Source organism: Drosophila montana, unplaced genomic scaffold (genome assembly GCF_035044405.1).
Source record: "Drosophila montana isolate Dmon_TW-CO22-7 unplaced genomic scaffold, ASM3504440v1 contig_3207_1, whole genome shotgun sequence".
In the NCBI taxonomy this organism is placed as follows: domain Eukaryota; kingdom Metazoa; phylum Arthropoda; class Insecta; order Diptera; family Drosophilidae; genus Drosophila; species Drosophila montana.
Window position 1 is genome coordinate 391,381 of NW_026998086.1, and position 216,294 is coordinate 607,674.

Here is a 216,294-nt window from a genome sequence, read left to right on the forward strand (position 1 = left end):
TACATATATATGTAATATATTTGTTGTCCCTGGTTGCAACCCTCGAGGCACGGCAGGCACAATTGTGCACCCTCCTCCTTCTGGCTGGCCATGCAAATTGTGTGCTGCCTGCGCGTTTTCTATATATTTTCTATTGAATTTTTATGGCAATTTATAATGGACTGGGCATTTGGCATTGTGCTCGTAATCCTGGGCCAACAATTTTTACGGCAAACAATTGCCAAAAAGTTGTCCCGGCGACCCGCTGCTCTCCCCGCCGACCCGTCCGGGGTGCTGCCACAATTTGCATGTTTAAAAAAAATATGTGAGTGTGTGTGTTTGTGTGCTGCAGGAAATGCAATATAAATGCAAGAATATGTGAAAAATGAAAAATGCAATTTACTTGACAACGCGACGGCTCTCGTGACGTTTTCCACGGGGTGTTTCATGCAGCAACCAACCCCCCTCCCCCTGCCCCCTCTACACCCAACGATTATGCAATGTGATTTTAGCGCAAAATATTCTGCACCATTTGCCAAATTCTTTATGCAAATTGAAGCGTTTCGGCCATTAAATAAAATGACATTATTACAATCCGCCCGATTTCCAATTTTCTATATATATGTATACAGAGCACACATTTCGCCTGGGCCTGGGCGCATTTATCTATTTATTGATTTCATTTCGTAGAATTACTTTAATCAACGACAATTTCTGTTATAGAGCGCACAAATCAAAATTGACAAAGAAATTATAAAAAAAGAGTATATATAGTACTATATATATATAAGTATATATACATGCTTATATGTGTAAATGGTTAAGTAAACAATTTTACAAAGAACTTGCAACGTACCTTTTAAATGAGCATAAATCAAAATTTTTGGCCGCAGTTACAAAAGGTTCTGCAGAGCTGGAGAAAAAATCAAAAAAACCCAACATTTTATTAGACTTAAGAAAAAACACCCAAAACAAAAAAAAAATAACACACAACACAAAAACGAGATCAAAATCAAAATTCTTAATAAAATTTAGTTTTAAGCAAAATTCAAAATTGCATTGAAAATTTATTATTAAAAAAAAGATGTTGAGTTAAGTTAGAGACGAGCATGAAATCAAAAAAAGAAACGAGAGAAGGAAAAACACGAGCGAAAATCAAAATTATATTAAATATGAGAAATCAAAGAACACTTTATTTTGCAATTGGCAAATATACATACAAATATATTATATTTAAATATATATTATATTTAACATTTTACTCTTCGAAAAAAACAAAATCTTTGTTATTATGTAAAACTATGTGTGAAAAAAACAAAACCCAAAAACTTAAAAGTAATTATTTATATATATATATATGTAATGTGCAACAAACATTTATGATCAAGAGCCAGAATCAAAAGCAACAAAATTGCAAAAACAACAACAACAAAAGAAAATCCATTATCTCCAACCTAGCCCTTTCCCCCTTTCCCGTTCCCTCACTCCTTTTGTCATTCGATTGTAAGCGAGCATTTATCAAAAATTGTATGTGTTTTAATGATTATATTAAATATATATACAACCATATACATATATATATTGTATGAATTTAAACCATTAAATATAACAAAAAAAAAAAAAAACAACTCATGAAATGTATTCCTCTAAAGCGAACAACAAAAAACCCTCGAACGTGTCATCATCTCTGCTTATTACAGTCTGCTTGGTTTTCCTTTGATTTTCCGCGTCAGTTTGGCTTGTGAAAACTTTTAAGCCGATTTGGCCAAGAGACAGCCCCGCGTTCAGTCTGAGTCTTGACATTTGCTTTCAGATCGGAGCAGTCGCATCAGCTTTAACTTGTAATTGGGAAACTGGGAACTGGGAAATGGGAAATTTTCCACCACCCGCACATGCTGGCTGCCACCCCAGTGCGATGCTTTGGCCAAAATCAGAGTATGTCAATATTTGTATTACATGCGAGGATGTTCTTATCAATAATTTTTATAAAAGAATGCGCCGGCAGATTGGGAAACATTTTGCCGGAAAAGGAATTCGCCAGCCTCAAGGGGGAGGCGGGGGGTGTGGCCCGGCCGGCGCGTGTGTGCCTGACAGTTCCATAGATGTTGATGTGTGCTTCCTGTTGACCAAACCACCCCCCCGGCAAAAAGAAAGGAAAAACTTTTCTCACATGAAAGGCTGTTCGTATAATTCTGCCAAATACTTGGCAAAAATATGTAATGTGTAATATGTAGAAACAGAAAGATTCGAGGGGCGTCACTCAAGTTGTTTCTCTGTTTGTATATTTGTTTGTTCTGCTTATTGCTTGGCTCCATCAACACATGGGCTATCTTTACTCCAGGGATGTGGTCATAATGAGCTGGCCAGGCTAAGTGCCGCCTTGACCAAAGGCCGTCAATTGATAAAAACCTCTTGTGACAGAGCTGGTCATTAAGCCAGAAAAAAAAAACAACGGAAAGGAACACGATAAACTACAACTTGAAAATTAGTTTTTAATCGATTTTACAATCACACACGCAGTCAGAGCCAACAAATTATACAGAAAACAGCCGAAAATACATAAGTGCTGCGGCGTCGAGACCCAATCAAATATGCTCTATATACTCTAGGTTTGTGTATATAATTTGGACTCTCAATTAAATTGTGCAGGCGGAGGCAGGCGACAAGCGGCGCCGAACACAAACAACGACAACAATTTTGTCACCATATGCTTTGGCACCATTTTCGAATGTCGTCGCTCCTGTGCCCTGTACGCAAGTGGCCATTGGGTATGCATGACTTGAAGGTGCGTTTATTAAATGGTAAGAACTGGATCTTAAAACAAATGGATAAAAAACTGCTTCTTTGCAATTTCAAGAAGATAAATTATTTGAGGAAACCATGTGGAAAAAAGGTGCTGGTTCAAATCGCAGGCTTCGTGTGGTAATGTAGTAAAGCCCTTGGCATAGCACCAAACCAGAAAGTGCTGCTTAGAGGCTAAAGAGAGAATTTTTTCAAATATCGCACAGTTCCCGGAAGATAAATTGTTGAAGTAAACCAACTGGAAAAGAAGATGCTAGTTCAAATCCCACGCTCGGTGTGTGAATGTAGTAAAGACTTAGCAGAGCACTTTTTAGACGCCAAGTTGAGCATATTTTCATGTAGACTTCCTACAATTGTAGGTTCTGAAAAAAAAAGATGCTGGTTCGATGCCCAGACTGGTGTGTGAATATAGTAATACATTAGCAGTAGATTAAAAGTTGAGAGTTTGTTAATGTATCCTACAGATAGATGAGTTATCTAAGAAGTCGATTTATTTAGGGAACAGAACAATGAGTATGCGAGTTCGAAGCCCTTCAGAGTTTGATAATAATAAAAGTCTCAATAATAATATTGAAACAATATAAATAATATTACTCTTAAGTAACTGCCAGACAGCGCAGCCCACCGCGTCTAAGCAATAGTACAGGGTATTCCACGGTCTAGAAATGCAATTAGATTGGTTCGTCGCGCCGCAAATGCGCGCTAGTCCTTGCGTCGTCGTGTCAAAAACCCACAGAGCACGCCAGGCAGCCAACAACAACAACAACAATAACAACAACAACAACAAACTTTAATAATTTAACTTATTATGGATTTTTGTTCGAGAAAAAATATATTTTAGTTACTTTGTTTATACTCTTTTAGAGGGTATTATAGTTTTGTCATGCAATGGACATCAAGACATCTCCGAGCCCATTAAGCATATTTATTCTGAATCAGCATCAACTGCCGAGTTGATATGTCTGTCTGTCTGTCCGTCTGTCTTTCTGTCTGTCTGTCTGTCTGTATGTTCGTCTGCCTGTTTCTATTCAAAATAGTCAGTCTTTCAGTTTTAAAGCTATCGTCTGGAGACGAAACTTAGCAGATCGAACCACTATATCATATAACTGCATATATGCATATATGATCCAATATATCATATAGCTGCCATAGGATCGATCGGTCGAAAGGTATTTTGTTTTCTAAGATATTTTCAACAAAATCAGCACTTACAAGCTTCAGTTTTTTTACAAACCGGAAAAACCGTAAGGCAAATATCGACAAGGGTATTAAATCTTCGGCCTCCATTTGCTTCTTACCTTCTCGTTTTTTATTCATTTTCCACAGAGGGTGGAAATTTTAGGTTTTATTTCGGCGGCATAAGCACATTAAGTCCGAAATGTGGCAATTTAAATAAATGACGCGAATGACACGCACTAAGCGGGGCAAAGCGAGAAGCAGCCGTAGCCGAGGGGAGGGGGCGCGGAGGGAGCTGCAAAAGTTGCACTAATGAGTTTTAAGAACGCAAACGGCAACGAGTTTTAAACAAAATTTATATACGTGATAACTAAAAATATATATAAGTATATGTATATATAGATTAGAAGAAAAATGAAAGCGCGACAAACAAGAAATTTAGTATAAACTATGCCACGCTCTTACCCTGCGGATAGAGCAGACGCCGCAGCACCTGGCTGTTGACGCGCAGCGCAATCTGGCCATAGCCGCCGTGCAGCAGCGCCAGCTCCTCCTCCCGCAGCACAACGGTGGTGTCCTCGGGGTACAGTCGATGGCGCTGGAACAGCAGACCGGCCGCGTCACGCCTGAAGATGTCCACCGCCCGATGGGCGGCATCGTTGGCCAGCTGATAGCGTCGCCTTGTCGTCGGATCGTCCAGCAGCTGGTGCGCCTCCGATTGCCCCGGCATGCGCAGCATGGCCAGCTCCAGCTGCAGGAGCAGCCGTCGCACAATGAAGTCGGCAAACTTGCGGCGACGATACTGGCGCATCAGCTTGGCCACCGTGTACTCCATGCCCTGGATCAGTCGCTGTTGGATCAGCAACATTATCAGCAGCGGGCAGAGCACCGTTGCGGCCAGAAAGCACACCAGGCACGGCTGATGGCTGATGCGCAGCACCATTTCCCGCCAGTACAGCAGATCCCGCTGCTGGCCCACGTAACTCTGCTCCAGGAAGAACGTGAGCAGCGCGACAAATACAATTATTGAGGCTACCGTTCGATAGCGGCGCTGCAGGCAACGCTTCAGCTGACCCAAGCTGTTCATCCTCCAGTTGTGTCTGTCACTAATTATTAAATCAAAATTTCATAAAAAAAAAAAAAAAATAAATACAAATTTTTTGAGGTTTTTTTTAACTTTTGAACGATTTTCAAAAGCCAGATAAACCTGCCTAGAGATATATAAATAATCTATAGTCTCTATAGTCTTAAATCTAAGCCTAACCCCCAATCGTCAATTATTTCAAGGTAGCTTTTTCTTAAACCACTTGAGAATTATAATCGTTAAGCATGCAAATACTGATTGAAGGCAATTGAATACATTGAAGAGGGCATCTCCTAGCTCACAGAGGATATACTTATATTCCCGATCAGGTCAACGAGTAAAGTGCGAGTGCCTATTTCTGTGCAATCTAGTTCAAATTTTTCGTCTTGGAGTTTTTATTATTATTTTTATTAATGGTTAACAGAATGAGTGTCAAGCTAAGTATAGCTTATAAGAGACTACAGCTAAGAAGAGAGGGGTTAGTCGAGAAAAGTATAGAGTAAATATTAAGAAAATAATCTCAATTAGCTTAATTTATTTCGAATTTTTAATAAACTAGAAAGAAGGGACAAAAAGGAAGCAAAAAAGTTATTAATAAGAGTATTTAAATATATTTGCTAAAAAAAACTTAGATTGTTACACAAAATCCCCTTTCTTTTGCTGTTGCTAAAGGTAAACTAAAAGTTACCTTAACTTTAGCTGTATGCCCAAAATATATGTATGTGGTTTTTCGAGATTTATTATATAGCCGCCCCGACCCGCCCCGCCCCGCCCCTTATATGCCGCCTGTATCTTAATTCTTCAGCTTGACATCGCCACACTCCTCCTTCAGTCTGCTCAATATACATTTCTTATAATACTTTCAATCTCAGCTATATTGCATTCGGAATATGATTACAGGTTACAGGTTACGCCGTGTAGATAGAAGAAGAAGAAGCAGAAGCGTCAGCATTTTATTAAGTACGGCTGGGCACAACTTTCACTTTCCAATCTGCTTTGGCAGCTAACCAAACGCACGAGAAACCGAACCAAAGCCATCAAACTAAACTGGGATTTTGTTCAGTTTGTTGCGTTTTGAGATTTTTTTTTTTCTTCGCTTTCCCCTTCAATTTGATACACACATACACACACACACGCACACACACATATAGTGGGCTGGGCGTTGATGAGTGTAGGCCAAAGCCAAGCAGAAAACTGCCCCGAGCAACACACACACACACACACACACACACACTATTGCAGACACACGCAACAACCTATCTACATGTATGGTTACGCAGCAGCAGCTGAGGTAATGGAAGGGGAGGGGAAAATGGGAAAAGCTATGGCAAGAAGAAGAAGAAGTAGGCAGGAAGCAAGCAACAAGATGGCAGCACATTTTGTATGAAAGTTGAGAGAAAAATAAGAGGAAAATTGTAATTTTCATCAAAATAACAAAAAAAGTAGGAGAAGAAGCAAACTTTCATTTTATTTTATTCTTAAAGTAAAAGGAGCTAGTATGCGGGGAATTTTAACCCGACTATTAGTTACCCTAAAATGCAAAAGAGGAGATAGAGAAATCGCACATAAAACCCACAAAATGTTTTCCTTTGGTATGATTTACGTTTCTAACCAACTACTTTGAGGTTCGGTTTCTTGTCATATTCAACTTTAATATAACAATTTAGTTTTTAAACAACAATTGCCCGTTGAGCTGAAAATATTGTAAATCGTAAATATTTTCATATACAAAATGCGGGCTAAATTTGATCCCTGCCCAAATTTGGCATCTACCAAAATATGGTTAGATAAATGCTATATTTGAGGAGCAAAGTTATTGATTCTTTAAAAATATAAATATATATATATATATAATAAATATAAATAAATTAAGTACATGCTGATTGTACTCAAGGATTTAAAGTACCCTTTTCTACAAGTAAGTAAACTAATATATATATATATATATTTTTTAAATATATATATTTATATGCATTATATTTTTTTTTATAAATTATGCGTTATTTAGGTATTTTAACTATTAGGGGTTATATTTTAATAACCTACTTTCTTTAGAACGTCATACGTATCCTAACCTCTTTTATTACATAATTATAAGTATATATTATATAAATTACATTATCAATCAGTTTATATAAAACCCGATTCGTTTCCATGATCGTGTCACAAGCTCTACCACAGCGCTAATGTGCCCAACTTACTTTATGATGCTGAGCATAATGAGTAGCTTATGCTCGCCTCCACTTATGCATAAGTGTGTTTGTGTGTGCGTGTGTGCGTGAGTGAGTGCTTGTGCATGAGCTAGCCACAGCCGTGTGTACACACTCATGTGTGTGCGTGTGTGTGCGTGTGTTTGTGCGTGTGTGAGCGATACGGTGCGGCTATCGAAAAATTCCAAAATAAAAAGAAAAATTTAACGCAAAGGCAAAAGGCAAAAACTTTTCGGTGCGACGGAGAGTAGGGGGCGGGGTTCCAATGCGAGGATGTGTTCAAGGATGCTGTGTTACTTCTCCAGCTGCTGCTGCTGCTGCTGCTGCTCTAAGGCAGCTTCTCCAATTTCAGGCGCATGACGACGTCGCCCTCTGAGATGAGGGTGTCCATAGAAGTAGTTGCCGTCCTCGTTGTTGTTGTTGTTGTTGTTGTTGCCTTTTGGGTGCGTGTGTCTCGTATTAGGCAGCGGGCGACGCGGCGGATGCTAAAGTGAAAAGTAGTAAATTGAACTTTTTTTTCCTCCTTCTTGTTGGCTTTCGCTAGAGCTGGGGTTTAAGGATTCGGAGCGGCGGTTGGAGCGGGGGTCTTAGGTTTCCTTCGGGCCTTCGCTTTTATATTTTGTGGGCAATTTGTACTTTTCTGCGTTCAGCACTTTTCGCAGTTGTTGTTGTTGTAGATGCTTTCCTTACTTTCTTTTCACTTTCATTTGTGTTTTATTTTACGGCATGCGTGTGTGCATGTGTGTGTGTGCGTACTTATTGTAGTTTTTGCTATAGCAGCTCGCATGCGGCTGCGTTGCTTATTTATCGCTTTTCAAATTAAAGTTGAGCGCCTGGGCCACTGGCAAATTATTTATAACCATAAATATAAGCTGCAATTAATTAAAATGTGCGCAAATCAATCGAAACTACACAGATATGCCTTAAAAGATATGCCGAAAAGAAAGATTTGCCGCACAGAAAGAGAAATGCCCAAAAAGCTGCCGCAAATATTGACTGTCTGTGTGTAAAAACTCCAGCTAAGGTGACAAAAATATAAATAGCCTATATCTATACATATATACTGATAGCTATATACACAAAGTACACGTTGGCAGCAGCGTTCAGCACACACGTGTGCGTCTGTGTGCGTGACAAGCAGCCGCCTGAGCAGCAGCTGAAAAGTATGCTACACTTTTTGCTACACTTGATTTTGCATTGTGAAACCTGGTCTAGGCTCAATTTATGAGCACACAAAATCAATAAAAACTAAACACAAGTTTTGACTGTAACAAACAGACGCCGCCTTCGTCCTTCTCCCCGCTGTCCTCTCCCCACTTCCCTCTCCTGTTAGAGCGCTCGCTCGTAAGTAGTTCCAGTTTCAATGCCAGCAATAAAATTTCGATAGAAAAATCGTGAGCGTAACAAAAAAAAAAAAAAAACAAAATGCTAAAGCCAATGGCAAAAACAAAATTAATTAATTTATGTGCCACTCGGAATTTTCCATGGCAATACACACACACACACACGCAGAGGCGGCAATACAGGCCCACACACACACACACACGAGCTACAATCTATGTATACAATTTTTCCAATTTCAACGTCATCATCCAACAGTTTTGTCCTAATTTCGTTGACGTTGTTGTTGCTGTTGCTGTTGCTGTACGCTGCTGTTGACAACAACAAGGACTCATTACAAAAACATAATAACAAAATAAATATTGAAAGAAATGGCATAAAATTATAAAAGCCTCGCATTGGGCCGCAAAACAAAATAAGCGACGCAACTTGACAGCAACAGCCTAAGACACGACCCCGCCACCGCCACCGCTGCCCGCACCCTTACCCCGCTTACCCACACTAGTGCGCCACAAAAACTCGAAAGTGTGGCGCCCCCAATGCGCCAATAAATTTCATGCACTATCACACGGACACACACACACGCGCGCACGCACACAGAGACAGGCCATGAAGTGCGTAAGCCGCTTATGAGTGTGCGTGTGTGCGTATATATATATATATATATATACGTGTGTGTGTGACGTCTTTGTGTTGAGTTTATATTAAATAAGTAAAAAAAAAAGGGGGCGATACAAACAATCAGACGATGACCAACTGGCCCAAACCCGCTCACCGCTCCCCCGCCGCCCCCGCACCCCTTGCCCTTTTGGCCACTGCAGACTTTTATTTTTATCTCTTGGCTGTGGATGACAAACAGCAGCAGCGCATCAATAACGGAAAGCAACAGCAAAACTGAAATGTATTTGCGCAGATACTTCAAGACACACTCACACACACACACACACACACACACACACACGAACACGCACACACATATCAATTAGCTTTGAAGACCTGCTTGCACGCGTTCAATGACAGCCTTGAGCATTTCTTCGATTTTATCTGCTTCCAGAACCAAAATATTTGTTAAACTTGAGAATGTCCACGCAAGCAGAGTGTTCTCTGAGGAAATTTATTTCGATAGGGATCTGTTAAACAAAAATTTAATTAAAGAATATTAAAAATCGAAATACTTTTGGCAAGCTAGATCAGCTAACTTTAGAGCATCCTTGCATTAGCTTTCAATAAATCAGAAATGCGCTCGATATACAAATGTCTACAAGGGTATTTAAATCTTCGGCGTGTCGACGATATCCTTACAATCTCATTATAATTGGGTTTTCTTTTACCTAGCCAAGTCTGCATTGTCTCGATTTCCAATCAGTGATATAATGCTTTTATCCGGCTGACCTAGACATATATAGGTAGTTAGGAGTTTCATCAAGCTACTTTAAGAATGAGAGATTAATTTGCACAGAAATAGACAGGCAGAGCGACGGACATGGCTTTATAGACTATATACTATATGGGCTTTTTCCATACATTTTATCATTTGTGCCAACATCATATGATATATTAAGCCCAATAAAACTTTCCCGCTACTTTGATTCACATTTCAAGCCAGCTGTCTGCCTTTGGGTTCGACTTCCTAACCTTGTTTTCCAAATGAAATCAACTTTTGATTACAATTTTGTCATATTCAAAATTTATATGTATTAATTCAGTTTTAATATAACACTTGCCCGTTGTACTGAAAATATTGCAAGTCGTAAATATTTTCATATTCAAAATGCGGGCTAAATTTGATGCCTACCCAAATTTGGCATCTACCAAAATTTGGCTGGATAAAGGCTATATTTGGGCCCAAAGTCAACTATACTTTGGGGCAGGCTCTATCTAAAACATTTCCATTTTGAGTCAAACCATTTTTATACCCTGAACTAGTTTAAATTGGGTAAAAGGGTTGAATGATTTTGTGTAAATATATGTAACAAGCAGAAGGAATTATTTCCGACCCCATTAAGTATATATATTCTTGGTCAGCATGAATAGCCATAAGAAAACTAGCATAATCGTACAAATAAATCTTAAATCATTATTAAAGATTGAGCTGCCTAAAGAATGCCTAATAAAGCAAATCAGCCTTAGTATGGAGAGGCAATATATTGGGCTGAAATACTTTATAGTCTACAAAATTTCCGAAAAACGCAATCAATAACTTTTGAGTAATCGCCCAAAGACCGGCATATATATTTTGCCTGCCCGTCAAAGTGTGAGTATTTTCTTTGACACGTACCTTTATTGAAAAGTCATAAATTACACAACCAACCCCAACAAAAACTGGCCATAAAGAAGCGTCAACTGTAACACCAAAAAAAGAATACAAAAAAATATAGAAAAATATAAAAAAAAACAAGAGTTTTTCTTATCTTTTTATGGGAAATGTCGCAACCCGATCCCGCAGTGGACGCCATAAGCGCCGTGGACAAACACACGCGCCAATAATATCAAGAAATCGAATATGTAAACATAAACACATAAAAAAGATACAGATACAAATGCACGAGTGTGTGTGTGTAGATACATGAGAGTGTGTGCGATGTAAGGGCTTGCTTTGTATTTTAAAAATTCCCCTAAACTCTCTGTCGCTCCTCGCTCTCTCTTTCTCTCACTCTCTGCCCCTCGCTCTCTCTCTCTCTCTCTCGCTCTCGCTCACTGTCTCTGTCTTTCATGGTCCGATCTGGCAGCTGCTTTTCAAAGCTGAAATTGAAATTGAAAATAGAAATCGAAATCGAAACGCGTGCGACGCTCGCGACTGTCACATGCTCCAAAATATCGGAAATGGATGAGGGTTAGGGTTAGGGGCATGTTTTATGGTCTCAGCTCGCAATTGAACGTGAACGCATCTGACGGGGCCAGCTGTAAAGGTCGTGCCGAAAGGGTTGCAGCTCGGGCATAAATCAATTGTGCACCATTTTTCCAGCATTTTTCAATGAAAATGTGTAAAATTTTCATCTATTTTCTCTCTCCCATTTTTTTGGCCCAAAATCACAGGGTCACCAAATTACTTTTGAGCGTTGCATATGCATTGATCTGTGTGTGGCAAGGGTTGTAACCCTTTTAGCCCCTCGCGGCCCCGGCAAAAGTTGCAATTTGCTGCGCATAATGCGAATTTTCCAGGCACGACAAAAAAAAATTGTCAAAAGTTTTTCTGCACATTTTACGCAAAAAAAAAAAAAAAAAGAAACAGGCAGCAGCAAAAGGTTGAGGGTTACGGGGGTAAAAAGGGTCAGACAAATGCCGCCGCGCATTGTGTAAATAAAGGATCAGCGGCAACTGTCACAGGACAATGCGAAATTCATAAATTACATTTTTGCCAATTTTTGAGCACAACAAAAATAAGGAAAATTAAATAAATTTTTACGTTATTTTTTGGGCTATTTTTTTCGTGAAACTAATCTAGTGGAAGGGGTACAGGGTGGGGTGGGGTGGGGTGGGGTGAAGGGTTGTGACACATTAACTGAACCCATTAAGCAGCGCAGCCAACCCCGCCGCCGACCCCGACACGCGCGGGTCAGTGTCAATCCGACCGGCAGCCGTAGCCGTAGTCCAAACCGGATTAGACAACGCGAACCCCAGCAGAAAAATTGGGTGAAAAAATTCGAGAAAAATATACAAAAAAAAAAGGGTCCAACAAATAAAGGGAAAATACCCAAAAAAAAAACTATGCGAATTTGGAAAATTGGAAATTTTCAATAAATTGGCACAGACGGTGACAGAATTATAAAAACGAGAACAACAACAACAACTCGTCTCGAGCCTGACAATAATCCTCTTAACTGCGAAAACTGTCGCAAAACCGGGAACAAAGACTGCTGAAAAGTGGACCGTAGGGAGGTTTCTTGTTTGTAAAGCTGCAAATGCTGGTTCCTTTTTTGAGCAATGAGATTCTTTTGAAATGAAGGCAAACTAGGCGCAAAATCAGCCAATTAAGTGCCAGGCTAAGCCGAACTTATGAGATGCTTCGTTAGATTCGATTAATGTAAATTAATCTAGTTGTGCTGAGATATTAGAGTCTACTGGAGAATCGCGCCGTTCCAACATATAGCAGAAAACTCGGTCACTATTATATTATTATTATCTTATTATTACTATATTTATCGCTGTTTGTACTGACTGACTGACTGATGGACAGTCTGACAGACTGACAGACTTACTAACTGACTGATTGACTGACTGATTGACTGACTGATTCCTAATCAAAACTAGGCTAAACGCTGAAAGGAAAATTACTCAACAGGCAGAAGATGAAGTTAAAGCTAAAATACCAATGACATTGGCTTAATATTCAAATTAGGTTAGCAAAAAATCATCAATTGTGTCGAAAATCCAATAGGCATTATATTTGTATGAATGAGTATATATTTGTATGTGTATGCATGTATGTATGTACAACATGTATGTGTATTCGCATGTATGTAAGTAACATATATATGTATGTATGTTTGAATTATTGTCTGTAAATATATAAGTACTTTGTACGAAGGCATATAAGTAATATATATATGTGTGTGTGTGTTTGTGCATGTGTGTGTTAGTATATGCATGCATGTATGTATATACATATGTATGTATGCATATTTGTTTTCTAATATCAAACGCAGTCCAAGCTTATTTGTCGCTGTGCTGCATATTTAAATAAAACGAATTTTTAACAAGTGCTCTCCTCCTCGATTCTCAAGAATTCAAGTAGGCCTTGCTGAAATTCAACCAGGCAGGAATCGTTGGCTCCAACGGCCTGTGGAGGAGCAACTTGTGGCGGTGGAGGCGAGGATGTATGTATGTAGATGTATGAATGTATATATGTATGTATGTATGTATGTATGTATGTATATAGATGTATGTATGTAGATGTATGTATGTATGTATGTATGTATGTATGTATGTTTGTATGTATGTATGTATGTATGTATGTATGTTTGTATGTATGTATGTATGTATGTATGTATGTATGTAGATGTATGTATGTATGTATGTATGTATGTATGTATGTAGATGAATGTACGTAGATGTATGTATGTATGTATGTATGTATGTATGTATGTATGTATGTATGTATGTATGTATGTATGTATGTATGTATGTATGTATGTATGTATGTATGTATGTATGTATGTATGTATGTATATATGTATGTATGTGTGCACGTATGTGTGTAGGTATCCGGTCATGCATTCATTCATGTACGCATGCATGCATGCTTTGCATATACATGTACAAAACATATGTACATGCATACATGTATGTACAAACAGCCATATATATATATAGGCAAACTTAAAACTTCGCCCATAAAATCGTCGAATCGCATTTCTACCGAGGAAGCTAGGATTCTGCGTAACCTGTGAAACACGTCTCAAATGATTTTTCGTACAGATCCTTGGAAATGAATTTAAGCGCGAAACGTCACCCACCAAATCTATGACCTCCGTTTCCACCAAAGAGGGATGGATTTTTCTAAAAGTACGAAACACCCATCAAATGAATTTTGACAAAGATATTTGAAAATGTTCCTAAGCCGATCGGATGGTAAGCAAAAAACTTTCATACAACCGTTTTTCACTAATTAACTGAATAATAATCGGATGAGATGTGGCCGAGTTATGGGTGTGGGAAATTTCGACTTATGTCTATATAGGATATTTAAGGGTACTATTTTTACATGAATTTCGACCAAAAATAATGTTGCCAGATTTTTATGCCAAATTGATCTAGAGGCCAAACCATGAACAAAAATACAAGCCTCGTGAAAATCGGATGATAATTCCCCGAGGTATGGGGGTGGGAAATTTCGACCTATGTCTATGTAGGATATTTAAGGGTACTATTTTAACATAAATTTCGACCAAAAATAATGTTGCCAGATTTTGATGCCAAATTGATCTAGAGGCCAAACTATGTACAAAAAGACAAGCCTCGGGAAAATCGGATGAGATTCGGCCGAGTTATGGGTGTGGGAAATTTCGACCTATGTCTATATAGGATATTTAAGGGTACTATTTTCACATGAATTTCGACCAAAAATAATGTCGCCAGATTTTGATGCCAAATTGATCTACGAGGCCTTACCATGAACAAAAAGCCAAACCTCGTGAAAATTGGATGATATTTGGTCGAGTTATAGGGGTGGGAAATTTCGACCTATGTCTATGTAGGATATTTTCACATCGACCAAAAATAATGTTGCCAGATTTTGATGCCAAATTGATCTAGAGGCCAAACTATGTACAAAAAGACAACCCTCGGGAAAATCGGATGAGTTTTGGCCGAGTTCTGGGTGTGGGAAATTTCGACCTATGTCTATGTAGGATATTTGAGGGTACCATTTTTACATGAAATTCGACCAAAAATAATGTTGCCAGATTTTGATGCCAAATTGATCTAGAAACCAAACTATGTACAAAAAGACAACCCTCGGGAAAATCGGATGAGTTTTGGCCGAGTTATGGGTGTGGGAAATTTCGACGTATGTCTATGTAGGATATTTGAGGGTATTATTTTCACATGAATTTCGACCAAAAATAATGTTGCTAGATTTTGATGCCAAATTGATCTAGATGCCAAACCATGAACAAAAATACAAGCCTCGTGAAAATCGGATGAGAATTGGGCGAGTTATGGGTGTGGGAAATTTCGACCTATGTCTATATAGGATATTTAAGAGTACCATTTTTACATGAATTTCGACCAAAAATAATGTTGCCAGATTTTAATGCCAAATTGATCTAGAGGCCTTACCATAAACAAAAAGCCAAGCCTCGTGAAAATTGGATGATATTTGGTCGAGTTATAGGGGTGGGAAATTTCGACCTATGTCTATATAAGATATTTAAGCGTACTATTTTCACATGAATTTCGACCAAAAATAATGTTGCCAGATTTTGATGCCAAATTGATCTAGAGGCCAAACCATGAACAAAAAGCCAAATCACGTGCAAATCTGATGAGATCTGACTGATCAGAATTGCCAAAGTTATGAAATTAGTTTTGGTTTTAAAATTTGAATGCACAATAAATCTAGAGGTAAAAACATATTCAATTTGATGTCCGTTATGAAAATCGGTTAAGTTTGGAAAAAGTTGCGGGAGCTTCAAATTTCGAAACGGTATTTGATTCCATTTTGATTATTTAATAATGAAATTGAATATTTAAGTGCTGTTTTAGGCGCAATTATCGAAATTCAAATTTACTTTAAAACATATCGAAAGCATTGAACAAATCAAACTTCGATTGGCAGCGGATAGAATTTGTTAAAATGACAATTGAAACATAGGTGGTGCAGCCTCTCGTTTTGTTAAGTTCTTTTGTATTAGTTTGGCAACGCTAGATATCATATTGTGTTTGCGCCACCTAGCGCATTGGCCGCTTTATCCTGTTTCACAACCAGTATATAACACAGTTTTGTTTCTACTGTGCCATATAACTGTGCCGCAATTGGTTGCAGCTGGACGAAAGAGGGCGCTTTTATCAAGCAGCACCATCTATTTTTTATTTGGTACTTAAAGCAATTTATTTGGCTGGCAACAATCTATTTTCGATATGTCAATGCTGTCGATAAGTGTTAGATCAGTTTCCAATATCGATAATTGCGCCTTGAACAACACTTAAATCCAGTGTGTGTTGGCGCTTAGGATGCATGTTTGACCATTTATATGCAATTATCAAACAGTTTTTAGGGTTTTTCTTAATTATTATCATTTTTCATCAGCTGCCTAGCGACTGTGCTCGGTGTCCTTTGCTGCGTGTCCTTTTTTTGACACACTGTAGTACTTATATTAAGCAGAGCAGCAACTACAACAACTGCGAAATCAGCGCACATATGTACATAGGTATTCATAGTGCCTTGCCTGAGTGTGCGTGTGTGTGTTTATTGTTGTTGTTGTTTTTTATGTTGTTGTGTCGTTTGCTGTTGACCCAAATTCCTTTTAAGTAATCTTTAGTGATAAGCGGAAGTGCATGTACTAAATACAAAAAATTAGAAATGTGTCTCTGCCTCTACGTATGTACGTATGTGTGCGTGTGTGTCGAAATAAGGAAAAACTATGCCCGCTACGACGTAATTAGAGCTTTTTATGTTTCATTTACAACTTAATTAAGAATGTATTTGCGCAGCATTCTCAATGAATGCGCCGCCTGCTGCTGCTGCTGCTGCCAGCCCGCCTGCCCCCCGCCTGCCCCTCTGCCTGGCTGAATGAGCGCGAGCGCACATTATATGGTATATTTTGTATGTTATATGGCATAGTGTAGTAGCCGGAGCCAGTGCCTCAGCGAGTGCCTCGGCGAGTGCCCAGTGCCCGTCTCAGGCCGCCATATGAAATATGAATGGTGTTTGAATGAATGAATGAATGCGAGAATTGGGCCAGGTGGCGGGTGGGCAAGGGCAGTGGCAGAGGCAGCGGCAGCGGCAGCGGCAGCGTGTGTGTGTGCGCCGGATCAGGCCGGGCCATGCTGGGCCAGCACAGGCCAGGCCAGGCCAGGCCAGGCCAAATATGTATACACGCCACATACAAATACACACACATAACCGGAAATGAGTTAGTTGAACTTCCGTCTTGGAGCGACTGTGAATCTAACTCTGACTGCAATATTTTTTTATGCGCGACAATAATTTGCACAGTCACACAGACAGACGGAGACGACAGGCCCGACGGCCAGACAGACAGACGGACGGACGGACGGACGGACGGAACGACGTCGGACGTCCGATGAGACCTCAAAGGCAAAATTGTGCACTATGGAAATAATTGGATACCTTCTCTGGCATAAACACTTTTCGACACATATCCAACTGTAACTTGTACATAAAGATAAAATTAATTAATCTCCAATAACTTTTGTATTTATCAAGATATACCTTTGAAATACATATACTGCTTAGCGTTAGTAAATATTGTACTCTATGTGCTCCAAGTATTTCCCATTTCCCATCCTAATTGTAAAACATATCCGACTCCATTCACAAATCTTTCCAAGGCCTATTCACTTTTGCCCACAGTGCCTCTCCCTGCTTACAGTTATGAGCATAAGTATGTACACACATTTATGTCTGCATTCGGACGGCCGACCTTAAGACTTCTACCTGCATTATGTGTCTAGAATAAACTCGCACTTCCGAACTATTCAATTGAAGCGAATAAAGGCCGCACAGTGGCATGGGCAAGGCAATTGCTAGCCAATTGTTTATGAGCAGAAGATTTTATTATGAATCAAGCAGAAGCCTCTAGATTAAACAGAACACAATTCTCTTTTCTTTGCAGAACTACCCACGTAACTCGAGGATTATGGAAGTGAGAGCAACCAAATTTGGTATGTAGCTAGACGTATGTATAATAGGCGCAGATGAGGTAAGTGCCAATTTTGAGATACCTTCTGCTTATATAAAGATATATATAGTTATTTATACATGTACATATGGGAAGGAGCCGAAAATGAACATTTCATAAAGATTAGAGAGCAAATACCAAAGTTCTTTAGGGATAAATTCTCTTTGCCCAGCTGCGCACAGAGTATCTACTAGTCGATCAGAGATACCTTGCTTATTTTCCAGTACAATTGAGTACGCTTCTAGTCAAAGGAGTCATTTCCCGTTCTTATAAAGCATATACACTTAAGTGACCACCCGCACGCCCCCCCCCCTGCCTCTCCTTCTGGGGTATAGGGGGTGGCACTTGAATTTGATTTCGATGTGAGTTGAACTGGAAAAGCGACGCTAGCTGGCCTGGCTGGGTGAAAGTGCTGCACTTTTCACATGGGCCGTCATAATCTTTATCAAATGTGCAACCCACTTTACAGAGGCGTGGCAAGCGGCTGAGGGGATGGGGGGGAAGGGAGGGACCGACCGACCGACCGACCGACGGACCGACCGACCGAGCACACAAATCAAGCAATTTACATTTCGTGCACTTTTTGCCCAGCGCCTAATGTGAAAATATGAAAAACGCTGGCTACCCGCATATGTCGCTGACTGACACGGGAATTGGAGTCGGAGTAGGAGACGGCATCAGTGTCAATGTGGTTGTGGCTCCGGCTCCGGCTCCGGCTCTGGACTCTGGGGGCTGTCAGTCTTCAATTTGGGTTGAACAAAAGTTTTCAATTTCTAAATTAAAGATATGGTTAAATGAAATTCATAACGCAGCAAGCGCAAACGTGCATACATACATATAATTAGCCAATTACGAGTATCTAAACAGCGCCGAAATACACACACATACACACAGCATAAATTATATATGGTCAGAGGGCGAGGGGTGGGGGGGTTAACGGGGAGGTTCACTTACCAGTATGAGTGCGCGTCAGAGTCTGAGTACAGTTATAGAGATACGCTCAAATGCTGAGATACCGAGTGCGCATGTGCGCCAGTCCCCAGCCGGCACTTCCAGTTTAAGTTTCACGCCAAACACACACACACACGCACACACACACGCACACACACACACGGACACGCACACAGCTACGCACTCAGCTCTCGAAAAAAGGAGCCGCCGCTTCTTACGCAATGGCGCATCAAGTTTAAGATCGTTTTGCTGCCCAGCCCAGGGGGTTGAGGGGTTTGGCTTTACAGTGCGCAATGATCTCATTTCACATATACATATATCTAGAACAAAAGCTCGCACAAACTTGGCCTGGCAACAGACCACAGCCAGACGCAGATCTACCCATGCCCAGACCCATTTCCATTCCCGTTCCCATTCCCATTCCCATATACCCAATTGCCACTCCGATGGCGCACACGTGCGCCGCTTCTTACAGGCAGCGGCAGTAGATAGTGCCCAGGGCCAGGGCGAGGGCCAGGGGTAGGGACAGGGCGAGGGGCAGCGGCAGAGGCAGCCACCCTGAACGCAATCGCGATCGCGATCGCAGAGCTCCGGGCGGCTCTTTGCGCACCCCATTTTCACACACATTTTACGAGCTATTGATGGCTGTGAAAATGTGCTTATGAATATGAATAGATCCTCTGCGCCGCCTCGTCCGACTACCTGAGAGACCCTTGCCATGTCGACGAGTACACTCGAAGAAAAACAAACCCAACAAAATAGCATTCAAAACATTGTTGTTCACAAGTCAAGCACACAAGCTCATTATATCCTAGCCTGAGAACTTTTTTCAATGTCCAAAACTCCCTTAAACCTGACTTTCAAATTCAATAATTAAGTTAAGAAACTGCGTGCTTTAATTAAGCACTCTTTTTCTTGTTTTAAGTATTGTCAAACTCATGCCTAAAGCTTTTATCCTCCTTTTCTGTATTGGGTTGATATTTTGAAATCAAGAATGTTTCATATTTAATCTAAGAATATTCGGAAATAAATATCAAGATCCCAAAGCTACTTTAAATAAGTTCTTCTGCGTGCTGCAATTAAGATAACGTTTTTCTGGTTTTAAGTATTTTCAAACTCGATACAAAAGTTTTTCCTTTCTTTGTATTGGAAAATATAATATAATGAATATGAATATATAGTTAATATTTCAAGATACCAAATCTTTAATGATTCCAAAACTCCTTAAAAAATATCTTAAAATACAACACTAAGCATGGGAACACTTTTGTTTCAAATAATTTCATGCTCAACTCTAGAGTTTTTCTTCTTTCATCATATTTAATTTGAGAAATGGCAATAATTCTAGAACTCCTTAACAATATCTTAAAATAAAATACTTCATATGCAATCGGAAATACTTTAAGCCTATTTCGAGCATAGAAATGTTTTCTTCAATTATATTTGTACCAAAACCAAGAGATTTTATGTTGAAAGCAAGAATTTTTCATGTTTAATTCAAGAATCTTCGAAAACAAAATCCACTTGAAATTTATCGTTTCGATTTGAACAATCTTTGAATGAATGCCTTGCCAGCGTGTGGACAGTTTTTTGGAGAACGCTGTATGGTTATTCGCTGAGTGTACTACAAGTTCCGTGTAGTTGCCCGCCTTTAATGGCAACTTAATAAGTCCAGCGAGGCCGTTGGCTCCAGCTGCGGGCAACTTCTGCTCGACAAAAACGCATTCATGCCATAGAAAATTTAATTAGTTGTCTGCGAGCTGTGTGCTTCTTTGCCAAGGGGTTGCCGGCAGACAGGATATAAATACGAGTGCTCGACAATCTGCTAGATACATCTGCAAACAAAACGTGGCCAATTGAAGGCCAACTGCCACAACAACAACAACAGCAATGAGAGCCAAATACAATAGCCATGGCTAAAAAGTTGTATCTTTTCTCTTAGGCCAACTGCAAGTGTAGCTGTATCTGTATCTGTATCTGTAGCTGTAGCTGTAAATGTATCTGTATCTTTAGCTGTTGCTGTGCGTGCATTCGCAAAAGCTTTATGGGCCGCCACTGCCGGCCGACGCATTCCGATGCGGATCCGGGATTGTGAAATGTTTTCATTTCGAGACACATTTACCAACGCGTCTGTCTGTATCTGTATCTGCGCTTGTATCTGTATCTGTAGCTGTATCTGTATCTGTATCTGTATCTTTAGCTGTGTTTGCTGTCTGTCTGTCTGTCTGTGTGTGTGTGTGTGTGTGTGTGTGTATGTTAGCCATGGCCTGTTGCTGCTTCTCTTTCTCTGGGCCACTCACCTCCCGATACGTGTCGCATTTTAAATAATATCGCGACCATCATAAAAGACGGGAATTCGTCGCACCATCGGGAAGTTTCTAATTCGTTTGCCATATTTACAACTTTTGCATGTTTGTTGAAACTATTTTTAGATATTTTATTGCAGTCATAAGATTCAAAAAAAGATTCGAAACGTAGCCAAAGATTTTTTTTTTATTATTTTCAGTTAATTAATTTGTTACTTATTAATTATTTGTTACATTTGTAACTAACTAAATACAATTATTAATTATTATTTAAAATCTATCAAATATTGGTCGAAATCTTTGCAAATTTTGTTCAGCAAAAATTATAGATAAATTACATATTTTATCAGACTGACATAAGAATTTATATATCTTTATTAATTGTCTTTCTCATCAATTACAAACCAACCTTTTCTAACTAACTTATACCAAGAACTCATTTTAAAAAAGATCCTTACCAGATAAATCTATGAAACATAATTGATAAATCTCTTATAATACACTCAGAGAACATTTTGAAAAATTTTTTTAATACAAAAAAAGGCATTGCTAAAAAAAAAACATGCTTATTATAAACTACAAAATTATGAGTTTTTTATAGAAATATTTTTCTAATATTCAAATGTTTGTTTTAGAAATATAATTCATAAATCATTTTTTTAAACAAATTATTTTTATTAAATTTTCAGCTTAATGCCTAGTGTTCCCTTTAGATATAGATAGATAGAATAAAAAGTCTTGCTTGCTTAGATCTAATACGTTATTTCTGTAGATCTTAAAAACTAAGCTCCTTTAGGGAAGCCCCGTCCAGATGCCTTTGACCTTCTGGGCTGTCGTTTCGCTATCAATTTTTGGTAGCTTGAGACTCTTGACAGTCTTGATGGTGCGATGATCCAATGATCCGATGATCATCAGGGGCATTTAGAAAGTCGCCCGGAAATTCACAGCCACACACGGCATATTTATGCTGATTAGCACCTATTGGATTAGCTCTGCCCAAAGCATGTGTCGTCTCTGTGTGTGTGTGTTAGAAAATAATCAATTGGTAAATATGTTTATCACGACTTTGGGCCAACGTGCATAGCTTTCCTTTCCATGCTCCACTTTGCTTCAACTCGTAGTCAACGTCAGGGGGACGCGAGGGGCGGGCAGTCATTGGCGTTTCATGAATGAAAAACGTTGCTGCCGTAGGCCAGACACACACACACTCACACACATACACACACGCACACACACACGCGCATGTGTGCATGTGTTTGTAGGCATGTTAATATGTAGGTAGGCAGACAACATATTTGTTTGTCGTTTACTTATCTGGCTGCCCCCGCCTGTGGCTCCGCTTATCATCGCTGCCTTTTGTAATGCGCAAACAAAGCATAAATACCAACACATCAAGTTGTTTAGATTTTTGGAATTTGGTTTGCCGCTGCCCTGGCATGCTTGGAATGTTGTGGCGCCCCAGCTTCGGCTCCGGCTCCGGCTCCAGCTCACCTTGAGCTGAGACTGACAGTCGCAGTTGAAAATAAAAAAGAAAAAAAAAAAACAACAACAATAACGAAATATAATAAACGACATTTGGCGCAGCTTCAACGTTGGCGTTGGCGTCGGCGTCTGCGTCGGTGTTGGCCGTTTGCTGCTTTGACCCACTGTTCAAAAGCTCGGCGCTCGCGTTCTCCCCTCTTGCGCTGCTTCTCTCACTTCTTCTCTCTCTCTCTCTCTCTCTCTCTATCTAACTGCAGATCCAGTCACATTGTGTACTTACCTATACACAGTTAAACGAAATGTTTTTGTACTCACCTTCAGAGTGGCAGCGACGGCAACAACAGTTTCACTTGGAGGCTGCGCCGGCGGCATTAGTTCAAAGCTTTGTAACACCACACGAATCTCTAGCAGTGTGTGCGTGTGCCTGTGTGTGTGAACGTGTGCTTGTGTGCAGGGCACACAAAAACCATTGGAATGTGGAATGTGGTATTCATTGACAAAATCAGCTTTCAAAATGATCTCACTTGTATGAAATACAGTCAAACCAAATCGAAAACCGGTTTCGTAGTCAAATCAGAGATAGACGACACACAAAGAGCGCGGGGCACGGGGGAGTGGGGAAGTGGGGGGAGCGAGCGAGAAGTAGCACTTTTATAAATTTCAATTTAGTTCGTTTTCCTTGAATTTTACACAATATATGTACATACATACCTTAGAGTATTTCACAGTTTTCACCGCACGTGCCTGGCCCGGCCCGGCTCAAAGCCCTGAGCCAAATTTAATACTTCATTTTGATTACGATGTGTGTCAAGTCAAAATTAACTGCTGCCATTTAACACATTGCACCAAAAAAAAACACACACACACACACAAACCTTTCATAGCCTTAATATTTTCACACGCGCAAAGCAAAAGCAAACAAAAGAAGAAAAAAACTAACCTGAAAGAAACACGAGCATCAAGAAGAAGAAAGAAAAAAAGACAGCGACTAAATTCGGGCAAGATCTTACGGTTTTTGGTTTTTAATATAAATAGCACACACAATTAGTGGCGCTGAGAGTGAGGCGCTGAAAAACACAAACACACACACACACACACATGCACACAAAACTAAAAGAAAGAGGAGAAAAATAAACTGTAAATATTTCAAACTTATCACAGCTGCAACTATGTATGTCGATTGCTATCGAGGGGAGTTTATCAAAATTCGAAACGAGGGGGGTCGCTAAATATAGTCGTGTGTACCCCGCCCGAAGGGGAGGGGGTGCAACGGGGCGCAATATCAAAGGTGCACATAACTTACAAGCTTTAAATATAGACAGACAAAGCTGCGCAGGCGTGCCCTGTGCGCGAGAGCGAGAGAGACGCGACAACGCTTTGGAATGCTGGGAGCAACAATCTTCATTTAACAGTCATTAATTTAGACGTCGTTCCGGCTGTTTGGCTAAGGGAGCGCCCGCTGCTGCTGTTGCGGCGGCGACGCCAGCGGCTGCTGCTGCTCCCGCGAGATGATCACACGCTGCTGCTCGGCTGGGAAGCTGTGGGAAAGTATGTGCCGCCGCAGCAACAGCGACGGCAGCGGCAGCAGCAGCAGCATCAAATTGGGTCAACATTTTTTCATTCACTCTTTTTTGTTGCTATATTTCAACATATTTTGTGTATGTTTAGTTTTTAGTGTTTTTTTTTTACTCTTCTTCTGCTTCTTTTTTGTGTGCCTGCCATTTTTTATTAACACAAAACTTTCTATTGAGCGGACAGCAAAAACACACACACACACACACACAGAAAAATGATTTTTGTTGTTGTAACTGAGAGCCACACACGAACTTCAGCAGACCGTAGCATTCACCGTTACTTTTTTTATAGCACATTTTTATGGCTGAGGCCTGGCGGTCAGGAACTGCCGCCCCGTTAATACAAATATAATTTTTAATTGACATTTATTGTCGTGCATAAAATAAAACGGGCCTCAACTTTGTCTACGCAACTCCCAAAGCAGATTCCAACCGAACAGCTTGCAAGTCCGCGCAGCTTTGACTATCGATAGTGTTAGCGACGCCGATAGCTTAACGATAGGCCGGACGATAACTTACGACGGCATTCCTTAAACTCGTTGCTGTTATTACAGTTGTTGCTGCTGCTGCTGTTGTTGTTGTTGTTTTTGCAGCCGACCACCGCCAACGTTTCGCCGTTGGCGTTCTTTGGCATTTTTTTTTTGCTGACATTATTGCTTTTTACGTCCAAGAACAGCAACAAGAACTACAAACGGGATCAGTTTGCCGTTGTCCGTTAGCCCGCTGCATGTGTGCGACTATGTAAGAGAGAGGGGAGCGAGAGACAGCAAGAGAGCGCGTGCACACTTGCGTTCCCTTTTTACCCTTTTCGGCTGCGGCTGCGACGGCGACTGCGGCTGCACACTTGGACTTTGGCGTCTATCCCTGTCTGCCAGCAGACGCCGTTGCTTTTTCCTTGGCTGCCTTCTTTCGCTCGCCCTCTTTCGTCTTGCTGTTCTTGTAAAACGGTTTGGCGTCGGTTTTCTGGTTCTGCTTGCCTGCCGCCTGCCCTGTTTGTTCTGTTGTTGTTTTTGCTGTTGCTGTTCCTGTTGCTCTCTCTCTGCCGTTGTTGCTGTTGTTGTTGTTACCAGCCCGCATTCTATGCTGGTGGTTGACTTTTCTTCGTTTTGCCTTTTGCTGAGTGATGCAACTTTAGTTTGGCGTTGGAAGACCACGATACCCAACAGCCGCAGCGCCGAGTCCAGCGATTGCAATTATGATAGGTAGTGCCCACTCCACTCCACTCTTGGCTCTGCCGCTGCGACTGCGAATGCTCCCTTTATTATCGGCTGCAACTGCATCGTGTGCGCAATTACCATCAAAATACTTTAACCGCACAGCGCCGCAATAAAAGCTTCAAACGCGCAAGCGACTTAACTGCTATACAGTAGAAACTGGCTAAAAGCAACGAGCATACAAATAACTAACTCTATTGAGCATAATTACCAAAATTAACGCTTAATAGTATTTACAATTTAAAAAAAATATTAAATTTTTTTGTGCTCGCCTAACTGTAACTTTCGTGATTTTTACCAGTTGCTTTTAGGCAATTAATTCTGTACTGAAGCTGAAGTTGCAGTCACATAATGCCAAAGTCTGGCTCAGACCTACGCTCGCGTCGTGTATGACTCATGCTTGACAAATTTCAATTTCAATTTCTAAATAGACGCTACACACACTCACACACACACACACACACACATACAGAGACGACGACGCGCAGCATCCAATTTCAGCCAATAAATATTTTACTTCGTCTCCAAAGACGAAGCCGAGCTTGTGACTTGTAACTGACAGCGAAGCAGCCGCTGTACATACATACATACAAATGAATGTGTGAGTGCTGTGTGTGTGCGTGTGTGTGTGAGCGCATTGACTGCTGGCAAATTCCACAAGGCTTACTCGCTTACCCATGTGGCTTGTCTTGGAGTTTAGAATCAAAGAGCTCCTTAGATGTCAATGGATGTCCCATGCAGCAGCAGCAGCAGCAGCGGCAGCAGCAGCACTCGCAAGACGACGACACAAAGTCTTGGCCAACAGAAACCAGTTTCTGGACACATTTTTCTTTCTCATATATAGTTTTTTATTATTACTCACTTTTGAAGCGCAAGTTCTATTTGGCTTAGTTCTTCTCATAGTTGAACGAGACCGCATTCCATGCTACAACCAATACAGGCACGCCAAGCTCAAGCCACACACATACATACAGGCACACGCACACTCACACTCGCACTCACATACATGTACATGGACGGGCAGAATTCTTTAACTTTAATTTTTCCACGCTGTTTATGCTGTGGGCCAATTCAGCTCTCCCCACCGCTGTCTTGTGTCCACCAAATCGTTATTTGAACTTTCTGGAATGCGGTCGCCCAAGTTTCATATGTACATACGTGTGTATGTACATATGTATGCATTAGTGTCTGTCTGTATGTTTGTTTTGCGTGTGTGTGTGTGTGAGTGTGTGTGGCGCAGCCCATGTTTGTCGTCTGCTCCGTTTTGGGTAGCTCCTTGCTGACAAGCCTTTTAATTTAACATAACTTCTTATTTTTTTTTTATATACAAATCAACGTTCCAGTGTCATTTTTGCAATATTTACTTTTCACACTGTTTTTGTTGTTCTTGTTGTTACATCCGCTCTCACAAAATCAACGAAGTCTGCAAGCGAAACGTCCGCGCGCAGCTCGGCAACGACCATGCGGCTGTAGCTACAAAAATTCACTGAATGAAAACATGTCTTTTCTTTCCTGCGATCTTCGGGCGGATCGCTGCGCTGGCAGCGCGCGGGCAGAGGCAGCGCGCAGCGACGTTGGCAGTGACGCCAGCAGAGGCAGCACTTCGGAAATGTTGCTGTTGCTGTTGTTGTTGTTGTTTCGAAAGTAGTCGCTTGTGTGATGTATCTGTCGCTGTATATGTACGTGTGTATCTTTGTGTGTGTACGTGTGTGTGTGTGTGTGTGTGTGTGTGCTAGAAAGTTTCGATACAAACTGAACTACTCCACGATGATGTTTGGGTCACATGCATATGAAACTTACAGAACGGCATTCCACAACTGAGCTGACACCGCACCGCACCGCACCGTAGCCCCCTGCGCTGCGCTGCTCCTCTGCCTGACGCTCTGCCCGCAGCCAAGTTACAAAAGTATCTTTGTATCTGTATCTGTTACTGTTGCCGCGTCCAAGCAATGCGCTACTTTAGCCTCTTGTCCCAAGCACAAGTCAATGTCTCTTTGAGTCGGAATTTTGCTGCTCATTGGATTCTTCAGCTTCGTCTTTTTTTTTTCTTTAGTTTTTAGTTTTTGCCTCGTTGGTTTTTTGTAATGTTGTAATCTACGAAAGGTTTGTTATTGTTGTTGCTTTTATGCGTGTGTGTGCGAGTGTGTGTGTGTGTGTGTGTGGTTTTCGTAAGTGCTTTTGGAATGTTTATATGTTTGTGTATGTATTTATGCATGTAACGTATGTGCGGAGCTACGTTTTTTATGTTGCTGTAGCTGGTGGCGTTCTTTTGCGTAAACAACACACACACACACACACGCACACTAACCGAAATTCGCCATTGAACGGTAAAAACAAATTCCAACGTGTTTGACTTTGTCAGTGCTCGCGTGTGTGTGTGTGTGTGTGAGTGTGTGTGTGTATGGTCTTTTTCAATTACATGTTTGTAAATGGAATTTCTGAACTTTTTGTGAACGAGGTCATTTACAAGGAAAAAAACCAAAGCACAACATATACTGCTGCGGGGTGGGGGGCAAAAGCTGTATATATTTTGTTGTTGTTGTTTTTTTTTTGTATTCGTCATGAAGGTATTTATAGGAAATTCCATAGGCATTACTCTTTAAATTTAAAATAGGCGTTATTTATAGTTGCCGGGGCAGCGGCATGACATGAATACCAAATGCACAGCCCCCGAGGGGGAAAGGGTATTGGAGAAAAAGAAGAGAAAAAAATGCCAAACGATTGACGAAATTTGTGTGACAATGTCTAATTCGATAGAAGATTAGTGTGAAAACTAATGGCAGCATTTTAAGATCTAAGAATTAACATAAATTTCCCATGATAAAAGTTGGGAAAGGCATCAAAATGATGGGCTTATAAGCTTGTCAAGGTGGTTGAGATAAATTCTAGAATAGTTCTGAACAAGCAAATTCTTTAAAGAAAAAACAAAACAGTTAGTAAATCGTACATTTGCTTAGTTTTATAGAGTTCTTGTAAATTATTCCATTTGTTCCCATTTTGTTCCTGTTTGTTTCAAGTTCTGTTCTAGAAATGTTTTCTCCAAATTCTCCCAGTTACCCATACATTATTATTATCCACTCTAGCCTAGCCTGTCATAGGAATATTTATAAATAATTTAGTCTTACGAATATCAGCTGCTCGTTATTGTTTTTTATAACTGCAAATGACATATGATTTGAAGAATTCTGGAAATAAATCGTTTGGGGAATTACAGCAAAAAAAAAACACACGTCATGTGGCAATTGGTGCAGGTGATGCGTACCAAAATGTGACTGTTTCTGGACATGAAAGTACTTCGAATGTTGTACAGTTGGTTTGCTTTGTGCCGTAGTCTGTTGATAAGCCAACTGCATCATCAAAGTTCCCCGTAACTGGGGCGCCAGGTGTAAATTTGTAATGCCACGAATGAATGCGGCCCATTGACAATTATTTTGAGCACTCGTCGCTGGGCTGGTCGACGATTGATAAGTAACGGCGGCTACTTGACGCAAGAATTTCTGGAATTTCGAAAGTGTACACACACCTGTCACGCACACACACACACGAACACGAACACGAACACGCACACGCACGGCACGAAGCACGCGCTCAATCTAAGGCTTATCAGGAATCCAAACTATATAAAAGAATTGTGATGGCATTGCAGCAACTCTTTGAGTCACATGCTTAAACACTTACCTGGGCGCTGCTTGAACAGCGACGAGGGGAGGGGGGCGGGGGGTTCGAGCGGCAGGTGGCGGGTGCAGCAAGTCTGTAAAGCAAGTGAGAAAAGGGTTACGGAAATTGTTATAAATATTTGTATTTTTCTTGCAAGGGATTTCTCAATAAAAATATAAAATAATAAAAGGCAAACAAAACTTGGACTTTCGTCTGTTTGTACTACTTATTTACAACATCAACAGCAACGTCAAGAACATCAAAATAATTAATAAATCTTATCAGGCGACTTGCTGTTGCCATTGCCGTTAAGAGGGCCGCCAAATACAACAACAACAAAAGTGAAGTACATTTATACACAAGCCTATAGCACATGTTATTAAAAGGCCTTTGGCTGTGACGTGGAAAGATTGGAATGCCAATGCAGTGTCATGGGTTAATTGTGCACCACGCACGGTCAACGATAGCTCGTTCGAATAAAAAAAGTAAATAATAGAGTGAAATAAAAATCGTTTATGGCTTCCCCTATCAATATCAAAGTACGCAGACCCATTGGTAATCGCATCGAAACTTTGGCCTAGCTTTAAGGCTTAATAATGTCGTCTAATAGGCAGCACGTGATGCGCATACGACGGCAGGTACCATTAAAAAATCTAAACCCGGTGGTCTATCAAGGGGGGGGGGGGGTGGCAGCAGGTGGGAGGGGGGGCGGGTGCAGGTATGCTGTGCCGCTAGACCCCCAGCTAGACAAATTGCACATAATTTCTAGTCGAGCAAGCGGCAAAAAGTGCAGCGAACCTGCCCGAAAACGAGACACACGAGCGAAAGAGTTGGCCATAGGCAAAGTGAAAGGGTGAGAGAGATAGAGAGAGAGAGAGGGCGAGAGAGAGGGGGGGGGGGGGGCAGCGTGTGTAAGCCCTGGGGCAGCCAGCTAGTTAGTTAGTTAGTTTCAGTTGACGTCGCCAGACTCTCTGCTCCAGTCTCCGTCTTTATGTGCAATTTTATGCATGAGAGAATCAGTTGCAGGCAAAAAAAACAACAACAACAACAACAACAACAAAAACTATTAACTGAGGCGGAGGCAGAGCGCGTTGCAACTGCCGCCGGCAACTGGCTCAGGTTAGATGATAAGCCGCTGCGAAATGGAGAACCCACCAATGCACACACGAACGCTAACCAACACCAAGAGTTGGTAACTGCACACTGGCACAAAGTCACACGAAAATGTGTTAAAAAACATATCAGAAATGTAACAGATAACTATAAATCACTTCTTACTTAGATCTACACCGATTTTTATAGTACTCGAAACAAATAGAAAACCTCAAGAATATCTTAATGAAAAGTAGAAACCAATATATACCATATATCCTTCTCTATATATAACCTACCTATCATATTATAGCCAAAATTCCTGGACGATTCTTGGCAGTAAAAATCAAATAAAGAAAATACTGAGTTTGAGCAAAATATATTGGAAAACAGAATATTTTGCCATACTTGCACCTGCTTTTCGTCCGATTGTTCCTATGGCAGCTATATGATAAAATGGTCCGATGTTCCTAAGATATATAGATATATGTGTGGGAAGCATAGTGAAACTTATAAATGTCGAGTTTGGTCAAGATATCTTACAAACAAAAAGGTTTGAATACACTTAATTCCCGACCGATTGTTTCCATGGCAGCTATATGATACAGTTGTCCGATCCGACCTATTCCGACATATGTACTTTTAAACTGGGAGACTAGTTCTACAGGGTATTTAAAGTTCGGAGTGCCAAGGATAGATATTCTTTCACTTATTAGGTAATTTCGATATCGATTATTTTGATAGTAATTCTCTACAGAAGTTTGAACTGAGTGTGGAAGTAGGAAGGTCCCAAAGAGAGGATTTGAACCAGCATCCTTTTTTACGATATTAATCTCATGATCATACTACCTAATGCCTATTTTTAGAATATATGAACCCAATTTATGAACAAGAATTTATGAATATCGTTGTAAAACCCAGCCTGTGGTTTGAACTGGCGTCCTTTATTTCAATCGCTCGACTATGATTAATGCGAATTTCTTGACCATAGCTGGGAATAGTTGTAATATTTTACTGAAATGCAATTAATTTGTGCGGTGCTGGGTTGGGTTAATGCTTCGATAAACAAAAGAATAACTGGCTTCGGTTCATGGTCTGATTCGGTCAGCAGAAAAAGCCAAGCCACAAAAGCTAAATGAAGTTAACAAACGTGCAGTTCATATTTACCAGCAGATAATTGCTTTATAATGATTTATAGCTTTCTTTTGATCGGTTGAATGAAGAAATGTTAACGGTTGCGATCAACTCAGACAGCTGACCAGGCAGGTTTCTGGTTCAAATCCACGCTATAGTGTTTGAGTGTAGGGAGTTATTATTCGAAAGTTAGCTTCAAAGTTTCCATATTCAAGAAATGTTCTTATGAAGAATACAATTATTTTCAAGATTTTCCTTATTAAATGCAGGCAGGTTTCTGGTTCAAATTCATCCAATTTAAAACATATAGGGAGTTCTTAGCCGAAAGTTAGCTTCAACCTTTCTTTATTCAAGAAATATTTATATAAGAAAACCAATTATTTTTAGGACTTTACTTTTTGAGTGCAGACAGCTTTCGGGTTCAAATCCAACCAGTTCAAAGCATATAGGGAGTTCTTATTCGAAAGTTAGCTTCATAGTTTCCACATCCGAGATATTTCTATATAAGTATTATATTTATATTTAGGCTTTTCTTTTAAAGTGCTTTTCGAACCACTGTCTTGTTTGGGGTGGACTTTTGGCAGTTGCATGTTGCATGCATTAGCATACAAGTGTTGGCCGCAGATTCAACATACAACAACAACAACAACAACAACATCAACGAGTAGCTCTTGCTAACGAACAGAGCGACGCCTCTAGAGAAGAGAAATGCATTGAAGCGACGCTGATGCTGATGTTGCTGCCGTTGCAGTTGCCGTTGCCGTTGCCGTTGCAGTGGGCGCTGGCTATGGGTAGTGGCCCGATGCTGCCCCCCGGTTGGTTGCCTCCCCTCCCCCACCCACCCTCCTCCCCCGTGGCAGCAGTAGCTTCTATGCAGCTAGGCTGTGTCTATGCCCTCTCAGCTGCAGCTTGTGCTGGGTGTGGGTAAGTCTATGACCGCCGACTGCTTTCAAAGTGTGTCTGCGCCGTGGGGGAAAGTCGTCGCGGGGGCAGACAGCACAGCGGGCAACTGGCAATTGCTGTGCCGCTTCCTGAGCCCACACAGACGCCGTCGCAGCCGCCGTTGCCGTTGCCGTCGCCCTCGCCGTCGCAGACAGCGGCCATGTGAGGCTGGCATAATTATAGCACATTCCATGACACAAAGTAGCTGCAATCGGATGTGGATTTGGCTACCAAGTAGGAGTTGTTTGCCTTTTCAATGTGGGCGTCGCCCGCCTCTCCCCGCCCGACTGCCCGCCCGACCGCCCGTCCGTTCGCTCGTCAGCGCATGATTTGTCTCAGTCTCAGCGCCTCCGCCTTCGATCTGAGATGTATTAATGACATTTGGCCCAGTTTCTTAACAGTTTTCCTCGGCGTTGTCGTGGGGGCGACGTCGTCGTCGTCGTCGACACGTAACTGGGAACAGCTGTGCACACGACGTTGGCGTCGCTGTCGCCTCCTCTGCCTCGTCTGTCTCATTCATATTCATAAATTTAACGTATTTTTTGCGTAAAGCCGCGACGCAGCGGAAGTTGTATGTTCCCCCCCTAGACCCCCCGACCCCCGATCCGTCTCCCTTCGTTTGCCCCTGTTCGCTTGCCAGACAATGCGCCGCTCTATTTTGGCTGCCCGTTCGTATTCCCCTTCCACTGACCGCTCCCGTGCCCGTTCCCCTGCCCGTTCCCGTTCCCAGGCGGAAAGCTAAAGTTCAAAGCACTATTGAACTCGAACTGGCAACACTTTCGCCATAAATAGCAAAAGTGACGGCTGCTCTGCTCCGGCGTCGACGTCGACGTCGCTGCGTTTTGTTTTTATCAACGGAAACAGCAACTGGGAGCCGAGGAGAGTAGGGTATTAGCAGGGGCTTAGGGGTGAGGCGGAGGGCAGGCATCGATAGGAAGTGGCAAAAGCAAAAAAAAAAAAAAAAGTAGAAGAAAAAGAAGAGAGAATGAAAGAAAAACGAAAACAAAAGTGACTAATGCGCCAAGTGTGAGCCGCTCTGGCTCCCGCTTCCTCCCGCTCACTTCCTGTGCGTGTGGCCTAATGAGGAAGTGGGAAATGGAAGTAGTCTGCAGAAGGCGGGCGGGGAGGGGGGGCGGGGGAGAGAGAAGAGGAAATGGAAATGGAAATAGCAGAGCTGGGGTAGGTGGGAAGTGCAACTGCATTTCAAAGTGCAAGCCAAAAATAAAGCATGTGAGAAAACAAAAAATACGACGGCAGGTCGAAGACTGAATACCCTACGCAAGATTCATGTGGGCTCGCTTATACTTGATGACATTTTTCGTATATATAGTTAAGAGTTATTGGGAAGAAAATCTTGAAAACTGTTGTAGGGCTTAAAACATAAATTGATTTTTAAGAATTATTTCTTCAATTTGTTATTATTCCATTGCTCAGGGAATATTTATTTTTATCTGTCTTTAATCATTGGAAAAGTATTAAAAGAAGAACTTCTAGCCAATACTCCGACCCGTGAAATGAATTAAAACCAAAACAAGATCTTTTTGATCGAAAAGTAGAGACTTCCCTGACGTGCTAAACATTCCTTTATCAATATTATACATTCACATTCTCATATTTACTTATGAAACGCACCAAAATGCAGACGCCATTTGGAGCCGAGCTGTGTCCGGGACCGGGGCCGAGGCCGGGGCCGGGACGGGGCGGGTCTGGCGGGCTCTATAAATAAGCGTTTGCTCGAGTGGCCGGAAATATTGTGACTATATAGATGGTTGCGATACAAACCGATACGAATACCAGTGCGACTCACTGTATGCGTGTCTGTGTGCCTGTGTGCGTTTCATTCATATTTTTGCGCAACATTCATTCATGATTGTATGTGAATGGAATGGGGATACGATTATTTGGAATGGGGCATATTAAATACAGCAAAGCCGCATATGGAAGAAGTTTTATTTAGTTTGTTGTTGTTGTTGTTGTTGTTGTTGTTTTGTGATTGCGACAACATGCAGTCCGAAATAAAAAGCAACAACAACAAAAACAAATACTGAATGTATTGGGTGCTGACCCCAAAAAAAAAAGCGACAACAACGGAGATACGGATCCGTTCCTCACTTATCAGTTTCGAGTGTGTGTGCGCGTGTGTCTATGTGTGTGTGACTACGTGTGTGTGTGTGTGTGCGCGCATGTGCTCAATGAAAATTCATTGAAATTTAGACCAAATCTATAAAATGCAACGAAGCAAGCAACAGCAACTACAAGCGTACTAAATCCATACACAACAAACACACATTGAGCTACACATGCAGATACAGATACAAATACACACACACACACACATGATTTGGGGGTCTCAATGGCTCGTTGGCTGGCGTTGGCGATGGCGGCGATAAACTAACTGCAACAACAACAACAACAACAACAACAACGGCCACTGAAACGCATTGGGGCAAACTGTTCCGAGCGATGACACGAGAGACTGCGGCGACCGCAGCGGAGGCAGAGGCGAAGGCGGCGTCGGCGGTGGCAGCGGCAGCGACGGCTGCTGCTTTCGGGCAAAGCATGCATTTATGAATGAATGAAAGTGTATGTGATTATGTGTGAGCGAATGTATGTGTGTGTGTGCGTGTAGTTGTTGTGGCGTGTCGCCGCAATCGCCGTGTGTGTGTGTGTGTGCATGTGTGTGCGTGTGTGGGTGCGCGCTCGCATTTAATGAATGAAAATCCCAAGCTGAAGCAACGACAACATAAACTAACAAACACACAGACACACGCACACACACACACACACACACACCACAGCAAACGCAGCACAAACGGAAGTAAATGGGAACAACAGCAGCAGCAACAACAACAATAACAAGCAGAAGAAGAAGCAGCATGCCCCATTGGATGGCATGAATGCCCGTCTGATTTTCAACTACGGATAAGATACTTGTAGAATATTTTATGGCTTCAAGTATCCACTCATATGGTGTGCACATAATACATATGTGTGCACGCATGCATCATACATGTATGTATGTACATATGTACATGTGCCTGCATATATGTATGTACACGCATGTGCTACTCATGCACATACATGGCCGCAAATACCCAAAGGCAGACTTGCGAGTTAAAGTAACTAAAACTCAGCCTGCATTGGGCACTTAAAACGGATTTATTATACCCTTGAAAATAGATTGGAATAGGGTATATTGGTGCCATGCGGAGTATGTATAAATTCCCGACTTATCCGTGTGGTTGGCGGACTAGAGAATTCTTCCACAGCATGTCATCGCTTGTCGTAAGAGGCGACTAATCGAGACACGTGGCTCTTGCAGTTCCAGACTGCTAGCCAAAACTTTTATAAATCCCATATATATATTCTCCATATCTTCTTTTTCTACTATGTCGATAAATATCGGCTTTAAGCTTGAAATGGAGGCTAGCTATGTATGTTCTCCTTTAGTCTATACAGATTTATCTAGACACCAAATTTACTTCTCTTTTATAATAATTTTCCCGCTGAGTCCTACTATGCGATTCTCATGAAGCATTTTAAGTTTTTTAAATAAATGTGTGTATGTACGTTTGTGTGTATGCATGTCTGCATGTCTGCATGCATGTTTGTATCTATGGATGTAAATATGTTCGTATGTATATATGAATGTATGTATGTACATATGTATATATGTATGTATGCATGCATGCATGTTTGTATGTATGGATGTCAATGTGGTCGTATGTATGTATATATGTTAGCTTGTTTATGTATGTATATATGTATGTATGCCTATATGTTTGCATGTATCTTTGTATGTATGTATGTATTTCAAATTATAAGTAAATATTACTACTCAATTTAAATACTTTTTTCCTATTTTGGCAAATGTCTTTTTACCAGGATTAAAAAACCTTTTCAGTTTTTAATAGCTCTACCATATTACAGGAAATTGCTAAGAAATTCTATTTGAACCTTTAATCTAATAACATATGCATACATAGTTAAAATCTTTTTAATCCGAAATGAATTTTCTATGCGTTTAATCAATAAAAGAAATTCGTTAATTAATTTTTATGTCTTCAAAAGTATGCTATAAAAGTTTTCAATGAACAGGAGAAGGTAGAGGCAACATTCCAGAATTTAAAATAATAATATCGGGTACAACTGTGATTAATTGGATGATAAATGGGATTTTCACAAAAAAAAAAACAAACCGTTGACCCATTTGAACAATCAACTTTCAAGAATCTCCGTTGATAAAGGGTCCATAAATTTATGGCATACCGATATGGTAAAGTATTTCATAAAAAATTAATGAATTAGCTGGAGCCGACGATAAATGGCGCTCGACATATTTTCAGCTGATTTCATTTGTTATGATTTTTGAGAAATTTGATTAGCTGGGATTTTCTTGGAAAAAGATCACATTAAGAAATTTGCATTTGCCGTTTAAATTCGCACTGACTCAGTGAACCGGACAAGCAGCCTATTCGGAATGTAGACTTTAGGCGAAATGAGTGTATTCGAGTATATTCATGCATGTTTGAACGAGTGATTGGCTGACTCGGCTGAGGTTCTACGGAAATTCGATTGACTGTATTACAAGTGCCGCGCGTTATTGAAGCACTAGACTAGAATTGGACTTGGACTCGTGCACAAAAGTCATAAAAATACAAAAACTGAAGTAAAAATTACAAAGAAAAATAAATAAATAAATATGTAAATAAAAATAGAATTTCAAGATTTGTTGTTTTGTCCAACTATGACGCACAGAACTGCGCCAATGTGCAGGTAAAACACACTGATCTAAGCAAATATAAATACACAGGATATACATACATACATACACACATACAGAATACATGTACATATTTATATTGTATGGGCATAGGGCTTGACTTTAACGAGTTGATATTTATCGAGAGCTGCGGCCAAGAGATAAAATTACAACAGACCCCAGCGAAAGTGCCGCGAATATTGTACAAATTGTGTAGAAACTATAATAACAACAAACCAAATGACGCACAAAAACTTTACAAGGTTGTCTGCCCGTCTGCGCCAATGTAATCGGATTGTGGGTGCTGGGGGGGCCAGCTGCAGGGTGGCAGGGAGAAGCTTCTGTACGTCATTGAGAAACTGAATGAAAATGAAAATGAAATTGGCGCACAGCAAACGCAACACATACACCCGACTATCCGCTTTTACGTCAGCAGCTACTATTTCCATGAGATTTGCTGTTGTAGTTTTATTTATATTTTTTTTTATATTTTCTTTCTGGTTTTTCCTTGTATTTAGATTACGATTATTTACATTAGAGCTGCGGGCGATGACGTTCTGTGACCATTGAGGGAGCCCAGAGCCCAGCGCTTTGATTTGTTCAAATGTGCGCCTAATTATGGCAGACACACTGGGCCAGTGCTGCCAATTCATTGCTAAATGCCACACGCAATAACAATTAATCGATAATTATCGAACGCAGTGTGATAAAACGATCGAGCACAGGGTGTTCAAGAGCATGTGTTGAAAAGCTTTTCAAATTTGATTGTTTCTTTATATGTTTTCGGTTTGTTTTGCTATTTTTTTTTTCTTGATATTTTTGATAAATGCGTAACATATCAAACTGGTTCAATTCTGTTGATAGTTTTTGTTGCTGTTGTGCGCTTCGGCTGTGCCAATCTTAATTGCGCATTTAAATGTGTTCGTATGTACATACTATAATAGAGAAACAACAACTATAAACACACACTCACACACACACACACACATGCACATACACATGTACACAGGCAAGGCAGCATACAAAAACAGCAAATTTACAGCCCATTGTGAACTTTGAGGCTTGAGGCACAGGCGCCTTCCCCAAAACGTGCGGCTGCCCCTTAAGCGTCCCGTGCCCGCCCACCCCGCTGACGGCGTTCGCGCTGCCAACCATGTGTCTGTCCCTCCGTATATTTTGAAGCTGCGCATATTGCGCCTTGGGCTATTTATTATGTATTATAGTTTATGGGCTCGCAAACAAAACAGAAGCGCAGTGCAAAAACGTTTTTGCGCACTATTCTCAGTGCCGCGTGTCAGGTGGCAACGCTCACAATTAAAGCACGTGTGAATAATTATACGAAATATAATAATGATAATAACAATAATAGTATGTATGCGTCTGTTTTTGATCACAATTAATTATTTTGCTTTAATGAGGCATTGCCAATCATTAATTAGTTGAATTTAGCAACGCCAACAGTCTGGCAACGCCAAGAGCAAGGGCAGCCATGAAGAGAGCGGCGCGAGCTTAAGAGCGCAAAAACAAAATGTACGACAAAGACAACGACAACTTGTTGCGCCTGCGACTGTGTGGGTGAGCAAGCAAATGTCGCTCTCTGTGTGCGTGAGTTTCGCGTGCGTGTGTGTGTGTGTGTGTGAGTGAGCGTGAGAGCGAGCTTTTCGGCAGGCTGGCCTTGCTGTTGTCTGGGGCAGGCTGTCTGTCTGTCCGTTCGTTCGACTGTGTGTGTGCGTCTGTGTGTGTGCTTGTGTGTTTTTAAATTATTTTGGTGCGCAAAAAGCCCAGCGCACATGCAAGGACACATGGCCAGCGCAATGTGCGCACGTGTGCGTATGCGTGTGCGTGTGTGTGAGTGCGGAGGACTCGCTGTCTGGCGGCTTAAGCTGCGCTGCGCTGAGTTGAGTTGCGCAGCGACGCGGCGCTCTGCTGCTGCTGCACAAAACAAAACAGCTGTTTTCTGTTGTCAGTTTTGCAATGCACGGCCGGACAAGCGCAGCCAAAAACAGCTGTTGCGCTGCCGCGCAGCTGCATTTAGCCTGACCCCGTCAGCAAATTTATATATGCAAATGCAAATACACATACGTATATATATATATGTATGTGGATAGATATGGTGTATACATACGTTAAAACTAGTAAAAGTTTAAACAAATTGCTTGATACTTACAAACAAAGCCATTAGGCGGCCTGGCGATGGCGATGTCGTTGTTGATTATATAAGCAGCGTCGTCGAGCACACACACACACACACACACACACACATACGCAAGCAGTCGCGTGTGTGCGAGTGTGCCTGTGTGTTGGAGTGCTGTGCTGTGTGTGCGTGCGTGTGTTTGTGTTGGTGTGTGCCAGTTTAGTAAATGCTCAGCACACGCACTGAACTCAACCGAACGAAACGTCGACGGCAGCAGCAGCGGCAACAGCAGCAGCAGCAACAGCAGCGGCGGCGACGGCGGCAGCGGCAGTAACAGATAGGCAAGTTTGCCTTTGTTGTTGATGTTGCTGTTTGCCGTTATTGTTGTTGTTGTTGTTGTTTGTGTAGTTTACTTTGTTGTTGTTGTTGTTGCTGTTGGTCTGGCGGCGACATTTGTGTCGTATCTAAAACATTTGCGCTTTAAATAAATATACAGTGGTATTATAAAAAAAGAGGCAACTACAACAACTACAAAATTGGTTCAATGCACGCCGCCAAAGTGGACGAGCCAGCAAAAAAAAAATGCTTATCACAGATGATAGCAGCAAGGGGGGGAGGGAGGGGGAGGGGTTGGCTTGGTGGAAATTAGTTTTCCCGAGTCTTTACTTAAGCGCTGATATTGCTAGATCATTGTAACTTTGATTATTATTGTAATTGATATTTAGCAGCTACTCGATTATCATCATGATCATCATCATCATGATCATCATGATTATTATGATCATCATCATCAGAGTTGTCACTTGGCCAAAGTTCACTTGTTGTTCTTCTTGTTTTATATGCAATACAAATAATTTTATTTTATTTTATATTATTTTTTTTTTTTGTTTTTTGATTGTATAAGTTTACAGTTGCCTTGTGCGCCATTTTTATTTTTTTTTTAAATACATATCTATACCTGTATGCATATGTACGTAAGTCTGTATGCGTGTATACATTTCGATTCTTTATTTGAGTTTTTTTTTTCGCTTCTATTTTTTTTATTTCTTTTATTTACTTTTCCGCTTCTAATTTTAATTATTCAGTTGCGAAGCTCAAAAGTCGCGCGCTAGTTTGTTTTTAATTCTTCTTCTTGTTATTGTTGCTGTTGTTTTGTTTTCCCTCTTTTCATCTTTTTTTTATTTTTTTTAAAGTTTTTTTATTTTTATTTTAAACGTCGTTTAAGCAGTTACGTTACGTTACGTTATGGCAATGGGCTACGTCTTTTGGGGGAGTGGGAAGTGAGGCGGGAGGCCTTCAAACTGCGTCGCAAATTTGCAAATTATAATTTTTGCTTGTTTTTGTTGTTGTTCTTGTTGTTGTTGTATTGTTCGGTTAGCTCGATCGAGTTGAAATGGGATTCAGTTTTTAATTTTCTTTATGTTTGTTTAGCAATATAATTAAACGCAAGTTAAATGGCGACACACACACACACACGCACGCACACACACACACACACACACACACACACACACACACGCACACACAAAAAGACACATGCACAGACGCCAACACCAACACCAACACCTTTGCACAGTTTTAATTGAAATTCACTTTGATGCCGCCGCCGCCGCCGTTGCCGCCGTTGCCGTTGCCGTTGCCATTGCCGCTATCCAGAGACCAGGAGAAGAAGAGCCCAAGCAGTTTAGCCAAAGTAAGCCGCGCCCAGCACAGAGCAATTCACCGCCTCCTCCTTCTTGACGTTGGCGCTGTCGGTGACGTACTGAATCACCCAAAGTTTAGTTTGTGGCGCATGGTTACGCTGGCGGCGCACACACGCACACACACATAAAGCACAGCACACAAACGCAAACACAAACACAGAGCCACAGCAAGAAGCAAGAGCAAGAGCAAGAGCAGCAGCAGCAGAGGCAGCGACTGAGCGAGAGCAGGCAGCCGCAGCCGCAGCCGCAGCAGCAGCAAGGTCTCTTGGTATCAATGAATTGCTTTGCTTTAGCATTGCCCCAGCCTCAGCCTCAGCCTCAGCCTCTGCCTCTGCCTCTCTGCCCCTGACTCTCTGCCTTAGTCACAGAATCGGTCGAAGCAACAAGTACAAAGTAGAAGCAGAGAGCTAAAACGTCGCGTGCGTCGGGCACGACCGTCTTGAAATGTCTGAATGTTGAATGAATGTGCCGCGCAGCTGCTGCTGCTGCTGCTGCTGCCGCCGCCGACACTGTGAGTGTGACTTTGCATGTAATGGTTAACGCCATATGCCGCATTGGCGCTGAAAAAAAATACAACAAAAAAAAACAACAAAAAACAATAGCAAAACAAACACACCGACACCTCACAATGGCACACACACACACACACACACACACACACACGCACGCGGGAGAGCGCGCGCGCTCACTCTCAAAAGCTTGCGGCCGCTTGAGTGTGTGTGTGAGCGAGTGCGCTTGCTTTGGCACGGTAAAAAATTTTATTAACAAAGCAAAAAAGAAAATGGCGGCGCCAGCAATTGCATTTTTCGCATATCAATCGCGATTTTACGGCACAAAATAGCAATTTAAATGATTTATTGGTTTTGCACCAGCAGCAGCAGGCAAAAATGCAAATATTTTCAATACATTAATTATAATTCTTGCAGCGAGCACTGAAAATAATGCAAAACAAGTTGCATCTAGCTTCAGAAAATCAAACAATAAATTTATTGAAAATGCACTAAAATAATAAAACAATTGTTTTTATGAGCTTTAATTTGTTTTGTAAAGCTGCGGCAGGTTTCTTTAATTGTTAAGATTTAAAATAAATTATAGAATTATTTGAATTAAGGCAGTTTTTAACCCTTACCCTCGATTAACATGTATTTTAAGTGTGCGAAAAACTAGATGAAAGCTCATTGAATTATAAATAAGGGTATAAAAAGAGTATAAATGGATTTTACGAGCACAGCAGGTTAATTTTGAAGATCCGTTTTTGTAGATCATAAGCTTCAATAAATAATGTTATAAAACATTAAATAGTTTGTTTTGGCACAAATCAATATTCTTTAGACGAATATCACTAAGCCTGATACGTTGTTACTCATAAATTTGAATGCGAAGTGATAAATTCTGTGAGAAATAAAGCCTGACTTCATAATAAAGCCAACTATACACGTTTTGTGCACAGTGTAAAGCACCCCAAAGCACTCATTCAGACACACACGCACATATACGATCGAAATCAACGAAAAAGAGCAACCAAAACCCCATCGAAATCTGTTGAATACAAGTAAGAGTGCTCTAGTCGAGTTTGCTCGACTAACAGCTACCCTGTACGTGTCAATTAGAACATATGCAGGCACCAATAAACGTGCACATGTGGAAATCATCTACTCAAGTAGCTGTTTGTGGTATGTGAGAGACATATTTGTTGAGCTTAGCTCTTATATGGGGCATGTGTATGCCTTTGAGGGGCTATCTTCAGCTGCACTGGAGCACAACTTAGTTATACCTTTTTCTTATAACCATTTTGAAAATGGGTACAGGGTATATAACACAATTCCTGTGCGTGTGTGTAGAGCAAGCCAAGAGGAGCTAGTTATTTCGCTTTACACCAACACGCACGCTGAACGAGTGTGATGTGTGTGCCATATGAAATGTGTAACATCGGAGCACATAGCGCAAGCGACTCACCGACACAGAGATACAGATATACTAGAAAACCATTTCGATTTTGGGCTGGTGTGATATGTGTGCGTGCGTGTGCGTGTGCGTGTGTGTGTGTGTGTGTGTGTGCGAGAGCTGTCTGATATGCCTACGGGTGTGCGTGTGTGTGTGTGTGTGTGTGTGATTGCCATGGGGGCATTTTCAAATGGCAGGCATGAAATTGAAATGAATTTGATATCAAATAAATGTACTTACATTCAAATATGCAATTAAATAGGCACAATTATTTGAGCCGAAAATGGGCAACACTTTAACCGGCGACAAACACTGATACCCGCAACGGAAATAATACAGTACATTAATTAGACTCATTATGAAAGACTGGGCCCAACCTTTAACCGCGTCAAACTGATATCAGTTTACGAGTTGTCATCGTCCAGTCCAATGGAACGGCTCTCAGCACAAATCAACGAAAACAGAACCGAATTCATCAAACCACAAAACGAACCGAAAGCCCCCGAAGAGACAGACGGGTGCCCAAAAACAGAAGCCCTTTAGAGCGTGTCGCTTCCCTTTATTTTTATTTGTATTTTTATTTTGTTATTTTCATTTTCATTTTTGTTTTGTCCCCCTCTCAATTATGTATTAATTTGATCCTAAATGCTTCAAGTTAATTAAACGCTTTAATAATAGTCCACGTGCTAATGCTGACGTAAGGGTCGACAGTCGACAACTCATAGGGGCGTGCACAATATCAACGCATCTCTCTCTCACACACACACACACACGGACACACGGATACACGGATACACGCACACACAGCTACACTAATAAAAGTGAACATTTTGTCAGCTATTCGAAAAACGCAGCATTTCTCACGCACACGCAGGCAGCTCACACACACGCGCACAAATAAGTTTAGCAAATTTCTTTCTATAAAGATCGCAATATATATATACATACATACATATATATATGAAATCAAGAGAGCTTCAAATGACGTGCCCAATATCGAACATGAATAATGGACAAAATGTCGTCGCTTTACAGCAAAATTCGAGCCTCACAAAGGTCGCCAACAATATCCTTTATAGCCGCACTTGAGATCCTTGATATTTGGCCAAAATTGCCTTTGCCACTATTCGTAACGCCTGCACAGAATTTTTGCAAGAATTTTTCAAAAGAGAGCATGTGCCAAAAAAAAAATCACATGTTCCCAATGTACTCCCGAAACGGCCAACGTATTTTACACTATGCTCGGCAACAGAGGAGAGCACCCGAAATTAGCAACAAATAAAAAAAACAACAACAACAACAGCAACAACAAAAATTGGAATAAAATATGCTCGACACTCGCGGAGAGAAACCCACGCGTCGCATTTAAAAACAAAATGGCCGCCAGGTAATTTTGTTGACGTGGTTTTCTGCTTTTTCTTCAGGGCACAAAACTAAATTGCTTTTAATTATTATAAACTATAATTAATAATTTACAAATCTATAGCAAATTCAAGTTTCTTTAATACTTACACATATTTCAAATAATTAAAGCATACATTGCCTGCAGAAATAGACAAAATGGCGTTCGTATTGCGCTAGAAATAAATATTTAAATATGATTTAGTTAATATTTAAACAACGTTTAAAAACGAGCAAAGCGATATATCTATATAAAATATGCCCCCATTTTGTAAACTCTGATTTGCACAGGTGGAATACAAAGGTTGCCACCCTTTATAAGTTATTTCTAATATTTGTGATATATTTAGAAGAGGCCGCCATTTTGTAAACTCTGATCTACCAAGGTACAATAGGAACACAAAGGCTGCCACCCTTTTGAAGTGTTTGTTAATATTTCTTACATATTTATATGAAAGATTTGATCATTTTGTAAACTCTCATTAAGCAAAGTACAGTAGGAAATCAAAGGTTGCCACCCTTTGAAATTTTTTGGTCATGCTGAAACTACAAATTTAGCAATGGGAAAACTAATTATTTAACTATATGATAATAATATAATCTTTTAACGAATTTAACTCTAGAATTTAAACTACTTTAGAACATTATTTGTTAAGTCCATAAATCAATTTACTTTCTTTTGATTCAAGTTATTCTCCAATTTCACATTGAGTAAAATATTCTTATTAAAATTTTGTATGTCAAATAACAAATAACAAATATCCGTTAGCTAACCTAACTGTCTAATTTGACATCAAGCTACACATTTGAGCTCGCAAATAAATAGCTTTTTATTAATTTAGCGCTCTTTTAATTAAATAAAGCTCATAAACAAATAACTAACTTTAAAAGAATTCAACTCTCTATTAATTAAATATAGGTCTAAATCAAATGAGGATCTTTAAATTAACTGAACTCTTAATAAATTAAATAATGTAACTAGCTTTAAATGAATTCAAATATCTTATTTAACTTCCAGCTTAAAACTCTTTTGTCTGTTTGGTGAAGTTAAATATCAAATAATTGTCTTTTATTTAACTGAAATATGACGACCAGCAGGTGCTTAGTCTGGGCGCTTTTAAATGGAATTTTTATACAAATTAAATAATATAATACAGAAAAGTCATTTCGAAAGAAAGATTTTTATTGCGAAGGGTATTCAAATTCGTAGAAAGAAAACTCAGCAGACAGAGCAGCTGCACTTAAGAATAGGCAACTTTAAAGCTTGGCTAACTAAGTTCTAACTCCAACTAGTTCACCTTAAAGCCTAAAGGTCCTTAAGGTCTTAAAGCCACCCGGTTAGTCTTAAAGGCTGTGTGAAGCCAACTAAGTAGTTAGCCTTAAAGCCTAAAGGTCCCAAAGCCACCTGATTGGTCTTAATGCTGTCTGTTCTTAACTCGACCCACAACAAATTCGTATTACGGAATATTTACGTGAAATCTAAAAGTAGCTAAAGTAATAGCTTTATTAGCTGACTTTTGGAGTCGCGATCAAATATGTGTACAATTAGATTTGGCCTCAATTGTTGGCTGGCCTGCAGCATGCAGCTAACTGCACTGAAAAATAGTTAAACGTTCGACTTGGATTGGTCTGATTCCAGCTTGGACGCGTACTTTGCATCATGGGGCAGGGTGGGCCAGGGCTAGACTGGGCTGGGCTGGGCTGGGCTGGGCATGGCGTGGCGCGGCGTCTAAGAGTGCGACAGCCTCCATTAAAATGCCCCACTAGCTGCATTCCAAGAATTCATAAGTCAAAGATCGAATGTGCTGCGCTCCAACGATAGTGACGGGCACCCAGCACCGATCTGCCCGGCTGCCCAGCTACCCGGCTGCCCGGCTGCCCAGCTGCCAGTGTCGCTTAGTTGGTGCATTGTATCTGGCCAGGGCCACCGTCAGCGATCAGCAGCAGACAACAAAGACTCAAATTGAATAAATAAAGCGCAAGATTTATGCATACGAAATTAATAAATTGAAATATGCTTTCGTGTGTGTGCCTCTGTGTGTTTATGCGTGTGTGTGTGTGTGTGTGTGTGTGCACGGAATATTAGACACTAACGCTTAACAAGTGCATTGGGCATTTAATTTAAATGCGTGTGTGCCCGCTTTATCAGTGGGCAACCCAACCCCCAGTGGCAGTCCCAGTCGCAGCCCAACTTCTTCCCCCCGCGTCTAACGAAACGACAAAGGAGATTAACAAGAGTAACCATCAACGGCAAGAAACCAGATATGAAATATGCGCGATAAGACCCAAAGTGCATTGGTGTCAAAAAAATACTTACAAGAAGTATGCAGGCCAACAGGCCCAACAGTCCAACAGCTACGAGTACCAGAACACGTATCTCTTGGTTCTTATTTTTCCTCTTCTTATGCTAGTTTCCATTTTTTTTTTTCGTTTCGTTTGTGTTGAGTGGTAAAGTGATGAAATGCACTCTCACATATAAACATGAGAATGAACCAAGCCCCGTCACAGTCACAGCCGCAGTCACAGCGGCAGTCGCAGCGGCAGTCGCAGCGGCAGTCGCAGTCGCATTCGCAGCCAGTTTCAGTTTGCCTCGTTTCATGAATGGGGCCTGGGAGCTGCTGCTGCTGCTGCTGCTGCTGTGTTGGGGCTCTGGGTTAGCCGTTTGGTTGCATGAATGAATTGCTATGGCGCCGGCGCGCATAGATCGAACTATTGTAATTACTATGAGATTATGCAAAATGCATATGCAATTAGTTGTGGCTGCTGCTGGTCTCGCAGTCTGGGTCTCGAGTCAGTCCCAGACCCGGGCTCACGAGTCGCCACATTCAGAGTCAGACACTGAGTCATGGGGCAACTGGTTTGACTTGACTGAGAACAAGTACAAACGTACTAACTTGCAGTTACATTGCAAATAACTAGTTGCCATACATGGCTGTAGCCCTGCATTCTATCAGCGGGGTATCATTTTAATATCTTCCATCAATGTCTGCCATTCTATACCTTCATTATATCTTTTATGTAACTCCAGCTTGTTTTGCAGCTGTAGATTAGACTGATCTACTTCTAAGCAGAGGATTTCCAAATCTCCTTTCGATTAAATCCTTTTTTTTAAACAACTCCAACCTGCAAAATTTACATTCTTGTATTTACAAGCTGGTTTTAGACAGAGCCCCAATTTTAAGCAAACCCTTTTTAATGGATTCCTTTTGGGAAACCTTACATAACTCTGCAGCTGCAGTACAACACTGCAAAACATATTCTTATTTTAAAGACACCTCATTGAGAGTTTCTATAATTTTAAGATAACAAGCTGGTTTTAAATTCAACCTCCTTTTAACAACAAATCTTTTTTGTGGATGGATTACTTACACGACAGCTCTCTGGGCGCTTGTGCCAAATTACTTTAAGACAATCCCTAATTTATAAACCCAAATATAGAATTTAAACTCTTGTTTTTGCAAGCTGGTTTTAGGTAAAAACCCCTTTCTTGTAGGAAACCTTTTTTTCCATCTGAACAGTTTTTCGGCGCTCCTGTAACACAATTCATGTGAAGACTTGTAACTAGAAAACTCGATAATCTTCGGTTTACAAGCTGGTTGTAGATAAGACCCAATTTTAATATAACCACTTTTTTGCTAATGCGAGTCCCTGGCTTTCGATTTGCTTTGTATAAAACCTTTTTGTTTCATAATTTCCTTCTATGACAGCTTTTAGTTATCGGAACCCCTTAACAAATTTGATCAAAACAGTTTCTTAGTTTAAAGACTCCTAGTTAGGAAACTTTAGAATCTTGTGTGTATAAGCAGGCTTTAGAATAAACCCCATTTTTGTACAAGACCCTAATTTCTGGATTCCTTCAATGATAGCTATTTATTGATAAAGCTTTTTGAAGCCCTTGTATCGAATTATTTGAAAATAATTCCAAGTTTAAAGACCAAAAGTATTATCAGATTCAATTTTGGAGCTTCTAAGATAGTTTTAAATTATATATCTATATTAGACAATATAATGCCCCTACGTTAAGCCAGCCTTGGGCAAATGTTTCGCCCAAATGCAACCCTGCGGCTGTCACCCCCTTTTGCGCTACGCCTATGCTAGCAGCGACTGTGTGATATGCAGTCACGATATTGGAATGTGTGTCTTGATGATGATGACGAACAAATGTTTGTTGTGCAAGCCAGAGAACTGCAACCTGTTGGCATTTAGCAATTAAAATTTCTTAGCTCGCTGCCAGAGTCGAGGTGCAGCGCAGCGCTCGGCAGCGTCTAATCAACAGAAAGTCTGCCCAATTTAGAAGAGGTAACAATATTAATTTGATGGTCCATTCTATTGTTTGTCGACATAAGCATTAAGATAGGTATGTCTAGCTATATGCCGCATGCAGCAGGCAGACAGCTTCCCAACTTCTTTATGGTAAACGTGGAGATCAATGCCATTCAATAATAATAAATATAAAACGGTGTGCCGATGGGAACCTGACTGGAAATGTCATCAGCATTAACATGAATAGCATCAACAGCAACAACAACAACAACGAGAACAACAAGAACAACTGCAATGCGCCCGGCCTATCGGTAAGTATAATAATGTCTGTCCCTGTCCCGGGGTCTGTCCATATGTCCCCTAAAAAACTGATAATAATGTCGCCTGCGGGAAATTCCTTTAGCGGCATTTAAGGCCACTTAATTATGCCCCGTTGCCCGAAACTGAACCGTACTGAACCGAACTGAACTGAGCTGAGCTGACCAGGTCTCTGGTCTCTGGGCCGCTCTCAAACCAAAAACCAATCCTAAATTCCTGGAATTTTGACTCTTGTTAAATATCAACTGCTGTATTTGTACACGCCGGCTCTTCGACTCACCTTCCGTCTGTCCGCCCGTCCGTCTGTCTGTCGGTCTCTGTCTCCCTCTCTGTCCCTGCTGTGTCTGCCTGTGTCTGTCTATCTGTCTGTTTGTCTGTTCTCCTCTCCCCCGCTTGCTGCACTTTCCATCCATCCATCCGTCTGTCTGTCTGTCTGTCTGTCTATCTGTTTATCGGTCTGTTTTCTCAGTGTGTGTGTGACGCGCCCAGCTGAACTTTCATATGTGAAAAACGCACAGAATATTTACATCCTTTTTCCACTTGGCTGTGCCATTTGATTTCAACAAGCACAAAATGTATTCAAAAATGTGAATTCGCAGCAAACTCACACGTTTCACATTACAATTTCACGTAATCAGTGCATTTTAGGCTTACTTATAGCTGAAAAAGTCACGTGGTTGGCTTGCAAGTCAGTCTTGACTTAAATTAAGTGCATCTAAAATTGCAAACGTGAAATTTTCACTGAAAAATCATTTAACTTCAAAAGTTCTACTGGGGTCGTTGGCCCCAAAAAGTTTATTATCATTACGAAAATGTTCTGCTGATGGATGCAAACGCATCTTAAAGCAAATCAGCTGCACAATAGTCAAAGGCAGGCAATTTGGGTTTAGTTTCTTCTTTATTTTTTTTTGCGGACACCTTAGTGCAGCAAAGATCGCCCCAAGAAGCCGATGAGCGAACCAATTAGATCAAACGTTTACTCCTGCTGAGTGGCAACAACTTGTGCACCAGCAGCAGCTCGCCCTCGCTCAAGCCACAAAGCCGCCAATGTAAATATATGTATGTACACACACACACACACACACACACACACACTCGCACTCGCACACTCAGATATCAGACATTCTTTACGTAGCTCGCTCGGTCTACAGTCTACGGTCTACGGTCATCAAGTCAGCTTGTTCAACGTGCAAGAGGCAAGGGGAGCAGGGTGGAGGGGGCAGGGTGGAGGGAGGGAGGCATCGATGATAATATTCATTCATTTGATCAAACCGCCGAAGACGTCAACAACAACCACGAACGAAGCAACGACGACTTTCATTATGCCCCAATGGCCATTTCACCTCCTCAACCTCCGCCTCCTCCCTCTCTCCACACACAGCGACTGCAACTGCAACAGCCGCAGCCGCAGCCGCAGCCGCAGCGAAGACCAGTCGATCGTCGGACCGCCCGAATGCAGTCCAAAATCAAATTGAAGCAGAGAAAAGAAATAACAAAATCATATTGCCAAAGTAGCAGCAGCAACAGCAGCGGCAGCCACAACAAAATCAACAGCAACAACACTGAAAGAAATGCAGGGGTAATAAGCAAAAATCATGCCATTGATCTAGACTGTGAGTAAATACAGATTAGTTGACGTTCAGGTAAATACTTGAGCTACAGAATTAAAATTTTGTTAGTATCAAGCAATAGCTTAAGATATAATCTGAACCATCAAAAACTAGTCGGGGACTCAAACCCGATGATTCATTGTCCCACTTTTGAGTGTTTCTTTGACTAGGATTATTATCGAGGGATATTGTTTAGGCATATTGATATAAATTAGCAAACGATAGCACTACTAGTCGGGGGTTCAAACCTGGGGCTTCATTGCCTCACTTTTAAGTGCATTATCTTCTGGAATATTATTAGTATGGCATATATTTTTGGCATATATGTATACTTTCTCGTAATCACCTGGTGCTTCATTGCTTCACAGTCGAATGCCTTTTTGTCAAGACCTATTATTAATATAGGCTAGAATTTTGGCATATAGATACCATATAACTATTAAAGGATGGGACAACGCTTCATCCATACTCTAGTCGGGAGCTCGATCCCGGGCCTCCATAATCTCACTATTGAACATCTCTTTGACTGATTTATTATTATTTTGAGATATAGTTTTCTTATTTAGATATAAACTGTTCAGTAACCATAGCAAGAGGGAGTTCGAATCCAGAGTTTCTTTGTTCAGTTCCCTAAATGATTGGTTCACTAAGGTCTGCTACTTTTTAATTTTTAAATCTCAACCATCTTTTTGTCATGGAAAATATGCTCTTTGTACTGAAGATCTTGCCCAGCAGCTATCTAGAAAATTGAAAGAACAAGGGAAAAATCTACCCCAAATAGTACACTTTCGATGCTTCCAGAGAGTCTCTTATCTGCTTTTATGTACCATATGCAAATATTCTAAAGTCCTCAGCTAATAAGCCTTTCTACTATGGCTTCTCTTTTGATCAGCCTGGACAAGAAGAGATCTAGAGATCTAGAGATTTGCAGTAGGTATGCATAGGGCTTCCATTTCGTCCTGTTAATATGTTAAATATGTTAAAATGTTAACAGTAATCGCTTTATATGAGTTTTAAGGAACACCTATCTAAAAGTTAGGAAATTTCTTTTAAATACTTTTTTCAAGTCGCAAATATCTTGAGGTACTTCCAAGGATTTTCCAAACCCTGTCGAAATAACGTGCTTAACAGTTTCTTCTCTTTCTGATTTTCAAATTCGCGCTTATCCCAATTTCCGGCCGCATTTGTGAAAACTATTTAAGTAGATCTGCATTGATTACCCTCAAACTTTCTCTCAGTGCACACAATCGACACATTCACTTATAGATATAAAAATCGATGAGAAAAGGAATATGTTGAACGGGCGTATGGTCTGTAGCACGGCTCAAAACTGCCGTCCGTTCTCCGCCCATGCACATACACTCACACACACGCACACTCACACACAGATACACACACATACAGGCGCACACACACGGAGGCACAAGACGAAGCAAAGACCTCTTTTTAATGTATTGCAATTCCAAGAATTTAGGAAGAGGAACGTGAGAAATTTTGTTTTTGTTATTTTCTTTTCTTTGCATTTCATTTCAAGATACGAAGCCTGTGTGCCCCAACCTTATAGCATATAACTATCTACCTCTTTCATGCGCTGCAGTCCCTAGCCGAAAGTCGCCGTCGTCGTCGTCGCCGTTGCCGTCGTCGGCGGTGGCTCTTGCAGCTCCTACATTGGGCTCGGGCCATGGCCAATGTTTGATTGCAGTCGCTGCCTCAGTCGCAGCGCTGCCATAGTCGCTGTCGCTGCCGTTGCCGTTGCAGTTGCCGCATGCCCCAGACATTCATATTGTATACACTTAAGTTCTTCTGGAATTTTGTATTGCAGCAGCCAAAAACGGCGCATTTTAAGGTGCAAACGTCTGTGTGTGTGTGTGTGTGTGGCAAGCAAGCCGAATCGCACGAGTCGGGAGTCGGGAGTCGGTAGTCGGGGGAGTCGCCCCAATGTTGTGCTGCAGTGTGCCAGACTTGGCTAATAAAGCCGGCTGATCGGGGAGAAAGCCGAAAATTCCGCGACAACATTGTGGCACTTTTGGGTAGAAAGCCAAGTGGGGGCGGCAGCCAGGCGGGGCAGCAGTCTGTCAGAGGGGGGGGAGTAGATTGAGCAGAGGGGGAGGGGGCAGTTGCCGCATTTAGTTATTCTGTTTGCTTGCCACAATTTTGTTTGCTTGCTTTTGGCTTGTTTTTGTTTTGGTTTGTTTTTGCATTTGCAGCGATTTCTGCGTCTGCGTGCGTGTGTGTGTGTGCGTGTGTGTGTGTGTGTGCGTGAGTGTGTGCTTGAGTGTGTCTGAGTGTGTGTTGCAAGCAGTCCATTTCTTTTTGGCCTGCTGCTGCTGACGTTGCCTCTGGAATGTGCGCGCCGCCATCGACGTTGCTGCATAATTTTTAGCTGCTGCCTCTGCCTCTGCTGCGGCTGCTGCGGCTGCTGCTGGCGCAGGGCAGCGACAAAATAGCAGAATCCTGTTGCCATGATCGTTAACAAGATGCCAAGACAACGGCAGCCGGGCCGGGCCGGGCAGGGCCGGGCCGGGCGGAGCACAAGCTGGAATCTGGAATCTGTGGGAGCTTCGAACTGGCAGCCAAATTAAATAGGCGCAAGCGCTTCAGTTAGCCACGAGTTGGAGCCGAGCTGCCGCTTGTTGTTCTTCTTCTTCTGCTGCTTCTTCTTCTTGCTGCTGCTGCTGCGGAGTTGATTGTCCTCTCACCTCAAGTTTTGGCCCGAGTCTGCGGCAGTCGGGACTCTGTCGTGGCCTCTACTCTGCTTGTAGTTGTTGCCTTTTGCATGGAATGCTGCCTTACGAGTAGAGAAAATCTTCTCACCTCACACCAGGTATCATTTCATTGGACCAATGTAGATCCGGATTCCGCCAGCAACAGCTAAGCAGATTTATTACTTAAGCCAAATCGTAATCCAATAGGCCGCTGCTTTATATAATTTTAATAATTCCTATAGACTCTTGGCTATTCCTGACTCTCTATTACAGGACAAATTCAAAATAGATATAGGGTCAATATATTTAAAAATTTCAAGTGCCCAAATGTGCCCTACTAATATATTTTATAATATTTAAAAAGGTTTTAGTCCTCATACTCTTTTTCTTAAATTCGTGTCATCCAAAACTTTTTGTAGCTTTTATTTCTAAAAAATTGAAATTATTTCAAGAAGTTCCAATTTCTAGGAAGACTTGAATGACTAACTATCAGCGCCTCTTTACGAAACTATCTACTTTTTTTTGGCATTTAATTTTAGTCAGAATTTGAATGTTTTTGTCAACAGATTTTGATGAGTAAACAAATTTATATCCACTCGCTGCTCTGATTTGGCAATCACGTTCCAAAGAACATGCTCTGTAAATTCTCAGTAAATTCACATGTTACCCATTAAATATACTCATTATCAATAAATTTTAGGCCTGCTTTGAGCTGAAAATGTCATGTGGTTTAGTCTTGGCTTATAGTCAAGAGACTTAAAATTTTGCACATGCTTTTTTCGCTGAAAAATCATCACTCATCAACACTTCACATAAAGTTCTGCTGGGCTATTTAGTCTAGTTAACGTTTATCATCATTTAGTTAACCCTCTGAGAGATCTACCTAGATCTAGCTCTTATCGTATTTTAATGCAAGCGAATGCTTTTCTGCTTTAGTAAACTTCTTCTTTGAATTAGGACTATAGCAATAGACTATTAAAGTTTCTCGAAGCATACGTTGCTTTTTACTAGGTTAAAATTGGGGAACTGCTTTAAATGGAGTCCTTCAATTTCAGATCATGTATAATATGTACAATATGTTTGTTCTATTAGCTGAAATATAGGAAGTTTCTACTAGTTGAAGGTTTCAGCTTTGGTAGGAACCACTTTTGGAATATTTTGCTCAGATTGGGACTACAATCAGATTTATCCCATTTATAAAGTCTTTCGGATGTATCCCCTTAATATAAAGGCTATCAGATGAAACATTTAGCTTGGGTACCAATAACTCGGGCTAATATAAATTGGCTTATTTCAAGGATTATCCTTATAGCATGGATTATTCAGATTAGGATTACAATCAGATTTAACACTTATATAAAGGTTATTGTGTATATATTGAGAGATTAGGCTTTGCTACCAATAATTCGGGTATCCCTTTAGTATGGACTGTTTAGAGTGGAAATATAATCATATAAGTATAACACTTATATAACGGTTATCAGATATATCCCTTATATAAGAACCGATATTTGAATGTTTTAGCTGCGTTACCAACAAATCACTCTAACATAAATTGGCTTGTTTGAAGGGCTAATGTGAGTTATTCAGATTGGGATTCAAATTGGGCAATCAGACTTTATCCCTATATAAAAGCAATGGGGGGTGTCCCTTATATAAAGGCTATCAGGTGAAAGATTAAGTTTTGTCACCAATAACTCGGGCTAATATAAATTGCCTTGTTTGAAGGGCTATCCTTATAGTGTGAGCTGTTCAGATTGGGATAACAATCAGACTTTAGCCCTATATAAAAGTTATCGGAGGTATACCTTATATATAGAGGCTATCAAATGAGATATTTAGCTGCGTTACCAACAATTCCGGTTAACATAAATAGGCTTGTTTGAAGGGTTATCCTTGCAATATGCAATTATTGTCTTGATAGACAAACTGGAAGCTTGGGCCCTATGTTCTGCTCATTATGGCTATCATCAGGTTTATGGGCTGTTCATTAGGCAGTTAAAGCCGTGCAGCTACTCAGCCAGAAAAACTGGACGCGCTCAGTTGCAAGGAGCAGCCGCAGCAGCAGCAGCAGCAGCAGAAGCCGCAGCAGTGGCAGTGGCAGTAGCAGTAGCAGTCGAGCCGGAGCAGCAGGCAGCAAGGAGGCGTTGCTGTTTTTCTTTTGAATTCGGCTTTTGGCGGATGGTCAACGGGGCAAGTAGTCTGTTATTCCTGGAGGCATGTGGCCTGTGCGCCGCATATTGTTCATTATGATTATTTCTGGCAGGCATTTTGGGATCGTAGCTGCGGCTGCGGCTGCCGCTGCGGCTGTGCAAAAATCCGCACATAATCTGGCAAAACCAGTAGAACAACAACAAGTCGATGTGGACGTGGTTGCGGACATGGAACTGGACATGGACGTGGATGCGGACACGGACGCAGCGCTCAGCTCTCAGCTCATTTATAATGGGAAATGTGTGAGTGGCGCAGGCGCAAATCCCTTTTCGTACCTTGCCGCACGTTACCTTTTCTGTCAGTTGTTGTTGTTTGTTGTTGTTGTTTGTTGTTGTTGTCGCGGTCGTCGGGGTCGCCGCTGTTGTTATTGTTATTGTTGTGCGTCTTGGTCTTGTCTGGATGTGTCTGAGTCTCAGTCTCCGTCTCCGACTCCGTCTCAGTCGCAGCATCAGCTTCGGCATCGGCATCGGCAGCGGCAGCGGCTTTGGCTTTGGGTCTTTTGCCTTTTGTCCTGCGCATCGCATTCGAATTTTCCCAGAAATGTTAATTATAATACATACATAACACATATTCATACATAATTACTCGCATTTTTTCCATGTCCATATCCTGTTTATGCCTGTTTGCTTACCATTCACCTCCCCTCCCCTGCTCGCCTCGCCTCGCCACGCCACGCATCGCATCGCGTTGCGTTTGTTAATGCGCTAAATAAATTTGCATGCTATGCGTTTTTTTTTTGTTTTTAATGCTTTTTGTTTATTTTCTGTGCTTCTCTTTTTTTTTCGCAAATAAAAAATAAATGAAAGGGGCGAGCGCAGCTTGTTCTGGACTGGAATTCGGTTTTGTTCTGTGTGGCAGCCACTCGCAGCGCCTCACAGTATCTGTGCAAAAGGTGTTCAGAGCCTGCTTCTAATATGAGCTGGCCAAAGGTGCGTAGCTATGGGAAAAGGATGTGAAATGCCGTTACTTCTAGTTTAATGAAACATTATGGGATTTCAATTTCTTGTTGGCTGCGTGTCAATCAATTTAATGAAGCATTGTTTGACAATCAAAGTAAAAATCGGATTTTCAGGGTGGTACGAATGACAGACACATGATGAACTATTCCATTTTTAATACATATATATATAATATGAGACTTTTCGCTTGAGATTTTTCTCATTTTCCACTAAAGAAACTTTTCCCAAGAGTAAAAAAATAGTTTTTATTAACATAATAAATTGAATTTTAGCTATGTTTATTTAGGTGCATTTATTTTCATTAATACCAAAGGCTTTAAGTGAAAATCTTGATATATTTGTATGCTCCTAGTCCATTGATAATAGTTAAAAATGATCTTATATATTTTTCAAAGCAAGGCAAACGTTTCTTAATTATTAAAACAAAGTTGTTATTAATAAATTTTAAGTCTTTTTATTTATATCCATTTATTTTCAATACTAATAATAATAATAAATTTCTCGCTGACTTTTAACACGTCCGCATTATTTGAAAGATTATAAAATGTATATAAAAACAATATGGCTAGAAAAACAGGGTAATAAAAAATATATACAAATAAAGTATGACATCAAAATGTTGTAAACAACTTTGAAAATAGCCCAATTACGTTGTAATTACTATTAAAAAAATGTCAAAATAGAAGTGTTTGTATTAGCTGGTGTCAATTATTTTAGAACTTTTAATAATCAATAAAGTATAAATTTAATTATTTAGTTGCCCCGCCCTTTCGAATAAATGAAAAATAGAATGCAGGCAAGAAAATGTTGAAAAGTTTAAACAATTTGCTACAACGCAATTTTTGAGTTTTCTATCAAATCGCCGCCATTATGTTTTTTTGTCGCTCTCAAAAAGAACAACAACAATAACAGCAACAACAACAACAACAACAACAACAGCAAAGAGCAAATTCGAAGCCCTCCCACTTCTCGTGCACCCCAAGTCCAAAAAGCTGGGGCGGCTCTCCAAATAAACAACAACAACAAATATGTCAAAACCCAACAAAAAGCTAGTATCTCTCACTCACACACACACATACACGCAAGCTCCCGCACACGCGAGCACAAATACACACACACACACACACACACACATATACGCGCGCATACACACTCACGCAAGCGCCAATTGATCGCTCACACGCGCACATGTGCGCCAATTTCTCACCTACACAAGCGCGCGCTCTTTCACACGCACGCACCCATACCAATGCAGCCGCTCTCATGCCACTAATCGTAGTGCAAACGTAGCTGAGACGTTAACGCAGGGCAGGGCAGGGCAGGGCATAGCATGGGGGCCAGCTAACGCCACACTTTCGTGCCAGCAAAGCGATAATGAACGAAAAGAGAGCTGGCTGCGAACGTTGTCGGCAATGACTGCGACTGCAACTGCGACAGAGCAGCAGAGAGAGACAGAGAGAGAGAGAGTGTGTGTGAGTGGGAGAGGGGACAGTGGGGAGCCGAGGCGCTGCAAACCAGTTGCAGTGGCAACTCGCAATACCAATACCGCATTCCAAGCGAAAGAGGTTAGACCTCCGTCGTCATTTCATTCACAATTTTCAACATTGCAAGCAGCAGCAGCAGGGATGAGGGATCGAGTAGGTGGGGAGTCGGGGAGCGCAGCAGCAGACTGCACATTTTTGAAGTTGTTGCTGCCGCTGCTGCTGCTGCAACTGCTGACAGTGACTGAGACTTGGCGCTTGGCATGCGACACGGACACGGACTTTGCTTGTGGCAGCAGCAGGGTGAGGGAGTGTGGGGTGGGGAGGGGGGTTAACGATTGCCTGTCCAAAGCTATTTCAGCTATGCCTTTTATCACTCTCTCTCACACAGATCTATCGATATATTTGTTGAATTTATATGTATATATATTTCTTGTATATGTTCTTTTAATACATTGCTGTCAACTTTTGCTGCCACGGCGGCAAGTCCAGCCGCTCTATATGATTCATTTGCCGTCTTGGCTTTGGCCAATTGTTTGTGCAACAACCTGTTGTCTTAATTTCTTACTCAAATGGCAAGCGAATTACAATAAATTCCTTAACCAGCCGTGTAATCGTGTTATCATCATTATTTACAATTACAACGACACACAAACACACATACAGCTGCAGAGCACGACTGTAGACATTGGTCAGACACTGAGAGAAACGCACGTGTTAAAGGCAGAGTCTAGATCTTACTCATTTTATAGTTTTGATATAGAGATTTACCAAATATAAAGTTGTCTAAATATTTATGTGATATTAATATCTTATTTAAAAAAACAAAATTTAATTTTGCATTAGATTAAATATATCTTTAGATGCGAATGAGATTCGTGCTATTAGCCGGTTCCAACCCAGAATTTATATATGTTTTTTGCCCTGAGCCCTTTTTTAATGGGTAAAAGTGGTATAATGTTTTTTTTCAAAGTAACTTTTTGCTAAAAATCATAAATTTCTGGGAGATAAACAATTATTAATTTTGTTTTAAATTAACTATTTTATGAAAGAGTAAAATATTTTAATTAATTTTTTTAGATGAGATGTTTTTAAATTAATATTTTATTTTTTATTAGTTGTCATGTGAAAGGGTAAAACATATTTTCTTATAGTTTACAGAAAGAAGGCATTTTTAAATTCAAAAGAAACCTAAAACAATTATATTGGAGTTCAAGCTATATTAAAATGGAATTGTTTTTAGTTTTTTATTTTAATAAATTAACCACCGGACCTCGAACCAGCTAATTTAATATGAATAAACATGAATAGGTCAGGTTATTTAATTAAAAAATAAATTGTTTAATTGTTGAAAAGGCTGAAAAAGCGGGTTTAAGTGCCGCAACTGAAGGCGCGACATAGCTTCCAACCCTAAACCGTATCAAAGACAATTTTTGAATGCAGACTTGGAGAACATTTATTTATCAAGCTATTTGAAGTTCATGTTCTGTAGCTTTTCGCTCAGTGTAGTCGTGCGTATCTCTCTTAGATATTTGGTCTTGGTTTTCATGCGTTCGCTGCGTGCCGAGAAGCAGTCGCTGTCGCTGTCGCCGTCGCCTTTGCAGTTGCTCTGCCTAATAACAGCAACAGCTACGCAGCGACGGCAACAGCAGCAGCAACAGCAGCGACGGCAGCGACGGCAGCAGCGGTGGCAGCGGCAGCAGCAACTTGCATACGAAACAATTTGTGGCGACTTTTGAAAGCTACACAGCAGCAGCAACATCAACAACAACAACAACAACAACAATAACAATCAAGCGACGTGCCAGACGTGTGTACATACCTACACATACTTCAATGTTACCTAATTAGAGTTTACAAGAAGAAGTAGACGCTGTCGCAGTTAAAGCAGCAGCAGCAGCAGCAGCAGCATGATTCATTGGAATGCAAAGAATTTTTATATGTTTCTATCTACATATGTACACACGCAGCCCACATACATACATATATACATATATGTTGTTGTTGCTTTTTACAATTTTAATATGTACGATGAATGATTTTGTAACACAGAAGAAAAAAAACAGCAACAACATCAACACCCTAAAAACATCAAGGCAAACACTGCGCATGTGGAATGCAGTAATGTGGCCCAACCATAACAAAGCAGACACAGATCGAGCAGCGGGCGGGATCAGGCCCGGTACCGGGCTGACAGACAGCCGGAAAGACAGCCGGGCAGACGGGCAGACGGACAGACGTAGCGACAGTTACGTCAAATAGATAGTCGTGGTTAAGAGGGGGAGGGAGGAAAGTCAAACGAGACAAACAGCCCCCAATAGATAGACAAATATACCCAAGGCTCGTTACTTTTAGATACCACACATGGAGAGGCAAATACAAAAGTAAAATAGAAGAATTTGATTGGGAAATCAACTGGCACGAAGATCAGATTGTCTTCTATACACATAATTTGGGAGATATGCGGAAAAAAATAACCGAGGCGTGAGCTTGGTTCACTTAAAGATCCATGCAGATCCGGCTATGAAAAGCCTCCTAATTCCACTTCATTCAAAAGAAATGTCAATGTAAATTGTTGACTATCCCGATGTGCTTCTCTCCCATCGCTGCTTTTATTTAAGGTCTATTTGGTCGTGTTAGGAAACACAAGCTACGCAAGATCAATCGATTTTGAGAAATTTGCGAAAATTTGCTGATGGCAAGTTTTTGTCACGGGCGAGAAACGGGTGGATCTCTTATGCAACGTTTTTTTCAATGCGCTGCATATTGTATGTAAGTTTCTTTATGCATATAGATACGTTTTTTTAAATCAAAATCCAACTCCAACTTCACTTTCCGCTGCTCTGCAATTAAAAACAAACTCATTTCTAAATAGCGCCCTACTATGCGATTCTCATGAATTCAACTAAGTCGCACAAGCTTTCATGCTTTCATTATACATTCTTTCACTCTTACTGGTCACGTTTGCAGTCTAATTAAATTAATTTGTACATGTATGTATGTGTGTATGGAAGTATGTATGTGTATGTATAACTGTGTGCATGTATGGAAGGTCTTTTTAGGGATAAGCACTAAAAGCAGCTAAGTGCTGGACTTAGATGGACATATGTGTGCAAGTAAATCTGAATGTACCTACGTAGTGTTTAATAGGCATTAAAAGCTAGTAAGTGCAGGACTTTTTTGGAAATATGTGTGTATTTAAATCTGAATTCATGTATGTAAGGCTTTTAAGGAATGGGCATTAAAAACAGCTAAGTGTGGGACTGTCCACTCCCCCTTTCTATTCGATGACAGGTAAAGCTATTTCATATACGAGTTGGGATTCTGATTGTTGTATTGCAATTATCTATAATGACTAACGAACCCCCAATCATTTTGAGAGCTAAGCAGGACTATGAATACGTAAACTTTAAGGGCTTACCAATACGTTAAGTTGACTGTGCCTTCTGCTCACTCAAGTTCAAATGTCCAAGAAGAAGAGAAAACCTGCTTGGATGATTTGTATTGTTTATTTATTCGATTTCATGAATCATTTTGAGCTTTCAAGAATTAATATTGCTATAAAGATGCATTTCAATAAGGGAACTCCCAGCTTCATCTTTCCACACACACACACACACAGACAAGGCGACACATAGATAGATAATCCAGACGATCGTCGACCTAGAACAGCCGAACGAATACCATAGAAAGCAAGACCAGACTATAGGAAACTCAAGTGTCTGGGTTAATAATGCGATTGCATTGTAGGCGGTGTTTTTGAAAAATATCAATGTCGGCAAAATGCATAACAAACAAATTGGGCATATTACTGCTGGACTGTCCCCTGCCCCTGCCCCTGCCCCTTGGTCTGGCTGTATCTCCCAGAGGCCTGTGCCTGTCCGCTTGAGTTAGCTGCTGCGATTTCGCTGCGTGTGACAGGCCAAGTGGCTGGTCAGCACTCGGTTTGGCATTAGAGGGTATCGGGGTATTGGGGTATCGGGGTATCGGAGCTGGTATCGCCATCGGCATCGGCATCGATGCATTGCAAAATTCGTAGAACTCATTCAGCAGGCATTTGAAATAGGAGGAGGTACGGGGTTTTCTCAAGAACCTAACGACAGCATCGGTCAGTTGCATTTATTGCATTGAATGGTTTTGTGGGTTATTCCTGGAAACGGCACCACCAACGGCACCAACGGCACCGCCAGGGCACAGCTCCGGGGACCACCACGGACCATTCAATTTAGCCAGCATGTAATCATTTCTGCTGACAACAACTTCCTGTGCCACAGATTACCAACAAAAAAAATGTGAAGTGATTAGAGCCTGCTCCTGGGCTCAGCATGTGTGTGTGTCTGTGTGTGTGTGCGTGTGTGTGCGTGTGTGTGGGTGTGCCAATATCAAAGTGACATTGCCGCAATATTGTGTCCTGCCCTGTCCTATTCTCTTGAGACGGCCTCAAGTGTGGGAAGTGATGTGTTGATTACAAACAATCCGAGGGCAACACATGGATACCTCCAACTGGCTGCGAACTGACCGATTTAAGGACATCAAAGGGCGGGCCGTTTAGGTTCCAGGAACTAAGATTGGGGATTACAGTAAATACTGTAAATATGCAATCAATTCTTATCGAGCAGCGTGAGACACTTTTCTCACCAAAGCAAACAATTGCAACTCGGGGCAAAGAAAAACCATTCATGAGCCCAAACATAAATTGCTTGTAACTCTTGGAACTAATTTGTGCTGTGTTATCGCTCAACTTGCACAATGGATCTATCACCCCTAATAAAATATAGGGGAACACAAAGATGGAAAGACAATGAAATGTATACATATGAAATGAAAAATCAACGTTTGTAATACAATATTTGGCAGCATACAAACACACACGCACACACACATATGGAATGTGGGAAACTAAGCTAAGTGGTTCCTGGGAATTCTCATAAAAATGATGCACATGATGCGTAGCTTGGTCCAGCAGCACCAATTCTCTGAGGTTATTTATTAGTTGCAAACATCTAAAAAAATAAAAAGATAGGTTAAATAAATAGTTATGTAGATTACACACGATGTGCTCTGCTGTGTTATCATTACTACGCTTGTAATTCTCAACAAGTTAAAGCTTTGGAAGGGTTTGAAGGCGTTTACAATCCCAAGGTTCTTGATATAACTATGCGGGCAACCTGGCCTTTCTTATTTGGGCTTATCCCTCGTTTTTTGTTGGTTATTAAATTTATATACAAATAAAACAACATTGATGCGGAGTCTGTCTGTATATCACTAAAATTAAGCTTCATTTATTATTATTGTTATTTCTTTTATACCCTAAACACATTGATGATGGGCAGAAAGAGTATAATAGTTTGCTGTAAATGTAATAGGCAGAAAAATGCATATCCGACCCCATAATATATATTCTTTATATACTCCTGATCAGCACCAATAGTCAATAGTCAATAGCCGATCTAGCCAAGTCCGTTTGTCGGTCCGTCTGATCGTCCATCCGTGCGTCCGTCTGTCCATATGTATGATCGCGTCCATCTCAGAACCTCTCGAAAACCTTTTCTTATGTCTCAAAAGCTAGAATCTCAAAATTTGAAAATTCGATTCAAGATGTCTTCAAAGTCTTATAAACATCAGTTATTTAAAATTACAAGTACTTTGTACGAAGGCATATAAGTATTATACATATATGTGTGTGTATATGTCTCTGTGTGTGTGTGTGTGTGCATGCATATATATATGCATTTATGTATGTATGCAGGTTTGTTTTCTAATACCAAACGCAGGCCAAGCTTATTTTTCGCTGTGCTGCAAATTTAAATAAAACCAATTTTTACCAAGTGCTCTCCTCCTCGATTCTCAAGAATTCAAGTAGGCCTTGCTGAAATTCAACCAGGCAGGAATCGTTGGCTCCAACGGCCTGTGGAGGAGCAACTTGTGGCGGTGGAGCAGGAGGAGGTGGAGCGGGTAAGTAGATATGTATTTAGATGTATGTATGTAGATGTGTGTATGTAGATGTATGTATGTAGGTGTGTGTATGTAGATGTAAGTATTTAGATATATGTATGCAGATGTATGTATGTAGATGTATGTTTGTAGATGTATGTATGTATGTATGTATGTATGTATGTATGTATGTATGTATGTATGTATGTATGTATGTATGTATGTATGTATGTATGTATGTATGTATGTATGTATGTATGTATGTATGTATGTATGTATGTATGTATGTATGTATGTATATATATATATATGTATGTATGTGCGTATGTATGTACATATGTATGTATGTGCGTATGTATGTACATATGTATGTATGTACATATGTATGTACGTATGTATGTATGTATGTATGTATGTATGTATGTATGTATGTATGTATGTATGTATGTATGTATGTATGTATGTATGTGTGTATGTATGTACATATGTATGTATGTATGTATGTATGTATGTATGTATGTATGTATGTATGTATGTATGTATGTATGTATGTATGTATGTATGTATGTATGTATGTATGTATGAATGTATGAATGTATGTATGTATGTACATAGAATCGTTTTTCGCTAATAAACTTAAAACTAGTGAAAATCGGATAAGATTTGACCGAGTTACGGGGGTGGGAAATGTTGATCTATGTCTATATGGGATATTTGAGGGTACCATTTTCACATGGATTTCGACCAAAAATAATGTTGACAGATTTTGATGCCAAATTGATTTAGAGTCCAAACCATGAACAAATAGCCAAACCTCGTGAAAATCGGATAAGATTTGACCGAGTTACGGGGGTGGGAAATTTCGACCTATGTCTATATACGATATTTGAGGGTATCATTTTCACATGAATTTCGACCAAAAATAATGTTGTCAGATTTTGATGCCAAATTGATCTAGAGGCCAAACCATGAACAAAAAGCCCAACCTCGTGAGAATCTGATAAGATTTGACCGAGTTACGGGGGTGGGAAATTTCGACCTATGTCTATATACGATATTTGAGGGTACCATTTTCACATGAATTTCGACCAAAAATAATGTTGCCAGATTTTGATGCCAAATTGATCTAGAGGCCAAACCATGAACAAAAAGCCTAACCTAGTTAAATCGGATGAGATTTGGCCGAGTTACAGGGGTGGGAAATTTTTGCCTATGTCCTTAATAGCGTATATATCCAGGCCTTGCCCGTGGCACGTTTAAAATAAATTGTCTCAAGTATCTTTGAAAATGAGTTTTAAGCCGATCGGACGGTAAACATAAAATTTGTATACAACTGTTTTCCGCCAATTTGCCACTGTTACGGGTGAAAACAAATATCTTTGAAAATGAGTTTGAGGCCGATCGGATGGTAAACAAAAAAGTTTCATACAATCGTTTTTCGCGGCTTTTCCATACTTGCGCATGGAATTTCCCCAACGAATTTCCCCTCCTAGCTGGACGCTAAGCAGGGTGAATAGAGTAAAACTTGTGGCTTTTCGGCTCTTAAGGTTTGAACTGTACCTAGATCGCCAGACAGATCAGTCAGTCAGTCAGTCAATCAGGACAAACTGTTTTATATACAACAATTCTAATAGATAATTATCTGATTATAATCATTATATGATAGATGCGAGGCATAGATAGCACATGCATCGACAGAGTAGCTGAACAAACTCTTGCCAGCCTCCCTTTGGCCAAGGTTTGGCTTGGGTCTCGGCTGCAGCACAATGCACTTGCCCGCATCGAAGTCGCGCCTAGAGACGCCACAGAGCAACAGCTCTCTCCCCCTCTCTCTCTCTCTCTCTCTCTCTCTCTCTCTCTCTCTCTCCTCCTTCTACATATATCTCTCTCGCTCTCTCTCTCTGTGGCTCACACTTGAGTCTTCTATTTGCGTAGCTTTTGAAGTTGCAGCGACAACATCATCACCATTGCCAACGCCAGCGGCAGCTTCGCCCGCGTCTGCGTCTCCATTTGTCCACTGGAGTGCATTGTTGTTGTTGTAGTTGTCGTTGTTGTTGTTATTGTTTTGTTAAGTGCGTGGCGCGTTGGGTCTGGGCCACGTCGCATTTGAATATGAAAAGCGTCGCCGTTGTATGCTGCCATGTGGTATGCGGTCTTTGGTATGCCTGGAATGCAGTTGCCTGTCCGTCCGCTCCGCTCCGCTTTGCTCAGCTCAGTTAGCTCAGCTCAGCTCGGCTTGGCTCGATGCGTCTCTTTGTTATCAGGCCCTGCATTTGGGTGTGCCATATAGGTTACCCCTCCAGCCCCCCTTAGCTAAGCTGCAACTGCAACTGCATCTGCATACAATGCAGCGCACAAAGGCATTGCTAATTTTTGCCAAATAAGGCCGGCATCATCAGTAGCCACTGTTGTTGCAGCAGTAGCTCTCCAAGTCCAACTCCAAGTCCAACTCCAAGTGCAAGTCCAACGGTCATTTTCAGCCAAGAATGCGGAAGCATGACTCAAGAACTGTGCGCAATAATTCGAAAATAAATGCGCAGGAAAGAAAAAGCGCTTAGCGTTTCCATCTGCATCTGCACATGCAATTGCCAACGGATGTGTGTGTGTGTGTGTGTGTTTGTGTGTTGCATGTGTGTGTGTGCCTAGAGCTGCAGCTGGATCTGCACTAGAGATGGCCATGGAACTATTGCTTAGTCTAAAAACACGAGATCTCAAGCTTTATCAAACCAAAGAATGATTTTTCAAGTGCCAATTTTTCCATTAAATCAACGATTTTTCATTCAGTTATATTAATAATATTCATTTTATCATGATTCAATATTCAATTATAAATTTGATTATTATATTTATTAATAATATTATTAATTTCATTATTGGTACAAAGAATTTTAATTCAATATAATTATTCATTTTATTTGTATTAATAATATTAACGATTTTTTAATCAAATTTAAATTTTATTATTATTATATATGATATTATTATTATCATTAGTATGACTTGGCCTGCGATTCGAGCCCGCATTCTCATTTATAAACAATAATCGAGGCAGCAAAATCTTTAAATCAACTGATGAAACAAGGATACGGGTTCAAACTCAAGGCCTAGGTATGATTCATGAGGGTCTCGGCTGATATTTCAGACTTGGGTATTAATTGATATTCTATGAAGACAATATTTTATCATAAAAAGCAACAAATTTTTAAAGAAACTTAAAATTTTCCAAATATTTTCCATCAATTATTTACTGAATATTATATTAAGGTGGAATTTTCAAAGATTAGCTAAACGCTAACAGAAAAAAATAAAATTTAAACTTTAGGAACTCTTTTCTAAAATTAGGAAAAAAAAATGTTATTTTATGACGATTTTCAAAAATGCGGAATAGAAATTTTTAATCATATGTTTCTCTTTCTTTCGTACAATTCATCCAGATTATTTTTAAAAAGTTTTCCAATTCCGGAAAAAAAAACACATTAAAAATGTATAGAATTTTAATTTCGGAAATGAGAAATAATTTTGCTTTTATGATGATTTTCAAATACGCAGGAAACAATTTTTTTAGTCATATAGTTCTCTTAGGCTCCGTACATATCAATTAAATTATTTTTAAAAAGTTGTATAGAAATTTTATTCGCAAATGAGAAATAATTTTGCTTTTATGATGATTTTCAAATACGCATTCAACTATATTTTTAGTCATATAGTTTTTCAAACGGGAATATCAAATTGTCTTTACGCTACTTCGAATTAGCGAGCTTTGATCATGCTTTAATCGTGCTTTCATTTTGTCACGCACGAGTCGGAGAAAAGCTCGACTTGAGCTCATCTCTAAAATTGAGTTTTCGTGCTAAGCCAATTGGAGCCCGGAGTTGCCACCTTGGGCAGCTGCGGTGTCGGGGCAACAATCAATCAAAACATCAACAGCAGCAGCAGCAGCAGCAGCGGCGGCAGCGGCAGCGGCAGCAGCAGCCCCCGCCCTGCCCCGTCGCCTGTCGCTGTTGGCTATGTTTAGCCATGTTTGCCATATACACAGACACACACACACAGGCACACACACATAGGCACACACATCTGTGATCTAACAGTCTGTGACAAATTTTATTTCTGTAGCGGATCGGCGACGTCTGTCTCGTTCCGTTCAACCCCTGCCCCCGCCGTCTGCCCCGCCCGACCCCACCCAGTCGGCAGCCAGCTGAAAAGCGCTCAAAAGCTAATGTCACTTCGCAGCATATTTAAAAGCACATAAAGATGTTTATACCAAAAATAACATGCAAAGCACAGCGCAAAGGCAAGAAGAACGACCAGCCCAGCACGCACACACACACACACACTGACACGCACACCCTCCCCCAATGCCGCCCAGCGATCCAACGGCTCGCCACCCAACCCTCCGTCCCGCTCAGTCGGGACAGACGCGGCTGCGGCCCGTGGACGAAACAGTCAAAAAATAGCCTAGCGACAGGCCAAAAATAAACGAAGCAGCAGACGACGCCAACGTCGCTGCCGCAGTCGACGTCAGCGTCAGCCGCCGGCCGAATGGCGATAGTGTCGCAACGGTGGCGCTTCGTTCACATGAACTGCGTTTCTGCCTTGGCTGCCTTGGTCTGCCAGGGCTGCTCGCCTGTTCAGGGATGACTCATCCAGCCGGAGTTCGACTTGCCGAGCTGATCCTTGCCAGCGCTTGCTCTGACCCACATTCGTTGCCTACTTATAGGCGTGCTTAAATTATTAAGCCCCCTTTCTGACGGCTGCATACCCGCCCCCGGCCCTGGCCGGCCGAACTGCAGCCATGTCCGCTGCTCTGCTCAAACAAATTAAATGTTTTGTTTTTTTACGTCTGGTCTGGTCTGGTCTGGTCGCGCCAGCGTTTCTTCGTATCTGCTTTGAGTAATGGACTCTGCGACTGCGACGAGCGTCGGGATACGGAACAGATCTGTGGGACAGACGCATACGCTATTTGCATGCACTGCACAGTAAAGCTTCTCTATAAGGAACTAGGTGTGATATAGCTAGAGCCAGAGCAAATATCCATTGACTTTGCTTTATACAATTGAAGTCTTTTACAGTGTTTTGAAAGTTTCCAAACTTATAGATAGATATAAATATATAGATACATCATAAATATTATAAAGTTGGGTTACAAACAGATGTTGTCGTAGCGCATGGCCCCAAAACTAAAGACTTTATTTCAGAACATCTTAAATATTAGAAAATTGGCAAATGAATTGCCAAAGTTGGTAGTTGGCTTGTGAGGGGACGTTGTCTGGGCAGGGACTGGAAGAAGTGCCATCAAATTTATATATGAACAAATTCTTTAGAAACATATTTACAAATCATGCATAAAAATATCTATAGTTTTAAAGAATTTAATGTGAACAGGTAAGGATAATATATTTTTTCAGAAACTCAGAACACCCTGTTAAAAAGCTTATATCTTAAGTATTTAGCATAGCATTATTTTATACGTCATTTCTATATCTCTTATCCATCTATAAAATGGAATTACCAAGGATATATCAGGTTTAAGTATTATGCTATGCATATTCTGAGTTTCTTCTACTTAATGAACCATCTGTGATGGACGGCATTTTTCAACAATCCTTTTTGTTATTTATTGAAGCCCTATTATGTATTGTATATATACATATACTATATGTACTAAATATTAGAATCGATTTGTATGGAAAGAGGGACATACTGTAAGATTCAAAATTCAATCAATTCTAAAAAACATTGTTAAAAATCGTCGTTTCGAAATCTTTTTAAATGCCAATCTATAAGTAAGCTCTGTAAATTCCGATTTACTTAATTCATTGTAGCCAAGCTGTACTGTACATACATATGTATGGTACATGCTAGATCATTCCTACAGCGTAAATTCAAATTCAGATTCACTTGCCCACAAAATTAGAAATTTAAACCAGCAACAGCAACAGCAACGACAACAACAACAACAACAACAAAATAGCAACATTTTTGAGCGTCTAAATAAAGTAGCGAAAAGAACCAAAAAAAAAAAAAAAAAGAAACAAAATAAAAAAAAAAAGGAAAACAGAATAGAAGATCCGAAAAACTAGAAAATTGAAAAGAAAGCAAAGAAATCATCAACAGCGAAGCAACAGGGAAAATCCATCCTAAGCAAATAAAAAATGCTGTCCGAGTGTGTGTGCGAGTGCCTGTGTGTGTGAGTGTGTGTGTGTGTGTGTGTGTGTGTGTGTGTTGCACGGCGAGCAAAAGTTTTATTTAAAGTTATATGTATGTAGTTGTATGTGTGCATATATAGAAGCTATATAGATCGCACAACCTTTGTCTCTAGCTCTCTTCCCCTCTCCCTCTCTCTCTCTCTCTCTCTCAGCCACCCCACCCTCTCTCCCTGCCCCATGTGTCTCTATTGGGGCATTGAGCATTGTCTGGGAATGCCCAGTGCCCGCCGTTTGGCAACGGAATGCGGCGTCTGTCGCTGTCGGCCGGGCCCTTTGTTGCTCTGCGCGCCAGCTATTCCGGGGGCCCCCATATAGACAGACAAAATGGTACATATGCATTCCATGCTTCCGTATGGCCATATAGCCCATAGCCTATAGCCCATATAGCTGTAGCTATAGCCATAGCTATATATTCCCTAAATCATTGCAACTCAATCATCGGTCGAAAATAGCAACAACAAAAAATGTCTAACGCACGCATTTCCGCTTATTTTTGGAAGCCATTGACTGGGGGAAAAGGCCGCATTTTCCACCCCATGAATGTGCTGTGATCGCGTGTGTGTGCGTGTGTGTGTGTGCCGTGTTATGTTTGGAAATCTTCTTCAGTCGGTGACTCAGCTAAAAGCACTCAAGTGATTGGCAAGTAAAATCCCTAAGTAGCTATAGGTAAAAGCAGGGTAGCAAGCCAGCAAAAAAGAAGTCGATGGTTCAAACCAACTCCCCGCTTTGAATTTAGGCACGTCAATCATTCTTTAGACCTTAGTTTCTTATATATATAAAACACATATAAATTATTAAACAATTCCATATTTAGATTATAATTGCCCTTTCTACTGAAAATATTGCCTGTCCTCCATATTTTCATATAGAAATTGTGGGCTAAATATGAACTCTACCCCAAAATTGGCCTCTAGCTAAATATGGCTAGATAAATCCAATATTTGTGGGACCAAGTATTTTATTATTTAAAAGTCTTTTATTGATAGCTCAAACATTTTCGAACAAAATTCTTGTTTTTGTTCGAGTTTAGGTTAAATTGTTTTTTTGAGCAACTCGTTTGGTTTAAGGTTCGGTTTATGGTTCAATATTAAAACTGGAACCGGTTCGTTTTACAGCATGGGTAAAAACCTGGCTCATTTGTATTGATTGTGTCCATTTGGTTGATCTTGCCGCTGATCGTGCTGTGCATTAGGGTGTCCTCCTAAAAAGTCATAATCACCTGTCCACCCTACATCAGCTCAAACCCATGCAGACACCTTGAGAACGAATTTTTATGCACCGCTGGCAACGACATCAGCCACAGCCACAGCCACAGTCTCTGCCTCTGCCTCTGCCTCGGCCACCAACTCCAACTCCAACTCCATCTACAGCGCCGTCTGGTTCACAGTCTCTGATCTGCCGTTGGGCATCGTTTTGGTCTCGTCGTGGTCGAGAGTGCAGCAACAGCAGCCGCAGCCGCAGCCGCAGCGAGAGCAAAAAGCAAAAACACAACGACCAAAGACAAATTCTTGCGTTTTTCCAGGAATTCACTCAATAAACTCAAACAAAACCCAAACATTTAACAAACGAACCAGAGGCAACAGCAGCAACAGCCGCGGCAGCGGCACACAACTCAGACAAAGGCCAAGAAGACGAACACGACGTTGGCGCAGACGAAGACGAAGATGAAGACCAAGACCAAGACCAAGACGCAGACGAAGACGCTCGCTCAGAGACTCGCCAACAAAACACAAGCCAAAAGGCGGACCAGGAATTTCGAACAAGAACAAACCAAAGCGACTGGGAAACGGAGTTCGAGTTGCAGATGAAGCTGTGAAGTGGCCAGTCGCAGCTGGAAGATAGATAGTAATGCGCTTCTTAAATATCATATTTTTCGAAAATGATAATTTAATCAAATGAGGCAAGAAATCGGCATCAAAATGCGATAACCCATTCAAATTAATCGAGTTAAGACGACATTATGGAAGCTTCAAAAATTAGGATATGGTTTAGAAAGTTCAAACTTCTTATCCTGCTGTCTATATATGTATATATAAAACTGATTGTCCTGACTGACTGACTGATTGGAGATCAACTCACATCCCAAGCCGTAAGAGTTAGGAAATTTGTACTGTAGTTACCTAACGTAATGGAGATTCACGGGTTTTGGGAAATTCCACCCGCAAGTGTGGAATAATCGTGAAAAATGCTTGTATACAACTTTTTCGTTCAGCTTCCGATCGGGCTCAAACTCTTTTTCAAAGATCCTTGCTGAAATCTATTTAAGGTATGCTCTACACTTTTCGAAAAATCCAATTCTTGGTATAAATGAGGATCACAGAATTGGTGGGAGAATATTCGCGTTCATAAATGAATGCAAATTTCGGAAGAGCCTTACCCATAGAATGGGGATTTGTATAGGAAACATTTTTTACATTAATATCGACTTTGCGACTTTCCATAGTACAAGTTTCTTATATGAATTTTGACATGAAAATACAAAAACTTATGGGAGATCGAAGTCTAGGAAGAGCTTTACGTATAGAAGGATTCTTTCCATAGTCAAAATTTCTTACATGAATTATGGCGTACAAATTCCAAAAAAATTCCAAATTCAAATGCAGAATTGATTTCCAGGTCAAACTGTGATCAAACAGGTATCCGTCATAAAAAATGGTTCAGTTTTGACAAAGTTACGAAAGCTTAAAGTCTAGAAATAACTTTAACTATGACACATTAAAATCTCTTTCTTTTTGATGATGCTATGAAAGTTTGAGGTCTAGGAAAAGTTTGATAGAATGGGTTTTCTATGTATTCTATAGTCTTTCATGAAGCTTCAGATAATGTCAAATTGAACTCGAGGTCAAACTATGATCAAAGGGTTATCCCTCATGAAAATTGGTTCAGTTTTGACAAAGCTATAAAAATTCGAAGTCGTCGTAATGCTTTTTGCTCTGGACTTGCGAGGCTTATAAGTCCAATTTTTAGTCATAATAGACATTATCATCTAGATTAGTTTATTTATAAAGAAAACATAAATTTTAGCTAGCATACTTTTGGGCAAGCGTTTCGCTGCATAGTTTTGAGCGTGGTTAAAATCATATAAAGGTCAGTTCCCAATTTTCCCCTTGATTTGGTTTCTAAACGAGTTTTTTCTTGTAAAAGAGATTTTCTTCTACCAAGAACTCGTACTTAAAAATGGGAAATATTAAATTGAAATTCAGAATTAAGAAACGTGCCACAGAAGTGCGAAACGCTTTTCCAACACTCACTTCTCATACAATATTGCATTACAGCTTTAGTGTTGGTTAACGGCAAACAAAAAATGAGAAGCGTTGCCAGATAGTTTGTTTTGCGAGCTGTTGTCTAGCGCTGAGCTAGACTTTGAAGTGTTGACATGGAGTTGTGGGCGAAGGTGCCACAGGCGCTGTCTGTCCGCATCTCAAGTCTCGCAGAGGCGGGCGCAGCTACAGCAACAAGCCGAATCTAATCCAAAGACTGCCAATGGGCAGAGGAATCCAAAGTCAACGTCGCGTCGTCGTCATCTTTGCTCCAATGTCCGGCTACTGCTGGCGCTGGCGCTGCTCCTGCTGCTGCTGCTGCTGCTGCTGGCAGCTCCTAAGCGTCCAGGCGAATCCTCTAAAAATTATTTATTAACATGGTTGAAATTCGCAAACAGGTTAAAACGACCAATCAAAACAACAACAACAACAGCAACTGCAACGACAACAACAAAAGCGGCGGCAGCCAAAGACCCAAAGTGCAGATAATATTAAAAGGCAGTCAGGCAGCCAGTCAGACAGACAGACAGACAGACAGACAGACAGACAGACAGGCAGACGGCCAGTCAGCCAAGCAGCCAAGTTGGAGTTGGGCCGACCGACTGGCAGACACATTTCGAAAAGGGCCAACATGAAATTCCATGGGAGTCATTGACTTTATTATTATTGGTTGGCTGGCTGGCTGGCTGGCTGGCTTCTTGGCTGGGCTGCTTGACTTGGCTTGGCTTGGTTTGGTTTGCTTTGGCTCGGCTCGGCTCGAGTCGGCGGCTCGGCGGCTCGGCTTGACTTGACTTGGTTGAGCTGGTTGCTTGGTTAATTTTCTTGGGAAAGTTTTTGTTGAAAGTTGGGCGGCCTTTTCATTTTGTTTTTTTTTTTTTTGTTTTCGTTTTGTTTTTTGCAACTGAAGTAGTTGGCGAAACGAAGGTAAATACTTAATAATCATTGGGTAGGACATATGTCAGTGGATATCTATTGTAAGTTTATTTAGCTGCAATCGAAGCGATTGCAAAAATCAATCAAATTAACTTTCTAGTTAGCCCAGGGGATTATCTGTAATTTAAAGCAGAGATCCGCACATATTACTAGAATACTTTTATTTAATTACATTTTAGGGAGTTCCAAGACATTCTTTAAATAAGACAAACAAATTCTAGAGTGAAAGTGAATTTCATACTTGAATTGATTCAGATACAGATGCAAATACAGACACAGTATAAATACGGAAAAGGATACGGATACAGATACAGATCAAAATGGAGATACAGCTACAGATACAGATACAGATACAAACACGAATACGGATATAGATACAGATACAGATATAGATACGGATATAGATACGGATATAGATACAGATACAGATAAATATATACGGATAAAGACACAGATACAGATATAGATACGGATATAGATACGGATATAGATACGGATACAGATACGGATATAGATACGGATATAGATACGGATATAGATACAGATATAGATACAGATACAGATAAATATATACGGATAAAGATACAGATACAGATACAGAAATAGATTCAGATACAAATACAGATTCAGATACAGAAACAGATACGGATACAGATACAGATACAAATACGGATACATATATATAGATACTAATACAGATACAAACACAGATATATATACGGATACAGATACAGAAATGGATACAGTTACAGATACAGTTACATATAAAGATACGGATACAGATACAGTTATAGATACAGTTACATATACGGATACAGGTACGGATTTAGATACAAATACAAATACAGATACATGAACCATGTTCAGATACAGATACAGAAGCTCGCTTTAACTAGGTTCTAACTAACTGCAGCAATAAACCAGCCTGGAATTGAGGCTCGTTTCCCGAATAAATATTGCACAGGTAGATCGCAAATCTCAACTTTTCCAATTCTAGGTTAACTTTAAAGCATTTCGGGGTCTATAACCGAAATCTGTATGAACTTAATTTAAATAGTATCTTACCTCACTATAACAATTGCCCATCAATTCCAAGCGCATAAAGAATATTTGAAGCTGGTGAACAACATGCCCGTTGCTCAAAATGAAGTTTTTAGTAAATTCCAAACATACCTCGCCTTTTCTTGGTATCGCTGATTTGGCCCAAATAAATAATGCTGCATTCGGGGCCCTAACAAAATGACAGACAACAACAGCAGCAGCAAAAACACTAACGATGTCTGGCATTTATGGAATTTACAGAGTATGCTTTCGTTGGCCCTCCCGCCCTTCCATAGAAACCCGAACCTGAGCACTGGCTGAGGCATATTGATACTTTATTTATAGCGAAAACGAACAAAATTGGCAAATACCAAAAGTGCTGCGATCTGGGCGCAGCCCAAAGATTAAATAAGCAGAAAGTTTTATTTTTTTTTCTGCTTTTCTTCTCTTTTGTTGTTGTTGTTGTTGTTGTTGTTGTTGCTTTTTGTGGGCGCGCAAGTCAACAAAAATCAGCGGACGCCAACCGAAGCGCTGCGATCCGTGTCCCTGTCCGATCCCCGCATTGAAGTTTGCACAACAAAGAAGTTGCCCCAGTATGTGTGTGCGTGTGTGCGTGTGTGTGTGTGTGTGTGTGTGTATGGGTGATTGGGCAGCACTTTTGGTCCATTGGGTTTGCGGCTGCTATTGTTGGTAGCTGTCGGTGTCGGTGCAGCCGCCGCTTTGGGTATGAATGAATTTATGCTTTTGTTATTTTTATGTGTGTTTTCACTGGAATTTCGTTGAATACCTTCTACGGCATTTCGTTTGTGCATGTGTGTGTGTGTGTGTGTGTGAGTGTAGTTATTGTTGTTATGCTTTATATTTGTTGCCTCTCATGCTGCCGCTGCCCATCAATAAAAGGATACAAATTTGACTGTCCCGCTACTTTCAACGTAATTGATCCTCCTGACATCACACCGAACAGCTAATACGATAACTGCAAACATTAACTGCCTTAATACTAAATGAATAAATTAAATACCATCATTAAATACCATCACTAAAATGCACACACGTTCGTATTGATGCAAGCTCAGCTGGTCACACTGATTGCAAATCAACATTATTTTTTGCATTTGCAGAATTGAAAGAAAATCAAAAACAAAAATAATTCCGCAACTTGAGCCAGGTAGACAGTTGGTAGGTCAAAACGGCAGATACGTGCAAGCTGTGTTGTCGTTGTTGTTGTTGTTGTTGTCGGCTGCTTGTTATTGCTTCCCACGAGCATTAATAAAACTGACACGTCTTCCATATGCGAAGTTGCCGCGCCACATATTTTGGCAAAAACGTAACCGACTGCTGCGTCGACCTCGAAACGACGGCGGCGCCAAAGCGCACGTTGCAGCTAACGAAAATTGAGTGCAGGCAATTCAAATTAAATTTCAAACACACGCGCCTACTGCTCAGGTTGATGTCTTTGCTAAGCAGTTAAACTTGCAGCTGGCAGTGCTGTACAGCGTAGTTGCCAGCTGACGCTAGCTGGCAGATAGGTGGCAACGCTGCGCAACTAAGGGCGCGCGTTTGAAGCAAGAAAAATCTGAACTGATAAGCAATCGATGAACGGGTTTTATTTGTCAACATGTTTGTAATGCAAATCAATACAAAGTTTATGACAATTGACTACTGATAATGACTAGCGACAGTTATGGGACTTGTCATTAATGAATTGCCAGCCAGCTGGAGATACAAGCACAACAAACAGCTAAACACACACACGAATAGATTCAGAAATCTGTTTGCTGATAAGAACAACAGCAGCAGCAGCAGCAACAGCAGCAGCAGCGGTCATAGAAAACAATTATGGACTCGGCTCACGTAGTACGCGAACTGAACTCGGACGCAACGCAAGGCGCAGAAATCTACAAGTTAATCGGCAAACAGGTCAGTTTAGAATAGAGAGAGACCCCAGCAAAGATGCGCAGCCTAAATCGCTTTCGTCTGATAACCTTCGATGTGACCAATACGCTGCTGCAGTTTCGCACCAGTCCCGGCAAGCAATATGGCGAAATCGGAGCGCTATTCGGTGCGCGCTGCGACAACAATGAGCTGGCCAAGAACTTCAAAGCGAACTGGTGAGTACAGCAATTGGCAGATAAGCTACGCATTTCAGCAACTCCTTGTGGCTTGCAGGTACAAGATGAACCGGGACTATCCGAATTTTGGCATTGAGACGTCGCCGCGACTCGAGTGGCAGCAGTGGTGGCGTCAGCTGATAGCAGGTAGGCGATAAACTGCAGCTGGTTCAAAGTGCAAAAGCTAAAATACTCATTGATTTGCTCTCAAGGCACTTTCGCGGAGAGCGGCGCGCCCATACCCGATGCGAAATTAGATAACTTTGTCAGCCATTTGCTGGAACTGTACAAGACGACCATATGCTGGCAGCCGTGCAACGGCAGCGTGGAGCTGCTGCAGCAGCTGCGCAAGCACAACCAGCCGGATAAACACTGCAAGGTCGGCGTCATAGCCAACTTTGATCCGCGACTTGAAGCGCTACTGCGCAACACAAAACTTGATCGGTACTTGGACTTTGCGCTCAACTCGTATGCGGCAAAGGCAGAGAAACCGCAGGCGGCTATATTTGAGCGTGCCATGGCTGAGTCTGGGCTGGCAAAGCTACGGCCGGAGGAGTGCCTGCACATTGGGGATGGACCCACCACGGACTATCTGGGCGCCAAGGAGGTGGGCTGGCATGCGGCGCTGGTGCACGAGAAGAGCTATTCGTATCTGGCCAAGAAGTATGGCGTGGACATCAACCGGAATCACGTCTTTCCCAGCCTCTATGACTTTCACAAAAAGCTTTCTGACGGTGCTGTCGTCTGGTAGACAATTATAATTAAATGTGGTCTTAATTAACAAATCGTATTGTACACTTTAAAAAGCTACGTTTCTGGCTTTGGCACCTGCGCAATGAATATGTTGCCCAGCGGGTTCTGTGGCTTTTGACTTTCGTGATCGTATTGGGGGCCAATGGCCCACAGGGATTCCAGATCATAATCCTCGCGTGCCTTGGGCGAGAATATGTGCAGTGCAATGTTACCTGCGGGAATGGAATATAAATAAATGAGTGGATTTTAGACAGTATGACAACTGCTCACCCAAATCCATGGCCATCCAGTCTCGACTCTTTTCGCCCTCGATGCGGGGCAGCAAATCCCCCTTCGCCCGCTTGATTTTGAACATGCGGCGCACGAATTCCGCTGTGGCAAGCATGTGGCGGTAGCTGCGTGCGCTGCAAACGACCAGATGATCCACATACTTGAGCTCCTCGGGCACATAACAAACAAAAATATCATCCACATTCTCCTTGCGCAACAGCTCCACCAGATCCTCCACGTCAAAAACGCCGCGAACGCCTCCTGACAGGAAATAAGGATAAACAATGGACACAAAATTATACTGACCGCACTTACTCTTTAAATTGAGACCGAAGTACTGATCCTGCTCGACTTCCGCGGGCAGTTCGCGCTCTTGATAACGCGCCTCCTCCACATCGAAGATCTCCTGTGCCTCCTCATCCCGGAATACTTTGTATTTATTTTGTACGCCGCCCGCAACAAACGATTTCTTCTCTTGCTGTTCCTTTACATTGGGATTAGTGGGCTGCGGCTCGGGTTTGCTAAACTCATGATGAAAGCCGCGCAGAATAGGCACGCTCAATCGTTTGTCGTGTATTAAGCGAAAAATGCGTGTTTTTAACATATTTCAACCAAAAATTATTACGCGACCAAAAACAGCTGTTTGTGTATGGGCATGCCAACGTGTTCAAATTGCAGGCCAGTGTGACCGTGCTAACCACAACTTCGCTAATCGATAGATGAAGCGATAACTTTTGTTGCTCGTCATCGAAACATCAATTACTGCTAATTTTGCGGAAAGAAAAAAGGCGAAAGAGAAAAACATTACTAATCAAAACTAAACGCACGCATTTAGTGTTTTAAACGCAATTTCCAGTGAATAATGTGGCAAATGCTGACCGCTTGCATTTAGTTATTAATATACAATTGCCGCTAGCACACGCGCTATAGCGTGTTAGCAACAGACAACACAACCGTCAGACCGTCGCCGCAGTAGTCAAATTTTCTTACGCACTATTTACTCGGTCGTTTGAGTCGTGTGTTGGTGTGTCGGTGTGTCGAAAACAAAACGCATACGAAAGAAAGATAGAAAAGCAAGCAGACATTACAAATTACTCCAAATTCTAAAATAACAAGCAACACACAAACCAAGTGTACAATGACTGAGACGAATGCAGCAGCGCCGAAAAGGGACAACACACCCGCCAGGCTTAAAATCGAACAGGAATATAATGACAAAAAATCTGGATCGGGTTGGCTTCTTTACTACAAGGTAAGTACCATATCAGTGTACACCCAGCTACTGGCAAGAAGGGCACCAGCACACACCAACATGTACATTACATACGCATACACACACTCGGGCGCACACATACAATTTTATTCCTTTTTGATTCGATTTCCACGAAAATGTGATGAGTGCGCAAAAGGCTTCTGCAGATGCCGATGCCTCCACCACCAACACACACACACACACACAGCAAAAAAAAAACAACTACAAATGTATGTACATACATGGATGTGTGTCTGTGTAGGCACGCTGCTCACGGTCAGCCCCACTGCGCTATTATTTTTTGTTGCTGTCGCTGTCATGTGAGCGTGCGCCTGTATTTGTAGCTTTTGGTGTCGGTGTTGGTCAGAAGCAGCAGCAGCAGCCCAACTCCGGTCTTTGGCTTTAGTTTGTGGCGCTCGCGCAACGTTTGGCCGAAAATTTCACAGGCACATTCTCTCAAACATACACAGACACATTCACCCGACTCATTCACTCACACACACACACACACACACATATATATACAAAGTGACGCTAACGCTCACCTGCTGCACTTTGCATGCGCTCTCGCTTGTTGCTCTTGGATGCTGCTTTTGCTTCTTCTTCTGCTTCTACTCTTTCCTTGCAATTCGCTCAAATTCTGATTTCTGTAGCCATTTTCCTACACTTGTTCTCTGACTAGACATGCACTCTGGCCTCAGGCACGGTGTTTACGATTAGGATTGCCAAAAATTGTTTCTAAGTTTATTATTATTATTGATAAAAAAAAGCGCCGTACGCGTCGCAAGCATTTGGAGTTCTGCGAATTCGTTGTCGGTATTTGTACACAATTCTAGGGAAAATCCATACAAACATACAAATTTCTGTGTGTGTATGTTTTGAATTTCATTTGTTTTGATTGCTGCCCGCTGATAATTGTAATTGTTGCTTGCATTACACACATATTTCTATAAGCATTGTACAACACTTTATTTTTACAGTTGTAAAGAAGGATCAAGGCGTAAATTAGTATGGAAAAGTTTGATGAGCTGTCGCTTAACAAAAATAAATTGGCAGTGCGGGACCTGCCAATGCAAGTAGTTGAAGTCTCTCACACACACACACAGACATACATAACTAATTTTTGCGCTTGGCACAAAGGGCATACGTCTCGGTCTGGGCCTGGGTTTCTCTTTGCTTCCCGTTGCCTCTTCGCTACTTCGTCTTTGCCAGAGCTGGAGTTTCTGCTTTATGGCCAGTTCCGGCGAATTGTGTCTTCAGCTGCTGCTTCAGCCCGCTTCATCGTCGCTTTGCGACTCACTTGAATTGGGATTTCACGGAATTTAACTTCGCAGTTAGGATGACATTGCCTGCTGCGTGTAGCTGTATCTGTATCTACATGGATCTGTGTGTGTGTGTGTGTGTGTGTGCGCGCGCGTGTGGGTGTATATGTATGTGTGTGTTCGAATTTTTATGTAATGAGCTCAATTTGTTGTTGGCGTTGTTTATGCTCCGTTCATCCTTTGTGTGCGTGTGTCACTGCGGTCCTTTGTGCGCTGCGAGGATAATCTAACTTTCCAACTAACTCGGCAACAGCAGAGCCAAGCTTGATGAAATCAAAATTGTTTTTCGCTTGAAAGCATCTCCTAATGAATTCTATTGAATTATGCTCCTCCTCCTCCAACACTAATCGGAGCAGCAATAAAAGTAATATTAATAATAGCAGCAAAAACGGGCAACATTGTTATGCTATATGCGCACTTCAATACACGAATCTTTTGGCAGTACCGTTTTCTTGGTCTGCTTTCTTATGTTGTTTATCACCTCTGCTTCTCCTCCTTATGACAGCAGCAACAGCAAAAAATACCGCACAGACTGTGACGAACTCGTTGCCCACATTCTATGCAGTTCGGCATTTGTTGTTGTGCCGTTGCAATTCATGCAGCATGCAATTCCGATACCCCGTAAAACATGCGAATTCGCAGAAGTGTATATTATTAGTTGTAATGTTTAATAAATTTAAGCACAATTGAATATCGCCTCTATGCGATTCTCATACGGTGAAGTAACCGTCGAGTCTTGGAGTACAAACGAGTTGGTGATAAAAAAAATTTGGGGAAAAGAGAGAGATTTAATTAGAAAAAACTAGAGAGCAAGAACGCAAGAGAGCGAGGGTGTTATATACATTGATTACATTGCCACATAGGCTTAAAATATTTATATGTATGTACATACATACATATACCCATATATGTACATATGTTTATATATTTGTTAAATTGCTTAGAGTGCACAGCTAATTGAATCCGTTATTTTTGGATAAACCGTTGCTGATAAACGGGAACTGGTAACAGTTACGCTGCTGATAACCGCATTGATGCTCATCGCAATTTTCTGTTTTGTCTATACGCATATTGTAATGTGCCTGCACTGCTTTATCTCTGCTGTGTCGCGCTCCCCTTCTCTTCCTCCCTCTCTCTCTCTCGCTGGCTCTTTTCATACATATGTACATATGTACGTTATCGGGCAATGTTCTTTTCAATTAAATTTCATAACACTCGCCAGTCGTCAGCCTCAATTTGTGCTGATTATCGAGGAGTGGCTTGACGACTTAAAACTGATTCACCTACTTAATGACGAACTGACAATTAGCAACTGATTTTTCGCGCTGCAATCAAAAACTGCGTCGCATACAATTCACAACACAAAATAAAGAAGGCAGAAACAAAATAAAGTAAATTAACTTCTTTTATGCCGCCTGACTCGTTAGTCATCTGCCCCGCACTCCCCTCCCTGCTCTTTAAAATCTACTCATCAGAAAATTGTACTATTTATAGTGGCCAGCAATTGGCGTTAGCCAACTCTTGGCCAGACGACATTGAACTTGTTGTTAGTTCTGATTTGATATTGAGCGCTTGCAGTTACAGCTGCGACAGCTGATAATAAAGATAATACCGTTAGCCATGCATGCACATACATGTCGCGCTCATTCTGACCAATTAGTCATGCTAACGTGGCCCAGCTCGACCTGACGGAGAAGCCAGCCAGTCGCTAGGCCCAGATAACAAACCGATGGAGCGACTAATGACTGGCCGATAGTTGCGAGAGGGCAACCCCAAAAAATATTATCTAGGTACATACGCGCACTGCATGTGTGAATCACACTGAGAAATTCCACTCTTTATATCACTGCGAAATGCCATAATTCCTTTTTAATAAAATTCCACCCACACATCGTTAAATGTCTGTTTTTATTTATTTAATTTTGTTTTGTTTTTTTTTGTACAGGAAATAAGTGATAAATGCGATCGTGAGGCTAAAGAGCAACAGTTTACTACGCTAGAATCGGAGCGTGCGCCGAATCGGGGACTGAACCGTTATAGGGATGTGAATCCCTATGATCATTCGCGCATTGTGCTAAAACGCAGTAGCGTAGACTACATCAATGCCAACCTGGTGAAGGTGAGTTAAAAGTACGTTATTCGAGCTGATGTCTTTATATAATATCGTAATATCGTTGCAGGTGGTACGCGCCGATCGTCAATATATACTGACACAGGGTCCGCTGCTGGATACGGTGGGTCATTTCTGGCTGATGGTCTGGGAGCAGAACTCACGCGCCATTCTTATGCTCAACAAGCTGGTGGAGAAGAAACAGGTTAAATGCCATCTGTATTGGCCGGATCAGATGGGGCCGAAGCAGGCACTTAATCTGAAGGATGTCAAGTTGTCCGTAGAGCTAATTTGCTGCGAGAACTATCAGAACTTTGTGCGGCGGTGGTTCAAGTGAGTTAAGCCAAAAATACGAGAGGACCTAGAAGACACAATCATTAGTTTATTTCTCGACTCACATCATGCGAATTCTTTCACAGATTAACTGATCTCGAAACGAATAAAAGCCGTGAGGTTATGCAATTCCATTATACGACCTGGCCAGACTTTGGCATACCCAGCTCGCCGGATACTTTTCTAAAGTTCTTGCAACTGGTGCGCGACTCGGGCGCTCTGGGGGCGGATGTGGGCCCAGCCGTGGTGCACTGCAGTGCCGGCATTGGTCGCTCCGGCACATTTTGCCTGGTCGACTGCTGTCTGGTGCTTGTGGAGAAGTACGGCGACTGCAATGTGGCGAGTGTGTTGCGCGAGCTGCGCAGCTATCGAATGGGTCTCATACAGACGGCCGATCAGTGGGACTTTTCATATCAGGCAATCATCGAGGGCATCAAAAAACTGAACGATCCCGTACGTACATTAACTTTGCTGAACTTAACAATTGCGTTCAAAACTAAATTTTAAACAGAGCAAGCTTGGAATAGCGAGAGTATTATCGAAATCTTGTCATACCTGTCATTAAGTCGGCATTCGTGAAGCAAAATTGATCATTTTGTATAAGAATTTGTTACAGAAAACTACAAATTGTATAAATTGTTTGTTATTGTATTTTGGGTAAAAGTTAAACCGTGCTCAAAATCAAAATACTTTTTTACGCGCGCCCAAAATTAGATGTTCCAAGTCGAATATAAGAACAATTGTAACTACTTTAATTTTGAGCGCAATTCTTTATTAGTTCATGATGAGATACATCTTGCTAACCGGACATATTTGATCATTTGCAGAGCTTTCTGGGTGTCGAGGAACCAATCATTAGTAACGACATGGACTCACACGGGCAGGAGGAGCAGCCGCCACCATTGCCACCGCGTTCCCATTCGCTGAACTTGCCCTTGGCGCCCATCACGGGTGGTGTGCTCTCCCTGGATATGCATGCAGCCCAGGCTAATGGGGATAACTTGGGCGAGGGGGATGGCATCACCGACAAACAGACCTTGAGCAGCAAAGATGCGCTCAACAACATTATTATCAATCAGCCAGAGATTGTCAATGCCGAGGTGGCAGACAGTCTGCTTAACAATCGTCCACTGCCACCGCTGCCGACGTTACCGCAGCACAGCGAACAGGAATCGGATAGCGATGACAATGAGGAATACGATGTGAACGAGGACGACGAGGACGAGGAGTACGAGAACATCAATGAGCAGGAAGCTAATGGCGATGTCATCATGTTGCCACCACACGTAGATGACGTGAATGCCAACAGCGAGAAGCCAACTGCGGTGGATCAGCATAAGGTCAATGGCATTGATTTGACAGCGAGGTACACCTGACTGCATAAATATATATAAGGCTTAAGCGTTATTAATATATCTATATAACTTTTACAGTACCGGCGACGAGCTGAAGCGGCGAAAACGCAACGAATACCAGTCGAATCTGGAGCAAAAAGTCAACGAAATTAAACGCAAACAGCGTGAGAACGAGGACAATCAGCAGGCGGCGAAAAAACGAAGGTCATTACTCACATATATTGCCGCTGGCGTTGTGGTGGGCGTCATTGCCGCCTACGCGTACACCAAGCTAGCCTAAGTCCTTGCCCCTATCAAGCCAGAAAGTAGCCCGTAGATGTAGCAATTATCAGCATGTAGTGGCAGTAGCGTGACAATGATCCCAATTCTGGGCATATGTATGTATATGTATGTAGGTCTTATCGAGCTAACATCAAATGTCAGCGCGACACAAATACTTGCACACACACACGAACACAAACAAGCAGAAACACACACACACACAGAGACACTCCCACAGACACACTCACGCACACACAGACACACACGCACACGAGTTGGACAGCCGGCAATGCGAAAAAGTCGCATTCGTTGAAACGATAATGACAATGCATATTAGGGAATTTTTTTTATATATAAAAATAAAAAAGAAAAGAAGACAAAAAACGGAGAAAAAAAATACAACTGCAACATTTAAACTTAGGAATTCGGTGTAGCAGTAAGCCGAGCACAAAAGTAGATTCTTGCGCAATAGACTGACATTTTAGAACAAATTTTTCTCGATACACTTAAAAAAAAAAAAAGAAAAGAAAAAACGGAATGAATCACCCAAGCAAAGTGAAACAGAACAAACCTTAAAAAAGTATATATATATATATCGACTTGAAATATCCGTGCAAATGCATTTTTATTTTGCGCTCGCTAACTATGTACAATTTTTCATTAATTTGATATAAAATAAAACAAAAGAAAAGAAAAGAGAAAGAAACGTTGCTATCTAAAATATTTTATATGTATATTGTGCGCACATAGACACACACACACACACAGACGACGACCACGCCCACGCTTCACTTGTTGTTAAACACTTACGTTTCGTAAACATTTTGAACTGTGAGTCTGTACAATGCATGCATATGTGTATATGTACCATGTGTTGTTATTTATGAAGAATTATGATGGAACACTTGTTTAACTAATTTAACGAGTACGCACGGCAATGAATGCATTAATGTGCCAAAAGAATGAATAACCATGAATAATGAGAAATTGAATTGATACGAAAATTGAAAAAAATCGCTATTAATTGGCCATTTGTTTTGCACGCTTAACTACTGTAACTACCAAAACAGAAGAATTAAAAAATTTGAAAAATACAGGCGCCGATTAAAGCAATAATAATGCAAATATTTAGCACAAATATAAAAATAAAAATAATAATGGAAAATACTATATGATACGAGCGAAACCATTTTGTATTCTAACAATAACATTTAATTTATGTAAACTTAATGCAGATAAGATGATAACAAGAATGAGTTGAAACTATTTAATGGTTTTTAGTCGTAAGTCGTATGCCCCAGATACTATCTGCCTCCCTCACATTTTCCAGCATATATACAAGTACATAAACAACAAGTACATATAAATAAAATACACATAATATACGTGTAGCGTAAGAGAAGCGCAATTAAAACTGAAAAAATTATTTTTATATGTGTAATCCACAAATTTAACACCTAAATCTAACTACCACCCACAATGAGAAAGCGAGTGCGCTTAAAACGACGACGACGACGACGACGACGATGATGATTTTTATAATATACATACATATATATATATATATATATATATATATATTTAAACCTATTGCAAAAATACATATTTATATAAAATATATATATATTTAAAAAGTAACAAATGAACAATACCTATAGTAATGCCTAGTTAACTGAACATTGGCTAAGTACACTGACACAAAATAAGCAAACACACACGTAATTTATATAACTATATACATATAAATATATGCATATATATACAATATATATATATGTGTATATATAAATATGTATATAGATATATGCATATATGCCTAATGAGTAAAGAGACAAAAACGAAAGTATTCAAATAAAGTTACATTTAAGATACAAAGCCAAGCCCATGTGGCGACTTTTCAATTTATTAAAAATTATGATTTCTGTGCTCTTATTTGTTTACAGACGCCCAAACGCCACATAGTAGTGCCTAAGACAAAGTTAACTGCCCGGCAATCGCTCCATTTATCAGGGAGGGCGTGCCAGCGCCCTCTGCATCAACAGAAAGAAAGACGATGAACATATCATTTCCTATATTTGTAGCAACTAATTAACAAATAAATAATCATTTTTTAAATGGCTTTTTGTATGCACAAACATAAACATCAATTTATGTTTTCTTCCAGCCATCCATTTTAACTGTATTTTGAATGTAGTGAAATGTAACGCTTTCGTAATGCTAGACCCACTCGCCATATAACGTAATGCACTGATTATCGATATATTAAATGTTATCGTACATATGCGATAATTGTGTCAATGTACTCGATGCTGTCACATCAAAGTACTCAATCGACGACTTTGTTTTCGTTCTGCGACTATAAAGAAATTTGTTTTAAAATCATTGTTATAGCAGCAGGTGCTGGCTCTAAATTCGACTTATTATTAACGAACTATAATGCCTGCCATAGAAGAGGCACAAATCACTAAATATCTCTCAAAGGTACGATGAGTCATGTTCTTGCTGGGCATTATCCGTCCTGTTGCCCGTCACGCAATATTAAATTGTTGATTAATTAATGACCACATTCACAGTATAAAAATGTTGCGGCCACCAGGAAAGATGTTGTCGATGTCGTTACCACGTATCGCAGTCTGACATACGACCTGCAAAAATTTGGTGAGCTGAGGCATTTTTGATGAGTAAGAATAATACAAATAATAATAAACAATTCTTCCCCCAGTTTTCAACGATGGAAGCTCAAAAGATTTATTTGCACTGCAGGGCACCATTCCGGTGGTCTATAAAAGTAAGTGTATTTTTCATGCTATTTTAAATGAATCAAAACATATATTGATTTCACAGACAACACCTACTACATTCCCATATGCATATGGCTGATGGATACCCATCCACAAAATGCGCCTATGTGCTTTGTGAAACCAACGCCAACCATGCAGATCAAGGTGTCCATGTATGTGGACCACAACGGCAAGGTGTATTTGCCCTACTTGCACGACTGGCAGCCGCATAGCTCGGATCTGCTGTCGCTTATACAGGTTATGATTGTGACATTCGGTGATCATCCGCCCGTTTACTCCAAGCCGAAGGAACAAGTTGCTGCGCCATATCCATCGAATTGTAAGTACAAATGAATCTTAAATGTTTTCATGCACTAATGCCTCGCATTTCAGCTTTCATGCCTCAGCCAGGCGGTCCAGGTGCGTCAAATCAGTTTCTACCTTATCCAAGCGCGACTGGCGCTAGCGGTGGTAGCTTTCCGCCATATCCCACTGGTGGCAACTTTATGCCCTATCCACCGACTGGTGGACCGGCAGGTAACTCCGCCGGCTATCAGCCCTACATGAATTACCCACAGCCGGGAGTCTATGCGGGCAGCGCTGGATATGTGAGTGTAACGAAACTACGATAGATACACAATATAAATATATATATTTTACTCGTCTTAGAATCCCGCGGGTAATGCCAATCCCAGCTCAACGGGTACAATTACAGAGGAGCACATTAAGGCATCACTTATTAGCGCCGTTGAGGACAAGTTGAGGCGTCGCATACAGGAGAAAGTAAATCAGTATCAAGCTGAAATAGAAACATTGAATCGCACCAAGCAAGAACTGGTGGAGGGTAGTGCCAAGATTGATGCCATCGTTACTCGCTTGGAGCGGGAGGAAGTTGATTTGCAGAAGAACATTAGCTTATTGAGGGATAAGGAGGAGGAATTGCAGAAAAGTCTGGAGACCCTTGAGAGTGCAGAAGCCATTGATCCTGACGAGGCAGTTACCACAACTGCGCCATTATATAGACAGTTAGTGATTGACTATATTTGATGTTGTGTCCTGTGTCTAATTGACCTTTTTATAGGTTACTTAATGCCTACGCTGATGAAGCTGCCACAGAGGATGCCATCTATTATTTGGGCGAGGGTCTGCGCGGCGGAGTTATTGATCTTGAGACGTTCTTGAAGCATGTGCGCACACTATCTCGCAAGCAATTTATTTTGCGCGCTACAATGCAAAAGTGTAGACAAAAGGCGGGATTGGCTGGCTAGTAGGATGTGGAGTGTTCAGTATATTGCAGTAATAATTTCATTTGCAGTTTTCAAGTGCAACTAATATTCAAGCAGCACACAATTGATATGTTATTATAATATATTCGGTATTGCTTTAAGTTTAAATTGAATCTTTGAAATTACATACATGTATATGAATAAACCCAACGTACGTTCGCACGCCTATTAATAATTTTATTCATGTATATATTTATCTTTAAGATCGGAATGCTCACAATTGATTCGGTTCTCATACATATATGCCAACGGTAAGTAAAAGAAACAAAATGCCAAATCCAAGGAATATCGAGGCGCACAGGCTGATTAAAAGCTCCTTAATTAATGTGTTTTCTTTCGTGCTCTTCCGCGAGACAACAAAAACAAAGAACCAGGCTGTGAAAAATGTACCAATAATGAGCAGCACTGTGGCTAGGTGTGGAAAGACCGCTGGGTTGATGGGCGAAACGTAGCGCTGCATAGCCTCCATGCTGCGTAAACAAATGCAACAGGTAAGTGTAATTATGTTAGGATTTATTGGTTTAACTTACATTCAATTGGTATTTTAATTTTTGTTAATTTCTTGTAGTTGTACGTGGCCGGCCTGCAAGCGGTAAGGGTGCTGTTTTACTTATCGATTTATTACATTGTCCAACACTGTTTGTCAAATCGATAATGCCGATGTATCGTTACATGAGCAACAATTCTTTCATCTCTAGTCAAAACGTGGTTTTGTGTAAAATTAAAAAAAAAAATAATATAAAAATAACAAGATACGCTTTTTAATGTCCACAAGAAATACAGTGATATTAAAATATATCAAAGACTGGCATGATGAGCGATGTTAGTATATATACACACTAAGAACTGTATGTGCAAGCATATTCACACGAATTCTCTTTGTTTGCAGCTTGAGGAAATGGACAGTGAGCAATTGAATGAGCTGGAATCAATTCTTTATGCGTCTATACACTACAATGATGCAACCAGCGAACAGCAGCAACAACAGTCGACACTGGACATGGACATGGACGCACAGAGTATGCCACCACCGCCTCAGCAAAAAGAACAACAAAAACAACACCGCATTGTCAGCGGCAAGCGTGTGATCAACAATGCGGTAGCAAAGCCCCGATACTGGGAAGAAGCCAAAAGTGAAGCTGCAACGCATAACGATGTCTCGAAATCGAAGACTAACACGCCTGTTGAATGTAAGTACGATTTTATATAGTTTATGTGTGTACATACAAACAGGCAAGAACAGTAACCTCTGGCGTGCCAAAAATTGTAAAAAAAAAAAAAAATACTGTTGCAGTCCCATAGCGCAGGTCCAATCAGTGTTGCCAACTCTGCTGTTTTCCAGCTAACTTTGGCTGTTTACATACAACAGCTAATTTAGCTAATTGTTTGAAGTGGAAGCTAACAACACTGTGTCCAATATATATTTTTGGAAGGACATAGTTGGCAACGCAGGCCCAATCTGTATTGCAAATTCTGCCGTTTCAAAGCTAAATTTGGCTATTTCCAAAAGCTAATTTAGCTACTTGTTTGAAGCGGAAGTTGGCAGCACTGTCCAATATATATAATATATTTGGAAGAACGAAATGTTTTCAACTATGACGAAATTAAAATAGTCTTAAAATCAATAATTTATCTTGTCCATCTTGGATTGAGATTTTAAGGGCGAAACATTTCGAATCGATGATGCCTAGAAAAATTCGAAATTCATTTTGTAGCACAAGCATTTACATTCAAAATTACATATTGAATTCTCTGGCTGGCAATCATGCTCCGTATGATGATGGCCATTCCACGTGCCCTTCTCAGTCAGTTAAGCGATATCAATTACAATATTGTTGTGCTAATTATGCTGAAGCTGTTGTGCATCGTAACATTAATGGACTATTATTATGTCCATTATGGCTACGATCTGATCTATTGGCTTGATGAGATTTGCCGGGAACCGGTGGAATATCTGCTATCCGGTATTGTTCTGGCTGTCGCTGTGCATGTTGTGATGTCGTGTGTCGAGGTCACGATACTCTCGACACTTATTAGACGCAACACGTGCCGCTACAATAAGCCCCGGCAACACTTTGAAGAGCGCTATAGACGCTTTGTGGTCATGCGTTTGGTGCAACAGCTCGAGAATGCTTTGCAAATGCAGAAACGCTTTACTGGACAGGGCCAGCAGAACGAACAGGAGATGGCAATGCTAGAGGACTTGCACTCATCCCATCAGCAGATCCATCAAGCTGTTAACGATTTTCGCAGCTCGGTGGCTGTGCTGCTGTGGCCAAATCGGGCCGATCTCCAAATGGACGCGTTCATACTCTATCACATCGATGAGGGGCAGCTAGACGAGCTCCAAAGTCAGGGCTATAGTTTGAGTCAGCCCGACAACAGAGATATTCGTAACGAGCATTTAAAATGCCTGCTCAATCCACCTGGATATTAACAATGACAAATAAATGTGCATCAGTATCCAGCAATAAAAAGTAAAACGTTTCTCGTTCTGCCAATAAACGACTTTTTCCCTTCTTAATATTCCTGTAGCTGCCACATCAGAGGAGCCTGGATCCACTGCGGAGCAGGAGAAGCCCGTTGCACCACCCGCTGCTGCTGCTGCTGCTGCTGCTCACGCCTTGCCAAAGAAGGTCAACGGTCCCAAAAAGCCGGCTCCACAGCCGAAACAGCCCAAAGCTCTCAATCCAGTCCAGCAGCTGCTGCAGCAGCAACAACAAATGCGTCAACCACCAAAGATGCAGCAGCAGCAGCAGAAGAAACAGCCACAAGTACAAAAACCACCGAAACCACATTCAACCTCAAATACAAAAGCGAACGAAAACGATGAACCGGAACGTTTTGATCAACGCCTGCTGGTGGCCATACCACCTAATTGGTCGAAGGTGAAACGGGAGCAAGGTCCCTTTGGCAAGGCCAGCCGCAAGCTGGAGCAGTTTCAGCGTCTGGCAGAGAAGCGACAAAAGACCAAGCGCGTGCAGGCCAACAAGAAACTGAAGCCAAACGCGGTGGGCCAACCCTTGGAGCTTATCAATCTCGTAGACAGTGAGAAATCCTCGGATGCGGATGACGTGATGATTGTGCCGTTGCCGCCAGTGCCCATCATAGACGTGGACGCCAGCGACGACGAGGAGCAGCAGCAGCAGCAGCCGACTACACAGCCCTATATGGAGGAGAACGCCATGGATGCGGCCGATGTTAGTCTGGGCGGCGAGTGCGCCACAGAACAGTTGACCATGGTGCCGCAGCTGCACTCGCCCTGCAGTTCGGTGTTGTCCAGCGATGATTTTATTGTGCAAAACGATACCTGCCGCCTGCTTGCCGAACGAGCGCGTGCCACGGACGAGGATCTTCTGGTATTGACGGAGAATGCCATCAGAGAGGCTGCCGAGCCGGCCAGCCAAGCGGAGCAGGAGCAGGCGGCTGACACCTCATCCGAATACGAATTCGTGCCGCCATCCAGGCTCGAAGAGATCAAGCAAAACTATCGTGTGGATGAGCAACAATTCCGCGCACTTGATGTCTACGAAAGCGAATCAGATCTCACCGAGAGCGGCGTCTACTGCAAGGCCAAGCAGAAGGTTGTGCCCACAATTATACGTAACGTCGACTCCGAGTCGGATACAACGGACGTGGAGCAGGTCGTGGAGGTCAGTGTGAACAAAACGAAACGTCTGCGCAAGCGACGCGCCTCGAGCACCAACCAAAGCCAATCTGATCCGAACAATGAATGCGATAAGGATGACGACGACACGGACAGCGATGATGCCGGTGTCCAGGCAACGGGTGTGCCTGGCATAGCACGTGGCATGGCTGTGGAGCGCTGCAAGCGTAAGATTCGACGCATCAGTCAAAGGCGCAGCTCGGACAGTGCCGTTCCAGCGGATGTTAAGAAAGCGCCAATGCAGGAAGAAGCTAGCTCGGGATCCGGGGCTGAAGAGTCTCTGCCCACGGCACGTCAAATTGCCGAGCGACTGCTGCAACAGGAACAGGAAATGGAACGCACGCCGGAACAGCAGCAGCCGGCTCAGCCCCAGATGCAGTTAGCTCGTGAGAGCGATGAGGCAATGGACAGCATTGGCTCCGACGCGAACACTGAGGATGAAGCTGAGATGAATGATGCCATGACGGAGCGCATAAGCGCAGTCTTCAAACGCATTGACAAGAATACAAGACGCGCCAAAGCCAAGCAGAGTTCGCCGGATAACAGACAGCAACAGGTGGTCAGCACCACGGATCCAGAGCAAGAGTCAGAACTGGAGCTGCAAGCGGCGGATGCTGAAGCTGAATTGAGCATCACGGAGCTGCAGCCAGAGACAGAACCAGAACGGGAACTAGCTTTGGTGCAAGTAGAGCACAACATGGCGGGGCTCAAGGAGAAGCTGCGTGGCGGAGATTTGGTTGGTTGGAATGATGAAATGTGTCGCTTCTACAATGACAGCTGGCATGGCGAGAATATTAGCTTACATAAGATACTTAAAGCCATGTCAGGTAGGTGTTGAATCTTTTATTTACACACAATTGAAATCACTTAAAGCTATTCTCTTCTCTTTTCCAGGACAACGCAGCGATTGGCGCATAGTAAATGCCGATCGTTTTCCGGTTATGCGCAAACGCTCGAATCTAAAGTGCACCAATTGCTTTGAAATGGGCCACATGCGCTCCAAGTGCCCGCGTCCACGCAAGCCCGTCGTTTGCTACACCTGCGGCATGACGGGCCACGCCGAACCGCGCTGCCCAAACGCCATTTGCCTGGGGGTAAGTTCCAAGTACATAAACTACAGACTTCAGCTCGGGTATTATATTATAGCTATATAACTGAATGTGTAACCTCTGGAAAAAGGCATCTCTGATGCCAGATTCTTGATGAGTAGCTATTGTCGAGTCGATCGTCTGTTTCTATGTACTATTAAATACTTTTAATACTTGTTCGTGCTCGATCGGATATCTTCATCATAGAGCATCTATTCTATCTATCTATTCCCCTTTTGAATCTTTAACATGTTGTGAAGAGTACAATCTAATGAATTACTTTTTAGCTTATCTATTGCAATACAAGTAACCATAATTTATATTTCACAGTGCGGCGCCAAGCAGTCGATGTATGTGCAAAAGTGCAACAAATGCTCGTTTCACAGTCGCATGGTCTGCCAGCTGTGCAAGATGCGTGGCCACAGCACCGACATGTGTCCCGACAAGTGGCGTCGCTATCACTCCACCGTATGTTAAATTGACGCCTACTATTTACTATCAGGTTAATCTCTCTTATTTGTCCACAGACCCGCACCAATGCACATCTGGAGAGCAATGTGCAGTATCGTGTCAAGCACTGCAGCTATTGCTCGTCGCGCGGGCATCTGTTTGAGGAGTGTCGTCATCGCATTGGCGAGTATCGCAATACGAACTACACCAGTCGCATTATATCACATCAGAAGGTCTACAAGGATCGCAGTGGACCCATTAGCTATCTGACAGATTTGCGTTCCTTTTTTGATATCGATACGCCTTTTCATTTCAACTGGAGCTCGGAGTTTTCAAGGAACAGCTGCTATGCGCGTTTTCTCAAAGCAGTTGGCTTGGCTCGTCCTGTAGACAAACGCAAGAAATTCGCTCCAACGATGCACCTTAAAGTCTACACGAATGACTATGTGCCAAATCCACAGGCGAGAGCCGCGCGTGGCACAGCACCAGCTACTTCGTCTGTGACAATCGAGGAGCTGCCAGCGGAGCCTAATGCAACCAATTCAGTTGTAGTTTTTGAAGAGTCAGCAACTACATCTGCAACGGTTGCAGAACCTGTGCAGATACAGCAGGGGGAGATTAGCAGCAATTATCAGAGCAAGCCCAAAGCAGCTAAAACGGCCAACAAGCCCAGCAGCAGCAAGCTGAGCACAGCATTTGGCAGGTCCACAGTCACACCACACGACTTAGACTCGGATTCGAATTACAGCTTCTCGGAGCACTTTGAGGTGACAAGCTCGACAACAACATCAAATGAAGCTGAGCACGTGCAGGCGCAGGCGCAGACGAAAACCGGACCCATGGAAAATCTGCCCGATATTATACCACTCAGCTCGGCTGCGGATGGGTATGGAGATGAGGCTGAGGATGGGGATGGCGGCGACATAAGCAACAGCAGCCAAGGCATTTCCATGTGCGTAAATAGCAAGGCGCCATCGTCTTCCGCGACCAACGAACCGGAGGGCTTGCCAGATCTGCCGTCGGAGGCTAAAATTCTGATGGCACGCGATCAAACCGAATATCTGTTCAGTCCCGAGGGTCGCGAGTTCCTAACGGCTTCGGCCAAACAGTGTAATGTGAATGTGCGCATGGACTTCAAGGAATACGGCTACGTGCTGGTCATATACGGTTTGAAAAAGAATCAGGAGGATCTGCAGCTAATGCTATTGCGTCGCAATCAGGATGTCAAGCGCAAGAGCAGCGAATTCCAAAGCCAAAAGCCGCCCAAGCGCATCGATGTCCTCATACGCTTCATGCGCGATGGCATCAATAGCTTAACGGGCGATCTTGGCAATGCCAAGAACCATTATTTTCGCATCAAGGAGCTGGAGCAAATGAATACCAAAAATGGCTACAAACTGGCCGAACGCAAGCGGCGCCTGCTCAACATGATATTGTTCGGGCAGGCGGGCCTCTGCAATGGCAACATGCATCTCGATCAGCTGCTGATCATACTCAAGCGTCTGCTGGACGAGCATGCTGCCGATGACAATGCCCCGCCCGCGCTACGCAATGAAATCGAGGAGCACTGGCGCATCATCTTCAGTCCCTATCCGCATCCCAACTATGAAGCGCTGCTGCAGAGTTACGGCAAGCTGGATGTCAAGAATCGCATGTCTACGCTCAATATAGAGCCGGCGCTGCTGGGCCAGCAAATCGCCTACAAGCCGCCGCCGGCCGGACAGAAACGTACGGATCGCATGGCCTCGCCGCCGCCGCCTGCGTGGGCACATGACGCTAACAAGAATCGTTCGCCCAAGCAGCGCGCGTTGCTTCATGCCAAATGGTCGGATCAGCCGCAGCAGCTGCCGCCGCCGCCAGTTTGGAAACACGATGAACGCGCACAGGCCACGTCCAGCACGCAGCAGCAACAACAGCAGCAGCAGCAGCAACTATCACACAACAATCGCACACCAAAGCCACGCGCACAGCCGCAGGCCAAGTTCGCAGGCCAGCAGAAACGGCAGCTGCCACCGCTGCCGCCCATTTGGCAGCACGTGGATCAGCACAACAACAGCAACAACCACAACAACAATAGACAAAGGCCGGGAAAGCAGCAGCGCCTGCAGCCATATGCCAGATTGCCAGGTCCAGTTCAGCAGCAACACCAACAGCAGCTGCCCTGCCACAATATGCAGCAACGTGCGCCTGCCAGGTTGCAACTGCAACGCAATCGTCCGCTGCAGTCGGAATGCTTTCGCCTGCTGGCTGGCATGGAGCGTGGCGATGCACGCATCAATACGGATGCCTCCAAGCCCTCCATGTTTTGGTCGCGTGAATCCCTCAAATATCTGGACAATCTGTTCAAGCTGACGGCCAATGGGGAGACCCTGGAGCGACTGCAGCGCGTGCTGGAACGTTCGCGACGCGGTCAGCTGTCGCATAATGACTACCGCGCTGTGATACGGCTGCACTCGCTGATGGAGCCCAATTACAATTAATTAGTTTAGTTTAAGAGATGAGCTTAAAACATGGATTCACTTGTGGGTATGTCAAGGATATTACCCAAATACCGAATAAATGAACTTTGGACTTTCAGTTTAACTAATGTAATAATGCACTTAAAGTTTATTTATTCTTTGGTTATGAAACATATATTATGCTAAGATTATTAATACAAATAGTTAATACAGCATCATGTTGGCAGTTTCCACGCTCCGTCTAGTCCACATCAGTCCAAGAGGAAGCTGGATAAATGAGATTCAGCGCTTTGTAATTATTTGTGTGTAGCTGCTAGTAATACGTATTATTTTTATTGACTAGACAAGGATTTACAAGAAATTGGGCTGACAATGTAATTTACATAAATAGTTGATTGGGACGTGTCTACTTTGTGGGAAAATCTGGCCAATAGTTAATGTAGTATCTGTGTGTTGTACCCTCGAACAGACGATCGAGCCAGTTGCTAAGACCATCCAATAGGTTGTCCTCGAACAGAACATTCGACTCAACATCCGATTCCTCCGAATAGTTGACACCCAGAAAGTTTCCTATTTCCGGATCATCATTTCTATCCAGCAATTGCTTGGTCATTTTAATCATTCGCTTGGTGCCGCGCGCGCATTCCGGATGCTTGGCATGATATACGCAGAAATACTTTCGGTGTCCATTTAAGGCTATAACGGTGCCGACACAATTTCTGGGATTGATCTTTAGGCTTTGATTTGTGCATAACGACAAGCGCAACAGCTCCGAGTACCAGGACAAGCCCTTCTCGATCAGCATGTGACCAAACAGTAGAGTTTTGGTACGCCTGTAAGGCCAAACAGCGCGATGATAAGGTGGAATTAACTTCGTACGACTCTGCATATCGGTTATCAGGAGGATAGTGCGACAGCCGGGCTTCAGCAGACGCACCAGACCATTATATTTCTCGGCGCGCAGCTCGTATAGCTTCAGCTCCGGCACAGGCTTGCTCGGCTTATTGCACTGGCCCTCGTTCAGCTGACCCTGTGCCTTGAGACTCTCCTCCTCGGCGCGCACAAAGTACATCATGACATAGCCAATGCCGAACATAAATGCAATGGTGCCCAACAGCGATAAGGCGGCAAACAGATGTTCATCCTCAATATTATCGGATAGATAGTCGACCAGATAAAGTAATCTAGTGATCCATTTGCTCAATATGCCCTGAGCGTGTTCGTCCAGCAGGTTCTGCACGAATGCCTCGTAGGTCAGCGCCTCGGATGTCTTCAAGAGTCTTTGTATGGTAAGATTGATCTCATGTTTTGTCGTATTAATTGCACTATTATTCAGAAAGTCTGTCGTTTTTATGTCCAGCTTGGCGCCATCGACCCATTCGTATTTGATTTGGGTGCTGTCACGCCGCCAGATGACCACAAGTCTTAGGAGATTGTCCTCGAACGAACCCTTGGAAATTGCATTAAGAAACTCGGCCTGCTTCTCCTTGTACATGTACGCAAAGCGAACTCTTTCCATGCTGTAGCCCGACTCCAGAGCAATGTATCGCAGTGCACCACGCGCTATATCATATTCCGGTGAGTTTTCTGTTATAAGTACGACGCACAATCGCTTCCGGGGCCTGTTCCACTCGGCCGGGCAGACACCTTCGAGCACATCCTGTGACGATAGCCGGGGTAGCGACAGAAATTGATTTGTCGAGATGATATTGTCCAGCGTTTGGGTGGGTATATCAGCCATAGATATGCTAGCAACAGCCCGCAAGGAGTCTTCATTGAACAGAAAGAGCGTATCCAATTTGGGATTAACTTTATAGCGATCCGCTATCAACTTGGTGCCCTTGCTGGTCAGGTCGACAAAGCCGAATGCGACGCGATCATGGAAGGCAAAGGCGCTTATCAGATACCTCAATCTGGTGACGCTCCTTGGCTCGAGGACCAGAGCACGCACCCGATTATCGGTCCAACCATTTAGGAATTCATCGAGATTATCATCATTGACACGCTGACCAATCTTAAAGGGCATCTTCTTGCGTATAAACTCAGCCAATTTCTGCTGGGTATAGATATTCTCGCGATAAACATAGCTATGCCCAGCCAGGACCAGCACCATTCTGGGTATATCATCCGCTCCGGTCTTGCGCAAAATAGTTGGCTCGTGGGCCGCATTGATGGTCGCAAAGTGCACGCCCAAAGGCTCAAACGTATCGATCAGCTTCTTGAATGCACCGACTATCCGTATACAGCCAAAGCACCAGTCATTGTAGAACATAATAATGTGCAGCTTGTTCTTGCTCTTCGGTATAATCGTGTGTTCAAAGTAGTTGGAGGTGATTGACAGCTTGTGATAAAGGCTGATGTCCTGGTCAAAGCCGAATTGCTTGCCAAAGAACTCCTCGACTGGGTCGAATCCGAAGCGATTGTAGCCGCTGTAGTCATGCTTTTGCTTAAGATAATGCGAATCCTCACTGGTTATGCCATGTCGGTCGTAGATGCGCCGCCGGTCCCCGTCGCTCAGCAGCTCGTAGGCCTTTTTGATTTGCACAAACTTTCGCTCAGCTTCCGGATGGCTGGTTTTATCCGGATGCCATTCCTTGGCCAATTGTTTATAGGCGCGTCTTATTTCCTGCTGAGAGGCTGTGTGGCTAACGCCCAGCTCCTTGTAGGGATCATTTAACGCGCACAGGCATAAGGCGGCTAATGTACAAAATATAAGCACTTTCAGCATGTCAATTGGTTTAAACATGGTGATTGCTTGCTTGAATCTACAATATTACTCCTAGTTCTTTATTTTTTCGGGTCTAGTGCGCTGCATGCGTATTGGGGGTTGGTCCGTGCTCCAGATACGAGAATGATTGATGAGCTTATTGATTTTTAACTGGATATATTTTATTCAAAACTTTAAGATATGCTGGAAACGCACATGGCGTTCCAATAAAATTTGTTTGGTTTATTCTCTAAACACAAACTTTTTTTGAATTGTTTTTCTGTGACAGACAAATTATTACGCTAAACCCGTCAGGGTTGCCGCGGAGTGTTAAACTGCAGTATTGCCATACAAGGAACAAATGCGCAGTACGCTGATCATACAAAAATACCTAATTAGCTACATGGGTTTTAAACATGTATAATCGTGGCTTTTATAATTACAGTAATTAAACTAATAGCTTTATACATTTCATTTTCTTCAATAATGTCATTATATATTCTAAAATGTTATATTTACATATTTAGTATTCTTATTAGCAGTGCTGCCAGACTGTTTCGGTCCATAACAAGCTGGAATGTTGTTAAAATACCAAATATACCGAATCAACGTTAGTCAACACTGTTGTGCTTGCCCAGCACTAGGCAAATTAAAGATAAAATTAAATAGCCAGAAATACGCGTGTGTGACGTGCTAATAGTTAAATAGTTGTGCTTGCAATCGTAATGCCTAAATAGACAATATTTTGAGCAAGTGTTTGTGCAATAAATACGGGCAGCGTTTGCAAAGCGCACAAAATATTAGAAACAAATTTTCAAGCTACGGCTACTGGCTGAAGCAGCAGTACAAGCCACTGCCTCTTGCCCCTGCCCCGTCGTTGTTGCCGTTGTCGTTTGTCTGCTTTGGCGTTGCGTCCCGTATGTAAATGTAACCGATGGACGACGAAGGCGACCCAAACAGATGATATTCATGTTGAGAAAAAAAAACAACAACAACAAATACGAAGCGCAGCAAAAGCAGCCGCAGCCGTAGCAGCAGCAAGCATGTACATATAGCCATATTATTCAATGAGTGTGTGCGCGAGCGTATAAAAGAAAATTAGATAAAAAATAAAATGAAATTAGCGCACGCCTGAATTTCGAGTTTGGCGCAAGGTGAACCGAACCGAACCGAACTGTGAATGTATATAAAAATTTAGTGCAAAAAGACGAAAACAATTTTCTCTTTGTGTGCGTTTGTCGTGCGTGTGCGAACCTGAAAGTGCTGCCACCTGCGATTGCAATTGCAATTGCATTGATTTACGCATACATACATAGCCGAGGATATATACAGCAGTATATAAATATATATATATATATATGTGCACACAAAACATACACACACACACACATGCTGACTGACTGATAAAAGCCTGAGACACACACACATGCACACACTCTGACGCCTTACACAGAGCTTTGTAAGTTTATGTTTATGATTATTTTGTAGCTGTTTATTTTTATATACATTTGCATTGTTGTTGTTCCGTTTTAGTTGTTGTTGCTAACATATCGCTCTGCTTTCCGTCGTCTACGTTTTCTATTTGATTTTGCAAACTCATTGAAAAAAAAAACTTAATTACATTCATGGCTTCGCTGCAGCAGTAATTGCCCCCGCCGCTGACTGCCGCATGGAAATTTCTTACGGTACGCAGCCAACAGAGCCAAATGTTAATTATGTGCCGCTACCAACTATTCCCGCTTGCCCCCTTCGCCGCCCTCACTGTTTATAGTTGCCACAAAATGAAGCCCATATTGTTGACGCAGCTCGTGTCGCGTCTTATTTGTTTATGCTCCACACACACACACACACCAACACATGCATTCACAAATTTTGGATCGTTGCACAGTGTTGCCAACCATAGTCATAAATTTACATATATGTAGATTTTATGTTTTAATTGAATATATAATACAGTGAAGGCTCTTCTTAACGAACAGTTCTCTTCGGCGAAAATCTCATTTAGCCAGCACACTGTCCGTCGAAACTAGATATTTTATTGAACTAAAATGCAATATTGTTCAAATATCTTTTTTAATTTATTGTACTTCTGTGGGTGTCCGCTTAAAGGAGCTTCCACTGTACATTCAAAACTTTACGAAACAAGATTGCGCATGCAAGCCAAAAGTGCATCAAGTACTAGACTTGCCATATGTCTTATCGATAGAAAAAATACTATAAACATTTTTCAACACTTTGCCTCAATACAAAAATTTGTATTCCTTTTTTGTTTTGCATTTTTCTTCACACCTTTGAAACAAATTTCAATTATTTTTAAACCACTGTGCAGCGTGCAGCTCCTGTGTACGTCTTGGACACCGCGCCTAATGGCCGCATTTGTCATCGATTCTGATAAGAGTGTGACATACGTGTATTTGCGCGGTTCTACACGCGTATAAGGCTTTAACCCCCCGCGTCCCCAGAACTTGCCTTCTAAGCAGTTCGAACCTTCAACAGTGACGTAGCGCAACAACAGCAAATAACAAAGAAACTCAAATCTATACGCTTCATATTAATGTTAATCGTTCTCGAATGCAATCGGGTATTTCGACATGTTTCGTTAATGACAGCGACAATTGTCAAGCAAGTTGAAGGTCGGTCAGGATTAATTGACGGGGAGTTGGGGGGTCTAACGGTTTGCTATCATATCGATATGTTTCCTTTTCATGGCGTAAAAGTGTAGCACCTGGTTTTGCCTGAACCTCAAGTGTTTTTCTTTTTTGATACCTATTTCCGCATTTGCGAAATACATACATATTCAGAGTTAATTTTCAGTCTCCCAAAATCCGACTGATTAAATTGATTGGTTTATCTTTTATATATTCATAGTTAAATTAAACAGTCTTCCACCTATTTTCCGACTGTTTAAAGTGATTTGCTGAAGCCTTCAAACCATCTCTTGTTAAAAATTGGTCTATAACTCTTTGTAAACAAACAATTATATATATTCGTGAGATTAGTTCAATATCTATGTCCGTATAGGCTTTTAATGAATGTAAGACATGTTTTCCATTAATTTACTCTTAAATCTGACTTTAACAGTTGCTCAACTCTTTTTTACCCTTATAATATGTCGCAATAAAGTAGATTCCTAGTATTATAGTGAGTGTATATGTTTTAATATATGTAGGTAGATATTGCATGAGTAAGCGGCCTGTTATCGATGCAAAGATCATAAATATAAAATATTAGCTGTAATTTACTTTGACACGCTTGTTATTTTGGTACTGATTGCAGTGAACCACAAGAAGAAGGCAGCGAGACGCGTTTGACTGATTGCCGTGGCACGCAGGGCCGTCGAAGTGCTGGAGTAGCATTTGGAGGCAACACATCAAGTGTGGATAGAACAGCAAGCAAGTCCAATGTCCAATAAAATCAATCCAAAGCGCCGTGAACCGACAGTAGCAGCAGCAGTAGCAGCAGCCACGGCTGTGGTGGCCACCAATACGAGCAGCTCGACCGGCTCCAGTGCTGGCAACACATCCTCGGCGAACACATCGTCCTCGTCCAGCTCTTCACTGTCGTCCGCCGGTGGCGGTGATGCGGGCATGTCCGCCGATTTAACATCTCTATTCGAATGCCCCGTTTGCTTCGATTATGTGCTGCCACCGATTCTGCAATGCTCCAGCGGGCATTTGGTGTGCGTCTCGTGCAGATCGAAGCTCACATGCTGCCCAACATGTCGCGGCCCATTGGCCAATATACGCAACCTGGCCATGGAGAAGGTCGCCTCCAATGTGAAGTTTCCGTGCAAGCACTCGGGCTACGGCTGCACCGCCTCGCTCGTTTACACAGAAAAGACCGAGCACGAGGAGACCTGCGAATGCCGGCCATACCTATGTCCCTGTCCGGGCGCCTCGTGCAAATGGCAGGGACCGCTCGATCTAGTCATGCAGCATCTGATGATGTCCCATAAGAGCATCACAACGCTGCAGGGCGAGGATATTGTATTTCTGGCCACCGACATCAATCTGCCCGGCGCCGTCGACTGGGTAATGATGCAGTCCTGCTTTGGCCATCATTTCATGCTCGTGCTGGAGAAACAGGAAAAATACGATGGACATCAACAGTTCTTTGCCATTGTCCAATTGATTGGATCACGCAAGGAGGCCGAGAATTTCGTCTATCGCCTGGAACTAAATGGCAATCGACGCCGCCTAACATGGGAGGCAATGCCGCGTTCCATACACGAGGGCGTTGCCTCCGCCATACACAATTCGGATTGTCTGGTGTTTGATACATCGATTGCGCAACTGTTTGCCGACAACGGGAATCTGGGCATCAATGTAACCATATCTCTGGTCTAAATTGATCGATAAATGTGGCTTCTAAGAAGAAGACGATGATGATGATGATGATGGTGATGATCATGGTGATGATGGAGTCGATGATGATGATGAAAATGCATCGTTTCTAAAACGATACTCGATATACATCATGTACATCAGGTACATCATGTATGTATATGTAGCTCGGCAGGTCTCTCTGTCTGTGTGTCAGTCTGTCAGTCTGTCGGTCTGTCGGTCTGTCAGTCTCGTCTGCCGTCTGGCAATAATAAGTAGATCTAGTGTTTCATTTTCGAAAAAAAAAAAACAAGAAGGAAAAAAACAAACACATTTATTCAACAGCGATTTAATATATATACAACTATTTTTTTGTGGGTTTTAGTTTAATTTAGTTTGTAAGCCGAACGGCGTGGGCAGCTGCCACATAACGTACATCCATAAATCCATAAATACATCCCTAAAAGAAAAGAAAAACACACACAAACACACAGAAACAAACACACACGTACACTATACGCAGCCTAGTTTAGTTAATGTAAATTATTTTATACAAACAACAATAACAGAAAATACTTGTAAATGCTATAAAAGTAAACATCACTTTTAACGAAATTAACAAGAATAAAATCTATATATATATATAAATATATATTAATAATATGTAATAACTCGAGAGTTGTAAGCGATTGCGACAATTTTTGTTTATGCCAAAACGAAACACAAAACTCTTTTCCTTTAAACAACCTCCCCTCCCTCACCCCCCCCCCCCCCTGCCCCCCAGCCACGACACATAAAAAGACAGTCAAATTTTGTACTATCCAAACAACAAACAAAAGAAATCTAAAGTTTAAATTTATATAGTTTAGACCGATCTCCCGCACAGTTGATTTTGTTTTGTTTCGCACACTCGAAAATTGCAATTGGAAATTGTGAATGAAAAGCGGTTTTTCTTTTTAATGCAACTGCAATGTATTTAGTTTTAATGAAAACAAAAACCAACCAATTCAAACACACACACACACACACATTCACACACGCGACAACAATTAAAGAAGAAGAAAAATAAACGTGATTAGTAAAATGAAAAGTCTTATCAATGAAAACGAATGCGAAAACAAAAAGTTTATCTACGAAGTGCGAAAGTTTTTATAAAATTGCACGCATACAGCATATATATGATATATCTGTATGCCCTACTAGAGGGTATTTTGATTGTGTCATGAAATATGTAACATAGGAGAAGACATCTCTAACACCATTAAGTATATATATACCTTCTTGTATGAGAAAGTTTTTTGTTTTTCAAGATATCTTGACCAAACTTGGCATTTATAAGTTTTATTATACTCTCTACGTATATGCAAAATCTTATCAACATCGGACCACTATATTATATAGCTGCCATAGGAACGATCGGTCGAAAATTAGGTTCTTGTATGGGAAAGTTTTTTGTTTTTCAAGATATCTTGACCAAACTTGGTATTTATAAGTTTTATTATGCTCTCTACGTATATGCAAAATCTTATCAACATCGGACAACTATATTATATAGCTGCCATAGGAGCAACCGGTCGAAATTTAAGTTCGTGTATGGGAAAGTTTTTTGTTTTTCAAGATATCTTGACCAAATTTGGCGTTTATAAGTTTTATTATGCTCTCTACGTATATGCAAAATCTTATTGACATCGGACGACTATATCATATAGCTGCCATAGGAACGATCGGTCGTAAATTAGGTTTTTGTATGAACTTTTTTTTTGTTTATTAAGATAAGTTGACCGAGCCCGACATTTACTAGACTTTTTTTTATGCTTATATAAGATCCGGATCGTATGAAGATGTACGTATGAAAATGAAGCTATATAATATATAGCTTAATGGGAAGAATTGGTCGCTAAATTAGTTTTTGTATGGCAAAATATTCTGTTTCCAAGATATTTTCACCAAAACAAACAATTCACTGTGAGGAAATGGCTTGCAAGGGTATTAAATCTTCGTAGTGCCGAAGATTGTCATACTTGTTATACTGATACCACATAACGGTATTTTTCGAACGATAAAGCCCACGGCAGCTATATGATAAGATAATCCTCCCATGCTAAGAGCAATGTGCAGCTAGAATGGTTGGCATACCTATAAAAGCACAAGTTATTTTATGCAACTATTACGGCCGATTATTATAATATAGTAGTCCGATTTTGTGAGGACTGTGCCTATATGTTGGAGGCATACTTAAGCTCGTTAGTCTAGAGTTTGGTCGAGATATTTTAAAAGGCAAACAAGTTTTTGTTTTTATTATAAAACTCTATCTTTGATCGATATAGCTGTAGCCTGAAAATAGGTCGAAGTTTCATCAAGGCAGCTTTAAAACTGAGAGACAAGAGTCGAGAGGTTAGAAACAGATATGGTTTCTGATTAAAAATATATATAATATAATAGGTATATTTCTTCATGAAATGCACTTGGTAAAATTAAAAGAACCCTCTTCCAGGGACATAAAATAGCATGAAAAACTAGTGTGAAACTTTTTCGAAAAAAAAAATGGTTTTTCTAAAAGAATTTTTAAAATAATTATACTGTACTTTTTTTTTTTGATTTCCTGATGTGTGTGTGTGTGTGTGTTCGTTGCCCTTTAGGTTTTTCCTTTGGAAATAATTTCATTATCTTCGATGTTAGATACTGGAATTATGTTAGATGAATTGGAGCAGGCCAGGCCATTTCCATGAATCCATTGCCACAAAACAGACGAACAAATTTTAGTAATCTTGAAACCCGACACAATTTTTTTAACAGAACTAAATTGCCAAGCGTACGAAAAATTAACTCTGAAACTTTCGATTTTATTTTTTATAGACCCCATTTCGGTAGATAGGCATACGCATACCGTTTCGCATGCTCTAATCGCGCCGCGCCAAATTACAAAGTGCTTCCACTTTTAGTCTGAGGGATTCACACACACACAAACACACACACACACGCACACACACACGCACGCACCCACGCACACACACACATATACACACTTATATATATATACGATATATATATATATATATATATATATATATATATAGGGTTTTTTTTTAGAGACCAACGTGATTGAAGGTGCTTGAGATGCAGCCACGTCGTCAGCGCCCGGCAACTGATGCCCCGCAGGCAGCGACAGTTGCGCTGCCGAAGGACAACAGCAACCAGGAGCAGGAGGCGCCGCTGGACCAGATCGAGAGTAGCGGCAGCAACAGCAGCAACAGCAGCAGCAGCAGCGGCGGCGGCGGCAGCGGCAGTGACTGCGAGAAACCAACAGAGACGGCAACCAGAGAGTTTTTGGTCTCGCTGCTGGAATGCCCGGTATGCTTTGGCTATATGATGCCGCCCATAATGCAGTGCTCGCGCGGCCATTTGATCTGTTCGCAGTGCCGCAACAAGTTGAACGTGTGTCCCGTCTGCCGTGTACCGATGAGCAATATACGCAACCTGGCCATGGAGAAGGTCGGCTCCAAATTGATATTCCCCTGTAAGCATGCCTGCTATGGCTGCCGTGTGCGTCTCTCCTATGCGGATAAGAAATCGCACGAGGAGGACTGTGAATTTCGTCCATATTTCTGCCCATATCCGGATGAGAAGTGCGTGTGGCAGGGTGCCCTCAAGGATGTGTACAAACATTTCGTGAGCACACATCAGAATGTCATCACCATGGAGGGCACCGACATCATCTTTCTGGCCACCAATGTGAATCAGGTGGGCGCACTCGACTGGACAATGATACAGTCGTGTCATGGCAGACACTTTCTGCTATCGCTGGAAAAGGTGCAGCTGGGCGAGGGCTGCCAGCAGTATTTTGCCGCCTGTCGCATGATCGGCACCATGCGCGATGCCGCCGACTTTGACTATCTCATTTCGTTGGAGGCCAACAATCGCACTCTAAAATGGAAGTCCAAGCCGCGCTCCATACGCGAAAGTTTCGTAACCTATACAAATGCCGATTTTCTGGTGCTCAACAAATCGACGGTGGAACTATTTTCCGAGGATGGTAATTTGGCATTAAATATCATTATCAAAAAGGCCAACAATGGTGACTAGAATGGACAATGCAGCCAACTTCATATATATATATATATATATATATACCCTCTGATCCCTGTGGCCCGGGAACGATCTGCCCCCTTGCTTCAGTCCCAGTCTCAGCAGTAGTATCTACTCTCTATGTGCTCACATATGTATATATATAACTTGTAAATGCTCCGTGGCCAGACAGAATTCATAATTCTGCCATGTTCTGGGGTGGCAATCGGATAAGCGCCGATAGGAGACACATCACTTGTTCCAAATAGCCAGATAAAATAAATTGGACAAGTTGGAAAACCATTTGCTAACTGTAATCCACTTAACTTTGTTCTCTTTCTCTCTCATTCGGCATCCGAAATTTGGTCCAGAAATTTTTCGAAAGTTTTATTTTAAAAATTATATATATTTTATGATGTCAAATTAATCGCAGTGGGCAAACGTAAGGTCAAGATCGAAGATATTTCTCATTGAATTCTCAATATCATATCATAAATTGCATTCTATAATGCTAAAATTGTAAGAGAAATCACCAAAAAAAAAGAAAGATAAAACGTCACATACATGATTTTCTCTTTGTGCCGCAATCCATATGGAGCTAATAAAGTTGTGCGTAAAATGTATGAGATAGTCTAAATGTTTGTTTTTAAATTTAAATTAGTGTTTCAACTCCATGCATTTCCCCTATTTCAAATTCACCCGCTGCTCGCAGTGTTGTAAAATGTTCTTGTTGTAGCAAACACTATTTTTTTTTGTTTAAACGTGTTCACGTTTCGCAGTGAATGCCGTATTAGCAAAACTATCGATAACTACCTGCTGGTAATCGAAAAATAGACCAATTCAACTACAATGCCAAAATAAAAGTAAATAAATGGAATAATGGACGAAGTGGATAAAATAATTATGCACCAGCTGCAGCAAATCGATGACAGCATCGAGCCCACGGATCAATTGGCTAATTTCACGCCGGAACAGGTGGTGCGCGCTGTGTCCAGTTGCCTGCTGGAAATTAATCCTTCGATGTCGGAGCTGCCACGTTCCCTGCCCGGTGGCGCCATGGCGCAGCGCTTTAGTGTGGCAACAACATTGGCCGAGCGTTGCAAGGAACACGGTTATCGCGGTGATATTGGCTACCAGATATTTCTCTACCCCAACGCTGTGGAGCTGCGCCGCCTGCTCATGTATCTCATTGAGCGACTGCCACGCGAAAGACAGAACCTTGATGTCACCGCGAAGGCGCACGCACTTAGCGCCCGGGAGCAGCTGCAGCGGGAGGTGCGCAAGAAACTGTCGGACCAATTGAAGGCGCCTTGGGTGCCGCAATTCTGCCGGTCCGTGGCCAACCGGCGGAAGCAAGGATGCAGTTGTCAGTGCATTGAGTTCAAGCCGCATCTGAATCTAAATGTGCCCGGCGCCAATCTGGCCGAACGCAGCAAAGAGGTGCAACAGTATTTTGAGCAGCTGGCGCCCAATTTATTCCAGCAGGTGGATGGCAGCTCATTTGATCTCATCGCCTCGGTCTTGCACAAAAACGACCTGGAACGCTGGAGCGATCAGGTGCCCAAAGCGGTGCTGGGCACCACAGTGCCAGAGGAGGAAGTGCCGCCTAGCCCAGTGCTGCCCCCAGCTATAAGCACTGCTGAGACGGCGACACCCGCGCAGCAGCTGGCTGACAAGGTGCAGGAGCTGCGCACGCAATCCGAGACGCTGTTGGCGCAGCGTAAGACGCTCAGCGTCAGCATAGGCGCACTGAAGGCACGCGAATCTGCAGCAGCGGTGGAATTGGAGCGCGTACAAGCCGTGCTGAAGCTGCACGAGCGCAGCTGCCTGGTGCTGGCCGAGCCGGAGCAAAATGTTGCCAAGCTGGAGGCGCTGCTGCGTGCAACCGAGGCCAAGCGGCAGACGTTGACGCAGCAGTGGCAGGATTATCGCAGTCCTTTGCTGAGCACACTGGAGAGCCTCAAGTCGGTCAAGGAAACGCAGCAGGTGCAGAACGTGCGTCTGGCCATAGAGCAGCTGGAGCAGGAGCTGCTGGCCAAGACCCAGCTGCACAACGAGCTGACTTTGCGCAGTGCCACGCAATCGCAGCAGGCGCCGCGCAAGGAATACACGAGACGCATACACGAATTTATTGGTAACATACGCAAGCAAAGGGAAGACATATACCGTGTGCTGGAGGACACGCGGCAGCTGCAGAAGCAGCTCAATGTGGTTGCTGCGCAGCTGGAACGCCAATTCAACTATACGGACGATTTGCTCTTCCAGAGCGCCAAGCACGATCTGCACGCCAAGAAGGCGTACAAATTGCTAGCCCAGTTGCATACCCAATGCAGCGAGCTGGTCGAGTGCGTCACCAACACCGGCAGCGTCAGCAAGGAGATACGCGAGCTGGAGGTGCAAATCGATGGCGAGAAGATGAAGAACGTCTTGGTCAGCCTGCAGCAGATTACGGGCGACATCAACAAGTTCGAGCAGCACATCCAGGAGCTGCAGTCCCAGATACGCACAGTGGAGAACGCAATTACAGTGGGTTAGCCGAGTGGCGGAGGAGAAGAAGGGGCGCCCGCTTAACGATATTAGTATATATTACTTATGTATTAGTGCCAATTACAACAGATCACTCACGCATAGCGTAGTTTCTCGTAGCCAATTCTCAATATATATGCATTTTTTTTAAAGAGCTAAATAAACGGACCTGATACTTTCATAACGTAAACCAGCTTAAAATCAAGCTTTTTTTAAGTATCATTCACCATGCGCAGTGTGAACGCTCGCAAAATGTTCGTGCCAGTGTGAATGGGCCATTAGCCGGTTGCGCTCTCTTGCTGTTGCTCTCTTTTTGAGCATGCGCTCTTTATACACTCCCAAGGTGGTCAGTACAACTTGCACATTAAGCACGACATGCTACATATAAGTAAAACCAACATGTGCTAAATATATAAAGAACATTAATTAATTTATGCTAAATATTATTCAGAATTGACTGCATAGCTTTGCTTAAGCATTTTTTATTCTTAGAAAGCTAGTGCAATAATATTGTATACTTAACTACTGATTGGTAGAGTATGCAACTCTCGCTCTCTTACAATTTGATATTTCTCTTGTTTTACTCCCTCTGCTTTTTGAATCTGAAGCGGCAGTTATAACTGCCGGCCCCGGACCCGGCTGTTAGTTGTTGCTCGCCTTTTGAAGTGTTTGAAGCTGCAGCGCGTTGGCGGCTGGTCGTGTCGTGTTTTCGTTTCATTTTTGTTGATTTACTTTCGTTTGTTTTTAATTTAAAAGTAAATTTCCAAGCATCCAGGCACTTGGCTTGGGCCTGAGTGCTCCAGCCTAGTGCTTAAGGGTTTTTATATATGTTTCTAAAATAAAATAAAAATAACTAAAATAACAAAACACAAGAGGCAACATATCAAAATAAAGCACTTGAGTTGCTGGGTGCCCCTTTTGTTGCTGCCGTTGTTGTTGTTGTTGTTGCTGGTGTTGCCCTGTGCCGCTCCAGAACTCGTTTGTGGCCTAGAGTTTTAGGTTCTTTTGCATGCCGCGATAACAAGTTTAACCGGTGTGCGTGTGTTTGCCGCGTGTGTAATTGTGTGTGACTGTGCTTTCTGTATGTGTGTTGTGCTATGTGTGTGTGCGTGTGTGTGTGAGTGTATTTCGCCTTCAACAAACTGTTGCGCTTGGTCGCTGATGACGTTGCCGGCCCTTTTGCGACTGCTGCAGGTCATAAATACAAAAATACCACAACAACAACAAAAAACTAAATAAAAAACCGACGCTCCGCCAATTAGAATTGCAAAAAATATGCTGAAGGTCGTGGCTTCGCGGACCTGCCCAAAATTAATTAGCCTTCAGTTGGTATTTAGCCGGCCGGCGTCGCTTTCGAAGTCGAATATAATTGTGCAAAAAAAACGGTAAAGAAAAACTAACGGTACACGTCACGCCAGCTAGCACCAATGCCAACAACAAGAGACGCCATAATCAAAATGCCAATAAAAACAAAATAAATAATAGAAAAAAATCTTAAAAAAAAGCAGTGAAATATTTTTTTTTTTTGTTAGCGACATTTTTAGGCGACAACGCAATAATTTGTTTATAGCAAAAAACCAAAGCTGATAAAAATGTTAATACTACAGGGGTCACTCGCGAAGCTAGAAGCGCTTAGAATATTGTGAGAGAGAATAAAGAAATATAAATTTTTTTATGTTTCTTGGAACATCTAGAAATTCGAATCTTTGCAAACTCGAATCAATTTTGGCGTTCTAGTTAGCGAGCGATCACTGTAAATAGAATTGGTTTTCCAGCACGCAATCGAAACGAACGCCTTGTTGTACTGTGTAACGAAAAGCAATATTACAAATTAATTAACAATAATAACACTTCAAATTGCATTCGAGTTCGAAAAGAAGCCGAAGAAGAAGAAGAAAAGATGACACCATCGCCCACAAAGGAGCTCATGAATGCGCCAACAATTTCACGACGTCCGCGCGAGGAGTTTGCCGAAAAGGTGAGTCGAGCCACGTCCTTTTTGAATAGTTTTCATAATTTAGCCAAGTGCTATTTTTAAATGCTACCAAATGTGTTTCCTGTGCTTTTATTGATCGACCTCAAAGAGCAAATAAGACGAACAGAAAAAAAACTAAGAAACTAAGATAGAAGAAAAAAATGAAATGGAAATGGAAATGTGCTTTGTATTCTTGGCATGGTTAAAAAATATAAACATTTGCCGGGCTTTTGTTTGATTCTATTTGTTTGTGCAATGTACAAAATACCCACATATACTACTATATACAAAACACGTGTACATATTTATATATATAGTAAACATATAGTAATCCAACAGACGTATAAATATATGTATGTATGTATGTATATATCTGTCTGCTCTGTGTCGTAATTTAGACAGTTGCCAGGTAATCGAAAAGTTATTCCTGGTTTAAATCACATTTTGGGTCTCTGAGACTCTGACTAATCAAATGGCGTTTGTCGTGGCTTCAAACGATATCTGATTGATAAGATATCGACAGTTACCGTTAACTGATAATCGATTCTGCGATCCAAGTACCCATCATTCATTAGCTGTACTTCTGTCTATCTTTATATATATATATTATATTTATAGGTTTTGTTTATATATACGTTTCGGCAATATTTCTATCATCGCGTGTAACAGTTTTTTTCCCTTTTCATGATGTATAAAAACTGTTAATGGGAACTTTTGTTAATTTGATGTATTCCTGATTTATTGCCATTTACTTAGTTATCGATTGAGATGTGACTAAGGTGAAAATTGGGCTTTCCGTGTATCGAAATGAAACTATTATCGATAACAATGTATTTTTTTTAATATTGTTTATTAAAGATGTCTTTCAAATGTTTGAACTGTTATTATTAGGGTTTTGCTGATATAGAAGAAATATTTATTCATTGAAAATGGGTAAAAAGGGTATTATGTATTTGTGCCAATGTATGTAACAGGAAGCATCTCCGACCCCATTCTTGATCAGCATCAACAGCCGAGTCGATCTAGCCATGTCCGTCTCTCTGTCCGTCTGTCCGTCCGTTCGTCTGTCCGTCTGTCCGTCCGTCCGTCTGTCCGTATGTATGAACGCAAGGATCTCAGGACCTATAAGAGCTAGAGACTAGCTGTAGGTCCTCCTAGTGCCCGCGCAGATCGAGTTTGTTTCCGATAATCGATAACTTACCCCGTTTCCAAGTAATCAATAAAAATCAATATCGAAATCCTGTTTTTTGAGCAATTTCGGCAATAAATATGAGCTAGAGTCACCAATCACCATTACCATCTAGAATAATATTATATAACAAGTTTCTTTCATTTTATACCTATCGCCTGTTGGAAGAAGAGGGTTCAGGGAATCAGGTTGAGGAACCTTTTACTTGCTATTTCTAGAAATATGAACAGGAAATGTTTAAATAGAATTCCATTTAATAAAATAAAACATTTATCAATAGGAATTAATCTTGAAGCATTTTCTGCTGATTTACAAATTAGACCAAATTTCTGATATATATATTTATTTATTTATTTCTTAGATATTTATTAGTTAAATTGTATTGTTTACATCCCCTAGAAAATAGCATCTGTGTAATATCGTTAATCAGGGACACATACCATATACTTTGTTCATTAGCTTGTTTTGTTTTCTCTGCGTTGCAGTTGCACTTACGTCAAAAATCCATTTGGTATGCAAAATGCAAAAAAAAAAGAGCGAGAAAAAAGAACAAAACAATAATAAAAGCAAGGCAGCTTAAGTTAAACGAGAGGTCAATGAGTCAATATAAATAAAAAACGAGCCAGAACACGACTTGCGGCTAAATTCCTACACGTTGCGCGTTATTAGTATATTAGCTGAAATCTTTGGGCTTATAATAAGCTTGTTCTACGATTTTCGATATACAATATTATAGAGTTTTTCTAGATGTCTTTTACAGTTAAGAATTCATATGTTAATCAGATTATTTATGGTTAGCTTTTTGCTGCTACGTTGCTTTCACAAGATCCATTGTCAACGAAATGCTTTCAGATATGCATATTTATTTATTTTTCAAAACGCAAAAAACACAGAGAGAAAAAAAACCCAAACGAACGAATCAGCAAATTCTTTTTTTTTTACAAATATTTTATTCATTGATTGATTTGCAACAATTCCACTTCGTGGGTTGAGACAGTGTTAATTTCATTTGAACCTGATGCAGATCAATCAAATTGCCGCAGACCTGTTTCACTGTCGAAGTTAAATGTAGGGTTACTAGAGGAAATTACCCGGCGTTGCTAGGGTCAAATGACTAATGTGCAAAATGCAAGTGGTAATGAAATTGTAAGGTATGGTTGCCAGAAGATATATAAGATGATAGCATTGTAGTTGACATAACAATTAAAGTAAGGAGACATCTACGATCGCACAAAGTATATATATTCTAGACCAGCATCAACAGCAGAGTTGACAAAGCCATGTCCGTCTGTCTACCTGTCTGTTTCAGGTCTACTAGTTTCTCAGCTTTAAGGCTATCGTCTTGAGACAGCGTCATTCTCTTTGCATTTCGGAACCGACGGCATCGAACCACTATATCATATAGTTGTCATAGGAACAATCGGTCGAAAGACCGCCATATGACAAAATATTCTGTTTTCCAAGATATTTTCATCAAACTCAGTATTTACGAGCTTCACTCAAATATCTGCAAAAGACGAATTTTTTAAAAAGGTATTAAATCTTCGGCTTCCCGATAATATTCTTACATTCTAATTATTATTTATAATTTATATACTTATTTTTATTTTTATTTGGAATAAACAGAAATGCCATAAACAAATTTTAAAAGTGCTGTTTGTAGCTGAATTTGAACCGGCGACCTGCCGTTTGTTAGGCCAAAACTCAGACACCTGCTGAGCTGTTTTTGATACTCCTCGTGCAATCTATGAACACACTCACAAGTTGGAGAAATTTTACAAAAACTCCCTTCGGACTTTGCGTTGATCAACAATCAGTCAGTCAGTCAGTCAGACAGTCAGTCAATCAGTCAATCAGCCAATCAGTCAATCAATCAGTCAGTCAGTCAGTCAGGCAGTCAGTCAGTCAGTCAGTCAGTCAGTCAGTCAGTCAGTCAGGACATACTCTATTATATATAGAGATTTTCACATATACATTTATCAAATGTTTATACATTTGTATGTTTTTATAGTCTCTTTTTTTATTATAGTCCAATGCAGCTAATTTGATGGCATTGGCCATGAAGAAGACACAAAAAAAAAGAAAAAAAAAAACATGAGCTTTTTAGCTGAGTTTTGGCGCGCCTTTAATGCGTTTCGCTATGAGGTTTTTTTTTATATACTCGGCTCGGTATCATCAACGCCATTGTCGTGCTAACAGCTAATTTTGAATATTCTGCATATATGTGTTTTACTAAAAAAAAAAAAAAAAAAAAAAAAAGGCAGCAACAAAAAAAAAACAACAAGAATTTCAGTTTAAATTGTGGGCCACATAACGACATGCCGTGCGAAATCTGATGCAATCGATGAGATCATCGCAGAACCTACAGAAAACAAGAACAAGAACAACAGCAGCAACAACAACAACAACAACAACAACAACAACAACAACAACAACAACAGCAACAACAGCAACAGAAACAACAACAACAACAACAAATACTAAAAACTGCTTACCGTATCCGAACCAGAATCGCGCTTTATATTACTTTTACGTAAAACTCACACGAGCGTAATGAGCCGGCAATAATAACAATAACAACAATAATAATAATAATGTTAATAATAATAATGAAAGGACCATTTGTCGAGGCATTAAGGTTAAGATTTTCGATTTCTTATGCAGCCACTTAAAATCCATCTGTCTTAAGAACTTGACTCATTTTTAAGTGTTATCTCCTCACTCATGATGCTCTAATACTCAGTACACGATGTTGCTGAACGGGTATGCTTGGGCTGTTCAAATTTCTACAAAAAATTTGTAACTAAAGCTCTTCGAGGCTATATCTATCATATGCCTGATCTAATACTTTGCCTATTACGGATTATAGTTATTCTTAAGCTGAAAAAAATAAAACAAAAAAAATAATCAACTTATTCTTTTATGATCCAACTAATATGGATTATAATAAAAAAAAACAAATAATTTAATGAACAATCTAACTAACATGGATTATAATCAATCTTAAGCCAAAGAATTATCAGCTTATTCTATTGAAATATAGCTTTTGTAGATTATAAACAATCTTAAGCTGAAAAAAAAAATCAAAGTAATCTTTTATAATCTATGTATAACTATAACTCTAGATCTTTAATTGGATTGCTATAGGTTTGTAGCCTGATCTAAAAATCTGCGTATTATGGATTATAATTAATTATACTTTGGAAAAAATCCAAAAAAATGATCAACTATTTCTTAATATTATGACCGTTTGTCAGTTCGAATTTTGAGAAATCAGTATAATCCAGAAATTGGCATAGATATTTTTATTGTACGCATTGAATCTAAAATTCAAATCAAATATTTAAAAGTTGTGAATCTTTTCAAGTTGAGGCTTTTCTTTAGCTTCGTCGTACATTGAACTTGTTTCGTAAATAAAATTTAAATAATTGCTCCACATTCGTTCGTTTTGTCTGCCACCTAAAACTGATTTGCATAAAGATCTGTCGCACTTTAGAGTATCTCGTAGTCAGGCACGCTTTGTTGCAACATTTAATGCTGTCTGTCTTGCGCTTTGATGGTGCATCATCGTGTTGCACAGCGCTTCAGTTGCAACAGTTGCTGCAACTTTCAATTTCTGGTGTTCGTGTTGCTGCTGATGGGCTCTTTTATTTATTTTTCTTTCTCATTTCGGATTTTTGTTCTTGTCGGCATTTCTGCTGAAAACTAAAGCAACTTTAACTGACTCATCAGCAGCGGGAGCTCAGAATCCCGTCCAGCAGCCGAACAAGAGCCAGTCGCATCTCATATTTGACACGGGAAATCGTAGACGTCTATAATGGGGTTTTTTTTTTTTAGCCTAAGTGGGGTATTGCGCGTTTTGCGGCTTTGCTATGTACTTCATAAATATGAATATGTGAATATCTGAATATTTGAATATATGTGTGAATATAGCTATATATGTATGCATGTGTGCGCTTCGAGCTCATTTGCGTTTTAAAGACCTTGCACTTGTTGAGTTACGTCTGACAATTGACAACTTTGTCAACTTTTTAATTGCATTATTATTGGATTTCATTTGTATTTTATTATAAACTGGAATTCGTGGCGTAAAATTTGTCTTTTTTAAGCAACATGAAGGCTGTATTTATAAGGTGTAGACATGTATTTATTTAAATAATATAAAATCATTTATACATATATCATTTAAATAGATAAGCCTGATAGGTAGGTCCTGTCATAGTCTTTTCTTCTTCGGTCCCAGCAAGCCAGACTTCCAGTTAAAAGTAAACTCAAAGGTTTCTCTCAGCTCTGTGAATCTCAAGCCATTATTTGGGTTGGGCAGTTGCATCTGTCGCCCCAGTTCGTATCGGGGTTTTTTCAGCAAGAGATGAGTCTTGGATTCAATTCCGATTGGATTTATGTTCACATAAAACTGCTGACCTTGACTGTCAATCTGACTGACTGTCTAACAGATTGATGATCAACTCACAGTCCAAGCCGTAACAACTAGGAACTTACCTTGTATGATATAAGTGTACAATGTTTTGCGAAATTCCACCCGGAAGTGTGGAAAAGTCGTGAAAAAAGTTGTAGGAGATCTCTTTGCTTAGCATGTGATCGACCTAAGAACTAATATCTGAGATCTTTGTGAGAATTCGGGTGACTTAGACTTCTTGCAGTACCCGCTTACCCCCCACCCTCTCTCTCTGTCTCTCTCTCTCTCTTTCTCCCTATCTCTCTTCCTATCTCTCTTCCTATCTATCTCTATCTCTCTCTCTCTCTCTCTCTCTCTCTCTCTCTCTCTCGCCCCTCTCTCTCTCTCTCTCTCTCTCTCTCTCTCTCTCTCTCTCTCTTAAGTTCCAAGCGTGCTTCAAAATGAATTGACGAATTTTCGGGCTCAAAACTCCTGACTTATGTATGTTCAATTTGTTTTTTATGGACCCCTCTGCGAGTTGCTCGAAAGTCCATTGATTCAATCTAGAAAATTGTTGTCTATGCCTCAAAGCTCATAACGAATAGGAATACAAAATTTAACACCCGCTTGGCCCCATCTAAAGGTGGGCATGGCCTGGCATGGCCCTCGGCCCGTTGCCATCAGCATAATCATCTGCTGGCCTGGTAATTGTTGCGTGTCGCTGTTATATTTCCCATGGGTGTGTTAGTCAAACTACATTGGGATACGCACTGGGTGGTTCCGGGTGTGCGTGTTTAGGGGGAGGGGACTGTGGGGGGGGGGGGGGTTGTCTATCAGCTACAGCGCACCTTTCGTCGTTTCAGCCAGGTTTGCCGCCAGGTGGCCGGCCAGTCAAATGGTTGGCCAGTTCAACGGTTGGCTTGTGTGGCCCGGGTCTCGGGGGCCTGTCATATCATATGGCAGTGTTTGCGCAACGAGCTGGTTGCACGAACAGCGCCTCGCCGGTGGCAGCAGTGGCAAACCCAGCAGTCCCCACCCCTCGCCATTCCATTCAAAGTGTTTGCATTAGAGATGCGCGCGTGCCGATAAGTTAATGAATGAGTTTTTGGCTGAATTTATAATTTGTGTGCCAAGTATTAAGCAAAGAGTCTATCCCAAAATGCCCTATTATTATACATATAAGCCATAAATTAGTAGGAGAAATGCAAATGCAAATTTGGGGCAGATTATGAACAAAACTCAGGGCTGAAAAACTTAGATTAAAAATTGTTGTTGACCAGGTTCAAGGCGCGAAACAACTTTCTCCTTCTTTCTAGGCTCAGTTCATAGACCTGTTTTATTTTTCACACTCCTGAATTCAGCTTTAAATCTTGTCTTGTGATTAATTTTAATTTAATTTAATTATTTTAAAATAATTTTCAATTTGTGCGCCCGTTCTGCTGAAAATATTGCAAACTTTGAGTATTTTCATAAAGAATTTGCGGGCTACATTTGATTTCTAGCCAAAATTTGCTTCATTTCATTTATTTATTTAAATATTTAAAGCCAAAATCCTAATCAAATATGGCTAGACAATTGAAATGGTTTTGGCCCAAGCTATAAATGCTTCGTAGCTGGGTCAGCCATCAAATAGTTTTAGTTTTTAAAATTTTCGAAATTTCCCAACTCCTAACTCGATCAAATTTCATCCGATTTTCACGAGGATTGGCTCTTTGTTCATGGTTATGCTTCTAGATCAATTTGGCATCAAAATCTGGCAACATTATTTTTGGTCTAAATTCATGTGAAAATGGTACCATCAAATATCGTATATAGACATAGGTCAAAATTTCCCAGTCCCATAACTCAGTCAAATCTCATCCGATTTTCACGAGGTTTGGCTTTTTGTTAATGGTTTGACCTCCTTATCAATTTGGCAAATAAGTCTGACAACACTATTTTTGCTCGAAATTCATGTCAAAATATACCATCTATCTTATCTAGACATAGGTCGAAATTTCCCACCCCATAACTCAGTCAAATCTCATCCGATTTTTATAAAGTTTGGCTCTTTTTTAATGGTTAGGCCCCTAGATCAATTTGGCATTAAAATCTGGCAACATTATTTTTGGTCGAAATTCAAGTAAACACGGTAACCTTAAATATCCTATATAGACATAGGTCAACATTTCCCAGTCCCATAGCTCGGCCAAATCTCATCCGATTTTCACGAGGTTTGGCTTTTTCTTCATGGTTTGGATCAATTTGGCATCAAAATCTGGCAACATTATTTTTGGTCAAAATTCATGTACAAATTGAACCCTCAAATATCCTATATAGATATAGGTCAAAATTTATTATAATTTAAATTTCTCTTGTTACATATTATATATTTATATATATTTTTATATTTTCTTCTCGAGTCATATAATAAAGTTTATATTGCTCTAGTGCATTATATTAAAATTATTGTATATATTTATAATTAATATAATTTATTTTTTCTTGCTTCAAATAATATAGTCTAAAGTAATTATTTCTTTTCCCGTCACGCCCATCTCTAGTTGACGTCTTGCCTCCGCCCAGTAGTCACTTTTTGTCCTTTTGGGCGTGGCATTTGACGTGCTTGCCTCCCATGGACATAAATATTGTGACATTATTAATTTAATTGATTTTGGCCTAAATGCTTTGATTTCTGAACGGGCAGCTGGGCAAATTGCGTTAGTTTATAGCTGACTTTTGTTATTTTTAGACGCTGTTAAGTTGAATGCGAATCGTTTCAAATAGCAATTTAATGCTGAATATCAGCGAAAGCGCCGAGCTTCAATCGGTCCAGCCAGCTGTTAAGCATCATCATTAGTTGGACCCAAAATCCGAACTCACGTAACCCCGACGCCAAATGGCGTCAATTAGCATTAGATGAACATTTATGGAACGCACATCACTCGGTATTTGTTGTTGTTGTTGCTTTTCGATATTTTTGCGATTTGTTTTGCTTAAAATACGCTTTAATTATTGCTAATCACCTGCGAAGTCAACGCCGCAACAGTTGAGCAAAATACGGGGCAATGCAACGACTTTGAAATACTCTATACTTTGCAAAAATACTTGAAATATATGTAACATGAAAATAGCAAATAATGATTTTGCCTAGTTTGAATGCCAGTTTTTTTTTAAGAAGTTAAGGTCTAGTCGAAAAGTTAAATCGGTTCAGTTTTGGCAATGTTATGCGAGCTTGAAGTTTAGGAAGATATGGGACTCTTCAGGTCCAAATGTTTGCTGAATTTTCCAAAATCGAGTTGCAAATTTAAATGCAGAGTTGATCTAGAGATCGAATCCTTTGCATAATGGTAGCTCTTATAGAAATTGGTTCATTTTTGAAAAAGTTATGATAGTTTAATGTTAAGAAAGAGGTTTTGCAATTTCTATAGTTGGACTTTCTTCTATGAATTGCGATATGAAAAGGATTTGGGATTCCTTTAGCTAAAATTTCTAGCATGACTCTTAAAACTAAGGATTTGGAGATTTTATAATTAATATTTCCTACGTGAATTTCTTAAACGAGTTTTAACAATTAATTTCCAAAAATTATATATCCAAATTCAAATGGAGAATCAATCTAAAGGTAAAACCATATGCATAAGAATTGATTAGTTTTTGGCATACTTATGGGACTTTAGATATTTTTATTAAACTCAGCATTTGCGAGCTTCGCCTTTCTAAAAAGGGTATTAAATCTTCGTCTTGCCCAAGATAACCTTACTTTCTCGTTTACATCAAAAACTGTGCTTCCAAGTTTAAATGAAGAATTATTTAACAGGTTAAACAATGGCCAAAGTTGTATTCCTTATCAAAATTAGTTCAGTTTTACCAAAGTTAAGAGAATTTAAAGTCTAGTGAAAGCCTTGACTTTAGAAAAGCATTCACCCCCGAGTTCTTTACCCTTAAATTGCAATTTGGCAATGCAATAATAATAATAATAATAATCTTGTTATAACGCGGTTTGTTCTTTAGCTGAGTATTCGCTCTGAATGGCAAAAGTTGTGTAGTACTTTTGACCATATCTCTCGAGTCTAATAATAACTGTGCGTAAACAGTTTTCTTTTCAATTCGATTTGTTTTTCGCTTGATAATTGCCAAAGTTTCGCTGCCAGCGCAAAAAAAGATAACGCCAATGGAAACGGGTTATGTTTGCCAATAAGTAAATTAAACAAAATTGTTTTCTTTTTGTTTTTTTGTTAAAAATAAAATTCGACGTCATCGCCATCGCTAACTGGGCAAAGACAGAGAAAAACATTTAGATTTCGTTAACGGTCCAACTGCTCGAGCAGCACTCGAAGCCAGGCAACAACTCGAGTCGAGTATCTGCAGTTGTTGCAGCTGCTCACCTTCTCCCACCTCCCCCACCTCCCCCTCCTTCACTACCATTAAAAAAAACGCCATATGGCCTTTCTCCAAAATTCAAATAAAACAGTCATGAGGCACGTCATGAGGCGCTCGAGCAACGGGCAGCCCAACGACTCGCAGAGCTGTTGCAAGGCACTCGTCATGCGTGCCACTTGGCACCTTTGTAGATAAGAAGTGTATGTAAGTGGCAAGAGGGTGGCTTGATACAAAAATGCTGCAGATATTGCTCTCAAATATACCTCTATTATCTGTGTAATGTACAATTTATGTGTACGTATGTTTCTTGTTAAATGGCACCTCATGCAAAGCGACCAAGTAAATAATAAATAGTGCTAACAAATTTTGTTTATATATTTTCAAGATTTCTTTGTAACTTATGTAGGAATGTCCAAGGAATTTAAAAAGCGATTCGCTTACAAATGTTAGTGTCTCTAGCGCTTAAAAACTTCGAGATATTCGCAAAAACGAATTTGAATTGATAATTCGAATATCGATATTTATCGATAATTTGAATACCAATTATATTAATATCGAATTTAATCGATAATATGCACATCGGTTTTTATCAATAATCTGAATGTATATGGCTATCGATAATCGATAATCGGATTATCGATAATCTGAATATTCGATTCTTATCGATAATCTGAATATCGAGCTTATCGATCATCTAAAAATCTCTTGTTTTGATCTTCGTTCTGTTATGGTTATTTCGTACGAGTGCGCAAGTCTGTACACACAAGTGTACTCTAATCTTAAATAAAGAATCCTGCTAGATAGATCCTGTCGCTGGCATCGTCGCAGTCCTTCCTTTTTGCGTCCAGCAAGCCAGAGCTGCAATTAAAAGAAAACTCTTGGGTCCCTCTCGGCTATGAGAATCTCAATGTTAGAAGACGCAACTGGGCAGAAAATATGTCGTCCCCGTTCAGCTAATAGTTTCTTCAGGAAGAGTACTGCTCCCCTTATCAGGCAAGTCGAGCCATAATATTGTTTTTAATTTTTTTTTAATATAAATTTGATAACATTGTACATAGAAAGATAAATTTGAATTTAAAGAAGTAAAAATCACATTTATATATACTTATGTTAGTTCCCGAGGTATTTGTGAATCCCACAAAGCATATTATTATATTTATTTAGGCAATTTGTTAAGCTACCCTCGCTTGTTACTATCGCCATGTAGCATGGTCTATTTTGTGCGCCGGCCGCTCTGAGGCTACGTGCAGTGCCGGCAACCGGTCACGTTTATTGTCGGACTCGGAGTCGCAGTCAGAGTCAGATACAGATACAGAGACGTAGGCTGTGGCTGCAGCTCTGGCACCAGTGGAGACCGACTGACTGAATAGCTGGCTGGCTGGTTGACTGGCTGACTGGTTGGCCAGCTGTGCAGCCCGCTGCTCATAACTGTAAAAACATGCTCGCCCACTTCCTTGGAGCATGGGGTCTGCGACTGAGACTGAGACTGGGACTGGGACTGAGACTGGGTCGGAGGCAGCGCATTGTGTCCATGTGGCGTGTGTTTGATTTTTGGTTTCATTTATTGCTTCATTTCTAGCATTGTTGTGCGAGTGTGTGCGAGTGTGTGTGGGCATGTCATTGGCAGACTCCGTGCATGTGCGTGTGTGTGTGTGTGTTAATTTTTAATTGTGCTAAATGTGCACATAAATATCAACACAGATAAATACAAAAGCACGATATATATAAGTATATACAATGCAACAACAACAACAAAAGCGACAATATTCACAATTCACAATTCACAATTTTCAATTTCAACATCCACCCATGATTTGGCTTATTTGTGGCTTTGCCTCGTTGTTGTTGCTGTTGTTGTTGTTAGCTGTGGGGCATGAATGGGAATATGTGCTGCCTTTTGTTAGCTGACATTGGCACCAGCAGCTGTCATTGTATCTATGTGTGTGCGTGTGTGCGCGTGTGTGTGTGTTGGGTATGACTTAATAGCTGATAAATAATGCTATTCGCCCATCGTAAATGGTCGTCACATGTGCGTCTTGTGTACAAAATGCATTCAAAATGTGTCAAATGCTCATTGGCCCATTATCGGCGACGAAGATACAATTGTATCTCAAGGGATACAAGATACATTTTTATTGCGGCACTCGCATATGAAATAAATAACATTCTGTCTAGGATCCCTGCACATCTACCACTTAGAGCTGATGACCTATTCAGAAAATTGCTTTCATTTGGCAAAGATGGAAATATGTAATTGTGAATAGGCGAAAGAGTGTATGTGCGTGTGTGTGTGTGTTTGTTTGTGTGTGCGTTTATCCTTTATTTGCCTTGAATATAAGTCAAATTTTGAATAAATGTTTTTTGTATTATATTTATGCCTTTTGGCATAAGTTTAACTATATTTTATATATTTGCCTTAAATATAAATTAAGTTTTTCATTTTATTGGCATTCAACTAATATTATTTATAATTTAAGCCATATTTTATATATATTTGCCTTGAATATAAATCAAATTTTAAACAAATATTATTTGTATTATATTTTATGGCCTTTTGGCATTCAACTAGATTTTGAACTATATTTTTTAGCCCTTTTTCTGACTTATTTTTCGTTTTATTACTATTTATTATTTCAGCTGATTCGTGTTTTTATTATTTCAAGATTAAACAAAAATTTGAGAAATTCGCATTAATAAATTTATTGCACTTATAAACATTTTTGCCGCGGCAATAATATTGTGCGTGGTATTTTTGACCCACTGCTGCGTGAAGCACAATTCAACAAATATCGTGTTGTTCTTGGCCGTTTTAAGGGGTGTCCTTAAAAGTTTGCCCATCTAGCGTGATATTTCACAAGTCGTTTGTAAAATAAAACAAAAAAAATATAAATGCAGCCAATTTTGTATTTAAATAAAATGCAACCGCGGAAGAATTCAGCATAGATCGAAGTTTTTTTTTAAGCTGTGAACGAACTTCTTATTTCAGAAACTTATTTTCCTGCCACATTGCCTTATTATTTCCATATTAAAGACTCAATCGTTGTACTCAATTCTAAGAAGTTTTCTCATTCGATTTATAAAGTCTCACGCTATTTTCAAGTTTTACATTTTCTGATCATAGGGATTTCGATTGTGGAAAAATCTTTAATTTTTTTTTATTTCTGTAAGAAATACAATAAATTTTAGAGCCAAGATTTATTTGTATGTATTTTTCTGTAAGACAAACAATCGATTTTAAAGTCAAGAATTATTATTATTTAATTTTCTTTAAGATAAACAATTTATATTAAAGCCAAGATTTATATATATTTATCATTCTGTAAGCAATCAATTTTATATATGTTATATATGAAAAGTTCAAAGAGATACATGCTGAATATATATAAAACATGTAATTTTCGCACTCTGCGAACCTTTTGTACACACCTCGGTTGTATTTGTGTGTGTGTGTGTGTGTGTGTGTCTGCTTTCATGGATTATTATTCCTCTGTGTATTTATGCTTCTGCAAATAGCGTGAACTTTGCCAACGCCCGCTGCGAATTTCGATTGCTCAAGTGTGCTGATGACTTGATATTTCCAATGGTAGCTGCACTGTGCCCCCGTTTAATTTTCTTTCTTTCTTTCCCTAACAGCTAAATTCTAAATGTTGGCTTTGATTTTTCGTTGCCTACTTTCAGGCTGCTGCGGTTAATAGGCAAGCGCCCGCCCAAAAGCAGGCAACAATAAATTTTGCTTAAATTCGTTTGCAGATTCGAATTTATTTTTACCATTGATTGCGAGCTTTTAATATTAAATTTATGGGTTTTTACAAACCTTAATATTCATTAGGGATTTACCCACGTGTACTTTACCCATGGAGTCATCGTAAATAATTAAATGCGAACAGCTGCTGCTGCTGCTGCTGGTGCTGCATTTAACAACCATCAACTGGTTGTTCGCACTCGTGTCTCTCAGATACAATCTGATGACTGGCATTAAGCTGCGATTTTTTGCGGAATCGGAAGCGAAACAAATCAAATGCCATACAAAAGTGGGCACACGAAACTCAATCATTCATTAAGGCGAACAATGAGGCGTCTAGCATCAAAAGCCATCGATAATTCAGTCTAGAGCAGAACACGGCGGCACAGTGGCACAAGACTATATGGAAAAAACAAGAAAAAACGTATATGTGGGGTAGATTTTTGGAGAAAAATATGAAAGTTCACTGAAAGAAATTGTTAAACAAAAATACAAAATGAAAATGGGTAAAGTTTTTTTCTCTATTTTATTGGAATTCTTTTTATGCTCAGAAGAGCTACTAATATAATTTTTAATGAAATCTTATATGTGCCTAGAAAAAATTGATTAGTTTGTTTGTTTTCCAATAAATAATTGAATATATAATTGTATATATATTTGTATATGTAATAATAAATATTATTCATTAATATACAAACTAACCTTGCCTAATATACGTTTGCTTAGTCACTTTTTATCCAAAATTTAAATTTCTTTTGTGAACATAAAGGCATCAAATAACAGCTCGTATTGCTTTTTGATTGTTTCTAAGCCACTTTCTATAATCTGCTCACTGTTCTTTTTGGTCACAGCGAAAAAAAAAGGACCAAATGAAGTCAATAAAAAAATGCAGTATTATTATTGTATATTATTTTATTATTATTATTCTTTATTCATATTTTTTACTTCATTTTATGTATATTTTATTATTATTTATTTTATAATTTTATTATATAATACTTTTATTAATTATTATTATTTTATATTTATATAATATAATTATTATGATCACTATGATTATTAATATTATGCTCATTACTTTATCTATTTATTTACTTTTAAAAACAATCCATAATTATTTTGTTGTTCAACAAGCGTGAACCACTGTGCAGTCGCCTGCTTGGTTGGCACTTCAAACAAATAAACAAAGGCAAAGTGTGCACAACAAAAACACACTACTTAACACAACTGATGTGTTGCGGTTGTTGTAAATGTGTGCTGTTGTTCTTATTGTTGTTTTTGTTGCTGTTGCATTGTGCTAAATGAGCTGTTGATGCCACACAGCCGATCGCTAATTAGAGCGCTTTCTGTTGCATAAATTATGAAACGAAATTCAAGCCAAGATTTTGGGCACAAACACGTTTTTGGCCCTGTCACGCCCACGCAAACAGCTGCTGAACGACACACACGCACACAAAATATGGCCATAATAACAAACACGATAATGATATTAAGTATACGCCAAATTGGTCAAAACAAAAGAGAAAAACAAAAAAAAAAGAAGCGAACGAACGAATAAACGAACGTTGAAAATAAATGCCGAGCGGCGCAGAAATTCTAGTGATCCGGGTAATAGCTGGAGTTAATGCGACGCTCAATGGGCCCAAGTCGCGTCAGTTGTGCCGTGGCAGTTGGCCGAGTCAGACGCGTAATTTAAGCCGAGATCTCAAGACTCGCTAACGAACCGCAGCGCGACTTTTAGACTTTGCACGCGCCATCGGGGGGCAAGTCTCTCTCTCTCTCTCTCTCTCTCAAGGTTAAAGCGATGTCATTTTTTCGCAACATACGCTCGTCGCTGGCCTCGTCCAGAAAGAGCTCGTCGCGCGACACAACGCCCGTGCGCAGCTGCGGCTCCCGGCCGGCGAGCGTGATCAGTTCTCGACGGGATTCGACGACCAGCTCGACGCTGCAGCGCGGCGATACCTTCATACTGAACGGCTCCGATGAGGAGCAACAGCAACAGCAACGCGACGGCGGCGGCACCGAGTCTAACAGCAGCACGCTGGAGAAGAAGTCGAAGAAGTCAAAGGTTTTTAGCAAATTCAGCACGTTCACGAAGCGCAAGAAGCCACCCTCGCCGGAGGAGGTGGCCAGCTATGAGCATCATCCCAGCGATACGGCCACGAATACGTACTACAAATGGCGCAGCGATGGCGATCGCATGCTCGACTATGATGCGCAAACGGATCCATTCAATTTCCTTTACGAACAGGGTAGTCACAAGTCGGGCATGCAGCGGCAGCCCAGTCTCGGCTCCACGTCCAGCGGCAGCTTCGACAGCAGCACCTATCGCAAGAGCAAGACGCCGACGCATCTGCGCGAGCAGCTGGAGCAGCTGAAGACGCACTCCAATGACGATCTGCTCGAGGAGGATGAGCGCGACAAGTACAAGACGGTCACACTGAACAGCTTTCGGAAATCCTTCAGGGATCGCCTGCTGCAGCAGCAGAAGGAGACGCCGCATAATCCCGCCTGGTTCGTGGAGGTGCCCGCGCCGCCGACTGCGGCGCAGCAGTCGGGCGGCCATCGATGGGACTCCAAGGAGAATCGACCCGATTTTCTCGTTTTCGAGAATGACAACTATCGGCCGCAGTCGCGCTCGCCGCTGCGCGACAGACCCTCGCGCTCCGCCACCCGCTCGCCCGTCAAACGCAACGAGACATTTCGCGTGGCGCAGCCCACGCTGCGGCACATGTCGCCATCCCCGACGCCGCCAACGCCCGCGTCTGCCATACGTATCGAGATCAAGAACTCCATATTGCCGCATTCGCCGGGCCGTCTGGTGCCGGTGGGCGTGGCCAAGCCCATGCCCACAACGGAGTACTATGCGCAGCGGCTCTTGGCCAGCAGCGTGGCGCGCCAGGCGCCGCCGGCGGGCAAATGGTATCGCAGCCCGAGTCAGCATTCGCCCACGCGGCAAATGGGCGTGGCACAGCAACAGCAGCATCCACAGCAGCAGCAGCAGCGCTGCAACGGTCGCTATCAGACGCTCGTGCAGATTGGCAGCGAGCAGGCCAAGTTGTCACCGGCGCCCGCCCGAGGACGTGCACCCACCCGCGTACAGCTCTACGGCAGCAAGCCGAGCAGTCGACAGCAGCAGCTGCAGCAGCTGCAGCAGCAGCAGCAGCCGCCCGCCTCCACCTACTTTGGCGGCCACTATAATGCACCTGTGCCCGCGGCGAAGCCGTTGACCAGTTCGCGTCAGAGTTCTGCCGGCGGCGGCGTGGGCTTTGCCAGCGCCAATTGGGGGCGTCGCGAGCAGCCGACGTCCAGAGCCGTTCACGTTCACGCCCCCGCGCCGCGACGCAATCGCTCGCCGATCAAGATTCCATGGCGATAGATCGAATACACGACTGATCAAATACAATCGGCCAAAGCTGAGCGCGTGACACGAACACGAGCACGAGCACGAAACGAGACGTGTTTCAAATAAGACACACACAAAACGAAACTCAAGTTAAATATTTAAATAATACAAAACTAATATAATAAATGAATTTTAAATTATACAACAAATAATAAATAGAACATTTTAAGTGTTTGTTGTTATTCCATACATAAAGGAGTAAAGAGATAATAATGTTGTTCTAAATTCCAATATATAGTATATATTCTGCCGTAGCGCAGTGGGCGAAGCGTCGAGCACGAATTTCATTGTTCGAACATCCGTCAAGCTGCTAGACAAAAAATAAACATACATTTTCGTTCTCAAATATTCTTAGTTAAGCAAAAAACTATGCTTTTTCTGAAATATTTTACATAATTACAAAGAAAAGTCTTGAATTGAGCACAATTTATTTATAAAAAGATTTTGCATGCTTGAAATAAGCTTGATAGCTTATGTTAAAACGTTTTAACGACTTCTTTAACATTGACTTACATTCTTCTTAAATTATGTTATATTATAGTTATATTAAAAAATCTTTTTTTAAATAAATTGTGCTAAATTTAAGACTTCTTATATTATAATTATATTCCTATATTCTTGCGCGTTAATAATTTTTGTATATTATTATAAAAAATATTAATCAAAGATAATTTTTGTAAGATTCAGTACTGCATGCAGGTTGAAAGTAGTTCTTGATGTAAGAACTTTGTTTTAAGTTTGATAAGCTTAGAACTTGTCTTGATTTTAACGGGTTTTGCACTTGATTTAAGTAAAAAGTCGTAGTTTTTTCTTTAACCATTATTACTTAAACATTTTTTCAGAAATTTAAATTTTGATTGATAAACACATATAATCATATACTTTTGGCCATATTTGACTATTCAAAACCAAGCTTAACCTGAAAAGTCTGCTGAAAATGTCATGCTCATAGCACGCCTAAAAATATCGCATAGCACTTTATATAGCTATCGCCAGGCGCTCATCTCTAGCCACAACTCCCCGTGGATATCATGAGGTTGGCGACAATTTGCGTCATTCGAAGCGAATATTATTTATTTTCCTATTTTTATTTACAAATTGTGCTAACAATTGATTCATGTCCAAAGTACCCGAAAATTTTTTGTCTGTACATTTTGTTGTTGTTTTTGTTGTTGTATGTAAAAAACTGAAGATTAATTCAACAATGGGAATTTGTTTACAAACGAGCAAAAAGAGAGAAAACAAATCCAAGTTGTGTTGTGTAAATTGATAATTATCATTTATTGGGCTAACAAAATCTTGCCCAACTAACTCCTTATATGTTGTATGCGGCTTCATTAAGAAGAAAATCAACAAGTTGAATGCGAATGCAAAAATACATTCATTCAGATATGCCCATCTATATATACCTGACATTTTTATTGAGGTGTTAATTATGTCTCCGTTCGTGGTATTTGTTTTAAAAATCTTAAAAATTTACCATACTTTACTTTAAGTTTTTTTTATTATGACTTTTATTATACCCTGAAACCATTGAAAATGGGTAAAAAGGGTATTATGTATTTGTGCAAATGTATGTAACAGGCAGAAGGAACAGGCATCTCCGAGCCCATAAAGTATATATATTCTTGATCAGAATCAACAGCCGAGTCGATCTAGCCATGTCCGTCTGTCTGTCCGTATGTATGAACGCAAGGATCTCAGAAACTATAAGAGCTAGAGACTTGAAATTTTAGCTATAGGTCCTCCTAGTGCCAGCGCAGATCGAGTTTGTTTCCGATATTCGATAGCTTGCCCCGTTTCCAAGTAATCGATAAAAATCGACTTGACTAGTATAAACATATATATATCAAGTACTTTTCATTTTATACCTATCGCGTGTCGAAAGAAGAGGGTTCAGGGTATCCCCTAGTCGGGAGCTTCTTACTTGTTTTTCTTTTAAGTTTTTGTTTATTCTTATTTTTGGTCAATATTAACTCCGTACGGGCTTTCGTGTCCCTCGTATGACTAACTGTGCATGACAATGGCTGAGCGTTACGTGACGAGCATTCGATTTACTTGCGACCATATTTCGTTTTACGGCGGGTTAGTTAGAAAGCAGATGCGCTTATTATGGCCGTATTTGGATGTTCAGAATACTACGCTTAACGGCATACCTTACCCCGCAGATATATATATGCATATATATATTTGATGTATAAACAAAAAGTGACGTCAACAACCAGTTGATTTGTTCGAGCACCTTTTTGAGTTATGCAAACAAACGATTTACGGATATCTATATACAAATATATTTATATATTCATATGCATGAGGGCATAAATGATTTAAACCAAATATGTGTTCGAGTAGATCAAAATGAATCATATTCATTATACGATTATCTTGCTGCACGTTCGGTTTTTCGCATATGAAGTGGGCTTGGGCATTTTGTTTTATAATGCACTATTTTATTTTTATAAAATATTCCTTGAATATATAATCTCTCTGACTATTTACATTAAAATAAGAGATGCAGTCAACTGCAAATTACTCTCAAAGCCAACTGCATTAGAGGCATTCCATAAATATTTATTAGTTCCTATTCATTATTCATTATTCATTACTCATTATTTGGTATTTTTAAATTTTTTTATTTGTTATTCAGTATTTTTTATTAATAATTTATTATTTATTATTAATTAATTATTATTATTATTTATCATTTAATATTTATATATATATATTTTTTTTTTTCAATTTTTTGAAGGTAGTTTCTTACTAAAGCTTCTATGCGAGAGTTTCTCAATTACATTTAATTATATAAATGCATAATTGTCTTTCGTTCTGAGAATCTGAGTTGTTTACATGTCGAAAGAGTTAAAGGTAGTTGAACTAACACCTTCCGCTGAATTATTATTAATGTATTCGAATTGATGTTTGCTGTCAAATTGCTTCTATTTTTTATTTTGCACCCACATCATTTTGTTTGTTTTTTTATAAGCCAGCTTTGCTGCCGAAACTCTTGGCGTTATTCAAGTGTAACCAAAAAGATTTCCGTTGAATTTAATAAACATTTGTTTATTTGAATGTGGAGAAATACGATATGTTAGACGAAGATCAAGAAATTGGGGCTTAAGAAAATAGATGCATATCTGAGATGCCTGGGAACAAGATGTTCGATAACTGAAACTGTCTTGAATCTAAGGCTCGTGTTTAGAATATCACAATGAGAAGGAGAATTCATATATATTCTTAAATAATAATTATAATAATAAAAATAAAAATATATAAAAAAATAATATATTATTTAAAAGAATAATAATAATAAATAACAAATAATGAATGATGAATAATGAGTAATGAATAATGCGTAATGAATAATTAATGTTGGAGATAGTTTCCAAAGCGCAACCTAAATATATTGGCAATATTTACAAACCCAAGTTTTTTATTATTATTATATAAATAGAGACTCGGACCTCGAACCAGTTAAATAAATATATAATAATAAAAATAATAATAATTATTATATTACAAATAATAATAATACGAATAACAATTAACAATAGCAATCACAATTGTATTTAGACAAATGGTTTTTAAATCTTCTAAAAATGATTCCACTTTCTTCAATTAGTTATGTTTTAGAGAAGAGTCGATAGTCTCCAAAATAGACTTTGCCTTTCTCCCTAGTTCTCGCCATCTCTCTCTCGCTGTCTCCCTCCATCTCGCTCAATATCTTAACTAATACTAACTAATTAACCAATCTCTGCTCTAATATCATCAGCTTGAAACTTGAGCTTCGACTATTTATAACACTTTCTAATGTAGTCACAACGGGGTCGTTGTTAGTTGCTTTGACTATTCGCATTGAGCTTAGGCCAGATAAGTCGCCAACTTAGCTTGGCAATAGCAACTAAAACAGCAACTAAAGCAGCAACTAAAGCAGCAACAACAGCTTTAGTTAGTCGCTGATCTACGCATGATCTTGAGCTACTTAAAAGTACGCCCAAGTTGGTTGCTCTAATGTTTGTTTTCGGTTAGGTTGGAAACGCATTTGGCTAGCTTTGTGGCATCTTAAGTAGACTGTGAAAAATAAATGTAATGTAAACTTTGGAGTCGTAGCCTCGCTTTGGATAAATTGCGTGGCCCATCTGCAAACAGGTTAAACGCTGAAAATCATCAGACCCCAAACTAAAAAGTGTTAATTAATGCAAAATTTGACAAGCTACCAAACATTAAGTCAACTGAGCCAACTCAATGCATTAGACGAGACTTCACGACTGCGTGTTACCCTGTAACCAAATGTCTGCTGTCTTAATATACATTTACTAGCAAGAAATAAAGAAATAAATTCTATACAAATCTTAAAATAGTCGGCTTATGTGGAACAATGCATATAATAATACAAGTATTTTCTGCGAAGGCATATAAGTATTATATATGTGGGTTTATGTGTGTGTGTATGTATGTGTGTGCGTGTGGGCGAGTGTGTGCTAGTATATGCATGAATGTATGTATGCATTTATGTATGTATGTATGCATGCATGTTTGTTTTCTAATAGCAAACGCAGACCAACGAATTTCTAACAAGTGCTCTTCTCCTCGATTCTCAAGAATTCAAGTAGGCCTTGCTGAAATTCAACAATGCAGGCAACGTTGGCTCCAACGGCCTGTGGAGGAGCAACTTGTGGCGGTGGAGCAGGAGGAGGTTGAGCGGGTAAGTGTATGTATGTTGATGTATGTATGTAGATGTATGTATGTAGATGTATGTATGTGGATGTATGTATGTAGATGTATGTATGTAGATGTATGTATGTAGATGTATGTATGTAGATGTATGTATGTAGATGTATGTATGTTTGTATGTATGTATGTATGTATGTATGTATGTATGTATGTATGTATGTATGTGTGTAATTAAAGCATTTACCTTAAATATACCCTAGATTTGCCTGTTCGAATCATATGAACAGATTAGATTGACTGGAATGTTGTTGCTGATCGACAATTCTAATGTAATCGTAGTTGCCTTCCTCTGCCTGTCACATACACTTGCACAACTCCATAATAGCTTAACCCACCACCAATTTTATAGGGTATCCAAAAAAAGAGCAGCAAACAAATTTCGGCGAAATTCGGCGCTTCTGTAAAATTGTTAATTTTGTACTTAAAGTAAGCTGTTCTTTTTGTTTATTCCTCTCGTCTTTCCTTTTACTGTTGTTCTTTAATTGTTGTGCGTGTGTGTGTGTGTGTGTGTGTGTGCGTATTTTGTATTTTGCAATAAACAAATACTTTTCGGGCTCTGTGATTCTGTTGTTCTGCTGCTTTTTACAATATGTGGCTCATACGTAGATTGTTTTCCAAGTAAATCGGAGCCGGTTTTTAAGTTGTTGTCGTTGTTGTTCTTGTTGTTGTTGTTGTTGTCGTCGACCTACGGACTCATTTTTTTGTAGACAAACAGTCAACACTTGCATCGCGTCATAGCTTCAAAAAATTCTTGCTCAAAGTTGACTGAGCTGCGCGCTCAGAGATACATTTATAGACGCAGATACAAATTTGTTCAAATTTGTTTGCCCAGAACTAAAAAGCAAGTGCGCGGGCGCTGCCCACACATTGACTGTGTGTGCGTGTGTGTGTGTGTGTGTGTGTGTGGGCCGAACTAGTTCTCATTCTGTCGAATTAGCCTATTTAGTTTGCATGTGAGCTGCACGACACTTCAAATGGTAATTTCCACATAGTTTCCCAGCGTTTTTTTGGACAGCATTTTACATTCGAAATTGGGTTTATTGTTTGGGCTGACTTTGGAGCATGACATCATTCTGCAAATAAATTATAATTCTATGTTGTTCAGAGTAAACATATATTTAATTTATTTGTGACAATAGATTTTCGCTCGAACGGAAAGTTTTTCTTTATTTTGGCTTGATCGGGAGTTGTAACGATAAATTTATCGAAATAGCGCAGCCAACTTCAAGTCGATTGCAGGTAATTGTTAATCGATAACATTAGTGATATTCCATATGTATTTTAGATCAGTTAAGTGTTAAAGGTAATTATTATGGCCTACTTATGCCTAAGAGTTATTCTTAAACTCTCACAGTTAAGACTTAGAACACAATTTTAAAATTAAGCTATATTTAGCATACATTAGTGATACTCCCTTAATAATAATTTATTAGCTGCATATAATATAAGACATATTTTGGGGAATTTCACATATTATTCAATATCTGCTTATTATTTGTACTTCCCATGCTATGCAACTTGAGAGTCAGCTTAAGTTTCTCTGGACCTCCTCAATAATTTATTCGCTATAAATATTAATGGGACTTTACGTTTGGGGCGTTCCCTATATATGGTTTCAGCCGAACTCAGCGCCAAATTTGTCAACTGTCAGCTGTGCGAATATGTAAATCTTTGAGAGTTTTTTTTTTTTCTTTGGCAAATTGCAAAACTTTCGCCGTTCTTAAATGTGGCAAGAACTCATTTGTCGCCCGAGCGGCTGTGATTGGTTATAATGCATATGCCATGATGGGCTATATGTTGGCGTGACATGTGTTTAATTGGCAGATCATTAATCTGTGGGGATTTGGGGGGACAGGGGGAGTGGGAGTGGCAGCTCCGCTTAAGTGGCAGTCAAACATTTGCGCACTTAAGCCGTCAACTTGCAACTTAATGCCACATCCGTCAGTTTGAATGTTTGCTGCACGCCATTGTCGTCGGGCCTCTTGCCAGGGTTGTACCCTTCTCTCCACATATATATGTATAAGTATATGTGTGTGTGTAGGGTTGCCAACGAACTGGGTCAGCATCGATTTTCAGCGCGACGTGTCACAATTATTGCGGCAGCATTGGATACGTTCGACTAGTTGCCCCAATGGACTGCCGCCAAAAAGGGCAAACACACACACACACTCACACACAAACACACAAACACACACATTTTGTGAGGCGCCACTCAAAGGACAAAGCTCTTGCCGCATCCTGCATATTAATGCTATGCAATGAAAAGTCAACTTTTGCAGTTGAAAACCAAAAAACAAAAACGAAAATTACTAAAAAGCCTGCAAATGTTTGCTGCAGCCGCATTCAAACACGTTCACACATACACACACAATACACACAACACACACCACACAAGATAACACACACACACACACACACAACACACACCACATAACACACAACACACATTAAGACAAAGAAACATGGCCAGAATTGCAGTGGAAACGTGCCAAGTTGTTGTTTTTTTTTCAATACCCTGTAGCTGAATGTGTCAAAAGGGTATAATGATTCAGAGGAAATTTGAGTAACAGCTAGAAGATGGCTTTACCGAACTAGAATGAAATGTTCGCTAATCCAACACGCTGATCAAACTTATTTCTAACTCCAGAAAACCAGTTTGTCTTGCCTAAACCGATAATTATCGATTTTCTGCTTCGACTTTCTGAGCATATCTCGAAAATTATAAGAGCTGGAGACACCAAATTTGGTATACACTTACTCGTACAATCTTTATGAAGCTCGCCCCTCTCTCGCTAAAATTGAAAAAAGTCATTACTTTTCTAGGGTATCGCTTTTGTATGTGCTTTTGTATATCAAGACATTTGGATGCCATAATGAATATCTGAACATTTTCTATTTTTATATTCATATCAATCAGAAAGCAAACATAAGAATGAATTTTAAGAAATGTTGTAAGTAAGGCAAGTAGTACAAGTTGTAGGGTATCTGCTAGTCGGGCATCTTCTGCTCAGCCAGCTTATTTGTTTTTTTTTTTTTAATGTTGGTTTTACATATATTTGAGTGTAATTTTGGAACAAGTGTTGCTGCTTGCAACAACAGCAGCAGCCGCAGTTGCAGCAGCAGCAGCAGAAGAAGAAGCAGAAAAAAGCGTCAGCAGCAGCAGCAGAAGAAGAAGAAGAAGCAGCAGCAGCAGCTGCCAACTGCAGCAATTTGACTGTGCCTAAGCCTCTTTCTCTGACTGTTGACCTCTCTGGCAATGGGCACGATTACGGCAACGGATTCAAATTTCTCTGGCCCTTGGCCATGCAATTCCACGCCACAGTAGCAGAGGGAGCAGGGAGCAGGGGCAGGGGCAGGGAGCGAGGAGATGGGGGGGGGGGGGGGGGCGCAATGGAGCGAAAATGAGCAAAATACAAATTAAGTTGTGCAATTGAAAATTGTACTTAGCGCGGCAATACCCTGTAAACAATGAACGAAGAGTGTGCGTGGCTAAAAGTTGGGCAGAAATTGCCATGAAATATTGTCTTTAAATCAAGTTGAAATTTTTTCAACTTCGACAAGCTTAAATTAAGAATTTATTTAAAGGAAATTTCAAATTTAAGAATTTATTTAAAGTAAATTTCTACTTATCAATTTATTAAAAGAAAATTTCTAAATGGAAGAACCAAATGCAGAAATGTTGCGCATCTATTTTTAATGCTTAATTCAAGTGTTTGCCTTAAGCACAAAATACTTATAACAAGAATTTGCACACTTGAATTAAGCATTAAATATATAAAATAAAATATAAATTAAATATTACTGCATTTCAGTCTTGTATTTAATTAAGTGTTAAGTAAGTGTAGGAAAATGTTCTTAATATAATTAAATTAAGAATATTCTAAATATAATAGAACAGTGTAAATTCTACACATAAATTTTATATAAGAGTTTATTATTCCTTGTTTCTCTGAGTGTATATTCTTGTACTTTTCAACTTGACTTGTTTTCTTTTCAGTTCTGCAAATTGTTCTATCGTAATTGCTTCACTAGCTGTTAGTCCGCTTTTTATAGGGTATAACCTAGTCGTGCCTGTGTGTTACTCAGTTCTAAAACTGTTTCAATGATAGTCGCTTTCATTTGGCATGCAAAGTTGTAAAGGGTATGCCGTAGTCGTACTTCTCTATAACTATAAAGTTCTGTGCTCCTTTTAGGAATTGCAATAATCTTGTAAAAGATATAAATATAAATATAGCAGTTCGACTAGAGCATACCCTTAACAACATTTAATTATATAAAATAGGTATATATATATGGTATATATGCTTTCATCTGTAAATATATAATATTTTTGGTATATAACCCTATATTACCCATCTAAATTATCTACCGTAATTAAAACAAATTCCTTGCTCTATTCTCAAAAGTATTTGCCAATCAGCGCAAGTTATACCCTGTATCAAGTGCCGTGTGTATTTTGTTCGTCAATTATCTAATTTATTATTTTAAAGTACCACGCTTATCAGCATTATCTAACTGCAATTCATAAAGTTTCTATTGCATTTAATTATCCAATTAAAAAAATTTGTATTTACAGGGTGTCATCATACGCGAGGTGGACGACGGCGTGCGCTGCGAGCAATGCAAAACAGAATGTCCCGGTTTTGCGGCACACGATTGGAGGTGAGTTCTAGATAAAATATGGACTGTTATTTTAAGTTATGTCTGGCGATTAAACCTGAAATATCGGCGATACATGTCAGAAGTATCCAACTAAAGTCCATTTTTTGTCGTTCAATATGAGTAACCATTTTTATTTACTATTCAAAAGTTATTTAATTTATTTATTACCCATTTTTAAACATAAAAAAAAGACAAATTCCAATTGCTTTCAATTCGGCTGCCACAATATTCCGTCGCGCACTGTAAAAGCTTATCAGAAGCTTTGTGCGCGCCTGCTTTGTTAAACTGCCGCCAGGTGGCGTGCGCGCTGCCTTGCACTTGTCTCTCAATCTACGTTAGCCGCAAATTCGATCAAATCAATATAATTTTAGCGCATTTCCTCTTACAACCCCCCTCCCCCTTGCTAGCCCCGCCCACCTACGGCTGTCCTCTGCTGGGATTAATAAATAATGCGTCAGCGTTGCCAAGAAAAAAGGCAGGAAAATGTCTGCCAGCGATAAAACGTTTGCCAAATATTTTGAACATAAAATGTGAAAATAAAAACAAACCGTTAAATTTAAACCGCAAAAACCAAAAACCAAAGGCGGGCATATCTTTGGGCCAAAAATACGCTTAAATGTGATTAATTAATTGGCATTTATTTATGTTTTATGCGTCATTTAAAGCGCATTTAATTGCAGTGCGTAAGTAAATAGAAAATGCAGATTCAAATGCAAATGAGAATGCATAATGCCAATTGAAACTGGAAACGGGCGCCGTTTTGCCAATTGGGAAAAACACTTAACGGTCAAACCGGGCGCAGGCCGCAAATTCAAATTACGCCATTAATTTGTAAAATTAGTTTGTCTGTCGGTTGCGTTCGCCTTTTGTCTAACTGCGGTTTTTCGTTGTTGTTGTTTGCATTTTCATATTGACGCTGGCCGTGCGCCAATTGCGCAGCACGAGGGGGGAAAGGGTGTCCAAGGGGAGGGGTAAAGGCAGACGTAAGCGCAACTTCTGCCAGATATGCGGGGCGTATGCGCGTTTTTTGCTCGATTCGATTTGCATGCGTGTGTGTGTGCGTGTGTATGTCCGTATGTGTGTGTGTGCGCTTTGCTATAATTCAGTTGTTTTTGTTTTCTTTTTTTGTTTTATTGTGCCTTGTTTTTATAGCGCTCTGTTTGACTTTAATGGTAAAAAAACGTTGGGCATAAATTATAATTGAAAAAAATTCAAAATATCATGCGCGTATATATATAATCGTATATATAATCATGTGAATAGCCTGACAAATAAATGCTGCGGCATTTTATAATTATTTTGTTGAACGTTAATTAGCTCGTTGAAATTGGACATTAAAATTGTTAACACATTGCTGGAAATTAAATAGAAAAATCTTTAAAAATTTACAAATAATAAAATTAAGTTGTCAGCGCCAAAAAAGACTTGAATTTTTTAAAAAATATTCAGCGAATGTTTTTGAATAAATATAAAAATTAATTTGCAAGCTCCAAAAGATTTCTGACTTTTAATAAATATTAGGAACATATTTGAAAATGCATTCCAACAGAAATTAAAAATCCTTTCTCTTAATTCTTAATTCCTCCTCAGCTCAAGAGAATATCTCAATATCTCCCCACTGCAATATTTGCCTCATCATCTTCCCATAATAAATTCAGCATGACAAACAGTTTTTTTTTGTTTTGTGTTGCTTGCAAATGCTCATAGGGGGCGTTACGTGATAACCCGCTGAGTGCGATCGTTCATTCCCCCCTCCATGCATTCGTCTGCACCGATTGGTTGCTTCACTTGCTGCAACGGTAATTAAAGTGCTTGCGCAGACCTTGACTTGCTTCTTCTTGTTTATTCTGCTCCGCACAATTACGCTCGCTGCTCTCTAAAAGCTTTGGCCTTAAATTGATTCCGATTGCGCCAATAAAAGCTGAAGCTTGCCTCAGCGCTTCCATTGAATTGTTGCAATTGCGCTGAGCTTTGGGGTTCAGCTTAAGTTCAAGTTAAAAGGCAATGTTTGCAGTTTTTGTTGTTGTTTTCTTCACTTAGGGCCTGAGCTTGAGCAATGAACGGAGCCGAGGCTGACATTGAATTGCAAAACTGCGAGCACAACGGACTGACGAAGTGCCGAATTGACAGACTAACTGACAGACGACTCGTGTTTACACTTGGCCTATTAAGCTTTTTATTTTATGCAGCCGACGTTGTCTAACGGCGCTTCGTGCTTAGCTTTTGAGTTTTCGCAGCAGCGCTGACGCGCCTCTGCCTCTCTTCTGCCGCCAACAGACGCCTTGCTTTGACTCACGCTCAATTCCAGGCTTAGTTTTTGTTTTTAGTTGTTTTGCAGCACTTGTGCGTTGCCCACGCGATCAGTCGGCGAATTCGCAAAGTTAGTTAATGAGCAGCAGCTAATTGGCGGCTGCAGGTGTATAAAGTTAACCGAAACCAAACGAAACTCAACTTCAACTCGAATTTCGGTAACCGAAAACAGGCAGAGCGAGCGATTGAGAGCCGCTTTTTGCTATACGTGATCCAAATTCAACTCGCGCTCTCGCTCTCTCTCGCAGTCAGACGTCAATGCAAGTGAGAGAGCAATTGTGTGCGTGTGTGTGTCTGTGTGCTTGGCTTATCAGTATCTGTCACACGCATTATATATGACCGCTATAGATAGCTGTCAACTGCTGTCATTGTTTACATTTTAAACTCGCGAGCTCAGTTGTTGTCGCGCTCTTTACACAGCAGCAGCAACAGCAAAATACAAAAAAAAAACAGCTAAAGTTTATGCAAGATGCAGTTGAAAATGCAGCCCGCGTCACGTGATGTGTTTGAGGTGCAGCCAGTGTTGGTCAAGAAACAGCCAAAGTTTCCCACACGCGAACGTCACATGGCCATCAGACGCAAGAAGTCTGCCGCTCTGACGTTAGCACTGACGACACCTGGCGGCTGCGACGACAAACAGTTGACCGAGCGGTAAGTGCCAAACGATATTCATCGCATCTGCTCGCGAGCTGTCAAAAATCATTTTTGGACATTTCTACTATTCGTCCAGAAATCACGTAATTGGTTTGCGACAAGTTTTTTTCTTCTTCTTTTCTGTAAATTTGTAAATTAATTCCGTAGATCGTTAATGATAATTTGCGAATGTTTTCACGTTCCCGAATCGCTAATCGCTAATCCAACTATGGCTAATGGGCAGCGTATAAGCTGCGGCCACAGGCGTAATTTATGAGTTATTGTCCGATAATTATTGGCGAATGAATTTCGCTGCCAATTCGAAAAGTATTTTAATTGATCATCAATCTTTTGGCAATCGTCGAAAAGGGTGGCGAAAAACATGAAAGATTGAATATAAATTTTGCTTTGATTTTGGTTGATGTTTGGCGCATGTTTTGCATCATTTCGCACTCATTTCTTCTTATTTTCATGTTTATTGGTGATATTATTCATTTGGGGGGTGTCGAAAACGTATTATTGAAGTTTCAAGGTTATCAAATAGTTCCTGGAGAGCGCATGGCAGATTTCTACTTGTGTGAGTGTTGGAAAGCGTACTAAACTGACTCAATCTGTGAAGGCATGTCAAATAATTCGTATGGAGGGTGCGTAAAATAGGTTCCAGAGTGCTGTATGGTGAGTTTAAGAGTTGTTAGTGTTGGAAAGTGTGATAAGCTGACTTAATCTGCTAACGCATGTCAAATAAATCGAATGTTAGTGTTGGAAAAGGTGCTAAACTTTACTAAATCGTCTGGAGGGTGCATCAAATAGATTCTAGAGGGCGTATTGCAGAGTTCTAGTTTGGGCAGTGTTGGAAAACGTACCAAGCTCATGCAATCTGTGAACGCTTGTCAAATAAATCGTATGGAGGGTGTATGAAATAGAGCCTAGAGGTTGCATTGCAAGTTCTAGTTTTGCCAGTGTTGGTAAATGTACGAAACTGACGCAATCTGTGAACGCATGTCAAATAAATCGTATGGCTCAATTCGAAAAGCTTTCCTCTTTCGTAATCGCACTCTCGAGAGCGCCTTCGCCCAGGGAGAGACGTGCCCCCATTGAACCCAATTAGTTCGGTCGTCTCGTGAAGCAAATTAATGACCAGGCGTGAGTTAGAACCCGAAAAAATAACACACATAATAATACATTTAACGGCAATATGCGCAAATATGTTCAAACATGCTGAAAGCTGGCAAATGATATTTTACTTGGAACTAGAATAAACACAAGAATTGCGCTGTCTGAACATGTGATGTTTTCACAAATCAAGTCAAAAATATGTGAGGTGGAATGGGGAGGGAATAGGGGTGAAGGGAGGTAAAATGTATAAAAACATTAGCTACCTTTTAGAGGCTACACGCAGTCGTGTAGCAGCTACCTGTACAGGCACATTATCTAATGTTAAATAATGGCCTTAATGGCAGACCAAAACAGACTCATTTTTCGGCGCAAGCGACGCAGCGCCAAATGTATCTGCAAGATACATGTATCTAATGTGCCTACAAGTACGTAGCTGTATGTAACACAGTGGAAAGACGGCTGTAATTAAAAGCGGCAAATGACAGGCACATGCATCATAGACATAGACAGGTAAATAAACAAACCAAATGAACCCACATGAATCTTTTCCAAATGTTCTCTCTGTGTGTGTGTGTGTGTATCGGTGTTTATGGTCCGTAAGATCTATTGATAGATGGCTTTTGTAATAAACATATTGGTCTGGCCGAAATATATATGTATATATATATTTATCTGTGCAAAAAGTGATCTATAGTTGGTCAAGTCCAAGGTTCATCAATTTGAAAAGTTCCACAGTTTAAATAGTATTTGGTTTATATTTACAATTCTCCTGGAATAATACTATACAAATATGTTTAACTGAGCTATTTATAAAGCCTTATATACCCAAATGTATTTACCATCTGCATTATTTTAGGCATTATATGTTTTTCTGTTTCTTTTTTTTTATGGATAATATCGTAGAGCCATATTTAAAATATAAACAAAGCATGCGAATATGTTAAATGGGAACAAATACAAAAATTAAATCTTTTTATATATAATTGCTGAAGGTATTGCTAACTTTTTACCATCTGCTTATTCTGGGCAACATGCGAGTGAATTTATAATATGGAAAGTTTTGCTAAACATTTTCTTACTATTTTTGACACAATTTTAAGACTTTGAGTTCGGAGAATAAAATATAAAAAGGGAACGATCTATTGATTACAGAGATTATACAGAGCTCGATAGAAGAGTTTTCTTAGGTGTAAAGCAATGAGACCTCAGGGTGGAATCTAAGACAAGTTTAGGTACGTAATATTGTCTATATATAAAAAAAAAAATGTATTTTTGATAATACATAATACAACTTTTTATTCAATAGGCAATTTAATATATCTATTTGTCAAAAAAACAAATAGTCAAAATAATTAGTTTTAATAATTTAATACCTATAATATTTAAAAAAATATATCAGGGCAGTAAATTGAAAGAATTATCACTGATTCGATTCGCGGTTCGAAGCAACTTCATAAATTTCGTATTGCTTCGTAAATCTAGTTTTCCACATTCTTGAAACAAGTTTTTGCTTTAAAACTTTGTCACATCTATTCAATTCAATTAAACAATTACATTCTTAATTTACAATTGCGCGCTTGTTCTACTGAAAATATTGCAAGTCATAAATATTTTCATACAAAATGCGCGCTACATTAGTTTTTTAATCAAAGTTTATTAAATTAAATAAAAGTCAATATAAATCTAATATTTGGGGTTCAAGCTATTTATGCTTTGTAGCTCTAAATTTGTTTGATATTGAACCACACCACTTTTTGTTTTTCTTGGCCAACTGTTTTGGTTATAATTTCGATTCATAATAAATAAAGTTAACTGGAACTCCGGGCTTGAACCAGCTTAAATCAAAATCAGTTTACAGTCGTAATATATATGTATATGTTAGAGACGGGATGATTTGTACTCTGCAGCTTATTTCGTAAGTTAGTCAGTCAATCAGTCAACCAGTCAGTCAGTCAGTCAATCAGTCAATCAGTCAGTCAGTCAGTCAATCAATCAACCAGTCAGTCAGTCAGTCAGTCAATCAGTCAATCAATCAGTCAATCAATCAGTCAATCAATCAGTCAGTTAATCAGTCAATCAATCAGTCAATCAGTCAGTCAGCCAGTCAGTCAGTCAATTAGACAGTCTGTCAATCAGTCACTCATTCAATCAGTCAACACAATTAATTTTATATATGTATAGAGATATAAGCATAGTCGTGGCGTTTCGAACTCGTGACTTTATTAAGGAAAGAAGAAATCACTTTCTAATCACATTTAAAATCACATTTTCCATCACACTTTCAATCACAATTTAAATCACATTTTAAGTCAAGCCATATCCGCGTTTGCACGCAATATTTATTGCCTCTTGGTATCATCATTTTTTGCTTAGCCATTTTATTGCTTGTTGTTGTTGTTGTTGCTATTTTATTTATTTATTTACTTATTTTTTCTGCGATGCAGCGCCAACTTTTTCCGGCATTTAAGCATTAAAGCAGCCCCCATTCCCCATCAATTAATCAGCTGCGTCGCCAAAGTCACGTTTTGCATTTCGTAATCGAATATGAATACGTACTCGCATAATGTTACCTGATACAGATACCTAGATAAAGACATATTTATATACATTTATATATAGGTGTATTTGTGGGCCATTTAATGGAGCTGCTTATCAAGCTGATGGACAAGCCGGAGACGGCGGCAGCTGCTTGTGGCAGTGGCACCTTCTTGGCCAGGTCCTGCTCTTAATAATGCATGCAATTTGTAAGGCGTGCCGGCCTCTAATTAAGAGGGCTCTAACTGGGGGAGGGTGAGGGGGGGGGTTGGAGCCTGATCACATCATCAATCTAAAGTACACCTACGTCCAGGCAGCAGTTGGTAGTTGGCTCGCTGACATGGCTCATATAGTTTGCCCCGCCTCTGGCCCCAGTCACCCTTGCCAATTGAGACCAATTAATCATTTATGTTTACAGCGATTTGTGCATTAAAACAAAATCTCATAAATTACGCCACACCTCCCCCCACCCCCGCCTGCCCCCCTGTCCACTTGGCCAAAAGCAAGCAATGAATCTCTAGCTTTTCGCTGATGATGATCAACAGGGAGGAGGTTGGCATGGGCGGCGACTGGGGTGGGCGAGGCGACCTTTGCTGGCGTCACAGCCAAAATGTAGCTGCGAAATGAGTTGTTCATCAGAGAGAGAGAGAGAGAGAGAGAGAGAGAGAGGGGGGGGGGGGTATAGATATATATGCGTGCGCTGTCCGTCAGAGATGCAGAGAGACTCTTGAGGGTCTGTTGACTTTTCGGGCGCGTACGCCATGAATGAAAGCACTTGGCCAAAACAATCAACACTCATTGCCATGCCCCCCCCCCCCTCCCAGCCACGCCTCACACCCCCACCCCCCTGCGACACCCTACCCCATGCACGTTTGTATATTTCTTGTGCAAATATACAAATTTACCAAAGTGGCCGCAAAGTGAGCTAGCAAAAATTTAAGAAAACATAATGAATAATATGTATTCAAGCCGAAGCACGCATACTCTTTATAATTTCAGCAGGGCTGCATTTAACAAAAATGAACTAGTTCGGTTCACTGTTTGAACCTTTGCTGCCTTTGGGGTCGGTTCGTGAACCTGCAGCATGAAATAAAAATAAAATATATATATATGTATAAATTATTCTCAAATTTCAATAGTACTTCACACAATATATGATGTACTAGCTGATATTACCCGGCCTTGTCCAGCCCTGGTTTTTTGGTTGCAACATTAGGCTTCAATTTTCCACGCTTTTTCCACCTACCTTTGCCTTCTCAGACTGAGTTTAGGAATTGGAATCAACGTTCAACGAGCATTAGAAACCCCAGCTGAAGAAGAGTTATTAGACTAAACACAGTAGCATTTGCTTTTCATTTAATATATATTTTAGTATAGTAGTTATAGTTTTAAATTTTTAAACAGTTATCTAGTTATTTTACAAGAGGGGATGCGGGATGATGATGGACGCAGGCTCAGTACCCACCGTTATCGATTAGTTAAATTAATCGGTTGGCTAATGTGTTTCGCCTGCACTTCGATTATATTTTTTTCGATCATTTATTATCATGCCAACTCAAAGCGGGCGATAGCTGAGATTCATCAAGAAGCAACAAAATTATGATTATGTATATACATATATATATATATATAAACTCACTTGATCAAGAAATGGGGAACATTTTGGGAACATTGAAGCGCCGCGTGCAACCAGTTAATATATGAAAGTAAAGAACTCTGTGCCGTACCACATCGAGGAATTTGTTTCAAGCTTATGACGACGCTTGCTTCATTCAATATATATTATAACTAGCTGGCATTGCCCGGCCTTGCGCGGTCCAAGCTTGTCGCTACCTGCTGAAGTCTAGTCAAACGAACTTCAACTCTCCAGTCAATTTCTATCAAGAATTTTGGAGTCAACATTTTGGACCTGAACGTAGTCTCAGCATAGTTGCCTTTTCTTAACATTCCAAAAATTACTAGTTTTACAAATTTTAAGTTTCTCCCGTTATTGACAAGCAGCATGCAATGCGACGAAGGACTGGGAAGCACTTTGCCCTGGTGTCATAAATGTTGTGTCTGGAGTGTAATTTTCTGTTGCCTTTTTAGCATATTTATAGGTCTCGGCGTTGCGATTGGTTTGACGCGACAATATGAATACACACTTTTTTAATAGTTTTATAACCGTTACCGTTATATAAATATATATATTAAATGTGTGCAAGAAGCCAAGTAAAGCGGATCGGATCGATGGACTTTATCGTATAGTGAAGATAACATTTTTTCATATGCAATATATCTTAACTAAAATTTGCTTTTCACAGTTTTATCGGGCGACTATATCATATAGCTCTATTATGGGAAGAATTCGTTTGCGGCTGACATTTTGTAAGGCAAAGTTTTCTGTTTGGTAAAACATCAAAAAGCCCCACAATTGCTCAAGATTTTATACCTAAGATCGCAGATATAATAATAAAAATAGACTTTTTACAATTTCAATATGCCCCACCCGGCCACATTCAGCTTACAGGGTATGCGGCTGGCTGCTGTCGCAAGCGCAATCACATTGTTGCACATGCCGCACGCGGTTAGTGTATGCGGCAAAGGCAACTGGGCAGCGATTCGGGCAACATTCAATGGCATCATAATATTTTTACGGGCCATTTGCGTTATCTTTATGGATTTTGTATAGCCGCTGACAATGTGGGGTAAACCCCCCTTTCCGCACCGCCCCCCCTCTGTGCTCCATGGACAGCAAGTAAAACATTTCAATTGGCCGCTTAGCTACTTTGTTTATAAATAAACGTAATTTGTTGCATGTGGTAATCAAAGCAAGCAACTTGTCGCAGCCACTGTGATAAATGTGGCCACAGTTGGCCGCTTCCGACTGTGACCTTGGCCGGCTTTTCTCCAGCTGCTGCTGCTGCCAGCGGAAGCGTGGCATGCCACATGCCTGGTCTACAATCCAGCTAATAAATGCAGCGCCCGCTGGCCATTAATTATGCCCGGCCACCAAAATGCAGCTCGCATAGCCAAACGGGAGCATTTGTGGCACAACTCGAACTCGAACTCGACTCGACTCCACTTTGGGGCAGCCAAGCGCATTACCTGTTGACTCATTAGCCGCCAACTGGCAGTGCGGTTCTCACACGTTTCTGCGTCGCGTTAATGAAGAATCGCCATGAAAACGATAACGAGTCGCGAATGCTCGACCGGAAGATGCCCTGTACCCAGGCAAGCTATACAACATTTCGTATATACGAGTAGCTATATTCCAAATTTTGTGTCTAGCATTTGCTATCTAAGAGTTTTCCTTAAAAATCGATATAATCTAATAATCGATAGTTATCGATATTTATCGATTTCGATGGGAAGAAAGACGCGTGCCATAGGAGAGCCTACATTGAAAATGTGGTGTACCTTTCTCTTATAAAAAAACTCTGCAAATCGATACTTATCGATTATTGGGAAATGGGGGAGCTATCGATAATCCAAAATATCTACAAATGATCTACACGTGCCATAGCAGAAGCTTAATTCTAAATTTAGTCCTTCCCGCTCACGCAATCTACGAGATTTCCTCAAAGAAAATGCTAAATCTTTATCGATTCTTTTTATTTAGAGGCAATGTAAAAATATCGATTAATATAAATTAACTTAAAATGCATTCCAAATTATAAATAACTTTTAAAGCATCTGAGATGGACGCGTTTATGCTCATGGCAAGGCGAACAGAAGGAGAGGCAGACACAGACAGTCAGAAGAATAGACAGACCTGGCCAAAACGACTCGACTGTTGATGCTGGTCAGGAATATATATGCCTCATAAATACCCCATAACGCCAAAAAAGTCATCTACTGCCCGTTACAAACATTACTATGCAACCAATATACCCACATTAGGGCATTTTTCAAGGGTGCTGGGTATATTAAAACCCTAACGCATTCGCATTGCTAATAAGCGGTTGCGGCTGCAGCACAAAATGCAGCCCCATCTGCAGGCAGACGCAGCAGCAGCAGCAGCAGAAGCCGCCGCTAACACCACGGGCAAGTGCCATATCATTATCGCTGCTCGCTGCCGGCGTCGCTGCCACGCTCCCACTCGCACTCTCTCTTCAAGGCACGCTCTTTGGCCGTCTCCCACGATGCGTTGTTCTCGCTTGGCTTTCTTTTCTGTGGGAGCTTCGTTTATGCTACGCTTCGGCTGCGACGGCGTCGTTCGGCGTCGCCGCCGACGACAACAAACACAGCGTGGCGCAGCAGACCAGACCAGGCGACGACGACGACGACGCCGACGCAGAGTTCAGTTAGGATTGAATTGTGTAACGGTGCGGTTGGTCGTTCTCGCAGCGCCCCTTCAACTCGCTACGCAAACGCGCGCGTTTATCGCGCGACTATTTCGGCGCGGCTTTTAACGTTTCTATTTGGTTTTTTTCTCCCTTCGGGCCGTCCGTTGACTCAAAGACAAAATAAATTCAAAAAATTAAGATAAAATAAATGTAATTAATTTGAAAACATGCTGTTTGTGACGTCTGTGCGGGTTATTTTCACGGCTGCTCAAGTTCAAGTGCTCACAAATTCACAAATTGGCCAACTCATATTTTTGTTGCCGTCGAATGTTCACAAACAAAATGCCAATTGCTGCTGCCAGACATATTTGTTTACATTTATCCAATTGCGGTTTAGTTATATGTATAAACATCTGAAAATCTGTTGTATAAAGCAACAAAACCCGATGTTGGCCCAAAGAAATTCTTGCAATTTCTGTTCTTGTTGTTGTTGTTATTGTTGTTTACAAATGCGGTGACAGCCAGATCTGATCAAAAGTCAAATATTTTTGGCACGAATATTTTTATATGATAAGGAGGGGCTCTGAGTCGCTTGAAAGACATCATTCTTATAGAATGGCAACATGAAATAAGTTCTTTGGAATTTGTTATGCTCTGGCTTGAAGAAAATGGCTTTCATTAACATTTTTTATTAGTTCATAACTGATAAGCGCTTTTTAGCTGTCTTTTTATGGCCCAAAGCTACTTTATAACTGTATTAAAACTTTAAAGTGTTTTATAACGATGTTTCTGATTTCGCTAAGCTTAAATATACCTATTAAACACAATTTAAAGCTGAAAATAACTAAGAAAGGGTTAATAAATTAAGTGCGGAAGATAAATATCTTTAATAACACATAAAAGACGGAGAATAACTTCTATGCTTAGCAAAAGTCAAAACTACTTAATTTGCATGGGATTATCCCGATAGGAGTTACTATATGATATGATAGTTCGACTTTAATAAGATTTATGACGTAGTTCTTGAGTTATTGAGAAGGTATTCCTTTCTGAATTTGCTTAAGATAACATAAAAAGTATTCCCACTATTATATGTTTTATAATTCCTATAGGATTTTAATAAGATTAGCCCAATATAAGGAAATGCAGCGAGTAAAGGAGTCAAATTCTCAGATATCTCAAAAGAACATAAAAGCTGTTCCCACAAAAAGCAAATTAACTGCCAAATCTTCCAGTGAAGAACAATTTATATAAAAAGAGTAAGAACAAAACTGGGAACAGTTTTGTGCAAGGCAGCTTCGTTTGGTAGGGATTACACTGTACATATATATTTTTTTTTATGGGGTCGAAGATATTGCCTGCACATTTCGTGACAAGGGTATAAAAACTAAGAGGATCTTAATTGACTTGCCAACATTTTGGTTTATTTTTGCACCCAGTATATGCACACATACACACAGACACACACTCGCACTCATATATATCAAAGTGCATCAGCCGGCTTTGTCATTTGTTGCGCCTCTTCTTTATTTTGTGTTACACATTGTGGCCAGATTTCGCGGAACCGTAATCTCCCCTCCAGCCCCGCGCCGCCCTGCCCAGCAGAGTGACGAGCGTAAAGCTGAAGCAAAAGCTAAAGCTAAAGTAATGTGCATGCAAGGCCGTAATAATTCACAAAGCGCAATGCAATTTGGCATTTACATACACACACACACACACATACATACGTAAAGTAAAGTAACAGTTGCAAAAGAAAATAATTCTTTTTATATGTACATATATAAATTTTAATGTGTGTGCGTGTGTCTGCAAGTCATAAACTAGAAGCTGCTTCTCCTGCGCTGTCATGACAACAGCCGCAGCTCAACTTCCAAGCGGGGGGCTGCTCCTCTCTCGCATATGTTAATTATCTACCTTGGGCGATGTTATCACTGGGTTCGCTGCTCACTGATTCAATTAGTGGCTGCCATCTACACGCATCATTTATAAACTGACTTTTATTTAGTTAAGTTTATGTGGGACAGTAGCCGCAGTCAAGTGCATAGAATAGTGCACTCATTGTTGTTGCTACTGTTGTTGTTGTTGTTGTTGTTGTTGTTGCTGCCGTAATCGCATTAAAAGTCATTTAATCGAAAGCGAAAAGAGAGCGCGCTTACGTCGCGTGGGTGAGTGAGCGCGAGCGCGAACGCGAACGTTTGAGCTTTGAACTGCACTCACTCTATCATGCACGCCATTTCGCTCTTGCTCACTCTCTCACGGTCTGTCTCACACGCTCGCACACCTTGCGGCTGAGCTGGTAGCTCATAATTGAGATTTGTTGCACTCCGCCGTTGACTTTTATGCGCGCTTTTATTGTTTATTGTTTATTGTTTATGGCGCAACATGTTCAATTATAGTGGAAAATTGGATTTTGCTCTCCCGGCTGGCGAAGAGGGTCAGCGCGAAATGTGCCACGGCAAGAGACCAGCAGCAAGACAGATAGCCCGACAGGCAGACCGACAGCTCTGTACACTGCAATTGCTTGTCGCCTGGTGGAGAGGTGAAGGAGGAAGGGGGGCGGGGGAGGGGGAGGGGGTCCCCTCTCTCAAATGTCGCTTTGTCGCCAAAAGTTTTCCAATTGCTCGCATATAAATGAAAGTGACTTTGGTGCTTATCAATTGTAATTGTTGGCTGCCCTTGCCGCTATCCCAGCCCAAATTCCCCTTCCTTCCCCCCACCCTAGCCTGCCGCTTGGTCTAACCTAACCTAAAAGCTGCCAAATTCTGCGGGCAACAACAGGCGCCGCGTGTGTGTGTGTGTGTGTGTGTGTGTGTGTGTGTGTGTGTGTGTGTGTGTGTGTGTGTGGAGCACTTTCTGGCTTTTAATTACATTTATCTGGCAGCAAAACTTTGGCAGCGACTTTTACGCTTTCTGTTGCCGCCGTGTTCGTTATGTTTCCATACGCCTTACATCCCCCGGCTAGAGGAATACGCCGGAATAGTGTACATATTGTATTCGTTGATATTTTAGCTAAACATTTTTCTTTGTAACTAAAACTTTATTCGCCAAACCAGGCAGCATAACCTAAAATTGGTTAAAGGACTGGCATCAAATTTTAAATCAAATATTATGTTGGTTGCCCAGCAATTAAAACTTTTAAGAGTTTAGATTTTAGGAAACGGATTTGGATGGGAAGTTGACTTTTGAGTGGGCAATTTTGTTTTAGTGTTTCCTGTTTTTAAACACTTTTTAAATCTTATAAAATCGATGCAATAAATAAACATATTTATTTAAAGATATTTGTTCTCTTTTATCTCATGTATTTAAAAGTTGTTAAATTTTTAGATACAGTTTTAGTTACAAAAGGAAATGTATATACATTTGTTAAAGTTATAGTTGCAAAAGAAAATCTCCCCATATATCATCTATTACATTTAAAAATGTTATAAATTTTTCGAATTTCGAAATTTTATTTACTTTTTTGTTAATGTTTTAGACTTTTTACCTTCTATATCATGTATATATGAATGTATTTACAAATGGAACTTTCAGGATATTTATTTTATTGCAAATCTCTAGAACGAAAGTATGTGAAATTTGCCGAAGATCTTTGTAAATACATTTATGCAGATTTGAATTTTTGCTCGCTCTAAATATTTACATTTTATAATTCTCAACTTGTGCAGCGATCTGGCAGCTCCGAATTTTAGAACGCGTGCGTTAAGTTGGCTGCGCTTGAAAATATTGTAAAATGGGGCTGCATTATGGGATTTATAGATATAATACTTATTATAATCAGTTAAATAATAAATGCCATCTGATTGCTTGAAATCATTTACAGGGTATCTTTAACTTGTTGCCGCCCGTAAAAGTTGCAATTGATTGTGAAAAGCCTCTCAGTTATTTAACTTTTCTGATTCTGTCGCAATTCAATTAAATAAAAGCTGCACTTTTTTCTGGCTTTTTTTGCTGGTTGACAAATATAACATAACATTCGTTCAGCTGATATGGACTGAAAATGCGAATGCAAACGAACATCTGCCCAATGTCGAGGGGCTTAATCTGGCGTGAACACGTTTTAATGGCATAGTAATTGTTTATTCTGCGATAAGGCTGCGCATCCCGCAGACAACTAGACACACAACAATGACAACTTCATGAACACAAACCGAGATTATTTACGCAGTATATACATATATATATATATATATATATCGGGTACTAGGTAATAGGTGCACTGCTTTAGTTGTCTGCTTATAGAGCGTAGCTAAATGTGCTCTATTTTGATATATAAAAAGTTCGCAAATTAATTGCTAATTCAAGACTTGCTCTGGCTTGTAAGTTCCTAGGTTTTTGGCCTTTAGCAAATTTTAATTATAGCAAAATTTATAAATATCGAAGACCTTTTGGCATTAGCTATTTTAGTTTTTATAGTTTTAGTTTTTTTTTTTTTTTTTTTTAGTTTTTCTTTAAGAATTCAACTTTTAAATTCTCACTACAAAGAACAAATGTATCTTTAGTTAGAAAAAATGATAAAATTCTTATATTAAATACACTTTTATTCATCTCAGCTTATGCCACAAATTTGAATTATAGCGTATTTATATACATCGGAGATTTCTAAGCATTAGCTATCAAAGTTAGTCTTATGACAAAAATTAAGTTTTATTTCACCTTAATCATTTTAAAATTCTTTTTCTAATTCACTTTAATTGCATCTCATCTTATGCCATAAATTTCACTTCTAGAAAATTGATCAATTTTGGGTTTTTCAATTCTCACTTCGGTTGAAAAATGTATCTTTAGCTAGAAAAAATCATATAAACCCTACTTCTTCTTCACTTTGATGACATTTAATTATATGGCACAAATTTTAATTATAGAAAATGTATGCCTTTTAGGCATTAGCTAAAGAATACCTTAGCTTGTGGCTTTAAATTTCTTAGTTTCTCACTTCGCTAAAAAATGTATCTGCAACTGAAAAAACTAATAAAATGCTCATATCAAATAGACTTTTATTCCACGTCAGCTTATGCCGCAAATTTAAATTAAAGAAAACTAAATTTAAATATAAAACATTTATGAAAATAAAGGTAGCCTTAGCTTGTGGGCCAAGTAAGAGTTTTTTATCAAAGGAAAAATTCTTTTAATTTACAAATGTATCCTTAGCTAAAAGAAAATCACACAATTCTTTTATGACACCCAACTGAAATTGAATTATACAAAACTTATGCCGTCGAGGCATTAGCTAATTATAATTAGCTGCATTAGCTTATGGCTTTTAATTGCTCACTTCGCAAAACAACGTATCTTTAGCTGGAAAAACGTATACAATTGCCATATCAAATAGACTTCTATGATACCCTATCTAATGCCAAAAGTAGCTCTATTTGGCCTGCACTTCCCATAAGCTTTCTCTTCGAAGATTTCGAGTACATTTCACATGATAAGAAAATAGTTAAACTCATGTGCTATCTTTTCAAAAAAACTCTTTGCATGATTCTTATCTAAATGTTCTGTTTGACCTGAGTTTTGGTTGGTTTTCTAATATTATTCATACGCAAAGAAACCTTAAGTTGATCTCGTTCTCGATGCCAACAGACATGGCAAATAATGAATCATGCCATAATTCCAATTAATTTATGCCATGTTTGCATTAACCGAGCCAGAACCGAACAACCCGCAGCCCCCCCCCTCTACCTCCCCCTCCCCTCTTGGCCCCTTTTCCGTTTGATATTTGCAAACCTGTTGCATTTTCCGCATTGACGTCAAGACGTCGTGAGCTGACTCTATAAAAGGTCAGCTCTGGCTTGGTGCACTTCCTCTTATTGGAATTGCGAGTGTCTTATTGGACTTATCTCTCCACAGCGATAGCCTTTGCTCACGAGCTATTTTTTGATATTCTTACGTACTTGACTTTATATCTTTTTTCGCTTTGCTACACTTTTCGTGGTCGTTGACAATCTTTTAGGCTCAGCCACGCCCCCTTCCCGCGCACAGCCCCCGGATGACATCAGGCAATCCAATGGGAATGCGTGTGTGTGTGTGTCTGACAGAAGCGACACTTTATTTTATTTTGTTGATTAATCTTATCGGCAAGTTGGAGCTGCGCTGCCTCTAAATTATTACCTTTACCTTCATTTGATTTTATGTGCGTTCTGTGCTGAGTGCCAACGAATACCTTTCGAGTGTATCCAAAGTGCCGGTCACTTAACTCGGTCGGATTCGGTAGCTGGGCAAATGCCATTTGGCCAAATGAGCTCATGTTGGGGCCGATTTTGGGGCTTGGGTCGTGTGTCGGTCGTATTTATGACGCTGATTACTTTTATCTAATTGCAAGAAACTAAATAAACAGTCAATTAATTGCAATCGAACACTAAATATTTTCCCAGTGCGTATTTATATGTGCGTGTAAATAATTGTTAAATAGTAAACAAAGCCGTCGTAAATTTGTGAGCACCCGCATAAAGGTTAAAATTAACACCTTCATCAAAATGTCAATGAGCAAATAATCCCCCCACAAAACAGATGTGCCAAATGGCAGTTTAACTTATTCGTATATATACATATATATATATATATTTTGCCCACTTCGGATTACGTATGGAGGCGCCCCCGAGTGCTTATAGTGAGGCCGACCCCAGCAATACCCAAAATTTTGATGAGTCAAACGGCAGATAAAAACAGAAACAGAAAAAAGTGAATTAAAAGCAAAAAAAACAAAAATAAAAATAAAAAATAATAAGCATTAATATTTTAAAACAACAACAACAACAACTGGAAAATAATCATAAACTAGCCAAGCTCTTAAAGTACAGTTAGCGTAAATGCAGAGTGTCGTAAACGTAAAATGGTGAAAATGCTCGACCTGGACCGTCACGCTGAGTGCCCACTGTGGGCGGCATTGGCCTCCTCCGATGTGCCCTGGACGGGCATGCATTATGCGTGCCTCAATGTCCTCAGCATTTACTGCAAAGTATTCGATAGGAAAGAAATTTACGATCTCATTGTAAGGTAAGCGACCGCGTCGTTCAAAAAGCTGCCGCTAGATGGCGCCGCGTCACGAGCTTGCGCTGGCGCTGCCAGCAGGCAGCGGCAATAAAGTGTACTACGCAACGCTTTATTTTTGAAATTTCGCTTCGAATTTTTTAAATCAAAATTATAATTTAAATGAAATGTGAATGAATAATAGATTGGAATAATATCTGTATTTATAGATTGTATTTCTTAACAAATGAAAAATTAATAGATAATTGATAGGAATTATATCTATATTATTGTTTTGCATTTTTCTCTGGTTATCGGAATGCTTCGGTCTTGCAAAGCAATTCGAAAATCTGTAGGCTTCTGTATTTCACTTTAAATCATATGATAAACTGTAGTTCTCATGATTTCTATGAACCATTTTCATTAGGTTTTCACAAGTTCCACATTCAAAAGTAGTCGTAAATCGTATAATTTATCAAAACTATTATCTAAAAAGGCATTAGAAATTATTTCTTCTATATTTGAGCAATTGGATCTAATGAAAATTTAAATTTAAGGCAATATCAAAAATATTTTCTAAAAAATAGTATAAAAAATAAAAATTAGGAGGAAAACTAAAAAGGCGATTAAATTCCAAAATTAAATTATGAACAATTTGAACTAATGAAAATGAAGTTTATATTGATTAAATATTGAAATATAAAATTCAAAGTTCGAAGGCAATAAAAATACCCATTCAAATAAACTAACAAACAATTTAAGTTGATGGAAATTTTAATTAAAGAAATCAAAAATATTCACGGAAAAAAAAATAAAAATAAATAAAAAGAAAGTTTAATTATAAAGCGGTACAGAAGACAATTCTAATTTATAAACAATTTAAGTTTATATTCAAATTTATAATTAAAACAATATCAAATATGTTGTCTAAAAAAATAGTACTTCTTTTTAGGCGATAAAATGGCAAATTTTAATTTACTAACAATTTGAGCTTATGGAAACTTAAATTTCCAAGAAAATACTCAAATTTTCTTTGGTATTCATGGTCTGTTCGCTTCTTCTTTGCAGAAAAACTTGCCAATCCTGCAAGTGTCCGCGCGAGGCGCACGCCATTTACCAGCAACAGACGACCAATGTGCACGAGCGGCTGGGCTTCAAGGTGGTCTCGCCGGCGGATTCGGGCGTGGAGCCCCGAGATTTGGGCTATACGTGGGTGCCGCCGGGCGTGCGCGCCTCGTCCCGGGTGAATCGCTACTTTGACCAGCTGCCCGACGAGAAGGTGCCGCGGCTGGGCAGCGAGGGAGCACGCCTGCGCGAGCAGCAGATCTCGTACCAGCTGCCCAAGCAGGATCTGTCGCTGGAGCACTGCAAGCATCTGGAGGTGCAGCACGAGGCCTCCTTCGAGGACTTTGTGACGGCGCGCAACGAAATCGCATTAGACATAGGTGGGTGAATCTGAGAAGAGCTAAAGACTCCGATATTAACTCTCTGATATGCAGCCTACATCAAGGATGCACCTTACGATGAGCACTGTGCGCACTGTGATAACGAGATTGCAGCCGGCGATTTGATTGTGGCCGCGCCCAAGTTCGTCGAGAGCGTCATGTGGCACCCCAAGTGCTTCACCTGCAGCACCTGCAACGAGCTGCTCGTGGATCTCACCTACTGTGTTCACGATGACAAGGTCTACTGTGAGCGCCATTATGCGGAAATGCTGAAACCCCGCTGCACGGGCTGTGATGAGGTGAGTCTCTTTCATCACCAAATTGCACACACACACACACACACACACACACACGCACACAGGCACACATTCGTCTCGTTGTCAAATGCTTAGCACACTTTCAGGCGGTCCTTTTAATTGTTCTGGTTTCTAATTGGCGCTCGGGCTATGTCATCTAGTTTTCGCGGTCTACGCTTTTATGGCCTGTCGCACGCATTCACCTTTAATGACAGAGGTGTGTCCAGCCGAATCCCGTGCAGGGTCGGGTCTCCTACCTATTCTCATTGAACCTCATATCTTTTGCCCAACGATAAGTCAGCCAATGCAACTATTGGCCATTACCTGGGCCAGTTGACAGTTCAATTGTGGCATTGTCTGTTGACGTGTTGACATCGTGCGTACGGCAAGAGTTTTCTAAATTCGAAAGTAAGTGCAAGCAGTTCGGTGCAAAGTGAGCAAATCGTTCAGGCCTTAAGAAAAATTTTAAAAAAATTGTCGAACAGTGTGTCTATTCGAAAACTTAAGAATTTACATGATTTGCCTATGTAAATGCTGCAAATGTTAAACTGATGTTAAAAGCGTGTTAATAACAGAATGTTGGTCGTTTATGCTAGGCTTAAACTATTTTGAATTCTAAAAACGCAGCAATTTTCAAAGGTTATCTTAGTTTGAACTTTGTTTTCTTAATGTTTTTTCTTAAGACTTCTTGAAATATCAAAGTGAAATGCAGCAGAGCTCGCAGTTTGAGGGGGGCGCTTTTAATTTAGTCTTTGTGGAATATAATCATAAATATGTTGCCACAATCAGCAATATATTCATATAATTTAAAGATTTTGTTGAAATATCTATAATCAAATTTACATTCTTCATTCTTTCTGCTCAATTAGAGACATGTTTGGTGAACTAATTTTCACCAAATGTTAATCAATTTTGAGCTAAATTATAGTTTAATTGAATTTTGTGCATATTAAAAGTATTGAACATTTTTTAACATATTTTTCCTCAAAACGTTTATTGTATTGCATCAAAAATGGCATACATTTTTATGTTAGAAAATATATTCCAACTCAGATAGTTTTTCTAGTTTGGCAGAAATATTTTCTGTGATCACTTTTTGCAGTGTATTTGCAAATGAATCACAAAACAATTTATTTTTTAATTACTTTAGTTCATATTTTAACGATTTTATATTCTTAAGACAGCCTTTTTTGGTGTCTAGAAATAATTATAATAATAATGTTTGTTTTTCCGAGAATTTTCTCAAGAATTGTAAATTCGTGTCCTTGTCATTTGCGCGAACATCTTTTGATAATATTTCAGTTTTAGCGAACTTCGTGCTAAACAGCTGTTAGCTTCAATATAAGTTCTATATTTCTGTGCTCTGGCCCCCATTAAAACCCATTCGTTTGCCATTGAAACTAATAAATATATGGCATATGGTTCTGCCACACCCTCTTCTTGGGTGCTCTGTCGGGCAATTTTGCTATGATTTTCTTGCGGCTGTCGCACACTTTCGCTTTCGACACAAACAAATACAAACGAACAAACAGGCGACCCATTTATTTTTGGCACATTATCTCGATATTTATGAGAAAAACAAATAGAAAGTTGATGAAAATAGAAATTTTGTTTGTTTTACTTCTCTTCTTCTGATACATATGCTGAAAGGCAACGATTAGTGTATCGTTTAATGCGATTAAAATAAATAATGTATGTATAAAATAATCGAATATAGCTCGAACCGGTTCGAACCTGGTTTGACAAACCAAGGTTTGAATCAAACAGATTCAAATGGGGTTTGATTAACTAAGCTTTGAACTAGAATGAATCAAACCTTGTTCGACAAATTAAGGTTTAAACCTAACTAGTGCAAATCCGGCTTGATAAACCAAGGTGTAAAGCAAGAATATTCAAACCCGGTTCCACAAATGAAGGTTCGAATCAAACTGGTTCAAATCCGGTTCGACAAATAAATGTTTTTAACCAAACTGATTGAAATCTGGTTTGTCAAACTAAAGTTTGAACCAAAAATATTTAAAAGTGGTTCAACAAATTAAGGTTTGAACTAAACTGGTTAAAATCCAGTTCGACAAATGAGGTTTTCCAGTAAGAAACTGGTTTTATGTATGTGAAAAAGCAGTTGGACGAATCGCAGCTAGATGCATTTATTTGGTTCGAACCATGAACAAATTGTTGTTCGTTTTGCAGCCCTGGTTGGCAATGTTGTTGTTGTTGTTGCCACACAAATTTATGGCAGCTGCGTGGCAACTGCAGCACTCGCCGCGACATTGGCCATGCCGCAAATGGCGAAGGTCGCCCGCCGCACAAAAGTATTAAAAAACATAAATAGCCAAAATGAAAAGCGTAACGAAACAAATGCGAAAACGCTGGGAAAACAAAAACGCAAAATGTGAAACAAATATTCCTCTATAAAAATACATATATATATATATATGTTCGAGTGTGTGTGAGTGTATTTGTGAGTGTATTCATTGGTGCTGGCGTTTCGAAAAATCACTCGCCATTTACATGGCGCGCTGATTAGAAACCGCGCGCGGTTCCGTTCGCCAATTCCGATTGCCAATTTCGTTGCCAAAAAAAGAAGCCTCCGTTTGCCACGCCCCGTTTCGTCAATTAGCGCCTCTGCTCGTTTGTCTTTTTTGATTGTTGTGCTTGCGATTCATTCGCTTGGCCGTGTGAATCACACCTCAGTCGTGTCGGCCCTTAGTCCCGGCCGCATTAATCAGTTGCAAGACGATCGATTAACTGGCAACAACTGCAGCTCGGCGCCGCCCTCAGCTGCCCTCCGGCTGGCAAAAGTGAAAAGTATATATATATATAATAAATATTCAAGCAGAAATTCAAAGAAAATTAAGCGAAAATTTAAATATATGCGAAATTTTCTTGAGACAACAAGTTTTCGACAAATTTTCGCGTGGCATAAAATTTTAATTGAATTACCTAATCACCGAGTGAGTGTTTCCGAGTGCTTCGAGTGCTTGTGAGTGAGTCTGTGAGTGCGTGGTGAATTTTATATAACACACACACGCACACACACACACAGACACGGACACACATAGACAAGGCATTGCATTGCTGGGATAGACTCTTTGGACGCTCGGCGCATTACGCAAGCGAACGCGAATGGCTGCGGACGAGGCGTTCGCCGGCTTTGGGGAGCTGATCTTCTCCCTGCTGATTGGCTATTTGGGCGCTTTGGAGTTTGCCTTTGTGGCGCGTCATCTGTATCACTGGACGTGCCGGCATCCGGATGGCAGCAATGAGCTGATCGATGCCGCCGCCGATGCCGAGGAGCTGCCGCGTCTGCGCGAGCGCCTGGACAAGGAGCTGGCAGAGGCAGCGGCACGTGAGGCAGCCGCCGGCGGCCAGAATGCCATGCAGGATGGCGTCGTCTACAGCAACGGCTTTCGCGTGGACAAACGCGAGGCATTAGCCACGGAGCTGGAGCGTCAGCGGCGCATCGAGGAGGAGACGCGCCAACAGCTGGCGGAGGCGGAGCACAAATTGGCCGAGGAGCGCGGCAAAGCCGAGGCGAGCCGAGCCGAGGCGGAGGAGAACGCACGAAGATTGTTGGAGGCGGAAAAGCAGCGCGAAGAAAGCGAAAGGAAACGCGATCAGGAAGAACAAGAGCGCGAGAATGAAAGAAAACTAATTGAGGCCGAAAAGCAACGCGAAGCAGCGCAGCGAGAAAGCGAGGAAAATGAAAGAAAATTGCAAGAGGCTGAAAGGGAAAGAGAGGAAAATGAAAGAAGGGAAAACGAAAGAAAATTGCAAGAGGCTGAAAGCGAAAGAAAGCAAAATGAAAGGAAATTGCAAGAGATCGAACGCGAACGTGAGGAAAATGAAAGAAGGCTGCAAGAGGCTGAAAGCGAACGCGAGGAAAATGAAAGAAAATTGAGAGAAGCAGAAAAACAGCGTGAACTGGACGAAGGTGCAAGAGAACGCAAAGAAGCAGAAGAACAGCGCGAGCGAGAGGAGAATGAAAGAAAACTCGAGGAAGCAGAAGAAGAGCGACAGGCAGCACAGCGGAAAATAGAAGAGGAAGAGTCTCAGTCACAGGCAGAGCGCCTGCTGCTCGACCTGGATGCCGAGCAGGCGCAGCGGGACGAGGAAATTGTGGAGCGTCTGCTGGCCGCCGAGCGGGAGCGCAAGCTGAGCGCGACCGAGAGCGAGCTGGAGGAGGAGGCGCTCGTGCTGGAGCAGTCCCGGCGCCTGGCGTCGAGCCAAGTGGGCATGGAAAGGAAACAAAAGTCGATTGAGGAGAATGCGCGACTCTTCATGGAGGCCGAGGAGGAGATGGTGATGCTGCAGCAGCGCATGCTGCAGGCGGCGCAGGAGCAGGAGGATGCCGAATATGCTGGCATGGTGCCGGTTGTGGAGGAGCCGTGCGTAAAGAAAATAATGCCGCCCAGATTCGAGGAGCCAACAATCGAGGAGCCGCTGATCGTGCAACGGGTCAAGACGCAGTTTGGTCAAACGGGCGCCGGCAGCGAGGAGCCCTACGTCCGCTCCAAGACGCTCACGTTTCCGGGCGTATCCGATGAGGGCTCCTCCGTGGAGCCCGATTCCAGCCAACAGTCCTCCTTCAGCACGCAAGTCTCCGAGGATCGTTCGCGCCAGATGACGGAGGAGGAACGCCAGGAGCCCGAGGGCGAGGACTATGTGCCCGATGTCCAGTACACCGAGGATTACTTGCGCTCCCTGGATGGCATCAAGAGTCGGCCCCTAATGCGCGAGGATGGTTCGGGTCGGAGACGCGCCTTTAAGAAGCGCAGATCAAGCGGCAGTTCGAATTCATCGCGTGACTCACGCGCCTCACGCGACGAGGAGCTGAAAATGTTCACCTCGTTGGAAGAGGAGGAGCTGAAGCACGGCGAGAAGGCGGACTACAATCCCATCAATTACAGCTCAGAGCCGGCGCTGCGCGTCAAATCCCATCACAGACGCCACAAACGGAGTCCAGCCAAGGATGTGAAGCCGGCGACCGATCCGAGCGGCTCGCTGGAAATGCTTGGCGAGGAGGGCTCAAATCCCTGGGGTGAGCTGTTGCCCGAACCCTATAAGAACACGGAGTTTTGGAAGCGCGAGAAGGCCCTGTCCATTGACGAGGAGGAGCTCGATCTGGAGAGGCGCGCCTCGGGCGAAGAGGTGCCGGACGAGGCGCAAATCACGCCCAAAGAGTCTTCCTTCGAGCACGCGACGGACGAACAAAACGCGCTGGCGGCCAACGCACTGCTGCAGCAGCGCTCCAAGGAGCAACTGGTAAGTGGCGAATGAAGCAGCATCAAGGATCCATTTCAAATAATCCCCAATTGCCACACCAGGACAGGGACAAGGCGAAGGCCGCGAAAGTCACGGAGCTCGAGCTGGAGTCGGAGCCCGGCGGCAGCAACATTAAATCCAATGTAAGTGCTTCTGGCTTTGGTTAACCCCAACCGCACGCACACCTGGCCCTAATCCTCAGCTGCTTTAACCGCTTTCCATTTGCCTTTCATATATGCCTCTGCTTTCGCTTCCCGCTTTGCCTCCGCAGCTGCAAACCTCTCAGGCAACAGAGGAGCAGTCGCGAGGCGGCTCGCCCAGCTTACGTCGCAGTCCGCGCATCGATGAAATGGATCACTATGAGGAGCGCTGGCGCGAATCCGAGGCAGCCGGCCACACGGCCAGCCAGTCGCCGCCGCCCAGCATCGCTGTGCATCAGCCGGATACGGCGCCCTGGCGGGATCAATACGGTCTGCTCATGGAGGGAATCAGCGATTTCTATGATTTTACGGCATCTGTGAATCCGTCGCGTTCGCGCTCCACATCACGCAATCCCTCGCCGCAGCCCAAGAACGTCGCCCACCGCATGGACGTGGACGAGGCGCACACCCTGGAGGTCTACGATGATAGCCAGGAGGGCCTAATCGCCGGCGAACTGAACTGCGAGCTCGTGCTGCAAATGCTGGAGGCAACCATCTCCAATGAAGCCGAGCAGCAGCTGCAGCTGCAGAATGTCGCCGACGATCTACAGAATGGCAGCAACCAGGTGCTGTCCATGGTCTACGAGACGCCGCCGCAAGCCAGCGAGGAGCAGGAGCAGGAGCAGCTGGCAACCAATGGCTATGCCGAGGCTCATCCGGAAGTCGACCTGCCGCAGCCTGTTATCGAAATCAATGACATGGCCGAGGCAGCCATCGACAGCCCGGAGCCGATGCCCACACGCGAGGAGATGCGTCTCTTTGTGGAGACAATGCGTGCCGAACGCGCCAATTCGCGGGATCGTTCCCCGTCCCGCTCCCGTTCCCGCTCGCCGCTGCCCACAGCCGATAATATTGCACGCAGCCTGGAGTCGCGCAGACAGAAGCGCATCCGGCACAACGACGACATACGCGAGCAGCTCAGGGAAGAGCAGGCAGCAGTCTCTCCTCCTCCAGTCATTGCGCTCAGTCCGCCGCCCCTACCCACCATCTCGATTGATGTGGCGGAGGAGCCCGAGAGGGAGCAGCAGCAGGAGCCGGAGGATACGCCCGAGTCGATGGCCCGGCTGTTCGAGCAGCTGCGTCTGAATCGCTGTCGCTCGCACTCCCGCTCCCGTTCCCGATCCCCCTTGCCCAGTGCCGCCAATCTGGAGCACAGCCTGCAAAACCGTCGCGAAAAGCTGATAGCCCAAAACGATGCCTTCTTCGAGCAGCTGCAGCAGCGGGCGACAACACCGGAACCGGAGTCTCCGACCGGTCGGGATATGCGTTCGCTGTCGCCCTCGCGTTCGCGCTCCGTGTCGCCCAGCGATGAGCAGGACTTTCATCTTCTGCTCAACCTGGAGGGTGCCGAGAACCGAACTCTGCGTCAGCACAGCGCTGAGCTGGAGCAGATGCTGGCCAACAGCGCCAAGCAGCGTGACCTCGACCTGGAGGCGCTGCAAAAGCTAAAACATGCCAGCGAGGAGGTCGAGCTGCGCGTGGACGAATCGGAATACCCTTACGACTACGAGCGCAGCTTCTCGGAGGCGGTGCGCGATCTGAAGGATGAGCTCAACGTCAGCGGCTTCAAGAGGTCGACCTATGTGGGCGAATCCGTGGACCTGGGCAGCGAGCTTGAGCCGAACTTCAAGTTTCAGCGCTCGCGTACACCCTCGCCCTCGTCCTCGCCCTCGTTGGAGCTGTCCGCGGCCCGGGAGCAGGCGGCAGCGCAGCGTGAGATGCAGTCGGCCATTCTGGAGTCGCTGATCAGCGCCAGCGGCGTGGAGAACGAGAAGCGTCTGGGCGCCAAGCCCAAGACGAACGAGTACAGCGAGCGCAGCTTCTCCGAGGAGCTCAAGGATACGCAGCGCATGCAGGAGGAAGCGCTGTCCGGGCGCTTCAAGCGCTCCACCTACGTGGGCGAATCCCTCGATCTGGGCATAGCCCCGCAGCTGGACGATCTACGGCATCGCACGGCCGAGTTTCAGCGTTCGCGCAGCCAGAGTCGTTCCCCCAGCCGGGACGAGCAGGAGGCGCCTGGCCTGCGGAATATCGATGCCGAGGCGGCCAAGCGGGAGCAACAGGATCAGTTGCTGGATCAGCTGGCCGCCGCCAGCGTCAACTTTCAGAACTTTTCACGATATTTGAATACGGATTTTCTGGATAGCGAGCGACGCGCCTCGGACTCGGCCATTATGCAATTGGATCCGTTTGCGGATCTGGAGCCGGAGGAGTATCATCATTTCAGGCGCTACTCGCTGGCGCAGGAGCAGCCCGTCGAGGAGTATCCCAGCGATGAGTGCGTCTATATATCGCAGATCGAAGTGCGTTCGCTGACGGGCAAAAGAACCTGGCTAAAGGAGGATTTCTATACGCACGACCTGGCCAGCCTTGAGCTGGACTTTGACGAAAGTAGCGAATCGTTTGAGAGTTCAGGCAAGCAGCCAACGGAGGAGGGCTCCTGGGCACGCGCCGTGCTCGCCGCCGAGGCGGAGGCGGCGGAGTTTGACGAGACGAGCGCCATTTACAAGTTTGACATTTGCGGCGAGCAGCTGGGCAACGAGGATGCCTACAGCAGCAACGACAGCGAGGACGAACGACAGACGGTGGTCGGAATGGATGACGACGACGACGACGACGAATACGAATTTGAGCTGGACGAGGGCATCTCGGACAACAATGAGCGCACACAGCCGACGGATGAATCCCATCACGATACGTCCGAGTGCGAGGAGGCCGAGCGTAATGCGGATCGCTATGCGAATCGCGGTGCCAACGACTGGGAGGAAGTGGACAATGTGGAGGATTTCGGTGACTACAGCCTGGACGACGGGGCTGTGGGCGGCGGCGCCTACTCCGATCCGGATTCCTTTATAGAGCAAATCTACAACGATGCCGTCAAGAATCGCAAGCAGAGCGGCATTCTCAGGGAATTCGAGACGATGGTCCAGGAGCAGCTGCCGGCGGAAGGTGCCGACCAAAGCGAATCGGACAAGGAGAAATCCGGCTCGGACAGCGAACGCTATGCGCTGTGGGCCAAGACCCGGGCGCTGGACAGATCCGAAGACAGCACGAGCAGCAGACACAGAGACATAGACATCTCGCTGGGACTGCTCGAGGGCGAGCGCCGGGACACCGAGATGCGTTACCTGGGCGATGCCCAGGTGGCGGCACGCCAATCCGCGCGCCTGCGCACGCGCTACGGCTACAGCCCCAAGCTGCAAGCGGGCGTTGTGGAGGATGACATCGAGGTGGACCTCAATTACAAGCCCAAGCGGGAGTACAATTGGCGCAAGAACTTCAAGCTGGACGACACTGAGGAGGAGCAGGCAGCTGCTGTAGTTGAGCCACAGCCAGGCGAGGATCAGTTGGAATTGGTGGAGCTGCAGGAAGAGGAACTGGATCTTTACGAAGTCGCGCCAAGCGGAGAACTGGACTTGCGTCGTTATAGCCTCGGCGGCGAGAGCATCACCCTGTTCAGTCGCAGTCCGGAGCGCGAGTTGTTGTCGGTTGTGGCAGAGGAAACCTTGCCAGAGCAGGAGAGTGGAGTGGACAGACACGTGGAAGTCACAGCTGTTGGAGAAGTAGAAGCAACGCTCAGCGAGAAGCCCAAAAAGAAGAAGAGCAAGAAAAAGACGCGCAAGGGCTCCAAAACGGAGGAGGAACTGCGCGACGACAACGACTCCGACAACCAGGAATACAAACGACGTCCCTCCGCGACCAGAGACGATGCCGAGCACTCAACAGAGACGTTGACCAAAGTTCGCAAAGTGCGCTCGCGACGCAGCTCCAAGAGCAGCTCCGCCAATGAGGATGCTAACGGAGCGCTCTTCTCGCCGCGCAACAGCGTCGGGCTCTTGCCGGAGGCTGCGCTGGAGGGCATTGCCGAGCTCGAGGCGCCGGATGAAGGCGCACTCAAAAAGAAAACCAAGAAGCGCAAGAAGTCAACCAAGGAGCAGGCCAAGGAGCTGCCCACCGAGCCGGACATCGATGTGGCCCTGGCCGAGGCGCTGGCCAAGATTGCGCCCGTTACGCTGTCGGCTTCCACGAATCTAACGCCAGCCTCGACGCAGCAGAATCTCCTGGCCAGTTTAAGTGCCGGGCACAGCTTGTGCCTCACGCCCGCCTCATCCATCGAGGAGCCGTCCAGCTCCGATCTGGCTGCGGCGACAGTTGCTCCTGCGGCGACTGCGACTGCGCCTGCTCGTTCCGTTGTGGACAGCTTTGACATACTCAAGGATGCCAATTTCTATCCGCTTTTCTAGCTAGCTAGCGCACATGCAACATATTTACCACGAATAATCTATACACTTACATTTGTTTTCGATTTCTATCTGTTTCTTATAGACATGTTCATAAGTCCACCACAAAAAAAAAAATAGCACACAAACGCTGTACAAAAAACAATGCACGACTATTTTGCACCCAGTTCCAGTACCAGTTCCAGTTCCAGTTCCGGTTCCAGTACCAGTACCAGTTCCAGCACCCACTCCGCCAGACTGAGGGTAGCCGAATCATGTATTATACTAACGACCAGACCCAGAAACACGCACGAACGATCTATAAATCGAATGAGAGCTCAATTTAATTGTTAATTATTTATTATGATTTCAATTGATTCTTATCTAGCTTATCGCACAATAAACATATGAATATATACATATGTATATATAATTGAATATAGTCTGTAATCGGTTCATTCAGAAACTGCATCTGACGCAACGCTCGACCCGGCGCAACAGCTGCTAAAAATATTTCCCATCTATTTGTATCTCGGCGTGTTTTCTCCTCGATTCTCAATTCTCAATTCTCGATTCTGCCAAAAAACAAATGCCCTAGCATTGAGATCACTTTGTTCAACAAATGCATGCGCCAAGTGCACTGACATTCAGCCACAGACAATTGGCCATATAATATACATATAGTCTATATGGCATATATATATGTGTACTTTATATATTTGCCCCATTTCGCATTTGGCTCATTTCGGTCGGGTGATGTCATCGATTTGAGTTCCGAGGCATTTCACATAAGTCATTTGATGGTTCTTATTTTAATGCTCCTGTCAACCAATCCAAATATACTTAAACTGTCATGTCTCGGGCCACTTTTAAAGTAGCCATAATACGAGTGTATTTTAGTTATGCCGAAATGTCCATGAAGATATAATTACACTTTATTCTTATGTTTTGGCTTAGAATCAACCTTACTCTAAACAATAGCTATAAGCAAACTTGAGATTCGATCCTCGTTGTTCAGTTGACTCAGCGAATGAATCACTTAGACAAATATTTTATTTTAAGTTTATTATTTGATGATTTTATCTAACCAAGTCTCTTAAGTCTTTTATTTGTAATAGGTATACGCTAAAATTTAACTAAAACTCAAATGTTCCTAGCTTCATAAAACTCATAGCTGGGACTCGAACCAGTGTCCTTCTTATTTAGCTCACCTAATAATTCGCATTCTTAGGCAAATAATCTGCAGCTCTCTTAGTAATTGATGATATTTATGTCGAGTATCTTAATTAAGTTTCATTCTTATAATAAACCCAATGACGTTCACTTGGGACATAGTTCTTTTTTTCTAACCTTCTGCCGAGCAGGTCTCAATTTAGACAAATAATCGACCGAAGGGAAATATTCCTGTCTTTAAATCCAACATTTTTCTCTCAAATTTATACACCACAAAGTCTAACCCTTTTAAAGCTGCTTATCCCTGTTCGTTTTCTTCTTCAGCTTAAACTTTTTCTTATGCTTTTCCTGCATATTCAAAATCAGCTGGCGCCTAAAAGCATGCAACAGAATCGGAGAATCCCACAGCTAAAATATGAACTAAACTATTTTCTAGTATTTCCAATGAGGAGAAACCCCTTTGCTTTGATGAAAAGTATTCCGTTTCAATCAGCTTTAAGAAATCATCTTTTGTTTTGTCGCTGAAATAATGCTGTCAGCTCTCTTATGTCATATCCTTTGTCAAATTAGGCGTCGGCCAACAGTAAAAATGGTTTTTCACAAATTTCTGAAAAGAATTCTTTTCCAATTGAGTATGTTAAATGTGGCTGTACGTTTCGCGTTAAAATATTTATGACAACCAACAGGAAAGTGTGTCACTCGGGTGATTTGTTTAGCTCACTTTGCGGACACTTTGGTCTGGGGGGTCCCCTTTGCATTGTATTTGCCATTTGTTTTTATACCCTAAATCTACTTGAAATTGGCAGAAAGGGGCATAATGATTATGTGTTAATATATGTAACGGGTAGTAGAAGGCCGACCCCATAAAGTTTTTATATTTTTGATTAGGACGAGGAGCTCAGTTCAACCAGTTTAGTTCATTTTTTGTGAGTGTGTCTATCTTGGAGACTATTAAAGCTGGGACTTGCATTTGAAATCAATATATACTCTATAATACCATACCTAGCAAAAGTTAATGGGTCTTTAAGTATGAGGTTATGAGGTTAAGGAGTTTTTTGATATCTCTTTCCATTTTCATAATATCAAAAGTCGATTTTCAGAGATGATCCCTTAAGCATAACTCGAAGATTATGTGAACTAGACGCACCAAACTTAATGTGGAGGTGCTTTAAAAGCAAATGAAGATTAAAAGTATTTCACTTTTAAGATACCTCTCCCTATTCCTTAAAGGAATAGCAAAAAATGCGTATTCAAAAGGTAGAGCCTTGCGCTTATTGATTTAAGCTCTGCAAATTTCATAAGAATCGGACTATAAGCACCGAAGTTAATCAAGAATGTATTTTCCATACAAAATGGGGAGTTAAGGGAGGAAGATGGACAACAGCTGCAATAAGTTCGTGTAGATATGTTTATTTATTCATGTGTGTATAAAAGGAAGCTGTAATTTCTGTAACTGCAGCTTGACTCGGGACTCAGGGTATCCCACAGTCGTGCACACCCGACCGCAGCACTCCAAGCTGTTTGTTATTGCAATGAGCGCAGGGCCTTTGGGTTGTGTGTTCTGAAAAAAAGAATATACAAATATCCATTGCGTAATGGCATATGGATGTACGTACGTACCAAAAAAAAATAAAATAATGTATGGTATATCAACTACGTATGGTTCTCGTAGCACTCGGAAAAAACATGCGAAATACGTTGCCAAAAAGTCTTATTCAATAGTTTGTCTTTGACATGAATTCATTTTTCTCGTTGGGGGGCAAACATTTGGCGTACTTTAAAAGCTGGCGCATTTTATCATTTTATATTTTCGCTATGCTGGCACCCAAAATGACAGCCGGGTATATAAGATCTGTGTAAGAATTTGATTGAATGAGCTCTGCTTGAGAATTTGTAGGCAGCTCGGTCTCAGAGTTTATTTTTTTGAGAAATTCTGTTTGTTTTGGAAAATTCACTCGAAACTTTTGGCGAAAATGTGTATTTTTTTAGCTGTGCCAGCAAAAATGAAACACCTTTTCATTAAAACTTTTGTATTTGTATTTATTCAGCAACGCATTTATCATTTTCAATTTAATTTTTCATTTTATTTTGTTTTTTGCCACACTTTGCTTTTTATTGACGTGTATTTCTGTGTATTTGCCAGCCAAATAATTGATGATGTTTTGTGCCGCGTGCAATAATTGGCCAAATGTCATTTAATAGCTGATCTTCTATTTATATACGTTCATATTAAATGCAAATTAAGGCGAATTTAATAGCTGCTCGCTGAGTTTTTGTTTTTATATTATTTTCTATTTACCACAATAAACTTAAACTTGAACTCGTGGCCAGCATCCACTGAACGTTCCAGGCTGGGCGGGACGCGGACTTTTGCATTCGATCGAATGTATTTTTAAATATTGAATAAATAAAGACTCGTAGACATCGTTTCCATAAGTTGTCCATTTGGTGCCGCTCGGGTTGCGCTCAATAAATATGAAATTATACAAAAATATAATCTGGAAAATTTATAAATTTATGACCCAATTAACGCCTTCATGCCGCCGAATGTTGAACGCGAACACGCAAGCTTTTATCAAAGATTCGCGGATTGCATTTATTTATAGAGACAAGAATATATATATAAAAAAAAAAAAACAAATTAAAATTAAAATTAAACAAGATTGCATTTCACTCTGCTCCATTGCTCAGCGTCTGCTGCATTAATAGCAGCAATTATTTATACATATATATATATATATTTACAGTCTATATAGTATCTTAGTCTGTGCAGATGCACATGGATTCGACTCAGAAATGTAATCTAAAAATTCACACGTTAGTCGACATAAATGTGCAAATATTGCAGCTTTCGTTTATAATAAAACTACTTTTATGTTTTGTAAAATGCAAAAAAGAAAAGAAAGATAGAAAGAAAAATAAGCAGAAATACATAAAGACTAGAAGATACCCATCAGAAACAGATAAAGATAAGATCATAAAAAGATGCGCGACAAGAGGAGAAATTTGCTCGAAAAACAGGATTTCGATAACGATTTATATCGATTGCTTGGAATCGCGGCAAGTTATCGATTATTCGAAACACGCTCTTTTTGGCATTTATGTTTACTACTTTTAAAGACTAGAAGATACCCATTAGCCACAGATAATGATAAGATCATAAAAAGATGCTTTGCATTCAGCTTGAAATAGCCATTAAACTTATTCATAAGAAGCGACTGTGCTTCTTCGGCCCCCATCTTCATCTAGAATTTTAATTTTGAATAACTTGTATATAGCTTTTAAATATTTGCACATACAAACAATTAAGAGTGCTCTAGTCAGTAAAGCCCGACTTAAAAATGACTATAAAATGACAGATACTTCATCTGTATATACTATTCTACTAGGTATGTCAAGTTTGATGACTTTAGCTTCAAAACCTAAGAGATTTGCTCAAAAAACAGGATTTCGATAACGATTTTTATCGATTGCTTGGAAACGTAGCAAGTTATCGATAATCCGAAACACACTCTTTTTGGCATTTTCAATGGATTCATGGCATAAAAAGAAAATCTAGGCTAGAACATCTTCAGATGAATACATTTATATATTCAGTTGGCATACTATATAATCGATATACTGTCCGATACATATATTTAGCCCACATTTCTTCTGCCTGTTCTCATTTATAGGGTAAATTTTAAACTATCCAAAATAATCTTTAAACAAAAATTGTACCTTTTACAAGATTATTTTCCATGTTTCGGTTTAGTTTTGTGGCTGTGTTTTAGCTTTGCGACAGTCTTAAGACAACATTTTTGTTGGCATTCAAATTCGTGAACTGTTTTCTCGCCATTTCTAAACATTGCCAATTTTTCGTCGTTTTGTAATATTTCTGAATGCAAGAAATATTAACGTTTATAATTTTGTGCATATTTTGTTGTACTTGGCCTTGTCTGCGTCTGCAAATTAGCCGCTTTTCAAATGTCTCTGCCCAAAGCTATATGCCTAATAGAGATTTCGACTTGATGGGCAGCGCTATTTACCTTGGACATTTGCCCTTTCGGTGTCAAATTAATCCATCTGACAGCACTTGTCAGCTGTCAAATGCAGTTACAAATTGGGCTAGCATTGACAAGACAATTTGTTTTCATTAGCAATATTATTCCCTTTATTGTTAATATTTCTTTAATTATTTAGTAAATAATTATTTTAAATTTGTATTATTATGCATTTATATTATTATTATTATTGCTATCATTATTATTATTATTTTTTTTTAAATTAATATTCCATTAAAATTTCTATTAGTATTATTAATTTTATTATTGCTATGATAATTATTAATATAGTTATATAATTGCTTAATTAGTATTTAAATAATATTTTTAATTTAATTTTTAAAATAATATAACATTAATATTTCTATTATTATTATAATTATATTATTTTTATAGCAAATATAGGTATATTTTAATATTTTAAATATTATTTTGAAGTTTCTTTTGATATTTCTTTATTATTATAATAATAATTATAGTAGTTATTTAATTATTTAAATGGTGTTTAGTTTAAATTATAAATTTTGTTATTTCCATTATAATTATTATTATTATAAACTATTTACTTAGCTGGCTTGCGGTCTGGGGCTTAATTTATTTCCATCAAAAATGAAATAATTTTCTTTTAATGTACTTTTTCTGCTATTATTTATGTTTATCTATGTATAAACTATGATGATATGATTTATAATTATTTCTCTTTACTTTATTTTCATCTTTTTTTTTTTGATTTTTGTGTTCTCTTGAGAATTTCCAGAGCTGTTTCCAGTTTGTGTTTTCACTGCAGCTGTTTGCAATTTCATGTTACAATTTCCATTGGCATTTTAATGTGCGGTCTCTGTGCCAAAATGCTGTAACAATTTGTTGAGGAACGCAACAAAAAAAAAAGCAGCTCATATTAATCATATATACGGCCCACGCTCTGGCCAGCAGCCCTCCCCCCCCCCCTCCTGTCACCCTTTTCCGAGAAGATCAATTAAAAATCTATATAGATCGACGTTGCAAGTGCGGGAAAGCTGCTGCAGACAGCGGGAGCAGACACAAAATCAAGGAATTTATGCTCCAAATGAGCGAAAGTTCCACTGTGTGTGTGTGTGTGTGTGTGTGTGTGTGTGTGTGTGCGACTTGTGTGTCGTGTGCACAAGCGCCAGGCAACAACAAAGGAAAACTGAATTTTCGGAAAATCTTATTTGTATCTCTTTGGCTGCGTGTGTGTGTGTGTGTGCGTGCAAATGACGTGGACAGCAGCTGTTGCAGGTGTGTGCCACACAAACACAGACACACACACACACACACACACATACACCTGCAAATTGGAAATATTTATAGATTTGTGCATGAAATATAACAAACGATATTGCCAACTTGACGTTGCATTAAAGGCTCAATAATGTGATTAATGATCAGCGTGCTTGGCCATTGTCTAAGGTAATTTGTAAACCAGAGCGAGAGAGAGCAGCCAATCTCTCTCCCTCACTCTCTCTCTGTCTGTCTCTGCCCCAGATCAGTCTCTCTCTGTTGCGCTCAGCGTGCTGGTGCGACGCTCGCCGGCGCTCTGCGGCACTCCCCGAGATTTTATTTATACACTCGCCTCCGGGGGCGAAACTAGATACACGCAACGCGCAGCGAGATTTTGTATTCAGTTTTTTTTTCTTCTTGCGTTTTTTTTTTCTGAAATGATTTCGAATATTTTGTGAAAGAAACGCGCCAGTTGGCATCACGACTCGGAAAAGCTCAAAACGTTGCGCGAAAATTGCTGCGGCTGTTGGTTCGGCGCAAACCTGCAAGACGTGGACGTGGACATAGTATAATAATAATTTTCGAAAGTTCAGTCGGTCAACAGAGTGCAAGTCGGTTGTTTTTTATTTGTATTGCTGCTGGGGTCTAGATTCGGGACACGCGCGCGTGGCACAAAATGGCGGACGTGGAAATTATGCAAACGGTGACGGAAACCAAGAAAACAAAGAAGGTCAAGAAGTCGTCAAAGCGTCGCGAATCCGAAATTCAAATCAGCGAGGTCGATGCCGCCAGCGAGGAAAGGGGGTAGGTGGAACGTGTTACGTGTGGTTCAGTTTTGTGGCAGTTCGTCTAGGGGCAAAAAAAATATGAATAGTGAAAAAATACACAGCATCCAGAATGGTCTAGGCCTTCATTTAGCCTGATGTGCTGGTATTTTTTCCATTCAACTGTCAGTCAGTTTACTCGCATATGTATTGTATACTCGTTCAGCTAGAAATCATTCGATCTGTCGAAATTATATATTGAATATCTCATATGCACATTCGCTCACAAAAATCTATATATCGATCACAAGCAAAACTATCCAAAAGTACTCGCATCTCTCGAACTTGTACAAAACGACACGTTTACTACCTTCTTTCCTCGGCAAAACTGTTTACTAAAAGGTACCCACATAAAGCTGTCGTTGTCTATATATATGTGTCTAAACAAAACACACAAAAAAACACATACAACATAAAAACCACAATTCAAAACAAACAAACAGTTCACAAACTTCACACAAAACTCAAAATTCCAATAAGAAAACTCAAAACTCAAAACCGAAAAACTGTGCAAAACAAGTGTATACATACATATTCTTGAGTATTGCCACAGAAACACGCATATACTATCCAAATATACATATATATACATATATCCGACTTGATGAGCAGATACAACATTTTACACTGACCCACACGCAAATTGAAAACAAAGCAAACACTCAAATGAACTTTTTTTACATTAATCTCAATTTTTGATTGTTTATTTTCTTGTTTATGGAGTGCTTCCCTTTTTTTTGTCTACATCGGAATTGTTTTTGTTTGCCTTGCAGTTAATTTTCAGTGGCGAGTACACAAAGGCCATGGACAAGGATTGGCATTCGGGACACTTCTGCTGCTGGCAGTGCGACGAGAGCCTCACCGGACAGCGTTACGTCATCCGGGACGATCATCCGTACTGCATCAAGTGCTACGAGAATGTGTTCGCGAATACGTGCGAGGAGTGCAACAAGATCATTGGCATCGATTCGAAGGTGAGTTCCTACTCTATAAGCCAAAAACGAGATCAAATAACTAGGAATTTAATACAGAGTATTATATTTCCGAAACTGTATTTCTGTTGAGATCATCTTCTATCATATATAAGAAGTGGATCTTGAAATAATAAGACAGTATGATATTATATTTCCAACATTTTAGTTTATTGAGATCATCTTATGTATATAAGATTGAAAAAATTCGATAGTATAATATTATATATCAATAATTGTATATTGGTTGAGATCACCTTTTATTTATATTAAATGGATCTTGAAATAATTAATTAGTATAATATAATAATTCCGAAATTGCATTTTCTTGACATCATCATATAAATATATGAAATGGATCTTTAAATAATTATATATATATGGATATAATGTACCAAAAATTTTACTTTAAAGATCATCTTATATTTATGAGAAATAGATCTTGAAATAATTTGATAGCATGATAACAATTCCAAAAATTTATTTTTTATTTAAAATATGTTATGATCTTATGTTTATAAAAATAGATCTTGAATATTATTTTGCCAAATTTATAAGAAATGGATTTTTATTAAATTAGACTTGTGACCTAGATCGTGTAAATTCTATTTTTTATGTCAGATCGAATAATATTCGTATAACTGAATATTCCTTCAAATGTTAGGGCATATCGAATTGAAGAGCTTTCGATTTCTTGCAAGTAATATATTTAAAAATTTAGATTGTGATTTTGACACGATCCAATTTACACCAATCTTTAGGGCCACATGAAATATATAATAAAATGTTAAACAATTTATATATATATTATATTATTATTATTTTATCACAATTATTATTTCTTATATACTAATCTAGTTGAGTTGAATTGTTATTTCCGATACAGGATCTATCCTACAAAGACAAGCACTGGCACGAGGCCTGTTTCCTGTGCTTCAAATGCAATTTGAACCTGGTCGATAAGCAGTTTGGCGCCAAGGCCGATAAGATCTACTGCGGCAACTGCTACGATTCGCAGTTTGCATCCCGTTGCGATGGCTGCGGCGAAGTGTTCCGTGCAGGTGAGTGAAGAACTGCCCCCAAATGTGGCATACTTTGCGGGCGCTTTATAAATAATATAGAAACTAAGTCAAGTGATGAGGCTGCAACCGGTTTGCCGGGTGGGTGGCACTGAGCAGGACATGGGATGGGAGGGAAGGGGAGGGGAGGGGAGGGGTGTAGAAATGGCATTTTTGGTGTGTGTGTGCTTAATACTATGTCAAATTAATTGCACTCGCAGGGCAATTTGTTGCCAACTGGCGACACATTCCATAAATCTCCAATGTGCACTGCCATATAAACATAAATAACAGCCGCGCATTTTGCATGCCCTGTGAATAACTTCAAATGGGGTAGACAGATTACATAACAAGTTAAGAAAGACTCGAAAATATTTAAGCAAGCTTTGAGCTTCTGCAAGCTAAAAAAAGTTGAATTAACTACAATTAAACGCATTTAAAGCTTCAAAAATGAAAAGTCCTGTGCATTTCTGAAAAGAGCTTTGAGCTTTTGGAAGATCATTTATTTAATTGACAGAATATGAGACTGGTAGGCGTAGGTTGACAAGGCGTTATGATATATAAGAAGAGCTTTGAGCTTTTTCAAGTTCATTAAATCGTTGTTCGATCTCGATTTGACCTTGTAAAACCATATTCCGATTGAAAATTATTAAAATAAAAGCTTAAAGCTCCAATATATATGTTGAAGGGTAGTTGACAAATCAACTTAAAGCTTTACTGATGCTTAATCTGATTACAGTTGGAAAGCTCTAACTTGGGCATTAATAATAATCAAAAACAAGAGTCCCAATATACGAGTGCTTAATTTTTGTTGATGTTTAAACTAATTACAGGGTATATTTATAGTCGTATTATCTGCTGCTTGTGCTCAACTAATGAACTTGCTACAGTTGAGTGCGTGCAACGTTCGATGCACGGGGGCCAGTTTTAGAGCAGAACGTAAATGTCCAATATCTGTTTTCATTACACGTTGACTTAGTTGCAATTTGCGCGTTACGAGCACTTTGTGTCCAAGTTTGTTGTTTGCGCTGCTCGCGAGGCTCGAGACATAAGTCAGCGACTCGATGACGTCCATCGTAAGCTGGCGGCACAAATGCAAGTTCATTGTCATCCGCAGCTACCCACGCGGCGAGCCTAAACTCCCAAACCAGCTGCTCAGCCAAAGCCCGGCCAGGTGCCAGATGCCAGTTGCCAGATGCCAGATGCATCTGTGTGTCAGGCCCTGAACCCGCGCAGGTGGACGACTTTGTTGGCGGGGGGGAAGGGGGGGAGGGAGACTAACAAAAGGTGTTAAATATGAATATGACAAGCGGCCCTGTTGTGTGACTCCCATTCAATTGGAGCGTTGTGCAAATACGTGTTGGTTAAGACAAATACCAGTTAAACTAAGAAGGAATAATTGCATATGGCATGCCGAAGATTAAATGCCCTTTTGCTGATGTGTGGAGAACATATTGTTTGCATAGATGCAGGTACTAATTTGCATAGATGCAGATACTAATTAGGTATATATATACTTTATGGGCCCCAACATGTCTTCTTCTAAGCGTCACACATTGCATATCCAATTGTTAATGCCCGCTATAAGGGTATAAACATGTGGAGAGCATACTAAAGCGAGATATATTGTTTCCATAGATACAGATACTGACCAAGCATATATATATGCCTTATATTGTTTAATTTACCTTCTTTTATGCGTTACAAATTGCATGATAAAATGTTAATACCCGCAACAAAGGTATAAATATGTGGAGGGGCATAGTAAAGCTTGCGATTGCTGCGATTAGTCAAGACATCTTTCTTTGCATAGATACAGCTACTGATCAAGCATAAATATATACTTTATGTGTTCCAAAAAGTCTTCTTCTATGCGACACATATTGCATGTGAAAATGTGAATGCCCGCTACAAGGGTATCGGCAATTTTGTACGCATATGGTGTTACATATTTATTGAGATAAACAAAACGAGATCAACGTTGTCCGATTCTCATATCAATGAAGTGTTAAGCACGCTCCAAATTTGGCTCAGATACTTTCGTTGTCAATGCGGAACGCGGCCGTTTATTAGCCGCAATTGCAGGCATTGCCCAAAATGGGGCTAGATTGTTGTTGTGGTTGTTGTTGTTGTTGTTGTTGCTGGAAGTACACGTTGACATTGCCAATTACGAGAGGAGGCAGTTAAATAAGCTGCAAGCCGCGACCAGAGCTGAGATCAATGCCAGCAACGCAGCCCACACGCTCGACTGCCAATCCGCGTGTCATTCGAATAGACATCTATATGAATATGAATATGAATAAAGTGTACCCATATTTACTTCTGTTTGCCAAAGGTGTTGCCTGTAAGTCGAAGCCGACAAGTGTCGTTTGCATTGCCAATTCAGGCATTAACTAATTGTCTAATCAAATACGTAACGTATTTGTTAATTTGCTAATTTGCCAATTTCATTGTGAACATTAAAAATCGGCTTTTAATTGTCAAATTGCCTGCCACAAGTTGCACCCACATAAACATAAATCACATGAACTAACCAGGCTCGGAGCAGGCATCGTCTGCCTTCTAACATATGTCTATGTCTATAGCTATGCTAATTCAGGCGAAAGGCTGGCAAATTGCGTAGACAGCCGCATGGCAGATGGATCCACATTTGAGCATATGTCTAATTCGATGCTCTGACTCATCAGAAAATTTTTGTATTTCATCTTCTATGCATTGAATTTATATTTGAATTGTTTTTTTTTTTTTTTTTTAATGGAATGGAACTTGTTTTTAATTTATTTTTGCGTTGGCTGCGCGTATGATTTGTGGCTTTTAAATAGCTCGCCCGAAGACGCAGCGTGTTGAAAAATTATTATTATTACTAAAGATCGCTGATAAGCGTGTGGAATTAAATTAATGCTTTCTATATGGCTATGCGGCATGTTCCTCAGAAGTACTTGTTAGAACTAAGCAGAGCTAAGCAAATTATGGTATGCAACAAATATGTATTAGTTAAGATGATTTAAGCAATAATCAACTGTATTTGGTTTATTATTCATATATGACAAATGTAAAGTTAGCTTTTGTCGGAGTGTTTTTTGTGCTGCAAGATGAACAGAAGTTTCAGTTCTCTATCAGTCTTAAAGGTCGATAGGGAATTTCCTTATATGCATTTCTCTTTGACTCATTTTACATTTTTTTTTATAAATATTCATAGATTTATCTAATTGAAAATGATCGACTAGGACCAATTCAATGTTTATAATAAGAATATATAATTATAAATTGTCCCTTAAAACTGTTTTGATAAGTCTTTTTCTATCTTTAACTCCCATGGTAACAAAAAAAATTAATTTCACCTACTTAACTCTAAAACCATTTGGGAATCACAAGCGAACAAGTTGATTAAAGCGCACTGAGTCTCTTTTTGAGTAGGTTTTCCTCTGGCTATCTCGCGCCTTGCAATTGCAACTTCTTCGATGTGCCACTTGCAGCCAGTTGCTGCCAGTTTAATTGCTTAATTGCCTAATTGATTGCAGATAAAAACAAGCGCAGCGAAGTTAACCATTTTATTGCAGCTCAATTGATTTTGTTTACTGGTAGCCGGGCAAAGCCCACGCAGCGCGTGTCTAAACATTTCCGTCGTGAAGTCGACAATTAATCAGAGAACGTAACGCAACGCGGCAGATACAATGTGCCATATATGGAGAAAGGCCTTTAGGGCTGGCTGTCTGTTGCCATAAAAGGGGGGGCAGGCAACTGGGCTGCAACAAATGTGACATATTATGTACGCAGTTTTGCCACTGGGCGGGCATTTGAAAGTGTTTTCCGTTGACATTTCCATACCGCATATCGCATTTCCCATATACCCCAACCACTCGATAAATGCTAAGTGAGTGCAGCTTCCCACACGGCGGCAGCATTGGCTGGCTTCCTCGAGCGGCTCACCTTAACGCCCCGGTGTGGCAATGTCACGGCACTTGACTTGCAGCTGAGCAACATCACTCAGTCAGTCAGTCAGTCAGTCAGTCAGTCAGTCAGTCAGTGGCAGCAACCAGTTTCCGTCAGTCAAAATAATTCATAACTGCCTGAGGAGCCTAAATGGCACCTTGCCCCAGCCTTGTTATGTCTTTTGTGCCATGTTCAACAAGACGATCTTGGTCTCAGTTAACAAATTCCACTCAAACTCAATTTAACTCAATCCAACTGCAACTCAACGAAACCCAACTCAACTCAGCTCTATTCGGCTCAACTCACCTCAACTCACCTCAGCTGCGACTGTTTTTGTTTACGTTGTGGCTTTTTGTTTTTGTCGGCTATTCTCAGTCTCAAAACGGCTTTCAAAGCGCTTGGCCAGTGCCGCGGACGTAAACCGAGTGTTGACCCCAACTGAATTTCCGTTTTGAACAGTGCAAAAAGCAACGTGTTGCATGTCCGATATTAATTGCTTGTAAACAGAGCAGCTGTTCGACTATTTATAACGCGTATCAATAAGTATATATCCGCACTTAATTTTTATGCACTTCATTTCTCATAAACAAAGACAATTTGTTTAAAGAAATGCTCTGCTTGTAAACAAGCCTTCAACTGCAGCAGCACCGAACAGTGGCAACAGGAGTCGTAAACTTGCAACTGATATGAAACAGTTCACGCTGTTGCATCTGGCGTATGCACAATATTTCAGCCCACACGCACAATGGGCGTATGCGCAATTTTTTGGGGACATTTGAGTTTATCTAAAGCGTTGGGTTTTGACAGGCATTGCATAATATTCAGCTGAAACGCCTCTGCATGTCGCCAGCTATCAGGTTGCCAGCACAAACAACAGCAACAATAATATTAAATATTAATAAACAGGGGGGCAACTGGAGACAGCGCAGCTCCAATTGGAGATCGCTTAGAAATTGCATACCAAAACCGGAAATGAATTTGAGCTGCTTTTTTTGGGCTGCATTTAAAAAATGCGGCGATAGCATCGACATCGACGTGTGCCACATTTAAAGAGCTAAATGGAAAACATGAAAAGCAGCAAGGCACACACACACACACACACACACAGACACATACACACAGAGTTACAATCATGAATATGCACGCAAAGAGGCAGCTGTGGCAGGTCGCCCACTTGAGCTGGCATTTCTTTCTGTCTTTAATTTTTTGTATATATTTATTTATTGTTGGCACTGCAATTGAATGCCAATTGAAATGAAATCGAAATCAAAATGAAATCGCATTGAAATTATGACGAAAGCCTGCGCTGTAATTAATCGAAAAAAATGTATAGAGCAAAGGTAGCCGAACCAATAAATCGAACTGTCTCAAGCCCTTGATAATGTATCTCAGCGTTCAAATGCAAACAGATATAAGTATTTATGTACTATATATACATATATAAATGTATATAAACAAATGAATCGAATGTCAGTTGGCTTTTGTGCGGTTTTTGCCGCTCGGCTTATCAAACAAGCCACAAAACAGCAGCAACAACAAATTTCAATTCCAATTCCAATTTAAATTTCTCTTTTATTTTTGTTGTCGTACTAATCTGACAAAACTAATAAATCTACACGGCAGTTGTGTGTTTATTTTTTTTTTATTGTTTTTCGTTTCTTGTGCCCTGCAGCCGCTGACATTTGCACAGGCGGGTCAAACTGAGGCAAACAAAGCGACATCTTTGATAGGTTTACACGAGTCAGCTCGTGATATTAACTTCTTTGCCAGCTTGGCTAATATACGGGCCCAATTGTTCATGTGTGTGCATCTCTTGTAATTAATCACATAACATTATATGTCCTTTTCATTTACCTCTAATTTTGCTTCGGGCAGCGTTGCCAGCCTTTTGTACATTTTTCTTTTTAAATAATGATGAGTATTGGCTATTTTCATTTATTGTTTCTTTAGCTTCTATAAGTACTCTCTCTCAGCTTAATTTAAGGCCTATCACACATTAAATGTTGTGCATAAAAAGTCTTTATTTCTCTACGATTTCGCCATTTATGTTACATTAAATTGGCCAGACTTTTTATACTTTTTGTTATATTTAAATTCAATATTTCTTTATTTTCTTTAAGTATTTTATTCGATTTTGGACACAAATAAGCCTTTTTCATTTCGCTCCTCTTTCGCTGCAATATCGCCATTTATGCTTAAGCAGCGTTGCCAGACTTTTGTACTGTTTGCTTTAAATATAATTAATTTTTCTCATTTTAATTTAGTATTTTTTAATATCTGTAAGCTCAGCTTAATTTAAGGCACATAACATTACATTTTGAGCACAACAAACTCTATTTCATTTCTCTCTTATTTCGCTACAATTTCGCCATGTAGGTTTGATCAGTATAGCCAGACTCTTGTACATTTTATTGATATAAAAACGTTCGTTTATACATCCCAGCTGCGTTAAAAGCAGAAGAAGAACACATACAATTCTTCAATTAAATGTTTCTTTATCTCTTGTGAGCTGCTTTTGCTCAACTTATTTTAAGAAACATGCCATTTTATTTAAGTCAAAATAAAGTTTTCTTTATTTCGCTCTCATTTCTCTCTTATTTCGCCATTTCTATTCGAACAGTGTGGCCAGACTTTGCGTGCAAACCTCAATTTTCAGTCACATTTTGTGTGATATATTAATGCAACAAATGCCCGTTTATGCATGTTACCAGCAGTAAAAAGACAACATTTTCTGTAAATTTTAAATTAAATTGGAGTAATTGAAATTCGAACCCACGCGACGACCGCCCGCAATGTCAGCGCGCACACAGCGTCAATTTTCGCTGAGCACTGTGAAAAATTTCGAGTGTCGTTTAAAAATGCAGAACGCGTTATTTTTTATTTTGTGACACTTTCCATTTCAGCGCTGTTTCGGGGGCCACGTAGTCAGTCAGCATTGTCTCAAGCCCGCAATCAATCAATCAATCCACTCAGATCACAGCTGGCTGTCAATTCGAAGCCAGATGATTCCACACACACACAGCCTGGCCGAGTGGCTGGCGAATTTCAATGTCGCCTCCAGCTCAGATCTACACTTGACCTCAGCTGGCGGCGGCGGTGGCGGCGTCTCTCAGTGTTTTCTTGTGGGCGTATTGGTGGCAAGTTGTGGGCGAAGTCTTTGGCAGCGCTTGGCAACCAGCTTGCTTCAATTAGTTATAATTATGTGACGTTGTGCTATAGCAACAAAAGCTAACCACAAAATGAGGTGAGACAAACCCTATGAATGCTGCGCTGAGGCTTACTGAACAGAGAGAGGGAGAGAGAGAGAGAGAGCAAGAGAGAGATAGAGAGAAATAGAGAGTGAGAGAGAGAGGGAGGGAGATAGAGGGAGAGAGAGAGTGAGAGAGAGGGAGATAGAGGGAGCGAGAGCGAGAAAAAGAGAGATTGAGAGACAAAAAGAGAGAGAGAGAGTGCGTAAGAGAGTGAGAGAGAGTGAGAAAGAGAGAAAGTTATAGTGAAAGAGAGTTGGAGATAACGAGAGAGAGACAAATAGAGATAGAGCGAGAGCGAGTGAGGAGAAGAAAGAGAGAGAGAGAGAGAGAGAAATTTTCTTACTTGATTCCTAAAGAAAAAATTCCTTAGATTTTGAGATCGAATCAAGCTAAAAATTCCTAAACTCAGCACAATACGTGCTTCATTTCACATCAATTTCAAAAGGTCATGGTTCAAAAGTTCTTTATTCAAGTAAAAAGACATTATTGCAAATATTATTTGTACTTAAATTGAAGCTCTTACATATCAAGAAGAATCAAAGTTGATTTAAGGCTCTAAATTCTTAAAGCTAGACTTATTCTGCGACTTGCAGAAGCAGAAGACGGAATCGGGCTTAACTTCTGGGCCAGATTTGACCAGATTTAATTGCTTGGCCATATTCACTGACTGAATTTCCTGTGCGCAAATCTTTCAATTTCCTGTCGCTCAATTTGCGCACGCGCTCTTGAAATTTCGAAGCAATTTATTTGCTTTTGTTTTGTGTAAAAAGTTAATTATTTAATGATTTATGAAGGCATTATTGTTGCCGTTGTTGTTGTTGTTGTTGTCTCGCTGTTATTTATAAACATTCTCTAACTTTTAATGAAACTTGTTGCTTAGCTAGTCAATTTTTGTGTATGTTTTTTTGGTCGGGCGGGGCTTAGTGATGTCATTGCCTTGAAGGCGAGAAGCGAGAAGCGAGATAGACCCGACGTCGCCAAATTTGTCAGCCCCTATTGTTTTTATAGAGTATCGACCGAGTTCGGTTAGCTGGTTAGCTGAAGTGCGTGTGCTTAGCATTAGATTGTATCGCTGGCAACTGGTTTGTGCCTTGGGTGAGAGCATTGATCGGCGCTCAGCTGACCCAGTTGCCCGTGCACCAAATTGATGATGGCATCTTAGGCTGATCAAGAGACTCTTTGGCCAAAAACCAGCAAACATAAAAAAAAAGCTTAGCTCAAGTCGTGACTTATTAGGCCAGTTGCAAGTCGTCGGCTCTGACACTTTGGGTTGTGCTGCAGTTGGAATATAAAACAATTCAACTGCAGCAGCTCAATCGATCAATCATGACTGACGTCGATGTGCTGAGCGCCCGAATGAAGTCGCGCTTGCATTTGCAAAGCAAGACAATTGGCGCCGACCGCATCAAGAAGGCCAAGGATAACAACGAGGACATCGCCGTGCTGAGCATGTTCCTGCCAAATGCCAGCGCCGTCGAGGAGAATCGCAGCTTCTATTGCTCCCTCGGCGACTATTGCCGCCTCGGCGATCCCCGTGCCACCAAAGCAGGTAAAATAGCGCTCATGTTGCTCGTAAATTATGTTAATTAAATCCAGCGATACATCATAATTTATCAATATTACTGGCCATTTAATGGCCGAGTTGTTGCCAAATTGGTAAAATACCAAAACAAAATAGACGCCCCACGCATGGATTAGCCGGAGATGTTGCGGCCAGTTCTCCATAACGTCATCGCAGCTTTCGTTGGGCCCAATGCTGGCTTGATGAGTAATCGGAGCTAAGAAATACACTCAAAGAAATATTAATAGACAAATGACAAATGATTAAGCAAGTGTTGGAACGGGCTTTCAATTAAAAGATTAATAATTAAATAAATATGATATGCTATTTTTGTTAAAGTTAATTTAATGTTTTAAGCGATTTTTTAAGTTCATACATTTTTAAATATGTTTATCACAATTGAAAACTTGTTCTAGTAATCAGAATTGTAGACTCTAGAAAATTTCAAAAAATTATGCTAGTCTTTTAAATTCTACTTTCAAGAGTGTTAAACAACAAATTATAATATTAAATAAGAATGAGCAATGCATTGGAAATGTGAACAACTTAATTAACAATGTGACTTATATGTGTCCACTTTAGGGAAATAACTTAGTTTTCCCTAAGAATTACACTCTAATCTTTATGATCAATATTAGGGAAATATCAATTTCATTTGCATTCCGAATTTTACATTTATTGCGATGAGACATATGTGTGCAAATTTTAGGGAAATAACAATTTAATTTCCTTAAGATTTATACTCTAATCTTGGTCAGGGATTTATTTGCACTTGTTAGAAAGTTAACAACAAAATTTCCTTAAGAATTATACAATAATCTTGATATCTCAATTATTGGGAAACAACAATTTAATTTCCCCTAATTTCCCTTAAGAGCTTAACACTCATAAATGTGCCAATTTTAAGGAAATAAAAAAAAAAATTTCCTTTAGAACTACACACCAATCGTGATGAGGCAAATATATACCAATACAAGGGAAATAAATATTTAATTTCCCTTAAGAACTCTACACCAAGCTTAAAACCTATATATGTATGTGTCATTTAAGGGAAATAACAACAAAATGTTGTTCCACCTAAATCTTTGCTCTACACCGAGTTCTTTGAGTTTATTCACATGGACTTACGACTCTCTGGAGATATTCAACATTTATATGTACATCGTAAATTTGTCGTGCATTAATGCCATAATTTGTGAAAATAGGAACTGTTGTTCTTGATGGGCTAAAATTAAAGCACAACAATAGAACAGCTGCCCTGACATTATTCCAGTCAATTAGCCTTCTCTGGCACAGTGATGGGCGGCAGTCAGTGAACCCAGCAAAAGTTTTCGCTTCGGTCACATATTTGGCAACAAATTTTGAGCACGCAATAAATAATATAAACATATTTCGATGCACACTTTTATATGGGAACTAATGAAACCATCTATCTATGTTATATAGCCCATGAATGTAATGTCTCTCGAGACTCGCAAATTTGAATAATTTTTGCATTAATTGCTATGAAAATGCGAAGTCGAGGCACAGGTGCACTGGAAGCAGGTGGGCCGTGTGCTGGGGGGCATGGGCTGCGTCTTCGACAGTTGCATGTCAGTCGCACATAATAATATTGGCTTTTGTTGTTATTTTCTTTTTCCTTTTTCTTTTTTAGTTATTGTTCAAAACAAATTCTGATTGAGTTTCTGTGATGGTTTTGGCCTGAATATGTCGGGAATTTGGGGCTATTTAATAGATTGTGTTACCCGGGCGGGCACAAAGTTCAAGGCTGCCAGAAATTGATTTGTCTAATGTGTCTCTCTCTTTTTAACAGGTACCAAGAAAATGGAATACAAAACCCGGCAGTGGCACGAGAATTGCTTCTGCTGCTGCGTCTGCAAGACGGCCATTGGCACCAAGTCGTTTATACCGCGCGAGCAGGAGATCTACTGCGCCGGCTGCTACGAGGAGAAGTTTGCCACGCGCTGCATCAAGTGCAACAAGGTGAGGAAAATAAGAGGAAGAGGGCTCAGGTCGGGTGTGCTCAACTTGGAGATACCCTGAAGACATTTACAAACATTACAAAGTGATTGCCTAAAGATTTGCCTATTGACGAGTTGTTTGATTACAGGTAATCACCTCGGGCGGTGTGACCTATAAGAACGAGCCGTGGCATCGCGAGTGCTTCACTTGCACCCACTGCAACATCACGCTGGCCGGGCAGCGCTTCACCAGCCGCGACGAGAAGCCCTACTGTGCCGAATGTTTCGGCGAACTGTTTGCCAAGCGTTGCACATCGTGCGTGAAGCCCATTACGGGTAAGTAGCAGCTGATCGGAACTCATTGACATTGACTAAACCCTCTTCTTGGTCGACAGGCATCGGCGGCACACGCTTCATCTCGTTCGAGGAGCGTCACTGGCATCACGATTGCTTTGTGTGCGCCAGCTGCAAGGCCAGCCTGGTGGGACGCGGCTTCATCACCGACGGACCCGACATTCTCTGCCCGGACTGTGCCAAGCAGAAGCTGATGTAAATGGCAAACCAAACCGATTCCCATCAAGTCAACCAAATGGCCACAGAAGAACAGAGCGGAGGAGGACAGAGGAGAGAGGAGCAGCTGGAGTGGAGGCGGATGCCCAGCGTTAATTAGCCATAAAAAATTCAACAGAAATTCAACGAAAATGGATCAAATATCAGCAATGAGCGGAAGTTGATGTATTAAACGATATATACAAACAAAATATTGCCTTACTCTTACACATATATTAGATATGAGAGAATTAGCTAAACAAAGTCCTAAAATCAAAAAAAAAAATTCAAAATCAAGAAGCAACAAATTTTTGACTATTATACGAGTGCTTGTATACTTATTAATATAGCTGCAAAAAACAAGGCAAGCTATATAAACAAAACAAATCAAAAAGAAAGAAAGAAAGAAAAAAAATCGCTTGAAATTTGATATTTTATTTGTGCTTAATCGTCAAATTGTATAAAATATATACTTATTTATTATTTGTAAATGCATTTGAGCGCGAAAACAAAACCTAAAACCCAAAAAAAAAAACAAAAGAACAACAAATGGAATATACTGTAACTATTGTTGCCACATTTGCATAATGTATGTATGTTTATTTATTTATTTTAAGTTCTTCTAACCCCCAAACGCACACACGCACACACACACAGAGCGAAAAGTTTCCTAACCGCGGGTTTCAGTTAAATATATTCTTATTTTAAATGTTATTAAACAAAGCAAACCATATATGTGTGTGTGTATGTGTTGACATAACACATACACACACATGCACACGTCCTAGCAATTTAATTGTTTAGTTTTATTTTTATGGTTTCATATTGTAAATGGAGCACTTTGCGCTAACTAAACACCCACACATTATTATTTTACATATGCCAACAAAATGTCAATGTCCTTAACTATTTAATGAAATTAAAGCTAAATAAATTAATAATTATATTTGGTGTTTGGTTTTTGCTTGGACACAAAAAGATAAAAAAAAGAACGATTCGGAAATGATGTCAACCTTTTTTGATAATTTTTTTTTAATATCTCGGGTAAATAACATCAGATTTATAAAAGTAAAACCTTTTTGAATTCGTACGGATCCCTACTATAAATTGGCATTCAATTCGTTTGTAAAGTCAACCTTTTTTGATGATTTTTTGGAATATCTCGGCCAAATAATGTACGATTTGGGAATTTTATACCATTTTGGACTCGTAAGTATCAGTACTATCGATTGGCATCAAAAAAATGAAAATCAAAATTTTGACCAAAATCAACAAAATGGCAAGGGGTTACATCACGTTTTTTCTCAAATTCGGGGTCGGTTCGAAAATCGAAACTTTTTGATGTATTTTATTGAATATCTCGGGTAAATACTGTCAGATTTTGAAATGTTATACCGTTTTGAATTCGTAGGGATCCCGACTATAAATTGGCATTCAAACTTTTTAAAAATCGATGGGTTAAAAAAAGTGGTTGACCAAAAACCGATTCGTTTGTAAAGTCAACCTTTTTTGATGATTTTTTGGAATATCTCGGCCAAATAATGTACGATTTGGGAATTTTATACCATTTTGGACTCGTAAGGATCAGTACTATCGATTGGCATAAAAAAAATGAAAATCAAAATTTTGACCAAAATCAACAAAATGGCAAGGGGTTACATCACGTTTTTTCTCAAATTCGGGGTCGGTTCGAAAATCGAAACTTTTTTGATGATTTTTTTTTGAATATCTCGGGTAAATACTGTCAGATGTTGAAATGTTATACCGTTTTGAATTCGTAGGGATCCCTACTATAAATTGGCATTCAAACTTTTTAAAAATCGATGGGTTAAAGAAAGTGGTTGACCAAAAACCGATTCGTTTGTAAAGTCAACCTTTTTTGATGATTGAAAAAAATGAAAATCAAAATTTTGACCAAAATCAACAAAATGGCAAGGGGTTACATCACGTTTTTTCTCAAATTCGGGGTCGGTTCGAAAATCGAAACTTTTTTGATGATTTTTTTTGAATATCTCGGGTAAATACTGTCAGATTTTGAAATGTTATACCGTTTTGAATTCGTAGGGATCCCTACTATAAATCGGCATTCAAACTTTTTAAAAATCGATGGGTTAAAAAAAGTGGTTGACCAAAAACCGATTCGTTTGTAAAGTCAACCTTTTTTGATGATTTTTTGGAATATCTCGGCCAAATAATGTACGATTTGGGAATTTTATACCATTTTGGACTCGTAAGGATCAGTACTATCGATTTGCATCAAAAAAATGAAAATCAAAATTTTGACCAAAATCAACAAAATGGCAAGGGGTTACATCACGTTTTTTTCTCAAATTCGGGGTCGGTTCGAAAATCGAAACTCTTTTGATGATTTTTTTTTAATATCTCGGGTAAATACTGTCAGATTTTGAAATGTTATACCGTTTTGAATTCGTAGGGATCCCTACTATAAATTGGCATTCAAACTTTTTAAAAATCGATGGGTTAAAAAAAGTGGTTGACCAAAAACCGATTCGTTTGTAAAGTCAACCTTTTTTGATGATTTTTTGGAATATTTCGGCCAAATAATGTACGATTTGGGAATTTTATACCATTTTGGACTCGTAAGGATCAGTACTATCGATTGGCATCAAAAAAATGAAAATCAAAATTTTGACCAAAATCAACAAAATGGCAAGGGGTTACATCACGTTTTTTCTCAAATTCGGGGTCGGTTCGAAAATCGAAACTTTTTTGATGATTTTTTTTGAATATCTCGGGTAAATACTGTCAGATTTTGAAATGTTATACCGTTTTGAATTCGTAGGGATCCCTACTATAAATTGGCATTCAAACTTTTTAAAAATCGATGGGTTAAAAAAAGTGGTTGACCAAAAACCGATTCGTTTGTAAAGTCAACCTTTTTTGATGATTTTTTGGAATATCTCGGCCAAATAATGTACGATTTGGGAATTTTATACCATTTTGGACTCGTAAGGATCAGTACTATCGATTGGCATCAAAAAAAATGAAAATCAAAATTTTGACCAAAATCAACAAAATGGCAAGGGGTTACATCACGTTTTTTCTCAAATTCGGGGTCGGTTCGAAAATCGAAACTTTTTTGATGATTTTTTTTGAATATCTCGGGTAAATACTGTCAGATTTTGAAATGTTATACCGTTTTGAATTCGTAGGGATCCCTACTATAAATTGGCATTCAAACTTTTTAAAAATCGATGGGTTAAAAAAAGTGGTTGACCAAAAACCGATTCGTTTGTAAAGTCAACCTTTTTTGATGATTTTTTGGAATATCTCGGCCAAATAATGTACGATTTGGGAATTTTATACCATTTTGGACTCGTAAGGATCAGTACTATCGATTGGCATCAAAAAAAATGAAAATCAAAATTTTGACCAAAATCAACAAAATGGCAAGGGGTTACATCACGTTTTTTCTCAAATTCGGGGTCGGTTCGAAAATCGAAACTTTTTTGATGATTTTTTTTGAATATCTCGGGTAAATACTGTCAGATTTTGAAATGTTATACCGTTTTGAATTCGTAGGGATCCCTACTATAAATTGGCATTCAAACTTTTTAAAAATCGATGGGTTAAAAAAAGTGGTTGACCAAAAACCGATTCGTTTGTAAAGTCAACCTTTTTTGATGATTTTTTGGAATATCTCGGCCAAATAATGTACGATTTGGGAATTTTATACCATTTTGGACTCGTAAGGATCAGTACTATCGATTGGCATCAAAAAAAATGAAAATCAAAATTTTGACCAAAATCAACAAAATGGCAAGGGGTTACATCACGTTTTTTCTCAAATTCGGGGTCGGTTCGAAAATCGAAACTTTTTTGATGATTTTTTTTGAATATCTCGGGTAAATACTGTCAGATTTTGAAATGTTATACCGTTTTGAATTCGTAGGGATCCCTACTATAAATTGGCATTCAAACTTTTTAAAAATCGATGGGTTAAAAAAAGTGGTTGACCAAAAACCGATTCGTTTGTAAAGTCAACCTTTTTTGATGATTTTTTGGAATATCTCGGCCAAATAATGTACGATTTGGGAATTTTATACCATTTTGGACTCGTAAGGATCAGTACTATCGATTGGCATCAAAAAAATGAAAATCAAAATTTTGACCAAAATCAACAAAATGGCAAGGGGTTACATCACGTTTTTTCTCAAATTCGGGGTCGGTTCGAAAATCGAAACTTTTTTGATGATTTTTTTTGAATATCTCGGGTAAATACTGTCAGATTTTGAAATGTTATACCGTTTTGAATTCGTAGGGATCCCTACTATAAATTGGCATTCAAACTTTTTAAAAATCGATGGGTTAAAAAAAGTGGTTGACCAAAAACCGATTCGTTTGTAAAGTCAACCTTTTTTGATGATTTTTTGGAATATCTCGGCCAAATAATGTACGATTTGGGAATTTTATACCATTTTGGACTCGTAAGGATCAGTACTATCGATTGGCATCAAAAAAAATGAAAATCAAAATTTTGACCAAAATCAACAAAATGGCAAGGGGTTACATCACGTTTTTTCTCAAATTCGGGGTCGGTTCGAAAATCGAAACTTTTTTGATGATTTTTTTTGAATATCTCGGGTAAATACTGTCAGATTTTGAAATGTTATACCGTTTTGAATTCGTAGGGATCCCTACTATAAATTGGCATTCAAACTTTTTAAAAATCGATGGGTTAAAAAAAGTGGTTGACCAAAAACCGATTCGTTTGTAAAGTCAACCTTTTTTGATGATTTTTTGGAATATCTCGGCCAAATAATGTACGATTTGGGAATTTTATACCATTTTGGACTCGTAAGGATCAGTACTATCGATTGGCATCAAAAAAAATGAAAATCAAAATTTTGACCAAAATCAACAAAATGGCAAGGGGTTACATCACGTTTTTTCTCAAATTCGGGGTCGGTTCGAAAATCGAAACTTTTTTGATGATTTTTTTTGAATATCTCGGGTAAATACTGTCAGATTTTGAAATGTTATACCGTTTTGAATTCGTAGGGATCCCTACTATAAATTGGCATTCAAACTTTTTAAAAATCGATGGGTTAAAAAAAGTGGTTGACCAAAAACCGATTCGTTTGTAAAGTCAACCTTTTTTGATGATTTTTTGGAATATCTCGGCCAAATAATGTACGATTTGGGAATTTTATACCATTTTGGACTCGTAAGGATCAGTACTATCGATTGGCATCAAAAAAATGAAAATCAAAATTTTGACCAAAATCAACAAAATGGCAAGGGGTTACATCACGTTTTTTCTCAAATTCGGGGTCGGTTCGAAAATCGAAACTTTTTTGATGATTTTTTTTGAATATCTCGGGTAAATACTGTCAGATTTTGAAATGTTATACCGTTTTGAATTCGTAGGGATCCCTACTATAAATTGGCATTCAAACTTTTTAAAAATCGATGGGTTAAAAAAAGTGGTTGACCAAAAACCGATTCGTTTGTAAAGTCAACCTTTTTTGATGATTTTTTGGAATATCTCGGCCAAATAATGTACGATTTGGGAATTTTATACCATTTTGGACTCGTAAGGATCAGTACTATCGATTGGCATCAAAAAAAATGAAAATCAAAATTTTGACCAAAATCAACAAAATGGCAAGGGGTTACATCACGTTTTTTCTCAAATTCGGGGTCGGTTCGAAAATCGAAACTTTTTTGATGATTTTTTTTGAATATCTCGGGTAAATACTGTCAGATTTTGAAATGTTATACCGTTTTGAATTCGTAGGGATCCCTACTATAAATTGGCATTCAAACTTTTTAAAAATCGATGGGTTAAAAAAAGTTGGTTGACCAAAAACCGATTCGTTTGTAAAGTCAACCTTTTTTGATGATTTTTTGGAATATCTCGGCCAAATAATGTACGATTTGGGAATTTTATACCATTTTGGACTCGTAAGGATCAGTACTATCGATTGGCATCAAAAAAAATGAAAATCAAAATTTTGACCAAAATCAACAAAATGGCAAGGGGTTACATCACGTTTTTTCTCAAATTCGGGGTCGGTTCGAAAATCGAAACTTTTTTGATGATTTTTTTTGAATATCTCGGGTAAATACTGTCAGATTTTGAAATGTTATACCGTTTTGAATTCGTAGGGATCCCTACTATAAATTGGCATTCAAACTTTTTAAAAATCGATGGGTTAAAAAAAGTGGTTGACCAAAAACCGATTCGTTTGTAAAGTCAACCTTTTTTGATGATTTTTTGGAATATCTCGGCCAAATAATGTACGATTTGGGAATTTTATACCATTTTGGACTCGTAAGGATCAGTACTATCGATTGGCATCAAAAAAATGAAATCAAAATTTTGACCAAAATCAACAAAATGGCAAGGGGTTACATCACGTTTTTTCTCAAATTCGGGGTCGGTTCGAAAATCGAAACTTTTTTGATGATTTTTTTTGAATATCTCGGGTAAATACTGTCAGATTTTGAAATGTTATACCGTTTTGAATTCGTAGGGATCCCTACTATAAATTGGCATTCAAACTTTTTAAAAATCGATGGGTTAAAAAAAGTGGTTGACCAAAAACCGATTCGTTTGTAAAGTCAACCTTTTTTGATGATTTTTTGGAATATCTCGGCCAAATAATGTACGATTTGGGAATTTTATACCATTTTGGACTCGTAAGGATCAGTACTATCGATTGGCATCAAAAAAAATGAAAATCAAAATTTTGACCAAAATCAACAAAATGGCAAGGGGTTACATCACGTTTTTTCTCAAATTCGGGGTCGGTTCGAAAATCGAAACTTTTTTGATGATTTTTTTTGAATATCTCGGGTAAATACTGTCAGATTTTGAAATGTTATACCGTTTTGAATTCGTAGGGATCCCTACTATAAATTGGCATTCAAACTTTTTAAAAATCGATGGGTTAAAAAAAGTGGTTGACCAAAAACCGATTCGTTTGTAAAGTCAACCTTTTTTGATGATTTTTTGGAATATCTCGGCCAAATAATGTACGATTTGGGAATTTTATACCATTTTGGACTCGTAAGGATCAGTACTATCGATTGGCATCAAAAAAAATGAAAATCAAAATTTTGACCAAAATCAACAAAATGGCAAGGGGTTACATCACGTTTTTTCTCAAATTCGGGGTCGGTTCGAAAATCGAAACTTTTTTGATGATTTTTTTTGAATATCTCGGGTAAATACTGTCAGATTTTGAAATGTTATACCGTTTTGAATTCGTAGGGATCCCTACTATAAATTGGCATTCAAACTTTTTAAAAATCGATGGGTTAAAAAAAGTGGTTGACCAAAAACCGATTCGTTTGTAAAGTCAACCTTTTTTGATGATTTTTTGGAATATCTCGGCCAAATAATGTACGATTTGGGAATTTTATACCATTTTGGACTCGTAAGGATCAGTACTATCGATTGGCATCAAAAAAAATGAAAATCAAAATTTTGACCAAAATCAACAAAATGGCAAGGGGTTACATCACGTTTTTTCTCAAATTCGGGGTCGGTTCGAAATCGAAACTTTTTTGATGATTTTTTTTGAATATCTCGGGTAAATACTGTCAGATTTTGAAATGTTATACCGTTTTGAATTCGTAGGGATCCCTACTATAAATTGGCATTCAAACTTTTTAAAAATCGATGGGTTAAAAAAAGTGGTTGACCAAAAACCGATTCGTTTGTAAAGTCAACCTTTTTTGATGATTTTTTGGAATATCTCGGCCAAATAATGTACGATTTGGGAATTTTATACCATTTTGGACTCGTAAGGATCAGTACTATCGATTGGCATCAAAAAAAATGAAAATCAAAATTTTGACCAAAATCAACAAAATGGCAAGGGGTTACATCACGTTTTTTCTCAAATTCGGGGTCGGTTCGAAAATCGAAACTTTTTTGATGATTTTTTTTGAATATCTCGGGTAAATACTGTCAGATTTTGAAATGTTATACCGTTTTGAATTCGTAGGGATCCCTACTATAAATTGGCATTCAAACTTTTTAAAAATCGATGGGTTAAAAAAAGTGGTTGACCAAAAACCGATTCGTTTGTAAAGTCAACCTTTTTTGATGATTTTTTGGAATATCTCGGCCAAATAATGTACGATTTGGGAATTTTATACCATTTTGGACTCGTAAGGATCAGTACTATCGATTGGCATCAAAAAAAATGAAAATCAAAATTTTGACCAAAATCAACAAAATGGCAAGGGGTTACATCACGTTTTTTCTCAAATTCGGGGTCGGTTCGAAAATCGAAACTTTTTTGATGATTTTTTTTGAATATCTCGGGTAAATACTGTCAGATTTTGAAATGTTATACCGTTTTGAATTCGTAGGGATCCCTACTATAAATTGGCATTCAAACTTTTTAAAAATCGATGGGTTAAAAAAAGTGGTTGACCAAAAACCGATTCGTTTGTAAAGTCAACCTTTTTTGATGATTTTTTGGAATATCTCGGCCAAATAATGTACGATTTGGGAATTTTATACCATTTTGGACTCGTAAGGATCAGTACTATCGATTGGCATCAAAAAAAATGAAAATCAAAATTTTGACCAAAATCAACAAAATGGCAAGGGGTTACATCACGTTTTTTCTCAAATTCGGGGTCGGTTCGAAAATCGAAACTTTTTTGATGATTTTTTTTGAATATCTCGGGTAAATACTGTCAGATTTTGAAATGTTATACCGTTTTGAATTCGTAGGGATCCCTACTATAAATTGGCATTCAAACTTTTTAAAAATCGATGGGTTAAAAAAAGTGGTTGACCAAAAACCGATTCGTTTGTAAAGTCAACCTTTTTTGATGATTTTTTGGAATATCTCGGCCAAATAATGTACGATTTGGGAATTTTATACCATTTTGGACTCGTAAGGATCAGTACTATCGATTGGCATCAAAAAAAATGAAAATCAAAATTTTGACCAAAATCAACAAAATGGCAAGGGGTTACATCACGTTTTTTCTCAAATTCGGGGTCGGTTCGAAAATCGAAACTTTTTTGATGATTTTTTTTGAATATCTCGGGTAAATACTGTCAGATTTTGAAATGTTATACCGTTTTGAATTCGTAGGGATCCCTACTATAAATTGGCATTCAAACTTTTTAAAAATCGATGGGTTAAAAAAAGTGGTTGACCAAAAACCGATTCGTTTGTAAAGTCAACCTTTTTTGATGATTTTTTGGAATATCTCGGCCAAATAATGTACGATTTGGGAATTTTATACCATTTTGGACTCGTAAGGATCAGTACTATCGATTGGCATCAAAAAAAATGAAAATCAAAATTTTGACCAAAATCAACAAAATGGCAAGGGGTTACATCACGTTTTTTCTCAAATTCGGGGTCGGTTCGAAAATCGAAACTTTTTTGATGATTTTTTTTGAATATCTCGGGTAAATACTGTCAGATTTGAAATGTTATACCGTTTTGAATTCGTAGGGATCCCTACTATAAATTGGCATTCAAACTTTTTAAAAATCGATGGGTTAAAAAAAGTGGTTGACCAAAAACCGATTCGTTTGTAAAGTCAACCTTTTTTGATGATTTTTTGGAATATCTCGGCCAAATAATGTACGATTTGGGAATTTTATACCATTTTGGACTCGTAAGGATCAGTACTATCGATTGGCATCAAAAAAAATGAAAATCAAAATTTTGACCAAAATCAACAAAATGGCAAGGGGTTACATCACGTTTTTTCTCAAATTCGGGGTCGGTTCGAAAATCGAAACTTTTTTGATGATTTTTTTTGAATATCTCGGGTAAATACTGTCAGATTTTGAAATGTTATACCGTTTTGAATTCGTAGGGATCCCTACTATAAATTGGCATTCAAACTTTTTAAAAATCGATGGGTTAAAAAAAGTGGTTGACCAAAAACCGATTCGTTTGTAAAGTCAACCTTTTTTGATGATTTTTTGGAATATCTCGGCCAAATAATGTACGATTTGGGAATTTTATACCATTTTGGACTCGTAAGGATCAGTACTATCGATTGGCATCAAAAAAATGAAAATCAAAATTTTGACCAAAATCAACAAAATGGCAAGGGGTTACATCACGTTTTTTCTCAAATTCGGGGTCGGTTCGAAAATCGAAACTTTTTTGATGATTTTTTTTGAATATCTCGGGTAAATACTGTCAGATTTTGAAATGTTATACCGTTTTGAATTCGTAGGGATCCCTACTATAAATTGGCATTCAAACTTTTTAAAAATCGATGGGTTAAAAAAAGTGGTTGACCAAAAACCGATTCGTTTGTAAAGTCAACCTTTTTTGATGATTTTTTGGAATATCTCGGCCAAATAATGTACGATTTGGGAATTTTATACCATTTTGGACTCGTAAGGATCAGTACTATCGATTGGCATCAAAAAAAATGAAAATCAAAATTTTGACCAAAATCAACAAAATGGCAAGGGGTTACATCACGTTTTTTCTCAAATTCGGGGTCGGTTCGAAAATCGAAACTTTTTTGATGATTTTTTTTGAATATCTCGGGTAAATACTGTCAGATTTTGAAATGTTATACCGTTTTGAATTCGTAGGGATCCCTACTATAAATTGGCATTCAAACTTTTTAAAAATCGATGGGTTAAAAAAAGTGGTTGACCAAAAACCGATTCGTTTGTAAAGTCAACCTTTTTTGATGATTTTTTGGAATATCTCGGCCAAATAATGTACGATTTGGGAATTTTATACCATTTTGGACTCGTAAGGATCAGTACTATCGATTGGCATCAAAAAAAATGAAAATCAAAATTTTGACCAAAATCAACAAAATGGCAAGGGGTTACATCACGTTTTTTCTCAAATTCGGGGTCGGTTCGAAAATCGAAACTTTTTTGATGATTTTTTTTGAATATCTCGGGTAAATACTGTCAGATTTTGAAATGTTATACCGTTTTGAATTCGTAGGGATCCCTACTATAAATTGGCATTCAAACTTTTTAAAAATCGATGGGTTAAAAAAAGTGGTTGACCAAAAACCGATTCGTTTGTAAAGTCAACCTTTTTTGATGATTTTTTGGAATATCTCGGCCAAATAATGTACGATTTGGGAATTTTATACCATTTTGGACTCGTAAGGATCAGTACTATCGATTGGCATCAAAAAAAATGAAAATCAAAATTTTGACCAAAATCAACAAAATGGCAAGGGGTTACATCACGTTTTTTCTCAAATTCGGGGTCGGTTCGAAAATCGAAACTTTTTTGATGATTTTTTTTGAATATCTCGGGTAAATACTGTCAGATTTTGAAATGTTATACCGTTTTGAATTCGTAGGGATCCCTACTATAAATTGGCATTCAAACTTTTTAAAAATCGATGGGTTAAAAAAAGTGGTTGACCAAAAACCGATTCGTTTGTAAAGTCAACCTTTTTTGATGATTTTTTGGAATATCTCGGCCAAATAATGTACGATTTGGGAATTTTATACCATTTTGGACTCGTAAGGATCAGTACTATCGATTGGCATCAAAAAAAATGAAAATCAAAATTTTGACCAAAATCAACAAAATGGCAAGGGGTTACATCACGTTTTTTCTCAAATTCGGGGTCGGTTCGAAAATCGAAACTTTTTTGATGATTTTTTTTGAATATCTCGGGTAAATACTGTCAGATTTTGAAATGTTATACCGTTTTGAATTCGTAGGGATCCCTACTATAAATTGGCATTCAAACTTTTTAAAAATCGATGGGTTAAAAAAAGTGGTTGACCAAAAACCGATTCGTTTGTAAAGTCAACCTTTTTTGATGATTTTTTGGAATATCTCGGCCAAATAATGTACGATTTGGGAATTTTATACCATTTTGGACTCGTAAGGATCAGTACTATCGATTGGCATCAAAAAAAATGAAAATCAAAATTTTGACCAAAATCAACAAAATGGCAAGGGGTTACATCACGTTTTTTCTCAAATTCGGGGTCGGTTCGAAAATCGAAACTTTTTTGATGATTTTTTTTGAATATCTCGGGTAAATACTGTCAGATTTTGAAATGTTATACCGTTTTGAATTCGTAGGGATCCCTACTATAAATTGGCATTCAAACTTTTTAAAAATCGATGGGTTAAAAAAAGTGGTTGACCAAAAACCGATTCGTTTGTAAAGTCAACCTTTTTTGATGATTTTTTGGAATATCTCGGCCAAATAATGTACGATTTGGGAATTTTATACCATTTTGGACTCGTAAGGATCAGTACTATCGATTGGCATCAAAAAAAATGAAAATCAAAATTTTGACCAAAATCAACAAAATGGCAAGGGGTTACATCACGTTTTTTCTCAAATTCGGGGTCGGTTCGAAAATCGAAACTTTTTTGATGATTTTTTTTGAATATCTCGGGTAAATACTGTCAGATTTTGAAATGTTATACCGTTTTGAATTCGTAGGGATCCCTACTATAAATTGGCATTCAAACTTTTTAAAAATCGATGGGTTAAAAAAAGTGGTTGACCAAAAACCGATTCGTTTGTAAAGTCAACCTTTTTTGATGATTTTTTGGAATATCTCGGCCAAATAATGTACGATTTGGGAATTTTATACCATTTTGGACTCGTAAGGATCAGTACTATCGATTGGCATCAAAAAAAATGAAAATCAAAATTTTGACCAAAATCAACAAAATGGCAAGGGGTTACATCACGTTTTTTCTCAAATTCGGGGTCGGTTCGAAAATCGAAACTTTTTTGATGATTTTTTTTGAATATCTCGGGTAAATACTGTCAGATTTTGAAATGTTATACCGTTTTGAATTCGTAGGGATCCCTACTATAAATTGGCATTCAAACTTTTTAAAAATCGATGGGTTAAAAAAAGTGGTTGACCAAAAACCGATTCGTTTGTAAAGTCAACCTTTTTTGATGATTTTTTGGAATATCTCGGCCAAATAATGTACGATTTGGGAATTTTATACCATTTTGGACTCGTAAGGATCAGTACTATCGATTGGCATCAAAAAAAATGAAAATCAAAATTTTGACCAAAATCAACAAAATGGCAAGGGGTTACATCACGTTTTTTCTCAAATTCGGGGTCGGTTCGAAAATCGAAACTTTTTTGATGATTTTTTTTGAATATCTCGGGTAAATACTGTCAGATTTTGAAATGTTATACCGTTTTGAATTCGTAGGGATCCCTACTATAAATTGGCATTCAAACTTTTTAAAAATCGATGGGTTAAAAAAAGTGGTTGACCAAAAACCGATTCGTTTGTAAAGTCAACCTTTTTTGATGATTTTTTGGAATATCTCGGCCAAATAATGTACGATTTGGGAATTTTATACCATTTTGGACTCGTAAGGATCAGTACTATCGATTGGCATCAAAAAAAATGAAAATCAAAATTTTGACCAAAATCAACAAAATGGCAAGGGGTTACATCACGTTTTTTCTCAAATTCGGGGTCGGTTCGAAAATCGAAACTTTTTTGATGATTTTTTTTGAATATCTCGGGTAAATACTGTCAGATTTTGAAATGTTATACCGTTTTGAATTCGTAGGGATCCCTACTATAAATTGGCATTCAAACTTTTTAAAAATCGATGGGTTAAAAAAAGTGGTTGACCAAAAACCGATTCGTTTGTAAAGTCAACCTTTTTTGATGATTTTTTGGAATATCTCGGCCAAATAATGTACGATTTGGGAATTTTATACCATTTTGGACTCGTAAGGATCAGTACTATCGATTGGCATCAAAAAAAATGAAAATCAAAATTTTGACCAAAATCAACAAAATGGCAAGGGGTTACATCACGTTTTTTCTCAAATTCGGGGTCGGTTCGAAAATCGAAACTTTTTTGATGATTTTTTTTGAATATCTCGGGTAAATACTGTCAGATTTTGAAATGTTATACCGTTTTGAATTCGTAGGGATCCCTACTATAAATTGGCATTCAAACTTTTTAAAAATCGATGGGTTAAAAAAAGTGGTTGACCAAAAACCGATTCGTTTGTAAAGTCAACCTTTTTTGATGATTTTTTGGAATATCTCGGCCAAATAATGTACGATTTGGGAATTTTATACCATTTTGGACTCGTAAGGATCAGTACTATCGATTGGCATCAAAAAAAATGAAAATCAAAATTTTGACCAAAATCAACAAAATGGCAAGGGGTTACATCACGTTTTTTCTCAAATTCGGGGTCGGTTCGAAAATCGAAACTTTTTTGATGATTTTTTTTGAATATCTCGGGTAAATACTGTCAGATTTTGAAATGTTATACCGTTTTGAATTCGTAGGGATCCCTACTATAAATTGGCATTCAAACTTTTTAAAAATCGATGGGTTAAAAAAAGTGGTTGACCAAAAACCGATTCGTTTGTAAAGTCAACCTTTTTTGATGATTTTTTGGAATATCTCGGCCAAATAATGTACGATTTGGGAATTTTATACCATTTTGGACTCGTAAGGATCAGTACTATCGATTGGCATCAAAAAAATGAAAATCAAAATTTTGACCAAAATCAACAAAATGGCAAGGGGTTACATCACGTTTTTTCTCAAATTCGGGGTCGGTTCGAAAATCGAAACTTTTTTGATGATTTTTTTTGAATATCTCGGGTAAATGCTGTCAGATTTTGAAATGTTATACCGTTTTGAATTCGTTGGGATCCCTACTATAAATTGGCATTCAAACTTTTTAAAAATCGATGGGTTAAAAAAAGTGGTTGACCAAAAACCGATTCGTTTGTAAAGTCAACCTTTTTTGATGATTTTTTGGAATATCTCGGCCAAATAATGTACGATTTGGGAATTTTATACCATTTTGGACTCGTAAGGATCAGTACTATCGATTGGCATCAAAAAAAATGAAAATCAAAATTTTGACCAAAATCAACAAAATGGCAAGGGGTTACATCACGTTTTTTCTCAAATTCGGGGTCGGTTCGAAAATCGAAACTTTTTTGATGATTTTTTTTGAATATCTCGGGTAAATACTGTCAGATTTTGAAATGTTATACCGTTTTGAATTCGTAGGGATCCCTACTATAAATTGGCATTCAAACTTTTTAAAAATCGATGGGTTAAAAAAAGTGGTTGACCAAAAACCGATTCGTTTGTAAAGTCAACCTTTTTTGATGATTTTTTGGAATATCTCGGCCAAATAATGTACGATTTGGGAATTTTATACCATTTTGGACTCGTAAGGATCAGTACTATCGATTGGCATCAAAAAAAAATGAAAATCAAAATTTTGACCAAAATCAACAAAATGGCAAGGGGTTACATCACGTTTTTTCTCAAATTCGGGGTCGGTTCGAAAATCGAAACTTTTTTGATGATTTTTTTTGAATATCTCGGGTAAATACTGTCAGATTTTGAAATGTTATACCGTTTTGAATTCGTTGGGATCCCTACTATAAATTGGCATTCAAACTTTTTAAAAATCGATGGGTTAAAAAAAGTGGTTGACTAAAAACCGATTCGTTTGTAAAGTCAACCTTTTTTGATGATTTTTTGGAATATCTCGGCCAAATAATGTACGATTTGGGAATTTTATACCATTTTGGACTCGTAAGGATCAGTACTATCGATTGGCATCAAAAAAAATGAAAATCAAAATTTTGACCAAAATCAACAAAATGGCAAGGGGTTACATCACGTTTTTTCTCAAATTCGGGGTCGGTTCGAAAATCGAAACTTTTTTGATGATTTTTTTTGAATATCTCGGGTAAATACTGTCAGATTTTGAAATGTTATACCGTTTTGAATTCGTAGGGATCCCTACTATAAATTGGCATTCAAACTTTTTAAAAATCGATGGGTTAAAAAAAGTGGTTGACCAAAAACCGATTCGTTTGTAAAGTCAACCTTTTTTGATGATTTTTTGGAATATCTCGGCCAAATAATGTACGATTTGGGAATTTTATACCATTTTGGACTCGTAAGGATCAGTACTATCGATTGGCATCAAAAAAAATGAAAATCAAAATTTTGACCAAAATCAACAAAATGGCAAGGGGTTACATCACGTTTTTTCTCAAATTCGGGGTCGGTTCGAAAATCGAAACTTTTTTGATGATTTTTTTTGAATATCTCGGGTAAATACTGTCAGATTTTGAAATGTTATACCGTTTTGAATTCGTAGGGATCCCTACTATAAATTGGCATTCAAACTTTTTAAAAATCGATGGGTTAAAAAAAGTGGTTGACCAAAAACCGATTCGTTTGTAAAGTCAACCTTTTTTGATGATTTTTTGGAATATCTCGGCCAAATAATGTACGATTTGGGAATTTTATACCATTTTGGACTCGTAAGGATCAGTACTATCGATTGGCATCAAAAAAAATGAAAATCAAAATTTTGACCAAAATCAACAAAATGGCAAGGGGTTACATCACGTTTTTTCTCAAATTCGGGGTCGGTTCGAAAATCGAAACTTTTTTGATGATTTTTTTTGAATATCTCGGGTAAATACTGTCAGATTTTGAAATGTTATACCGTTTTGAATTCGTAGGGATCCCTACTATAAATTGGCATTCAAACTTTTTAAAAATCGATGGGTTAAAAAAAGTGGTTGACCAAAAACCGATTCGTTTGTAAAGTCAACCTTTTTTGATGATTTTTTGGAATATCTCGGCCAAATAATGTACGATTTGGGAATTTTATACCATTTTGGACTCGTAAGGATCAGTACTATCGATTGGCATCAAAAAAATGAAAATCAAAATTTTGACCAAAATCAACAAAATGGCAAGGGGTTACATCACGTTTTTTCTCAAATTCGGGTCGGTTCGAAAATCGAAACTTTTTTGATGATTTTTTTTGAATATCTCGGGTAAATACTGTCAGATTTTGAAATGTTATACCGTTTTGAATTCGTAGGGATCCCTACTATAAATTGGCATTCAAACTTTTTAAAAATCGATGGGTTAAAAAAAGTGGTTGACCAAAAACCGATTCGTTTGTAAAGTCAACCTTTTTTGATGATTTTTTGGAATATCTCGGCCAAATAATGTACGATTTGGGAATTTTATACCATTTTGGACTCGTAAGGATCAGTACTATCGATTGGCATCAAAAAAAATGAAAATCAAAATTTTGACCAAAATCAACAAAATGGCAAGGGGTTACATCACGTTTTTTCTCAAATTCGGGGTCGGTTCGAAAATCGAAACTTTTTTGATGATTTTTTTTGAATATCTCGGGTAAATACTGTCAGATTTTGAAATGTTATACCGTTTTGAATTCGTAGGGATCCCTACTATAAATTGGCATTCAAACTTTTTAAAAATCGATGGGTTAAAAAAAGTGGTTGACCAAAAACCGATTCGTTTGTAAAGTCAACCTTTTTTGATGATTTTTTGGAATATCTCGGCCAAATAATGTACGATTTGGGAATTTTATACCATTTTGGACTCGTAAGGATTAGTACTATCGATTGGCATAAAAAAAAAATGAAAATCAAAATTTTGACCAAAATCAACAAAATGGCAAGGGGTTACATCACGTTTTTTCTCAAATTCGGGGTCGGTTCGAAAATCGAAACTTTTTTGATGATTTTTTTTGAATATCTCGGGTAAATACTGTCAGATTTTGAAATGTTATACCGTTTTAAATTCGTAGGGATCCCTACTATAAATTGGCATTCAAACTTTTTAAAAATCGATGGGTTAAAAAAAGTGGTTGACCAAAAACCGATTCGTTTGTAAAGTCAACCTTTTTTGATGATTTTTTGGAATATCTCGGCCAAATAATGTACGATTTGGGAATTTTATACCATTTTGGACTCGTAAGGATCAGTACTATCGATTGGCATCAAAAAAATGAAAATCAAAATTTTGACCAAAATCAACAAAATGGCAAGGGGTTACATCACGTTTTTTCTCAAATTCGGGGTCGGTTCGAAAATCGAAACTTTTTTGATGATTTTTTTTTAATATCTCGGGTAAATACTGTCAGATTTTGAAATGTTATACCGTTTTGAATTCGTAGGGATCCCTACTATAAATTGGCATTCAAACTTTTTAAAAATCGATGGGTTAAAAAAAGTGGTTGACTAAAAACCGATTCGTTTGTAAAGTCAACCTTTTTTGATGATTTTTTGGAAAAATGAAAATCAAAATTTTGACCAAAATCAACAAAATGGCAAGGGGTTACATCACGTTTTTTCTCAAATTCGGGGTCGGTTCGAAAATCGAAACTTTTTTGATGATTTTTTTTGAATATCTCGGGTAAATACTGTCAGATTTTGAAATGTTATACCGTTTTAAATTCGTAGGGATCCCTACTATAAATTGGCATTCAAACTTTTTAAAAATCGATGGGTTAAAAAAAGTGGTTGACCAAAAACCGATTCGTTTGTAAAGTCAACCTTTTTTGATGATTTTTTGGAATATCTCGGCCAAATAATGTACGATTTGGGAATTTTATACCATTTTGGACTCGTAAGGATCAGTACTATCGATTGGCATCGATGGACAAAAAAATGAAAATCAAAATTTTGACCAAAATCAACAAAATGGCAAGGGGTTACATCACGTTTTTTCTCAAATTCGGGGTCGGTTCGAAAATCGAAACTTTTTTGATGATTTTTTTTGAATATCTCGGGTAAATACTGTCAGATTTTGAAATGTTATACCGTTTTGAATTCGTTGGGATCCCTACTATAAATTGGCATTCAAACTTTTTAAAAATCGATGGGTTAAAAAAAGTGGTTGACCAAAAACCGATTCGTTTGTAAAGTCAACCTTTTTTGATGATTTTTTGGAATATCTCGGCCAAATAATGTACGATTTGGGAATTTTATACCATTTTGGACTCGTAAGGATCAGTACTATCGATTGGCATCAAAAAAATGAAAATCAAAATTTTGACCAAAATCAACAAAATGGCAAGGGGTTACATCACGTTTTTTCTCAAATTCGGGGTCGGTTCGAAAATCGAAACTTTTTTGATGATTTTTTTTGAATATCTCGGGTAAATACTGTCAGATTTTGAAATGTTATACCGTTTTGAATTCGTAGGGATCCCTACTATAAATTGGCATTCAAACTTTTTAAAAATCGATGGGTTAAAAAAAGTGGTTGACCAAAAACCGATTCGTTTGTAAAGTCAACCTTTTTTGATGATTTTTTGGAATATCTCGGCCAAATAATGTACGATTTGGGAATTTTATACCATTTTGGACTCGTAAGGATCAGTACTATCGATTGGCATCAAAAAAATGAAAATCAAAATTTTGACCAAAATCAACAAAATGGCAAGGGGTTACATCACGTTTTTTCTCAAATTCGGGGTCGGTTCGAAAATCGAAACTTTTTTGATGATTTTTTTTGAATATCTCGGGTAAATACTGTCAGATTTTGAAATGTTATACCGTTTTGAATTCGTTGGGATCCCTACTATAAATTGGCATTCAAACTTTTTAAAAATCGATGGGTTAAAAAAAGTGGTTGACTAAAAACCGATTCGTTTGTAAAGTCAACCTTTTTTGATGATTTTTTGGAATATCTCGGCCAAATAATGTACGATTTGGGAATTTTATACCATTTTGGACTCGTAAGGATCAGTACTATCGATTGGCATCAAAAAAAATGAAAATCAAAATTTTGACCAAAATCAACAAAATGGCAAGGGGTTACATCACGTTTTTTCTCAAATTCGGGGTCGGTTCGAAAATCGAAACTTTTTTGATGATTTTTTTTGAATATCTCGGGTAAATACTGTCAGATTTTGAAATGTTATACCGTTTTGAATTCGTAGGGATCCCTACTATAAATTGGCATTCAAACTTTTTAAAAATCGATGGGTTAAAAAAAGTGGTTGACCAAAAACCGATTCGTTTGTAAAGTCAACCTTTTTTGATGATTTTTTGGAATATCTCGGCCAAATAATGTACGATTTGGGAATTTTATACCATTTTGGACTCGTAAGGATCAGTACTATCGATTGGCATCAAAAAAAATGAAAATCAAAATTTTGACCAAAATCAACAAAATGGCAAGGGGTTACATCACGTTTTTTCTCAAATTCGGGGTCGGTTCGAAAATCGAAACTTTTTTGATGATTTTTTTTGAATATCTCGGGTAAATACTGTCAGATTTTGAAATGTTATACCGTTTTGAATTCGTAGGGATCCCTACTATAAATTGGCATTCAAACTTTTTAAAAATCGATGGGTTAAAAAAAGTGGTTGACCAAAAACCGATTCGTTTGTAAAGTCAACCTTTTTTGATGATTTTTTGGAATATTTCGGCCAAATAATGTACGATTTGGGAATTTTATACCATTTTGGACTCGTAAGGATCAGTACTATCGATTGGCATCAAAAAAAATGAAAATCAAAATTTTGACCAAAATCAACAAAATGGCAAGGGGTTACATCACGTTTTTTCTCAAATTCGGGGTCGGTTCGAAAATCGAAACTTTTTTGATGATTTTTTTTGAATATCTCGGGTAAATACTGTCAGATTTTGAAATGTTATACCGTTTTGAATTCGTTGGGATCCCTACTATAAATTGGCATTCAAACTTTTTAAAAATCGATGGGTTAAAAAAAGTGGTTGACCAAAAACCGATTCGTTTGTAAAGTCAACCTTTTTTGATGATTTTGTGGAATATTTCGGCCAAATAATGTACGATTTGGGAATTTTATACCATTTTGGACTCGTAAGGATCAGTACTATCGATTGGCATCAAAAAAAATGAAAATCAAAATTTTGACCAAAATCAACAAAATGGCAAGGGGTTACATCACGTTTTTTCTCAAATTCGGGGTCGGTTCGAAAATCGAAACTTTTTTGATGTATTTTATTTGAATATCTCGGGTAAATACTGTCAGATTTTGAAATGTTATACCGTTTTGAATTCGTAGGGATCCCTACTATAAATTGGCATTCAAACTTTTCAAAAATCGATGGGTTAAAAAAAGTGGTTGACCAAAAACCGATTCGTTTGTAGAGTCAACCTTTTTTGATGATTTTTTGGAATATCTCGGCCAAATAATGTACGATTTGGGAATTTTATACCATTTTGGACTCGTAAGGATCAGTACTATCGATTGGCATCAAAAAATTGAAAATCAAAATTTTGACCAAAATCCACAAAATGGCAAGGGGTTACATCACGTTTTTTCTCAAATTCGGGGTCGGTTCGAAAATCGAAACTTTTTTGACGTATTTTATTTGAATATCTCGGGTAAATACTGTCAGATTTTGAAATGTTATACCGTTTTGAATTTGTAGGGATCCCTACTATAAATTGGCATTCAAACATTTCAAAAATCGATGGGTTAAAAAAAGTGGTTGACCAAAAACCGATTCGTTTGTAAAGTCAACCTTTTTTGATGATTTTTTGGAATATCTCGGCCAAACAATGCACGATTTGGGAATTTTATACCATTTTGGACTCGTAAGGATCAGTACTATCGATTGGCATAAAAAAAATGAAAATCAAAATTTTGACCAAAATCAACAAAATGGCAAGGGGTTACATCACGTTTTTTCTCAAATCCGGGGTCGGTTCGAAAATCGAAACTTTTTTGATGATTTTTTTTGAATATCTCGGGTAAATACTGTCAGATTTTGAAATGTTATACCGTTTTGAATTCGTAGGGATCCCTACTATAAATTGGCATTCAAACTTTTTAAAAATCGATGGGTTAAAAAAAGTGGTTGACCAAAAACCGATTCGTTTGTAAAGTCAACCTTTTTTGATGATTTTTTGGAATATCTCGGCCAAATAATGTACGATTTTGGGAATTTTATACCATTTTGGACTCGTAAGGATCAGTACTATCGATTGGCATCAAAAAAATGAAAATCAAAATTTTGACCAAAATCAACAAAATGGCAAGGGGTTACATCACGTTTTTTCTCAAATTCGGGGTCGGTTCGAAAATCGAAACTTTTTTGATGATTTTTTTTGAATATCTCGGGTAAATACTGTCAGATTTTGAAATGTTATACCGTTTTGAATTCGTAGGGATCCCTACTATAAATTGGCATTCAAACTTTTTAAAAATCGATGGGTTAAAAAAAGTGGTTGACCAAAAACCGATTCGTTTGTAAAGTCAACCTTTTTTGATGATTTTTTGGAATATCTCGGCCAAATAATGTTCGATTTGGGAATTTTATACCATTTTGGACTCGTAAGGATCAGTACTATCGATTGGCATCGATGGACAAAAAAATGAAAATCAAAATTTTGACCAAAATCAACAAAATGGCAAGGGGTTACATCACGTTTTTTCTCAAATTCGGGGTCGGTTCGAAAATCGAAACTTTTTTGATGATTTTTTTTGAATATCTCGGGTAAATACTGTCAGATTTTGAAATGTTATACCGTTTTGAATTCGTTGGGATCCCTTCTATAAATTGGCATTCAAACTTTTTAAAAATCGATGGGTTAAAAAAAGTGGTTGACCAAAAACCGATTCGTTTGTAAAGTCAACCTTTTTTGATGATTTTTTGGAATATCTCGGCCAAATAATGTACGATTTGGGAATTTTATACCATTTTGGACTCGTAAGGATCAGTACTATCGATTGGCATCAAAAAAATGAAAATCAAAATTTTGACCAAAATCAACAAAATGGCAAGGGGTTACATCACGTTTTTCTCAAATTCGGGGTCGGTTCGAAAATCGAAACTTTTTTGATGATTTTTTTTGAATATCTCGGGGAAATACTGTCAGATTTTGAAATGTTATACCGTTTTGAATTCGTAGGGATCCCTACTATAAATTGGCATTCAAACTTTTTAAAAATCGATGGGTTAAAAAAAGTGGTTGACCAAAAACCGATTCGTTTGTAAAGTCAACCTTTTTTGATGATTTTTTGAATATCTCGGCCAAATAATGTACGATTTGGGAATTTTATACCATTTTGGACTCGTAAGGATCAGTACTATCGATTGGCATCAAAAAAAAATGAAAATCCAAATTTTGACCAAAATCAACAAAATGGCAAGGGGTTACATCACGTTTTTTCTCAAATTCGGGGTCGGTTCGAAAATCGAAACTTTTTTGATGATTTTTTTTGAATATCTCGGGTAAATACTGTCAGATTTTGAAATGTTATACCGTTTTGAATTCGTAGGGATCCCTACTATAAATTGGCATTCAAACTTTTTAAAAATCGATGGGTTAAAAAAAGTGGTTGACCAAAAACCGATTCGTTTGTAAAGTCAACCTTTTTTGATGATTTTTTGGAATATCTCGGCCAAATAATGTACGATTTGGGAATTTTATACCATTTTGGACTCGTAAGGATCAGTACTATCGATTGGCATAAAAAAAAAATGAAAATCAAAATTTTGACCAAAATCAACAAAATGGCAAGGGGTTACATCACGTTTTTTCTCAAATTCGGGGTCGGTTCGAAAATCGAAACTTTTTTGATGATTTTTTTTGAATATCTCGGGTAAATACTGTCAGATTTTGAAATGTTATACCGTTTTGAATTCGTAGGGATCCCTACTATAAATTGGCATTCAAACTTTTTAAAAATCGATGGGTTAAAAAAAGTGGTTGACCAAAAACCGATTCGTTTGTAAAGTCAACCTTTTTTGATGATTTTTTGGAATATCTCGGCCAAATAATGTACGATTTTGGGAATTTTATACCATTTTGGACTCGTAAGGATCAGTACTATCGATTGGCATCAAAAAAATGAAAATCAAAATTTTGACCAAAATCAACAAAATGGCAAGGGGTTACATCACGTTTTTTCTCAAATTCGGGGTCGGTTCGAAAATCGAAACTTTTTTGATGATTTTTTTTGAATATCTCGGGTAAATACTGTCAGATTTTGAAATGTTATACCGTTTTGAATTCGTAGGGATCCCTACTATAAATTGGCATTCAAACTTTTTAAAAATCGATGGGTTAAAAAAAGTGGTTGACCAAAAACCGATTCGTTTGTAAAGTCAACCTTTTTTGATGATTTTTTGGAATATCTGGCCAAATAATGTACGATTTGGGAATTTTATACCATTTTGGACTCGTAAGGATCAGTACTATCGATTGGCATCAAAAAAATGAAAATCAAAATTTTGACCAAAATCAACAAAATGGCAAGGGGTTACATCACGTTTTTTCTCAAATTCGGGGTCGGTTCGAAAATCGAAACTTTTTTGATGATTTTTTTTGAATATCTCGGGTGCAAATACTGTCAGATTTTGAAATGTTATCCCGTTTTGAATTCGTAGGGATCCCTACTATAAATTGGCATTCAAACTTTTTAAAAATCGATGGGTTAAAAAAAGTGGTTGACCAAAAACCGATTCGTTTGTAAAGTCAACCTTTTTTGATGATTTTTTGGGAATATCTCGGCCAAATAATGTACGATTTGGGAATTTTATACCATTTTGGACTCGTAAGGATCAGTACTATCGATTGGCATCAAAAAAAATGAAAATCAAAATTTTGACCAAAATCAACAAAATGGCAAGGGGTTACATCACGTTTTTTCTCAAATTCGGGGTCGGTTCGAAAATCGAAACTTTTTTGATGATTTTTTTTGAATATCTCGGATAAATACTGTCAGATTTTGAAATGTTATACCGTTTTGAATTCGTAGGGATCCCTACTATAAATTGGCATTCAAACTTTTTAAAAATCGATGGGTTAAAAAAAGTGGTTGACCAAAAACCGATTCGTTTGTAAAGTCAACCTTTTTTGATGATTTTTTGGAATATCTCGGCCAAATAATGTACGATTTGGGAATTTTATACCATTTTGGACTCGTAAGGATCAGTACTATCGATTGGCATCAAAAAAAATGAAAATCAAAATTTTGACCAAAATCAACAAAATGGCAAGGGGTTACATCACGTTTTTTCTCAAATTCGGGGTCGGTTCGAAAATCGAAACTTTTTTGATGATTTTTTTTGAATATCTCGGGTAAATACTGTCAGATTTTGAAATGTTATACCGTTTTGAATTCGTAGGGATCCCTACTATAAATTGGCATTCAAACTTTTTAAAAATCGATGGGTTAAAAAAAGTGGTTGACCAAAAACCGATTCGTTTGTAAAGTCAACCTTTTTTGATGATTTTTTTTGAATATCTCGGCCAAATAATGTACGATTTGGGAATTTTATACCATTTTGGACTCGTAAGGATCAGTACTATCGATTGGCATCAAAAAAAATGAAAATCAAAATTTTGACCAAAATCAACAAAATGGCAAGGGGTTACATCACGTTTTTTCTCAAATTCGGGGTCGGTTCGAAAATCGAAACTTTTTTGATGATTTTTTTTGAATATCTCTGGTAAATACTGTCAGATTTTGAAATGTTATCCCGTTTTGAATTCGTAGGGATCCCTACTATAAATTGGCATTCAAACTTTTTAAAAATCGATGGGTTAAAAAAAGTGGTTGACCAAAAACCGATTCGTTTGTAAAGTCAACCTTTTTTGATGATTTTTTGGAATATCTCGGCCAAATAATGTACGATTTGGGAATTTTATACCATTTTGGACTCGTAAGGATCAGTACTATCGATTGGCATCAAAAAAAATGAAAATCAAAATTTTGACCAAAATCAACAAAATGGCAAGGGGTTACATCACGTTTTTTCTCAAATTCGGGGTCGGTTCGAAAATCGAAACTTTTTTGATGATTTTTTTTGAATATCTCGGGTAAATACTGTCAGATTTTGAAATGTTATACCGTTTTGAATTCGTAGGGATCCCTACTATAAATTGGCATTCAAACTTTTTAAAAATCGATGGGTTAAAAAAAGTGGTTGACCAAAAACCGATTCGTTTGTAAAGTCAACCTTTTTTGATGATTTTTTGGAATATCTCGGCCAAATAATGTACGATTTGGGAATTTTATACCATTTTGGACTCGTAAGGATCAGTACTATCGATTGGCATCAAAAAAAATGAAAATCAAAATTTTGACCAAAATCAACAAAATGGCAAGGGGTTACATCACGTTTTTTCTCAAATTCGGGGTCGGTTCGAAAATCGAAACTTTTTTGATGATTTTTTTTGAATATCTCGGCCAAATAATGTACGATTTGGGAATTTTATACCATTTTGGACTCGTAAGGATCAGTACTATCGATTGGCATCAAAAAAAATGAAAATCAAAATTTTGACCAAAATCAACAAAATGGCAAGGGGTTACATCACGTTTTTTCTCAAATTCGGGGTCGGTTCGAAAATCGAAACTTTTTTGATGATTTTTTTTGAATATCTCGGCCAAATAATGTACGATTTGGGAATTTTATACCATTTTGGACTCGTAAGGATCAGTACTATCGATTGGCATCAAAAAAAATGAAAATCAAAATTTTGACCAAAATCAACAAAATGGCAAGGGGTTACATCACGTTTTTTCTCAAATTCGGGGTCGGTTCGAAAATCGAAACTTTTTTGATGATTTTTTTTGAATATCTCTGGTAAATACTGTCAGATTTTGAAATGTTATCCCGTTTTGAATTCGTAGGGATCCCTACTATAAATTGGCATTCAAACTTTTTAAAAATCGATGGGTTAAAAAAAGTGGTTGACCAAAAACCGATTCGTTTGTAAAGTCAACCTTTTTTGATGATTTTTTGGAATATCTCGGCCAAATAATGTACGATTGGGAATTTTATACCATTTTGGACTCGTAAGGATCAGTACTATCGATTGGCATCAAAAAAAATGAAAATCAAAATTTTGACCAAAATCAACAAAATGGCAAGGGGTTACATCACGTTTTTTCTCAAATTCGGGGTCGGTTCGAAAATCGAAACTTTTTTGATGATTTTTTTTGAATATCTCGGATAAATACTGTCAGATTTTGAAATGTTATACCGTTTTGAATTCGTAGGGATCCCTAATATAAATTGGCATTCAAACTTTTTAAAAATCGATGGGTTAAAAAAAGTGGTTGACCAAAAACCGATTCGTTTGTAAAGTCAACCTTTTTTGATGATTTTTTGGAATATCTCGGCCAAATAATGTACGATTTGGGAATTTTATACCATTTTGGACTCGTAAGGATCAGTACTATCGATTGGCATCAAAAAAATGAAAATCAAAATTTTGACCAAAATCAACAAAATGGCAAGGGGTTACATCACGTTTTTTCTCAAATTCGGGGTCGGTTCGAAAATCGAAACTTTTTTGATGATTTTTTTTGAATATCTCGGCCAAATAATGTACGATTTGGGAATTTTATACCATTTTGGACTCGTAAGGATCAGTACTATCGATTGGCATCAAAAAAAATGAAAATCAAAATTTTGACCAAAATCAACAAAATGGCAAGGGGTTACATCACGTTTTTTCTCAAATTCGGGGTCGGTTCGAAAATCGAAACTTTTTTGATGATTTTTTTTGAATATCTCGGCCAAATAATGTACGATTTGGGAATTTTTATACCATTTTGGACTCGTAAGGATCAGTACTATCGATTGGCATCAAAAAAAATGAAAATCAAAATTTTGACCAAAATCAACAAAATGGCAAGGGGTTACATCACGTTTTTTCTCAAATTCGGGGTCGGTTCGAAAATCGAAACTTTTTTGATGATTTTTTTTGAATATCTCTGGTAAATACTGTCAGATTTTGAAATGTTATCCCGTTTTGAATTCGTAGGGATCCCTACTATAAATTGGCATTCAAACTTTTTAAAAATCGATGGGTTAAAAAAAGTGGTTGACCAAAAACCGATTCGTTTGTAAAGTCAACCTTTTTTGATGATTTTTTGGAATATTTCGGCCAAATAATGTACGATTTGGGAATTT

At 39.7% G+C, this 216,294-nt stretch overlaps 14 protein-coding genes and 2 long non-coding RNA genes across 26 annotated transcripts; 12 read left to right on the forward strand and 4 right to left on the reverse strand.

Annotated features, from left to right (window-relative positions):
- Nucleotides 1–24,871: 24,871 nt before the first annotated feature.
- On the reverse strand, nt 24,872–29,038 carry LOC135432617 (uncharacterized). The gene is made up of 4 exons (XR_010436935.1): nt 26,849–29,038; nt 26,160–26,792; nt 25,074–25,538; nt 24,872–25,007 (listed from the first exon to the last, which is right to left on the reverse strand). It is a non-coding gene; the product is annotated as an uncharacterized LOC135432617 (long non-coding RNA).
- Nucleotides 29,039–48,755: 19,717 nt separating this feature from the next.
- LOC135432597 (phospholipase D A-like) lies at nt 48,756–71,751 on the forward strand. Its single transcript, XM_064688303.1, has 5 exons — nt 48,756–48,827; nt 55,144–55,295; nt 55,416–55,603; nt 71,196–71,455; nt 71,518–71,751. Exons 1-5 carry the CDS (start codon nt 48,756–48,758, stop codon nt 71,749–71,751), a joined length of 906 nt encoding a protein of 301 aa, XP_064544373.1.
- Nucleotides 71,752–76,955: 5,204 nt separating this feature from the next.
- On the forward strand, nt 76,956–78,073 carry Reg-2 (Rhythmically expressed gene 2). The gene is made up of 3 exons (XM_064688321.1): nt 76,956–77,288; nt 77,347–77,435; nt 77,501–78,073. Exons 1-3 carry the CDS (start codon nt 77,131–77,133, stop codon nt 78,037–78,039), a joined length of 786 nt encoding a protein of 261 aa, XP_064544391.1. The 5' UTR covers nt 76,956–77,130; the 3' UTR covers nt 78,040–78,073.
- Nucleotides 78,014–79,051, reverse strand: 312 (ribosomal silencing factor RsfS-like protein, 312). The gene is made up of 3 exons (XM_064688322.1): nt 78,627–79,051; nt 78,312–78,572; nt 78,014–78,253 (listed from the first exon to the last, which is right to left on the reverse strand). Exons 1-3 carry the CDS (start codon nt 78,913–78,915, stop codon nt 78,096–78,098), a joined length of 708 nt encoding a protein of 235 aa, XP_064544392.1. The 5' UTR covers nt 78,916–79,051; the 3' UTR covers nt 78,014–78,095.
- A 92-nt stretch (nt 79,052–79,143) lies between these two features.
- On the forward strand, nt 79,144–87,059 carry Ptp61F (Protein tyrosine phosphatase 61F). 2 transcript variants are annotated; one of them, XM_064688318.1, is made up of 7 exons: nt 79,144–79,563; nt 82,831–83,004; nt 83,066–83,328; nt 83,415–83,781; nt 84,156–84,694; nt 84,762–84,887; nt 86,888–87,059. In XM_064688318.1, exons 1-7 carry the CDS (start codon nt 79,450–79,452, stop codon nt 86,904–86,906), a joined length of 1,602 nt encoding a protein of 533 aa, XP_064544388.1. In that variant the 5' UTR covers nt 79,144–79,449; the 3' UTR covers nt 86,907–87,059. The 2 variants fall into 2 exon arrangements, with proteins under 2 accessions (XP_064544388.1, XP_064544387.1); XM_064688317.1 differs by lacking the exon at nt 86,888–87,059 and having other exon boundaries at nt 79,149–79,563; nt 84,762–85,499.
- A 197-nt stretch (nt 87,060–87,256) lies between these two features.
- On the forward strand, nt 87,257–89,190 carry TSG101 (tumor susceptibility gene 101). The gene is made up of 7 exons (XM_064688320.1): nt 87,257–87,425; nt 87,518–87,602; nt 87,667–87,732; nt 87,789–88,064; nt 88,118–88,332; nt 88,394–88,749; nt 88,806–89,190. Exons 1-7 carry the CDS (start codon nt 87,381–87,383, stop codon nt 88,990–88,992), a joined length of 1,230 nt encoding a protein of 409 aa, XP_064544390.1. The 5' UTR covers nt 87,257–87,380; the 3' UTR covers nt 88,993–89,190.
- On the reverse strand, nt 89,144–89,652 carry kud (oligosaccharyltransferase subunit 5 kud). The gene is made up of 2 exons (XM_064688324.1): nt 89,541–89,652; nt 89,144–89,480 (listed from the first exon to the last, which is right to left on the reverse strand). Exon 2 carries the CDS (start codon nt 89,477–89,479, stop codon nt 89,243–89,245), a length of 237 nt encoding a protein of 78 aa, XP_064544394.1. The 5' UTR covers nt 89,480; nt 89,541–89,652; the 3' UTR covers nt 89,144–89,242.
- Nucleotides 89,653–89,671: 19 nt separating this feature from the next.
- Zcchc7 (Zinc finger CCHC-type containing 7) lies at nt 89,672–96,814 on the forward strand. Its single transcript, XM_064688315.1, has 6 exons — nt 89,672–89,832; nt 89,900–90,200; nt 91,546–93,504; nt 93,572–93,771; nt 94,096–94,233; nt 94,293–96,814. Exons 1-6 carry the CDS (start codon nt 89,821–89,823, stop codon nt 96,693–96,695), a joined length of 5,013 nt encoding a protein of 1,670 aa, XP_064544385.1. The 5' UTR covers nt 89,672–89,820; the 3' UTR covers nt 96,696–96,814.
- Nucleotides 90,689–91,515, forward strand: LOC135432613 (uncharacterized). The gene has a single exon (XM_064688323.1). The coding sequence runs from the start codon at nt 90,776–90,778 to the stop codon at nt 91,445–91,447; it is 672 nt and encodes a 223-aa protein (XP_064544393.1). The 5' UTR covers nt 90,689–90,775; the 3' UTR covers nt 91,448–91,515.
- A 171-nt stretch (nt 96,815–96,985) lies between the features above and the next one.
- l(3)80Fg (dnaJ homolog subfamily C member 16 l(3)80Fg) lies at nt 96,986–99,681 on the reverse strand. Its single transcript, XM_064688316.1, has one exon. It carries the CDS (start codon nt 99,418–99,420, stop codon nt 97,081–97,083), a length of 2,340 nt encoding a protein of 779 aa, XP_064544386.1. The 5' UTR covers nt 99,421–99,681; the 3' UTR covers nt 96,986–97,080.
- A 337-nt stretch (nt 99,682–100,018) lies between these two features.
- On the forward strand, nt 100,019–104,374 carry sina (seven in absentia). 2 transcript variants are annotated; one of them, XM_064688313.1, is made up of 2 exons: nt 100,019–100,840; nt 102,658–104,374. In XM_064688313.1, the coding sequence occupies exon 2, from the start codon at nt 102,783–102,785 to the stop codon at nt 103,725–103,727; it is 945 nt and encodes a 314-aa protein (XP_064544383.1). In that variant the 5' UTR covers nt 100,019–100,840; nt 102,658–102,782; the 3' UTR covers nt 103,728–104,374. The 2 variants fall into 2 exon arrangements, with proteins under 2 accessions (XP_064544383.1, XP_064544384.1); XM_064688314.1 differs by lacking the exon at nt 100,019–100,840 and adding an exon at nt 101,632–101,724.
- A 2,394-nt stretch (nt 104,375–106,768) lies between these two features.
- Nucleotides 106,769–108,089, forward strand: sinah (sina homologue). Its single transcript, XM_064688306.1, has one exon. The coding sequence runs from the start codon at nt 106,821–106,823 to the stop codon at nt 107,784–107,786; it is 966 nt and encodes a 321-aa protein (XP_064544376.1). The 5' UTR covers nt 106,769–106,820; the 3' UTR covers nt 107,787–108,089.
- A 471-nt stretch (nt 108,090–108,560) lies between these two features.
- Nucleotides 108,561–110,484, forward strand: LOC135432599 (coiled-coil domain-containing protein 22 homolog). The gene has a single exon (XM_064688305.1). It carries the CDS (start codon nt 108,648–108,650, stop codon nt 110,301–110,303), a length of 1,656 nt encoding a protein of 551 aa, XP_064544375.1. The 5' UTR covers nt 108,561–108,647; the 3' UTR covers nt 110,304–110,484.
- Nucleotides 110,485–112,113: 1,629 nt separating this feature from the next.
- Lmpt (Limpet) lies at nt 112,114–189,520 on the forward strand. Of its 8 annotated transcripts, XM_064688377.1 has the most exons (9): nt 112,114–112,272; nt 138,672–138,757; nt 157,654–158,030; nt 158,085–158,329; nt 176,064–176,264; nt 177,148–177,322; nt 187,878–188,047; nt 188,175–188,361; nt 188,421–189,520. In XM_064688377.1, exons 1-9 carry the CDS (start codon nt 112,195–112,197, stop codon nt 188,576–188,578), a joined length of 1,677 nt encoding a protein of 558 aa, XP_064544447.1. In that variant the 5' UTR covers nt 112,114–112,194; the 3' UTR covers nt 188,579–189,520. The 8 variants fall into 8 exon arrangements, with proteins under 8 accessions (XP_064544447.1, XP_064544445.1, XP_064544448.1 ...); XM_064688375.1 differs by lacking the exons at nt 112,114–112,272; nt 138,672–138,757 and adding an exon at nt 141,522–141,718; XM_064688378.1 differs by lacking the exons at nt 112,114–112,272; nt 138,672–138,757 and adding an exon at nt 156,434–156,612.
- On the forward strand, nt 127,592–129,577 carry LOC135432627 (uncharacterized). Its single transcript, XM_064688355.1, has one exon. The coding sequence runs from the start codon at nt 127,763–127,765 to the stop codon at nt 129,335–129,337; it is 1,575 nt and encodes a 524-aa protein (XP_064544425.1). The 5' UTR covers nt 127,592–127,762; the 3' UTR covers nt 129,338–129,577.
- On the forward strand, nt 146,915–147,829 carry LOC135432606 (uncharacterized). 2 transcript variants are annotated; one of them, XR_010436933.1, is made up of 2 exons: nt 146,915–147,597; nt 147,655–147,829. It is a non-coding gene; the product is annotated as an uncharacterized LOC135432606 (long non-coding RNA). The 2 variants fall into 2 exon arrangements; XR_010436934.1 differs by having other exon boundaries at nt 146,915–147,592.
- Nucleotides 189,521–216,294: the final 26,774 nt, after the last annotated feature.

Coding starts and splice junctions, on each gene's coding strand:
- TSG101 (XM_064688320.1), top strand. CDS start 87,381: ATGCCTGCCATAGAAGAGGCACAAATCACTAAATATCTCTCAAAG. Junction 87,603..87,666: donor ATACGACCTGCAAAAATTTG/GTGAGCTGAGGC, acceptor TTCTTCCCCCAG/TTTTCAACGATGGAAGCTCA. Junction 87,733..87,788: donor CATTCCGGTGGTCTATAAAA/GTAAGTGTATTT, acceptor TTGATTTCACAG/ACAACACCTACTACATTCCC.
- Zcchc7 (XM_064688315.1), top strand. Junction 90,201..91,545: donor GACTAACACGCCTGTTGAAT/GTAAGTACGATT, acceptor ATATTCCTGTAG/CTGCCACATCAGAGGAGCCT. Junction 93,772..94,095: donor CAAACGCCATTTGCCTGGGG/GTAAGTTCCAAG, acceptor TATATTTCACAG/TGCGGCGCCAAGCAGTCGAT.
- LOC135432627 (XM_064688355.1), top strand. CDS start 127,763: ATGTCATTTTTTCGCAACATACGCTCGTCGCTGGCCTCGTCCAGAAAG.
- LOC135432597 (XM_064688303.1), top strand. CDS start 48,756: ATGAATAGCATCAACAGCAACAACAACAACAACGAGAACAACAAGAAC. Junction 55,296..55,415: donor GCAGCAGGCAGCAAGGAGGC/GTTGCTGTTTTT, acceptor TATTTCTGGCAG/GCATTTTGGGATCGTAGCTG. Junction 55,604..71,195: donor GCTCATTTATAATGGGAAAT/GTGTGAGTGGCG, acceptor AAACCCATGCAG/ACACCTTGAGAACGAATTTT.
- sinah (XM_064688306.1), top strand. CDS start 106,821: ATGCAGCCACGTCGTCAGCGCCCGGCAACTGATGCCCCGCAGGCAGCG.
- Reg-2 (XM_064688321.1), top strand. CDS start 77,131: ATGCGCAGCCTAAATCGCTTTCGTCTGATAACCTTCGATGTGACCAAT. Junction 77,289..77,346: donor AAGAACTTCAAAGCGAACTG/GTGAGTACAGCA, acceptor TGTGGCTTGCAG/GTACAAGATGAACCGGGACT. Junction 77,436..77,500: donor GTGGCGTCAGCTGATAGCAG/GTAGGCGATAAA, acceptor TTTGCTCTCAAG/GCACTTTCGCGGAGAGCGGC.
- LOC135432613 (XM_064688323.1), top strand. CDS start 90,776: ATGCTCCGTATGATGATGGCCATTCCACGTGCCCTTCTCAGTCAGTTA.
- LOC135432599 (XM_064688305.1), top strand. CDS start 108,648: ATGGACGAAGTGGATAAAATAATTATGCACCAGCTGCAGCAAATCGAT.
- kud (XM_064688324.1), bottom strand. CDS start 89,479: ATGGAGGCTATGCAGCGCTACGTTTCGCCCATCAACCCAGCGGTCTTT.
- 312 (XM_064688322.1), bottom strand. CDS start 78,915: ATGTTAAAAACACGCATTTTTCGCTTAATACACGACAAACGATTGAGC. Junction 78,573..78,626: donor CTTCGGTCTCAATTTAAAGA/GTAAGTGCGGTC, acceptor ATTTCCTGTCAG/GAGGCGTTCGCGGCGTTTTT. Junction 78,254..78,311: donor CTGGATGGCCATGGATTTGG/GTGAGCAGTTGT, acceptor CCATTCCCGCAG/GTAACATTGCACTGCACATA.
- Ptp61F (XM_064688317.1), top strand. CDS start 79,450: ATGACTGAGACGAATGCAGCAGCGCCGAAAAGGGACAACACACCCGCC. Junction 83,005..83,065: donor TCAATGCCAACCTGGTGAAG/GTGAGTTAAAAG, acceptor ATATCGTTGCAG/GTGGTACGCGCCGATCGTCA. Junction 84,695..84,761: donor GGCATTGATTTGACAGCGAG/GTACACCTGACT, acceptor TAACTTTTACAG/TACCGGCGACGAGCTGAAGC.
- Lmpt (XM_064688372.1), top strand. CDS start 161,453: ATGGCTGCGGACGAGGCGTTCGCCGGCTTTGGGGAGCTGATCTTCTCC. Junction 163,592..163,653: donor AGCGCTCCAAGGAGCAACTG/GTAAGTGGCGAA, acceptor TTGCCACACCAG/GACAGGGACAAGGCGAAGGC. Junction 163,735..163,862: donor GCAGCAACATTAAATCCAAT/GTAAGTGCTTCT, acceptor TTGCCTCCGCAG/CTGCAAACCTCTCAGGCAAC.
- sina (XM_064688313.1), top strand. CDS start 102,783: ATGTCCAATAAAATCAATCCAAAGCGCCGTGAACCGACAGTAGCAGCA.